The following is a 288,358-nucleotide window of genomic DNA, read 5'->3' on the forward strand; positions in this document are numbered from 1 at the left end:
TGTGGCAGGGACTCGTATCCAGCACCTAACCGGAATATTAGGTAAGTAAAATCAAATGTTATACACCGAAGAGCCAAAGAAACTGGTACACCTGCATAACATCGTGTAGCGCCCCGGCGAGTACGCAGAAGTGCCGCAACACGACGTTGCATGGACTCCACTAAAGTTTGAAGTATTGCTGGAGGGAACTGACACCAAGAAACCTGCGGGGCTGCACATAAATCCGTAGGAGTACGAGCGCGTGGAAGTCTCTTCTGAACAGCATGTTGCAAGGCATCCCAGATACGCTCAATAATATTTATATCAGGGGAGTCTGGTGGCCAGCGAAAGTGTTTAAGCTCAGAAGAGTGTTCCTGGAGCCACTCTGTAGAAATTCTGGACGTGTGGTGTGTTGCATTGTCCTGCTGGAATTGGCCAAGTCCGTCGGAATGCACAATGGACATGAATGGACTCAGGTGATCAGACAGGATAGTTTCTTACGTGTCACCTGTCAGAGTCGTATCTACACATTTCAGGGGTCCCATATCACTTCAACACATGTCATGCAGGCTCCATGGATTCATGAGGTTGTCTCCATACTCTTGCATGTCCATCTGCTAGATACAATTTGAAACGAGACTAGTCCGACCAAGCAACATGTTTCCAGTCATCAACAGACCGATGTCAGTGTTGACAGGACCAGGGGAGTCGTAAAGCTTTGTGTCGTGCAGTCATCAAGGGTACACGGGTGGGCCTTCGGCTACGAAAGCCCATATCGATAATGTTTCGTTGCATGGTTCACATGCTGACATTTGTTGATGGCCCAGCATTGAAATCTGCAGCAATTTGCGGAAAGGTTGCACTTTTGTCACGTTGAACGATTCTCTTCTGTCGTCGTCAGTCCCGTCCTTGCAGGATCTTTTTCCAGCCGCAGAGATGTCGGAGATTTGATGTTTCACTGGATTCCTGATATTCACGGTACAGTCGTGAAATGGTCGTACGGGAAAATCCCACTTCATCGCTGCCTCGGGAATGCTGAGTCCCAACGCTTGAGCGCTGACTATAACACCTCGTTCAAACTCACTTAAATCTTGATAACCTGCCATTGTAGCAGCAGTAAGCAATCTAACAACTACGCCAGACGTCTTATCTAGGCGTTACCGACCGCAGTGCCGTATTCTGTTTGGTTACGTATCTACATCTACATCTTCATCTACATGATTACTCTGCAATTCACATTCAAGTGCTTGGCAGAGGGTTCATCGAACCACAGTCATACTATCTCCCCTTCCGAACAGCGCGCGGGAAAAACGAACACCAAAACCTTTCTATTCGATCTCTGATTTCCCTTATTTTATTTTAATAATCATTCCTACCTATGTAGGTTGGGCTCAACAAAATATTTTCGCATTCGAAAGAGAAAGTTGATGACTGAAATTTCGTAAATAGATCTCGCCGCGACGAAAAACGTCTTTGCTTTAATAACTTCCATCCCAACTCGCGTATCATATCTGCCACGCTCTCTCCTCTTTTACGTGATAATACAAAACCAGTTGCCCTTTCTTGCACCCTTTCGATGTCCTCCGTCAATCCCACCTGGTAAGGATCCCACACCGCGCAGCAATATTCTAACAGAGGACGAACAAGTGTAGTGTAAGTTGTCTCTTTAGTGGACTTATTGCATCTTCTAAGTGTCCTGCCAATGAAACGCAACCTTTGGCTCGCCTTCCCCACAATATTATCTATGTGGTCTTTCCAACTGAAGTTGTTCGTAATTTTTACACCCAGGTACTTAGTTGAATTGACAGCCTTGACAATTGTACTATTTATCGAGTAATCGAATTCCAACGGATTTGTTTTGTAACTCATGTGGATCACCTCACACTTTTCGTTATTTAGCGTCAACTGCCACTTGCCACACCATACAGCAATCTTTTCTAAATTGCTTTGCAACTGATACTGGTCTTCGGATGACCTTACTAGTCGATAAATTACAGCATGATCTGCGAACAACCTAAGAGAACTATTCAGATTGTCACCCAGGTCATTTATATAGATCAGGAACAGCAGAGGTCCCAGGACGCTTCCCTGGGGAACATCTAACATCACTTCAGTTTTACTCGATGATTTGCTGTCTATTACTACGAACTGCGACCTTCCTGACAGGAAATCACGAATCCAGTCGCACAACTGAGACGATACCCCATAGGTCGCAGTTTGATTAGAAGTCGCTTGTGAAGAACGGTGTCAAAAGCTTTCCGGAAATCTAGAAATACGGAATGAACTTGAGATCCCCTGTCGATAGCGGCCATTACTTCGTGCGAATAAAGAGCTAGCTGCGTTGCACAAGAACGATGTTTTCTGAAACCATGCTGATTACGTATCAATAGATCGTTCCCTTCGAGGTGATTCATAATGTTTGAATACAATATATGCTGCAAGACCCTACTGCAAACCGACGACAATGATATAGGTCTGTAGTTCGATGGATTACTCCTACTACCCTTCTTAAATACTGGTGCGACCTGCGCAATTTTCCAATCTGTAGGTACAGATCTATCGGTGAGCGAGCGGTTGTATATGATTGCTAAGTAGGGAGATATTGTATCAGCGTAATCTGAAAGGAACCTAATCGGTATACGATCTGGACCCGAAGACTTGCCCGTATCAAGCGATTTGAGTTGCTTCGCAACCCCTAAGGCATCTACTTATAAGAAACTCACGCTGGAATATTCCATTCGTCTTCCCTGGTGAAGGAATTTCGGAAAACTGCGTTCAATAACTCCGCTTTAGCGGCACAGTCGTCGGTAACAGTACCATTGGCACTGCGCAGCGAAGGTATTGACTGCGTCTTGCCGCTTGTGTACTTTACATACGACCAGAATTTCTTCGGATTTTCTACCAAATTTCGAGACAATGTTTCGTTGTGGAACCTATTAAAGGCATCTCGCATTGAAGTCCGTGCAAAATTTCGCGCGTCTGTAAATTTTAGCCAATCTTCGGGATTTCGCGTTCTTCTGAACTTCGCATGCTTTTTCCGTTGCCTCTGCAACAGCGTTCGGATTTGTTTTGTGTACCATGGGGGATCAGTTCCATCTCTTACCAATTTATGAGGTACGAATCTCCCAATTGCTGTTGCTACTATAGCTTTGAATTTGAGCCACATCTCGTCTACATTTGCATAGTCAGTTCGGAAGGAATGGAGATTGTCTCTTAGGAAGGCTTCTAGTGACATTTTATCCGCTTTTTTAAATAAAATTATTTTGCGTTTGTTTCTGGAGGATTTGGAAGAAACGGTACAACGACCTTGTGACCACAAATCCCTGTATCAGTCATGATGCTCTCTATTAGCTCTGGATTGTTTGTGGCTAAGAGGTCAAGTGTGTTTTCGCAACCATTTACAATTCGCGTGGGTTCGTGGACTAACTGCTCGAAATAATTTTCGGAGAAAGCGTTTAGGACAATCTCGGAAGATGTTTCTGCCTACCACCGGTTTTGAACAAGTTTTTTTGCCAACATATCGAGGGAAGGTTGAAGTCCTCACCAACTATAATCGTATGAGTGGGGTATTTATTTGTTGCGAGACTCAAATTTTCTCTGAACTGTTCAGCAACTATATCATCGGAGTCTGGGGGTCAGTAGAAGGAGCCAATTATTAACTTAGTTCGGCTGTTAAGTATAACCTCCACCCATACCAATTCGCACGGAGTATCTACTTCGACTTCACTACAAGATAAACCACTACTGACAGACACAAACACTCCACCACCAATTCTACCTAATCTATCTTTCCTGAACACCGTCTGAGACTTCGTAAAAATTGCTGCAGAACTTATTTCAGGCTTTAGCCAGCTTTCTGTACCTATAGCGATTTCAGCTTCTGTGCTTTCTATTAGCGCTTGAAGCTCAGGGACTTTCCCAGCACAACTACAACAATTTACAACTACAACTCCGACTGAAACTTCCTGGCAGATTAAAACTGTGTGCCCGACCGAGACTCGAACTCGGGACCTTTGCCTTTCGCGGGCAAGTGCTCTACCATCTGAGCTACCAAAGCACGACTCACGCCCGGTACTCACAGCTTTACTTCTGCCAGTATCTCGTCTCCTACCTTCCAAACTTTACAGAAGCTCTCCTGCGAACCTTTCTTTCAGGAGTGCTAGTCTGCATGGTTCGCAGGAGAGCTTCTGTAACGTTTGAAAGGTAGGAGACGAGATACTGGCAGAAGTAAAGCTGTGAGTACCGGCCGTGAGTCGTGCTTCGGTAGCTCAGATGGTAGAGCACTTGCCCGCGAAAGGCAAAGGTCCCGAGTTCGAGTCTCGGTCGGGCACACAGTTTTAATCTGCCAGGAAGTTTCATATCAGCGCACACTCCGCTGCAGAGTGAAAATCTCATTCTGGAAACAATTCCGACTGTTCCTTGATCCAAGCACGTCCTGTATTCGCCATGCACCCTTTGAGATTGCAGCTCACCCCGTACTTTCCCGAGGCCTTCTAACCTAAAAACCGCCCAGTCCACGCCACACAGCCTCCGCTACCCGTGTAGCCGCCAGCTGAGTGTAGTGAACACCTAGCCTATTCAGCGGAACCCGAAACCCCACCACCCTATGGCGCAAGTCAAGGAATCTGCAGCCAACACGGTCGCAGAACCGCCTGAGCCTCTGGTTCAGACCCTCCACCCGGCTCTGCACCAAAGGTCCGCAGTCGGTTCTGTCAACGATGCTGCAGATGGTGAGCTCTGCCTTCATCTCGTAAGCAAGACCGGCAGCCTTCACCAAATGAGATAGCCGCTGGAATCCAGCGAGAATTTCCTCAGATCCAAAGCGACACACGTCATTAGTGCCGACATGTACCACCACCTGCAGCTGGCTGCACCCTGTGCTCTTCATGGCATCCGGTAGGACCCTTTCCACATCTGGAATGACTCCACCCGGAATGCACACGGGGTGCACACTGGATTTCTTCCCCTCCTTAGCCGCCATATACCTAAGGGGCCCCATTACGAGCCTAACATTGGAGCTCCCAAGTACCAATAAGCCCACCCTCTGCCATGGCCCAGACCTTGAAAGCTGAGAATCATCCTCTGACACAGGGCAGGCAGCTGCATCTGGCTCAGCCAGAGACAGTACCTGAAACCTGTTTGTCAGACGCACCGGGGAGGCTTTCTGATCAGCCTCCGGAGACGTCTTTCGCTGCCTGCCACGCCTTGGAACGACCTCCCAATCAACCACAGGCGAGGGTTCAGCCCCACTGCGGGCAGCAACCGGGGCAACCACAGTGGCAGCCCGATCTGGGGACAGATGGGACGAGGTTGACATCCCTGTGATACCCAAGTCCGGCTCCCCACAGTGGTGCCCATTGGCAACAGCCTCAAGCTGCGCGACCGAAGTCCGCGCCGCCTGCAGCTGTGAGCGAAGTGATGCCAACTCAGCCCCCATCCGAATACAGCAATCACAGTCCCTGTCCATTCTAATGGATGTTGAACAACAGTTACTGAAACATGAGTCTGTGCCTAGATAAAGCAAGGGAACACACAAAGAATGTATGAACTAACCTGTACAAATGCCTAACGACTGCGTTACAATCTGCCTGAATTTACGATTACAGTAACTAAAACTCGAAATTACACTTCCTATACGAAACTATGTAAGAAATAAGTTAGCTAGGAGTATACGACTTGCTGCTGGCAGCTGCTTATCCAACGGCGGCAGGGAGCACACTGGCTGTGACCAACCGACACTGACCGTTCAAAACAAAAACAGAAGACAAACGACTATGCGAATTTACACTATTCAGGTACTAAAACACGATGCTACAACTCTCAAATACTATAATACGCCCGAAATTTACGAATTAAACAACGCAAGCACCCAAAAACACGCAAAGAAATTAAAATTAAACTATGTAACAAGTAAGTGAGCTAGGAGTATACGACTTGCTGCTGGCAGCTGCTTATCCAACGGCGGCAGGGAGTATTTGAACACGCATGTCTACACCAGTTTCTTTGGAGCTTCAGTGTATATAGACTTTTTCACTAGCAGCGAGATGTTTGAATCTGAAATAAGAAAACAATGCTTTTTATCTGACATTACCATTTGTCGGAGACCTGTAGTAGCCGGACTAGGAAATGACTGTACCACGCGTAGGCTGCCGTTAACAACATAAACGCATGGGTTTGGAATGGTGACATGACTGGGAAAAATGGACTGCTGCAGTGTGGCTTGGCATTGTGCTCAGTGATGAATTGCGGTTCTGCGCTGTATGGCGTCTAATGGGGAGGTCACGTCCTTCCAATGATTTTTAGAGGCACAAAGGCGTCACGCCTGTCATCATGGTGTTAGGAACCACCAGGTATGACTTCAGGTCACGATTGGTAGCGACTGACCGATCTCTGACAGAACAACAGTACTTCACGAAAAACCTGGGTTCTCTTGAGACGAACGTTGTGGTACATTTTTGCAGCAGGAGAATACTCGTATACACAAGGTATTCCTCTCAATAAACTGTCTGCATAATGCTGAGGCACTGCCATGGCCAGCTAGATCCCCACAACTGTCCCAGATAGAACAGAAGTGGGACCAGCTCGGAACTCAGTTCCTCCCGAGTGCCAGACTCGAGGATATCAACGACCAGTTGCGACAGTCGTGGGTCTTCTTGCCTCAGGAGAGGGCACAGAATGCTTATGACACCATTTCCAAACCAATCAATGCATATAGACGCGTCAGAGGCGTTTGCAACCTCATACCCGTAAGTGGGCTCATATTAACAATATCTTTGTAAATTTGACTTGAATTTGAAATAACAGAAAGAACATCGCATAATCCGCCAACCAGTCAAGCTTGTTTTCTTTTCTTCTTCTACATCTGGAAGCTTCACTTATTTTTGTCAGTTAGTCTATGTACAACCACATGTAGCACTTCTGAGTTCAAAAATGGTTCAAATGGCACTAAGCACTATGGGACTTAACATCTGATGTCATCAGTCCCCTAGACTTAGAACTACTTAAACCTAACTAACCTAAGGATATTACACACATCCATGCCCGAGACAGGATTCGAGCCTGCGATCGTAGCAGCCGCGTGGTTCCTGACTGAAGCGCCTAGAACCGCTCGGCCACAACGGCCGGCACTTCTGAGTTCGCCAGCAGTATATGTAATTAGTTCATTAAGATTGTAGACGCTGTTATTGCCTGGAAGGACGAGGCTGTAGAAGTGTGACACGTTGATTCAATTTTGTCGAACACTATTTGGTTTAAACCATTAGCAGTTAGCTTGAGAACACGTAATCTACACAGCACGGATAGCTCATTGAATGTTAAGACTGAAAATAGCTATATCTATAATTATGTTGAAAGTAAGATTACATTAATTGTCTGTAATGTACAGTAATTATATTCAGAGTACTCATTTGTACCCGTTTTGTTTTGGCGCCAACACTCCCTGGCGCATGTTTGCTCGGCCGGTGAAAGGCCCAATCGACACAAGCCGCCGCTTGTGGCTCCAAGCTGTGAGGAATGCCACAGGCGTCACAGCTGTATGATTTATATTCAGGACGTACCACAATTAACAGTGGCCGCTTGGGACGAAAACTGGCATAGTTCATAGAATAACAGGGAAAAGGGGGGTGGGGAGGCTAAATCACTTGTGTTGCAACGTTGCGGTTACTCATCTTACAGAAATAATGTTCTCTTACCTTGCGGTGATTTCCTCCTTTGCAGTCCGGTCCATACGCCTGTCCTGTTAAGAATGAATGATGAGACCCTACTGGAAGACCTGTAATAGAACAAGTAGCATACCCGAGTCCAACGGGTGCAACGAGTTTTTTGTTGGGATCAGGCGAGCTGCGTTATTAAACGATGGACAGTTTGTGAGGAAAAACTTCAATATATTGTCACCTGTTTAATACGAAACACCGCTAACCCCGCGCTGATCTGAAGTTACAATTTCGGAACACTCACGTGCAATTGTATAACCTACCATGAGGATTCTCGTTTTTAAACCGTCACAGTTTACATATTAAAATCGGAATTTCACATCTTCGTTTTTCTCTTAAGTTCGCATCCACTTTGCGGCACTCCACGGTCAACTTTTAATTATTATTCTGCAAAATTATGGCACCTTCCCAGAACTGCTTATATCCGCACCCGAACGTGATGATAACTGAGCTCCAAACTGCGCCAACAGACTTCACAAGGCAATTCTTTAACCCACAAAATGCGCGCGAACGTACTGTTCGCTTATTGATTGATAAAAATCATAGCCAATTCGATATTAGTTCCTATTAAATCCCGCAATCATGTACCCTACACATTTGACAAATCACAACTCAATGGCTTTTATGAACAATCTACTGATTGAACAAATCTAGATACTCCACAGATATCAAAATTTCTCTCCCTTTAAATAACAGAATACACCCCCATGAACTGTGGACCTTGCCGTTGGTGGGGAGGCTTGAGTGCCTCAGTGATACAAATAGCCGTACCGTAGGTGCAACCACAATGGAGGGGTATCTGTTGAGAGGCCAGACAAACGTGTAGTTCCTGAAGAGGGGCAGCACCCTTTTCAGTAGTTGCAGGGGCAACAAACTGGATGATTCACTGATCCGGCCTCGTATCACCAACCAAAACGGAATTGCTGTCGTGGTACTGTGAACGGCTGAAAGCAAGACGAAACTACAGCCGTAACTTTTCCCGAGGGAATACAGCTTTACTGTATGGTTAAATGATGATGTCGTCCTCTTGGGTAAAATATTCCAGAGGTAAAATAGTCCCCCATTCATATCTCCGGGCGGGGACTACTGAGGAGGTCGTCCTTATCAGGAGAAATAAAACTGCGTTCTACGTATCGGAGGGTGGAATGTCAGATCCCTTCATTGGGTAGGCAGGTTAGAACATTTAAAAAGGCAAGTGGATAGTTTAAAGTTAGATATAGTGGGGATTTGTGAAGTTTGGTGGCAGGCGGAACACGACTTCTGGTCACGTGAATACAGGGTTATAAATACAGAATCAAATAGGGGTACGGCAGGTGTAGGTTTAATAATGAATAAAAAAAGGAGGAACTCGGGTAAGCTACTACAAACAGCATAGTGAACGCATTATTGTAGCAAAGATAGATACGAAGCCCACGCCTACAACAGTAGTACAAGTTTATATGCCTACTAGCTCCGCAGATGAGAAGAGATTGATGAAATGTACGATGAGATAAAAGAAATTATTCAGATAGTGAAGGGAGGCTAAAATTTAATAGTGATGGATGATTGTAATTCTATGGTAGCAAAAGGAAGAGAAGGAAAAGCAGTAGGTGAAAATGGAATAGGGGGTAAGGAATGCAGCCGCCTACTAGAATTTTGTACAGAGCATAATTTATTCATAGGTAACACTTGGTTTAACAATCATGAAAGAAGGTTGTATACATGGAAAAGGGCTGGAGACACTGGAAGGTTTGAGATATATTATACAAAGGTAAAACCGAGATTTAGGAACCAGGTTTTAAAATGTAAGCCACTTCACGGGGCAGATGTAGAATCTGACCACAGTCTATTGCTTATAAACTGTAAATTAAAACCGAAGAAACTGCAAAAAGTTGGGAATTTAAGGATATGAGACCTAGATACACTGAAAGAACGAGAGGTTGTAGGGAGTATCAGAGGGAATAATTTCTTTTATCTCATCGTACATTTCATCAATCTCTTCTCATCTGCGGAGCTAGTAGGCATATAAACTTGTACTACTGTACTACTGTTTAATTCATAAATTTCTGGCGTATTATAGTATTTGAGAGTTGTAGCATCGCGTTTTAGTACCTGAATAGTGTAATTTCGCTTAGTCTCCTTCCGCCGCCGAGCAGTGTCAGCAGTGCCCAAGTAGCAGCATTACTGCATTTACTAGGCAATCTTGTATTTTAATAACCGTTTAAATATTGTCGATTTGTTTGCGCTCTCTGTAGATTAGTTCAGACGTTCTTTGCAAAACAGTTTTTAGCATGGATAGGGACTGCAACTGCTGTGTTCGGCTGCAGGCTGAGTTGGCATCCCTTCGCTCCCAGCTTCAGGCAGTGTTGGCTTCGGTCACACAGCTTGAGGCTGTTGCCAATGGGCATCACTGTGGGGGTCCGGTTGGGGGTTTGTCGGGGACGGCCAGCTCGTCCCACGCTTCCCCTGATCGGACTACGACTGTGGTTGCCCGGGATACTGCCCGCATTGAGGCTGATCCCTCACCTGTGGTAGAGTGGGAGGTCGTTTCAAGGTGTGGCAGGGGGCGAAAGACATTCCGGAGGGCTGAACGGAAAGCCTCTCCAGTTTGTCTGACGAACCGGCTTCAGGCTCTGTCTCAGGCTGATACTGATCTTCGGTCTGACATGGCTGCTTGTCCTGTTCCAGAGGTTGCCCCTCAGTCTGCAAGATCCGGGCAGTTGCAGAGGGTGGGCTTACTGGTAGTTGGGAGCTCCAACGTCAGGCGCGTAATGGGGCCCCTTAGGGAAATGGCAGCAAGAGAGGGGAAGAAAACCAATGTGCACTCCGTGTGCATACCGGGAGCAGTCATTCCAGATGTGGAAAGGGTCCTTCCGGATGCCATGAAGGGTACAGGGTGCACCCATCTGCAGGTGGTCGCTCATGTCGGCACCAATGATGTGTGTCGCTATGGATCGGAGGAAATCCTCTCTGGCTTCCGGCGGCTATCTGATTTGGTGAAGACTGCCAGTCTCGCTAGCGGGATGAAAGCAGAGCTCACCATCTGCAGCATCGTCGACAGGACTGACTGCGGACCTTTGGTACAGAGCCGAGTGGAGGGTCTGAATCAGAGGCTGAGACGGTTCTGCGACCGTGTGGGCTGCAGATTCCTCGACTTGCGCCATAGGGTGGTGGGATTTCGGGTTCCGCTGGATAGGTCAGGAGTCCACTACACGCAACATGCGGCTACACGGGTAGCAGGGGTTGTGTGGCGTGGGCTGGGCGGTTTTTTAGGTTAGATGGCCTTGGGCAAGTACAGAAAGGGCAACAGCCTCAACGGGTGCGGGGCAAAGTCAGGACATGCGGGGACCAAGCAGCAATCGGTATTGTAATTGTCAACTGTCGAAGCTGCGTTGGTAAAGTACCGGAACTTCAAGCGCTGATAGAAAGCACCGAAGCTGAAATCGTTATAGGTACAGAAAGCTGCCTTAAGCCAGAGATAAATTCTGCCGAAATTTTTACAAAGGTACAGACGGTGTTTAGAAAGGATAGATTGCATGCAGCCGGTGGTGGAGTGTTCGTCGCTGTTAGTAGTAGTTTATCCTGTAGTGAAGTAGAAGTGGATAGTTCCTGTGAATTATTATGGGTGGAGGTTACACTAAACAACCGAACTAGGATAATAATTGGCTCCTTTTACCGACCTCCCGACTCAGCAGCATTAGTAGCAGAACAAGTGAGAGAAAATTTGGAATACATTTCACATAAATTTTCTCAGCATGTTATAGTCTTAGGTGGAGATTTCAATTTACCAGATATAGACTGGGACACTCAGATGTTTAGGACGGGTGGTAGGGACAGAGCATCTAGTGACATTATACTGAGTGCACTATCCGAAAATTACCTCGAGCAATTAAACAGAGAACCGACTCGTGGAGATAACATCTTGGACCTACTGATAACAAACAGACCCGAACTTTTCGACTCTGTATGTACAGAACAGGGAATCAGTGATCATAAGGCCGTTGCAGCATCCCTGAATATGGAAGTTAATAGGAATATAAAAAAAGGGAGGAAGGTTTATCTGTTTAGCAAGAGTAATAGAAGGCAGATTTCAGACTACCTAACAGATCAAAACGAAAATTTCTGTTCCGACACTGACAATATTGAGTGTTTATGGAAAAAGTTCAAGGCAATCGTAAAATGCGTTTTAGACAGGTACGTGCCGAGTAAAACTGTGAGGGACGGGAAAAACCCACCGTGGTACAACAACAAAGTTAGGAAACTACTGCGAAAGCAAAGAGAGCTCCACTCCAATTTTAAACGCAGCCAAAACCTCTCAGACAAACAGAAGCTAAACGATGTCAAAGTTAGCGTAAGGAGGGCTATGCGTGAAGCGTTCATTTAATTCGAAAGTGAAATTCTATGTACCGACTTGACAGAAAATCCTAGGAAGTTCTGGTCTTACGTTAAATCAGTAAGTGGCTCGAAACAGCATATCCAGACACTACGGGATGATGATGGCATTGAAACAGAGGATGACACGCGTAAAGCTGAAATACTAAACACCTTTTTCCAAAGCTGTTTCACAGAGGAAGACCGCACTGCAGTTCCTTCTCTAAATCCTCGCACAAACGAAAAAATGGCTGACATCGAAATAAGTGCCCAAGGAATAGAAAAGCAACTGGAATCACTCAATAGAGGAAAGTCCACTGGACCTGACGGGATACCAATTCGATTCTACACAGAGTACGCGAAAGAACTTGCCCCCCTTTTAACAGCCGTGTACCGCAAGTCTCTAGAGGAACGGAGGGTTCCAAATGATTGGAAAAGAGCACAGATAGTCCCAGTCTTCAAGAAGGGTCGTCGAGCAGATGCGCAAAACTATAGACCTATATCTCTTACGTCGATCTCTTGTAGAATTTTAGAACATGTTTTTTGCTCGCGTATCATGTCATTTCTGGAAACCCAGAATCTACTATGTAGGAATCAACATGGATTCCGGAAACAGCGATCGTGTGAGACCCAACTCGCTTTATTTGTTCATGAGACCCAGAAAATATTAGATACAGGCTCCCAGGTAGATGCTATTTTTCTTGACTTCCGGAAGGCGTTCGATACAGTTCCGCACGGTCGCCTGATAAACAAAGTAAGAGCCTACGGAATATCAGACCAGCTGTGTGGCTGGATTGAAGAGTTTTTAGCAAACAGAACACAGCATGTTGTTATCAATGGAGAGACGTCTACAGACGTTAAAGTAACCTCTGGCGTGCCACAGGGGAGTGTTATGGGACCATTGCTTTTCACAATATATATAAATGACTTAGTAGATAGTGTCCGAAGTTCCATGCGGCTTTTCGCGGATGATGCTGTAGTATACAGAGAAGTTGCAGCATTAGAAAATTGTAGCGAAATGCAGGAAGATCTGCAGCGGATAGGCACTTGGTGCAGGGAGTGGCAACTGACCCTTAACATAGACAAATGTAATGTATTGCGAATACATAGAAAGAAGGATCCTTTATTGTATGATTATATGATAGCGGAACAAACACTGGTAGCAGTTACTTCTGTAAAATATCTGGGAGTATGCGTGCGGAACGATTTGAAGTGGAATGATCATATAAAATTAATTGTTGGTAAGGCGGGTACCAGGTTGAGATTCATTGGGAGAGTGCTTAGAAAATGTAGTCCATCAACAAAGGAGGTGGCTTACAAAACACTCGTTCGACCTATACTTGAGTATTGCTCATCAGTGTGGGATCCGTACCAGGTCGGTCTGACGGAGGAGATAGAGAAGATCCAAAGAAGAGCGGCGCGTTTCGTCACAGGGTTATTTGGTAACGGTGATAACGTTACGGAGATGTTTAATAAACTCAAGTGGCAGACTCTGTAAGAGAGGCGCTCTGCATCGCCAGGTTTCGAGAGGGTGCGTTTCTGGATGAGGTATCGAATATATTGCTTCCCCCTACTTATACCTCTCGAGGAGATCACGAATGTAAAATTAGAGTGATTAGAGCGCGCACGGAGGCTTTCAGACAGTCGTTCTTCCCGCGAACCATACGCGACTGGAACAGGAAAGGGAGGTAATGACAGTGGCACGTAAAGTGCACTCCGCCACACACCGTTGGGTGGCTTGCGGAGTATCAATGTAGATGTAGATGTAAATGTAGACCATTAGGGAACGACTGACAAGAACGGGGGAGAGAAATACAGTAGAAGAAAAATGTGTAGCTTTGACGGGTGAAATAGTGAAGGCAACAGAGTGTCAAATAGGTAAAAAGACGAGGACTAGTAGAAATCCTTGGGTAACAGAAGAGATATTGAATTTAATTGATGAAAGGAGAAACTATAATACTTCAGTAAATGAAGCAGGCAAAAAAGAATACAAACGTCTCAAAAATGAGATCGACAGGAAGTGCAAAATGGCTAAGCAGGGATGGCTAGAGAACAAATGTAAGGTTGTAGAGGCTTATATCACTAGGGGTAAGAAAGATACTGCCTACAGGAAGATTAAAGAGACCTTTGGAGAAAAGAGAACCACTTCTATGAATATCAAGAGCTCAGATGGAAACCTAGTTCTAGGCAAAGAAGGGAAAGCAGGAAGGTGGAAGGAGTATATAAAGGTTCTATATAAGGGTGATGTACTTGAGGGAAATATTATGGAAATGGAGGAGAACGTAGATGAAGATGAAATGGGAGATATGATACTTCGTGAAGAATCTGACACAGCACTGAAAGACATAAGTCGAAACAAGGCCCCGGGAGTAGACAACATTCCATTAGAACTACCGATAGCCTTGGGAGAGCCAGCCCTGACAAAACTCTACCATCTGGTGAGCCAGATGTATGAGACAGGTGAAATACACTCAGATTTCAAGAAGAATATAATAATTTCAATCCCAAAGAAAGCTGGTGTTGACAGCTGTGAAAATTACCGAACTATCAGTTTAATAAGTCACGGCCGCAAAATACTAACACGAATTCCTTACAGACGATTGGAAAAAATGGTATAAGCCGACCTCGCGGAAGATCAGTTTGGATTCCGTAGAAATGTTGGAATACGCGAAGCAATACTGACCTACGACTTATCTCAGAAGATAGGTTAAGGAAAGGTAAACTTACGTTTCTAGAATTTGTCGACTTAAAAGAAAGCTTTTGAGCATGTTGACTGGAATACTCTCTTTCAAATTCTGTAGGTGTCAGGGGTCAAATACATGGAGCGAAATTCTACCTACAATTTGTACAGAAACCAAATGGCAGTTATAAGAGTCGAGGGGCATGAAAGGCAAACAGTGGTTGGGGAGGGAGTGAGACAGGGTTGTAGCCTATCCCCGATGTTATTTAATCCGTATACTGAGCAAACAGTAAAGGAAACAAAAGAAAAATTCGGAGTGTGAGTTAAAATCCATGGAGAAGAAATAAAAACTTTGAAGTTTGCCGATGACATTGTTATTCTGTCAGAGACAGCAAAGGACCTGGAAAAGCAGTTGAATGGCATTGACAGTGTCTTTAAAGGAGGATGTAAGATGAACATCAACAAAAGAACGACGAAGATAATGGAATGTAGTCTAATTAAATCGGGTGACGTTGAGGTAATTAGATCAGGAAATGACATACTTAAAGTAGAAGATGAGTTTTGCTATTTGGGGAGCAAAAGAACTGATGATGGTCGAACTAGAGAGGATATAAAATGTAGACTGGCAATGGCAAGTAAAAGGGTCTGAGGAAGAGAAATTTGTTATCATCGAGTACAGATTTAAGTGGCAGGAAGTCGTTTCTAAAAGTATTTGTACGGAGTGTAGCCATGTATGAAAGTGAAACATGGACAATAAATAGTTTAGACAAGATAAGAATAGAAGCTTTCGAAATGTTGTGATACGTTATAAGATTAGATGGGTACATCACGAAACTGATGAGGAGGTACTGAATAGAATTGGGGAGAAGAGGAATTTGTGGCACAACTTGACTAGAAGAAAGGATTGGTTGTTAGGGCATGTTCTGAGGCATCAAGGGATCACCAATTTAGTATTGGAGGGCAGCGTGGTGGGTAAAAATCGTGGAGGAAGACCAAGAGATGAATACACTTAGCGGATTCAGGAGGATGTAGGTTGCAGTAGGTACTGGGAGATGAAGAAGCTTGCACAGGATAGAGTAGCATGGAGAGCTGCATCAAACCAGTCTCTGGACTGAAGACCACAGCAACAACAACAAATAACAGAATTATCATAAAATGTTCCTTGTTTTCCCAGTCCCTTAAACTGGCTAGCTGTACATTATGGGACTCCCCTAAGAGTGTAGCTCACTTTCTCTGTACATTCACAGTTCTCACATTAACGTGTACTCAGTTAATATTCATAACAATATTCATTTAATATTTTACCTTCCATTCAGATGACCATTCACATTAATAAAAAACTAGCAATAACTCATTAGTCAAAATAATCACAATAACTACAGTTTTGTTTCCAAATATTTTTTAAATTCTTGATGATTACATAGTCTTAAGAAGCTGACACCTTTTGACCACAGTCTTAACTATTCGCAGCTAGCTACTGAATCAGAGCGCATTTGTCATGCAACAACCATGAGTCTTTGTCTGAAGCTGTCTGCCCACTATCGTACTTTACTTAACAAAAGTGCGATATGAAGCACTATATCTCACACCCGTGTGATTATAAAAAAAATTTGCAGAGAAATTTATAATAAATATACAACAGTGCGACTATTTTCCAAAATATTACAAATTTCCAAAAAAACTCAATAAAGTAAAATACGTAATTCTTACTTTGGAACCGGCTGGTGTGGTTCTCGGCGCGTCAGCCTGAAACCACGCGACGGCTACGGTCGAAGGTTCGAATCCTGCCTCGGGCATGGATGTGTGTGATGTCCTTAGGTTAGTTAGATTTAAGTAGTTCTAAGTTATAGGTGACTGATGACCTCAGCTGTTAAGTCCCATAGTGCTCAGAGCCATTTTTTTACTTTGAACTTGCAGTTCTAAACCTGACCTAGTCTTTTATTCTATAAAAACTTATTTTCCCTAACATTCTTTAAAAAATCATGAAGTATACAAATTCTTTTTCAAAGCAAGAAATTAACTTCTGTTTTGAGAGCAGTTCAGATTATTTACAGTATTTTAGTTAAACAATGCATTTATGGTTTTTTAATTTAAAAATCCCTGTTTTTTAATACGCTTTGTAAATTTTTTTCACTTCCTCTTCAAGCTGTTCTACACAGTTCTATAAGTAATGGGACCGTGTATAACTGCACTTCCATTCATACCTTATATATGGTACTTCACTTGTGTCCTGGATTCGGAATCATTTTACTTACATCGCCACCGACCTTATTTGGGTGACGTTTATAACACTCTACCTTTTTTTAAAATACAATCCAGGCTGCAGTCACATGGTGATCTACCGGAAACCATAGTTTTGTCTAATACTACTGTTTCACGCAATATCTCCCTCAATGATAAATATTAGTACATATTTTTTCCTTAAAATTATTTTTCTTTATTATTTTAAATATAATTTCAAATTATTCAATTGTTTCTCCTTAATGAAAGTAAATTAGCTGATAGTTTTTCTTTAATTGGTGCTCTCCAACGGCACAAATGTGAAACTAATTGGAAAACATCACTTCCCAAAAGGGGAAACATCAATAGCTTCAGTAAAACAGGTTCCTGGCGAAAGAATTTCCTAGATTTACTTAATTAAATCAGTAAATTTTTCTTAGCTAGATTTTGCAAAATCTTTCAATAAACTTAGCATAAATCATACTTTTACAAAATTTTACAACAGTTACCACTGTTTTAGCAGTTTCTCTTCACAGATTACATAGAACCACGTATATTGTAGGAAGACCAGAAAACCTCTCAGAATCGTGACAATAAAATATTCGAGCAAATATAGAAAGAAATTACACATAAAATCACGAAATTATTTAAAAATTTCTTCATTTAGTCACGATAGGATAACTATTCATTGTTCCCACTAAAACTCTACTTTACAATACTTCTCTTTCTGCTGCATAACCACTAATAGATGTTTGCCATCACGTTTTTACAGTCTTCTCTCTCTATTACAGTATGGATCAAGTCCCCCACATTTCTTGTTGCTGGCCACTGCCTGACGTTGCGGAGCCCTGACGTCCTCCTCCTATCAATTCCTTTCCTGCTTACAGTCTTCCCTTCGATTATCAGTTGAAGAAAGTGATCTGTTTCATTTCGTATCAAATGACCTAGGTAAATTCGTGTCTTATGTTTAATTGTGGTTATCAATTCTCCGCCTCTTTTTATTATTCTCAAGATGTCTTCATTTGTTTTCCTTCCTGTCCATGGAATTTTAAGAAATCTTCGATACAGCCACATCTCCGATGCTTCCAAGTTGTTCCTAGTGTTTACTTTCAGAGTCTTTCCAGACCATACAAAACTAACAACTTTTCATAACTCTTTAGAATTCTAATTCTGAGATTTAGAGCAAAGTCAGTGCTAAATAAACTTGTAAACACTTTCTTAATTTTCATGAATGCACAGTAGGCCTTCCCTATTCTACATCTGATTTACGTGTCGGACGACCAGTTTTTACATAACCATGTTCTTAACTAGTTGAATCTATTCTCCCTTTCTGTGGGTCGATTTCAAAAAATGGTTCAAATGGCTGTGAGCACTAAGGGACCTAACATCTGAGGTCATCAGTCCCCTAGAACTTAGAACTACTTAAATCTAGCTAACCTAAGGACATCACACACATCCATGCCCGACGCAGAATTCGAACCTGCGAACGTAGCGTTCGCGCGGTTCCAGACTGAAGCGTCTAGAACCTCTCGGCCACAGCGGCCGGCTATAGGTTGATTGTTATGTATTAGTTCTGCATTTTTATGTTCGTTTGAATTGCGAGTAACTATCACAGATTATGTCTTTTCGGTGTTGATACTGAGGGCCATATCCCTACTGTGTTCTCCCACTAATTAGTTTATTTTAGTCACACATGGTAAGTTCTTAGTCACCTGTTAATCACTTTCCGTCATAACAACAAGATCTTCTACAAGCAGTACTTTATTCCATAATTAGTTGGTTGACTTATACTAGTTAGCTTCCTGATAAGCTGCATCAGGTACCACTTACTTCATCGTTCCATAACATAACGCCCCCTTTTACCACAAGTCACATCATTCCACCATTAATTTCTTTGTATTCATCCTTTCATTCACACGTCACCAGTGGTAATCTTTACGCGACTACTTCAATAGCCGTTGCCTATTTTTCAACACAACAATACACCCTTCTAAATAACAAATTACTTTATTTCCCACTAATCGTAGATGTCATTATTACTGTTCCAAATTCTTTGATACTTTTCTTTACTCTGGATTTTTGTACACTTCCAATAATATTAACTTCAGCACAACATTACCCTGTAATGCCTTTACTTTTCTCTCGATGGTGAAGAAGATAAAAGATGATAGGCGAAGTTCAGAATGACAGTATGAGAGGAAAATGAACCCGAGTACCTGGAGTTCCTGAGTCACCTGACATTACAAAGAGTGCAATGCCTTCTGTGGTCTTTATCCCCAGCTGCTGTCTGTGATTCTTGAAGTAAATAATCCTAAATGTTTCCCTGATTTCCAATTTTCTAACATGTAGGCATTTGGATGTGATTTCTCAGTCATCCTACGTAGACACATGTACTCATCAATAAACTTCTTGTTTCTGCTGTTATCTTTTTCGATTTTGCTCTTGTTTTGACTAAGACTAGGTTTCCATTCTGGAAGTTAGTATAAGGTGCTCTAGCATCATGCTATCTCTTTCCCTCTAATGCTTTTTTCTTAATATTTTCATGTGCCATTTTCTCCTTTTGCACCTGAGCCACGTCAACAGTATCCATAAATTTGTATCAGATCAAACAACAGATTACTGGGCCTAATTCCACACATCAGTTCACACAGAGCAAAACTGTTGCCTCATGCTTCCGATGGTTAATTATTCCTCAAAATGCTCTAAGTGCTGTGCCCACACAGTATGTTTCCTGTGGAAATATGTTCGATATAATCTATTAAATTCTTTCATTATTCGCGCACACATAATATCTGGGGGCAAATATGCTGCAATTTTTATATTTCCAATATTCATGTTTCCTAAATATTCTTGAACTTTTTTGAAATTAACTGTGGACCACTGGCTGATAATATGGCTTTTGGTGCATTTACTGTAACAAAGTAATTTTTCACTAGTTTGTTAACCAATGCTTTAACATTTGCTTTTTTAATTGAGTAGAATTTCATAAATTTTGTAAATCCATCTACTAACACAAAAACATATTCACATTCCCCCTCTATATACAGGGAACGGTCCCAAGAGATCGACAGCGACTAAGTCAAGTCTGTTTTGTGGCTCTGCGCTGCACATTTGGCTTCATTGATCTTGTTATTAGCTCTAACTTTTTTAAATCTGTCACACATTTCTAATCATTTTTGCACATGTGATCATATGCTGTTAAATAAGACCATTTCACTTAGCTTCGCTATATATTTCTGTGCTCCTTAGTGTCTAAATTTTTTGTGTGTATAATCAATAAGTAAATCCCCATGCTGCTCAGGAAATTAAATTTTTCATCGTCTTCCTGTTTTCTTTCTCCTTCTCAACAAAGTGTCTTAATGTAACTTATAATATTTGGTTACTTTTGGATATTTATGATCACATAAATAACTTTTAACTAAGTTAAGATATCCTGATTTTATTCCTGCTGTAGGTCTTCACAGTTCTGTTCCTCTTGACCTTCCCCATCTACTTTCATTATTGCAGCAAAAACGTGTACCCTTTCCTCGTACAATAATGGATTCTCATTTTCATCATTATCCTCTAAACTCCTGGATAAAGTATCTGTGGCTACATTTTCTGATCCTCTGGTGTATTTTATCTCGGTATCATAATGATGAAAATATTAAGTCCACGATGTTAATCTTGGGTGCGTAAGTTTGGGTGTTCAAATGGTTCAAATGGCTCTGATCACTATGGGACTTAACATCTGTGGTCGTCAGTCCCCGAGAACTTAGAACTACTTAAACCTAACTAACCTAATGACATCGCACACATCCATGCCCGAGGCAGGATTCGAACCTGCGACCGTAGCGGTCACGCAGTTCCAGACTGAAGCGCCTAGAACCGCACGGCCACACCGGCCGGCTAACTTTGGATGTCTGTAAGATAGTGCCCTGTGATCACTGTAATCGATCACTTCGTGTCCCAGCAAATATTGGTGAACGTTCTGTAAGCCAAAATATGATAGCCAACGTCTCCTGTTCTGAGATGAAATAATTTATCTCGGGTTGTTATAAACATTTATCAGCAAAGGCTATTGTTCTCTTTACCTCTTCGAACCCTTAATTATCTAACTGAAACAATTCTATGACAATCCAATACCCACATGCATCTGCTATAAAACTGTAAGATTTAGTAAATTCTGGATGAAGTAGTACTCTACTGTTACGTAAAGCCTCTTTAAGTTATTCAGCTGAAGTTTGACGTTCTATTGTCCATTCATAAGGTACATCTTTATTCAATAGGCTCCCTAGACGATGAGCATTAAACAGTTGCCTTGAGGTAGTATCACACCATGTCCCTAAACAAAATTTATGAGACGGTTGACTTTTAGAATAGCCGTCTTTTGTAACTATTTCATGCTTTGTTGGATCTACCTTGTTTTTCAATATCAACATGTCTTCTACATCTACATCTACATTGATACTCCGCAAGCAACCCAACGGTGTGTGGCGGAGGGCACTTTACGTGCCACTGTCATTACCTCCCTTTCCTGTTCCAGTCGCGTATGGTTCGCGGGAAGAACGACTGTCTGAAAGCCTCCGTGCGCGCTCTAATCTCTCTAATTTTACATTCGTGATCTCCTCGGGAGGTATAAGTAGGGGGAAGCAATATATTCGATACCTCATCCAGAAACGCACCCTCTCGAAACCTGGCGAGCAAGCTACACCGCGATGCAGAGCGCCTCTCTTACAGAGTCTGCCACTTGAGTTTATTAAACATCTCCGTAACGTTATCACCGTTACCAAATAACCCTCTGACGAAACGCGCCGCTCTTCTTTGGATCTTCTCTATCTCCTCCGTCAGACCGACCTGGTACGGATCCCACACTGATGAGCAATACTCAAGTATAGGTCGAACGAGTGTTTTGTAAGCCACCTCCTTTGTTGATGGACTACATTTTCTAAGCACTCTCCCAATGAATCTCAACCTGGTACCCGCCTTACCAACAATTAATTTTATATGATCATTCCACTTCAAATCGTTCCGCACGCATACTCCCAGATATTTTACAGAAGTAACTGCTACCAGTGTTTGTTCCGCTATCATATAATCATACAATAAAGGATCCTTCTTTCTATGTATTCGCAATACATTACATTTGTCTATGTTAAGGGTCAGTTGCCACTCCCTGCACCAAGTGCCTATCCGCTGCAGATCTTCCTGCATTTCGCTACAATTTTCTAATGCTGCAACTTCTCTGTATACTACAGCATCATCCGCGAAAAGCCGCATGGAACTTCGGACACTATCTACTAAGTCATTTATATATATTGTGAAAAGCAATGGTCCCATAACACTCCCCTGTGGCACGCCAGAGGTTACTTTAACGTCTGTAGACGTCTCTCCATTGATAACAACATGCTGTGTTCTGTTTGCTAAAAACTCTTCAATCCAGCCACACAGCTGGTCTGATATTCCGTAGGCTCTTACTTTGTTTATCAGGCGACAGTGCGGAACTGTATCGAACGCCTTCCGGAAGTCAAGAAAAATAGCATCTACCTGGGAGCCTGTATCTAATATTTTCTGGGTCTCATGAACAAATAAAGCGAGTTGGGTCTCACACGATCGCTGTTTCCGGAATCCATGTTGATTCCTACATAGTAGATTCTGGGTTTCCAGAAATGACATGATACGCGAGCAAAAAACATGTTCTAAAATTCTACAAGAGATCGACGTAAGAGATATAGGTCTATAGTTTTGCGCATCTGCTCGACGACCCTTCTTGAAGACTGGGACTATCTGTGCTCTTTTCCAATCATTTGGAACCCTCCGTTCCTCTAGAGACTTGCGGTACACGGCTGTTAGAAGGGGGGCAAGTTCTTTCGCGTACTCTGTGTAGAATCGAATTGGTATCCCGTCAGGTCCAGTGGACTTTCCTCTATTGAGTGATTCCAGTTGCTTTTCTATTCCTTGGACACTTATTTCGATGTCAGCCATTTTTTCGTTTGTGCGAGGATTTAGAGAAGGAACTGCAGTGCGGTCTTCCTCTGTGAAACAGCTTTGGAAAAAGGTGTTTAATATTTCAGCTTTACGCGTGTCATCCTCTGATTCAATGCCATCATCATCCCGTAGTGTCTGGATATGCTGTTTCGAGCCACTTACTGATTTAACGTAAGACCAGAACTTCCTAGGATTTTCTGTCAAGTCGGTACATAGAATTTCACTTTCGAATTAAATGAACGCTTCACGCATAGCCCTCCTTACGCTAACTTTGACATCGTTTAGCTTCTGTTTGTCTGAGAGGTTTTGGCTGCGTTTAAAATTGGAGTGGAGCTCTCTTTGCTTTCGCAGTAGTTTCCTAACTTTGTTGTTGTACCACGGTGGGTTTTTCCCGTCCCTCACAGTTTTACTCGGCACGTACCTGTCTAAAACGCATTTTACGATTGCCTTGAACTTTTTCCATAAACACTCAACATTGTCAGTGTCGGAACAGAAATTTTCGTTTTGATCTGTTAGGTAGTCTGAAATCTGCCTTCTATTACTCTTGCTAAACAGATAAACCTTCCTCCCTTTTTTATATTCCTATTAACTTCCATATTCAGGGATGCTGCAACGGCCTTATGATCACTGATTCCCTGTTCTGTACATACAGAGTCGAAAAGTTCGGGTCTGTTTGTTATCAGTAGGTCCAAGATGTTATCTCCACGAGTCGGTTCTCTGTTTAATTGCTCGAGGTAATTTTCGGATAGTGCACTCAGTATAATGTCACTCGATGCTCTGTCCCTACCACCCGTCCTAAACATCTGAGTGTCCCAGTCTATATCTGGTAAATTGAAATCTCCACCTAAGACTATAACATGCTGAGAAAATTTATGTGAAATGTATTCCAAATTTTCTCTCACTTGTTCTGCTACTAATGCTGCTGAGTCAGGAGGTCGGTAAAAGGAGCCAATTATTATCCTAGTTCGGTTGTTTAGTGTAACCTCCACCCATAATAATTCACAGGAACTATCCACTTCTACTTCACTACAGGATAAACTACTACTAACAGCGACGAACACTCCACCACCGGCTGCATGCAATCTATCCTTTCTAAACACCGTCTGTACCTTTGTAAAAATTTCGGCAGAATTTATCTCTGGCTTAAGGCAGCTTTCTGTACCTATAACGATTTCAGCTTCGGTGCTTTCTATCAGCGCTTGAAGTTCCGGTACTTTACCAACGCAGCTTCGACAGTTGACAATTACAATACCGATTGCTGCTTGGTCCCCGCATGTCCTGACTTTGCCCCGCACCCGTTGAGGCTGTTGCCCTTTCTGTACTTGCCCAAGGCCATCTAACCTAAAAAACCGCCCAGCCCACGCCACACAACCCCTGCTACCCGTGTAGCCGCATGTTGCGTGTAGTGGACTCCTGACCTATCCAGCGGAACCCGAAACCCCACCACCCTATGGCACAAGTCGAGGACTCTGCAGCCCACACGGTCGCAGAACCGTCTCAGCCTCTGATTCAGACCCTCCACTCGGCTCTGTACCAAAGGTCCGCAGTCAGTCCTGTCGACGATGCTGCAGATGGTGAGCTCTGCTTTCATCCCGCTAGCGAGACTGGCAGTCTTCACCAAATCAGATAGCCGCCGGAAGCCAGAGAGGATTTCCTCCGATCCATAGCGACACACATCATTGGTGCCGACATGAGCGACCACCTGCAGATGGGTGCACCCTGTACCCTTCATGGCATCCGGAAGGACCCTTTCCACATCTGGAATGACTCCCCCCGGTATGCACACGGAGTGCACATTGGTTTTCTTCCCCTCTCTTGCTGCCATTTCCCTAAGGGGCCCCATTACGCGCCTGACGTTGGAGCTCCCAACTACCAGTAAGCCCACCCTCTGCAACTGCCCGGATCTTGCAGACTGAGGGGCAACCTCTGGAACAGGACAAGCAGCCATGTCAGGCCGAAGATCAGTATCAGCCTGAGACAGAACCTGAAACTGGTTCGTCAGACAAACTGGAGAGGCTTTCCGTTCAGCCCTCCGGAATGTCTTTCGCCCCCTGCCACACCTTGAAACGACCTCCCACTCTACCACAGGTGAGGGATCAGCCTCAAGGCGGGCAGTATCCCGCGCAACCACAGTCGTAGTCCGATCAGGGGATGCGTGGGACGAGCTGTCCATCCCCGACAAACCCCCATCCGGACCCCCACAGTGATGCCCACTGGCAACAGCCTCAAGCTGTGTGACCGAAGCCAACACTGCCTGAAGCTGGGAGCAAAGGGATGCCAACTCAGCCTGCATCCGAACACAGCAGTTGCAGTCCCTATCCGTGCTCAAAAATGTTTTGCAAAGAACGTCTGAACTAATCTACAGAGAGCGCAAACAAATCGACATAATTTAAACGGTTATTAAAATACAAGATTGCCTAGTAAATGCAGTAATGCTGCTACTTGGGCACTGCTGACAGTGCTCGGCGGTGGAAGGAGACTAAGCGAAATTACACTATTCAGGTACTAAAACGCGATGCTACACTCTCAAATACTATAATACGCCCGAAATTTATGAATTAAACACTGCAAGTACCAAAAACACGCAAAGAAATTAAGAATTAAACTATGTAACAAATGAGTGAGCTAGGAGTATACGACTTGCTGCTCAGCTGCTTATCCAACGGCGGCAGGGTGCACACTGACTGTGACCAACCGACACTGGCCGTTCAAAACAAAAACAGTAGACAAACGACTACGCGAATTTACACTATTCAGATACTAAAACGCGATGCTACAACTCTCAAATACTACACTCCTGGAAATGGAAAAAAGAACACATTGACACCGGTGTGTCAGACCCACCATACTTGCTCCGGACACTGCGAGAGGGCTGTACAAGCAATGATCACACGCACGGCACAGCGGACACACCAGGAACCGCGGTGTTGGCCGTCGAATGGCGCTAGCTGCGCAGCATTTGTGCACCGCCGCCGTCAGTGTCAACCAGTTTGCCGTGGCATACGGAGCTCCATCGCAGTCTTTAACACTGGTAGCATGCCGCGACAGCGTGGACGTGAACCGTATGTGCAGTTGACAGTCTTTGAGCGAGGGCGTATAGTGGGCATGCGGGAGGCCGGGTGGACGTACCGCCGAATTGCTCAACACGTGGGGCGTGAGGTCTCCACAGTACATCGATGTTGTCGCCAGTGGTCGGCGGAAGGTGCACGTGCCCGTCGACCTGGGACCGGACCGCAGCGACGCACAGATGCACGCCAAGACCGTAGGATCCTACGCAGTGCCGTAGGGGACCGCACCGCCACTTCCCAGCAAATTAGGGACACTGTTGCTCCTGGGGTATCGGCGAGGACCATTCGCAACCGTCTCCATGAAGCTGGGCTACGGTCCCGCACACCGTTAGGCCGTCTTCCACTCACGCCCCAACATCGTGCAGCCCGCCTCCAGTGGTGTCGCGACAGGCGTGAATGGAGGGACGAATGGAGACGTGTCGTCTTCAGCGATGAGAGTCGCTTCTGCCTTGGTGCCAATGATGGTCGTATGCGTGTTTGGCGCCGTGCAGGTGAGCGCCACAATCAGGACTGCATACGACCGAGGCACACAGGGCCAACACCCGGCATCATGGTGTGGGGAGCGATCTCCTACACTGGCCGTACACCACTGGTGATCGTCAAGAGGACACTGAATAGTGCACGGTACATCCAAACCGTCATCGAACCCATCGTTCTACCATTCCTAGACCGGCAAGGGAACTTGCTGTTCCAACAGGACAATGCACGTCCGCATGTATCCCGTGCCACCCAACGTGCTCTAGAAGGTGTAAGTCAACTACCCTGGCCAGCAAGATCTCCGGATCTGTCCCCCATTGAGCATGTTTGGGACTTGATGAAGCGTCGTCTCACGCGGTCTGCACGTCCAGCACGAACGCTGGTCCAACTGAGGCGCCAGGTGGAAATGGCATGGCAAGCCGTTCCACAGGACTACATCCAGCATCTCTACGATCGTCTCCATGGGAGAATAGCAGCCTGCATTGCTGCGAAAGGTGGATATATACTGTACTAGTGCCGACATTGTGCATGCTCTGTTGCCTGTGTCTATGTGCCTGTGGTTCTGTCAGTGTGATCATGTGATGTATCTGACCCCAGGAATGTGTCAATAAAGTTTCCCCTTCCTGGGACAATGAATTCACGGTGTTCTTATTTCAATTTCCAGGAGTGTATAATACGCCCGAAATTTATGAATTAAACAATGCAGGTACCAAAAACACAAGGGCGATCACAATTGGTGTAGCTGAAGTGAGCGCCTGAGTGAAAGAATGATTATTTAACAAACACGAGTATTCAGCACCTCAGTCAATTTAAATTGAATTGCCTGAAAAGCCTTATTGTTCTGAGAAGTGAGTACCACTTCTTATCTTCGTTTAAAATCATTTCCTTCATTTCTTCGTGTTCTTCATCACTAAACTTGAAGGTGCTGAACATCAGTCACTTGAAACTCCACATACCAACATAATTATTACCTAAACAGCCCTTGAGTACACATACCCAGAAAGGACTTCTTTTCAATGCTATTTTCTGCATAAATGGTTCCTAACAGCTCCTTCAAACAGCTTCCAGTCGTGATAAACCCAATGCACCAATTAAACGACATCTGTAGATGAAACCCTCCGGGCTTAACAACGACTTTTCTCAAGTTGGGGAACATCATTGTTGCAAAGGTATCTCATTCTTTCGCATGGAGCTGCTGGTCAAAAAGTACAAAGGTAACCAGAAAGAAATATTCACTCTGCAGCGGAGTGTGCGCTGATATGAAACTTCCTGGCAGATTAAAACTGTTTTCCGGACCAGGACTCGAACTCAGGACCTTTGCCTTTCACGGGCAAGTGCTCTGCCACAGTTTTAACCTTCCAGGAAGCTACATATCAGCGCACACTCCGCTGCGGAGCGAAAATTTCATTCTGGAAATATCCCCCCCCCCCTCCCCCGCTGTGCTAAGCCATGCCTCTGCAGTACCCTTTCTTCCTGCAGTGCTAGTTTTGCAAGGTTCGCAGGACAGCTTCTGTGAAGTTTGGAAGGTAGGAGACGAGGTACTAGCGGAAGTAAAGCTGTGAGGACGGGTCGTGAGTCGTACTTGGTTAGCTCAGATGGCAGTCTGCTTTCCGCAGTCGTGCGGCTCGGACGTCTGTTTACGTCCCTGCCGCGGAGCTTCGCGTTCACGCGGTTGTTTACTTCGTGTTAGCCTTTGCTAGTGCTTGCACTTTCGAACTAGAATGGCTCATTCGACCAACAATGTACAGTTAAGATCAGCTTTAATAATGAATTTGCACGACCAAAGGCATTTGAAGTAGAAAGATTTATAAGTGAAAAAAATGGTTCAAATGGCTCTGATCACTATGGGACTTAACATGTGTGGTCATCAGTCCCCGAGAACTTAGAACTACTTAAACCTAACTAACCTAAGGACATCACAAACATCCATGCCTGGGGCAGGATTCGAACCTGCGACTGTAGCGGTCGCGCGGTTCCAGACTGTAGCACCTAGAACCACTCGGCCACTCCGGCCGGCTATACGTGAAGAAATTAAAATTGAACCACAAGATATGATTGGCATCCACTTCTCTATCACAAGCAGTGTGGTCTACATCAAACTGAACAATGACACGGTGTGTGAGAAGATCGTACACGACCATAAAGATGGACTCAAATTTAAAAATTCTGACGGCCATATCGGAACGGTAGCTGTTGATCATGTGGGGCTTGGATTGAGAACTGTCAGAGTATTTGAGCTACCATTTGAGGTTCCGGCTGAGATGCTGGTTAACGCTCTACAACTCTATGGTCAGGTACTTAGTCACATTACAGAAAAACGGACAACCTTTATCACATACCCAGTACTTAACGGTGTGAGACTAACACGGATCGAGCTATCAAAACGTGTGCCGTCTTGTCTCACAATTGGATGCTGTAGAGCAATAGTCGTTTACGACGGTCAGCCGAAAAACTTGCTCAGGTTGTGGTCAGAAAGCTCACGTTCGCCCAGCGTGTCTCCAACGAAGAATTGCACAAATACCGACAGGTGAAGCTATAGAAACACGTACGGCGACCTCTCTCTCTCCCACAGATGCTAATGTGTTCCGGGAGGACGCCCCACGGAACAGTCCCAGCGCCCAACAGCTGGACAGGCCAGTCGAAAAACCGGCGACGGCGGATGACGACACGAGCATGGTGACGGCGCCGACGCGCCCCACCGAGCTCCACCGACCGATACCACCAGTACAGAGATCGGATTAGCAAATGGTTGCAGACAGTCGAATAGTGCCGACGGATGCCTTCGTGTCAGATTGCAGTGGCGACAGAGATTCTCGCCCACATTCGGAAACGGAAATGCACACACGTAAACAACGGTCTCCGAAACGGCGCAAGAAACGACGTCTAACCCCGTCAGACGACTCCTTAATACGATCAAGAAACGATCGACGAAGACGGCCACCTTACAGAGGGTCCCGAAACTCCTCATCCAGAACACCGCCGTCTCGACAGCAGCATACATCAAGAGCAACCTGAAAAACTAGACAACGCACGACAGCCAGCAGTCCACTGCCACTCCCAGGTAGTAGAAGAGGAGCCGCAGAGAGACGGGGCTGGCGAGCCCAGGCCGACAGAAAACTTGTCCCTCGGAGACTGGGCTGATGATTGTGAAGGGGACTCACCGACAGTCGCAATAGGAAACATGGCTGCGCCCCTCTAAACTAATAACAACGACGGTGGACAGGACGAGGGCCTCCCTCTGCAATTCTACAGGACCTTTAGATCTGTGATAACACTACGATATCTCCTGACGTGCCCTTACCCCCAGCTTTTGTGGAGAGGCTGATTATCCCCATACACAAACCTTCGGCTAGCACACGGATACGGGACTACTGACCACTGACGCTTCTTAACTGCGACGTTAAAATATTCACCAGATTATTAGCAGCACGCGTCCGAAGAATATTGCGGCAAGTACTCTCACTCGATCAAACAAACTTCGCACATTTCCCAGTCACTCTAGCATGTACGCAACTATTTTTTTAATTTTTTTTTATAGAGTACAGCCACATTCAGACAGCTCTGAAGGAAACCAGACCTGCAACGGCGCGTGACATCTATCGGATACTAACGACCGGACGTCACAACAGTCCTGTTGAGAGGAAGCATCCATGTACCAATTGGCAAGTAGCATAGCGATCGATACACCATGTTTCCTTAGACACAGAGACACGTGCAATGTGATACCTAACAGTTAATGGTAAAACTGTCACCCGATCCAGACTCCATACGATTCATATGATGGATTCACCATTGTGCCCTCAGTGCCAAACTCTGGACAACGGTGAACATCGCCTCATATGCGGTCCCTCGGCAGAAATGTGGCGTTTGGTGACACAAATGATCGATTTCTTTCTTCGAATGGGACAATACAGCATGGAACCAGGGATTATATTCTTCCCGGACGTGGCTTCGAGGCCAGACTGTGCTCTGTTTGTTCAAAGATGGCCCAAACAATGTAATGAACTTATGGACCTTTTTACAGGAACGACATCTAAAGAACGTGAACAATCCAAAATACTGACAGTATTTCTATAACTTCTTATGGAGTGCGTTTCAAGAGCCCCCACATAGCTGGAACGACCAAGGTATGAGAAGTTAAATTATCGATGCGAAGAAAGAATGAACGGAAGATAAAAGTCATATACTTACGAGAAGACATACCAGGATGACAGAACATCGCGGGGGAGGGGGGAATGTAAATACGATTCTCCATTGTGATGTGTGTTTCTTTCTTTATGTAATACGAGAATAATGTTCAGTTTATTAGCTTTCAAGCAATACACACATACTATTTTTGATATGACAAAGCAGTGGTTGTTACCGAAATTTAACTTCACTTAAACGTTATATGTGAACCAGGATTTGCTTTAATTTGCGAAAGACATTCTTTGAAATTTGAAGCATAGTTGGAGAAGTACTTCATTTTAACATAATTTTATTGTGTTTTTCATTTCTGACGTGTGTCTCCCTTTCCAAATTTTACTACCTACTGCAATGTTAATTTTTCGTCAGTCTCGTTTATAGTTACCACGTAATTGTTAATCTCATTTGTAATACCAACAAAAATGTATTTTTTTTGTTTCTATTGGTGCTGTTCAAATGTCGAAAAAGGTTATAGAGCAGTTGCCTGCAAACAAACAAAAACAAAAAATAAAAAATTAAAATAAAAAAAATGAAACGAAATAAATGGTAAGGCAACCGCTCGCGATAAACGGGAAATAAAAAAAAAAAAAGCGAGAGAGAGATGGTAGAGCACTTTCCCGCGAAAAGCAAAGGTCCTGAGTTCGAGTCTCGGTCCGGCACACAGGTTTTATTTGCCAGGAAGTTTCAATACAAAGGTAGTTCGTGGCTCTTCTCACTGTCTACTTCCAGTGAGATCAGCACAGTGCCTTAGTTATCAGGTGATGCTTTGATGATGGTGATCATAACGCCTTTCTTTCGTAAGTTTCACCTAATGCTAGCACTCCGTCTTCAGGCCACAAGTGGCCCATCGGGACCATCCGACCGCCGTGCCATCCTCATTGAGGATGCGGATAGGAGGGGCGTGTGGTCAGCACACCGCTCTCCCGGTCGTTATGATGGTTTTCTTTGACCGGAGCCGCTACTATTCGGTCGAGTAGCTCTTCAATTGGCATCACGAGGCTGAGTGCACCCCGAAAAATGGCAACAGCACATGGCGGCCCATCCAAGTACCGGCCACGCCCGACAGCGCTTAACTTCGGTGATCTCACGGGAACCGGTGTATCCACTGCGGCAAGGCCGTTGCTCACCTAATGTTATCTTCTCCATAAATCCATTCCACCCAGAATGTCGAGAAAATTTAGACTACTTTCCAAACAATAATATTTGCCGACAGTAAATTAACATCTCACAAATATAGAACTGTGCAACGTCTAAAACTAGAATTTTGTACAAACCGATATTATGCATTCCATGAAAGCATTACAAAGAAACAGAGCCAAATTTCCCCATTAGTTCGCTTGAAGATACAGACTGGACACACTGAATGTTTCGATCGGGCCAACGGACGTGTCAGAGATCACAGTTGTAGCCCTCCCTCTGCATGAAGCGTTCCACTTCCGTCAAAAGTGTCTCTACTAAAATGAGTATTGTCAAATATGAATTGCATATCGGCAGATTGTTCAAACGGAGTTGCCTCTAGAGAAAGGACCATTTTTCATCCTTCTGCTTTGCTATGTTTGCCTTTGCCTATCACTCCGTGTTAAAACTCTGATTGTGTACGTGGGATCACCGAGTTCATATCCTGAAGAAAGTCATCTGATGGGCTACAATTTTACAGTGTGTATACTAAGGATAGAATATCTTTTCTAATATCAGCAATAGTTATTACAATCCGCCCAAGGTCCTCATTGAGGTTGGAGCTCTTGTTTTGGTACCACTAGTTAGCTATTATTTTGTACCTAATGTTTCTGAAACAAACTACTGGAGTATTTTTCATCGTTTCAACAGAGAGGATGTCGTCACCATAGCAGTTTTCAAGACCTGCTCTGACAGTTTTTATACCGAGCGAGGTGGCGCAGTGGCTAGCACACTGGAATCGCTTTTGGAAGGACGACGGTTCAGTCCCACGTCCGGCCATCCTGATTTAGGTTTTCCGTGATTTCCCTAAATAGCTCCAGGCAAATGCCGGGATGGTCCCTTTGAAAGGGCACGGCCCGCTTCCTTCCCCGTCCTTCCCTAATCCGATGATACCGATGACCTCGCTGTCTGGTCTCCTCCCCCAAACAAACAAGCCCAACCCAATAGTTTTTATGTTAGACTGAAAATCTCCTATTTTACCCATTAACTCTTGCAGTAAACTCTGAAATTCATCTGAATTTTTGAACAGATAATTATAAATGTCTCTCATATCTTTATCACCATCTTCACCAGGACGATGATTAGGTTCCAGTAAAGAAGGGAGAGAGGAAACAACTTTTTGTACAAGACGCATGGTATATCGCATCTTGAACTGAGTCAGAACCCTAAGGCATCTGAGTAATATGCTCAATCATTTGCTGAGACCATTAATCACCCAAATCTCCTGGTGCTTTGATGCTCGTCTGATCCACAGAGAGCTGCTCCATTTCATACACAGGTCTACGTTGTGTCATAGGAAACTTCTTGTGTATTTGAAGACTTCTTGTATTATTCCTTTACCACAAAGAAAACACTTTTTCTTAAATTCAGATTTGGAACCTGTTGTGTCTAGACAAGACAGCCTAGACACAATGAGAGGAAGCAGAAAGGCACGCGCTAAGCTAAAGTAGGATGGCGTGAGGTCTGAAACAGGATACGTAATGAATGCTATAAAGAAAAGTACGTAGCTTCTGGAATACTTAACTTTAATCCATCCTTTTGGTACATCTGGAGATTGTGGCGATACAAGTGAGACTCTTTAGATACATGCAATGTTACTAATGGCGCCTTGCTAGGTCGTAGCCATTGACTTAGCTGAAGGCTATTCTAACTATCGGCTCGGCAGAGGAGCGAGGCTTCGTCAGTATAGTCGCTAGCTACGTCGTCCGTACAACTGGGGCGAGTGCTATCCCGTATCTCGAGATCTGCCTTGTGGTGGCGCTCGGCCTGCGATCACACAGTGGCGACACGCGGGTCCGACATGTACTAATGGACCGCGGCCGATTTAAAGCTACCACCTAGCAAGTGTGGTGTCTGGCGGTGACACCACAGAACCAGTCGACCTGAAAGAACGAGTTTGCACAGGTGCTTAACCTCTACGAAGAAATGCTTAGATGTGTGTTTCATTCGTGTAGTCGTTTTGAAAGGCAATGTGCGCGGTGACTTAGTCAAGCTTCCCAGTATCGATTTATGTGAGGTGATTCCTCGTTTCAGATTTGCATTTCGAAATGAAACAATTCCTTTTCGTTCACTAACACCACTTCACCACCACTAAACCTTCCGTCACAAATGAAACAATTCTGCTCCTTCCGAAACCGGTATCTCCAATCAACTTAACACACATCGATCGTTAAAAATATAGACAGTTGTTTCACACGGATCGGTCACGTAATGCGTCAACGGTGCCAACAGTGGACTTGTATCCCAGAACCTATAAGAGATAGACGAAATATTAAAAGTTCAAGTTTTCAGGAAAAATTTATGCTCGACAAAATTTGTGCAACCTACTGGAAAGGAGACACATGCCGGAAAAACGATTTTGCATTTTTTTTCCTTTTTCGACGTGGTGACTCACGTACAGCCGCTCCAAGATCCAGAAATTGGATTTTACAGCAGGAGACCAGTTTATACAACACATTTTAAAAATTGGGACTACCAGAATAATAATGATCGCAACTCCTTTTTTGCGCTTATTGTTCAGGCCTATTACCTTCCTTGCCACTATGTGCAGGTGAAGATACCCGGTTTCTAATGTACTGAGAGAAGGACTAGTATTTTCTGTGAGTACCTTTCTCATAGGCTCTTCCAGACAACAACATGGGATTCAACGCACGTAGAGGACACACTACTAAAAATGGTACTTCTGCAGAGGAAATCGAAATTGTTACCAATATTACGATGTGATGAACATAGCCAAATTGGTAGAAAGGACCTTCAAATTGTAATGGTAATACACAACACTGAGGCAATGGGTTTACATGCAGCTTCATTAACGAATCCCTTGACGAGAGCGATTGACGTTGCAAAACTTCAGCTACTGAATGTGAAGTAACGTTTAGCAACCGGTTTAGCAAGGTCAGGGGCGAATGTGGACTGCAGACTGCACGTGCTGCTCACACGCAACGTACTTTCCCAAGCGACTTTTACACTTATGAAGGTCACCTGACGTATGAAAATTAACTCGCGTGGTGCGCTTTCAGTTCAAACGAGTGTTACCGAACAGCAAAAAGTAGGAGAAAACAAAAAGCATCACCGGAGATTATTATTACGACGACTTTGCAGATTTTTTCGTAGCAGTGCATCAGGAACTGGTAATTTGTGTCGTACTTTTTTACTTAAAGCGAACAGGTTCCACTGAGTAATTCCCTGGGACTTTGTAGCACGTCTCCCAGTGCGACGATCAAGACGGACCCGGTCTACTGCAGTGATGGGTGTTCCACGCGCCACTTGGAGGTCACAAAGTGGTTCTCATTTATACGTCTTCGTAGCCTTGAAAACTATTGCACACTTTAGAATACATGATGCCATTGTGTGTCTGGTTTGGCGATTCCAGTCTTCTGCATAATATTTCAACAACTGTCAACTTATTTTCAGCTATCGATAATGTTAAAAAATATTCATTAGCGCCAGAGAGTTCTTTCGCCATGAAAAGATAATACTTCATTTACCCCGAAATTTGCCACCTCACGGACTACAATGACTGGTGTACACCAGCATCATTAATAGGCTGCAGAGATAATGCGTGTCCTCAGCTCGACTCGTCGAAATGGGGGAGAAAAATTTCAGCACCGTGAATACCATTGGTTTCAAGGATTTTTGGGTAATTATTATCTGATCGTGCATGTATCTGGTCAGAACTGAGGCTTGGTGCACAGTCACTGTATGGTTATGTCGAATTCATCGACTCCACCTCGCTCCCCGTGCTCAGTGTCTTCGTAAGTGCTGTAATTTTTCCGACTACTTTCCGGCACGGTATGTGCACCTGGTCTAGGCACTCCTTGACTTGAAACACCAAAGACTGTTTGACCGCCGACACGTAAAGCACAGTTTTGACTACGGCAAACGGAGTTCTGCGCACACCTTGGTGCGATGTAAGGCTCAGGCTGTCGAGCCCCTCACACGGCCACTCTTTCTCCCTCTATATATGTGTGTGCGTGTGTGTATGTGTGTGTATAGTCTGGCCTTCATTGTGAAGTGGCACCCTGCTGCGTCGGTCTGCCCAGCGGATGTCAGCTAAAGACACTCACCCACAGTGATCGTCGGAGCGTGTTTTGTTTCGCATCCCGCCCTTTGCACAGCACTTAACATCTTAATCACTCACATTTTTTTACACAAAACCTCATATATCAGAAGACGAAAAACTCCTTGCAGAGCAATATTGAACATAGTTACCATAGAAAGTTAACGGTTCCTATTTCTCTACCCTCCACTATAAACAGCGCACGGAAAATGAACATTTTAAATCTTTCTGTAAGAGCTTACTTTTTCCTTACTTTATTTTTATAATCATTTCTCCTATGTAGGTTGGCGACAGTAAAATATTTTCACAGTCAGAGAAGAAAGTAGGAGATTGACATTTCGTGAATAGATCTCGCAGAAACGAGAAACCCTTTGTTTTAATGATTGCCAGCCCAAATGGCTTATCATATCCGTGACACTCTCTCACCTATTTCGCGATAATACAATACGACCTGCTCTTCTTTTGACTTTTTCGACGTTCTCCGTCAATCCTATCTAGTAAGGATCCCATACACCACAGGAGTACTCTAGCAGAGGACGACAGAGGACGAACAAGCGTAGTGTAGGCAGTCTCTTTGGTAGAACTATTGCATCTCCTAAGGTGTTCTGCCAATAAAACGCAGAAGTTTGTTTGTCTTCCCCACAACATTATCTATCCGATCGTTCCAAATGAAGTTGTTTGTAATTCCTAGACTTCTAGTCGATTTTACAACATTTAAATTTGTGTAATTTGTCGTGTGACAGTAATTTAACCGATTTATTTTCATACTCATCTGGATGATCTCAAACTTTTCCTTATTCAGAGACGACTGCCAATTCTCGCACCATACAGATATCGTGACGAAGTTATTCGCTATTGGTTTCAAACTTCTGGTGACTTAAGGCTTGTTTGAGCAGTTACCAGAAAGCGCCAGACAACAGGCTGTAGTGCGCATGCGCAGCTACGATGACGTAGGCAGCCCGTGCTTGGTGTTTCCTCTGCTCATACGCTTTTCGTCGTATTTCTGGTGGGGCATCACGTGACCATGTGTAGCCGTGCGGCCCGTGCGGCATGTTGTTGAGAGGACATACTGAATTGTACTTAGAGCAATTGTTTTATCATATCCCACACAGATAAAGGATGCAAATAAGGAAGCAGTTCTTGGCAAAATATCATTTCAAAATTAGACTCCACAGCTCGAAGTACCATAAAATTTTGCTAAGGGGTGACTTTTGACAGATTTTTTTTTAATTCGTACTCTCCAATATTGTTATGTAGCATTTCCAACTGGTTTACATCTACACAGCACCGCAAAAAGCTACTAGGATGGAATACAAATTACTTGCAACAAAAAAAGAGACAGTTTCTTGTGTAGCTTACACCGGAATAAAGGACAATAAATTTCATGACTATTTCAAAATGTGAAAAAATTAACATGGTGAGGCAAAGAAACTGTACAACTGACAGTTTATATTCTATTCTAGCAATAAATATGAAGCCATGTGGGGAGTTAAAACGATAAAACATGGTATGCTGCCAGTCTAAAATTTAGCATGGAATGGCATTCTATAAATTTAAGACTTAAACACAAATTAAGAAATAACTTCAGGCCCAGAAGTAGTACTAGACAAGTGCCTTGTGATCTAAAAACACTTTCACAGAAGGCAGATCTATAAAATTCTGCTACAGCTGTCATTATATTTGAAACAAAATATTTAGTTCAAAGCTATTGAGCAAATTTGCCTACTTAGCTTCAAGTCAATGTTTACGTATGTTCGTACGTATATAGAATTAAGAGATCTTACAGTGTCATAAAAGGAACAGGACATCAGAGACTACTCCAGCAGCATCGGAATTTCATAAACCATACTAAAATGCTTCATTCCGCTCTAATTGCACATTTCTATGTCCAGATGGACTCTGAAGTACCTGATATTCAGCGTTTCATGTGGTTCTCGTGATACTAATTTTCTTGGAGGTCCAGTACTGTATTCTCATGTTTGGTTCTTTATTATGGTATAACGTCATTCGTCCCAGAAGATGAAAATTTGCACTTTAAACTGAACGAGGCTGAAAGTAGCCAACAGCGCGGAATGAAACACTTCGTTTCAACTAAACTAACTGCCTCAGCGGAAAAAAAATTAACTGAAGCAAATTTCTCTATAAATCGGACAGAAATAGCTTCATTAAGACATTAATGGTTGATTGCTAATAATGTGGAAATAATATAAAATCAGAAAATTGAAACTACCAACTTATTTTGGTCTTTCATGGTTATGAGAATGTATATTAATTCATTTGATGGCTCCCAGCCACAGAAATCTGTTTTGTTTTCATTTGACGTCGGAGCTGTATACGAAGACACGGCCACGGGTCACGTGGGGAAGGACCCCCCCCCCACTATAACTCAGCTTGCTCTGCGCATGCGCGGATCTGGCAGCTTGGGCGCGACAGGAAAATTTCTCCGGGTAGCTTCTGGCTGCTTGCTGCTACTGCTCATACACCAAACAGCCACGCTCCAAGTAGCCAGAAGCGGGAGAAGGGCACTGCTCATACGCGAATTCAGCTCTGCGCATGCGCACGAGCCCGCTGGCAACTGCTCATACGAACCTTTAATTAAACGGTAAATAAGATCATCATCTGCAAACAATCTAACAAGGCTGCACAGATTGTCACCTAAACCGTTTATATAAATTAGGAACAGCAGAGGTTCTATAAGTTAACACTTCCTTGGGAACGCCGAATATCACTTTGCTTTACTAGATGATTTTCTGACGACTACTACGTACTGTGACTTTTCTGACAGGAAATCATGAATTCAATTGAAGTAATACTCCATCAGCACGCAATTTGATTAGAAGTCTCTATTGAGGAATGGTGTCAAAAGCTTTCTCTGAATTCAGAAATATAGAATCAATCTGGAATCCCTTGTCGACATTACTCATTACTTCAGGTAAGTAAAGATCTAGTTGTGTTTCACAGCAACGATATTTCCTGAATCCGTGGTATGTCTCAATAGACTGTTACATCCAAGGTAATTCATAATATACGAACACAATATATGTTTCAAAGTCCTAGTGCAAATCGACGTCACTGATACGGCTCTGTACCTCACTGGATAACTCCTGTTTCCATTCATGAACATTGGTGTGACCTGTGCAGCTTCCAGTCTTTTTATATGGATGTTTCGTCGAGCGAGCGATTGGAAAATTGGAAATTAGTGGTAAGGACTATGACACCAAACTGCCGAGGTCCTCGGTCCCTAGGCTTACCCGCTAATTAAACTAACTTAAATTAACTTACGCTAAGGACAACACACACATCCATGCCCAGAGAGGACTCGAACCTCCGACGGGGGGAGTTGCACGAACCGTGACAAGACGCCCTTGACTGCACGGCTACCCCGATCGGCTCAAGCGGTTGTATATGATTGCTAAGTATGGGGCAATTTTATCAGCATACTCTGGAAGGAACCTAACTGATACGTAATCTGGAACGAAATACTTTCATTTATTAGGTGCTTTAAGCCACACTGAGGATGTAAACTTCCCAGCATTCTTGTTAGAAGGCAAAAAATAGCACTGCTCCTACACAACTTTATGAAAAACAAGAGCTTATCCATTTACGGTAAAATATTTATTAAGAGCTAGCAGGATTAACTTCCCACTTTAAGGTATTTTAACATGGAAAATTGCAAGTAATGCCTCAACATTCACAATTTCTCAACTTGCAAAGGAGGCTGGATAAGCAGAATGAAACTTATTTCAAGATAGGCATGTCACATGTATGCAAAGGTTTGATGAACTGTCTGGAATCTTAAGATACATAAAAGTTTTCCGTTTCATTATTATATTTAACAAGCTGAGTACCTGTCACTGCTCGGATATCTATTTATCCCAATCTTCATTTAATCCATCTCCATGTGCCACCTCTCTCTGTCCATTTCCTCCTCTCCCCTCTCTTTCCATCACCGTTTCTCCCCTTTCTGTCGTTTTCCTCCTCCCCTCTCTCTATCCACATCCCTAGCCCTGACTCTCCGTCCATCTCCTCCTTCCCCACTCCCTGTACATCTGCTCTTCTCCCCTCTCTCTGCCCCTCTGCTCCTCCTCCCCCCTTCCCTGCTTTCCATCTTCCTCCTCTGGCCATCTCCTCTCTATCTTCTCCATCCTCTATCTCTGTCCCTCTGTCCATCTCCTCCTCGCCCCACTCTCTGCCCATCTCCTACCCCTTCCTTTCTCTGCCCATCTCCTCATCTCCCTCTTTCCATTTCCTCCTGTTCCCTTTCTCTGTCCATTTCCTCCTCCCCTCTCCTCGACTTGCTCTTCCTTCCTCCTCTCTCTGTCCACATCACTCTCCCCCTGTCCACCTCCTCTTCCTCAATTTCTGTCCATTTCCCCATCCCCGTCTCTCTGTCTGTCTCTTCCTTTCTCCTGGCTGTGTCCATCTCCTGCCCCCCTTCACTCTTCACTTTGTCATCCCACTCCAGTAGGAGGATGCTGGTTGTTACCCTCGCAGTATTTCTTTCCATACAGTAAGATAGAGTAAGAAGCTCGGTTGAAATCGACCCAAAGGTTTCGCGTTTAAGGTATTTCACATGTTGCTTTATCCATGTACCCACATGTCACATACTTTTCGCATACTTTTAATGTATTTCACACATATTTATACGTATCTCTCACTTGTATGTCTAACGAACTTCGACCTGGAGATTCGTTTTCATGCTGATCAATATTTATGAAGTCTTATCTTCTGAACTACTTGTCCTACAGTGATATAATTTTGCAGTTACGTGAGTAGTTTATATGGATACTGTCTCCGAAATATTTTCTAAATATAGTTGGTAGTAAAGAAGTTATAAATTAAATTGTCATGCCAAATGCGTCAGTTTTACTGTACGAACAGCGAAAATATAATAACCAATAAACTTTGTTCCTTTCATTATTTGTGTGTGTACGTCTGTGTGTATGTGTGTGTGTGTGTGTGTGTGTGTGCGTGTGTGTGTGTGTGTGTGTGGCTTGGGTTGGGAGGGGGGTAAGAAAGAAAGTGTCTCGTTCTGTTTATGGACATGTCTGAAATGTATATGTACAGTGTTAGGCGTACTGGATATTTAGTCTGTTATTAGGTGCTTTGATAATCTCACTGGTTATTTATTTTGTATGAAAATGGATAGAGAATGTGTATTAAATTTTATTATAAGAAGGGAGTAATGTCCTTCAAAGTATTAGAAATGTTATCTATTACTTTTGGTGGGACTGCCATGAGTAAAACAAGGATTTACAAGTGGTAGGCGTTTCGAAGAAGGCCGTGAAGACACTGAAGGTGGTGAGTGCCATGGACGCCCCAGCACATCAACCGATGAAATCGTGGGAAAGTGAAAGAAATGACTATGAAACTTCACCAGATCGCAATCAGAAAGGTCGCTGATGATGTTAGCGTATCAATCGGCTCATGCCACGAAATTGTTTCGGACGGTTCGAGTAAATTTGTTCCGAAACTGTTGAATTTTGAACAAAGACAGCTGCGAATCGAAATCGTTCAGGAGTCACCAGAAGAAGTCAACAGCGATATCGAACTATTGAAACGAGTCATAATAGGGGACGATGCAGGAGTTCACGGATACGACTTTGAAATCAATGCTCAGTTGTCTCAATTGTAGAATCCTGGATCGTCAAGACCGAAAAGGCTCAACAACTGTTGTCAGATGTGAAGGCTGTGCGGTTGTGCTTGCAGTGCTCTTCGATTTTAACCTTATAGTGTACCATGAGTTTTTGACACAAGATGAAAAGATCCATAAGAAGTACTACTTACGAGTTCAATGTCGTTTGCATGAAGTAATAAAAAAAAAATCTGTATTTGTGGCGGAGGAATTAATTCATCTGCTAACTTGTATCAGATATTTGCCCGAGGCTGAGGAACTCATTTGCTTACTTATCTAAGGTATTTTCACTGCCAGTCAATTACCGCAGTTCTCTCTACAAGAATCTTTCTCCTCCAGAGAAATCCGATGTCATGCAGCGTCCTGTGCAAAATAACTTTCGACCAAGGAACTTGGATTTGTTCTTATTATTGGAATAAATAATTTGCGTAATATCGGCATTATTTTTTCGTTTGATGTTTGTCGATCTACCAATTTTTCATAGCCTTCTGAAAAGTATCATGTGGTATATTTTCGGCTTTCTTTCCGATGTGTTCTATTGTTCCCAGGCTGTCTATTGTATAAACTGGACTTTCAACATTAGCCAAGAGTCCTTTTTTTTTCAACTTTTTAATGCAATCAGAAATTATGTTAGAGACGACTGAACGTTCTTTGGTCCAAAAAAAACCTCTTATATGTATTGTGACGTAATATGGTTAACAATTACTTCTAAATAACTGAGTATACCATAAGATACACAAACTCAGTTGTCTGACACTATTAACTATATCGCACGAGCAGAATCAACGTAAATCACCGCACGCTACACAACATTTTCGGGCAGGAAACGGGCAGCTGAGTCTGGTTGTGTCTATAGAGCAGTTTCAGGGTCTTCTCTGGAAAGGCCACTTCCACAACCAATAGCGCTGCTTGCTCGTGAGTTTTCCGACAGACTGTAACCTCACAGTAGTTCTTTCAAGACAGTGAATGATATTTGTACCAAGTTCAGTTGAAATCGATCGTGCGCTTTCGGAGTAGATGCGAAAGAAACACACAGTTTTGTATAAGTATACATTTTTTTAAAAATACGTTGAGGTGACAAAAGTCATGGGATAGCGATGTAAACTCATACAGATGGCTGTAGTATCGCGTACACAAGGTATAAAAGGGCATTACACTGGCGGAACTGTCATTTGAACTCAGGTTATTAAAGTGAATAGGTTCCCGACGTGATGATTCCCTCACGACGGGAATTAACGGATTTGAACGCTGAATGGTAGTTGGCGTTAGACGCATGAGCATTCCATTTCTGAAATCGTTAGTGAATTCAATATTCTGCGATCCAGAGTATCAAGAGTGTCCCGCGAATACCAAATTTCAGGCATTACCTCTCACCACGGACAACCAGTGGCCGACGACCTTCACTTAACGACCGAGAGTAGCCGCGACTGAGTAAGTTGTCGGTGCTAACAGACAAGCAGCGTTGCCTGAAATACCCGCCGAAATCAATACGGGACTTAGGACTAATGTATCCTTTAGGATAGTGAGGCGAAATTTGGTGTTAATGGGCTATGGCAGCAGACGAACGACGCGAGTGCCTTTGCTAACAGCACGACATCGCCTGCAGCGCCTCTGCTAGGCTCGTAGCCGGTTGGACTCTTGAAGACTGGAAAACTGCAGTCTCGTGTGATGTGGCAGGGACCCACGAAACCATGGATCCAAATTGTCAACAATACGCTGTGCAACCTGTTGGTGGCTCCATAATGGAGTGGGCTGTGCTTACTTGGATTGGACTGAGTCTTCTGGTCCAACTGAAATGATCACTGACTGGAAATGGCTATGTTCGGCTACTTAGAAACCATTTTCAGCCACTTGTGATGGAATTTTTATGGATTACAATGCACCATGTCACCGACACAATTGTTCGCCAATGGTTTGAAGAACATTCTCGGCAGTTCGAGTGAATGATTTGGACACTCAGATCTATCGACTTGAATCCCATCGAACATTTATGGGACATAATCGAGAGGTCAGTTCGGCCACAAAATCCTGCACCAGCAACCCTTACGCAATTATGGACGGTTATAGAGGCAGCATTACTCAATATTTCTTCAGGGGCTTTTAATGACCTGTTGCGTCCATGCCATGTCGAGTTGTTGCACTACGCCGGGCAAAAGGAGGTCCGAAAAGATATTAGGAGGTATCCGATGACTTTTGTCACCTCAGTGTATGCTGGTTGAATAATTATCTTATTATCCTAAGTGGTAAATTAGTTGTATCTATTAAACATGTGCTCTAATTTGTACAGGATTTGCTGGGAGGTAATGTAGGGGATTCTAGTCCTTCCTACGCATCATCAAAGCAGTGCGTCAAGTTACAATGTATGAATATCATTATGTAGCCACGAAAAACACGTAGTAGACCTTAAATTTTGAATACGATATTGCAGTTCCTGTGTTATTCCATATGACGTGCAATGTTCTTTCAGATACGCATGCATTTTCGAAGGGACAGCGCTGCAGCGACTACAGCCTTTATGAAATATATGAAATGTGTTCGTAGTTGTGAATATTGTCAATCATCAACTGCGCAATGGAGTGACGAAAGTGAAAACTTGTACCCGTCTGTGATTCGACCCCGGATTTCCCGCTTATCGCTAGTGCTCGCTTTACCATTTGACTACCGGAGCATGAATCATGACCAGACCCAAACTTTAATACACATGAAATATATTCGCCGTTGCGAATATTGGCAACCATCAGCTATACAATGGAATGAAGACAATGAAAATTTGTGCCAGACCGGGACTCTAACCCGGATTTCCCGCTTATCGCTAGTGGTCGCCTAACCATTGGCCATCCGAGCTATCCTTCTATAAAATGGGGAAGGAGAGTCTGAACATCTTGTACTGGAGTTCCACACACAAGAGCTTTTAATGCCGCCCATAAATAAAAGTCCGGAGGGTTTAGGTCAGGAGAGCTGGAGGCCAAGCAATCGGTCCCTGTCTACCCATCCATCTGCCACTGAGCCTGTTATTTAGAAGCCGACAGACATTAACATTAAAATAAGGAGGTACTCCATCATGCATGAGGTACATGTTTTGTCACACAGCTAAAGGCATATTTGCTAACAGATAAGGTAGAACATTCTCTACGAAATTATGACAACTCTGTCCGCTGAGCCAGTGTGGAAGAAAATGGGGTCCTGCCAAACAGTCACCAATAGCGCCAGCCCAAACATTGACAAAAAATCTTCGTTGATGACTTGCTTCAACAGCTATGTGAGGATTGACGTCTGCCCAAAAATGGTGACTGTGAAATTTTAAAATCTGATCTCATTGAAACGACGCCACATCTGTGAACAGCATTGTTGCACTAAAATTAGGGTCAACATTTTGTTGAATAAACCATTCGTAGAAGAGTACCCATTCAGGAAGATCAGCTGCTGGTAGTGCCTGCACACCACGCTGTAAATGGGATGGATACAGCTGGTCCTCGTGTAACACTCGCCAGATAGTCATGTGGTCGACATTCAGTGTTGCAGGTAGATGCTTTGTACTGACGCTAGGGTCGTCGTCCGCTGCTTGAGGAACTGTCCCCTTCCGCTGCGGTGTCCTCGTTCTTACGGGCCTCCATCGGTCGCGAGTATCAGGCTTAAATGCTTCACGTTCCGTAAGTCGACGATCAATGGCTTCAGACGTTTTCCTGTCGGGGCACCTTCGTCCTGCCATCAGTTAATTTATACATTAAATGGGCTTGTGCATTGTAACCCGTGTGCTTGCAATGGTCGTACTGATCGCTGGAACAGTTGATGTTACCCGCAAACAAGCAATGAAGTATGTTGCATGAAAACAGAGACATGTAAAACACAATACTGGCGCTGCATGTTCCCCATCATTCTAACTTTCTTTTCTTGTGTGTTTTCCATGATTAATGAGTCGAAGAAAATGCGATGTAAATTGGAAACAGGCGTTTCCAGACCCATTTTCATATAACATAATTTCTTCATCTAGGTGTGAAGAACAAGTCCTGAAACTTCTACCATACATTTTGTTACACCCTGTACATACATCTGCACGATGACACTAATTAAGGCCGGCCGGTGTGGCCGTGCGGTTCTAGGCACTTTAGTCTGGAACCGCGTGACCGCTGCGGTCGCAGGTTCGAATCCTGCCTCGGGCATGGATGTGTGTGATGTCATTAGGTTGGTTAGATTTAAGTAGTTCTAATTTCTAGGGGACTGATGACCTCAGATGTTAAGTCCCATAGTGCTCAGAGCCATTTAAACCACTAATTAAGGTGATGAGATGACATATATCAGTCTCGGTATATTTCCATTGTAGCCAGGCCTCAAGTATCATAGAGGGAAAAAACATTTTGAGGCGTAATATCATACTCATCACACACTTTAAAACGATGTAATGTAACAAAAATGTACAGCACATATATATATAGGCTTTGAAAACGAATATCTCTAACATAGTGGATTTAAGCCTGTGCGTTAAATTCTGAAAGTGAGTATCTCTAACATAATGGATGTCTGTGAAAGTGAACCTGTGGAAGTGGGTCCGTGGTGAATAACATGTTATGCCTCAAATTGTTTTTCTGTACGAAGCTTGTAGCCTGGCTAGAATGGAAATATATCTACAACACATCTCCTGAATCAGTGTTGTTGTGCAGGTCAAAGGATGATGTGCAATACATTGGGTTATCCCACCCTAAATAAAGCACATATGAAGCGAGGGTAGTGTCCATCCATGGTTTACCATTGCTGTTAAGCAACATCCTAACAAGCTAAGTGAAGCTGTACGTTTTTGTACATGTGATGGAGGCCCAACTGTGTCCATCCATTGTGGTGGATCCTTGAAGGGTTGGGAACAGATGTGCAATCCACATTCGAACATTCTGTGTGCTTTTGCAGGTGTTTATTTATGATTCTTGCGAAAAGGTAAAGATGGCAAAGCATCCAGCAGCAGCAGACGAGAATGCGAGCAGTATTTAAATACTCTAATATCATGATTTAGCGTTTGTTGCTAATAAAGGTTTAGCATAATGTAATGCAACAGATCAATCATGAATCTGAATAGACTAATATTAATACCTATTAAATAAATTACTCCTTTAAGTATATTAGTTGATATAAGGTGGGGAGTGGAAGTGGAATCAGTACCTCCGTAATTATTCGACAGTACATCTTTTGCGGAGCTCTGAACTTACGGAAATGATTACATACCACTGGGATCCGTTCCTGACTGTGTTTGAAGATCTAATTAGTCATAATCGTTCAATTATATCATTGGTCTCATCGTTGTAGTAGCTGCATTGTTGGGGATTGACTACCAATTTTTTTTTCTTATTGTCAATATCTATAATGCTAAAGTCAAGTCTGATATGTAACATTTGTTTAACAATATTTCTGTATTCAGACATATATACATTGATGGATTCCAAAGCAAGTCATTTGTAAATGGCCAGTGAATTGTTGGTTCAAATGGCTCTAAGCGCTATGGAACTTAACAAAAGGTCACCAGTCCCCTAGACTTAGAGCTACTTAAATCTAACTAACCTAACGACTTCACACATATCCATGTCCGAGGCAGGATTCGAACCTGCGACCGTAGCAGCAGCGCGGATCCGGACTGAAGCGCCTAGAACCGCTCGGCCACAGTGGCCGGTGGCCAGTGATGTGTAGTTGTCTCCTCCTCCATGAATTCATGCGCATCATGACGTTCGTAACTGTGCCCATCTACTTCGACTGTGAGGGCGATCAGTCATGACTGTCTCAGCTGGCTCTCAAAAGCCTCAAAGGCCGCCACACTATCTATATCTAGTAGGCATCAAACACTTGTAGGTGGCCAATGTTTTTTTTTTTTTTTAATCAATAAATACACTTTTGGTACAGGGTAGGAGTGATCATTGTTACAGTGAGTGTTGTAATGAACTTTTGCAGTAGCTTTGTGTAGATAACTAACACCTTAGACGACGCATGTATCATATATAAGTTTCATTTTACATATATTTTCTGCGGTATATGTAGGACTGGGTCCTGCATATTGGACTACGACACTTCAGTATACGTTTTGAACGGCAGGGACCTCCTCTGCTTCACCATCGAGGCCATTTGTAAATAGTCATGGTACAGTCAAGCCACTTGCAGCTACCACAATGTCGGAGGCACCAGCCTAGCCACTACATCCTATGTGAGTCATAGACCACAGCGCTGTGGTTGCAGGTCCAACGTATGTCCATGCCATCATGCGTCCAGGAAACGCTGTGGGTGTATTCCTCTCCAGGTATCTACTTTGGTTGGTGCTCCACACTTTGAAAGATGGTTACATTCTGGGTTCCTACAGTTCCAAAGACCCTCGAAGTTTCCACTACGAGTTATGCAATGGATCCCACCATGCCTGCCACTCTCATTTCCACCAAGGTGTTGTGCCACCCTCATTGTGAGCCAGGCCCACTACTGCATTTCCTCCTCTGGCTTTTGAGGGAACCACATCAGAGGGCTTGCTCCCAGGCTCATAGAACTTAGCTGTTATGATTCTTCCTGCTCCTCAAGATATTGCTGTCCTCAAGTTGTGCTGACATTCGTTCGCAGAGATCGTACCTAGTTTGGTTCTTGTAATAAACGTTGTTTCAGCACTGCCAGCTCACCAAATGGTTCAAATGGCTCTGAGCACTATGAGACTTAACATCTATGGTCATCAGTCTCCTAGAACTTACAACTACTTAAACCTAACTAACCTAAGGACATCACACAACACCCAGTCATCACGAGGCAGAGAATATATATATATATATATATATATATATATATATATATATATATATATATATATATATATATATATATAGTGATAATAGTTTTGTGTTAGCAGAAAAGCCAACACTGTGTTACGAGTGGAGGCAGAAATGCACGCATCTTAGCTCACGCAGGCTGGCGTGAGAAGGGAAGAACTATACTGACGTTAGGTCTGGAACATGACAAGGAATTAGAATTCAGAAAGTGGACGTAATTAGTATGATACTTAACTTTAATCCATTAATGATGAACGTCGCTCTTGACGGTACATGATTCACAATATTATCTGTTCAGAATACATTCTTGAAGTAATTATAGTAACTGAATATGGTTCCTTGCTAGGTCGTAGCAAATGACGTAGCTGAAGGCTATGCTAAACTGTCGTCTCTGCAAATGATAGTGTATGTAGACAGTTAACCATCGCTAGCAAAGTCGGCTGTACAACTGGGGCGAGTGCTAGGGAGTCTCTCTAGACTAGACCTGCCATGTGGCGGCGCTCGGTCTGCAATCACTGACAGTTGCGACACGTGGGTCCGATTTAAAGGCTACCACCTAGCAAGTGTGGTGTCTGGCGGTGACACCACATTCCTCCCCCACAAATCGGCGGATGGTTGTGGTATAAGGCCTCCGCCCGCCGTGGGGAGGACCCCACGTTGACGTATGCAACGAGGTGGGGAGCCTAACAACAGGCGAGGCTGTGCCACCCTCACCTTGCCATTCGGATCGCGGGGAGCTAGGAAACGCCTGAAAACCTACTCCAGGGTGCACGCCAACATGCGGTGTATGCGCCCGTAAAGAGACAGGAAGGGCCGAATGGTCGACCTCCATCGGGCCGGGGCACCTGACGGGCGAAGACGACATGTGGTCCGGAGCAGGCAAGAGTTCCATGTCGGAGGACAACTGGTCCCGGGGAGCGATCGGTGGCGCGTGACCCCAGGGGGTGGGGGGGGGGGGGCGCCCGGCAGCTGCAGCGATGTGTCCACTCCGGGCGTCGCCGGCAGGAGAACAGGCAGCGGCGGCGGCAGCGCATCATCATGGGGCAAAATGGAACGCAGCGTTGGTAACACTTGGGGCTGAGGCGAGCCAGTAGACGGGTCCCCGGGGTGCTGACCAGACAGCACCGTCGCTGACAGCAGACAGCGAGTGGCAGATCCCGTGTGACGACAGAGGTGCAGCTGACTGAGATGCCAGCGCACCTCACCAGAGGTCCCCAAAAGCTGATACATAGCGCGTCCGAGGCAGCGAAGAATGCGCCCTTTGAGCCAACGCCGTGAACCTCAATAGTGGCGGTAGTAGACAATGTCGCCTGGGGCAAATGCGAGTGTTTGCCGCTGCAGAGGGACCTGAGGTGGCGGATGTAGCAAAGACATCAAGGTTCAATGATGGCGACCGTGGAGCAACTCAGCCGGTGAGCGACCATCTCGGAGCTGAGAGCGATACGAGGACAAATAGAGCAATAGCGTGTCCTCCCGAGAATGCAACTCTTTCAACTTCAACATCTGTGACTTGAAAGTCCTGATCAATCGTTCAGCGGCACCATTTGACTGTGGTGAAAACGGTACGGACGTCAGATGTTGAATACCATTGGCCTTGCAGAATGACTGAAATTCTGCGGACATGAATTGTGGGCCATTGTCGGAAACAATTGTCTGTGGAAGACCTTCAATGCAAAAGATAGCAGATAACACTTCGATGGTGGCAGATGATGTCATGGAAGACATCTGGACAGCAAAAGGAAAATTACTGAATGAATCTATCACAACCAACCATCGAGCATTCCAGAATGGACCAGCAAAATCGATGTGTAAGCGTTGCCAAGGGAAAGTGGCTTTTGGCCACGCAAAGAATTTCCGCAGATGTGCTGATTGTTGTTCGGCACACACCATGCAAGAAGAGCTCACATTCGTAATCGCGGCATCGATTCCGAACCAAGCACAGTGCCGACGAGCAAGTTGTTTCGTTCTCACTATATCCCAATGTCCTTGGTGGAGAAGCTTTAAGACAGAGGACTGTAACGAACGTGGTACCACGACCCTGGACTGATCATTATCAGAACGCAACAGAAAAACACTACGTAGAACAAAAAGTCTCGCCTTGTGAGCAAAAAATCGGTGAACCAATGGGTCCTCGATCCGTAACTGTGACAAGGGCCATTGCGTAGCAACAAAACGCAGAATGGTAGCAAGGACAGGGTCGGCAGTTGTGGCTGCAGCTACACGACGAAAATCAATCGGAAACGATTCAACCACGTCATCGGTTTCCGAATCAATGAACATGCAAGCAAGTTTGGAGGAATCTAATGCCCTATCCTCAGCAACAGGCAAACGGGACAATGTATTGGCGTTTCCGTGCTTAGTAGTGGACTGATACAAGATATCGTAGCGGTACTGTTAGAGGAAAATAGACCAGCGAATGAATTTCTGCGCTGTACGTGGAGGTACATGCTTGCTCGGATGAAAAAGCGATGTCAAATGTTTTTGGTCTATGATTATGGTAAAGTGACAACCATACAAGAAGTCATGAAACTTTGTAACACCAAATACGAGAGCCAATGCTTCTTTCTCGATCTGTGAATAATTTCTTTGCACAGACGAGAGCAATTTGGGCGCAAAGGCAATAGGACGATCATGCGAGACATCTTTGTGCGCTAGCACAGCACCGATCCCGAAATCCGATGCATCCACCATCAACAAAAGGGGCTGCCGGGGGTCGAATGGCGTAAGGCAAATACCAGCGAAAGGCGCGTTCGCATTCCGTCGTCCAGACGAACGGCACACCTTTTATGGCGTAAGCGATGAAGCGGAGCTGAAATGGAAGAGGCATGCGGCACATATCTGTGATAATAGTTGATTATTCCCAGCACACTCTGTAGCTGCTGCAAGTCTTGTATGGCACGGAGGTGCATTGGACTGGGATGTATGCCTTGGGCATTGAGTACATGGCCCAGGTATGGCAAGTCACGAGCAAAAAACACACATTTGTCCTTCCCTAAACGAGACCATTATGTCGCAAGACCTGAAACAATGTTCTGAGATTGGCTAAATGTTCTTCTTCCGTCTTTCCGGAGGTCACAATATCGTCCAGATAGTTTGCTGCAGTAGGGACCGACGCACAAACAGTTTGTAGGTATTGCTGAAACAATGCAGGGACGGATGCACACCTGAATGGCAGTCGTTTGAATTGATACAAACCAAGATGCGTGTTAACCACCAAAACGCGCTGGGATTCTTCGTCCACTGGTATTTGCAAGTATGCATCTGCTAGGTCCAACTTCGAAAAATATGTGCCTGGGCACAGTTTGTCAAAAAGATCTTCCGGGCGGGATAAAGGAAAAGTTGCAACCACTAGTTGTGGATTCACTGTTGCCTTGAAGTCCACACAGAGTCTCAATTTTCCCGAAGGTTTTGGCAAAATTACTAAGGGTGATGCCCAGAGAGAAGCCTGCACATGTTCAATTACACCTTGTGATTCCAAATCGTGTAATGTTTTTGCGACCTCTTCACACAATGCGTGGGGAACATTGCCAACTCTGAAAAATTTCGGTTGCGTGTTTACTTTCAGTTCCAAAGTGCTTTATAGTTCTTAGCACAACCGAGGCCCGGTGAAAAAATGTCTGCAAATTCGTCACATAGACGAGAAACACTGTCTAACGGCACAGTCTGGTTCACTGATAGAACCTGATTTACTATAGACACGTTAAACAACTGAAATAAATCTAAACCAAACAAGTTCACTGTAGAAGAAGAACGAAGGACGTAAAATGACATAAGTTTTGTTTCTCCTTTGTATGTTGCAAGAAGGCTGCTCTGTCCTAACTCAGGGATCTCTTGACCTGAATAGCTAGTTAACGTAACACTTGTGGCACGCAACGGAGGTGTGCCCAGCTGTTTGTAAGTGTCTTGATTGTTCAGTAAAACTGCAGCACCGGTATCGAGCTGGAATGGTACACTTTGCCGTTAATATCCAAGTCTACAAAAAGTTTATTGTCCTGCTGACGACAAGAGCGACTGTCTTGTGCAGCATCAACTGACACCGGTACAAAATCACTTGCGACTTGACGGGAGTTCCATCGATGTCGACGCACACTATTTGTGGGACAAACACAGTCACTGTTAGAGAGAGTGGCACTGGGCGGAGTAGAATGAACGACATGAATGTCCATGGGCGAAGTTTCGCGAGCCTGAGTGTTCTTGGTTCGATTCCAATTCCGGCGCGAAGCAAAGGGCCTGGAGTGGTTTGGAGTTTCCGAACTGAGCTTTTTCTGGCAAACACTCTGACATGTCCTTTGTTATTACAGTAAAACCAAATAGCTTGGCGTGACGGCCAATTCTCACGCGAATGTTTAGTAGCGCACCGCGGGCATGATTTGAGCCCTACATTTGCTTGTCGACGTGGCACACGTGGCTGAGAGCCTGGCGGCAGCAGTGTGGTCAGGCGCGAGAGCTGTTTACTGCTCTGTGTAGCTCACCCGGAGGGGCTGGTTAACCTGACACACGGCTGGCGAAGTTTCAAATGATTCCTGAGCAAAGTGTGTCCTGCCGATCCAATATGTCCATCACTTGTTGAAGGGAGGGATTGACTAGTTTCAAAATCTGTTCCCTTATACGAACATCAGAAACGTTCTGTGCAGTTGCATCACGTACCATAGTATCTGAATATGGGAGTCCACATTGACACTCAAAAGCACAATCCCTAGTAAGGCCTTGCAAGGTTGCAACCCACTCCTGATTAGTCTGACCTGCCATACATTTTGTACGAAAGAAGGTATACCGTTTCGCAACTACATTGACTAATTGTTTGAAATATGCATCTAATGCAGACAAAATTACTTCGTAGGACAGAGTTGCTACTTCGCGTCGGGGAAATAATTTGACTATTACACGGTAGGTTCGCACACCGACGGACGACAAAAGAAAAGGCTGCCGCTCATTACCTTGAATTCTGTAGGCGGCGAGATGGAATCCAAATTGGCGTGACCACTCCGTCGCACTTTCCAGTGTAGCATCAAAAGGTCTGAAGGTCGGTGCAACTGCATTTTGTGGCTGCATTAGCGGTGCGGCGGCTGCCGCATCGTTTTGCATTGCACATTGACCCTGGACGAGCTGTCCAAGAGCATCCAGTAATGCCTGCGTCTGCTGATTCTGTAAGCGATAATATTCGATCAGTACACCTGGAGATCGTGGCGAAGCCATTACACAGTTAAATCAGGGCAGTCTCCACAACATATGTCAGTATAGTTAAGAACACCGTTTGTACTCCTCGTCGCCATTTTTGTGTTATCAGAAGAACCAATATCGTGTTGCGAGTGAAGGCAGAAATGCACGCGTTTTAGCTCACGCAGGCTGGCGTGAGAAGGGAAGAACTATACTGACGTGAGGTCTGGAACATGACAAGGAATGAGAATTCAGAAAGCGGGCGTAATTAGTTTGATACTTAACTTTAATCCATTAATGATGAACGTCGCTCTTGACGGTACATGATTCACGATATTATGTGTTCAGAATACATTCTCGAAGTAATTATAGTAACTGAATATGGCGCCTTGCTAGGTCGTAGCAAATGACGTAGCTGAAGGGTATGGCTAAACTGTCGTCTCTGCAAATGATAGCGTATGTAGACAGTGAACCATCGCTAACAAAGTCGGCTGTACGACTGGGGCGAGTGCTAGGGAGTCTCTCTAGACTAGACCTGCCATGTGGCGACGCTCGGTTTGCAGTCACTGACAGTGGCGACACGCGGGTCCGACGTATACTAACGGATCGCGGCCGATTTAAAGGCTACCACTTAGCAAGTGTGGTGTCTGGCGGTGACACCACACATACACACACACAGATATATATATATATATATATATATATATATATATATATAGAGAGAGAGAGAGAGAGAGAGAGAGAGAGAGAGGCCAGAAGCAGAAAGAACCTGAAAAGCTTGTTAGGTTTTTGCAGGATAGGTTGTGCTGAGAAATAATTGTTAAGAAAAAATTCGATACGTTGTGCAGTTTCCGAGTTAATTAGCATTGAAGTAAGCCTATCTGGCCATTGCACACTCAGATTCAAGCGTCCTACAACTTACAGTGCCGCTAAATGTGATCATTTGGTTTCCTAAAACAGAATAATGGTACAATCCAAAAATTGGACTTGGGGTAGTAGAAAGGATTGAACCCAAACCAAAGGCTGAGCAGTCTCGTGCACTATTGTGTAAGCTATGAGAACAACTGGCATTAGTTGTATCTGGTGGGACGCTAGAATCTGCGAGGTCAACGACCAGACTGAATGAGATTTTCACTCTGCAGCGTAGTGTGCGCTGATATGAAACTTCCTGGCGGATCGAATCTGTGTGCCGGACCGAGAATCGAAATCAGGACCTCTGCCCTTCACGGACAAGTGCTCTACCAACTGAACTACCCAAGTATGACTCACGACCCGCCCTCACAGCTGCAATTCTGCCAGTACCTCATCTCATACCTTCCAAACCTCACAGAAGTTTGCAGAAGAGCTTTTACCTCTGGAATGTTTTACCCAAGAGGACGCCATCATCATTTAACCATACAGTGAAGCTGCATGCCCTTGGGAAAAATTATGGCTGTAGTTTCCCCTTGCTTTGAAGTATTCACAGTACCAGCACAGCAAGGCTGTTTTGGTTAATGTTATAAGGCCGGATGAGTCAATCATCCAGACTGCAGCCCCTGCAACTACTGAAAGGGGTGCTGCCCCTCTTCTGGAACCACAGGTTTGTCTGGCCTCTCAACAGATACCCATCCATTGTGGTTGCACCTACAGTACGGCTATCTGTATAGCTGAGGCACACAAGCCTCTCTACCAGTGGCAAGGTCCATGGTTCATGGAAGGGGCTGTTCACTCTAGGCACAGTAAATTTCTTTCCCATTTCTATGCAGTTTACTTGTCTCTGTACCCAAAGATTTAATGAGACACAGCATCCATCACATTATTTTCTTCACCCTGTGTGTATCATATCTTGATGTTGAACACTTTCTGAAGAAGAGCCCACCTAACTAATCTACTATGCAACAGTTTGGTAGTAACGAAAAACTTTAAAGCTTGGTGGCCTGAACACACATTTACAATTCTTTCATCCAAAGAAAATATATTTAAATTTCTTTAACGTCCAAACTACAGCTAGAGTTCTCTTTTGAAAGTATAACTAGTTTTGTTCACATTGTCTCAAATGTCTACTGTAAAAGCAAGGGTAGTGTTGTTTTCTGCTTTCTTCATAGAACTCTTGAAACACCTCACATCCAGGACCTTATCTCAAAGCATCTATTGCAAAATTCTTTACTTAAATCAGGATGTCCTAATATCCACCGAGCGAGGTGGCGCAGTGGTTAGACACTGGACTCGCATTCGGGAGGACAACGGTTCAATCCCGCGTCCGGCCATCCTGATTTAGGTTTTCCGTGATTTCCCTAAATCACTCAAGGCAAATGCCGGGATGGTTCCTCTAAAAGGGCACGGCCGACTTCCTTCCCCATCCTTCCCTAATCCGATGAGACCGATGACCACGCTGTCTGGTCTCCTTCCCCAAAACCAACCACCCAACCTAATATCCATGGATTGCTAAGTTCTTAGTTAGTTAATTCCCAGTCTTCTTGACATTTTTCACGTTATACTCAATGCTTCTTTAGATTTAGTAATGAACCAGTACATCATTTACATAGACAAAAACCTTCTCTGACAACTTCTCTCCCAAGGCAAGTTCTACAGCTCATATAAATCCAGCACCTGATACATTTAGGCCAAAAGGTAGACCTCTGAAGTGATAAACATCTACCTTTGAAAAGAAAAGCCATGTATTTCCTAGATTCCACCATTAATGGCATCTGCCAATAACCAGCAGTCAGATCAAGTCTACTTAAGAACTTAACGTTGTGGATTAGTACCAACATAGAAAGGCGTCTATTTCTTTTTATTTCATTTATTTTGCTGAGTGTGCTAGCACCCAACAACAATCTAATGTCACTATTTGCTTTCTTTACCACCATTACCAGGTTATAATAAGTACTGTTCAGTTGCACCCCAGCCAATCATCTGATGTGTTTCCTTTTGTACATCCTCCTTACCACTTCCATTTTTATTATTATTAATAACTTTTGCTCCTCTTTCCACTTTCATTTTCCAACTACTGTCCCACTCTGTTGGATCTGCTTGTAACTGTCTGTTACTTAACTTGAGTCAAGTTTTTCTTCCTTTGACAGGTATTCACAGCATTTCTCTTGGTAAGTTCGGGACACCACGACTCATCATCCAGTCCATACCTAATAACACTGATGAGTGAATCTGGTACATGGATTGTTCCATAGCTATTCCTGAAATTTGGAATGTTACCAAAACTTCTACCTCTACTTCCTTTCAAATCATTCAAATCCATAACTTGCACATTAGTGACATGGACTGAACATCACCCCCCAATTATTTGGTGTTCTTAAAAATATTGGCTCACTTGGCTACCCATGTCTAGCAAAAATTCTATTAGATGCTCTTCTATGTATTCTGGGATTATGAGGGTTGAAACCTGTTCTTCTGATACTTGTTTTTCCATAAGCAATTTCTCACCTTGGGGGCTTTTGTTCTTGACACTTTAAAAATGCACTTTTGAACCCATTTTGTCCTGAGATGTAGAAAGCACTGAAACAGGATTGGTGTTCCTTGAAACTTCCTGTATCACCATTTGTACATTTTCATGATTATCACAATTATTATAGCTCTCATTACTATTACTACTCTTATTATTATTCCAGCCTCAGCTATTGACTCTTTCTCTTTGTCTCCAGTAATTGTGATATTGATAACCACTGTAAAAGTTCCTGTTTTCTTTTTGAAATCTCCCTTTTCCATTGCTCATTTTGTTTTTATCTCCAATCACATCTAGTCAGTTATCTACTTTTGTTTCAGTTTTATCTCTTGATTTGTTGGGGTAGTTGAACTAGTCTAGCAATGCTAATAAAGGTGAGGCCGGAGTCCACTTTTCGCTTACTAAATGTTTGCTTGCTCTATCTGGTAATCATGTGATTAAAACTTTGATAAGATAAAGTTTGCATGTCAGTTCTTTCATGATTAAGATAGTTTTCCTTGAAGTTTCTATACCAGCTCCAGCTACCATTACATCTCTGAGGGCCAAACAATGCAAGTCTTACTTTTCTTTGAATATTCCCTCACCTATAACTTGATTTGAATGCACACATAAATTATCCTACTGTGAGAAAACAGTTCATACTGAATGTAGCTCACTGTGAAATACCTCCATCTAAATGACTAACTATAAATCTAATACTTCTACTACTGTTCCACAGTGTGGGTAAATACCCTTGAAAAGATTTCAAAAATGTGACTTGATAGGTCACCCCTTTCCGTTTGAAACAAGGAAAGTGATTTCCACTCTTCTTTTACCCTAATTTTCATTTTCCATTCAGTCCTGTCTATTCTCACCAGACACAATCTATCATACTTCTAACTCATAATCTTTGTGGCATACCATCTTCAGCTGAATTAGTACCACTGTAGTTTCCTCTTTGTTACCTGGAATGAAAGCTGTACATTCTTCCCCACTCAAGATGATTTATTAAATGATCTTTCAACTTTATTATGAAAAGTGTGCTAGCTTTCTTAATCTTCTCTACCACCTCTTCTTTTGTTTTCTCCATTCTGGAATTTACAGTGCATCCTAAACTCTTAATCTGACTCTGTATTTGTTTGTGACTTTCATTTATGTGAGGAAACTTTTCTATAGTCTCATCTCTATATTTCTTAACAGTTTATCTTATATATTATGCTTGTTATCTATCTGCTTTGTAACATTTTTGTAATAATTCTATGGACACAAGCACAGATTCTTTTACTTCAGTAATTTCTACAGGAAGTGTACTCAGTTCACATACTTTCTTTTACTGTGCTACTATATTACAATTTGTGGTGTCACCGCCAGACACCACACTTGCTAGGTGGTAGATTAAATCGGCCGCGGTCCATTTAGTACATGTCGGACCCGCGTGTCGCCACTGTGTGATCGCAGACCTAGCACCACCACAAGGCAGGTCTCGTGATACGGACGAGCACTCGCCCCAGTTGTACGGACGACCTAGCTAGCGACTAGATGTACGAAGCCTTTCTCTCTCATTAGCCGAGAGACAGAATAGCCTTCAGCTAAGTTAATGGCTACAAACTAGCAAGGCGCCATTAGCCTTACAGTGATTGTAATTAAAGTCTCCTGTGTATAGTCAAGAGCGATGTACCACAATGATTGATTAAAGACAAGTATTAATCCAGCTACGTACTTTTCTTCATAGCATTAATTACGTAGCCTGTTCCAGTACTTCACGCCCGTCTGCGTTAGTCTAGCGTGCATTTTCAGCCATCTCGATCTACAAGGTGTTGGCCCAGCTGCCGACACATCACATGGCGACGAGTCTACAAAGGATCTTGTGTTTTACTTTGCCCTAATTTATTTGTGTCATGGCTTCGCCACATTCGCCAGATGTACTGTCCGAATTTTATCGCTTGCAGAATCAGCAGACGCAGGCGTTATTGGATGCCCTTGGACAGCTCGTCCAGGGTCAACATGCCATTCAAACTGATGCGGCCGCCGCCGCTTCACCGGTACCGCAGCCACAACCTGCCGTTGCACCACCATTTCGAAGTTTTGATGAAACCCACGAGACTTGGCGGGAATGGTCCCGCCAGTTTGCCTTCCACCTCGCCGCCTACAGAATTCAAGGTAATGAGCGGCAGCTGTTTTTGCTTTCTTGTGTCGGTGTGTCCACATACCGTGTGATAGTGAAATTGTTTCCCCGACGCGACGTAGCAACTCTGTCCTACGAGGAAATTTTGTCTGCTTTAGATGCCTATTTCTAAGAAACAGTTAATGTGGTTGCAAAACGGTATACGTTTTTTCGTACAAGACGTACGGCCGGTCAAACTAATAGGGAGTGGGTAGCAACATTGCAAGGACTTACTAGGGACTGTGCCTTTGACTGTGACTGTGGTCTTTCTTATTCAGATACAATGGTGCGTGATGCTATTGCACAGGACGTTTCTGATGTTCGCATACGGGAGCAAATATTGAAACTAGTTAATCCCTCCCTTCAACAAGTGATAGACATATTGGATAGACAAGACACACTTGACTGTGCTCAGGAATCTTTTGAAACTTCGCCAGCAGTGTGTAACATTAACCGGCCCGCCGGGCGAGCTGCGCGGCCCAGTCAACTGCCCTCGCGCAAACAAACGCAGCTGACGCCGCGCTCTAAGCCACGTGTGCCGCGCCAGCCCACAAATGCAGTGAAATCATGCCCGCGGTGTGCTACTAGACATTCACGTGAACATTGCCCATCACGCCAAGCTCTTTGCTTTTTCTGCAATAGGAAAGGACATGTTCAAAGTGTTTGCCAGAAAAAGCTCCGATCAGACAATCACAATCATTCCAGCCCCTTTGCTTCGCGCCGGAATCGAACCAAGGACACTCAGGCTCGTGGACCTTCGCCCATGGACATTCATGTAGATAATTCCACTTCGTCCAGTGACACTTTCTCTAACAGTGACTGTGTTCGTCCCACAAAAACTGTGCGTCGACGTCGCCGGAAATCACGTCAATTAGCAAGTGATTCTGTCCCAGTGTCTATTCCAATTGCACAAACTAGTCGCTCTTGTCGTCCGCAGGACAATAAACTTTTTGTGGACTTAGACTTTGAAGGCAAAGTGATACCCTTCCAGCTCGATACCGGAGCTGCAGTTTCATTGCTCAATCACGACACGTACAAACGACTGGGCACACCTCCATTGCGTGCCACAAATGTTACACTAAAAAGTTATTCCGGACAGACAATTTCTGTGTTCGAACAGTGCACTCTTTTTGCAACATATAAGGGACAAACAAAACTTGTGTCGTTTTACGTTCTTCGTTCTTCTACTGCAGTGAACTTGTTCGGCTTAGATTTATTTCAGTTGTTTAACATGTCTATTGTAAATCAAGTGCTATCAGTGAATCAGACTGTGCCTTCAGACAGTGTTTCTCGCTTATGTGACGAATTTGCAGACATTTTTGCACCGGGCTTAGGTTGCGCTAAAAACTATGCAGCACATTTGGAACTGAAAGTAAACGCGCAACCGAAATTTTTCAGAGCGCGCAATGTTCCCCACGCATTGCGTGATGAGGTCGCAAGAACATTAAACGATCTAGAATCACAGGGTGTAATTGAACGTGTGCAAGCTTCTCTCTGGGCCTCACCCTTAGTAATTTTGCCAAAACCTTCCGGAAAATTGAGACTTTGCGTGGACTTCAAGGCCACAGTGAATCCACAACTAGTGACTGCTACTTTTCCTTTGCCCCGCCCGGAAGATCTTTTTGCTAAACTGTGCCCGGGAAAATATTTTTCGAAGTTGGATCTAGCCGATGCGTACTTGCAAATACCTGTGGACGACGAATCCCAGCGTGCATTGGTGGTTAACACGCATCTTGGATTGTACAGGTTCAAAAGACTGCCGTTCGGGTGTGCATCCGCCCCTGCATTGTTTCAGCAATATTTACAAACTATTTGTGCGTCGGTCCCTACTGCAGCAAACTATCTGGACGATATAGTGATCTCCGGACAGACAGAAGAAGATCATCTTGCGAACCTACGAACGTTATTTCAGGTCTTGCGACAAAATGGTCTTCGCTTGAGGAAGGACAAATGTGTGTTTTTTGCTCGTGACTTACCATACCTGGGCCATGTCATCAATGCCCAAGGCATACATCCGAGTCCAGAGCACCTCCGTGCCATACAAGATTTACTTTCCCCTCGCAATGTGAAACAGCTACAGAGTGTGTTGGGTAAAATTAACTATTATCACAAATATATGCGCAATGCCTCTTCCATTTCAGCTCCGCTTCATCGCTTACGCCGTAAAGGTGTTCCGTTCGTCTGGACGACGGAATGCGAACGCGCCTTTCGCCAGTTGAAATCGGCGTTGCTTTCTAATACGTGCCTCACGCCTTTCGATCCCCAAAAACCCCTTTTGTCGATGGTAGATGCATCGGATTTCGGGATCGGTGCTGTCCTTGCGCACAAAGTTGGCTCGCATGATCGCCCTATTGCCTTTGCGTCCAAATTGCTCTCGTCTGCGCAAAGAAATTATTCCCAGATAGAGAAAGAAGCTTTGGCTCTCGTGTTTGGTGTTACTAAGTTCCATGATTTCTTGTATGGTCGTCACTTTACCATCATCACAGACCACAAACCTTTGACATCGCTTTTTCATCCGAACAAGCCTGTACCTCCGCGTACAGCGCAGAAATTCATGCGCTGGTCTATTTTCCTCTCGCAGTACCGCTACGATATCTTGTATCGGTCCACTGCTAAGCACGGAAACGCTGATGCGTTGTCCCGTTTGCCTGTTGCTGAGGATAAAGCATTCGATTCTTCCGAACTTGCTTGCATGTTCATTGGTGCGGAAACTGATGACGTGGTCGAATCGTTTCCGATTGATTTTCGTCGTGTAGCTACCGCCACAGCTGCTGACCCTGTCCTTGCTACTGTTTTACGTTTTGTTGCTACGCAATGGCCTTTGTCAAAGTCTCGGATCGAGGATCCGTTGGTTCGCAGATTTTCTGCTCACAAGGAGAGACTTTTTGTTCGACGTGGTGTTTTGTTGTTGCGTTCTGATAATGATCAGTCCAGAGTCGTGGTCCCACGTTCGTTACAGTCCTCTGTTTTATGGCTTCTTCACCAAGGACATTGGGGTATAGTGCGAACGAAACAACTTGCTCGTCAGCACTGTACTTGGTTCGGAATAGATGCTGCGATTACGAATATGTGTTCTTCTTGCATGGCGTGTGCCGAACACCAATCCGCACCGCCGCGGAAAGTCTTTGCATGGCCGAAAGCCACTTCCCCTTGGCAACGCTTGCACATTGATTTTGCTGGTCCATTCTGGAATGCTCGATGGTTGGTTGTGGTAGATTCATTCAGTAATTTTCCTTTTGTTGTCCGGATGTCTTCCACGACGTCCTCCGCCACCATCCAAGCGTTGTCTGCTATCTTTTGCATTGAAGGTCTTCCGCAGACTATTGTTTCCGACAATGGCCCACAATTCATGTCCGCAGAATTTCCGTCATTCTGCCAGGCAAATGGTATTCAACATCTGACATCCGCGCCGTTTACGCCTCAGTCTAACGGTGCCGCTGAACGATTGGTCCGGACTTTCAAGTCACGGATGTTGAAATTGAAAGAGTCGCATTCTCGGGAGGACGCATTGTTGCTCTTTTTGTCTTCGTATCGCTCTCAGCCCCGAGATGGTCGCTCGCCGGCTGAGTTGCTCCACGGTCGTCCTCATCGCACCTTGATGTCTTTGCTGCATCCGCCGCATCAGGTTCCTGTGCAGCGGCAGACTCCTGCTTTTGCTCCAGGCGACGTTGTATTTTATCGCACCTATCGAGGTTCACGGCGTTGGCTCGCAGGGCGCATTCTTCGCTGCCTCGGCCGCGCGATGTATTTGGTTTTGGGGGCCTCTGGTGAGGTGCGTCGGCATCTCAATCAGCTGCGCCTCTGTCGTCGCACGGGTTCTGCCGCTCCCCGTCTGCTTTCAGCGACGGTGCCGTCCGGTCAGCGCCCTGGGGACCCATCTACTGGCTCGCCTCATCCCCAGGTGTTACCGACGATGCCTTCCATTTTGCCCCATGGCGACGCGCCGCCGCAGCAGCCGCCGCCGCCGTCGCTGCCGCCGCAGCCGCCGGTCCTCCGGCCGGTGCCGCCCGCATTCGACGCTTCGCTGCAGCCGCCAAGCGCCTCCCAGGGTCACGCGCCGCCGATCGCTTCCCGTGACCAGCTGTCCTCCGCCATGGAACTCCCGCCCGCTCCGGACCACATGACGTCATCGCGCGTCGGCTACCCCGACGCAATGGAGGTAGACCCTTCGGCCCCTCCTGTTTCTTTACGGGCGCATACACCGCATGTTGACGTGCACCCTGGACTAGGTTTTCAGGCGTTTCCTAGCTCCCCTCGGACCGAATGGCCGGGTGCGGGTGGCACAGCCTCGCCTGTTGTTAGGCTCCCCACCTCATCGCATACGTCAACATGGGGTCCTCCCCACGGCGGGCGGAAGCCTTATCTCACGACCGTTCGCCGATTTGCGGGGGAGGAATGTGGTGTCACCGCCAGACACCACACTTGCTAGGTGGTAGATTAAATCGGCCGCGGTCCATTTAGTACATGTCGGACCCGCGTGTCGCCACTGTGTGATCGCAGACCTAGCGCCACCACAAGGCAGGTCTCGTGATACGGACGAGCACTCGCCCCAGTTGTACGGACGACCTAGCTAGCGACTAGATGTACGAAGCCTTTCTCTCTCATTAGCCGAGAGACAGAATAGCCTTCAGCTAAGTTAATGGCTACAAACTAGCAAGGCGCCATTAGCCTTACAGTGATTGTAATTAAAGTCTCCTGTGTATAGTCAAGAGCGATGTACCACAATGATTGATTAAAGATAAGTATTAATCCAGCTACGTACTTTTCTTCATAGCATTAATTACGTAGCCTGTTCCAGTACTTCACGCCCGTCTGCGTTAGTCTAGCGTGCATTTTCAGCCATCTCGATCTACAAGGTGTTGGCCCAGCTGCCGACACATCACAATTAACCACCTCAAAATCGAGGAACTTTTTTTAGAAAACTCAATAAATGCAACAGATACGGTTTTTCATAAAACGAGTTTTCTTGCTTTCACCTAGGCAGATATGTTTGAGCATTTGAAATTTTTCGTGACTGCTAGGTCTCACTGACATCAGCAAAGTGTTTTAATGGAATCTATGAAAATTTAATTCTTATAATAGTGTATTAAGTTGTAATTTTTCCAGTTTTTGTTAGAGGTTGGTAAAAGCTTATAATTACCTCTGGTATTAGTTATGTTTCTTTCTTTAATTTGCACCCTACAGCAAACAAAATGCAACACAGTCTCACCAGACAACTTCCTCCACTCTTACAATAAGATAAAATAATTTTTTTCTGATTTCACTTGTCTGTTTTTGCCACTTGCTGTAATGACTGCACTCACAAAACATACACCCCGTATACATGAAGTTCTCAAAACTGGATTTTGTAAACCAGTTTCCCAATGCTGCTTCTGGGTGGTCATGTAAACACTTCAAAACCGATTCTTGAAACCTGCTTAAAGTTGCCAGTTTTCCAATTCTGCAATCAATTTTGACAGCAGTTTTGAAACATGCTTGGGCTTTCAGGTTTCATCTTGTTGTTAAAAATTTTCAGCTAGTATGGATGGAGTGGGTTTTTGTACAGTAAATTATAAGTAGAAGTATTAGATGGAAGCTGTTTACCCCTCATCTGACTGAAGAAAAATAGTGATTGTGCTGACTAAATCATAAGTTTTCCAAGTGCCATATTTAACTTATTTAACTGAGTGAGAAAATCTGCTACAGACCTTAACATGTAAATACGGCAGCAAAAAAGTTTCCAAAATTCGGTTTTCATCTTTCAGAAGTTGCGTCGTATGTAATGTAGTAATAGTTTCACAGCAGATACACTGTTGTGATGTCTCCTAGCTCAAGAGTGCATGGCATTTCCTGTCATATGATGAGATTAACAGCTTTCCCCATACCCACAAACTCCATTTTATTCTTCCTTGGACATAAGCTTAGAATCTTTAGTAATGTCCCGCATCCATTTTCAGTAAAATGTGCTTAATAGAGGCTATTAATCTTTATACAGTTCACCCTGGTAGAAAAGTATGCCAAATTTATATAATGCCACAAAGTATTCCCTAGCACTTCCCTGTTTTCTTTTGCCTTTGGAACCATTACATAAAATTTAATCAATGACAAATCAAAACATTCGATTATATAATTTTAATTTTATGAGGGACCATGTCTACCTTTTCTCTTAAAATTGTGAGACATTACCATATAAAACAATTACTACCTCAATATTTTCATGAACTCAAAAATTCTCCTCTCTGACGTGAAATACGAGGTGCAGCCAGAAAGTAGTTTTCCAGATGTTGTTTCCTTTAAAGCAGACATATTTAGTCAGGAAAATTGTGTGTGCATAACAGACCTATGCTGTGCCAATCAAATATCAGCCAGACAGGTCCCTTCTAGTGACAGTACCATATAGCAGTGCCACAAAATGGCATCTCTTATTCTTTTCCCTGATGCCTGCAAGGTTTACTCAGTGATAAGATTTTTTAATGTCTTAATGCACAAAACATAGTGCCCACTAATATTCATCATTAGCTCTGTCAGGTCTAGGGGTAGAACATCATGAGCATACAGATGTTGCATTGCTGTTGTAGGCTTTTTTCTGATGGTCATCGAAGTTTCCATGATGAAGAGCACAGTGGGTGAGTGTCCCTCATCAGTAATCAACTGGTCAAGCTGGTGTGGCAGCACATTCTGGAGAACTGTCACTTCATGAATGCAGAGCTCAGCAGGCATTTTCTGCAGATATCATGATCCTTGTATGAAATTGTCGCTAAGCACCTGGTCTTCAAGAAATCGTGTGCCAGGTGTGTGCTGAAAAACCTGACACCTAAGCACAAAACAAAATGTTTTGTAGTAGCATTGACATTTCTGCAGTAGTATCATGATGACAACAACAAGTTCTTTGACAGGATCATCATGGGTGATGAGATGTGAATTTCTCACTTGACCCCAGAAACCAAGCAGCAGCCAATACAATGGCATCACAGTGGATTTCCAGTCAAGATGAAATTCAGGCAGACTGTATTGGTTCAGAGAGTGATGTGCACAGTGTTCTGGGACAGGAAGGGCATTCTGCTCATTGACTTCCTGCCAGGAGGTAAAACAATGAACACTGACCATTAGTGTGAAACAGTGTGGAAACTGCAACATGATATTCAGGATAAGAGGTATGGAGTGCTTATTGATGTATGACAATGCTTATCCCCATAAGGCTTGTGGCACAGCAACTGCTTTGCAGAATTTTGGCTGGGAGCTGTTTGAACATCCAGCATACAGTTTTGACCTTGCTCCCTGTGATTTCCATTTTTTCTTGCACCTCAAGAAATTCTTGTCCTCCAGCCAGTGTCTTGACAATGACGAAGAGCAGAAGATGATTGTCACATGCTGGTTCCACTCGCATGCAGCAAACTTCTATGACAAGGAATACAAAAGTTGATCCTACGATACGACAAGTGTCTCAGTTCTTTTCGTAAATATCTCAAAAAATAGCTCAAACATTGCTGTACTCATTGCCAATAAAGTTTTTCATGTAACTATATTATCTATATTTTAAAAAAATAAGGAAGCTTACTTTCTGGACATGCCTTGTAACATGTAAATGAATAATGAGATCACCCCTTGCTGGGCACCAAAGATATGGTGAATCAAGAATTCTTTGTAATATCACACAGCATTCAAATTACCTATGAGGTCAGTCCATGTTGGGGGTACAAAAATGTTATGAACTGAGAATTCTTTGACCTCAATCATAAACTGACATGCAGAGTACTAATTATATTGCTGCATGTTGGGTGCCAAAAATGTACTGAATTGAGAAAAATTCTGCTTTCTGCCATGAAATGACATGTATATGAATAATGAGAAAGTCTTAGGCTGGGTATCAAAATGAAGCCTTCAAGATGCTATGTGATATCACATATCATGCAAATTACCAGTGAGATTTCACCACTCTGGGAACCTGTTATGAAGTGGCATCAACAATTTACTGAACCCAGATAGGAAAGGCTATGAGATTAGGGGATTGATAAGTGAATGGAACATACTGTTTAGATGATTAAAACATGAAATATTAGCTTTTATGACAGTACTTTCTGTAAATAAAATTACAAATCTCAGGGCTGATTTGACTGGGTATGGACATGACTTGGTTACTAAGGGGAAGGAGGGGAGGTGTGACTCATCTCACCATTCTTCATGGTCATTCATCATGTGGTGATGTCAGCGGTTTGTGCTGGCTTTATATGCCATGTCACCTTGCAGCTGTTCTTCCTGTGCAGCAAGGACCTGGAAGGTGTCTGTGTTGACAGGTTGCCATGTGTTGTCATAGCCAAAGCAGTGTTAATGTGATGTAGGAAGGTAGATTTTGGAAATGGATGGAAGAGCTCCTATCTCTTGCTTCCATGCTGTCTCACTGACACTCTTCTTTACCCCTCATCCATCTCTAAGGACAACAACTTCTACAAATCTTCCTCCTTTCAACATTGTCATTGATTGACTAAATTTGCTATGGTGCCCAATGACTGATCTCTGTTTCATGACCACACCTCTCATTACAGGATGAAAATTCTGTCTTGCAAGGGCTGATGCATGACTCTGGAATTGGCATCTTTCTCACAATTTCACTGTCAGTGCTGTTCCCAGCATTGGTCACATATTGTTTCAATATTTTTCCGCATTCTTAAATTGGGGTGAAAGTAACCACACAACACTTCTTTTTAATGGCTCTCACCAGATGTGGCCTGGACAGTCTCATGTTTGTGCTTCATCCAAGAATCTGCAGGTGTTCGTGATTTGTTAGCAACAACCTTCCCATCCAGAAAAATTCCTTTTAAGCAGGCTGATTTAATACATAATTCTTTAGTCTCACTCCCTTGTGCGAATTCTTAGCACTTTGTGTCTACACTTCCTCCCAAAGCCTGTGGGGTGCTTGAATTCTCAAAACATTCTCGCTTTTAAGGCAGATAAAAATGGCTGCTCTCAGCCGTAAGAATTTACACATGATCACTTGTGCATTCTTGATACATATGTCTATGGCTCATCCCAGTGGCTGCAAGCATTCATCAGTTTTTGCCATGCTTCTTATTGTCCACCAGGCTATCGCAAGGTGTTTATGCCTAAGCAAGGTGAGAGCATCCTCTTTCATTGGTGTGGTTGCAAAATGCCTCCAGTATCCACATCTCAGGCATTCCCAGTGAGGGATCTTGTTTGCTCCTCATTCTGGACTGCTGGTATTGTGAGATGGCAAAAGTAGCCCCCAGCAGAGGTATCACAATATCTTTTATTTTTATAAAATATTTTTGACAAAAATTTAATATAATATGCACAAGAGTCTATAACATACAGTAAGAATGAAATACTTTCAGTAGCAATTAGTGTAAAGTAGTAGTAATCCTTGACTTGATTTACTGAGACTGAGACAAAAAAATACAGATTTTATCCTACTCATCAAATGAAATGAATTCTATCAAAAATGACAGCTTTTTAAAAAAAATTTGTCTATTTACTGTTGTGATATAGAAATAAAAATTCTGAATGTTAATTTCACAACCTTGATAAAATGACATATTCATGTATTATGTTATTTTTAGTTTATAATTGCAGTTATTATTTTAAGTTAATTGTTGAGTGGTTTCACCTCCTCAGTTGTCTGCCCCTGGTAGCTGAATGGTCAGCGTGACGGATTGTCAATCCTCTGGGCCTGGGTTCAATTCCCAGCTGGGTCGCGGAATTTTCTCCGCCCAGGGACTGGGTGGTGTTGCCCTCATCATCATCCTATCATCCTCATCAACTGCAGGTCGCCGAAGTGGTGTCAAATTGAAAGACCGGCCTGCCTTATGGGGGGCCCTAGCCATATGATTAAATAAAAAAACTCCTCAGTTGGGGTGAATCTGATCACCATTGTACTTTGTATGCAGAAACGGAATCAGACTTCTAGTGGAGCGAATCTGACCACTGTTTTGATATTTTTAAATATAATGCTGTATTTGCAACTAAATTTTACAATTTCTAGACCACACAAAATTTTACAAGCACATTAAATTTGAGATTTTTGCAATAAAATTGAAATTTGACAAACAAATATTAATTTTTAGTTAATGTATGTCATAATCAATGTGAAGAGTATTTACTCAATGTCATAATCATCTATCCCTTAAAAAATAAATTTACCTCACCTTCTATGTTCTGGACAACATTTTTAATAATTTGGGCCCTTTCTACCTCAGTTGCATTGTCAGATTCTTGAAAGACAAAATAGACATTACTGTCAAGAACTTTCTTCCTCACAAATGTCATCTCATAGGTGTCATTAGAAATGCTTTCAATATTACCAATAAAAAACCTGAACCTCTTCTTCTGTAAGAAATTTGACTATGGTGAAAACAGTTTCTTTAAATTCATGCCAATCTTTATCCTTCTCCTTGTACATTTCTTCATTTTCATTTGACTCGTGCTGTCCTAAATCACTGTTAGATGTTCCAGATAGGATCTCCCTGCTTGCAGCCCCATCACTATCATTTTCATTGAAGTTACTGTTAACAATTCCTTTTCCTAGAGTTAATGCTAAATGCTTTGCTTGCGCAGCTTTCCTTTTGTTTCATTAGAACGAACATGTTTCAAATGCATTTCAATGGCTGCTGCCCAAGAACCTTTTGATGAGTTAGTGCCATGTGCATTGTTATCGGTTGCTTCTGGAATCTGTAAAATGACTTTATCGGGATGGAAAAGAAAAATTCCTGCATTCTGAACCCAGATATTATATTTGATTTGGATGTGATAAATATATTTTCAAAGGTTTTTTTCAACAACCTAGGAAACTCAGATTTTGGCACCATTCCTCTATTCTTCCTTTTCCAATCATCTAGCACATTTCTCTAAGAAAGTTTTAAAGGTCTAAAAAGGCCACATCAAGTGGCTGACACAAATGAGTAGGATTAGGTGGTAGAAGCATAAATTTAATGTTCTGTTCCTGGCACAGTTTAATCATGTTATGTTACAGATGACTCAAGAGATTGTCACCTATAATCACTTTAGGTCCTTCTAATTGCTGGGCATAAGGGAAGACAGTTTCAACAAATTATGATTCAAACATTGTTAGGTCAAACCAATCACTTTGATTCCTATTGTAACCTGCATCAGTTATGCTTCCTGCAGACCAGGTATTGTAGAGGTGTTTTGCTCTATAAACTGTGTATGGTGGGAGGACTGAACCATCAGCAGCTGCTTCCATCACACTGATACTTCACTTAAAACTATCCACTATCCTTTCAGGATGTTGTGCACCTCACTTCACTATTACTTTCACTTGTCCAGGATCATCATAAAAGTTTGTCTTGTCATAGTTAGAGGGAGAGACACCACTCAAGACCACTTCAAAGTTTTTAAAGCAGTGAATCACAGTTTCTTGGCTAACTGCTGCCTTCACCCTCTTCACATTTTCACTTACCCTAACCATTACTTCTTTACTTATTTTCAGAAAAGATTTTACCCACACCTGCCCAGGTCGATTGTCACAAAATCTATTTTCAGTCCTCCCTGCTCGATTGAGATATGCCTGTACAATGCCCCTAACATCATTAGTCCTCAAAGTGAACCCTCATTTCGCACAACACAATAATCCTTCGACCAGGCTTTTTTCCTCACTATTGGTTGATGCTGGTTGGCTGCCTATTTTGTATTTGTACCTTTCTTTGAGTTTGTCATTTAATGTTGTAATGGAGCTGCGTAATGCTCTGAATCTTTCTGGATGCTTAATTTTCCTGATCTGACAGCTTGCACCACATTTAGAAGACATTCCGGTTTGTAGTTAGATTTCCGTGTTGGTCACAGAACCTTCTGGTATACTCGCATGATCAGACTCACCCTACAAAAATGCAATTTTGTAATTAGTCCTGCATAGTGACTAAGCACTATTAGCGATGAACAAAAATACGAAACTGTATCACAAGATGTTCATATGCAAGCAATAATATTGCAACTTACCAGCTACACTTCAGAAGTAATAGGCACCAGCACAAGTTTGCGCACTGTTGTGTTGGCAACATGAGTGTAGCACAAGAATCACACCTACTGACAATGCAATTTGGTGGTTGTGCGCACTCCAACACACCATTGTAGTTGATAGATTAGTCAAGTATTCATGACAATGGTCAGCTGCAACGTAATTGTTAAAATGCTATGCTCAGTTATCCAAATGTGGAAAAACCAATAAATGACTGCATTGACACCACCTGATCGGATTAACCTCATTTTACTGTACCTCTTTATTTATTGCTCTATTATTCCTCTGTTATTACATTTTCTTTCAATCTCAACATATCACCATTAAGCAAGCTAATACTTCGGTAACAAATCTTATCTTTGTCAACATTATAGCAACAAACCCATGAATATATATTTTATCATTTCATAGCTACTGGTACATATTTTTCCTCTTTGTTTCAGGAAATAAAATTGTAGAAAACTGACTAAAGTGAAAAATCTGGGTTAACTGCTATAAGGTAGGACACAAGTTATTTCCTTTGTTTGAGTTCACCTACTGCAATCAGGTTCCACAGAGCTAACCCCGAATACTGAACTTGGACTTCCTGGGGGAAATAAATAAATAAATACATTTCCAAGCAAAGCTCAACCACTTCAGTCATTGGCAACTTACTATATTACTTTCCCCACATATTAGTTGTATCAGTAAGTGGAAACTCTGTCCAGCCAATGAATTAAGTGCATAATAATGCTGTTCCTTTCACTTTAACAGCTCCCAGTACACTGATGGACAGTCTGACTATAAAAAGTTTGGTTTAGTATGATAGTAGTCACTAAGCAACTCAAACCTTCCAGTAACGTGATAGTATCTCCCAAGCCATAACCAGTCCTGCACTTGAGTCCATTCTAAGCACTTAGTCTCTATGTTAACATATGCCACATCCTCCAAAAGACAAAAACAAAATTTAGGAAACTATCTTTTGCTGTCATGGTTTTGCGTTAAAGTCTGAAGCGGATTTGCCAGCTTAGTTAAATAAGGGCTCTGGAAAACAGCTTTTTCAGTTCGATTTAGTCAGTACAGTTGCTATTTCTCTTCACTTAAATATTAGAGGTAGACAGCTTCATGCTTAGTCTAATACTTCTGCTTCTCCTTCACTCCACAATAAGTCACTCCATCCATATTAGCTGAATATTTTGAAAACAAGATGCAAACTGACAACACAAACATGTTTCAAAAATGGTTGCCCATTTACATGGGATCAAAAATCAGTTGTGGAAGTGGAGAACTGGTAGCTAAAAACAGATTTTCAGAACTGATTTTGGAGTCTTTACATGGTCAATTAGAAACAATATTATGAAATCAGTTTTTGGAGCCCCATGTGAACACAATACATGCAAACACATTTTCATCCTTCCAGCATCAAATAACACAAGTGAACGTAGTAAGCCAATGCCCAGCGAGACACCCAGAGCTATGCATCCACACTCCTCGACGTTTGCAGAGCGAATGACGCTCCATGCTGCGGCGCAGTTGGATCCCGGTAGTGCTTATCGCAACCACAACTTCCGGTTGACACATGCTCGCAGAGCGCCAGCGTGCCTTATCAGTCCCGACTGCCGCGACTGGAAGCCAATTATTCTGCAACACTTTGAACTGGAAAGAGAGCAGAGATTCTTCTACTAAAACTTCCTTTCTTACAAACAACTATTTAAACAATTTGAGCCCTTACAGGCTAAAGGATAAGTCAAAAACCTATTAAAGTTTTCTCAACTATATTCCATTTATAAGTACATGATGCATTTTTTCCATTGTTTGATATATGCTACTGTTGGTTTAAATCAATTAATCAGCAAATTTAGTGGTTAAACCCACTTTAAATCATCTTTAGAACCACTAAAAGCAACAATACTGGTATTGTATATGTTAGGTGTCAACTAATAGCATTGTCGTATTGTAGATCTTGGCTGTCATTTGGTAGTGTTGTGGGTGTCTTCTCTGGTGCAGATGAGCATTTACACCCATGGAGCAACTTGCTGTTATCAACTTCTGCAATATCACAGCTTTTTCCTTCTCTGCCTTTATCTACAACATGACTACATCATTTTGCAGATTATATCAGAATTACAGAGAAAAATGATGATGTGACTCATTGAGAGCAACAAAATTAATTGTTTTTTTATCTGTATCTATTATGGGTGATTAATCTCATGACACTACACACTCAGTTTTGACTCATTACAATTTATAAATTCCTCTCTTAATAACTTTCTTGAAACTTTGAATGCAGGCTGTCAGAAGATAGTTGGTGTCTATCTTGAAGTGTCTGCCAGTTCAGGTTTTTCAACATTTATGTGGACCATCTCTGATGCATCAAACATACCTTTAACTATTTCTCATGTCTTTCTTTGAAACATCCTCTGTTGACTGACTAACTGATTGCTATTTCCTAATATCATAACAATGAAGTTAAGCCGGGCAGGTGCACTATCTACAAGTGGTCTTATACGATCATTCAACTTAATACCATCACAAACTGTTACACACAGACATTTATATAATTTGACTTATTCCAAATGTGACTCATAAATTTGCGTTCATTGGATTCTATGCTGTTGTGCTTTGTGAAGTGTACAAGTTTACATTTATGTACATTTGAATCACATTACCAGTATGTGCGGCATTTACAAATCTTACCAAGATCAGCTTGGCTATTTGTACAGCTATTTCAGATAGTACTTCTACACAGATAACCATGTCATCTGCATCAAGTCTGAGGTTGCTCTTAATATTGTTTGACATATCATTAATATACAACATAGCAAGCAATTGTCCCAACAATCTTTTTCTGAGGTACTCCTGAAATTACTCTGGCATTTATAAGTGACTATCTACCCAAGATAACATATTTTGCACTCTCTTCTACAAAATTCTCAATCCAGGAACAAATTTCATGTGATAACCTATTGACAGCCCTTTCAGTAATGTGATTTGGTGGGGAACTGAGTCAAATTCATTCTGGAAGCCAATAAACAGTGCAGCTCGAGAGAGCCCTACTCCTGAGTTCAGAGCATTTTGTGAGAAAACCACGAGATGGGTTTCACATGGCTGATGTTTTTGGAGCCATTTTTGGTTGGTATGCACATAACTCATTATGTCAGACTTCAGAATACATTCTAAGTTCCTGCAATAGATGGATATAAATGATAGTTGATGGTAGCTTTATGAATCACTCCTGACACTTAAAAAAAAAAAAAAAAAAAAAAAAAAAAAACTCTCTGTAATATGTTATGGCTAAGAGGAACTAACTCAGCTGAAAATTCTTATAGTATTTTGCATGGACTTAATCTGTCTGTAAAGCTTTGAAGAACTATAAATATAATTAAATTATAATAAGTTTTATAATTATAATTACTCTACCACCTTTTCAATGCCATTTCCACAAATATTTGGATTGCTATAAGAACTGAACTGGAGTAATACTTCTGGATCCTTCTTTTAAGTAAATGTCTTAAAACAGGATGCAGTATTTCTGCCAATCTTTGCACCATTTCAAAATCTTATAAAGATCTGACGAATATTTATGCAGCTTCTTGCAGACTGTACTTCAGTATAGATAATGGCATCATCTGCAGAAAAGTTGAGGTTACTTCTAATATTGTCACCAAGGTCATTAATATACAACATGGACATCAAGGGTCCTAAAACATTTCCCAGGGACACACCCAGAGTTACTTGTACATCTGTTGATGACTCTCAATCCACTTGCTGCATCGCCCCTACCAAGAAATCCATAATCAAGTAACTAATTTAGCTTGATACCCCAAATGATCACACTTTTGATAATAAGTATAGATGTGGTACTGCATAAAATGCTTTTCAGTAACATTCCATCTACTAGAATGTCTTGATGCAAAGCATTTGCTACTGCCATGTGAGAAAAGGGTGAGTTGAGTTTCACATGATTGATTTTTTTGGACTCTTGTGCTCGAGGGCATGGAGGAGGTAATTCTGTTTGAAATATATGATTAAGTTTGAGCCCAGAATATGTTTTAAGATTCTACAACAAATCATTGTCAAGGATACTGGATGGTAATTTTGTGGATCACTTCTCCCACCCTCCTTGTAAATGGGCATGACCTCTGTTTTCTTCCAACTGCTGGGTGTGGTTTCTTGTGTGATGGATCTATGATAGATCATAGTTAAAAGAATGGCTAATTTAGCTGCAAATTCAGTATAGAATGTGACAGGGATTCCATCATGCCCTAGAGTTTTATTCACTTTTAAGATTTCAGCTTTTTCTCAATGCCACTGAGACTACCATATATTTTAGCCATACGTTCAGAGATACAGAAATTAAAATAGGGCAGTTTGCTGGGTTTTTCTTTGTGAAGTAGTATTTGAAAATGGAATTAAGCATTCTGCTTTTGCTTTGATATCCTCAATCTCATTCCCTGTCATCCATCAATGTCTGGAAACTAACTTTGGTGCCACTAACAGTCTTTACAGATGATCTGAATTTTGTTGGGTTTTGTGGAAGTTCATTAGGCTGAACTTTGCTATGGTAGTCACTGAAGCCTTCATGCATTGTTCACTTGACAGCTACACACATTTCGTTTGGGATGTCTGAATTTGGAGATCTATTCTCTGTTTTGCATCTATTATGCAGTTGTCACTGTTTCTGTAGAAATTTCTTTGCAGTGACTTTAAACCATGGAGGTTCCCTCCCATTGTAAACTGTTATACTGGGTATGTATCTTTCCAGTGCATGGCCAACTATTCTTTTAAACTTGACCATAGCTCCTCTACATGCTCCTGACCTGAGCTAAAAGCTTCAAGTTGCTCATTGATATGTGACACTACTGCTTTTGTATCCTAGTTTACTGAACTGATACATGATTCTATTTATTTCACTTACCCTTTGTATTTTGATAGTCATTGTTGCCACAGCCATGTCATGGCCACTGATGCCAAGTTTGATGTGGACATTCTCAAACAGGTCAGGTCTATTTATTGTCATTAGCTCTAAAATATTTCCTGTATGAGTGGTTTCTGAAATATCTGTTCTAGGTAGTTTTCAGAGGAGGCACTTAGCAATGTTTCACAGGATGACTTGTCACACCCCCCACTAACAAAATTGTAATTTTACAGTTGATTGTTGAGTGGTTAAAGTCTCCACCAATGATTAGAGTGTGATTATGGAACTTATATTCAGATTAACTTGATGTTTTTCCTGAAGTTTTTGGTTACATAATGAGGAAGTCTGGTGATCAGTAGAAGAATTCAGTTAAAATTTTATGCCACCCATGGTACTGAGACTTCCTCAAACTATTTCTCATTCTGCTTTTATTTTTATCTGGGTGGAATTGAGTTTCTTGTCTACTGCAACAAATACATGACACTCCATTTCCCTTTAACCTAACCTTTGGATACACACTTAAATTTTCAGCAAAAATCTTGTTTCTATTGACCCCAGGTTTTAGCCAGGTTTCTGAATATAGTATTATGTGAGCTTCACTGATTTTCAAGAGCACTTCAAGTTCTGACACTTTGTTGCAAATGCTTTGGCAATTAAGCCCATGGAAATTACGGGAGCAAAGGATGTGCTGCTTATCATAGTATTCTATTTAATATGTTTTCTGTGGTTATAAGCTTGGTTAATGTTTTTGTTGTTGCACCTCATTCATGTCTAGCATGAAATAAATGTCTACTGCCTGGTATGATGTTATTTTGCTATGGCACGGGAAATCTGTTTTGCATTAGGTCGGGGGGTGGGGGCAATTGCCTGTCTGCAAAGGCCTTTCTGAGGCCTGCAGCATACTGGGAGAGAGTTCTCATCACTGCAGATGTGTCTGCCATGGGCGACCAGGCTGTATTGGGGAGAGGGGGGGGGAGATTTTTTGATGTGGGAGGGGTGGCAGCTGCCAAGGTGCAGGTACTGTTGGTGATTGGTGGGTCTGATGTGGACTGAAGTGTGGATGGAGCTATCTGAGAGGAGGAGATAGACATCTAGGAAGGTGGCATGATGGGTGGAGGAGAACTAGTTGACCTGGATGGGAGAGAAGGTGTTAATATTTTGGAGAAATGAGGATAAGATGTCCTAGTCTTGGGTCCACAGTATAAAGATGTCATCAATAAATGTGAACTAGGCCAGGGGTTGGGGTTTTGGGAAGCTAGGTGCTTTCTGTGTCTTATTTAAAACTAAATATTTATTTTTGGTTAATATTGAAGACCTGCAGTTGTGTGGAGTATGGAATGGAATGGAACAGATGTATTTTCTAAATTAGAAATATTGTTACAATTTTAATGTTATTTGATGAATGATGGTAAAAGTATTAAAACAGAATTAACAGAATAAAATACTTCTATTAATACTGTACATACATATTAAGGCTTCTATTTTAGAAACAATAATACCAAATTTGCCTAAGGAGTCCCAGACTGAACTAAATAAAAAGTGTGATCTAGTAAGAAATAAATCAAATGAGCAGTTTAAAGAGGTACACAGTGGGGTTAAGATACTAAATTATTGAATTATAGATATGTGAGAATGGGTAAAAGAGATAGAACAGGGAACAGGATTCAGTGAAACTCACAATGCACAGAATACAGTGCCTAGTTTGGAGGAATGGGTACAGGAATCAGTGGTGCACAAAGTACAAGAAACATAGAATCTGTCAGTGACACAATTACTTCCACTGGCAATATAACAGAATACTGCATCTTTTTCAATGAAGAAAATTGAGAAAATCTTGCTCAGTAACTCTGCTTTAGTTATGGTAACATTACCATTGCTGTTGCACAGTGAAGGTACTGATTGTGTCTTGCTGCTACCATGCTTTACATACAACCAGGGTCTCTTTGGGTTTTCTGCCAGATTCTGAGATTGGGTTTCATTCTGGAAACTATTACAAACATCTGTGCTATATTTTGAGCTTCTGTGAAACATCAATCTAGGATGTTTTGCATTATTTTAAATCTGGCATGCTTCCTTCACTGCTTCTGAAACAATGTCATGACCTTTTGTGTGTGCCGTAAGGGATCCGTCCCAACTCTCAGTAATTTACTTGTTATGAATCTCTCACCTCCAGTCAATACTACTTGTTTGAATTCAAGCCACATATACCCTATGTTTACACATTTTGGAAGGAATGGAGACTGTCTCATAGGAAGGCCTAAAGCTAATTTTTGTCTGCTTTTTTAAATAGATATATTTTGCTTTTATTATTGGTGGATTTGGATGTTACAGTATTCAGTCTCGCTGCAACTACTTTGTGGTCAATAACCATTTTATCTGTCATGATGCTCCCTATTTGCTCAGGTTTTTTTTTTTTTTTATTTGTAGCTAAGAAGGCTAATATGTTATCACAACCATTTACAATCTGAGTGAGCTCATGAACAATTGACTCAAAATAATTTTCAGAGAAAGCATTTAGTTCAGTTCTGAATTATGTTTCATGCAGACCACCAACTTTAAACATGTATTTTTACCAGCATATTGAGGGTAGATTGAAGTCTTCACCACCTACTACACTGTATATAAAATGCACTAATTATTAATTTGTTCCAGTTCTTGAGTATGACTCTACCCCTGCTAATCAACAGCAACTGTCTACTTCAATTTACTACAAGATACACTATCTCTAACAACTACAAATATACCTGTGATACCAACTAAATTTAATCTATTCTCTTTGAACTCCATTAGGTCCCTGGTAAAAATCACAATGGAACTTATCTCCAGGTTTAGTCAGCATTCAGTACCTGTAAAGATTTCAGATTCAGTGCTTTGTATTAGTGCCTTGTGCTCCAGTTCTTTCCCTATGCAGATAGGACAATTGATGATGCTACTCCCAATGTTTCCTAACTCTGCTCCCACCCTTTGGGGCCAAACCCCAGGTAGAACTTTTCTGAGACCCTCTTACCTGTAAACTTCCCATCAACTCCTCACAGCACCTACTACCTGGGTAGCCATGTCCTGTGTGTAATGGATCCTTGATGCATTAAGTGGATCCTGACACCTTTCTGCCCTCAGAAACTACTCAAAGAATCTGCAAGCTGCATGGTTACACAGCCATCTGAGTCCCTGATTCAGACCCTCCACCTAGCCCTGAACCAAAAGTCCACAACTAATCATATTGGGGGTTGTGTCAGGGGAAGAGTCCAAACAGCAAGGTCATCGCTCATTCATTAGGGAAGGATGGGGAAGGAAATCGACTGTGCCCCTTCAAAGAAACCATCCCGGCATTTGCCTGGAGTAATTTAGGGAAATCACAGGAAACCTAAATCAGGATGACCAGCCCGGGATTGAACCATCATCCTCCCGAATGCGAGTCCAGTATGCTAACCACAATCATATTGACAATGCTACAGATAAGGGGCTCCGCCTTCATCTTGCAAGGAAGACAGGCAATTTTTACAACTTCAGATAGCTGCCCAAAAACATAGGGAAACTTTTCTGATCCAAAGCGACACACATAATTAGTGCCCATATGAGTCACCCTCTGCAGTTGACTGCACCTTGTGCTCTTCATGGGATCTGGAAGCGTCTGTTCAACATCAGGAATGATTTCACACAGTATGCACACTTAGTGCACATTGGAATAATTCCCTTCCTTGGTAGCCATATCCCTAAAGGGTTCCATCATGCATCTAACATTAGAATTCCAAATTATCAATAATCCCACCCTCTTCCACTACAACAGAGCAAATGAGTGCAGTTGGCTCAGGAGCCACAGAAGTTTGTTAGGCAGATCATCATGTCTGACTACTCTCAGCCATGTACTTTGGCAACAGCCTCAAGTTGGATGACCAAAACTAGCACCACCTAGATTTTTGAGTGAAGGGTCACCATTTCAGTTTGCATCTGAACACAGAATTCATTATCTCTATTCATACTAAAGAGGGTGTAACTCAGAAATAAACAAAAACATGAAGAATTTATGATTAAACTACAAAAACATATGGACAAAATTACATAAGTAACTTACCTCTGCTTAGAAACTCATAGTAATGAAAAAATGGTCTAATCTCCTCTTATGCTTGTACAGAAGTTAGCACCTGACTTTACTGCTTCAGAATTAAGTACCACATAGAATACAGAATAAAAGTCACATATATTTCTATAACAGAGACCATTTTTACCATAAACATTGCTACTTGTCATGCAGCTAATAACAAGGTTCAGTTCCCGAATTTAGATAATCATAATTTAAAGAAGTGGCCAACCAGGCAAGTTTTTTAATTCTTTTTGAACATATAGAGGTTTTTGCTTTCTTGCTTTATGTTTGATGGAGATGTATTGAAGACCTATGCTCCTGAATATAAGAGCTTGCTCTGAACTGTATATGAGGTTAAGTCTACATGGTGATTTTCTTCCGTGAAGATATATTAGTTACATAAAGTTATATTAGAACTGCTTTTTTGTTATTAGTGACAAGTATCACATATGCACTCACATACGACATTATTTTTGGAAGTGTGTTGTAGCCTATGCTTTGGCAATCTGAACATTATGAAGATACAGCTGAGTCTCAATGGCATGTTGTAAAAGATGTTGATGATTTGCACTATTGCACTTGAAACCAAAATTTAACATTTTCAAACTGGTTCTATTGTTAAAAAAAGAGTGAGTGTAACAGCTATTACAAAGAAAGTAATCACTTCTTGTATGGTAATGTTTCACCAAAACCAAACAGTACTGTCTGCTAAGTTGCCTGCAGTGACATAGACTGTCCTTTTTATAGCTGATTTCAAAGTGATTTTACACTGCAGTGCATCATTTTAAGTGACACAGGCAACAAGATTTACACTGTTTGAGATGTCACTCTTTCATGTAGGAATTCGTTGTGATCCATAATAATAACTCTTTTGCTTCAGTTTTTTACTGTTGACTGTAGCAGACTGCTATTCCAATTATAATGAAGTATTGATTGTGATTTTTAATTTCTTATACATTTACATAAGTGTGAAAATATATCATGCAGAATTCAAAATGAGCCATCTTTGCTTTTTATCTGCTAGTAAAGTCTTCAGATCAGCTGTACATCAGATCAGCTGTTGTGATCATATTAATATATTTTGTGCACATAACTACAAGAAATTGTGCCACATCTCAAATTTTAAGGACTGCAAATAGCTTTTGTTAGTACACAAACAATTCCTTATTTGAAATAGACACATTAAACTATACTGTGAAAAGCCAGAAGATTGCTTTCAACTTTTGTTTATTTGTGCAATGAAAGGCATTTTTTTTCATTTTTTCCATGTATGAAACATATTATACTGATTTTCAGTCAAAGGAGACCAGTCATCAAAATGCAGAAGCAATGAGATGTCGATATGCACACATGAAAGAAAGGAGGCTTTCTAGGTTTTGGAGTTATCCTTTGATGAGTTGGACTGAAACAACACACACACACACACACACACACACACACACACACACACACAGATATACACTTTTTGGCAGGTGAACTGGTTTTGGTGGGGGTAGTGCCAGGTGGCATGGGTAGAGGGAGAGGGAGGTGGGAGGCAGGGAGAGGGACAGCGGGTGGGTGGCTAGTTGCTCAGGCAGACACAGCCAGTTTGCTGGCTAGGAATGTGGGAGCAAGGGTGGTAGGTACACAGGCTGGCATGACTGCAGCAGCTGGTGGGAAGCAGCACATGCCGAACGTGATGTACTGACATGTATTTGGAGGAGGTGATGGACTGCGGAAGGGGAAACTGTTGGGTGGAGAGGTCAGAATGATTATGGGGGCAGACAACATAATGTAAGGATAACTAACATTTGTCTAGCTCAGAGAATATTGAAACATGTGAGGTGATCCACATGAGTTCCTAAAGAAATCCATTGGAATTCGATTACTCGATAAATAGTACAATTCTCAAGGCTGCCAATTCAACTAAGTACCGGGCTCTTAAAATTACAAACAACTTCAGTTGGAAAGACCACATAGATAATATTGTGGGGAAGGTGAGCCAAAGGTTGCGTTTCATTGGCAGGACACTTAGAAGATAAAACAAGTCCACTAAAGAGACAGCTTACACTACACTCGTTCGACCTCTGTTAGAATATTGCTGCGCAGTGTGGGATCCTTACCAGGTGGGATTCATGGAGGACATCGAAAGGGTGAAAAAAAGGGCAGCTCATTTTGTATTATCTTATAATAGGGGAGAGGGTGTGGCAGATATGATACGCGAGTTAGGATGGAAGTTATTAAAGCAAAGATGTTTTTCGTCTTGGTGAGATCTATTTACAAAATTTCAGTCACCAACTTTCTCTTCCGAATGCGAAAATATTTTGTTGAGCCCAACGTACATAGGTAGGGATGATCATCAAAATAAAATAAGAGAAATCAGAGCTCGAACAGAAAGGTTTAGGTGTTCGTTTTTCCCGCACACTGTTCGGGAGTGGAATGGTAGAGAGATAGTATCATTGTGGTTCGATGAACCCTCTGCCAAGCACTTAAATGTGAATTGCAGAGTAATCATGTAGATGTAGATGTATATGAGGAGCTTGTAGTTCACAGAAGCTGACAATAGAGGGGAGACTCCAGATGGCTCAGTTGTGAAGTAGCTATTGAAACTGAGTGTGCTGTGCTCAGCCACATGTTGTACCACTTGGTGGACAATTTTGATCTTGAAAACGGTTTTGCAGTGCCCAGTCAATCTGGTGGATAGATGGTTGGTAATCATATCAACATAAAAAGCTGTGCAATATTTGCATCAAAGATGATATGACATCACTGCTTTCACAGTTGCTCCAGCATCAGATGGGGTAGGATAGGCCTGTGACAAGGCTGAGGTAAGAGGTGCTGGGTTGGAGGATTAGGTAGCTTTTGTGCCTTGGTCTGCCACAGGGATATCATCCTGTGGCAAGAGGTTAGAGTGGCATAGGGATGGACCCAGATGATATGTAGGTTGGGTGGGTGACAGACCACTACTTGTAGAAGGGGTGGGAAGATCTTGGGTAGAAAGTCACTCATTTTCACTCATTTCAGGGCAGGATGGCAGGTATTTGGAGTTCTTCTTTATGATCTTCACAATCTGGACTCAGGGCTAAGACATCCTACCCACATGCCTTCACAACCACAAAATCTTTACTCTCATCCACTTTATCTGGTCCTCCTTTATCTGACACACCACCTTCCTGGATATTACCTGCATATTGACAGCTGGCATCCCTTCCACATCAAAAAATCCCTCCTATACAGCCTAGCCACCCATGAAAGAAACTCCATTTCCAAGCAGGCTCAAGGTTTGACCAAGGCCTTCACAGACAGACATTACACCCTAAACTTATTCCAAAACTGGATTTGCCAAGCCATATCCTCACATGGCCCCAATCCTGCTACCATCTCCAAGAATAAGCTACAAAGAAGTGCTCCGCTTGTCACCTAGTATCATCCTTGACTGGAACAACTGAACAATATCCTTTGCCAAGGCTTTGTATATTGCTCACCATGCCCAGAAATGGAGCACATCTTACCCTAGATCCTTTTCACTGCCCAAAGTAGAACAGTGGTGTTCCATTGCCCAAACAGTCTAATAAACATCATAGTCAATCCCTGAGTCCAAGGTTCAAGGGCTGCCCAATCCATCCCTTCTGCATCTCTTAATCCAGTCCTGTTATAGGCTTATCCTACCCCATCAGAGGATGGGCCACCAATGGAAACCCACCCAATCCACCCACCCAGTGCCTCTTTCTCCTGTCTTGTCACAGGCTTACCCCACCCTATCTGAAGCTGGGCCACTCATGAAAGTAGCCATGTCATACACCAACTGTGCTGCAAACACTGCACAGCTTTTTATGTTGGTAAGACTCTTAACCATTTGCCCCACTGATATGAATGTCCACCTTGACATTGTTATCAAGAACAAATTTGACCAACCATTTGCACAATAAGCAGCTGAGCACAATATGCTCAGTTTCAATGGCAGTTTCACAACCCAAGCCATTTGGATCTTCCCTTCCACTACCATCTTCTCTTAACTATGCAGATAGGAGTTATCCTAGCAACATATTGTCTGCTCCCAGAAACAGCCTGGCTGCAATCTCAGGTAATTCATTGTCACTGCATCCTCCACCCAACAGTTTCCCCTTCCTCCACCCATCATCTGTCATAATCCACATTCTCACATCACCTTCAGCATGGCACACTTTCCGCCGGCCTCTTCGGTCCTGCCAATCCATCGACCTACCACTCCTTCCTTACACATTCTAACTTGCAGAATTCCCCCCCCCCCTCCCCCCTCCCTCTGAGCCACTAGCTACTAGGTGTTTAAACTATAAGTATTCTTAATCTACAGATGGGCCTTGAAAGAATTTATCTGGACAGACCCAGTGAAAACAGGAAATTACAATGTAGGATGGATACTGCTATAGTCAGCCTGATGTTTATGGTCAGATATCTACATCTACATTCTGCAAAACCACTGTGAAATGTATGGCAAACGGTATGTCTCATTCTACCAATTAATTGGGCTATCTCCAATTCCAATCATGTACAGATCACAAGAACAATTGCCTAAATGCCTTTGTGCATGCTGTAATTAGGCTAATCCTGTCTTGCTGATCCCTATGGGAGTGGTATGTAGGGGGCTGTAATATATTCCTAGATTCGTTACTTAAAGTTAACTGTAGGAACTTTCTGAGAAGGCTCTCACAGGATAGTGTGCATTTATGTACATGTGTCTGCCAGTTCAGTTCTTTCAGTATCTTGACACTCTCCTTTGAATCAAACAAACATGTGTCCATTTCTGCTGCCCTGCTTTGTATCTGTCAATATCCCCTGTCAGTCCTATTTGGCATGGGTCCCACACACCTGAGCAATATTCTAGGTTGTGTGAGTGTTTTGTACACAGTCTCCTTTGTAGACAGGTTGCATTTCCCTAATATTCTACCAATGAACTGAAGAGTGCCACCTTCTTTATGTATGACTGAGGCTATGTGATTGCTCTATTTTATATCCTTACAAGCTGTTAAACCCAGGTATTTGCATAACTGACTGATTCCAATGATGACTCATTGATATTTTAGTTGCTTTATTGTGTGAAGTGCACAATTTTACATTTCTGAACAATTAAAGCTAATTGCTAATCTGTGCACCACTTTTAAATCTTATCAAGGTCTGACTGATGATTTGTGTGCAGCTTCTTTCAGACAGTACTTCAATATAGATAACTGCATCAACTCTAAATAGTCTGAGGCTACTATTAACATGTCCTGAGAGGTAATGAAATACAACATGAACAGCCAGTTTACTTTCAAATTTTTAAGTGACTATCCTTCCAAGATAACTTTCTGCACCTTCCTGCCAAAAAATCCTCAAAATAGCCATATACTTCACTTGATACCCCATAAAAAAGCTTTTGTTATAAGTACGCAGATGCAGACCATACCATGCATGAGTGTGGGTTGATCCATCAGTTAATACAATACCCTTCTCTTATTTTCCAGTGTATCATATAGCTTTAATCTATCTGGATGTTTCAGAACAATACTTTCTCCATTGCAGAGTGAAAGATTCATTCTGGAAACACCCCTTCAGTTTTTGCTAAGTGGTTTTTCTGCAATATTCTTCCTTTTATGAGTGCTAGTCTTTCAATATTGCAGGAAAATCTCTGTGAAGTCTGAAAAGCAGGAGAAAGGTGCTGGCAAGTTCGAAGGATAGTGAGTGGCTCATGAGTCATGACAGGATAGCTCAGTCAATAAGAGCAGTGGCCATGACACACAAATTTCCAGGTTGAAGTACCCATCCAGCACATATTTCAAGAGTAAAACTGTTTTTTTATGAAGCATTTGTAAGCTTATTCTTTCATTCTGATGATTACATTTTGTACACATGTATTCAATCCCTTTATCACTATACTTTTACCACCTGCAAAAATAACAGATTTTGAAGGGTCCTTCAGTGTCCCTGATGAATCATTTAGATTTTGAAGAGTCCTACAGTGTCCATGGTAAATCATTTTTGTACGTTAAGAACAGGAGCAGGCCAAGTCCAAAGCTTGTGGGACACCATATTTAATGTTTCCCCATTCTCAATTTAGTATCTTCTTGTTGTAACATTCCACTACAGTTTTAAATTAAGAGAAAATAGCAAATTCTTTCTGTCATGATTTTAACTGACCATTGAAAAATATTTGCAGAACATTGGAACTGTTGCTAGTAGAATGCTGCTTCCCTTAGATTCTCATTCTTGTTCTAGTGGTGATTATTGATGATCTTGGTTTGCTGTGATGCAGTTTTCTAATCGCATCCTTCATGCATGCAGTAACTCAAATTACTGGAGTGATGTACACATGATTTTATGTTCATTATTCCTAGATAAAGTAAATTAAATAAATAATTTTTTAAAAAATTCAATAAAATTGAGTGACTGTAACTTTATGTTCCCATGCTGCCTACAGACTAACTCCAACAACTTTGCACGAAGACTACTCCCTGTAGTCATTGACATGCCACCCTTTATTGTGCAGTAACAATGTGCTTGTTATTGCATAATAAAGTGTCCAATAATATTGCAATAACAATGCAGTAGGACAGTAATAATGCAATAACAATGCAGTAGCAATGTAATGCCTGTAACCCCATAACATTTAAACTATCCTAAAAGAAGTTTATATTCTACACAACCAATGATCTTGTGATGCACACTGAAATTGCCAACACTATTAATTTATATCAATTTCATTCTTCCAGAATAAGTTTGTGAGATCATTTGTTGCTTTCTCTGTAGAAAAGCCACTACAGAAGTCATATTCAACCAATTTTAAAATAATGTTGTCAGAAATATAATTCAGTATTTTATTATTAGCTACATTCTTCATAAATTTTAAAAACAAAAGGGGAGGGAGATGTGTGTGTAATTAGAGGTCACTTGTTTACCTCCACTCTCTCTCTATATATATGCCTGTCACTATTGTATATTTCAGTCTTTCAGGAAAACATCTTGGCTCATCAATTGATAGGAAAGATACATTACGGTGGCACTGTTATGACAGCACATGATTTCAGTGCTTTGATTAAAATGCTTTCAAAACCAGAAGAGTTACTTCTTTTCAAGGACTTAATACTTTTTTATGACCCCTTTAACAATTTGTCAAAATTGACGCCCACTGGCCAGTGGAGGATGTAACACCAGTCTAAGTAAAACTGATGGATCTCCTTTTTCAGTCTATTGTTTCTCCTGTGCTTTCAGTTTCTGTTAAGAATAATTTGTTGAATGCAGTGGCTAATAACTTGAATCTACAATAATCAGGCTCGCTACTGCTGTTATTAAGGAATTGATTAGCACTTTCCTTATCAAGTTTAAGATTTCATAAATAACAGCATTCAGTCTTGGCCACATTATACAGACAAAATTGGTTATAATGGCATTGAAGGAACTGACAGTTCATCATTGTTATAGGTGATATTTGTACAAAAAAGTGTTTTGCTTCTTTTTTTTCTAAAAAATTGAATGTGCAAATTTTAGTCTGTCGTAGACTTGCCACTTCAAAAAGTAGCATAAATACATCTACAGTATTTACAATACAGTATTTGAGGAGAGAGACTGAAGTGGAATTTTTCTTATTTTTATGCAGTATGTAAAGTAATAAAATGTCAGCAAGATGTAAAAACATTTAATAAGTGAAGAAAGAAGTAGTAACAATGTAAATTGTTCAATAATTTCAAACATGGTCTTGGATAATGCAAGAGCTAAAATGTTAAGCACGTTTAAAACTTATCGTACTGTAAGTTACGTATGGTATAATAGTCATGAATGACACAACTTTATTCCAGTTACCGTATTATAAAAATTAATCAACAGAAGCAAAATTAAAAGACGTCATGCTGTACATAAATGACATGGAGGCCTACACTTTCCCCTATGTTTCTCTCTAAAATGTTGTGATACACTGTACCAAATGCATTGAAAATATGTAAATGCATAACCCCACAAAGCCAATACTTCCATAGTTCGAAAAAACAACATATATTGGAATCTAATTTTCTAGTTCTCTACATTAACAGCAAAGACAGTGTTGTTTGGTTTTGTTAAGCAGTTGCAATACAGTAATGCATACTTCAGTATACTTTCATACTTAAGGTAATTATTTAAGATAATCTTTGTTTGCCTTTTACCGTAACAAGAGTTTGGAAATAAGCATTATATTGTTGTCAGTGATCCCCAAATATGTAACAAACAAAAATGAACATTGGATGTTACAGCAAATATATTTCTCCAAAAATGTAATTTAAAAAAATGGTGTTTTATACAATATGTCGCAATAAGTGATGACATACTCAGTAATTTTTTAAAATATAGCATTTACATAGTATTTAGACAAGATTGTTAGATTTTTCTGTCATAGCTAATACACAGTATTGATCATACACTCCTGGAAATGGAAAAAAGAACACATTGACACCGGTGTGTCAGACCCACCATACTTGCTCCGGACACTGCGAGAGGGCTGTACAAGCAATGATCACACGCACGGCACAGTGGACACACCAGGAACCGCGGTGTTGGCCGTCGAATGGCGCTAGCTGCGCAGCATTTGTGCACCGCCGCCGTCAGTGTCAGCCAGTTTGCCGTGGCATACGGAGCTCCATCGCAGTCTTTAACACTGGTAGCATGCCACGACAGCATGGACGTGAACCGTATGTGCAGTTGACGGACTTTGAGCGAGGGCGTATAGTGGGTATGCGGGAGGCCGGGTGGACGTACCGCCGAATTGCTCAACATGTGGGGCGTGAGGTCTCCACAGTACATTGATGTTGTCGCCAGTGGTCGGCGGAAGGTGCACGTGCCCGTCGACCTGGGACCGGACCGCAGCGACGCACGGATGCACGCCAAGACCGTAGGACCCTACGCAGTGCCGTAGGGGACCGCACCGCCACTTCCCAGCAAATTAGGGACACTGTTGCTCCTGGGGTATCGGCGAGGACCATTCGCAACTGTCTCCATGAAGCTGGCTACGGTCCCGCACACCTTTAAGCCGTCTTCCGCTCACGCCCCAACATCGTGCAGCCCGCCTCCAGTGGTGTCGCGACAGGCGTGAATGGAGGGACGAATGGAGACGTGTCGTCTTCAGCGATGAGAGTCGCTTCTGCCTTGGTGCCAATGATGGTCGTATGCGTGTTTGGCGCCGTGCAGGTGAGCGCCACAATCAGGACTGCATACGACCGAGGCACACAGGGCCAACACCCGGCATCATGGTGTGGGGAGCGATCTCCTACACTGGCCGTACACCACTGGTGATCGTCGAGGGGACACTGAATAGTGCATGGTACATCCAAACCGTCATCGAACCCATCGTTCTACCATTCCTAGACCGGCAAGGGAACTTGCTGTTCCAACAGGACAATGCACGTCCGCATGTATCCCGTGCCACCCAACGTGCTCTAGAAGGTGTAAGTCAACTACCCTGGCCAGCAAGATCTCCGGATCTGTCCCCCATTGAGCATGTTTGGGACTGGATGAAGCGTCGTCTCACGTGGTCTGCACGTCCAGCAGGAACGCTGGTCCAACTGAGGCGCCAGGTGGAAATGGCATGGCAAGCCGTTCCACAGGACTACATCCAGCATCTCTACGATCGTCTCCATGGGAGAATAGCAGCCTGCATTGCTGCGAAAGGTGGATATACACTGCACTAGTGCCGACATTGTGCATGCTCTGTTGCCTGTGTCTATGTGCCTGTGGTTCTGTCAGTGTGATCATGTGATGTATCTGACACCAGGAATGTGTCAATAAAGTTTCCCCTTCCTGGGACAATGAATTCACGGTGTTCTTATTTCAATTTCCAGGAGTGCATTTAAAATCAAGAGAGAACCATGCTTCACATTTGTCTTTAGATCTACGTGATTAAATTAAAAATATGTGAAATATGAAACATGAATTCTGAAAAATCTTTGATTTTTGCCATCTTGAAAAACTGATGAATGCTTTCTTTTGGCTACAACTCCATCTAGGGACAGCAAAATGAGTTTATCTACTAAATGTGTTCATGTAACACCAGAGCTTCACTGTCTCAAATTTTATAGTGTCTCTGTCACTTAATATCTTTCTGTTCTATGGTATATGGTATTTCATAATTAGTTGTCAGGGGAAAAAAAACCTTTTAGCAATTCCTTCCTAGAGGTTCCTTAGATATGATATTCCATACACAAAGTGATTCAGAATTGCTATTACAGAATTAGGGGCATTGTAGAGGGAACACAGTAGTCAATATTTGGTAATAAACCAATTTCCAAAAATCCACTATTTGCATGATAAACTACTCTGAAAGAATGTCAAAAGATGTGCTGTACATGCATCAACCAGTTCATACCTGCCCAAAATGGCAACTACAGGTTTTGTTGCACAAAGTGTACCAGCAAACAATGTTCAAATGCAGATACTTCAAAAGTCTTGGAGTGCCATGAATGACCTCTGCTGCAGTCATTACACGTGCAAGGAGATCCTTCTATGACTTCACAGGATCTTATAAACAGTACTCTTCATTTAGTTCCAGATGAAAAATTGTAAATTAGGCAATTGTTGTGGTCCACAGATCAGTCCACCACATGCTATCTAACTGTTCCTTATTGTTCAGTGAAGATACTGATGGACAATGCGTGAAACCTGTGCTGCCATGCCATTGTGATGGAACCACATCATCTGATGGATATGCAATGTCACATCCTCCAAATGCGCCAGTGCATCTTGCAGGAAAGCCAAATAGCTGTGGCACGTTAGACGGGGCGTTAGAATACATGGGCCAGTCAGACAACCATGAATAACATCATCCCACACATTAATAACAAAATTAACAGTGTAGTACATCTGGAAATGACCACAACTGGCCCTATTAGCCTTAAAGGTGCTGGTTTTCCAAAGTCATTGTTCCAGTCTTGCAAGAATGAGATATGATCAACAGGCATGACCTGGAAATCATTCACAATGTAGTTTTTGTGCTAATTAACCATTTTGTTCACTTTCACCATGGATGACCAACATGTCAGTATACTCAGAAAACGTGTACTCTGCCATTCTGTAATGCATCATCTTCCTCAGTCACTCAGTGGCAACTCAGGTACATGTGCTTCGATTAATTGGATTTTTTTCTGTGGACACACGCCATGATGTCACATAAGACATCACATGACACAAGAAACTAACTTCTGTCAGTGTGTATTGGCTTTCATCATTTGAAGTTATTTATCTTCCATGTTTGTGGACATGGGTTTATTACCAGATATTGCTCTCCTGAGTCCCTTCTACAACACCTATAACTATGTAACAGGAACTCAGACTCACCCTGCATATCAGTGAAAGAAACCTCTCAGGTGTGGGAAGAGGTCAAACATAAAGATTTTATGTAAATTCACTGCAACGGAATAAGTTGTAGCGGTACCATTAACTTCATTGTGATACTACCACATTAATTTTAATACAGTGGTACCTTTGAAAATACTCTTCAGTGGATAAGGAGGAAATGCCGAACAGAAATTTCTTTCATTCTTAAGCTCCATTGTATTATCTACAAGAGATTTAAAATACACTGACAAGTCTTATTAAGACAACTAAAAGAGAACTAAAGACTCATTCTTTGTGGACATATTTATGACAGTTTTGTCAGTTAGTACTGATTAGTAGAACCTAGACTTGTTTGTGTCCAACTTTAGATTAATTTTATACATTACAATGCTCAATTAAAGTTAAAAGTCATAGAACAATAGACACTGATGCATTTTAGATACATCAAATTATCTTTAGTTGTTGGCAATCTAGTCCCACTAATAAAATATTTTACCAGCAAATCTATATGTGGTGTGGGAGAAGTGTTCGATTTGTGTAGCTTAATATAATGGTTGAATTACGTTTTTTACAAATAGTAAAGTATTGTAGCTTTTGATGCATATTTCTTTAGCTTTATGTATGCCAATCAAAATTAAAAACTGCAATACATATTGTGAATAATCAGATTTTTAATAAACAACAAATCGTTTTAGATGGTATCAGTAGTGATAATTATTTTTTACTCATTCATTTTCACAACACGACCCATGAATTGTGTCATGAAGGAGAGGCTTCAGTCACATGGAACAACTTAAGCTACACATTTGTAGGCAGTTGTAGCCACTGCAGGCAACTTCTTTAAAGAAAAATAACCAACAACCTTTTTTTTGCCTTTTTTTAGTCATCTACAGCTAATGTAATTTCTCACTTTACAGCCTCCATTGCATATGGTCTTCTCAATACCCTTCTTGGAGATTCCTGGAGCTCGTGCTTCTTTCACATCTGCCAGATGGATGGCTGTCTCCATTTTCCATCTGGGATCCATTGCCATACTTCTTTTGGCCACAGGCATTGCTTCTGAAATATGTTGTTATTTCTATGTGTATAGTGTAATAATTGGAACTCTTAAATAATTTTATAAATTTATAGACCAGGAATAAAAACAAGTTTTAGGCTATAGCAAAACAAGGTGACTTTCTTTATTCCCTGCAGTTAATGTCTTCTGATTGTATTTGTTCCACTGAAATCATATTTTGGATTTCAAAATAAATGTCCATTTGCCATCAAACCATTCTTTGAAAATTGTTTATGAGAAGCTTGGTTGTACTTTCTCCACAACCAAGCATCAACTTTTTGCACTGCAGTTCCAAGTGTACAGGATAAAAAAATTAACTTTCTGAAAATTTTTTGTGTTAAATTATTTAAAAGAAAATTTAGTTTCCAACGGTGAAGACTGTTCCATAACATCAGCTGTCAGGTCAGTTCTCAGAAAATTCAAAAATGGGGTTTTATCAAAATTTCAACTATACATCCATACTTTTTATCAAACTACAGCTGAATATTTATATAATTGGTTGAAACCAGTTGAGAGTTTGCAGGACAGCAGTTGGGTGACACCTAAGGCAGGAGTACCCCAATGGTTTCTTCAACTATAATAGACAGTAAATGATATATATAAAAAAAAAAATATTAGAAAAATTGGAACTGGGGAAACATCACCTAGTGACTGTTGGATTGAAATTATTTCACATTGTAATATGAACAATGTGCCTTATATGAAGTTTCTTAAAATACTAGGATTTCTTCATGTAAGGGGAAGGGGAGAAAAAGGAAATGGACTAATGATATCAGCTGTATTTGGGGTCTCAGTGCAAACACAGCAGCGATGAGTTAAAAAGTGGGGCAGACCAGGCCTCAAAACTTGGGTTTTCAACTTACTAGGCAATTGTATTAACCTCTGCAGTACTTGGACACAGTGTTCATTGCTAGTGCACAGTCTATCTGGGCAAGCTTCCCTGCCAACTCATGAATCCACAACCTTCAGTGTGGATGCACATTTACACTTGTCCTCCAGTGGTAATAGAAAATTAGCAAGCATGGAGGTCATGGAGGGGGACTGCAAGTAGGTGACACTAGGTGGGAGTGGGAGTCAGCTGGGGTGCATGCTGAGATAGTTCACATATTTAGGGTAAACACAGTATCTGGGTTGATTCAACAGCCTAGTAAGTGGGAGATCCTGGTTCAAAAACCAGTCTGGCACACATTTTCACTCATTTCTGCTGAGTCCAGTCATAGTCATGTTGCAGGTGATATCATTAGTGCCTTCCCTTTTGCTTTCTTTTCTCCTCCCTCCCCCTTCATAATATGTATCACAGCTACAGATCCTGCATTGTGACTGTTCTTTCAGATGTGTTGGAAAGAGCAGGCACCACACATTCATACATATAACTGATTTCTTCTATATTTACCTGGAAATAAAGCCCTCACTGTATAAGCATTGTCTCATATTAGAATATGTGAACAAATAACAATAATATTCTTTCAGTACAGATTTAAAAAGCCTATGATGATGTAAGGTAAACTTTAATTGAACTTGTATAAATTTTTATAAAATTTTATGTTGTAAATTGAATCTACTGAAGAAGATCCACACATCTGCTAAATGTCAGTTTGAAGTGACTCTTGAACCAATAATTCTATAAGACTGTTTGGCCAGAATGAATTTATTTACTATTAGTGTCTCATTTATGACAAAAGAATTACAAAATTTCTTTTTTGTCCCTTGTTTCGCTGAGAAAAGTTTCAAAGTCCCATTTTCTTGTTTCAAAAATATTGTTACCTTACTCTTGACTATAACACTTCTGTCATGTACATTCCGTCACTAAACCTTGAAGGCTGTGGACTATGTTCCACTCCCCTACAGTTTGCCAAGACTGAGCCAGCAGAGCTCCTGCTGGTCTTACCTGGTTTCATGATTCTGTGTGAACATGAGTGGAGTGAATTTCAGAGATGGTCAGTCCACATTCATGGCTAAGCAACCAGATTTCATGCTTTGAACAGCGATCGTTTCACCATCGGTTTTGCCATCTGAAATCCTGAATTCAATCAATTCTGATTTCACTCCTTGCAGTCACAGTCATAATGATTTTCATTCCTTGTGCAATGCTGGAGATTATGAATGTGTGACCTTGACTTGTTATTAGGTCTATGCCACTCATGCTTGCTGTGGTAGTTTGTCATGCAGTCGGAATGTTGATTATTAACATAACTCAATCACCAATTGTTATTTGAACACTGAGGCCACATGCTCTGTGCTGCCCTTTCATCCTCATGTATCAACTCAGTATTATCCACCACAGATAATAAAGCATCCATATCTTCTTCCATCACATTCGACAGATTTTTGGGTGTCTCAATAGGCGACCTGGATTTTAAAATTCACAATACATCACAAGTTGTGATTATCTTGTCTCAACGGTTTATTTTATTCACATACTTTTTGATATACTGGTGGAGACTTCCTTCCCATTTATTGTTAGATTCTGGGTTAAATACTTCCTTCCACAACTTTTCTTGAACACCCGTTGACCTGTATTTAGCTAAGAAGGAAGATTCAGATTCTTCATACATCTGGGGGAAATGCATTGAATGGCATTATTTTTCACATCACAAATTAGAATCTGCATTTCTTCATGAAGTCTGTTTGCCAAAGTTTACAAATATTACTTCTATATTCAACGTTATTAGCACCAGATAAGGATTGGCAAGACGGAACACAATATTGTTTTCATGTTAATTTGAGTGAGACTTGATGAGGACCAAATAATTGTATTTCCAGTTTCATTTAAATTGTTTTTGTATTTTCACATTGTGCAAGATTTGATTTTCATGTTCAAGGATGTGCAACCCAGATATTTCATGTTTTTTATTTAAGTTTCCCCAACTGTTTGGATTATGAGGAGTTAACTAGTAAATGTCAGATTTTCAAGCTATGCTTAAACCATAGTTGTTCTATTTGATGTTCTTTGGTTGCTTGCAGCAGTTAGCTGGCCAACAGCTTTGCCACTGTGATAACAATGGTTCCCATCAGATTGCCAAAGTTAAGCACTGTCAGGCTTCCCTAGCACTTAGATGGGCAACTGTCCATGTCTGCCAAGCACTGCTGGCAACTGGAATGCACTCAACCCTTGTTAGGCCAGTTTAGGATCTACTTGATTAGGAAGTAGTGGCTCCACTCATGACAAATGACATCAGCCAGGAGAACAGTACGCTGACCACTTGTTCCCCCACATCTGCATCCAGTGATGCCTATTGGCTGAGGATGACACGGATATCATTTGGTATCAATAGGCCTTACAAGTTGTATTGTATTGTATTTTTTATTGGTCCTGTTGTCTACATAGCGGCTTACGCATAAGACGTTGGACAAGTCAAGTTATAATTACACAAGCTGAAAGTCATTTCAAGGCATACATATTTAAGGGTACAATAATACACTTATACATAAGTATTTATATAACACATTTTATAAATTTAAATATTCTTCAATGTTGTAAAAGCAGTGATGCTGTAGATATGATTTTAGAGATTTTCCAAATGTATTGACCTCTGTGATAGCTTTTATGTTTTCAGGAAGTTTGTTATAAAGCTTAACTCCCATGTGAAAAGTACCTTTTTGGCACAGTGCTGTGCTGTTTTGAGTCATATGTAAGTTTCTGTTTTGTCTGGTAAAGTGATCATGTATATCAAAGTTTTTTTGCAGTCTCCAGTCCTTGCCTATTACATTTAATTTAAAGAAGAAAGGGTTTCCATAATGTATACACATGGTAATGGAGGAATACCAGATTTCTTAAACAGGGGTTTACAAGAGTCTCTAGGCTTGCACCCAAACAAGATTCTAATGGCCCTTTTTTGTAGTTTAAAAGTGCTATTAACTGTTTTAGAGTTTCCCCAGAAGGTGACCCCATATCTAAGACGAGAATGAAAGTACACGTGATATGCATTCAATACTGGTTTCTCACTACAGCATGATTTTAATGGACAAAGAAGGTAACATGTTTTGCTCAGTTCTGCATTGAGATATTCAATATGCTTATTCCATCTGATGTTACTCTGCAGCCAAAGTCCTAAGAATTTGGTTTCAGTATTGTTACCAACTGTTGATAGAGACTGATGGGATAAACATGTCCTTGTTAGGAACATTGTGAAATTTTAGAGCAATGTTTTTATTACTGTTTATTACAAGCTGATTACTCTGTGCCCAGCTGCTAAGTTGTTTCGTGACCGTGTTTACTGTCTGCTGTAACTGTTCATCGTCGTCTCCTTTTAGTAGAATCGTGGTGTCATCTGCAAATATGATTGTTTTGTGTGCATCAACATTTAAGCTTAGATCATTTACATACAGAAGAAACAGAAGGGGTCCCAATACTGGGGTACACCACATTTAATTTGCTTATAGTCAGATAAGTGATTAGATACAGTTTTTAGTTCAATATTTGTGTGCTTGATGCACACTGCCTGCATACGATTAGTCAGGAAGGAGCTGATCCACTTGTTGGACAGACCTTGAATATCATATCTTTTTAGCTTTGATAGCAGAATTTTATGGTCCACCACATCAAAAGCTTTTGACAAGTCAATAAAGACTCCTATTGTTTCCTGTTTTTTGTCCATCAGGTTTAGGATGGAATTGATGCACTCATAGACAGCAGTTGTCATTGACTTCTTATATCTGAATCCATATTGTTCATTCCATAGGATGCTACTTTTATTTATAAATTTCATAAGTTTCTCATATATAACTTTTTCCAGTACTTTAGAGATGCAGGAGGAAAATGTGATGGGTCTGTAGTTATTTACATTGTCTTGATCCCCTTTTTTATATACAGGAATAACTTTTGATGTTTTCAACACATCAGGGAAAGTGCTTGCCTGAAGTGAGCAGTTGCATAAGTGTGTGAGTACTTCACTTAGGTTTGATGCGCTCTTATTTAACATTGTTGCAGGTATACCATCAATACCTGCTGATTTGGAATTTTTTAGTCCTTTTATTGCTTTAGCTGTTCAGATAGGGTTTAGTTTTAGTTCAGCAGTTAGTTGAGCTCAATACATTGGTGATGCATTTTGTTGAATCCAACCTGAAATTCTTGTAATTCCATGTTGGAAAATGCATCCCTGACTTTCCTTCCATCATCACCTTGTTTAAAGACCATATTTTTGTATTTGCATGAGCCTCATCTCAGCCATTAGGCTACTTAAACTTTCATTTAATTTTGCCTTTTGCTAACTGTAATTATGTGCTTACTCTCTGGAAAGGGAAGAGTCATTTCCCCTAATTTATTTATTTATTTATATAGTTTACACCCACATTAGAGCACTAAAATCAAACACAATACAACAGAGTCTACAATAATTAAGTTTAGGTCTTAGCAGTCAGCAATTTCTTTGTTTCCCAAAACTTCTTCATTCGCTGTGATCTGGCTGCTCGTTCTTCTGCAGATATGACATACTTCTTCCGTTCTGATGGTTTGAATGTCAGCCGTGTGTATTTGTTCTTCAGAAGCAGTTTCTCTTCTCTTTGTTGAATTTGGTGTGTGGTGATGTCCAGTTCATCCAGATCACTTTGTACTTCTTTAAACCAGATGTTTTTGGTTTTACTATTCCAGAAGTAGTCAAAAAGTTGCTTCAGGAATCTAGTATTTGGTAGGTAAGATATGTGACCGAAAAATGCAATCCTTCTTTTCCACATTGTATCAATAATGGTTTCACTTTCTTTATACACTAGTGAATTTTGCAAAAGTCTCCACTGCCCATTATCTTGGTGTTTCTTACTGATAATTGCTTGGAGTATTCTTCTATCAACTTTCTGCTATTGTCAGTTGTTGCTTGAGTATTTAGTCTGAATATGTTTCTCTTGCATATGTTGCTTCTGGATTAACGATGGAGGAATAATGTTGAAATTTAGCATTTATTGCAGGTTGGCCTTGTGGTTCTCTGCACTCTCTCAAGTTTTAATGTTCTACTATCTATTGATGCTCTTTCATTAACATTCCAGGTAATAATTTCACCAAGATATTTAAACTTTTTTACTACCTTAATTTTTTGATCATTGTGAAGTATGATATAGGATGTGTCAATTGGGAAGCTGGGCATCATTTCTGTTTTCTCAAACAAAATTTGCAATCTGACCTTTGCCACTAATTGTTCTAGTTTTTCTATCTAAACCTTTGTCCCATCAGTATTGTTTGCTAACAGTGCCAAATCATCTGCAAATGCAAGGCAGTGAAGTTGAATATTTCTTCCAATCTTAATAGATGGTGGGCATATCTTGTTCCATTCACACATGACTTTCTCCAGCACACAATTGAACAATAATGGAGACAATCCATTGCCTTGTCAAAGGCCAGTATGAATCTCAAAAGGTTCAGAGTATTCGTTTCTAAACTTTACTCTAGCTTCAGTATTTCGAAGGGTGACTGCAACTAGCTTGACAAGTTTCTGATATAAACCAAATTCTGTAAGAATTGACAGTAGAGATTCACAGTGGATACTATCATAGGCTTTTTTTAAAATCAACAAACATGATCACTAGTTTCTTGTCCCTGACCCTTTGATGTTTCATTATCCATTTGAGACTAACAATTTGATCAGGACAGCTTCACCCTGGACGAAAGCCTCCTTGATATTCGCCTAGTTCACCATCAAGCTGTTCATGAATCCTGAAATATAGAACCTAGGAAAAAATTTTATAAGTAAATCCAGCAGGGATATACCCCTATAATTATTTAGATCCAATCTATCTCCTTTTTTGGGTAGTGTATGGATTATTGCAACATTCTATTTCTTTGGTAACTTCTCAGTATTCCAAATGTCAGTAAGACGTTTGTGCAAGTTCAGAATAATTTGTACATTTACATATTTCCAAAGCTCTGCCACTAGTTGGTTCTCACCTGCTGCTTTATAATTCTGAAGTGAGTTAATTGCTGCTTGTACTTCATCTGGCTGTGGTGGTATAACTTTTTCTAAATGCATTTTATTTCTTGGATAGGGGTCAAATTCCAAATGATGTTCAGGTTCCACGCTATTTAGTAACTGTTTGAAATATTTAGCCAATATCATTGAATTGTCATAATTGTTATGTGCTACCTTTCTGTTTGTATCCTTCATCATACAAGTAGGTGCTGTGTATTTCAACTGGTACTGTTTGAAGTGATTGAAAGTATCCTTGATAGATTTTAGTGAGTCCTTTGGAAATTGCCTTTTGACCCTTCTGATTTCTTTCGTGGTTGATCGTCTAGCATTTATTAATTCCTCCCTGGTGCCTTCAGTTCGCTTTTGTTGGTCATTTACCCAGGCCTTATGTCTATGTTGAATCGCTACATCACATTCCTCATTCTACCAAGCATTTTTCTTGTGTTTCCGTACAGGAGCTATTTCTTCAGCCAAGTCTTTTAATTGATTGACAGTGGCTTCTAGATTGACACTTAAAGGTATTCTTGATCTCTAGTAATATATCTGATTATTAATAATATAACTAGGGTCATATGTTCTCTTTGTATCTAACTTTTGAGGTTTGTTTTTTTCTTTTAGGTGTCGGTTTGATTTTAATTTTTGAAATGTAGTGGTCTGAACCAACATCAACACCACACAGCACTTTAACATTATAGATTTCCTTATGCAATTTCTGATCCAAGGCCACATGATCTATCTGGAACTCTCTTAGCTTGATGTTAGGACATTTCCATGTCATTAACTTATGTGGTCTTCTCTTAAACCTGGTTGTCTTCAAAACCAATCCATTTAATAATAATTTAAGAACATATGACTTCCTCAGCTTAAAATATTTAATATATTGTTGAACAATGTGATTCACTGTGCAGGGAAGCATAATATTATTATTCATGCAAAATTTGGTTTTTGTAGCTTTAATACTGGATAAGATAATAATCTCTGAGCATGCCAAAATGTTGTTTACGTGAAACTTAAACTAAAGATTTGCATATCATTTTCCTCTCAATGGTAACGTGTTAAAACATTCCAGCTCTATAATCTTGTTGATCCTGAGTGTCCTTTTCATCTTTTTTTAGTTTTCTTTCTTTTCTTTGTTATTTGGTCTGTTTTGTCATGCTCTCAGCAGCTTTTTGAACTTCAGCAACATGTTGCCTGTCTACTGGTAGCAGCCTACTTTCCATGTTGTCCCCAGGGCAGGTTTGATGGCTAGTCTCCTCATGGTTTTTAATCTGCTTGTTACACCTTCATTGAAACATATTATGCCATCTATCACACCATTCTGACATGCAAAAAAAGAGCTTTTGGCAAGCATTTCCAAATGCAACAGCTGAAGCTTTCATTTGGATTCTATGTTTTGCATGTGAACATTTTTCCAGGAGTTCAGAATTTCAAAGATCTCTCTATATTGGCCTTAGTGGTACGAAAACAGTATCCACCAAGGGGGTTTGCACCAGTTCATTTGCTTCACATCTATTGTACTTGTACTGCGAAGCATTTCTTTTTGGGCTGAGGCTATGCTGTAAATGCTTGTTAGTGGATATTTTGTGAAACAGAGTCGCTCAAATTGCTTTTCTCATCTCACTGATATTTTTGCTGTTTCTCTTGGCGGCTATACTACACTGAAGAGGCAAAGAAACTGATACACGTGGCTAAAATCATGTAGGGCCCCTGCGAGCATGCAGAGTGCCACAACACGATGTGGCATGGACTTGATTGAGGTCTGAAGTAGTGCTGGAGGGAACTGATACCATGAGTGCTGCAGGGCTGTCCTTAAATCGGTAAGAGTGCAAGGGGGTGGAGATCTCTTCTGAGCAGCATATTGCAGGGCATCCCAGATATGCTGAATAATGTTCATGTCTGGGGAACTTGGTGGCCAGCGAAAGTGTTTAAACTCAGAAGAGTGTTTCTGGAGTCACTCTGTAGCAATTATGGACGTGTAAGGTGTCGCATTGTCCTACTGGAACTGCCCAAGTCCATTGGAACACACAATGGACATGAATGGATGCAGGTGATCATACAGAATGTTTACTTGCATACATGTCACCTGTCAGAGTCGTATCTAGACTTATCAGGGGTCCCATATCATTCCAACTTCCTCTGCCCCACACCATTACAGAGTCTCCACCAGCTTGAACAGTCCCCTGCTGACATGCAGGGTTCATGGATTCATGACGTTGTCTCCATAACCCTGCACATCCATCCGCTCAATACAATTTCAAATGAGACTCATGCGGCCAGGCAACATGTTTCTAGTCATCAACAGTCCAATGTTGGTGTTGACAGGCCCAGACGAGGCATAAAGCTCTGTGTCATGCAGTCATCAAGGATACACAAGTGAGGCTTTGGCTCTGAAAGCCCATATCAATGATGTTTCATTGAATGGTTCACATGCTGACACTTGTTGATGACCCAGAACTGAAATTTGCAGCAATTTGCAAGGGTTGCACTTGCGTCATGTTCAATAATTTTCTTCAGTTGATGCTGGTCCGGTTCTTGCAGGATATTTTACTGGCCACAGCAATGTCGGAGATTTGATGTTTTACTGGATTCCTTATATTCATGGTACATTCATGTAATCATCTTATGGGAAAATCCCCACCTCATCACTGCCTCAGAGATGCTGTGTCCTGTCACTCATGTGCCAACTACAGTACCATCTTATAATGTAATTAAATCTTGATAACCTGCCACTGCAGCAGCAGTAATTGATCTAACAACTGCATCAGACACTTGTTGTCCTATATAGGCATTGCCAACCACAGCACCATATTCTGCCTGTTACATATCTCAGTATTTCAATATGTGCGCCTATACCAATTTGATGATTATTTGTTGTCCACCAATTGCTTTACCATCAGAGAGTTTTTTTTCCTGTCACACTCCTGCAGAGTTTTGTAAGTCTCCCCCCTCTCTTCCCCCTTCCCCACCCTCCCACCACCACCTGGTCTCTTCTGCAAATTTTATATATATTCCATTTTTTTAATTTCAGTTTCATCATATGGTTTATCTGCCACAACACTACTGAAGACTTTAGAGTTACCATCACCAAGGCAGTGAGCATATTGCACACCTTGTCTAATAATTAACCTATCAGAAATAGAGACTGCTGCCTTGCTTTCCATGCCACTGCTGAAACCTTCAAAGTTCTGGTCACATTTGTGTTCATTTATGTTACTGGCACAACCTTGGTAGTGAATTGTTATACATACATAGTCTAGCAACTAGCCTGCATAGACAGAGGTAATTGTAACAACTCAATTCAGTGATGTAGGCCATACAGCCTCTCTCCTGCCAGGAACCTTCCAGTGTATCAACAGTATCAGTAGATCATAAATATAAACAATTTATTTTGATGCCCTTTGTATGCATGTTTCACTGAGTTCTGTTAGAGCATTATGCAAATATTTATAATACCTCTCAGTTTTGACAGGTGGTGGTGGCAGATCCATCATAGTACAAAATATCTGGACTGCTTTTCTTCCCTTCCCAATACACCTCATGGCATAAGCAAGACAAATATTCACTTAACTTTATTTTGTGAATATTACAGGAGATGTCATTGTACTTTTGTTACTTCACACATTTGACATTCCACCACAATTTTGCTGGTTAGACAACTTCCCTTACTTACGCCATTACTAAAAGTAAGGGACTTTTGACTATTACAGTTTTTACAGCTAGCAACAGGCAAAAGCAATTCTCAAAGCTTGAACATACTAATTAAAATGAAACCATTATTTTTGGTAAGATGTTTCAACTTGGGTTTTGATGAACTGTATGGTGAACTTCTAGACCTAACCTCACTTTGCAGCAGCATAAAGATTTCTTCATTTTTTTGATTTCCAGCAATATGCTTCTGTTGATTACCATAAAATTTATGACTGCAATTAAAATTCTTCATTTTTGGCATTTTACAGTGGAAAATGGTTAAAATTTGCAGTCACAACAACAAGTTTACAAAATGAAGACATGTGAAAAATGAAAATAAATTCAAATAATCTATTTGTATCATCTAAAAGATCAGTTTCAATAAATTCCTTCTTATAGATCTGTATTTAAGTGACCTAACCTTCTATGACAATTAGATGCAGTAATCATTCCCAAAAAATCATTTTTTCTGCAAATGTTCATCTTGTAAACACTAATAACAAGACCTGCAGTGGCAATTAATCCACAGTTCCCAAGACCTGCATGGGCAATTAATCCACAGTTCTTGCTAAGTATTACAGCAATCACTATCAGGTTCAACTGACTTTCTTTGTCCAGTCAATCTACTCACAGATAGAAAAATTTGTTACCAGTTCTGAAGAACACAAGAGAATCTTTACTTTGACATCATAGAAAGTCTATCCAACTGCTGTCAACTTCTCCAGAGTACAACACTGGCATTTCTGTCTGATTCATTGCCACATTTTTATGGGTGTTAACAGTCTACATTATATTTTTCATCCAATTTTTATATACTATGAGATGCACATTAACACCCCAATCAACAAACCAGTTACTTTTATATAAACCAATTAAAAACATTGCACTGACTGCCTTTGAGTTCTTTGTCTGATATTATTCTCACTGTTAGGACAACTACTTTTAAAATGCACTTGTAGCAAATAACCAAACAACAGAAACTCAAGGTAGAAATATCAATAATGTAGGAAAAGACAGATTGTTACTTACCATAAAGAAGATACTTCAAGTTGCAGACAGGCGCAGTCAATAGCCCTTATGAGTGAAAGAGAGACACACATACCATTTAAACACATAAGCAAGCACACAGACTGCACACAGGCGACCACCAACTCCATCATTTCAAGCCGGAATGCAACATCATGTGGGATGTAAGCAGCAATCTGGAGAGGGCAGAGAAGGGGAAGGGATGGTAGTGTACAGGTGGGGAAAGAGACAAATGCTGTCTTGTGGAGTATACTGGGGCTGGATTGCCTATAGGCATGGTATCAGGAGGTTGTGGGACAGGAAGGTAAGGAAAAAAGGAGAGGATTGGGGAAAGACAAGTGGGTACATTGGCTGGGAGCTGCAAATAAACAGGGTGGGAGATGAGAATAGTGAGGGGTGATAGGACAGAGGGGTGGAAACTGTTGAGTGGAGGATGCGGGGACAGTATGTTAGCATAGGTCAAGGCCAGGATAGTTATAGGAGTGGAGAATGTTTTGTAAGGATAACTCTCCCCCACACAGTTCAGAAAAGCTGGTGATGGAGAGGAGGATCCAGACGACTCAGGTAGCAAAGCAGCCATTGAAATCAAGTGTGTTATGTTCAGTTGCATGTTGTGCCACAGGGTGGTCTACTTTGCTCTTGGCCACAGTTTGAAAGTGGCTGTTCATCCTAGTAGACAGCTGGTTGGTATTCATACCAATACAAAATGATGTGCAATGATTTCAGAAGAGCTGGTAAATGAAATGGCTGCTTTCACAGATGCCTCAGGCCCTGATGGGATAGGACTGGAATAGGAAATGCTGGGTGGGTGGATCGGGCCTGTTTTGTACCTGGGTCTTCCACAGAGATATGATCCTTGTGGCAAGAGGTTAGGGTTGGGAGAGGCATAGATATGGGCTGGGATGTTGTGGAGATTGGTTGGGTGATGGAACACCACTTTAGGAGAGATGGATAGCAAATAACTTTCTTGTTTTGATGCTGATGTTCATATGATTTGATAATATAGGCTCAGTGTTATTTTTCAATGATAACAGAGAAATGCTGTTTTGGTGGAAAAACTTTTGTTTTCTTTCCCAACATTTCACTGTAAAAGACCTAGGGCCTTCTAGTGATAACCTTGCTTTTACTTTCATCTTTTGTAATAGGAGCTCCTCAATGTTGAATGGCCATAATCATTAGAGAGTATTTTTCCAATAATCCTACTAACAGTAATGAACCAATACATTCAGTGTTAATTATAAATGAGTCAACACAATTTTTTGCCATTGTCTACTGCTTGATTTACGTAGCTGGTCACTGACTTACATTGTTCCAGGTGCACTGCCATTAATGTCCTCAATTTCTTTTTTTTTTCCAAAACCATTGTCATTAAACAATGAGTTCAGTTTCTGCCATAAGTTCACAATTGTTTCTTCTTTCATTCTTCTTTTATGTGTTCATAAAAAATGGATCATTACCAAGAATTATCTTTGTTTTGACCTTGGAATCTTCTGTCTTAAGTACTTCTGAGACACATTTCCCCAGACTCTCAAGAATATGCAAATTCTCAGTGGTAATTGCCCAACCTCCATAGTTCACATGTCCTTTCAGCTTTGGCGGATGAAGCAAACAACTTTTTACCATATTTGATGAATAAAACAAATCTACTTTCAACAACAGCATCTTCTGAACTTCAACTAATGACTTATTGTTCTTAATTCTTTAATTACCAGTTACCTGGACTCATAATCCGTTGAGGATACTGTTGCATGTCAATGATTTTGTCACTGTTTTATTATATTGGTAGAAAAATTATTTAACATTTTGTTGGAAAATGTCATTGAAATAGGATTCATGCATTTTACTGGACTACATAATGTAAGTATAAAGGGTAACTAAAAACAAGTAGAAAGATTTATATGTTCAGCAAAAGAAACAGAGAAGCAGTACTATCTCATCTCAACGAGGAACTTGAGACTCTTAAAACAGGACACGAACATGTAGAGGAACTACGGCTCAAGTTTAAAAGAATAGCTGATCATACACTGGACAGATGTATATATACAGTAGAACATTTCATAATGGGATGGACCTTCCATGGTATACAGTCACCATAGAGAGAGTTCTAAAGAAACAGATTTCTATAATTGTTATAAAATAAATCATAGGGCTACAGATGGTGAGATGCTGAATGAAACGTGTCTAGTTGTCAAGAGAGCAATACATGAAGCCTTCAGTGACTACCACAGCAAAATACTGTTAAAAGATCTTAAAAAAAAAAGTTCTGGTCATGTGTAAAGGCTCCTAGTGATACCAAAATTAGTGTCCAGTCACACAAGAATGAGACAGGAATTTAAATTGAGAGATGCAAGGAAAAAACAGAAATATGTAATTCTGTTTTCTAAAGAGTATTGTCCCAATTTAATTATTTATTGGTGATAAAATGAGTGAACTGCATATTCGTGTCAGTGGCGATGAGAAACATCTGAATTTGTTGAAGCTGAACAAAGCCCTTAGGCTCGGTGGAATCCCTATCAGATTTCACATCCAACCTGCAGCTGAGTTAACTTCTCTCTTAATCATAAGCTACCATAGGTCCCTCAAACAAAAAACTCTGTCCAGCAGTTAGAAACAATTGTGAGACACATCACTTTATAAATCGATTAGCAAGAGTGACCACAAAACTACTGTCCAACATCATTGACATCCACTTGCTGTCAAATGTTAGAAAACATACTGAGCTCAAGTTATCTCGAATAGAATGTCCTCCTCCACGCCAATCAGCATGGAGTTTCAAAACACTGATCATGTGGAACACAGTTCCCACTGTTCTCACATGACTTACTGAAAGCCATGGAGGAAGGCAGTCAACTTGATGTAGTATTTCTTGATTTATGGAATACATTTGACTCAGTACCACAGTTATAATTATTATCAAAAGTATGATCATACTGGTTATCAAGTGAAATTTGTGACTGGATTGAGGATTTTTTTTAGTAGGAAGGATGGAACAAGTTATCTTGGTAGGAGAAACGTTGACAGATGCAGGCATACGTAGCCTCTGGTGTTCCATAAGCCAGTTGTCTACAGCAGCATTATAAAATGTCTTAAATGGCTTAAAAAGACTAAGATCTAAAGGCCACAACTTATTGTTGGAATGTCGTGGAAACATTAGAACTGTGACACCATTGTTCTTTGCCATTTCTAACACTTTGATTGGTGAATCACTTTCATGGTTATCACGGAGAAATAAGGTTGGTTCTTCTTTTTAACTTTTAGAATGTTTAATAAAGTTCTTCATCATTTCTATGAAGAGCTCAGCTGTCATCCAGTCAGAATGGTTAGCTAGCCCTAGAGTTCCAGGAGGAGTGTTTTAAGTAGACCCTAGGGAAAAATCATCACGGGTGAAATTGTGTTGCCATTAGCAGAAACCATGGAAAGTGTTGTCACAGGTGTTTCTTTTTCTGCAGTTGTGCCATTGCTAACTTGTTCTTACATCTTTTTCTGTAACTAATTTTGGAGGTTTTTGTACCATGACAGTGCCAGTTTCATCTAAATTAAGTACCTTCAGTCTAGTTGGAAACTAAGGGCAGCCTTTATGAAGTGACTGTAGATTACTGAAAAATGTCTCAACACGTAATTTGTTAAATGAAGTGACTCTCAACAGACTACACCCCTCTGTTGTGCGAATACTTATTTTGGATTCCTTGCCAAAAAGCCTTTAAACAACTCAACACCCACTGTCTTCTGCTCATCCCAATTGGGAAGGTGGTGAATTTCGTTAACAACCTCCATTCCATAGGCTAGCTTCCTACACTGTTCAGTTGAAAGACCATAGAAAATTTTTGAACACTGTAAAATGTAATCTCCTAACATCTTCTCCTGTTCAACAAAAAACACATTTCTGCATTCAGAATTAGTTCTAAACTACAGTTGTCCTCATCATCATCATTCATTTTTGACTTATGTACATATCTGAAAAGAGTTGGATACTTCACACCTTTCATTTCAGCATTGGTATGAATACTCATTCCACTCTCGACAAATTTGACAGTTTCTTTCATCTAATCTTCAGAAAATGAACCAATGTTTGTAGTTTTTTGTAATTACAAACCATTTTTCACATCTAAAATAATAAAAAAGATTTTTAAGCATTGACAGTCATAGAAAGACCTTAAATATACTTTAAAGTGTTAAAAGTGTTTCAAAAAATAGAAGTTTTATTATAATAATGTACTTTTAAATCATATTGGGGTAGACTGAAACATTTCACTGTGCCCCAGTGCTTCATGATTCAATGTGCCCCACATACATAAATAACCAAAACCACGCTTTTTGACATAAAAATTAATTGATGAATGTTAATGTTACTTACCTGTATCTGCACTGCAGACAATGTGGATGACTATTATGTAACACAATACTCTGTAAACAGCAGTAAAATTACACAATACAGATTATTAGGAGGCATCAAAAATTTACTTTGTACCAGGAGAAACACAAACTTTGATCTAAGAGGTTTGTTCAATGGCAACCGGCAGCCATATTGAAACTGAATCAGCAGCAGCAGTTAAATCACAGTTTATTCACTAGGAGTGCCACTGGTCAGATTCAAATATTTTATAGGAAAACTCTTTTGTTTCACTGTGCCCCATGTTTCACTGTACCCCATGTTCCCCTACTGCCTGTGATGGGGTAAATTTTCACATTTCTCATAAAAAATATATAGTATAAAAAAATAAAATGTAAAAGCTGTCCCAAGGTACAACCCTACTCCTGCAACAAGAGTTTCATATGTATCAAAAGCAAAGATGAAAACACACACATTAAATGATAGAGAATATACACAGTACAAAGTCCATAATGTGTGATGAAAAAGTTTCCATTCAAAAGCTGTACAGTTCTGAATTGGTAAGTCAATCAGGGAAAACTATCATGCACGTTGAGGCAATCATCACACCAATGCACCATGTTGAAGATACTCATTCGGCAAAATGCTGTGTCCTGCTGCATGAAGAAGTCCATAACTAACTGTTGCACATCCTAGTATGACAGGAATTGTGGACCCTTCAATGCCTCTTTCAAGGACTGAAGGCATGATAACTACATGGGGAGAGATCAGATCTATCGGGGGGGGGGGGGGGGGGGGGGGGGGGCTCAAATGCCTGCCACTTCAGTTGGCCTAACTCGGTGTTATCAGATTTGTCATAGGAGGACGAGCGCTATCATGATGCAGCAGCAACCCAACACATTTTCTCAGTTTTCACAGACGTTCTACATTAATTCTACATCATAATTTCTCCAGGATTGTGTAGTACATTCTACATTTTCTCAACCAAAATTGGCTGCAAAAAAATGTGTTGCATTACATATTAAATGCCTCTCATATAATGGGGTGTGGAATGAAGGAGACACACTTCAGATGGCAATTACAATGGGGTTTCAGAGGTGGCTAGGTGTGGGCCTACATTCTCCACCGAGATTGGTGCAGGAGCGACAGGAGAAGAAATACATATTTAGAGGTACTTATATCTTACAATTTGTTTGCAATCATTCGACTTTGAAGCTATTAGCGTCGATTGCATAGGGCGAACTGCCAGATGTTTGGAACTTCCTGCCACAATATTTCGGAGCAGAGTCTTCTCGCCATCATCAGATGATAACGGCAAAAACTCACTGAGCTCTGGTATTTTGGTATTTAAGGCCCCTGTTTGGACTCTGCTACTCACTCCAGCTGCCATCTATTGCCAGCTTCAAACTGGGCAGGTCATACTGTCCAGTATAGTCTGCTCCCTGTCAGAAGAACTTGCAACCTACATGCAGAAGTGGATCTCCCAGGTCCTTTGTGCATGCAGTTAGGATTAGTCACTGCTACGGGGTCTCACAGAGGTAAAGATGTCTGGGTCAACATTCACCACATTAAATCAACTAATATATTTTTTGGAAACAAAATGTCAGGCCCTTGAGTTGATCAGGTTCAGGGATAACACCTCAAGGGATTCGCAAGGATATGCCAATAATTCAAATCAAACAAGACATGCGAGGATGGCTCATCGCGCTAGTGCTGATACTGGGGAATCATGTAATTTTTGTAGTGAAACTCATACTATCACTAAATGCAAAGGGTTTCAATCACTAAATGTCGATGAGTGGCGGGCATATGTGACAAAAAATAAGCTTTGTTCTTTGTGCATCCACTCTGGTCATTTCTCGACTAAATACAGGATTTCTCCTTGTAAGACCTGTAAAGGAAGGCACAACATACTGCCCCACAAGCCTGCTGAACCAAGGAATGGGCAGAATAGTGAACCAGGAGGCCCATTAAGCTATGAACGGGAAGGCACACATCCATAGTAATGTTTTGTTGGCAACAGCTGTTGTCAACATTAAAGACAGCATGGGTAGACATCAGGTTTGCAGAGTTCTGCTAGATAGTCAGCTATCCTTTGTATCTAAGGGCATGGCAGAGTAATTAAAACTGAAACGAAGTAAACATTCGTTTCCTGTGAAATGCATAAACAATGCCTTTGCAGCCTCAGTGTTTTACACTTGTGATGTTGAACTGTCGTCTAGGGTTAACGACTTTCATGCCAGAACCGCTTGTGCTATTGTAGATCATGTCACCAGTGACCTAACAGCGAACAAAATAGACACAGGGTCCTAGAGTGTCCCATGTAATCTTCCGCTCACTGATCCAGAATTCAACAAGCCTGCCACAGTAGATTTAATTCTTGGTGCTGAGGTCTTCTTTGACGTTGTTTGTAAGGAAAGGCTGGTGACACCAAGTCATCCTTCACTGGTCGAAATAAGATTTGGCTGGATTTTGTCTGGTAGGATGCCTTCAGCTGCATGCAACATGCCTCGTTCTACAGTGACCTCGTGCTTTGTTAGAGGTGACAATTTAGATGCCAAACTGCAAAAGTTTTTGGAATCAGAGGAACTGTCGACGAAAACGATGAGTACGCAGGATAAAATATGTGAGGCTCACTTTCAGGGCCACACGGCATGAGATGAAGAAGGGAGATGTGTGGTTCGACTACCAGTGAAACTTGACTGTAAATCCTTAGGTGAATCACGACAACAAGCCTCTCAGAGACTGGCGCATCTTGAGAGGAGATTTAAAGGGCAACCGAGTTTGCAGAAGGAATATGCTGCATTCATGCACGAATATGTCGAACATATGGAGATCTCTAATTCTCAAGGTATTATTGGTCCAAGGTGTTACCTTCCACATCATGCTGTCTTCAAAGAATGCAGCTCCACTATTAAGTTGAGGGTAGTATTTGATGGCTCTGCTGCTAATTCTAACGGGGTATCTCTCAATGATATCTTGATGGTTGGTCCCACTGTCCAGCCAGATTTATTTTCCATTATTATAAAATTTCGCTCCTTTAATGTGGCTCTGTCAGCTGACAGCAAAAATGTATTGCCAAGTATCTCTCCATCCTGATGATAGGAACTTCCAGAGAATTCTGTGGAGGGAATGACTGTCTGAACCGATGCAAGAATATAGACTGCTTACGCTCATTTATGGAACCTCTCCTGCTGCCTTTCTTGCTACCAGATGTATTAGTAGTTGGCTCTGAAAAATCAAAACAGGTTTCCAATGGCATCGGAAGCCTTGATGTCTAGCTTTTATGTGGATGACTTCTTAGGTGGCTCAGCTACGGAAGCTGAAGCTCAGGAACTTCAAATCCAGCTGACTCAACTACTTGCTTCTGGGGGATTTCCACTGAGGAAATGGTGTTCCAATAGTCACAAGGTCATGGAAAAAAATCCTGTGCAGGACAGAGAAATGTCTTTGCCTTTTCATGTTACTGGTTAACAACCATAAAAACGTTAGGGATATTATGGCACCCTGGCACCGACACATTCCAGTGCCATGTGCAGCTGGAGTCATCGACTCTCAAGGGTTACTAAACGCAATGTCATGTCTACAATAGCATCAATCTATGACCCACTGGGGCTTCTAGGTCCAGCAGTTATAAGATGTAAATTGTTCTTGCAGCGCTTGTGGCAACTATGCCTTGATTGGGATGAAATTCTTCCATCCAACCTCACTGATGAATAGAACGCTGTTTGTGTGCAACTGCCTTCCCTAAATGGTATTTTGGTTAACAGGAAGATCATTCCTTGCCCCCAGCATGTTAAATTAGAAATTCATGGTTTTTGTGATGCTTCACAGTTGGCATATGGTGCGTGTGTATATGTCAGATGTGTTCTTCCCAATGTCAGTGTGTTGGTCTCATTGGCTGCAGCCAAATCTCGGGTTGCTCCTGTAAAACAACAGTCTCTTCCACGACTGGAATTATGTGATGCGCTGCTTCTTGCCCAACTCATTCACAAGGTGTCCAATGCCTTAGGCATCATAGATAGTGGCGACATTCATTTGTTGACAGACTCCACAATAGTTCTCTGTTGGCTGCAGCGTAGTCCTTGTCACTGGAAAGCCTTTGTTGCCAACAGAGTCTTTGAAATCCAGGAACTGAGTTCAGTTGCCAAATGGAGACATGTTAAATCAGAGGATAATCCTGCTGACCACTTATCACTTGGTATTAATCCAGCTGCCTTGAGGTCACTTGTGCACTGGTGGTCTGGCCTATCATGGCTATCCACTTGCGACCTCGACTCTGACACTTGCACTCCACTTAGTGTAGAAGACGCGCCTGACAGAAGGTGTGCACAAGTATCCTTGGTGTCGGTCGTTAATCTTGATGATGAACTGCTGTGTAAATATTCATCATTCAAGAAAACTTACAGAGTTTTGGCCTATGCACTGAGGTTTGCTAATAACACTAGGCTTCAGCAATCAGACAGGATAACTGGACCACTCACTCCACAGGAATGCCACAACGCTATTAAAAGGGCATTTGGCGCAGCTCAACATAATGAATATGGTAATGAGATCGCTTTGTTGAAGGCCAGTTCCCCTATTCCACATAATAGCAAATTAAAGGATTTGCACCCATTTGTTGATGCCGAAGGTATTTTACGAGTGGGAGGGAGATTAATGAATGCTGGTGTACCATATGATGAGCGTCATCCTACTATCTTACCGCCTAAGCATCATTTGACAAAAATTCTCATAATTAATGAACATGAAAATCTGTTGCACGCTGGGTCACAACTTTTGTTGGCTATGTTGCGTAGGAGGTTTTGGATCCCCAATGGGCATAACACAGTCAGAGGAGTTATCAGGAAATGGTTAAAATGCTTTAGGCTTAAGTCCAAGACAGCAGCTCAACTCGTGGGTCAGCTACCTGCAGCTAGAGTAAACCAGTCTCATCCATTCCAGCACTGTGGAGTAGATTATGCAGGCCCTATTGCTGTAAATCATGGTGGAAGACGGAGTAAAGTTACCAACAAGGCTTATATTGCTTTATTCATTTGCATGGTACCGAAGGCCATCCACTTAGAATTAGTTAGTGACTTGGTAATAAGTTCATTTTTGGCCGCCTTCGGGAGATTCATTGCAAGAAGAGGGAAACCTTCTCACATGTACAGTGACAATGGCACCACGTTTGTAGGTGCAGACAATGAGTTTAAACGTTTCTCTCTAATGATGCTACTGTTGAAGGTGTGGTGAATTTTTCGACCCCAGAGGGAATCAGTTGGAGGTTCACTCCACCTCGTGCCCCTCACTTTGGTGGACTCTGGGAGGCAGGAATAAAATGCATTAAGTCGCATCTCAAACGTCATCAGCAATGCAGTACTGACATTTGAAAAACTGACTACTGTGTTAATTCAGATAGAAGCATGCTTGAATTCAAAGCCATTGTGTCTTCTCTCTGATGACCTAGATTCTCCTGCTGCTCTCACTCCTGGTCACTCCTGGTCATTTCCTAATTGGACATCCCCTTCGTGCTCATCCTGAACCCTCTGTCCTTGAGGTTCCCGCCAACAGGTTTCACAGATGGCAACTTATACAGCAGTTGCATCAGTCCTTTTGGAAGAGGTGGTCCACAGAATATATACATGATCTGCAGCAACGCAAAAAATGGACATCGGAAGGAGCATGGCAACCCTAGATCGGCGATCATGTACTGGTCAAGGAGGATTATTTGCCTCCCTTGGTGTGGAGGCTGGGTGTCATTCACCAGCTGTTTCCTGGTCCTAATAAATGTGTGCATATGGTGATGGTAAAAATTGCTAATAGGCAGATTAAGAGGCCTATAGCAAAATTGTGTCCCATACCCAAGCAGTGAATCAGTTAAGTGTTCCCTCAGATCTGTGTAGTGGTATATGATACGGGGCCACTGCCAAAGCCGGCCGGAGTGGCCGAGCGGTTCTAGGCGCTGCAGTCTGGAACCGCACGACTGCTACGGTCGCAGGTTCGAATCCTGCCTCGGGCATGGATGTGTGTGATGTCCTTAGGTTGGTTAGGTTTAAGTAGTTCTAAGTTCTAGGGGACTGATGACCACAGCAGTTAAGTCCCATAGTGCTCAGAGCCATTTGAACCATATGAACCACTGCCAAATTGCCATTTACTGGAATAACCCCATAATTCATAAGATCAGCTTGGGATGCTGTGGATGTTTCTTGTGGACTAACTGCTGTTAGTATTGATTTCATGTATTTATGCAGTATAATATTAATACTTCATTGTTTTGTGTCCTACATGTTAGTAACCATCGTGTTTCACATGCAGCATGACAGTGATGTTTTGGTGATGTGGGCATCCTAAATGTTAGTGTATTCATGTTTTATGTGCATTGATATTGTGCCTAGTTATATTTTTATTGTTTACTTGTTTTGGTTTTGTTGTTAGTTAAAATTTTGGTTATTTGTAAGATGAGAAAACTCATTTTAGAGTGGGAGTATGTTTGGACTCTGCTACTCACTCCAATTGCCATCTAGTGGTAGCTTCAAACTAGGCAGGTCAGATTGTCCAGTATAGTCTGCTTCCTGTCGGAAGAATTTGCAACCTACGTGCAGAAGTGGATCTCCCAGGTCCTTTGTGCGCGCAGGTAGGATAAGCCGCTGCAACGGCCGAGCAGGTAGCTGCGAGACTCCGTAGTGGACGGGCGTGTGTGTCTTCCAGCTAAGCCAGGAGCTGCAGTTGGCGCTCTGCCTGTGCAAGTTGTTAAGTTACTGTAATAAACACTTATACCAGACAACTTGTTCCGTGCAGTTATTGTGAGTGGAAGCAAGGGGAAGACAGTGAGTCCTCTCGCACTATACACTCACACTCCAATGTGCCATCACGGGAGGAACATCCCGCGCGCACAGCCCCTCTGGCACGTGCGTGGTGGATTCACTTGGCGTTGCACGTGCGCTACTTGAGTGCATTCGATTCTGCTGCGCCGCGCGCCCTCCGTGGTGAAATCTCGCCGCATCGCTATCAATTCGAGTGTCTTCCTGCAGTTCCACCACAGATCAATGCCCGCTACGGAAGACACGAAGTTTTTCGACGACTGGATTCCACTACGAATTCAATTGGTAACCGCCGTCACGGTTAATAAGAGACTCATCGTCAGACAGCCGTATTCCACGGATTCATTAATAATAGAACATCATTCATTATTAATAAATCCGTGGAATACGGCTGTCTGACAATGAATCTCTTATTAATTTTGACGGCGGTTACTAATTGAATTCGGCATGGAATCAAGTCGTCGAAAAACTTTGTGTCCTCCGTAGCGGGTGTAGGTATGTGATGGAACCGCAGGAAAACAATCGAGTTGATATCGATGCGGCGAGTTTTCACCACGGAGGACGCGCGGCGCAGCAGAAACGAACGCGCTCAAGTAGCGCACGCGCAACGCCGAGTGCATCCACCACGCATGTGCCGGAGGGGCCTTAAACACCAGAGCTCAGGGAGTTTTCGCCAGTATCACCTGCAGATAGACAGAAGACTCTGCGCCGAAATATTGTGGCAGGAAGTTGCAAACATCCGGCAGTTCACCCGAAATTTTGTGGAACAATATGTAATCCGGGAAAGTTTGAAATCTCATAAGGTCAATACATGTCACGTCATCTCCATCCAGATGTCAGTAGGCGATAGCAGTGAAAGTGCACCTACACCGTGGCTGCTACATCTAGGGAAAGCTTGCGTTCTCTATCTCATGACGAACTGGCTCGATGAAGCTGTTCCACTGTGAACGTGGTTTGCTTCACCATATCCAGTGCTGCAAGTCATGGAACTCTTCAATTGATACCCGGAAGGACTTTTGACACCCAAGGGTGTTTCAACCATTCTGTAAGGACTGCGTCCCTGTCGAAAGTGATTACTCCGCTCTGGAGTGCAGCGCGACCGCAATTTTTGCATTTGCATACACGTTGGAACTACTAAGGCTGTTCCAGCCCTCCTGCTTTGCGCCCTCCTGTGGCATGGTCACAGCGGAGTTCAACACCATCAGTGTCACACACACACACACACACACACACACACACACACACACACACATACGCACACACCTTTGTTGAGTATGTTACAAATGTTCCTGTTAGAAAGTTCGACACCAATTCAGCACCATGACTGCTCTGGCGCCTGAGTGTTAGCCAGCCAACCCCTTAGACACCTGCTAGGTGGGGTTTCATAGTGTGACACGTCCACGGTGGCGTTGGGCAGTATTTTGCTGTAGTTTGGTGCCAATGCCACATCAGTAACCCACCTTGTACCCCACATGAACTTCTGAGCTGTGACGTTTTCTTCTCATGTGTCGACGTCTTGCTGTTTGAAGCATCATCGAGACCGAGAGTGACATCGCAGGGCGCCATGCTTTTGCACCACTGCAAAGAAAGGTTATAGGCACCTTTGAGCCAAATTTAGAACTCATACTTCACATTGGGAGACAATATGGGGATTCGAAGAAGCGATCCTTTAATTTTGTTACGCAGTGTTATGATTGCGTGAAATAAGTGAAAAGTAATTTACAGTCAAATGGCGGAAATTTCTTTCATAAAGCGCCACGAAGAACAGTTTGTGGTTTCCATCACACGTCCCGCGATCCTGGTTTGATGGTCTGCTGAACAATATCCTATGGTGCCTGTTCAACGTTAGTGTTCCTAACAAGCTCTGTGAAAGCTGCATGATACATCGATGAGGTTCTGCTACCAGTAACTCTGCTGTTAATGGATGCCCACACCCTCTTTCAGCAAAACAGCTCTCATCCCCATACAGTTGCCATCTCTCGAGGGTGCCTTGCGGCTGTAGATACACTGCCATGGCGAGCGGCATCGCATGATCTCTCCCCCAGGTCGAGAATGCGTGAGGTATCATGGAGCATGTCATCAAGATTACACCTCGACCCATCAATCTGTGGGATCTGCGCTCTCAAGTTCAAGTGTCACAGGATGGAGTATCACAGAACTACGTTTGAGACCTGTAAAACTGTTTCCCATGATGTATGGCCGTTTGTCTTCCCAACCATGGAGGCCCAACACCATACTAGCGTATGCATTTTGTGGCTGAGTAGCGCAGTATATATTGATCCTTTATAGCCATTTCACCTCCCTGCCAGTAATCGCAGTCAATGATCCTTTATTGTTATTTCGCTTGTTTGGTAGCATCTACCTGCCTGCCAACAATTACAGTCTGCTTTGTTCTTCTGGGTGGAGCTCTTTTTATGACAACGAGTGTATATTCATGGAGGACACAAGCATTTTGAGACAAAGGAATGTTCGACAAGTATTGACAAATTTTATTTCTGTAGAAATATGGGAAAAGGAACGATCGCTATGACTATGGTGCCCTGTTGGAATATAAAGGCAAAACGGGGTGGCACAGTGATTAGCATGGTGGGCTCAAGTTTGGAGCGACAGTGCTTCAAATCCTCATTTGGACATCTAAATTCAGATTTTCCGCGATTTCCTTACATTGCTTAAAGCAAATGCCAGGATGGTTCCTTTGAAAAGGGCACTGCTGATTTCCTTCCCTAATCCGAGCTTGTGCTCTATCATTAGACCTCATTGTCAGTAGTTCAATAAACTCTAATCTTCTTTGTTATTTTTCTTTGAGACTGTAGATAGCGACTAAAACTCAGCGATGTGGAGGAAGAGAGAGGGAGGAAAATGGAAGGATGGTGTGAGGTGGAGAACTGTTACGAGGGCTGGAAAGAAGGGTATATGTCGGGATGGATTTAATGATTGGGTAGCGGGAGTTGGTTGAATTCCTATGGGAGAGGTTGGATAAGGCATGAAGGTTCATGAAGGGTGGAACATGGACGAGTGGCACAGCAGGTATCTGGACTGGTCATTAGTCAGTGTGATGCTGGGTGTCGGGACTGTTGTTGGGATTAATGTATTCGATCTGAGGGTGCTCTAGGAAGAGATGAAGCTGTGGGAAGTGGATGAGTTGGTAAAGCATGTAGGTTGGCGAAGGTAAGAGGACGTGGAAGGCGAGATAGGGTGCATGTTTCTCCAGGACTAGAGTGCATGTCTTTCCAGAGTTTCAAGAGACTTACAGGATTTAGGAGAGGTGGAGATCCAGGCAATATTGGTGTAAGTTAGAAGGCATGGATGAGAGTTTTATAGATGAAGATGAAGGTAGAAAGGTGTTCACTTAAGGTGCAGTCTATTAGTAGTTTTAGTCAGTTTTGGGCTTATGTTGGTTAGTAAGCAGCTGTGCATTCCATGTTAATTTTCTATCAAGAGTCAGTCCTAAATACTTTACTGTTTTAGTCAGTGGGATGGACTGATTGTCAATTGGAGAAGTGAAAGCCTAGACGACGGAAACGCTGAGTGGTGCGATCATAAATGGTGGCTTTGCTTTCCTGTGGATTTACTTCAAGTTTCCAGGTATTAGATCACTCGACTAGAAGATTCAAGTTGTGTTGGAGGGAGGCTGTCCTGAGTAGCCAGGTGGACGGTTTCGTTAGCGAACTGCAGAAGAAGGTGGGGGTTGGGGTGAGGAGGGCGGGAAATGCCTGCAGTGTAAAGGATGTAGAGGAGGGGCTGGGGGCAGGACAGAGCATCGAGACACACCTGCAGTGGGTGAAATACGTTGGTGCAGGCATGGTTAATTGTGACATACATAGAATGGTGGTGAAGGAAGAATGTTATAAGGAGGACCTAGGTTATTTTAATCGTATGGCTAGGGCCCCCCATCGGGCAGGCCGTTTGTTGGGTGCTGGTCTCTCAGTTTAACGCCGCTTCGGTGACCTGAAGTAGATGAGGGTGATAGGATGATGATGAGGACAGCACAACATCCAGTCCCTAGGCGGGGAAAATTCCTCGACACAGCTGGTAATCGAATCCAGGCCCAGAGGATTGATAATCCGTCACACTGACCATTCAGCTACCGGGGGCGGACAGGACCTAGGTAACTGGGAGTGATAGTTCTGCAGTTTGAAGAGCAGCCCAGAATCCCATATCCAAACAAAGGCATTTTAGATATCAAGGGAGACAAATACGTGGGATTTTCTTTCATTTAGTGGGTAGGAGATAGGTTCTGTAGGGTAAAAATGTTGAATGTCGATTGAACGGTTGGGACGAAAGCTACAGTGTGTTTTGGGAATGGGTCAGTGGGTTGGAAAGTACTGATTGATTCGTCAGATAAGGATGGCGTCAAAGATTTTGCTAAAAATCATGTGTGAGACTGATGGGTCGATATGATGAAGTCCATGAGCGTGATGTATTAGGTTTCTGGTTGGCTGTTGTCCTGGTTAGTTACTGTGGCTCGCCAGTTTGTTCAATAGTTGTTTAGAAAAGAGCAGTTGCTAAGAGGCGGGGCTTTGGCGTCATCGCATGGGACTCGGTATGAGCGGCGCGATAAAGTTCGGCCGCAAGCAGCTGACCCCAGCGAATGCGCACTAGCCAGGTGCTGGTGCCCGGTTTAGCTGTTCTGGCTTTGATTCCCTAGCGGTGGTACCTCGCTGAGTTCGTCTGTCTGCGGCTGACGGTTCCTTAGCGACGCCAGTGTTGGTTCTCACATCTTGCTGAGTTGAAACACTTTGTCTCTGTTCAGCCTGTTTTAGCTATACGTATCCCAACTGCTTCTATAATGGGGGAGCCCCAGTAAGTGAAGGCGTACAAGAGAATCTCTATGCCCATATCACGACAGGGTTTACCAACAGCAGATTTTTTTGGCTAACCCAATGACCTTATCTTTTATGACATCTGTGTTCATCGCATCTGTCTTAAATAGTTCTATACATCTGGCCAATGTATGTTGACCTAGGTCGTCTTTACGGATCCCAGTATCTTTTGCCCAGCCTAAGTTGATTTCAGAAATTGAGAAACTTCTGGAAACGTTTCATTCTCTTCTGTCGAATTATTTTTTTAAACAATTCATTAATAAATCGTCAAATAATAATACATTAACTCCTAGGTTTGATCTTATGTAATACTGTCTGCAACATTGATAACATTTTAATTCATTCAATAGTAGTAGGTGCGCTTGTAACTGAATATCTTAAAATTTAAATTAACATTGTGTTATATGAAAACAAGCGAAACATACCACTGATTGATGCCTTCAATGATTCAGAAACCATACACGAGCCTTGACATAACTATGACCTACAATGGTTCTTCAGATATTGTCCAGCATAATTCCTGGGACTTTATTATTATGTAGACATTTCTTTCCAAACAAAGACCTGGTAATGAGGAAAGTGTTCCACAGTACATTACAGTTGCTGTTGTCACGGCGTATAGCGCTCCTCAGACATCTTCTGCATCTCGAAGAAAACGAGTTGCTTGTGGCATTACTATTAGTCATCCCATCGTATTATAATGACGACCTTACCCATTTTATTTCTCAGCCATTGCACTGTGGGTTGTTGTATACCGTGCAAAAACCGAGACAATCTACTTCCCACACTTCAGTTTGACCTAGAGTTGAGGATTCGAACATACAAAGTTCGGACTGCTGAAAAACAGAAACACTTTTCATATTTTATTTAGAGTTCTGAATAGCTTCTCTGAGGAAAACTGTTTGTGGTACAACTTTTGCTCTGAGTTACACAATTTTATATAAATTACCTTAAATTTTAGACGTGAATGTGGTTGTTTAGAATGATGAAAAATATTTTTGTATGTGATTATCCGTTGCTGACGAAAACAAAAAAAGATAAATAAATAACATTAAATTAAACACTAGTCTTATTATATGAAGTTTACCGAAATCAGGACATTATATATCATTTTCAGTCAGTGATGAAGTATTCAAGTGTATTTAGCAGCCTATAGTAGGCTGTGTATGTATAGTATAGTTTGATGTTCTATGTGTTCGACCAGTTCTAACAAGCATCTCGACACAAATTTTCTGGCATCTAGATCTGAAGGTCATAACGTTGAAAGCATTGACAGCAAAGCAACGTTTCATTGCCAAGAGCTATTCGCACCGAATCCAACTGACAGTGGCAGAAAATTAAAGTCCTAGATGGATTATGTACTGGAACATACTTTTAATTGCTGAATAACAGTTTAGTTGGCCACGCACTCTGCTGCAGGTTTGACAGTGTTTCTGTCAGCAGTCCAGCCCACCTGTAACAATTCTTTCTCGATTTGTTTAGAAGCTCACGTATCGAAAACACACAATAAAGTTAGTGATCAATCGGTGCTATAACCAGGTAACAATCAGGATATCCTTAACAAGCTTCTCAAGCTGAATAAACTTCATCTGAGTTGAACGGAGGAAGGGATGACTAGTGAAGTTCAAACTTTTGTGGTAGCAAGGTTTGGATGCAAAGTGGTGATTCAAACAACATTCATACTCCAATAAGTAGTTGAGTATACAGTTCCTAGTTATGTAACAACGGTCTGGTATCTACGAATCTAATAATAGAATACTAAAAGGTAATCGACATATTGTTACAAATATTTTGAGAAGATACGAGGGGCATTCAGTATGTAATGCAACACTTTTCCTTTATGGAAGTAGGATGGTTTTATTCAGGATTCCAGTACACCACATTATTCCCCATTCTTTTGGCTACAAAACTCTATTTCTCAACATAATCTCCGTTCAGTGCGATTGCTTTACGCCACCTTATTGGGAAGGCCTGTAAGCCCGCACGATAGAACTCTACTAGTCGACTTAAGAGCTAACGTCTTTCTGTGTGAATGACATCCCCATCATCCACGTACTGCTTCCCATGGGATGCATCAACCAGATGTAAGTCGGAAGGCGCGAGAAATAGGCTGCAGGGTGCATGAGAAAGAGCATTCCGATTTAGCCATGGCTTTTTCTAGCAATGTATCGATATTACTGTTTACATGATCTTTGACTAACGTGTTTCCGTTGGAACTCAGCGGTCTTTGTTGTTGCATCGCCGGATGTGATGGCGGACTTGGTGGAGTATGAGCTGAGGAACGAAACTGTAACGAGTTTTCTGTGGAGCCTCTTTGCCGTGGTGTTAGCTGTTGATGGGCGACCGATACTGCGGTCGTGTTACAACGTGTAAATTTGTAGAGTACAGATGTGGCTTGTGCTGCGATTTATGAGAATGGCGTCGAGCTGTCAGGGCAGTGTTCCCTGTCATTTTGGTCTGTGTTCCTTTTCTTTGTTAGGGGTGGATGCCCATGTAACCATGGTATTCAAAAGGCAATGTGACTGCAAGATCTAGTAGACATTTTAAATTGTTTCATTGGCTGATATCTCATTATTTGATTTATGTATCAATCTTACGTATCCATGGCGCTTGGGAAACTTTAGCCAGTTTAAAGCGCCAAGTTCCAGAATAATGTTTATTTTGAATGTTGGCGGTGTGCATTAGTATATGCGTTCTTTGTTCTTCTCGGCCCCTCCTTAATTCTTATGATTTTTAAAGTAAATCATTGGTCATGTAATTTTCAATTGGAGGTGCAGTAAAATATTATTTCCAATTATTACGGATGTTCTATTGGCCTGTTCTATTGGCTGTTCTATTGGCCTGTTTATAACTTTTTTTGTTTTTTCTTAGAAGGTATTGCTGAAGGCCTGCGCTGTCTAAGAAATTATATAGTGCATCTGTTCTAATGAAGTGGCTCAGATAAATTTTAGTCTGTTCCAGGATGCATTTGTTTTCTCCAAACTGCTGTGGACTAAATGTGTATGCAATACACTTCAGAGTTGATCGTTGCACCATGAGGGGGGACATGAAACAGAAGACTGTCGCCATGAATTTATCAGCTGAGGGTGTGGCTTTGAACTTTATCTTCAGAGGAGAGGTGGTGTGGCGCCACTCCATGGATTGCTGTTTTGTTTCCGTTCTGATGTGATGAACCAATCAGTGCCTGTGACGATTTTTGACAAAAAATGTTACGCTCAGCCTCGTAGCATGCAAGACATGCCGCAGAGATGGTCCTTCGTTGGTCTTTATGGTCTCTTGTTAAGCGGCAAGGAACCCAGCGGGCACACATCTTTGAGTACACCAACTGATGTGCAAGTGTATGAGCGCTACCAACAGAGACAGCAAGTTTTACAGCGAAGTGTTTGATTGTGATCCATCAGTCACGTCAAATGAGTGTCCGCACATTCCAACATGATAGGAGTCCCAACTGTGTGCGGCGAGCCGGTGCGCATGAGATTGGACAGCTTTGGGCGACCTTGTTCTGATGAAGACAGACGCCTCGCCCAATGACTCATCGTGCTTTTGTTCACTGCCAGGTCTCTGCAGATAATCTGTACACTCCAATGAATGTCTGAATGCTATGGTTTTACGCCAAACTAAGCTCAGTGACAACTCTCTCCGTTAGACACCATTTTGAAGGCTACATTAAACATCGCCATCTATCGGAATTTCATGAAACTGTAGGGACTGAAGCAGGAGTATTGCATGATCTTCCACATCAAATTCCTTATTTTTGAACTGGAACTGGAAGAGAAAATAATGTTTGCATTATATATTGAACGCCCCTCATACTTGAGTTTCAAGCAGATTTCTTTATTTAATTGTTTGTATGGCTCACAAGCAGTGTAAAATACAGATATATACCACTAGTACACGTATGTAACAAGAATACAGGAAACAAAAATACATACAAAACTAAATAGGCCCAAATGTCATTTCCTAAGATCCTAATCCATACAAGAGCTGTATCTTCAGCTTTCTTGAGGTCGCTCAAACTCCCCTGATAGGTACACAAGAGCCATTCATGTCTAATGTGCTTGATTCTGTGGTTCAAAGCCCCTCAGTCACAAACTTGAGACTCTGTAGCACCCCATTTGTAAAGTTTGTTTGCACATTGACCGTGCCCAGTGTGAGCTCTGTTTAATTTGACCCATAGCTTCGTGACGAGTTCTGTGACAGCAGTATCTCAGTTACACTTTTGGAACTACTCACACTCTTCAGGTTTCCAATAAGCTGACAGCTCTGATCCCATAGGTTTCTCACCTCGATATTACTAGCATCTAGTGTTCTGTTGCCGTAACGGTGGGTTTCTTGGATGGAGTCTGTTTCGTCGTAGACTTGGTATGTCTTCCTGTAAGGGTAATTCCAAGTTCTCCAGTAGCTTGAGGCATTCAAAGCCTGGCTTCTACAGAATGCCAACAGATAGATGTTGCTCAGGGGAGGACGCCAATATATGGGTGTTGGTCGGATTTTACCAGTTATTAAGCGCATAGTTTGGTTCAACTGGACGTCGATCAATCTGGTGTGGCAGCTGTTCAGCCACACCGGCGCACAATACTCGGCTGCTGAGAAGACCAGCGTAATGGATGATGTGCGCAAGGTATCTGCTGAAGCTTCCAATGTCATTCCACACAATTTTTGAATAATATTTTTCGGAGTTTTTTATCTTGGCAGCGGTATTGTCAAGATGTTTCTTATATGAAAGGGTGCGGTCAAGGGTGACACCAAGGTACTTAGGGTATTTGTAATGGCAAAGAGGGTTTCAGTTAAGTTTCACTTTGAGCTCCATATTAGCTTATTTGTTGTTCAGATGGAATGTACAAGTTCCTGCTCATAACGGCTAGATCTTCTGTGACAATTGTCTCCTCTTGTCCGAGATCTTTGGTTCTATAAGCAAGAGCGATATTGTTCGTGTATCAAATTTTGTTGGCCTGGTATTGAGGAGATTGTAGATATATAGGTTGAATAATAGGGGGAGGGACTAAGATGAAACCCTGTGGTACACCATTACTTAATTTCTTCTCCTTGCTCACATTTTCTCCCAAGCAAATGCGAAAATATCTGTTCTTTGTCTTGGTGTTGATGAGAGTTTAAGTTTTTCGGCATAGAATTGTTTCTAGTAATTCGTATATCATCCCTTCTCTCCACACTATTATATGTCGTGGTTAGATCTACGAACGCGAGAGATGTCTTCACGTTTTCTTGGAAACCAATCTCTATGAAAGTTGTTAGGGGCAGTAACTGACTGCAGCATTTTCCCTGTGGCCTGTAACCTGCTTGCTCAGCCGGGACATATTCCAGAACAAAGCCGCTAAATGTGCCCCTCCAAGAGTTTGTAAGTACAGCTCAAAAGGAAAATTGGTCTGAAATTTTGAGGATGATCAGCTGGTTTACGTGTCACTGGTTTTGTTGTCTTTAATTCGTTGGGCAGTGATCCATTATCTAGGATGTTGGAGAAGAAGCAAACCAACCATTTTTTTCACCGTTACAAATGTTTATCAAAAATTCCGGGTGTATATTATCCAGACCAGGTGCTTTAACATGTTTTGTTTGTTTCAGTGTCTCATCCAGTTCAGTCAGTGTAAATGATGAAAAGAAACTGGATTCATTTGCGCACTCAGCTTTTAGAGAGGTGAGTTCTTGTTTTATTTTAGAAATATTTTGTTTGTCAACGGCTGATCTATATGTTTCAACTATATAGTTAGCGATTTGGTTACCTGAAATAAGTGGCTTCTGACTGGATTTATTAGAGGTTCCGCCAAGCTTCCGCTGAAGGTTCCATGCCTTTGTACATGAATGTCTAAAGTTTATGTTTTCTACCATCTCGCACCATCGCACTCTTCTAGGAGCGTCAAGACTTTGGAGCAGGTCGTCTGCAATATCACTGTCGCCAGTTTCGCCATATTCTTCGTAAAATTGTTCGCAATGTTCATTCCTCCCTGGTATATAAAATGGCTCTGAGCACTATGCGACTTAACTTCTGAGGTCATTAGTCGCCTAGAACATAGAACTAATTAAACCTAACTAACCTAAGGACATCACACACACCCATGCCCGAGGCGGGATTCGAACCTGCGACCGTAGCGGTCACGCGGTTCCAGACTGAAGCGCCTAGAACCGCACGGCCACACCGGCCGGCCCTGGTATATATATTCCTTTCTGCATCCGCGAGGGATAAATTTATTAGCAACAGTAAAAACAGCCCCAACAAATCGAAGGTAGTTTTTATATTCTGGTGGAATAAAACAGATATATTTATCTAGGTGGTCGACAAAACTCCGCCAATCAGCCCTGAGGAAATTCCATCTGGGTCGCGGTACAGATCTTGATATTGTAACAGAGCCCCATATAGAAGATTATTGACCTGTTGGAAATAGGTATGACTTCTCTGGATGCAGGCACTGGGTGCCATCTGCAGTCCCCGGACACAAAGCAAAGATCCGGGTTGTAATCTCTTCACCAAGCGGCAGATCTGAAAGTTCCCAAATCTTTGACATCATAAACCAGGTATAGATTTTCGTTTTCAGCCCATCGTTGAGCGCAATACCACATTCATTCTCATTTGCATAGTTCCAGAGACCATGGTGACCATTAAAATCTCCAGCATAAATCGATGGGTTGGCAATAATCGGCAGAATATCCAGTGGGCACGGCACGTTTGTTGGCTTGCAAATATTATTTACAATGGTCTCTTCCATCTTTTGTATATGTTGAAATGAGGCGAGAATGCTCGATATTGTTCCTTGCATAGGTGGTAACACTGTACACACGGTAATATGTAGCACCTTTAAGATCGTAGCAATTGGAATCACTCAACAGAGGAAAGTCCACTGGACCTGACGGGATACCAATTCGATTCTACACAGAGTACGCGAAAGAACTTGCCCCCCTTCTAACAGCCGTGTACCGCAAGTCTCTAGAGGAACGGAAGGTTCCAAATGATTGGAAAAGAGCACAGGTAGTCCCAGTCTTCAAGAAGGGTCGTCGAGCAGATGCGCAAAACTATAGACCTATATCTCTGACGTCGATCTGTTATAGAATTTTAGAACATGTTTTTTGCTCGAGTATCATGTCGTTTTTGGAAACCCAGAATCTGCTCTGTAGGAATCAACATGGATTCCGGAAACAGCGATCATGTGAGACCCAACTCGCTTTATTTGTTCATGAGACCCATAAAATATTAGATACAGGCTCCCAGGTAGATGCTATTTTTCTTGACTTCCGGAAGGCGTTCGATACAGTTCCGCACTGTCGCCTGATAAACAAAGTAAGAGCCTACGGAATATCAGACCAGCTGTGTGGCTGGATTGAAGAGTTTTTAGCAAACAGAACACAGCATGTTGTTATCAATGGAGAGACGTCTACAGACGCTATAGTAACTTCTGGCATGCCACAGGGGAGTGTTATGTGACCATTGCTTTTCACAATATATATAAATGACCTAGTAGATAGTGTCGGAAGTTCCATGCGGCTTTTCGCGGATGATGCTGTAGTACACAGAGAAGTTGCAGTATTAGAAAATTGTAGCGAAATGCAGGAAGATCTGCAGCGGATAGGCACTTGGTGCAGGGAGTGGCAACTGACCCTTAACATAGACAAATGTAATGTATTGCGGATACATAGAAAGAAGGATCCCTTATTGTATGATTATATGATAGCAGAACAAACACTGGTAGCAGTTACTTCTGTAAAATATCTGGGAGTATGCGTGCGGAACGATTTGAAGTGGAATGATCATATAAAATTAATTGTTGGTAAGGCGGGTACCAGGTTGAGATTCATTGGGAGAGTCCTTAGAAAATGTAGTCCATCAACAAAGGAGGTGGCTTACAAAACACGCGTTCGACCTATACTTGAGTATTGCTCATCAGTGTGGGATCCGTACCAGAACGGGTTGACGGAGGAGATAGAGAAGATCCAAAGCAGAGCGGCGCGTTTCGTCACAGGGTTATTTGGTAACCATGATAGCGTTACGGAGATGCTTAACAAACTCAAGTGGCAGACTCTGCAAGAGAGGCGCTCTGCGTCGCGGTGTAGCTTGCTCGCCTGGTTTCGAGAGGGTGCGTTTCTGGATGAGGTATCGAATATATTGCTTCCCCCTACTTATTGCTCCCGATGAGATCACGAATGTAAAATTAGAGAGATTAGAGGGCGCACGGAGGCTTTCAGACAGTCGTTCTTCCCGCTAACCATACGCGACTGGAACAGGAAAGTGCCCTCCGCCACACACCGTTGGGTGGCTTGCGGAGTATAAATGTAGATGTAGATGTAGCCATGGGTCCTACCTCTTTTACGCAAGTCTTCCACAGTTGGAACGTGTGTTTCATGGATTAGAACTACTTCATTACCAGTATCCACAAGGAGTTTAGCTAGATACTCGCCTTTAGCTCAGCTAATGCCTTCTGTCTTTATGTGGCACACCCGGACTAAAGGGCAAAGTCTTTTATTCAGCTGTTCCTGAGAAGGTCCAATTTAAGGCTTTTTGATTTTGATTTTTGTGCATGTTTGTAGCCAGAAAATCCGATATTTGGTCTGATTTCCGATTCATTCTAACTCATTTAGTGTTACCCAGGGTGCACGTGTAGTATTCTACTATGGACACGAGCTACTTTACACCACAATCTTTTGACACGACCATTGTTTTATTTTCATAAGTATTTAGACGGAGGGTGTTCATTTGTTACTGCGCTGAGTACTTGTAACACTTGAAGAGTGCGATATAATCCACGTTTCCATCCCCTGTGACTGTTTTCCTCTCTCTCTCTCTCTCTCTCTCTCTCTCTCTCTCTCTCTCTCTCCCTGTCTCTCTCCAGAGACAAGTTAACCGTTGATAAATGTCATAGCACGTGAATCACCAAACTGTGCTGCCGTCATGCAGGAGTTAGCCAAACTCCGTGCTAAGAAGTAAGTTCATTCCATTTAGTGATTTTCATCTTTACTTTCTTTACTCCATTGGCCATCAATGAGAAGCTTCAATTTTGTCTTTAATGTTTTTCCTGAAATGCATTTTCCAGAGAAAAACTACGAATTATTTTTTCGAGGAAAAGAACAGGTCCCGTAGGTCTGGAACACCTTGTGTACTTCGACACGTACCCTCGAAAAGGAAAAGCTGACCAGCCAGTGCCTGTGACGAGGTGGAGTCGGCAGGTGGCGGGCGCCGGAGTGTGGCGCGTGTGGAGAGTGAAGCGAAGTGAGTCGTCCGAGCGCCCACAGCCCCAGTAATGGACTTAGGGCCCCGAGCGACGATCGCGCTCGTGACGTCACCGCCGGAGGGCTGTCGCGACCTTTTTATTTCCCTTCCAATATCGCTGTGATGGCTTCCGAGAGTGCTGCTGGCTTCCACGGGACGGACGCCTACCGACCGCCCTCTCGAGCAGTAAACACCTGTCTCTGTGCCAGTCCTAATAAGTACTCGTATCTGTACAATTACGAGTACACTGGCTCGCTAGGTGAGCAACAAGAATTGTTCCCGGCCTGCAATTAAGAAAGATTTGTTCTTATTTTTGCGCAATAACGAAATCCAAGCGTCAAGTAAGTCTTCTTTTGTTGTTTTTTTATACAGTGTGTTCCGAAATTCCCATTGAAAACTTCTACGACTTGTAGAGGCGAGTGAGTACATCATATTCTGAATGGGAACCCATGTCCGGATACGTACCGTTGACGTTCTGCGGCAGTTTTAATTCAGATATTTAACTCATCCACTTCTATTTCAGAAACAGAATTACGCATAACCCGGACGATTACTAAGTAACAATTCGAAAGGAAACATAAAGAAATATCCATTTATCACAATTTATGCGAATTTAATTTACGAGACTCCTGTAAAGACAGAGTAAGAATTGCTGGCACAAGCTCTGGCAGCTATACTAGAAATTGAAGAGATAGCAGGTGTGATGGAGAGTGTGTACCAGAATATGCTTCGTAGGTATAGTATCAGTAACAATGTTGACGATAGCCACATCGAGCCGCTCCTGTAATGCATCAGTACTGTTTTCTACGTACAGTATGCTGGGTTCTTTTTTGTTTTGGAATAATGTAAATACGTAATGTTTAAGTGTTAATATAAATAAATGTGCTTAAGTGATAAATGGATGTTTCCTTTTCAGTTGTTACCTAACAATTTTACTGCGTCCTCAAGCAGAAGTGGATGAGTTAAACATTTGAACTGAAACAGTCGTAGAACGGAAATGGTAAGTTTCCGAACATAGGTTCCTAATCAAAATATTACGTACTCACTTCTCTCTACCAGCCCTAGAAGTTTGTAATGGAACTTTCCGAACACCCTGTGTACTAGTGTATGTGTACTCCATTTAAGCGGCTAAATTAAACTACTGTCCCGTCATATAGTTCCTTGTTTGAAGGTTGAGTAAGGTCAATTTGTGACTGACAGATGACAGAGGCGGGGAGTGTGTATTTTGGTAATGCGTAGCACTGCATACTAATTCTAGAGTGAATGAGTAGTCTATAAGTTTTGTTTCTGAGAAGAATAAAAAGACATGCATACTTCATTTCTCACTCTTTTAGTCGCGGTCTTGAGTCTCAAGACTGGTTTGATGCAACTCTCCGCGCAGGCCTCTTCACCTCTGCATAACTATTGTAACCTACATCCAATTGAACCTGCTTACTTTTAGGCAAGTCTTGGTCTCCCTCAAGTTCCTATGTAAGCACAGAGAAAGACGCACATGTTGTCTATATGTGTGATTTACGTAACACGTTACGGGATGACTTTATCCCATTATTAGTTTCTTAAAATTAATATGCCATTAGACATGGCCAAAACTAATAAGAAAGCAGCTTACTATTTTGATTGTGCCTAATGGCATATTAATTTTAAAAAACTTGGTAGTGAGATAACGTCCTCTTGAAACATGTCGTGTTAAATAAATCGTACATTTGAACAACTGGTGCATCTTACTGTATTGATATCATAATACAGCTGTACCTGTCGCATGTGACTCGCTTGTAGTCAATTCCAGATGTTATTCAGTATGTACATTCACCAATCTGCGAAGCGAATCAAGAATAAGGGAATAAATTAAAACTTTCAGATTTGCTGATGACACTGTAATTCTGTTCGAGATTTCAAAGTGGTTGGAGGCGCAGTTGTACGAAATGGAAAGGGTCTTGAAAAAAGGCTGTGAGATGAACATTAATAAAAGTAAACAAGGGTAATGTAAGCAGATTAGGTACACAACTTAGACACTAAAAGTGCGAAATGATTTTTGCTGTTTATAATTATCGAACTGACGATTCCTTGACGACCCACGGTCGATTCTTTTAATGAACTTATGGCCTAATATTATTCTTTCCTCAATTCGATTCATTACATCCTCGCATTATTTATTCGACTTACCTATCTAATGTTCAGAATTCTCCTTTAACGCCACATTTCAAAAACTTCTGATCTTCTCTTGTGTGAACTGTTTACCGTTCTTTTTTTCACCTCCATACATTGCTCCACAAGCCAGAGAAATACCTTAAGAAAACTCTAACACTTGAATTTCTATTGGATATAATCAAATTTAGTTTTACTATTACAGCCAGTTTCCATTTCATGTCCCCTCTACTTCAGCTAATGTTACAAAGCAAGACCAGACAGCCATCCAGACCATCGTATCTGCACTTGTAAAAAGGCTGCTACCCCCCCTTCAGGAACAACATGTTCCTCTGGCTTCTCCACAGACACCCCTGTGACGTGGTTGCACCTACAACACGTTTACCTGCATCGCTGAGGAACGCAAGCCACTTCACTGCAGCAAGATCTATGGTTCGTGTCTTGTTATTTGACCCCATAACTGTAAGTCAAGCACCACTCAATACGTTTATTATTGTTGAAAATTGTTACAACCATAAAAAAAAATACACTAAAGGGGTCAAAGAAACTGATATATGCCTGCGTACTCAAATACAGAGATACGTAAACAGCCAGAATTGGCGCTGCAGTCAGCAACGCCTATATAGGATAACAATTATCTGGCGAAGTTGTAAGATCGGTTACTGTTTCTACAACGGCAGGTTATCAAGATTTAAGTGAGTTTGAACGTGGTGTCACAGTCGGTGCAAGAGCGATGGGACACAGCATCACCGATGTAGCGATGAAGTGCGGATTTTCCCGTACGGCCATTTCACGAGTGTACCATGAATATCAGGAATCCGGTAAAACATCAAGATCCTGCAAGAATGGGACCAACAACGACTGAAGAGCATCGTAAAACGTGACAGAAGTGCAACCCTTCCGCAAATTGTTGCAGATATCAGTGCTGGGCCATCAACAAGTGTCAGCGTCGTATACAGTTGATGACTGCACGACACAAAGCTTTACTCCTCGCCTGGGTCAGTCAACACCGTCACTGTACTGTTGACGACTGGAAACGTGTTGGCTGGTTGGACGAGTCTCTTTTTCAAGTTGTATCGAGGGGAATGGACGTGTACGGGTATGGAGACAATCTCATGAATCCATGGACCCTTCTTGTCAGCAGTGGACTGTTCGAGCTGGTGGAGGCTTTGTAATGGTGTGGGGCGTGTGCAGTTGGGGTAATATGGGACCCTTGATACATCTTGATACGACTCTGACAAGTGACACGTACGTAAGCATCTTGTCTGATCACCTGCATCCATTCACGTCCATTGTGCATTTAGACGGACTTGGTCAATTTCAGCAGGACTCCACACGGCTACAGAGTAACTCCAGGAACACTCCTCTGAGTTTAAACACTTCCACTGGCCACCAAACTCCCCAGACATGAACGTTATTGAGCATATCTGCGATACCTTGCAACGTGCTGTTCAGAAGAGATCTCCACCCCCTTGTACTCTCACGGATTTAAGGACAGCCCTGCAGGATTCATGGTGCCAGTTCCCCCCAGCACTACTTCAGACATTAGTCGAGTCCATGATAGGTCGTTTTGTGGCACTTCTGCGTGCTAGCGGGTGCTCTACCCGATATTAAGCAGGTGTACCATTTTCTTTGGCTCTTCGGTGTATATCAAGGTTGTCACATCAGAATACCAGTGATAGAGGAGAAAAACATAGTTATTATTAATGTGGGTGTAGTACTACAGATGCCACATACTGCTTTTAAAATGACTGAAAATCTTCATTATACACTGAAGCGACCTGTTAATCACTTTACTGTTTGAGGTATAGATCCTTCATTCGAAAGTAAATTTGTCGATAGAAGGTATTTTGAGTCCTTAACATTTTGTACGTCGAAATGATGGGAAATTAAAGTAAGATGTATGCTCATAGAGGAGCATGCTGGGACCAGCAGGATATCAAAGGGAACAATGTCAGGTAGAACAAGGTGAAATGTGATGAGTACAGATTGATTCTCCTTAGGGGTGGGGGCAGCGAGGCCTCTCGACTTGGTAGACTTACACTAAAGTTTGATTTTAAGCCTAAAGCACTGTCACCATTTCAACTGCATACAACTGGACTCAAATACTGATTACCCACCAGCTTCTTCATCACTGCTGACACATTTAAGTTCATGTGACTGATTCATTATTTTAAGTATCTGTCTTTTGAATCATCATCGAGATTTTTTTGCCATTCTGTATTGTAACTTAGAACAAATAAGTTATTTCTACAATCGTGGATTTTTCTCATCACTTTTACGTATCGCAAGTGGACGCGGCAAAAAATCAGAGACATCGTAGAGGTGGTTGAATTGGCAGACCTGTACTCGTTTGCAAATCTACCGTGTCTCAACCGGTCAGGCTAGTAACATTGTGGGATACATTCAGACTATCAGTGAATCCATGTTCTTGTTATTGGAATTAGGCCAGTCTGATATACTTAGTAGGATAATATCCAATACACTTTCCAACATATTCGTATCAGCATGATGGTCTGACTTGTACCCAAGTGGTAACAATAATGGAACTGTTTCCAAAACATCATGTGACACATGTGCAGGGCTGTACTGCAGATAGAAAAGCTATACAAGCTACTGAAACTGTTCTGACGACATATCTATATTTACACTTCTGGAAATTGAAATAAGAACACCGTGAATTCATTGTCCCAGGAAGGGGAAACTTTATTGACACATTCCTGGGGTCAGATACATCACATGATCACACTGACAGAACCACAGGCACATAGACACAGGCAACAGAGCATGCACAATGTCGGCACTAGTGCAGTGTATATCCACCTTTCGCAGCAATGCAGGCTGCTATTCTCCCATGGAAACGATCGTAGAGATGCTGGATGTAGTCCTGTGGAACGGCTTGCCATGCCATTTCCACCTGGCGCCTCAGTTGGACCAGCGTTCGTGCTGGACGTGCAGACCGCGTGAGACGACGCTTCATCCAGTCCCAAACATGCTCAATAGGGGACAGATCCGGAGATCTTGCTGGCCAGGGTAGTTGACTTACACCTTCTAGAACACGTTGGGTGGCACGGGATACATGCGGACGTGCATTGTCCTGTTGGAACAGCAAGTTCCCTTGCCGGTCTAGGAATGGTAGAACGATGGGTTCGATGACGGTTTGGATGTACCGTGCACTATTCAGTGTCCCCTCGACGATCACCAGTGGTGTACGGCCAGTGTAGGAGATCGCTCCCCACACCATGATGCCGGGTGTTGGCCCTGTGTGCCTCGGTCGTATGCAGTCCTGATTGTGGCGCTCACCTGCACGGCGCCAAACACGCATACGACCATCATTGGCACCAAGGCAGAAGCGACTCTCATCGCTGAAGACGACACGTCTGCATTCGTCCCTCCATTCACGCCTGTCGCGACACCACTGCAGGCGGGCTGCACGATGTTGGGGCGTGAGCGGAAGACGGCCTAACGGTGTGCGGGACCGTAGCCCAGCTTCATGGAGACGATTGCGAATGGTCCTCGCCGATACCCCAGGAGCAACAGTGTCCCTAATTTGCTGGGAAGTGGCAGTGCGGTCCCCTACGGCACTGCGTAGGATCCTACGGTCTTGGCGTGCATCCGTGCGTCGCTGCGGTCCGGTCCCAGGTCGACGGGCACGTGTACCTTCGCCGACCGCTGGCGACAACATCGATGTACTGTGGAGACCTCACGCCCCACGTGTTGAGCAATTCGGCGGTAATCCACCCGGCCTCCCGCATGCCCACTATACGCCCTCGCTCAAAGTCCGTCAACTGCACATACGGTTCACGTCCACGCTGTCGCGGCATGCTACCAGTGTTAAAGACTGCGATGGAGCTCCGTATGCCACGGCAAACTGGCTGACACTGACGGCGGCGGTGCACAAATGCTGCGCAGCTAGCGCCATTCGACGGCCAACACCGCAGTTCCTGGTGTGTCCGCTGTGCCGTGCGTGTGATCATTGCTTGTACAGCCCTCTCGCAGTGTCCGGAGCAAGTATGGTGGGTCTGACACACCGGTGTCAATGTGTTCTTTTTTCCATTTCCAGGAGTGTATTTTAACCTCGTGTTTTTCAAAAACAGACGTAATGTCTGATGGGATAGCAACAATCAGTGATTGTATAATGTTACTTATAATCCGTCTTGATTACAAATTTTTTTTTTTTATTCATATGACCGGTTTCGGTTCATCCAGAACCATCTTCAGATCTGATATTTCAGGTACAGAAGTAACACGTCCACATCCACATAAAATTTTATGTGACGCAGCATGTGAAAGTTGCTGGATTTGGACGGGTTACTCCTGTAACTGAAATATCAGATCTGAAGATGGTTCTGGATGAACCGAAACCGGTCATATGAATAAAAAAAAATTGCAATCAAGACGGATTATAGGTAAATTAAACTCTTGTTTTTCCTTATGTTTCATTGCACAATCTGAATAATAATGAACAAAATCTACACTTTCCAGTCACATTGACGGAGAGACCTGTCAAAAGACTAGGTAGCCACCTCTTACAGCGCGGACCGCTGCAAGACGTGCAAGAAGAGAGTCAGTGAGGCTGTGGGAGGTGTGGAGGTATGCCGACTCCAGTGCCGAAGCCGGCTGCACTGGGTTTCTCCGCTGACAATCCATGGCACGAACAGCCCGATGGAGGTAGTACCTCAGACTCTCGATTAGATTTAAATATGGGGAGTTTGGTGGCCAGTGGAGTACTGTAAAAGCACATCCTACCGCTCGTATACCGAGAGCTGTGTGGCACATTGCTCTATCCTGCTGATATATGCCATCGTGCCTAGGAAAAACGAACTGCATGTGGGGATGGGCATGGTCCCCTAGGATAGATACGTATCTGTGTTGATCCATTGTGCCTTCCAGATTGACGAGATCGCCCAGGGAATGCCACGAAAATATTCCCCAGACCATAACGCTCCCTCCTCCAGCCTGCACCCTTCCGACGATTGTTGCAGGGTTTTCGTTTTCAGAACTCTCACGCCGTTCAGACCAACGGCCATCTGTCTGACGGAGCATAAAACGCGACTGATCTGAACAGATCGCCTGTCGCCACTCAGTGGACGTCCAGGCGCAGTACTGCGTGCAAATTCCATGTTTGGTAGCTGATGAAGAGCAGTTAGCATGGGTGCACGAAACAGGCGCCTGCAACACAGGCCCAAGCGCAGCAATGTTCTCTGAAAAGTCGTTGAGGAGAGACTGTTGGTAGCCCCTTGGTTCATCTGGGTAGTCCGTTGGTAAACAGTTACACGTCTTTTCATTCGTACACCTCTCTGCAACCGTCGTTCACCCCTGTCGTCTATGGGCCGTGGTGCACCACGGCTGCCTCGGTACCAATTTGGATGGCACCTTTTTTCCATTCATTGTTTACTTTAACCACGGTAAAATGTCAGCAGTTTACAAACTTAACTATTTCGCTTCCACCCTTGGCCCGAAAGCCAATATCATGTCCTTTTGGACATCAGATAAATCTCTCCGTTTCCGCATTACAACGACGATTGCACTGTTTCGCCACGTCCCGCGATACGCTTCATACATCCTCCACTGCTAGTTCTGCCATCTTCCGGCTGTGAGTGTTTATTGCACGTTGAGGTCGAAAATAGGTGGCAGTCACATTAATGTGACCGGACCATGTATAGTTTCTATGCGAACTGTAAACTTTATTTTGATTTTAGACGGTAACGGTAGGATACTTTCTGTTGTCACATTTTTTGTACTTTCCGACATTAGCTTTTTACACGCAAAGAAACGCTGCTGGGAGCTGTTTGACCCCAGAGCCATGACACTTTCAGTAGGACTTACTACTAACTAGTATCTGTTACATGTTCTGCCTTTCTTCAAACTGATACTGATACTGCTGAACGAGGTTGTAAGAAACTGACTCTTCTTCCCGAGAGCGTCTGTTCAAAACGCGGCTGCAGCCATATTGATTTCGGTTTTCCATGATTTCCCTAAATCACTTATGGCGAGCTCCGGAATGTTTCTTTTCAAAGGACGCAGCTGATTTCCTCCCTGCTTCTTCACTAATCCGACAATGTGTTCCGTCTCTTCGGATCTTACCGTCTATGGGACATTAAATCTTAATGCTCCTTTCTTCCTTCCCTTCAACCTCCCAACATTTATCCTCTCTGGAGATTTCAATCTGCGCAGGTCATTTTTATCTTTGTGGGAGAGGAAGGGGCGAGGAGGGGAGGCACCTGAACTTACCTCCCTTTCGCTGCGTACACCCCTGAACATATGTTGTGATCTATATTTAGTTACCACTTAAGAGAGATCTATTTCACCCTTAACTGTAAATCAAGTCCATTGCAAAAAATAACTTCAAGAACAGTGAGCACAAGATATCTGCTACTGTGATGCTATCGGATACGTCTGACGAGAATACCTGCTCTTTTTTGTGACAGTTTACCCCGAGACATGACTTAAATAACGACACAGTAGCAGACTTCCCAAAAACATCGATTGTGATGAATTAATTAAACAACCCTAAGACGCTTGCTGTCCAGTAAGTGCTGATTACTATTTGCAAAAAGTAAGAATAGGAGTTAAGGACAGCCTCGACAGGTTTTTAGTTTGACTGTCACCTGAAAAGCGAGCAGCACTTTTGGTTGGGAAGGCGGGTATTCCCGAAACGGCCCTACAACAAGCAGTTTCCGGTCTACCATTTAAGAGAAACGTTCTGTGACTCACGTACATACGCTGACGTTAATATTCGGTCACCTCACCAATAAAATGGAATGAGGGTCTGACAAATAAGAGAGAAGAGTGAGAGTAACACTGTACCACAATGGTCAGACTAAAATGTTTATATGCATGTGAATGCTTAACGATGAATTATAAGCTGGGCGGAATAGAAGTATTTACGAGAAGGATTATTAGAAAAATAATACATGCAATACAAACTACAGGTGGATGGAAAATAAAAAGCAACGAGGAGATCTATTACAATATAGATAAAATATCACAAATAATGGTAAAGGGAAGATTAATCTTGTTTGAAAGCCTGTACCTAATGAGTGAGAACATGCTAACTAAAAAAATATTCCTGTACTTCTGTAAAAAGAAATCAACAATATCATGGATTACAGAGATAACGAAAGAAATTAAAATTAAAGAATTACAGAATCAGAGTTAGCAAACAAACCTTTTTAAGAATAAAGTACTAAATTTTGAAGGCTTTCAAGACAGAAAATGTACGAAATCTGAAACAACATGAATAGAATAAAGGAACATGGAGAGAAGACAGAGGAGTACTGGAAAAATAGGAAACAATGACCAAAAAAGGAGAGTTGATATTGCTACATGATCCTAGTTGGTCAGTTAGAAAATATAAACACAGTCCCTATGTTGCTCAGAAGTACTATGCAATGTTCCTTCGGAGATGCATTGATGTCTAAAGGAACAAACAAACTGAACCTAAATAAATGAAAAACAACCTTTCTTTATGAATGTAAGTTACGGCATATAATTTGTTAAACAGCATAATAAAACAACAGGTATCGGAGGAAGGAACAGGTACTGCAGCGATTGCAGCAGTTACGAAATACGTGAAACATATTTGCAGTTGTGAATATGGACAACCGTCAGCTGTATAATGGTACGACGAAAATGAAACTGTGCCGGACTGGCACCCGAATCCGGATTTCCCGCTTACCGACAGCGGTCGCCTTACCATTAGGTTAGTCGAGCACGACTCACGGCTAGACCCAAACTTCCATATGACGTCAGCCATGTGCCTCCAACCTGCATACGCACATTCCTTTGAACATGTGTACGTGTCCGAAGGAATACAGCATCATTCTTCTGAACAACACAGGCACTGCAATACCGTTATTTATCCGCCGAAACCAGGCACGCAACTTTCAATAAAATGTCTCCCATGTACAGGAAAATACCTAATGAATGCACGAGTCCAGGTTGTCGACACATTGCTGATGACGTATGGAAGTTGGGTATGGCCTTGAATCGTGCTCGGAGAGCCTAATGGTTTTGGCGAGCCATCCGCGCGCCCTTCCTGTCCACTTCAGAGCGATCGACGTGGTATGTGGTCACTAACGAGAAATTTCCAACCCGACGAAGACTACATACCATTCACCTAATTGACGGTCCCACGTGCCCCCGTTGCGCGATGGTGCTCGTAGGTACGGACAAACACAAATTGAACCGTGGCCCCGCACGCGAGTGCTGGACACTGATCCACCAGATGTCGCCTTTTCTACTACGCGGCCCCTTTGCTTCCATTGCTCCCCTGGACGTCTTTCATCCCAACGCCGTCTAAAATAGTTCAAATGGCTCCGAGCACTATGGGACTTAACATCTAAGATCATCAGTCCCCTAGAACTTAGAACTACTTAAACCTAACTAACCTAAGGACATCACACACATCCATGCCCGAGGCAGGATTCGAACACCGTCTACTTCCTGATGAGCCGGATAAACGCAGTTAATTGGGTAAAAGTAATGGCGATACACAATACGTATCGCGACGTCGAAAAGGAAGTCCTAGATTTCTGGCAATACATGGTGATCGAGTTCATGGTCTTAATGAACAGACCGCAATACCGCAATACCGCAATACCGCAACGTTTTTGCTAACTTTTTAGGGTCGTCGTTCATGGACCCATCGCCCAGCTGGGGTGTGCCGGGTGCGGGAAGAAGTCGAATTGCAGACGTGATGTTTCCACGATCCCCTACGCTAACAGAAACAGTCTCTGACAATGTACAGCGGCCCCGGACACACCGACCGTTGACGACTGGTGATGCCTGTTGAAATGACGACCGCCTCTTAACTGGCCACGCGCTTCGATAAGGTAATCCCAACGGGCAAAATGCTCATTTTCGTTCACATAATCGTCATTATTTTTGGCGTATGTATTTGTTGATTAAAAAAATTGTGACAGCGCACTTCGATGGTGAGAAGGGGGAGACATCATGGCCAGGCCTCAGAATTTGACCCCTGCCCGCCTTGCCTCCTTGAGCCTGCCGCTGACTGTGCTCGTCAATTAAATTTTTTTTAATTAAAAAAAGAACTTCGTAGGCTGTGGCGCTTGTGGAGTATCGACTCCGCACGTGGTGAGTTCTCAAAGGATTTCTTTGTGTTGTTGCTTCACAGAAAAAAAAAATAAATTAAAAGTGGAAAAAAATAACGACGTGGTTTCTGGAGTCGAAAGTTCTTGGTTCGCATCCTGTTACATGCATTTTGTTTCATGTTAGATAAAAAAGAAAAAAATTAAGGCGATCGCTGGTAATAAGCGGGAAATACAGGTTTGCGTACCATTCCGGCACGAATTTTCATTGTTGTTATTACATTATTCAGCTGATGATTGTCCATATTCGTAACTTCGAATACATTTCATGTAAAAACAATATTGACTTTCATTACATTTCAGAGCTTAACATTAGAGTTACTTTAATATTCGGTCACATCACTGTTCTAGAACATAGGAGTAATATAGGAACTCAGTACTTGGTGAGAAATTCCTTGTGCTTCGTTCACCGTTTACAAACGCCCCTTGCATATTATAGGCGATTTCTGCTCAATACTCATACCCAGTTGGTTTCGCTTCTGCCTTCAGCTGCTGTTTCAAATCTTCTTTAGGACTGATTTATTTCCCGTGACACTTCAGTCGAGTTCCTTAATTCTCTGCAGTATTAAGAACCGCTGACTTTGGTAGCGTCTGAACAGCTTTCCAACAGACGTAAAGAGCTATTTTTTTTCACAATATATGAAGTATACTTCCGGCTACTTTTACTTCACGACGTTGAGGTGTCCCTCTTTGTTTAAGGTGGTCTCATTGTAAACAGTCTCTCAAGCACAAGATGACACCCATACTGCCCTGTTTTACGTTAGACTGTAAATGTTAGCCTGCAGATCGTCATTTGGCATTTCTTCCGCCTGCTGAAAAGACATTATGACCCTTAGTTAACGTTATCTCTTGCGAATTGAAGCATTTTGCTTCGATTCACTTTGTTCACATACCGCCTTTTCCTTGTCACTCGTCCGTTCTACCTCACTTCCCTGATAACTGTCCTGGCAGTTGATTAACGTCCTAACTGACAGTATCCTTCTAGTAGGTGGATGGCAATTTCAGGTGCACTTAAAAGAGGATTACGCTTAATCTTTCTTATCATTAACTGTCTTTCTTTTTCACTTAACTTGTTTGGCTGGTCTTTTTGACGGATAGATTCTACGCGACCCTCAAATCATCTGACAATATCCCCACTTTCGGGTATATTCAATGAATTAGTAATATTCCTGTGACATCGGAACTCACACTGTAAGATGACGAATTATTACCGTAGGAACATAGTGGTCCTGTCCCACGGCGACCTTGTAAGCAGTACGGAAGAATAATAAGTGAGAGGACAGGGAGAGACAGGCTGTACTATATTGCACATAAGGAACATATACAGGATGGTCGAAAAGAATCCGAGAAGTCTGTAAGAGTGTTGCAGGGTAGATTATGTTGAGACATAATTGTCAAGAAAAAAAATTCGATACGTTGCACCGTGGCGGAGTTAATTAGCATTTATTAGCCAGTCAGGCCGTTGCACGCGCAAATTCAAGCTCCCCCTCCCCTCCCCCCCCCCCCCCCCGCCAACCCACCACAGAGACGGTGTCGAGAAATCTGTTCTTCACTTGGTTTCCTAAGACGGACCGAACTAGAGAGCAATACGAAAATTGGACATGGGACAGTAGTAAAGATCGAACTCGTTCCAAGGGCTGTGTTGTCTCGTGCGCTATCAACAACGTTATGAGAACAATTGACACAGTGTCTGGATGTTTGAATTTCTGCGCGCAATGGCCAAATTGACTAACTTCAATGCTAATTAAGTCGGAAACGGCGCAAAGTATCTCACTTTTTCTTAATAATTATTTCTCAGCACAACCTACCACTTACAAGCTGCTGCGACTGTCTCTGACCATTCTCAGGTAATAATCTTGCGTGACCGAATATTAAATACTCATTTTTTTTTTTTTTTCAAATGGCTCTGAGCACTATGGGACTTAACATCTGAGGTCATCAGTCCCCTAGAACTTAGAACTACTTAAACCTAACTAACCTAAGGACATCACACACATCCATGCCCGAGGCAGGATTCGAACCTGCGACCATAGCGGTCGCGCGGTTCTAGACTGAAGCGCCTAGAACCGCTCGGCCACACCGGCCGGCTTTTACTTTTCAAATTAATTATTTTGAGAGAGATGTTAACTTACATTTTATAGCCTTTAATAACGCATCGTTATTTATAAGCCACCCCGCACTTTTTCGAAGGTTTTTTTTTTGGTATATTTAATTCTGGTCATTCAGCTGACATTGAAAATGATTAAAAATAGTGCCTGATCGAGTATTAATAACAGCCTCTGTAAACTATTAACGCGCGCTTCTTGCGTAAGCTGCATTAACTGCTACTTACATTACTGCGTATAGGTTTAATACATTTAGCGAAAAAAAAAGACGCTTCATGCTGCGAAAGGATTGTTAAAGCTTGTGAAGCAGCCCGTAGATGCTCTTTGTGACGTAGTTGGGTACAGACGCTGAGAACTCGCGTGCTCGCTCTTCAGTCTGCGGGCAGAGTATGAGCAGAGAGTAGGTTAGTGCGACGCACGCCGGCGAGAGGTTGACGCAGACGACGTCGTGTGTCGCGTGGCTCCGTGGCGCGGTACGGCGAATCAATAGAGTCGGCAGCGGCGGCGGTGGCGGCTGGTGGAGGGGCCGAGGCGGCCGCTAATGGCAGACGCCGAGCTCGCAGATCGATAGTCGTCGCGGGCTGCCTGCGAGCCGGGCGACCCGACCACCTGTCGGGAGCGGCGGCCGACGGCGCGGTCAGGTGCACAGTGACAACTGCCCTCGCCAGGCTTTACTACCAGAGTACGGAAACCAGGCATCAAGAGGGAGGAAGTTAACCATTTAAGACCTGTCGATTAAAGCCGTGTTTCGACATGCAATAGAAGTGATGCCACTTGACTGCCACCCGAGTGGCGTCACCGAAGTTGCGTTTAGAAAGTCACCAAAATTCCTGTGACCCCACTTGAGTGGCACTACCTGTAGCCGTGCCACTAAAGTTAGTGAGTAGCTTTAACTCTGTGATGCCACTTCCCTTGGTCCACCAAGGACCAGCGTCAGAGACAAGGGAGACGAAGATTCGGGAGTGCCACTGCGTCCGGTTGGCATTCGGCTGAAATCGAGGGTCGGTGGCTGGCGTTCGGCTGAAATCGGAAAGCGGCCACATGACGCTCTCGCTCGCTACTTCCCAGATACCATATTGGGTTCATCGTATCTAGGTTGTATCCCCTATAGTTTGGGCGTTCTGACGGTATGCCGTTTCAAAGCAATCGTGCTTTTTCGATGTGCCAGTGTCCTACTATAGATACCATTTGTTACAATTAAATGTTAATGACTCATTGGCTGTAAATTTCCTAAGGAAGTTTTGAAATTTTAAAAATGAGCACTAATAAAGTTTTAATATACACTGCAAGAGAAAAAAACGATCGAGAGTCGGTAGCTGTGATATTCATGTACAGACAAACAAATGATTAAAATTTAGAAAAACCGGATGATTTATTCAAGAGACAGTGTTTCACAAATTGAGCAAGTAAGTAACCTCTGACCCTAATGTAAGCAGTTATTCAACTTGACATTGATGGACAGAGTTGTTGGATGTCCTCGTGAGGGATATCATGCCAAATTCTCTCCAATTGGCGCTTTAGAATGTCAAAATCCTGAACTGGTTGGAGGACCCTGACCATAAAGCTCCAGACGTTCTCAGCTGGGGAGAGATCAGGCCACCTTGTTGGGCACGGTGGGGTTTCGCAAGCACGAAGACAAGCAGTAGAAACTTTCGCCGTGTGCAGACACGCGTTATCTTGCTGAAATGTAAGTCCAGGATGGTTTGCCATGAAGGGCAACAAAACGGAGCGTAGAATATCGTCGATGTAGCACTACGTTGTAAGGGTGCTGTTGATGACAATTAAAGGGGTGCTACTATGAAAAGAAATGGCACCCCAGACCATCACGTTTGGAGCATTGCATTCAGGGTCCTCAAACCAGCTCGCGATTTTGACGATCTAACGCGCCAATTGGTCAACATTAGGCACAATATCCCCCAGCAGGACGTCCAACATCAATCAATAGGTAACTGCTTCCATGGATTGAGATGTACCAAAGAGTTATTGACTTGCTCATCACATCTATCGATTTCCATCCCATTCGGATAATTTTTTATTATTATTGTTATTATTTATTACTTAATAGAAAGTATGTCTCACTGTTCTCGATCGTCACCGATTATTGTGCGTCATATTTCAAGTTACACTTTTCATCGCTGGTTGAAAAAAATACGTACTTCGAACATGTTAAAGTTTATGGTTGCCTTATGGCCGACAATAATCCTCTGATTTCAAAATCAAGTCAAAACAAATGCACGACATGCTATGACAAAAACCTCGCCGGCCGGGGTGGCCGAGCGGTTCTTGGCGCTTCAGTCCGGAACCGCGCTGCTCCTACGGTCGCAGGTTCGAATCTGCCTCGGGCATGGATGTGTGTGATGTCCTTAGGTTAGTTAGGTTTAAGTCGTTCTAAGTTCTAGGGGACTGATGACTTCAGAAGTTAGGTCCCATAGTGCTCAGAGCCATTTGAACCATTTGAACAAAACCCCCATAAAAACCGATAAAAAGGCAATAAATCACCGAGCTATTCCAGTTTCGTAGCCCGACAAGGGACGCATCATACTCTACTCACGCTCAGTTAAGAGGTGACGCCGGATTGTAGGTCATTTGTTTCTTGCTACGCGTGAGGCTGTGTACAGGACTGAAACGGCGACGTTTTCACGTCGAGATGTTTCAGGTCTCTTTTCTTGGAGACAATACAGAATAACTTGGATGTTAGGATAAGGAGATAAACGTGGTGATGTTTGTGGCTAATCCTAACGGTAATGTTCACGGTCGAATAACCTGTCTAATTGTTTCAATTGAAACCAGGTTGAGACTGTAGGTAGACTCACTCGTCTGCTTTTTATTGCTTCTTCACATGTCTTGCAATGAACATGCAGAAGAGCACTGACACTATGACTTCAGTAAGTGTAAAACATAACTGAGGCTTACGAGACTGTCCAGTCAGTTACCAGAACAAATGGTTACCAAGGCCTATAACTTTGTTAAGATTCTGGTATACACAGTAACACATGGTACTACAGACCGCGAACGTGGAAGTGCCAGATTACATTGTTCTAATCGAATCCTTAGGTGCAAGTAATCATCACAATGAAAGTGACATACAAACCTTTGTACATTTAGAAAAATGTAGAATAGATACCAATAACCCAAGTCCATAAGTCGTACTGGCAAGCTTAGAAAGTCCTTATTAGTGTACAAGCTTAACTGGGTATAATGCTCACTCACATAGTACCTGCTGCAGGGTTATCCATAGCTGGTTGAAACTGTCCTCTGTCTTCAACTCTTCAACTCTTCTGCTCGCTGGAACTCTGCCTTGCTTGACGTTTGAGGGCCTCTATATGTGGCATTTGGCGCTGTTTGCTTACAAATAGTATGTGGCTGCATCGTTTCTAATCTCCAATTCGGGGTCAGTGTGCATGAGGTCATCGGTTTCTTAATGCGTATGATCTCGTAATGGATTGGCGAAAGTGGCTTGCACTATACGTATCTACCTAAAATAAAAGGCTTACAGCTGATGTTCATTCGTAGATGGTTTTTCTTTCTCTTTCTGGCAACCCTTCATAATTCGGTTATTACACTAGCAACAAATCTGTCATTTTTTAAAAATATTTCACAATGCCTTCAGCTGATATTTCCTTTATTTGAATTACGACTGTACAATTTAGAACTTGAGCCACTTTCAAGTGTCTGACATGGAAGCATTATACTTTGGATGCATTAGAATCACTTACGAATTTAACATAGAAACCAGTCATACGCCAAGGTATGCTAGGGAAAGTACACTGAGGTGACAAAAGTCACGGGATACCTCCTAAAATCGTGTCGGACATATTTTTTTCGGATGGTAGTCCAGCAACTCGACATGGCATAGACTCAACAAGCAGCTGAAAGTCCCTGCAAAAATATTGAGCCAAGCTGCCTCTATAGCCGTCGATAATTGCTAAAGCGTTGCCGGTACAGTGCTTTGTGCGCGAACTGACCTCTCGATTATGTCCAGAAAACGTTCGATAGGTTTCACGTCGGGCGATATGGGTAGCCAAACCATTCGCTCGAATTATACAGAATGTTCTTGAAACCAGTCGCGAACAACTGTGGCCCAGTGACATAGCGCATTGTCATCCATAAACGTTCCATCGTTGTTTGGAAACATGAAGTCCTTGAATTGCTGCAGATGTACTTAAGGTAACCGAATATAACCATTTCCAGTCAAGATTTTAAACATGGCTGCAACAGCAACTGTTGAAATTCTTCACGATAAAGGATGACAGCCAAAACAGTCGCAGGATAAAAAGCACGGGAAGAACTCGGCACTAAGTCCGGTGTATACAAAATTACGTGTAACGACTGCCCAAACTATTACATTGGACAGACAGGTAGACCCATTAAACTAAGGTATAAAGAACACATGTTAGGTAAAAATGGGGGAAACGTACATAATTCCACGTTTGCCGAACATCTATGCTCTTACAGCATACGCCACGTGAACTGGACGACGTAGAGTTGCTTCATGAAGCGAATAAGGGTTACAAACTGGACTTGCCCGAAGAATTAGAGATTTTCAAGCATCTGTCTCTAAAAGATGATTTTGTTCTTAATGAACAGGTGCAACTTAGAAACAAAAATTTTTTAGACAGTTTCAAACCCCTCCTTGCCTTAATATAATATAGTCTGACTGAATAGAAGTTAGTTTTCTTGCTTGTTGATGCCGGTGAAGTGCGCTTTTCCTGTCTTGTTGGAATTTTACATATTTTTGATGTTTGCTGTTTGTGATTTTCGATGTGTATGTGTGGTTAATTGACTAGCATGTTTTAATTCACAACGACATATGGTTTCGGTTTATTTTAACATTTTGGTTGTTTTCGCTAGTATGTATTTCACCGCCTACGTTACGCGAGATTCTCGCGCGTTACACTAGTGCCCTCTCTCGTTAGATATGTTCCATGATGCAAGCTTCATCTGTTTGACACTAGGTCACAGGTAAATTGGTTCCATATTTTCTATTTTACATAAATGTTTTTAAATGGTCTGATATGTTTTATTTATTATGACAGAAAGTTTGAAATAACACAACTTTTAATAATTTTTGATGCGCTTATATAGGTATTCATGGATTTTAACATGCGCGAGTGTCTGGCACATACCACAACTGCCCTCTCTCGGCGAAACCATCTGCCCTAGTGCTTTCACACTCTTGTCTCGATAGTTCATAGGCGAAGTACTGGTGCTAAACTGTTCGCATTGACCCTGTGCCCATAGTCATGTTGTACAAATGGAGAAGATGTCTTAATTATTGACGACGCCTTTGGCACAATTGATTTATTAATCTCCATTGCATGATGTAATTTTAGTAAGTAACTAAAAGATTTTGTGCCTGTATTACTCTGGTAATTTCACTATTACTTAAACTTTTGTGTTTCTCACTTCCGATGCTAAAGCTTTTCTAATGAAAGTGTCTTCCTGTTTAGGATTTTTTACTTCTGATGAAGGTATATTTATATGTACCGAAACCTTGGTCAAGAATTTTAATAAAAATTTTTTATCCTGCAACTGTTTTGGCTGCCATCCTTTGTCGTGAAGCATTTCCAGTCAATGATAGGCTCAGTTAGACCATAGGACCCAGGTCATTCCATGTGAACACAGCCAATACCATTATGGATCCACCAACAGCTTCCACAGTGCCTTGTTGACAACTTGGGCTCATGGCTTCGTGGGGTCAGCACTACACTCAAACTCTACCATCAGTTCTTACCAGCTGGAATCGGGACTCATCTTACCAGCCACGGTTTTCCGATCTCGAAGGTCCAACCGGTACGACCGCGAAGGCAGGAGGGGCGCTGTAGGCGATGTCGTGCCGTTAGCAAAGGCACTCGCGTCAGTTGTCTGCAGTCATAGCCCATTAACGCCAAATTTCGCCGCGCTGTACTAACGGACACGTTCGTCGTACGTCCCACATTGATCTTTGCTGCTATTTTTCGCAGTGTTAGCACTGACAACTCTACCAAACGCCTCTGCTCTCGGTCGTTAAGTGAAGACTGTCGGCCACTCCATTGCCCGCAGTGAGAGGTAACGCCCGAAGTTTGGTATTCTCGGCACGCTCTTGACACTGTGGATCGCGTAATACTGAATTTCCAGAAGATTAACGAAATGGAATGTCCCATGCGTCTAGTTCCAACTACCGTTCGGCGTTCACAGTCTGTTAATCCCCGTCGCGCAGCCAAAATCACGTTGGACACTACACACATGAATCACCTGAGTACAAATGATAGCTCCATCAACGCACTGTACCTTTTACCTTGTGCACGCGATACTACCGCCATCTGTATATGTGCACAGCGCTGTCACATGACTTTTGTCATCACAGTGTATAACGTACTTTATAGAGGATTCGTGAATGATATTGTACATTAGCACATCAAATAAAGAAAATGTCAGCTGAAGACAACACAAAATCATTTAAAAATTTATCACCGCTGCTGTCCCTGTCGCTATGGAGATTATACCATCCGTCATGATGAGTTATGATTTGATGAAGAAGTGTCGGCTGAAAAGGGCTCTTTGTAACGTTGTAGAGTGCTGACCTCGTATTTTTACGGTTCCATTTTATTCGCTACATCTCCGACGTGTGAATTTAAGCGTTCTTCTCTGCTGTTCCATTAGCTTACAGCATTTTTAAGCTTTGCTAGTCAAATGAAAGAAAAAGGAGGAAACTAATCTGAAACACGGAGCTATGGATCTCAGCTGTATAACAGTGCTCTGATGTTAATACTTAAATACCAATTATATGTCCTCTTCGTGGATTTTTTGGCACAGACATTTTTTACCCGTCTAATTGTTGTGTAAAATGTAACCTCTTTTTCCCTTAGGGTAGGAGGAAACGAAAAGAAAGGACAGGAAGACAGACTAGAATATGACCTATTGTAGACGTTAAGGTGATAAGTAATCAAAATTTCCTCGGTCCCAGGTTCCAACCCCGCCACCGCTTAAATTTTGAATGATAATCAGCATTGACTTCCAGAATAAGGAGTCACCCTCATTCTGCCAACGACGATGCCAAAGAGGACGGAGGAGTGGAGAGGGTTCAGGGCGCTCTCTTGCCTTAAGGCGGAAAACTGTCCCTAAAGGCAGAAGACTCAGCAATGACCCATGGCATGGGGGCGCAGAAGACAACGGAAACCACATAATGTGTATCCACAGAGCTCGTGGCCTGTAATTGAAAAAGTATCATGATGATCTCTCCATTGGCAAAAGATTCCGCAATACTTCCCTATTCGGAACTTCGTGAGGGGACTGCCAAGGGGGAGGTGACCACCAGAATAAGATTGAATAACCAATGGAAAGGCTAACGTTCTACGTATCGGGACGTGGAATGTCAGAAGCTTGGACATGGTAGCGAGCTATAAAATGTGAAACGGAAATACAAAGGCTCTGTCTAGATATAGCGGAGGTGAGTGAAGTGACATGGAAAGAAGACAAAGATTTCTGATCAGATGAGTAGAGGGTAATATCAACAGCAGTATTAAATTGTATAACGGGAGTAGGATTCGTTATGAATAGAAAAGTGGGGCAGAGACTGTGTTACTGTGGACACTTCAGTGATAGCGTTGTTCTCATCAGAATCGACAGCAACCAACACCGACAACGATAGTTCAGATATATATGCCGACGTCGCAAGCAGAAGATGAAAAGATACAGTATATGAGGATACTGAATGGGTGAAACAGTGAGTCAAGGAAGATGAAAATCTAAGTAATGGGGGTTGGAATGGGGTTGTAGGGGAAGGAGTACAAGAAAGGGTTACGCGAGAATATGGGCTTGGTACTAGGAATGAGAGAGAAGAAAGACTAATTGAGTTCTGTAATAAATTTCAGCTAGTAATAGTAAATATTCTGTTCAAGAATCACAAGAAGAGGAGGTATATTTGGGAAACACCGGGTGATATAGGAAGATTTCAGTTAGATTACATAATGGTCAGCCAGAGATCCCGAAATCAGATACTGGATTGTAAGGCGTACCCAGAAGCAGATATAGATTTAGATCACAAACGTAGAAGTGACACGGAGTAGGCAGAATTTTAAGATTAGTCAGGAAGAATCAATACGCAAAGAAAAGGGGTGCGCTTGAAGTTCTCGAAGCCTAAAGATACTGCAATAAGGAATAGCTCAGTAGGCAGGACAGTTGAAGAGTAACGGACATGTCTAAAAATGGCAATCACAGAAGTTGTAAAGAAAAACATAAGTACAAAGATGGTTACTGAAGAAACAATGGGTATCAGAAGAAATGCTTCAGTTGATTAGTGAAAGAAGGAAGTACAAAAATGTTCAGTGAAGTTCAGGAATACAGAAATACAAGCCGCTGAGGAATGAAATAAATAGGAAGCGCATGGAAGCTAAGACGAAATGGCTGCATGAAAAAAAGTGAGTAAATCGAAAAAGAAATGACTGTAGGAAGTACTGGCTAAGATATAAGAAAGTCAAAACAGCCTTTGGTGAAACTAAAAGCAAGGGTTGTAACATAAAGAGTGCAATGGGAATTCCACTGTTAAATGCAGAGCAGAGTGCGGATAGATGGAAAGAGTAGACTGAAGGCCTCTATGAGCGGGAAGATTTGTCTGGTGTGATAGAAGAAGAAATAGGAGTAGATTTAGAAGAGGTAGGGGATCCAGTATTAGAATCACAATTTAAGAGAGCTCTGGAAGAAGGAATAGATAACATTCCATCAAAATTTCTAAAACCATTGGGGGAAGTGGCAACAAAAGGACTATTCACGTTGATCTGTAGAACCTGTGAGATTGGAGATATACCGTCAGACTTTCGGTAAAATAGCATCCACACAGTTCCGAAGACTGCAAGACCCGACAAGTGCGAGAATTATCGCACAATTAGCTAACATCTCATGCATCCGAGTTTCTGACAAGAAAAATATACAGAAATGTGTAAAACAGAATTGAGGGTGCGTTAGATGACGATCACTTTGGCTTTGATGATGAGTCCCATACTCCCTTACAGAGCGTAGGGGAGCGACGCGGGAGACCCGCGCCGCCTTACTGGGCAAGGTCCTAGTGGAGGTGGTTTGCTATCGCCTTCCTCCGACCGCAATGGGAATGAATGATGATGATGAAGACGACACAACAACACCCAGTCATCTCGAGGCAGGAAAAATCCCTGACCCCGCCGGGAATCGAACCCGGGACCCCGTGCTCTGGAAGCGAGAACGCTACCGCGAGAGGAAAGGTAAAGGCACCAGAGAGGCAATTCTGATGTTGCGGCTGATAATGGAAGCAAGACTAAAAAGAATCAAGACAAGTTCACAGAATATGTCACTCTGGAAATGGCATTCGACAGTGTCAAATGGTGCAAGACGTTCGAAATTCTGAGGTAAATAGCGGTAAGTTAGAGGAAGAGATGGGTAATATACAACAGGTACAAGAACCAAGGGGGATTAATAAGAGTGGAAGAACAAGGGCGAACTGCTCGGATTGAAAAGGGTGTAAGACAGAGATGTAGTCTTTCGCCCTTACTGTTCAATCTGTACATCGAATAAACAATGACAGAAATAAACGAAAGGTTCAGAAGTGGAATCAAAATTCAGGATAAAAGGATATCAGCGATACGATTCGCAGATGACACTGTTATCCTCAGTGAAAGCGAAGGAGAATTACATGATCTGCTGAATAGAATGAACAGTCTAATGAGCAAATATCTAAATCGAACGCTACGGTCGCAGGTTCGAATCCTGCCTCGGGCATGGATGTGTGTGATGTCCTTAGGTTAGTTAGGTTTAAGTAGTTCTAAGTTCTAGGGGACTGATGACCTCAGAAGTTAAATCCCATAGTGCTCAGAGCCATTTGAACCATTTTTTTGTAAATCGAAGAAAGACAAAAGTAATGAGAAGTAGCAGAAATGAGAACAGCGGGAAACTTAGTATAAGGACTGATGGTCGCGAGGCAGTTGAAGTTAAGGAATTCTGCTCTCTAGGGAGCAAACTAGCAAGTGACAGACGGAACAAGGAGGATATCAAAGGGAGACTAACACTGGCAATAAGGGTACTCCTGGAAAAGAGAAGTCTACTAGAATCAAACATAACCCTAATTTGAGGACGAAATTTATGAGAATGTTCGTTTGGAACGGACAGCATTGTACGGCAGTGAAACATGGACTGTGGGAGAGACGGAATGGAAGGAGATAAAGCATTTGAGATGTGGTGCTATAGACGAATGTTAAAAATTAGGTGTTCTGACGAGGTAAGGAATGAGGAGGTTCTGCACAGAATGGCTCTGAGCACTATGGGACTTAACAGCTGAGGCCATCAGTCCCCTAGAACTGAGAACTACTTAAACCTAACTAACCTAAGGACATCACACACATCCATGCCCGAGGCAGGATTCGAACCTGCGACCGTAGCGGTCGCGCGGTTCCAGACTGAAGCGCCTAGAACCGCTCGGCCAACCCTGCCGGCTTCTGCACAGAATCGGAGAGGAAAGGCATATTTGGAAAACGCTGACAAGAAGGGACAGGATGCTAGGACATCTGTTATACAGCAGGAAACAATTACCATGCTCCTAGAGGAAGCTGTAGAGGCTAAACACTATGGAGGAAGAGAGAGTTTGGAATATTTCCAAGTATTAATTGAGAACGTAGGTTGCAAGTGCTACTCTGAAGTGAAGAGTTTTGCACAGGAGAGGAACTTGTGACTGGTTACATCAAAGTATTCAGAAGAACGAAAAGAAATAATAATGTGACTTCTGAAATTTTCCCGGCGTATTTCTTCTTCTAATAATTTCCGGGTATGCAGCCGGATCCCGTCGACATTCTGCCACGATATTTCGGCCCAGAGACGTCCGGCCATCATCAGGTGAGTACACAACTACTGAAGAGCCCAGTTTTTTTTTTTAGTTTATTGTTATTTTAAAGCCTGTACAATAGGCAGGCTGTCAGCAGCACACTACGCTGCTCTTCAGCCATAGAATAAACAAGCAGCAAAAACAGGAGAAGTCACAGAAGTTACAGAACGGTGGGCAATAAAACAGGAGACACATAGATACAAACACGGAGCCGTTCACACTCGTCGATTATCCACACTGCTAACTGATGAGACGACGCACAAACACTGAAGATGACAATGGCACTGGTGAACGAGGGAGTGTGACGATGAACATTGAACACTAAACACGACGGCACACACGAAACACTGATGGCGGTGATCTCCGGCGCGCGAAAGTCCACTTAGCATATGCGAGTCCGGGGACCTGCCAAGGGGGGAAACAGGGGTGAGGTGGGGGAGAGGGGAGAAAAGGATGCCAATGGTGGAGGAGACGGGGGCAGGAGGAGAGGGACAGCGGAGGGGAGGCCCGGGGGAGGAGGGGGAGAAAAGGGGGAGGGAGGGAAAAATGGAGAGAAGGGAGGTAGGGTGCCCAGGGGAGCAAGCACAGGAGGAGGGCGGGAGGATCAAAGTTGGTAGGAGGGGCAGATGGAGGGGAGGAGGGCATCATCAGGGAGGGGGAGCTGGCGGAAGCCACCTTGGGAGAGGGTAAGGAGGGTGGAGAGATGGAGACCGGGCGGGACATGGGAATACAGACGCGGCAGCAGGCGGGGATGGGAGAGGATCGAGGATACGAGTGGGTGAGGAGGATCAAGTTTACGGGAGGTGTACAAGATCCGTATCCTTTCAAGGAAAAGGAGGAGGTGGGGGAAGGGGATGAGATCATACAGGATCCGCATGGGGGAGGGGAGACGGATGCAATAGGCGAGGCGGAGAGCATGGCGTTCAAGGATTTGGAGGGATTTATAAAAGGTAGGAGGAGCGGAGATCCATGCTGGATGGGCATAACAAAGGATAGGGCGGATGAGGGATTTATAGGTGTGGAGGATGGTGGAGGGGTCCAGACCCCACGTACGGCCAGAAAGGAGCTTGAGGAGACGGAGGCGGGAACGTGCCTTGGCTTGGATTGTCTGGAGATGGGGAGTCCAGGAGAGGCGACGGTCGAGGGTGACGCCAAGGTACTTAAGGGTGGGAGTGAGGGCAATGGGACGGCCATAGACGGTGAGATAGAAATCAAGGAGGCGGAAGGAAGGGGTGAGTTTGCCTACAATGATCGCCTGGGTTTTGGAAGGATTGACCTTGAGCAACCACTGGTTGCACCAAGCGGTGAACCGGTCAAGATGGGATTGGAGAAGGCGTTGGGAGCGTTGCAGGGTGGGGGCAAGGGCAAGGAAGGCGGTGTCATCGGCAAACTGGAGAAGGTGGATGGGGGGTGATGGCAGTGGCATGTCCGCCGTGTACAACAGGTACAGAAGGGGGGAGAGGACGGATGGTGACATAGGAAGGACGGCGGGAGAGAAAGGAACCGATCAGACGGACGTAGTTAATGGGAAGGGCGAAGGTTTGGAGCTTGAAAAGGAGACCGGAATGCCATACACGGTCATAAGCGCGTTCGAGGTCAAGAGAGAGGAAGATTGCGGAGCGACGGGAATTGAGCTGTTCGGAAAGGAGATGAGTGAGGTGAAGGAGAAGATCGTCGGAAGAGAAGGATGGCCGAAAGCCACACTGGGTGACGGGAAGGAGGCGGTGCTGGCGGAGATGCTGGTGGATGCGTCGGGTGAGGATATATTCCAGGACCTTGCTGAAGACCGAGGTAAGGCTGATGGGACGGTAGGAGGAGACGGCGGACGGCGGTTTGCCAGGTTTAAGGAACATGAGGATACGGGAGGTTTTCCACAGGTCGGGGTAGTAACCGGTGGACAGGACTACATTGTAGAGCCTGGCCAGGGTGGAGAGAAAAGAGACAGGAGCTTCACGAAGGTGACAGTAGGTGACACGATCGTGACCAGGAGCGGTGTTGCGTTTTGTGCGGAGTGTAGCAATGAGATCCTGTGTAGTGATAGGAGTATTGAGTTCCGTGTGTGCAATGTTGTCCAAGTACCGGAAACCAGGAGCGAGGGGAGGGACAGAGGTGTCAGTTCGATCGCGGATATCTGGGAAGAGGGAGTAGTCGAACTGGGGATCATCGGGGATGGAAAACACATCGGACAGGTAGGAGGCAAAGTGGTTGGCCTTACTAAGGGCGTCAGGGAAGGGGTGATCATCATGGAGGATAGTAGGGGGAGGGCTTAGTTCCGGTAAGGCGACGGAAGGCGGACCAGAACTTGGACGAGTTGATAGGGAGGGTAGCATTTAAACGGATGCATGTCTGTCGCCAGTCCCGGCGTTTCTTAGCCGCGAGCAAATTACGAATGTGTCGCTGGAGTTTGAAGAGCCCAGGTGCAGTCGCGGTATTTATGCCGAATCTCGCGCATGTGAAATTTTATCCCCGGTTTCCGGTTTTTGGGATTCCGTAATCAAGGAATCAGTGGAAATACGTCTTGCCAATAATCTTATAAATCGTGACAACGGCTTTCAGCTGGATAAAAATTGGAATCCTGTTATTAAAATTATACAATCACAGCGGAATCGACAGTGTCATTCGATACTCAATGACTAGATGAACCTTTATTTCCACCACCGAGGGCAGCACGTACAACTCGGCTATGCTGCGCATGTCAACACCTGACGCATGCGCTGTAGGATGCCAGTACATTTCACATGCGCGAGATTCGGCATAAATACCGCGACTGCACCTGGGCTCTTCAGTAGTTGTGTACTCACCTGATGATGGCCGGACGTCTCTGGGCCGAAATATCGTGGCAGAATGTCGACGGGATCCGGCTGCATACCCGGAAATTATTAGAAGAAGAAATAATAATGATTAGCGTCTGAACATTGAATGTGTTGGAGGCTGGGGAGGAAAAACAGATGTCAGCAGTTTAAGAAACCTTTTGTCTGGACTGATATGCACAGACCACAGGAAACCTAAATGAAGGTGAGTGGATAGGGATTTGAATCATGCTCCTCTCTCAGAGTGTCTTAATCAGTGCACCACCGTGGAGTGGCTGCTGAGCGCGCGTCGTCGACATTGATTAATGGCTCGTTCCGCAGCAGATCAGGGCAGCCATTGTCCGGCACGGGAAGAGGCCAGTTTATCCCAGCCTGTTTGGACGTTCAATTTGAGCGCACAGCTGTGGAAGGCGGTGATTAAACGAACGGCGCGGCCGATTGCCGAGTGAAGCGATGGTACCGTGTCGGCAAGCAATTCACTTTAACGTGAAACGACGCACGACGGAGCTGGGATAAACTGAATGGATACCCATCATGCTCAGCGCTGGTTCCATTAACAAAAGTGAGATCCCACTGCGCGAAAAGACACTACGTTACTAATACGAGTATAGGGAAACATGTCTGTGAAATTACTAAATAGTTTTATAACTGAGTCCAGCGCATCAAATTTCTGTCCTCAGAGTCTACTAACTCCAAAATAGTATCCTTCACAGAAAATTATTGAATAGGTCACTCAGAAAGGAATAATGTGAGAAAGACAAATGTGAACGACTGCCTTATGCTTTACAAAACAATGACACATTCATACCCGCAATTCGCCACTTGCTATTTGCCACGACATATAATTCAATTTTATTCGTAGTGTAACTGTGCTATGAGATTCAATATACCTGGCGGAAGGATAGATATGTAACGTGATATTTCAACACGATCGAACTCGGTGTGAGAAATAACACATACAGTTCTTACAAAAGCGTTAACTATCACCGACAGTCGGTTTCAGCAGGAATTTAAGCCTCTCAAAAACCACACAAGTGTTACATAAAAATGGCCTGGTTACAGCAGATACTAAGAAGTTTAAAGTTATTAGATTTTCAGTGGTGTGAGAGAATATGAAAAGTTAGAGTATGTATTCTTTAGGATAAAACGACTGCTTCCACCACCGAAGAAGATAAAAAAAATGTTGTTCAACATACATCAGACGACAGATTCAGAATTACAGTAAGTGATTATTGAACTACAACTCGACTAACAGCCGCATTTAATCGAAATTAGGAACAGATCATGCATCCGAGCAGTCATTATCTATACAAACGCACCAACTAGTATATATGAAACTAGAAAATCGCCACAGGGCAATCATCCTTTCACCGTAAAATAAAGAACTATCCCTTAACTAGGAAAAGGCAAGAAGTACAAAATGGTTCAAATGGCTCTGAGCACTATGGGACTTAACATCTGAGGTCATCAGTCCCCTAGAACTTAGAACTACTTAAACCTAACCAACCTAAGGACATAACACACATCCATGCCGAGGCAGGATTCGAACCTGCGACCGTAGCGGTCGCGCGGTTCCAGACCGAACCGCCTAGAACCGCTCGGCCACACCGGCCGGCCAAGAAGTACATGGGGAATTCTCCGTCAGTTTCGGTTGAAAAATGCGGAATTTGTTGTGGACATCGTATAATGTACCCTCTTCAGCCCCTATCATTTCATGACGTATCGATTGGTGGCGACACTATACTTAGTTCTCAAAATTGCGTCTGTGATGGAGGTGCTTCAAAGCAGAGAACTGTCACGGAGTTTCTTGTGGCGGAAAACCGGATTGTCGCAGATATTCATGGGCCCTTGCAGTATCTCTGCAGAGACATAGCAGCGAACAAAAGCTCGGTGAATCGTTGGCCGAGGCGTCTGTCATTATCGCAAAAGATCGCGCGAACCTGTCAAATCTTCCGCGTGCCAGACATCCGTAAACAGATGTGACTCCTGCAATATTGGAACGTGCGGACACTCTCATTCGAGTTGATCGACGGATCACAATCAAACACCTGGCTGCACAACTGGACGTCTCTGTTGGTAATGCTGACACACCCGTCCACCAGTTCGGGTACTCAAAGGCGTGTGGCCACTGGGTTCCTCGCTGCCTAATGGAAGACCATAAAGAGCAACGAAGGACCATCTGCGAGGAATTACTTGCGCGTTAAGTAGCTTATAGTGACAATTTTTGTCGATCATCAACACAGGCTTTGAAGCATGGGTTTCATCCATTCGAACCGGAAACGAAACGGCAGTCCATGGAGCGGCGCCACACCAGCTCTCCTCCGAGGAAAACAAAGCCGCACCGTCAGCAGGCCAACTCATGGTGACTGTCTACTGAGACTCTGAAGGGATTATTCTGTTCAATGTCCTCCCTCATGGTGCAACGATCGACTCCGTAGTGTATTGCGCTACCCTCAAGAAATGGAAGAAACGACTTCAGCGTGTTCATCACCACAAAAATGCAAACGAACCTCTCCATGACAACGAAAGGCCTCGCACTAGTCAGTGCAGCTGAGAGAAGCTCACAGAAATTCATTTGAGTGTTCTTCCTCATCCACCCTACAACCCGGATCTCGCACCTTACCCATTACATCTGTTTGACCCGAAGAAGAATACACTCCACAGAAAACAATACGTTTATGATTATTGGGAGGTTATTGTTGAGGCAAGATATTGGCTCTGACGTCGATCAGTAGAATGGTAACGTGCGGACATACAGGTCCTCCTAGTAAGGTGGCATAAGGCCGTCGCACTGAAAAGGAATTATTTTGAAAAATAGGGTTTTGTGGCCAAAACAGTGGGGGAATAATATAGTGTGTCCTAAATAAAACAAACCCGCTTGCAAGAGAAAATGTTTTGCATTACTTACCTCGTCGATAAGGAAATTCACTGGTAATTTATAAGCAGTTAAGGGGGGTAGGACGTCAAACAGGCCGACTTGGAGCAGGAGAGGCACCACAGGACATTTTAATTTCCACTGTCTATACTTTTACAAGTAAATTCATAAAACTTTGTCAGCATGACCAGGAAGGATTCAGGATTCACACTCGTAGCAGCGGAAGTTCAAAAACATAACCAAATAATTTTTTTTACATGTGAAATTTCATCATTTTTTCACTTACTATTGGCTGCATTTGTTGCTATAGGTACACTTTTCTTTGTAAGTAAGAGAGACTGCTCTATGAATTTTGCACAGCATACAAACTATACTTACAGGTGTCTGAAACTTTAGAATCTATTTAATTTATGAAAAAATGAATAAGCTGTTACGTTTTAAACTTTATGTTTAGAAAAAAATCTAATTTTGTAGTTAATTATCTCAATTTTTACCACAGTTTTTAATAGATTTGGAAAATTCTAGAGTTTCGTACACCCGTAAGCATGGTTTGTATGCTGTGCAAAATTCATCAAAGAATCTGTCTTACTTGTGAAGAAAATGTACCTATAGCAACAAATGCAGCCAACAGTAAGTGAAAAAATGGTAAAATTTCATATCTAAAATAATTTATTTTGTTATGTTTTTGCACTTCCACTGCTATGAGTGTGAATCCTGAATCCTTCCTGGCCATGCTGACAAAGTTTTATGAATTTATTTGTAAAAGTATAGACAGTAGAAAATAAAATGTCCTGTGGTGCCTCTCCTGCTCCAAGTCGGCCCGTTTGACGTCCTACCCCCCCTTAAACAGAACACTAAGACTTTTGGGTGATTTGTATCATTTTTTGTTTCTACCGGAGATTGGAGACAATATTTAGACTGTTCATTTGAATGGTCTAAAAACAAATCATAACGCTGGAATAAAACGTCCAGATGATACATTCAAAGCTTATAGAAATCAAACGGCATAGTTCGGAATGTGAGAGTAATATACAGTTGCTGGTCATTAAAGTTGAAACAGCAGGGAGGATGCAAATAATGAAGTTTTACGTATTGCACGCATACGGAATTTATCAATCGTAATGTTTGGAGACAGGTGGAGTGCCTGTCTCTCGGCTTCTCATGACATATGTTTCCAGTGGGTCAGAAATTAGAATGTGCTAGCCAGGCTAAGAGACAAACACCCATTACATCGAGGTGGACCAAGGCATGCGATCTTGTATTATCTTGTTGAAAGATAGCGTCACGGAGACCTTAAAGTTAGGTCACAACCATTGGTCTTAGCAAATTGGAAACGTAGTGGCTGCTGTCCAAATTACCGACTACATGAGTCAGAGGTGACGGTGCTGTGTATCCTAGACATCCCGTACTATCACGCCAGCTGCTGGTCCCTTATGTCGGAGACGAATCCAAGGCCGCAACGTTTTCTCTGCACGTAGTTTGCTGTACGCAAAACAGGGACTCGCCTCGAAAGGCGACATAGTGTCATTGCTGTGTCTAGAGATGCTGGGAGTGTCACTATCGACGCGCTTCTCTTTGCTGCTGCAATAGAACTGTTCTGAAGAGGTATTCTAGAGATTCTTAACAGCTATTTGGGCGTGCAATCCAGTAACAATATGCGCTCGCCTTAGTGAGGGAACACTCATCCTTCGACCCAAGAACAGAAAGAAATGAAGAGAATATTAATTGTAGACAATGAGACCCGTTGAGATGGAGCGCAAGCTCGGGTCGGATAAGCAAGTAGCAGGAAATTTCCTGTAGCTAATTCAGAGATCACACGGGAATTTGCCTGGAATAATTTGGAGAGACAACGAAAAAAGTTAATCAGGATGGGCTGGTGGCGATTTGAAACCACACTTGGCTGTGCAAGCTCAATTAAATAGAAAGCTAAAGCCTTTAGGTGTAGCGTCCACGAGGACCTTTCACTGCGACTGAATCACTACTTCAAGAGTAGAGTTTCATTTACTGACACACCTCTGTTCTTATTCAAATGAGCCAGTGCCGGAAAAATCTGAACACTGTTGTTCCTTTCATATTTAGGGTACAATTTAACACAAAAACTGGTCCTTAACGCACGCAACACTGCCACAGCCACACGAAAGGCGAAGGAGGGTTTTAATGTCACAGAATAAGAATCAAGCCGAGCCCTTGACCTACCAGACTAAAACGACAGCAAAACTACGTATAATCTACAAGCTCCTGAAAGCAAACCGTACAGCTTGTATTATTAAGAAAATATCTTGACCTTAGTGTGCAACTTATTTTCGACCCCGCACTTCGGCCTTGTGCTGCGACAAGTTTCTTCAAATTTGCTCAAAATCGGGGCTGTTTACTACAGGTGAGTTCTTACACTCTGACAGAAAATCTTAGGGACGTCATTTGACATATAAAAATTTACGTATGTATCAAATATGTTTAGTTACTTGTGGTCGCCCTCAAAGTAGGATCAGTGTGAATCCATACATCGTCTGCATTCGTTCCTTCACTGTTCAAAATTTCGTGCTCATTATTTTCCGTGAAACTGCAGAGGAGATCCGCCGTTTTCTTACTCTGGCAAGAACAGGTCTGTAATGAACTGCTCATACGCTGCCACTAAGCTGTTTAATTTTCATGAAACGTGAGACGTCTTAAGGACACAGCTTAAGACTGAATAACAGTTGTACTTTAATACGCCTCGACATGTAATCCATTGTTTATTATTGCAATTAATAATATTATTAGATTTTTACCTATGACTTCAGCCCATATATGTATGTCACATGTACTGCACATCGCATCCACCCCCTTTCTCCGTCCCTGTCCTCTCTACCTCTCTCATCGCCCATCTGCTCCTCTCACAGACCAAATCCTCAGCCCCACTCTCCGTACATCTCCTCCTGCTTCCATTCTCAGTGCATCTCCTTCTCCCCCTCTCTCCATCAATCTCCTCCTCCCCACCTTCCTGTCCACCTCCTTCTATCCCCGCCTCCAGTCCACATTCTCCTCCCCTCCATTTTGTTCATCTTTCCCCCCCCCCCCCCTTCTTCTGTCCATCTCCTCCTCTCCCCTGTGTCCACCTTCTATATCACCCTCACACCAATGGACTGTGGGAGGAGTAGGAGCAAATGGATAGTGAGACAGGAAATGAGGATAGGGATGGAAAGAGAGGGTAGGATGCAATGTGTAGTTCTTACCTCTGAAGCACTTCTTTTTCAGTAAGTGTTATGTGTACCAAGTTGACTTGAAATAGATTTAGTGGTTTAGGATGAGCTGTGTAACACACACACACACGCACACACTTGTATAATTGTCACAGGGCAGTATAGATCGTACAAACATACACACACAGTAGAGAGGTTAATCGATTGAAGGTGACTTGAGTGCCATCAGGCATTCTAGATTCTGGAAAGTTGTTATGGGACTCTTTCTTAAGGTGGTGGTGGTGGTTAGTGTTGAACGTCCCGTCGACAACGAGGTCATTAGAGACGGAGCGCAAGCTCGGGTTAGGGAAGGATTGGGAAGGAAATCGGCCGTGCCCTTTCAAAGGAACCATCCCGGCATTTGCCTGAAACGATTTAGGGAAATCACGGAAAACCTAAATCAGGATGGCCGGAGACGGGATTGAACCGTCGTCCTCCCGAATGCGAGTCCAGTGTGCTAACCACTGCGCCACCTCGCTCGGTCTCTTTCTTAAGAACTTGCACCTTGGGAGGTTTTATTCTGAGGATCAATAACGGATAAAACTGGCAACGACTGATTTGTACATCTGAATGCCAGTGTTGGTTCTCGAGGTTTCAAGCAGACGAATACCAGTCTTAGTTGTAATTGCACTGTTTCCCCATGCAGGGACAGAATATTCAGTTGCTGAGTACAGATGTAAAATTGTATTGTTGCAGAAAGTATCTACGTTTTCATTCAAATTGTTTCCTTGCATATTCTGAGACATATTTACGCTTGATCCAAACTTCTTTGGCAGTTTCATGACAGTTTTCGACGGATCGAGAGTGATAACTATATATTTAGGAAACTAGTTACAGGGAACTTCAACCCCATCAAATAGCACATGTGACTACTTGGGTGTCTTTTTATTAAGGAGAGGGAACGATGCTATTCTTGAGTTTAGCTGGAGTCTCAATGACTAGAGGGACATCGAAGAAGCATACCCAGAGACTGTGGAAACCACAATTGGGTGTCTCACAGGCAATGGTGAAACCCTGAATAGTTTCTCGAAACAGGCACTACAACACAGCAGTAGAGGACGTGCAACTAAACACACAATCCGTTAGTAAAATCAGTCTTTTTTTCATTTTTGTTGGGCGTTGTAGACACCGTCCCCGGACATAAACGAGTTATCTGGCTTGCAAATAGCATAGAACTGAATGGGAGAGGGGGAATTAATTGGGTAGTGTAAAGAAGTATTTGGAGTGTCAGCAAGGTAGTGTAGTACGTAGCCCGTGTCGCTCTCTAGCTAAGATAGATCACAAGATCGATAGGACGGCACGACTATGTCTGGACGTACCAAAGGTCATTCTGTGGAGGTAGAGGCTAATTTCCCAAGTGATTCGCTGCGTACGTCCTTACAATTTTAACAACGAGGGGGGACATACTATTCTACAGGGATTGTGGCCAAAAAATGTTCTTGACAAGCTGGAGGCGTCGACATCTGTCGTAGCTCTTTGCTGAAAAGAAGAGAGAAACAAGAAGAATTCTAGACCGGAATCTTAACAGAATGACGACGTTGTCATTTTGTGGCCCATTTTCCTAACACATCGATTTGCACCACATGGATCTTTACAGAAGCGAAGCACACACGTGACCATTGCTTAGTCTTGCTTACAAAGTGGGAAGTGCCATCAACAACATGTCGGAACGCAGAGAAATGGAATCGCGTTAAATGATTAAACAAATCGCAGTTATGATTTGCACGAATGGTGGGCAGCGTCATGTTCGTCTTACATTTGAAAGCTGCAATTTAAAAGAGGCTCTATGATGTTCTGGGGGAATGGAAATGTGGGAATTAATTGAAATGAGTTAGTAGAAAATTATGTTTTACTGTATGTGAAATATTTTAATTAGGAGCGTAATATTAGGTACCTTGTTCTCCGAGGCGACAGTTCTTAAGTTAATTGAACTAAAACTGTAATAACTTGAGGTATGGAGTGTTTTAGAGCAATTACGTATCTTGACGGGTCCGCAAATCTGCCGTGTTAGCACCTCTGTGAAATCTCTTGAATCACATGGTACACAGCATCAAGTGCCATAAACGCTATCCATGCAGTCTAGTCAATTCGCCTGAGGTACAGTTTATCACACCCACGAAACAATGATTACCTTCTTATGCATCATCTTTCATACAACAGGGCTGGATCGCATGAAGTAAAGGACGGAGCAGGACAGGAGTCCAACAGTGCCATCAGATGTCTGTCACCAGCAGCCAATACTCTTCTCCTGACAACTCTGACAGTGTTTTACTTATTTATATATTAACTGTTTTGTCTTGTCATCAGCCATCAGCATTTGATGACTGCGAAGTGCACGCAGTGGATTGGTACAATATCCACAGCAGTTAACGAAGATATAGTAGCAGGCCCTAACGTATAATCTCTTAGGATTACAAATTTAAGTTCAGCTACTACGAATGCTTCCAGTTAATCCCAGTGGGTTGTAACAAACAACGAGACAACTACTGTCTAGGATACAACTGGGAAATATAATTAGCCTTAACAGAAGTATCTGAAAAAGTAGTTGAAACGTATTGCGTTAGTGAAACCTTGCAGATACAGGTCAGAAGGTAAACTCAGCGATGGAGACTTTTTACTCCGAAAATTCCTCATTGATATTGCCGTACATGTTGGCTCTTGATTGATAAACCATAAAAGGCGTAGACTATAAGTAGAGAAGCAAGATGTTAGTGATATCGTTACTCTACCTAATCCACATGTGAGCACTGCGCGAGCGAGATGCAAGAAATCATAAAGCAGCAGGCTTTGAGGTAATCCACTACTTAGGGTAAAACATTACGCACTAGGTTATTGCTCTCCTGAGTACAAGTGAGCAGGATTGTAATAGTATTCGATCCAGTAAACCCAGAAACTCCTAGAAAGGTATCCAGAGTGCCAGATTGCAGACGCACAAGCAGTTTCGTATGCGCAGGCAGAGTCAACAGAAATGGATCGGTATACAAATACAATGCAGTCAGTCAACTTCTTTCTATAGAGGTAAGAAGCGACAAAAGTGCGACGTTACAATATTGATAAGCTATTAAAATTCGGAATAGAAATCAGAAGTTAATATAATTATCAAAGTGTGCACCAAAGATGACTCTGCAATACTGTGTTTTCAGATTCTATAATTGTACTCATCTGACAACAGTTAACAGGGAACAAGGGATGGAAGGAGTGGCCATTTCGAAGAACTTAATGAATAACGGATTTGGAAACTCTAGGTTGGAGTAAACGGTATATGGCTTCTTTCATACAAGCTAGTACTTCGTGACGAACTTATAGAAATACATCTCAATGGAAAATGGAGTAGCATATAAATCGAATATCGAACGCGACTTCAACCAGTAAGCATAATGAACAGTTCTCGTCCTACATCTCGATAAGAAACTAATCTCCATACACCATATACAGACAAAGAGGGTAAAATAAAACATAGTGCTGCCTCTGCAGAATACGAACTGAATTAATGTGTAAGAACATACCTAAGTAGTACATTAACCTTCATTCTTAGCTTCTTGGAAGGCATGTTGCAGCATCAACACTTATGCGTGGTATAGGAGCTTCTCCGGCGAGTAAAGAAAGACGTGTTTTCTCATCTTACATGGATTTCTTTTGCAGATGTTACAGTTAGGTAAGTTACAACAATCTACAAATACAATTAGACGAATTCATAACCTTTGTCACATTTTGTTTTGTTTGAACAGAGGGTGCTTAGCCGTTAACGTAGTACACAATTAACAACTACGGGTTATCTATATTTACACCAGAAAGTAAGGATAAGGATTGGAAATGAAATGTCAGAAGGAAGCAGCATTGGACGAGGTGTTAGACAAGGTTGTTGCCTTTCCCCACTGTTGTTTAGCGTATACCCTGAAGAGATTATTGCGAAAAGCTTAGATGGGGAAAGAGGAATATGTATTGGTGGAAAGAGAATAGAATGTATAAGATTTGCTGATGACATCGTATTAGTGGCAGAAAGTGAACGGACAGTGAATAACATGCTCAAAGATCTGAATGAAGCTTGTGTGGAATATGGGATGCAAATAAACACAGCAAAAACAAAGAGTATCGTCATCAGTACAAGACGCAGACTTCCAGAATGAGATTTTCACTCTGCAGCGGAGTGTACGCTGATATGAAACTTCCTGGCAGATTAAAACTGTTTTAATCTGCCAGGAAGTTTCAAGACGCAGACTGTCCAATATTAAAATAGGACAATCTACCATTAGCCAAGTAATTGAATTTAAATATCTCGGAAGCACAATAACTGAAGACTTGAGATGTCACCAGCACGTGAAAACTCGAATTGCCATAGCGAAGGAGTCATTCAACAGAAAGAGGAGACTCTTATGTGGCAAATTAGATAAAGGACTAAGGAAAAGGCTTGGCAAATGTTTTGTCTGGAGTGTGGAACTATATGGGGCAGAAACATGGACACTGAGACGAGAGGATGAAAAAAGGTTGGAAGCATTTGAGATGTGGATGTGGAGGAGAATGGAGAGAATAAGCTGGATGGAAAGAGTGAGTAATGAAAGAGTATTGAAAAGGGTTGGTGACAGAAGATGTCTGCTGAAGGTTGTAAGAGAAAGGGAAAAGAACTGGTTGGGACATTCATTGAGAAGGGAGTGGAAGATACAAGGTGATAGACGACATAAAGGGAAGAGGAAATTATGCAGACCTGAAGAGGATGGCAGAAGACCGGACAGCCTGGAGAACTACCATGTGAAAACCTGCCTTTAGGCAGAACACTGATGATGATGATGGTCCTCTGTGTTACTGGCTTATAAAATCCAATGTTGGTCGTGATGACGAAACCATTTATCTGTTCAAATAAAACAAAATGTGACCAACACCGTGGATTTTACGATTTATTTAAATATAAAGGTCAACTGCCTCCTCTAATGATCAAAACGATCTCTTTTCACTTTCTACAGAGATATTAACTAGAGGATGGCAGAACGACAATGAGAATTCAATTGCTCAGATTAGGGCATCAGATTGTTTGATACGTCAGTGAGAGCCTGAGAATGATGCACATCAGCTGAATAATTTGCTATATGGTCGCAATACTTAGCTGAAAGGTTTATTGCCCCAAGTTACAGGAGATCAGGCAAGTGATCCCCAAGATATAAAACTTTTCTCCACAGACAGAAATAATGCGATATGTAGTTGAGCCGCTAACAAAAAACGGTTCAAATGGCTCTGAGCACTATGAGACTTAACATCTGAGGTCATCAGTCCCCTAGAACTTAGAACTACTTAAACCTAACTAACCTAAGGACATCACACACATCCGTGCCCAAGGCAGGATTCGAACCTGCGACCATAGCAGCAGCGCGGTTCCAGACTGAAGCACCTAGAACTGCTCGGCTACAGATCGTTACTTACCATAATGAAGAAACTTCAAATTGCAGACAGGCAGAATAGGTGAATAGGTGAATAGGTGAATACAAGATGCTTATTTATAAACCGTGAAACACAGCGGTGGTCGAGTATAAGGGCAGTTAAGGATTAGGGGAGGGAAAGGGAGGACAAGAGAGAGAGAGAGAGAGAAGAGGGAGAAAGACAAGAGAGACAGAGAGAGAAGGATAATGAGAAAGAGTGAAGATGGGAGAGGGGGGAGAGGGGAGAGAGAGAGAGGGAGAAAGAGAAAGAGAGAGAGAGAGAGAGAGAGAGAGAGAGAGAGAAGAGGCGTAGAGAGAGAGAGAGAGGATCGTTAGAGAAACGTCAATGTGGGCACCTAGCAAACGGACAGCAGTCATGGATTCCGAGGTCCTATGAAATAAAGTACTGTGGGTGAACTGCTATCTATAATTTCTGTGTAAACTGGATGGCAGTTTCAAAGTCAAAGGGCACGGAAGGGAGGTAATAGCTGAAATAGAAGTAAGAAAAAGTTGTAACCTATCCCCCATGTTATTCAATCTGTACATAGAGCAATCATTAAAAGAAACTAAAGATAAATATGGAAAAGAAATTAAAGTTCATGGAGAACATATACAAAACAAATATTTACAGATGACATTAGAATTATGTCTGTAGAGGTCGAAACTGGGTAACCTCCTTGGTGAGTGATGGAGCTGGGCTACTAGTGGTTAGGTATACCTACAGGTCACCATCCAAGCCTGACTGCCTCAGTGTGGCAGGTCGATACCAAATGGTTGTCAGTTGGTTGTCCGACGTTCCAGCGTGAAAGCAGTAAGTTAAATACTCGTTTTATTCCGTAACGAACAACAACAGCCGTGGTGGTACTAGAGAGTGGTCCACGGCCCCCAAAGCTCAGGTGGGAGTCTGTCGGCGTAGTGTGCTGACAAGCAAGCGGTCCCTCCTCACAACAAGAATGCAGCATCGCCGGAAAAGAGGGCAGTGGATCGATGGCTCGGCGATGTCGCACTCTCAGCACTCCAGAGGTCTGCTTCTGGCGTTCGGGCGCTCAAATTGTTTGGTGCATGTAGTTACAGGGAAGTCCGGTAACAACTGCACTCGCCTTCCTCCACTTTTGTTCGAGCGTGCCAAGCTGGAATATCCCGGCCGTGTACTCTTACATGATTGAGACTCAGTCAGTCCCTGCAGGATCATGTCTCATGTACGTGGGACGAAGGAGACTGTGATAGCGAAGCTTAATTCGAAAGGAGACATCCTGAGTGCGAAAGCAGGTTCTGAATCATTAAGATCTTCAGTGAAAGATCCTGTAACTAAAAAGTCCGACGAAATGTATGCTTGGGACCTTTGTCCAATTACATTAACATATGGTGGACGATTTCGCTCTTTATGTCAGGTGCTTGTAAATGTCGGTTCCGAATTTGGACAGATGGATGTCTCCAACATTATACCTCATCCTAAGACGGTGACACGAAATATTGAAAGACAAGCCAATGAAATAGAGGCGAGTGTAATGCCAACCACTGTCCAGGACATAGCCGTGGATGCTTGTGCATTTGCAGCAGATTTGTGTGCCGACCCATAATGGAGAAGGTGGTACTTATCGGTTACTGCACACTTCGTGCACAATCAAAAACATGGTACGGGCAACAACTTACTTTTCTGAGAAGAAAAGATCTGTGGAATTTATTGAGAACCATACTGAGGAAACATTATTTAATTTAGGAGTAAATCCCCACTACTTTAATAATATTTCACTTGTTACCAACTGAGGCGCTAACATATACAAGACACTGCTATCCATTCCGCACTATGCGCGCATAGCACATCTTTTGAATAGTCCTAAAATCCGTTTTCGACAACGATTATTTCAAAAATGAGATTGCAGTGGTTTATTCCACGATTCATCCTGCCAAAGACACTGTTTTATGAAGAAACCAGGAGATATGAATTCGTTGCAGACAAGCTTGAAGCAAGAAATGGAGAGACAGTGCCGAAGTAACGCTGCCACCATTTGAGTTGAGAGTATTTATACTCGCTCCAGTCAGGTATGTCATGACAGGAGTTAGGCTCCCTTCAAGTGGAAACGTGTTGTGCTACACCTTGTAGAATACTAATCCATCACTGATGGTAGCACACCACGCCGTCGGGTGGGTGCTAAAATAACACTTTTGTAGTACGTAGCCGCAGAATTACGCTTATGGCTGCGCCGAATACACTGTGCAAGAACGACGCTAATATAAGGCAGAACACCCGACGCCTCAGGTTGTCAACATATGTCCGGGAATGTCTGAATAACTACACCGTCGGCCATCCTGATTTAGGTTTTCCGTGATTTCCCTAAATCGCTCCAGGCAAATGCCGGAATAGTTCCTTTGAAAGGACACGGCCGATTTCCTTCCCCGTCCTTCCCTAATCCGATGAGACCGATGGCCTCGCTGTCTGGTCTCCTTTCCCAAAAATAACCCAACCCAACCAACTACACCGTGGGTGGTTGTGATGACCAGCCTGCAGCTGGCGCCCATTGCCACCCCCACCCCCCAGCCCCCTTGGAGAATTCGCTAGTGTTGCTGCTGAACTTGTGAACATCTAAGACGACATAGTACTGCTGTCTCTAAATTTTTCCCCCTCCCTTAGCGCTGCTCTCTCTCTCTCTCTCTCTCTCTCTCTCTCTCTCTCTCTCTCTCCCTCTCTCTCCCACATCATTATTTACAATTAACACATTGTCTATTCTTATTTCCTACACACTCTATCGCATGGTGTATGGCGACTGGTAGACCCAGAATTTTCTGTCACTTTCATACTCTGAGTTGTCAGAAAATGCACTGGTAGATTGGGTGGGTGGTTGGCACTCTGTCAATAACGGACATGAACGTCGTAAATCACGACCAAGATCAGTAATGTTCCCATGTGCGCAATTCCCGTTACCATTTAAAGATAGCTATCTGCTACTAGTTACAGAATGTAGCTTATCCTGAGCTGTCGTGCTTAGTAAAATATATCATTTGCTGATTCTCATTTGACTGAACTATATTTCTGAACGCTGCAAGATAGCTTGTAACTATTGTGGGACAAAGTCACTATTTTTATCAATAAATCAAGCTTTATTAACATTCAAGTTTAATTTAGGCACAGGGAACACATCATCTGCTATTTAAACTTAGGCCAAGTTCTTTATAGATTAATACCATCTGAATGGATCAGGATGAGAAATGACTTGCAGAGAGGAAGACTTAAGGTTAGTTTAAGACATCAAAAATAAAAATTTATTTTCAGTTCCGACAGGAACCAAAATTGACTCAATGCAAGATATACTCAACCTAAGGTAATAGCTTACCCACATAGTAAGACTAACCATAAATAAGTACAGGGAATGTACTCCCATTCATTTCAAACAGAAGCTGGGATCATTGTATTATACTGTGAGGACAAGGGGGAGACAAATATGCCTGGATTAATAAGAAAAATGATTAAATATGGAATCAAACACCGGATCATTCATACAAAAATAGATTTAGCAACTTCATATCTACTGAAACTATTGCAGAGTGGGCAGAGATGCAAGCCATCGCAATGAACAGGAACGAAAACCGTGTAAATTCGTGAAATCGAGAAAAATAAAAATTAATGAAATTCCACTACACATACAGGTACCCATTCTGTCTTAAAGAAAGAAAGCAGTCGATTACAGGAAGTTATGGCGTGTCTCAGAACAATGTGATGAGCATGTGGATGGACGGAAACAATCACAAAAGAGAAACATGAAATGACATTAAATCGGAATTAAGGAAACAGACAAAATTCAACTACTCGGATAGGTATTCATTTTATGAAGCAAATTTGGCACAATTCAGTGATGAATCTAGCGAACACATAATCTAGCGAGCATAAGAATACCGACGAACATGTACAGTATGAAACCTGTCTATTTAGCCACAAAAACCACATATTAATGAAAAATCAGCCGCATTGTAGACAAGTACTGAGAATAAGAATCCTTATAAAAGTCTACAAAAGCAAAAGACAAGTGTTCCTATCCCAGAATCGTATGAAAACTTAGCTGGAACAAAGACCCAATTGCAAAGCCCGTTAAACAATCAGGAATATTAGAGTCCAAGACCACATCAAGCACAAATGGACCCCTTCAATTTATCTAAAACATTGAGGATGAAAATCTTAATAAAATATCTAAGTTAGAATGGGTCCTTTGTCTTACCAACCCACGTCGTAGCCAAGTTATCTATAGAAAAAGTACCACTCATGTAAAATTTAGAAACATTCGTGCACATGAGAAATTATACTCAAAATCTTCTCATAATGTTCTAAGCCTAAAACGTCACTATGAAGAAATGAAAGTATACCAATACTATTACAGTACCTGCATCCAAATCTCGGAGTCTACGAGAGACGTGTTTGACCTACGAAAAGAATCCAGCGATTCTACTAACTAGCAGCCACTCGCTTCAGAAGCCAGAGAGGGGGAGAGCGCTAAGCCAAAGACCGCTGCAACCTGATACTAACCCTTCCGTGAACTCTCATGCAAAATCACCTGTCTCTACCTGTTGAGTTGGTAAACCTCTCTTCTCTTCTGCCTAATCATCTTAAGAGGGCAAAACTGCCCTCAGAGATTACAACACTCCCTTACCTTTGAGAAAAATCACTCATCTTTCACATTCAAAACAGACATACAGAATCAAAACACAGACTTAGGACGTCGGAAAGAGGATTAGGATATCAAAACATGAATGAAATGATTGAAAAAACAAAAGGTAAAAACCAGCGTTTTTCTTTCCTTGAGGTTCGCTTCCATTAGTACATGAAGACAGAGGCATGAGGAATCCAGAAACAACATAACTAAGTGGTGCCAACATATGAAATGGATCTGACGAGATCCCTTTCACTCTGACTCAGTGCTGGTGCCCTCTGCATTAATGATGAATATTCTGCAACAACTGTTCTGTTGTAATCCGCCCATCTTTTGCTACTAACAGCTTGTCGAGTAAACTAAGTGTGATGAAATCAAGGGTAGCTTTCAAGTAAGTTATGTTCCTCACTGGCAGGATTTTTGAAGAGTTATTGAATAGATACAGAGGAGGCTACGTTAAGTTCAGAACTGTAGTCCCGTTATTGTCGCTTCCCCACCTCACAGTGTCGGACAGTTGTCGCTGGATCGATACCTTTGGTACTGCAAGAGCGATGGGTTGAAGTACAACTGACGCCTTCAATGCCATCACGAGTAAAATGGTTCACATGGCTCTGAGCACTATGGGACCTAACATCTCAGGTCATCAGTCCCCTAGAACTTTGTTTTTGTTGTTGTGGTCTTCAGTCCTGAGACTGGTTTGATGCAGCTCTCCATGCTACTCTATCCTGTGCAAGCTTCTTCATCTCCCAGTACCTACTGCAACCTACATCCTTCTGAATCTGCTTAGTGTATTCCTCTCTTGAATTAAATTCTGGATGGTTGCTGGATTTTAATTCCAGTTGATGTCAATTACTTTGTTCAGTATTGAATCTAGCAATCTGGTTCATTCATATGCTGTGAAGCAGTTATAATTGATTTTACGTGTCATTTTCCTTAGTAAGAATCTAGCTTTCAGTAAAACTTTGAAGTTAATTCAACAAAATATTTAATTAAAAAAGAATTCGATCATAAAGCGACCAATACACTCAATTAAAACTTCCTTTCTGTATGTGAAAATGATCAAAATTATCCAGCTGTGTTAGTTTAATTGTTCTCCAGTATTTAGATTATGGAGCGCTATGATTTAGGAAAAAATTGGGTTACTTCTGAAATAGTTTTGGGAATGAGAGTATTAAAAGTTCAAATTGATTTTAACAGTTTCTTTAAGAATTATTCATATAAAATTCACCGAACTTCACGTAATAGAAAATTGCACTAAGCTCCTGTATAGTTCTAATCTTTAACATAATTAATTGGAGTTCGTTGTTGTGTGCGTCGTTTAGATGAGCGGTGGACAAACGAAGATTCCACTGCTTTTTCACGTCCACCAATCTGACGCCATTTAGAGCCATTGTTACTTCTGCAGCCATATCTCCAAAACTTTGCAGCATCGCTAGCGTGGGAATCCTTGCATCTGCACTCTAAAAATTCCAAAGATGCCTTAATTGCGTGCTCATGAACGCCACACCACTTTATAGTTTTTAAAACCTAGTGTTTACCACAAAATAAAATTTTACATATCAGCCATGATCAACACTACAACTCATTTTAGAACCTTGCTATCTCCCCTCTCCTCCTTGCCTGCACACGACACCTCTGCACGTCCCAAACTCTTTCTATTAGTACTTTTAAATTCAAGTAGTGTTGCTATAAATCCTGAGAGTTGTGCCGTAAAAGGCATTTACAAAAATGGTTATAACAACTCTTTCTCCATATTAACTGATAGATATTCACAAACTCTTTATTTCCCTAACCTACACAGATATCTGCTTTTCATTTATGTGCATGTAAGTATCAAAATTTATCGACCGTTCACAACATATCGGAAACATTTTAGTATTATTACATTTTATTGTAAAGTGTAGTTGCTCCATTACAAACTGCTCTTGGATACCACGTTTCTAATTTTTCTGGTTTTATGTTCGTTCTCTTTCCTTGTATGTATGAAGGGAGTAGATGAAGTTTTACTTTTAGAAACAGGTCCTCGGGACGAACGTATGATACCTGTAATATGCACATGCACCGAGTCACATGAGATGGTACGCTGGAGACGTCGGCAAAGAAGATATTATGCCCGAAAATGTTGAGAAATGCTTGGCTAAGATGCGGCAGACCTTGGAGACCGTGGAACTATAGATGAATGTAAATAGTAGTCATTTAAGTTATATATTTAATAACGTTCCAGGGGTGCACGCAACTGTACGTTTGGGCTGACATCCACAGAGTGCTTGCGTCGCGTGCAGTACTTTTCTCTTCCTTTCTGTTTCTGCGCCACACTACTGGTTTTATCTGTTATTCTTTCTCTAGCTGGGTAGCTGAAAGGCATGACACATTATAGCCACGGTTTCAAAAGGTACCGCACCGTTGCTGTAGAGTCTTATGTTTATATATGTCGTCTTTTCATCATGCAATGTCAAACTAAAAATTGCGTAGTGTGGTACTGAGATACAACACGCATGCGAGATGGATCATTGTCAGTGATGTCATCACTGTGCCGCCCCTGATCCCTAGGACATCAGGCGGCATGCTGAGAAAGAAACTGGCTGGGAACTGCCAGAACCATGTAAAGGATTATGATCGAAATGGAAAATCTTAGTAGATTTCAGGGGAAAAAAGGTGTTGAGGACAAAAAAAAGTGCTCGAGCTGAAATAAAGTACCACAGGCTCGAACGGAAAGAGGGTTTCGTGGCTAGATGTGAAATAGGTCTCGAAATAAGGAAGCATAGATTGGAGCTGGAACCCCTGTGGCTAATCAAATACGTCAGTGGTATATCAGGACAAATGGAGCATGCAGATGTTGTAGTGTCTCTTCAGGGTATGCGAACGTAGTTTTCAGAACCAGCCACTAACTAGAACTGTACAAGTTATAGAGAGAATGTGACGGAACCTTCATGATTTATCTTAAATTCAGTTTGTGTTTTTAAAAGACGGCAAATCGTGTACAACTGCATCAATTTTCTTATTTGACAGTTGTTATAAAACACATATTTTGTGAACAATCGGTCTTACAGTTGTTGCTATGTGTGTTAATATCATTTAAATTCAACTGTTATAGTCAAATCTTTATCATGTTCGATTCCATGTGAATGAATGTGCTCCACGACCATTATGTAATTTAGGACCGAACGAATGTCAGCATTGGCTGTAATATATCTTTTTTTTGTTACATTTCAGATCTAGATTTTAACTGACAGTGTATCTGTCATCAGTGCTATAAATACAAATAATATAATAATCAGGCATAGAAATCGAACATTGATTAAACCCCATGTCAGAATTGTACATAGTTACAATTCCACTATTACATACCACCATAAGTAGTCATGTAGACTACACGTAATTAAAACAATCGTATTCCAATATAGCTTAGGCATGTTCAAGCATTAGTCCAACTCAGGCTGCCGTTTACAGATCGCAGCCAACTTCAGTTTACTTCATACTCAATAGCCAATGTCCTCTACTTTTATTGCCCGTATGTAAAATAATGTGTTAAGATAAAAAAAATGTGCATGAAAACACTGCGAATACAAATAGTAAGTACAGTAAAATACAGTTTTGTCTGGAGGCATATACTCGTAAATTCAAAAAACCGTTATGACAAGTGTCACATTACATCATATTCTATAGCCAACACTCTCTATCTTTACTGCTCATATATAAAAGAATAGGTTAAGACAGAAAATTTTACATATATAAAAATACAGTGAATTCAAATAATAGCTACAATAAAATTCAATTTTGTCTGCAGGCATATGAATTCAAAATATCTCTATGGCAAATATTAAATTACGCTGAATCACTTATCATCAAGTACATCGTAACATTAAGCATTTTTTCCATAAAACATTGAACCAAGATCAACAAATTAGTACAAAAATTGTAATTTCCATTATTTATTTAACTGTATAGTCTATATGGAAACTACAATTGTCGTTGCACATATATAAAGTTACTATGTGATGAAGTTTTGAAACAGGAGTCTTAGCAGCACAGCAAGTGTGTCATACAGTAAAATGTTTATAAGATGTTTATAAATCAACTTCAAGCAATGAAAATGGCATACACTGATGCTAAGAACTATATTGCAAAATATACAGTCTATAAATGCTACAAAGATGTTTTAGATTTTCGGTTATTCTGTTTGTACTCGTTTGGTATACTGTCAGAACGTTAATATATAGGGATGGATTCGCTACATTGAATGTGGCATCAGAGGGTTGGATCCCCTCATTCGAAGGCGCCTGATTGCAAAGCCTGGGCTACTCTCAGGTTGGAATCTCCGCTTTCGGAGATTGTGTCCGTCCGTCTGTCTGCCCGCCTGCCCGCCGCTTCCTGCTGTAGCTGTTCGTTCGTTCGTTCGTCCGTCCGTCCGTCCGCCTGCCTGCCTGCTCGCTGTCCGTCTGCGCCGCTACCGCTACCGCTACCGCTACTGCTGCTACCTGCTGTCTGTCTGTCTGTCTGTCCGTCTGTTCGCCGCCGCCACCGCCGCCGCCGTCGCAGTCCGACCCCGGTCGTCCGACCCTGGTCTTCGTTCGTCTGCGTCTTCGTCTGTTCCCAGTTTGTGTCCTTTCCTTTTCGTGCTGTGCGTTTTTTCTCCCTGTCGTCATGTCCGCCCCCACCACCACCGCCATCGTCTATACATCCCCTTCCGCCGCCTCCACCACTGTCACTTGGTGTGCCCAGTCACACTCCCCTCCTTCCATCTCACCTCTCCTCACTCTCCCTTGGCCCTCGCTCTTTGTCGCCCCCCCTCTCCCGCTCTTTCCTCTCGCTCCTCTCGTTCTGATCCTTTCCCCCCACTCCCCCAGCCTGTCACTGCAGCTCCGGCTCGGGTGGTGGCCCGTCGGGCCACTGTCCACGCCCAGCTCTCGCCATCGCCATCGCCATCGCCGCCACCGCCACCGCCACCACCGTCATCATCGTCGCCTTCGCCTTTGCCGCCCCGTCACCGTCTCCGGCGCCGACTGCTGCGTCCACACCGGGACCTGTCCCTTCCCACCACCTCCCCATCGCTCCCGTCCCTCCTGTCACCACCCGCCCTTCTGCCGCCGTCAAACGCCCTAGTGGCACCCCCACCTCCTCCACTCCCAAAAAGGCCCCACCCCGACCTCCATCCCCCCCCCCCCAGGGTGCCATGGATGTCTCCCCGCCTGGCCCTGCTCCCTCCTCCTCCTCCTCCTCCCCCCCCTGTTTATACAAATATCTCCCGTCCCATCCCGATCCTTCCTTTCTCGAGGCCCGGAATCCCTCCCTCCTCCTCCGCCAACATTTCCCTGGTGCCCCCATCTCTTTCCTTACTCCCAGACGGGATTCTGTTCTCAACTCCTCCCCCAGCCCAACCCTCCATACTGACATCCGCTCCCGCCTCCCCATCGCCCGTTTTGGCCCCAACGCCTCCCTTACCCCTGCTCCTTCTCCATCTCCTACCCGCCAACCCCAACCCCCGCGTCGCTCGCCGACCCTTACCGCCGTGATCACTCGGCTCAGTCCGTCGATCACAGAGGAGGAGGTGTTGGTGGAGCTCAAGGCCCATCCAACGCTGGAGGTGCGGGCGGTCCGTCGCATTTTCAACTCGGCCGGCCCCACCCGCCTTATGCGGGTTTTCTCTGAGGACGCCCCCTCCATTGACCGTCTCCTGAAGGAGGGTGCCCTCCTCTTCAACCAGCGGTACAAGGTCGACCCCTCCCGTTCCCCTCCTCAATCCCTGCGCTGCCAGAAGTGTCTGCGCTATAATGCACACCCAACAGCTGAGTGCCGCGAGGCCCCCACCTGCCCGCATTGTCGGCAAGCGCACTTCCTCCGGCAGTGCCCTAACCTCCAGTCCCCTCCCTCCTGTAATACCTGCAATCTCCCCCATCCCACCTACTCCCAAAAGTGTAAAGCCTGACCCCCTCCAACCACTCCTGAATTCACCGTACCTGTCCGTCCTCTGGACGCCCCCACTCCTCCTGGCAATTCCCTTCGTCCCCCCCCCCCCACCGCTGAGGACATCATCAGGTTCCTCACAATCGTCCTTCAAAATGTTCATCCCTTTCAGCGCCCCCACACCCTCCAGCAGATCTCCCTTGCCGCCCGTTCCATATTCCAACTCAAGATGTACGCCACCTACTCCAACAACCAGGCCCATTTCACCTTCTCCCGCCTTGACACCCTCGTCTAAATCCCTGTCATGGCGCGACAGCAACGTATCCTTTTCAACAACATCCGCTCCCTTACCGCCAACAAGAACCTCTTCCTGCACACCCTTGCCACCCACCGCGTGGATGCCTTCCTCCTTAATGAAACCTTCCTCCAACCCCACCACACCATCCACACTTCGCCCTATCTCCTCCACCGCTCCAATAATCCCCTCCCAATTGCGCGTGGCGGAGTTGCTATTGGTCACCGCCGCCAGATCCCCGTTGGGCTCCAACCTCTCCTTCCCGACCCCACCGAACACTTGATCCTTAGTCTCTTCTTCCCCGGCCTTACTGTTACCTGTGCTACCATCTATGTCCGCCCCAACGCTCCTCTTCCCTTCGACTTCCTCTCCCACATCGACCATACCTTCTCCTCCTACGTGATCGCCGCCGACCTCAACATCCATAGTCATTCCGCTGCCCAGTTACGGCGGTGGCATCGGTTCCTCTCCACCCTTCAAGGCGATCTCCTCCCCATCCCCCAGCACACCCGTCCCGAATCCAACTCCACTCCCGATGTTATTCTCTCCTCCCCCAACCTCCTTGGTCGCATAATGGTGGATGTCCTGGAGCCTATTGGTAGTGACCATCTCCCTGTCCTCCTCACCGTTTCAGACGGACGTCGCCCCCAACCCGACCCTCGTACTGACCCTCCCCCTAAGTATGTCCATGACTATTCCCGTGCCGACTGGAATGCCTACCAGGATACCCTCTCCACCCAGGTCGATAGCCACCCCTTCACCTACCGCCACCCTGAAGATGTCACCCATGCCGCCTCCTTTCTCCAGCAGACCTTGTCTGAGGCCGTGGAGGCCCACGTCCCTACTGTCGCCATCCACCCCCACCGTCCTACCTTACCCCCACAGGCCATTCTCCTCCTCCGTGAATCCCATCCTCTCTACCGTGCCTTCCTCCGCACGCGTGACCCGGACACATTACGACGCCACCGGCAACTCCAGCGACACATTCGTAATTTGCTCGCGGCTAAGAAACGCCGGGACTGGCGACAGACATGCACCCGTTTAAATGCTACCCTACCAATCAACTCGTCCAAGTTCTGGTCAGCCTTCCATCGCCTTACCGGAACTAAACCCTCCCCCTATTATCCTCTTCTCCATGATGATCACCCTGTCCCTGACACCCTTAGTAAGGCCAATCACTTTGCCTCCTACCTCTCCGATGTATTTTCCATCCCCGATGATCCCCAGTTCGATTACTCCCTCTTCCCGGATATCCGCGATCGAACTGACACCTCCGACCCTCCCCTCGCTCCTGGTTTCCAGTACTTGGGCAACATTGCACACACAGAACTCAATGCCCCTATCACTACACAGGATCTCATTGTTACACTCCGCACCAAACGCAACACCGCTCCTGGTCACGATCATGTCACCTACCGTCACCTTTGTGAAGCTCCTGTCTCTTTCCTCTCCACCCTGGCCGGGCTCTACAATGTAGTCCTGTCCACCGGTTACTGCCCCGACCTGTGGAAAACCTCCCGTATCCTTATGTTCCTTAAACCTGGCAAACCGCCGTCCGCCGTCTCCTCCTACCATCCCATCAGCCTTACTTCGGTCTTCAGTGAGGTCCTGGAATCTATCCTCACCCGCCGCATCCACCAGCATCTCCACCAGCACCGCCTCCTTCCCGTTACCCAGTGTGGCTTTCGGCCGTCCTTCTCTTCCGACGACCTTCTCCTTCACCTCACTCATCTCCTTTCCGAACAGCTTAATTCCCGTCGCTCCGCAATCTTCCTCTCCCTGGACCTCGAACGTGCATATGACCGCGTATGGCATTCCGGCCTCCTCTTCGAGCTCCAAACCTTCGTCCTTCCCATTAACTACGTCCGTCTGATCGGTTTCTTTCTCTCCCGCCGTCCTTCCTATGTCACCATCCATAACACCGATTCCTACACTTTTTCCCCTCCGCCGGTGTGCCCCAAGGCTCCGTCCTCTCCCCCCTTCTGTACCTGTTGTACACAGCAGACATGCCACCACCGTCACCCCCCGTCCACCTTCTCCAGTTTGCCGATGACACTGCCTTCCTTGCCCTTGCCCCACCCTGCAATGCTCCCAACGCCTTCTCCAATCCGATCTTGACCGGTTCACCGCTTGGTGCAACCAGTGGTTGCTCAAGGTCAATCCTTCCAAAACCCAGGCGATCATTGTAGGCAAAATCACCCCTTCCTTCCGCCTCCTTGATTTCTATCTCACCGTCTATGGCCGTCCCATTGCCCTCACTCCCACCCTTAAGTACCTTGGCGTCACCCTCGACCGTCGCCTCTCCTGGACTCCCCATCTCCAGACAATCCAAGCCAAGGCACGTTCCCGCCTCCATCTCCTCAAGCTCCTTTCCGGCCGTACGTGGGGTCTGGACCCCTCCACCATCCTCCACACCTATAAATCCCTCATCCGCCCCATCTTTTGTTATGCCCATCCGGCATGGATCTCCGCTCCCCCTACCTTTTATAAATCCCTCCAAATCCTTGAACGCCATGCTCTCCGCCTCGCCTATCGCATCCGTCTCCCCTCCCCCACGCGGATCCTCTACGATCTCATCCCCTTCCCCCACCTCCTCCTTTTCCTTGAACGGATATGGATCCTGTACACCTCCCGCAAACTCGATCCTCCTCACCCGCTCGTCTCCCCGATCCTCTCCCACCCCCGCCCGCTGCCGCACCTGTATTCGCACGTCCCACCCGGTCTCCATCTCTCCACCCTCCTTACCCTCTCCCAAGGTGGCTTCCGCCAGCTCCCTCTCCCTGATGATGCCCTCCTCCCCTCCATCTACCCCTCCTACCAACTTTGATCCTCCCGCCCTCCTCCTGTACTTACTCCTCTGGGCACCCTCCCTCCCTCCTCTCCCTTTTCCCTCACTCCTCCTTTTCTCCTCCCTCCTCCCCTGGGCCTCCCCTCCCCTGTCCCTCTCCTCCTGCCCCCGTCTCCTAAGCCATTGGCATCCTTTTTTCCTCCCCTCTCCCCCACCTCACCCCTGTTCCCCTCTTGGCTGGTCCCCGGACTCGCACACGCTCAGTGGACATTCGCGCGCCGGAGATCACCGCCATCAGTGTGCGTCGTGTCAACAGTTCATAGTGTGGATTGTCATCGAGTGTGAACGGCTTCTTGTGTTTTTATGTTCATGTGTCTACTGTTTTTTCCCGTCGTTTTTCTAAGTGATTTCTCTTCTCTGTTTATTTCCTTGTACTCTCTATGGCTGAAGAGCGGCGTATTGTGCTGCTGCCAGCCTACCTGCTTGTTCAGGTGTCAAAATAACAATAAAGTAAAAAAAAAATACATTGAATATGGTTCTTCCACCATCCTTCACACCTACAAATTCGTGATCTACCCCATCCTTTGTTATGCCAATGTCACTTGGATTTCCACCACTCCCAGATTCTATAAAGCCCTCCATATCCTAGAACTCCATGCACTCTGCCTTGCCTTACATATCCGCCTTCCATCCGCCACACATATCCTCTACGACCCCATCTCCTTCCCCCACCTTCCTTTCCTCGAACAAATCTGCACCCTGTACATCGTCTGCCGACTCGATCCCCCTCACCCACTGGTGTCCCCTTTCCTCTTCCCCTTCCCACACTATCTTCTTTTCCTCAAAAACATCCACACGCTGTACATTGCACCCTGTACATCGTCTGCCGACTCGAGCGGTCCCCCCTACCCCCTGGTGTCCCCCTTCCTCTCCACCCCAATCCTGTTGCTGCGCCTTTGCAGTTATCTCCCGCCCTGTCTCCATGTCCACACCCTCTACCTCCTTTCCCAACACAACTTCCAGCACCTACCTCTCTCAAATGATGAACTTTGCCCTGACATCTACCAATCCTACCAACTCTAACACCACCTTCCTCCTTCCCAATCCTCAGGGCTCCCTCTGCCCTCCTCTTACCTTCCCCTGAGCGGTTTTCCTCCCTCCTCCACTCCCCTCCCTTTCCAGTGCCCCACTTCTGTGTCGCGGCATTCTCTCCTGACTTGCTTTCCCCCTCCATCTCCCACCCCACCCATCTCCTGCCCCTTGGTGCACCCCATACCCCCCATTTCTTTTCATCTTACCCACCTCCCCCACTGCTCCTTGCTCTCCCCTCTTTTTCCCTCCTCTCCAGCCTCTCCCTTGGCAGGTCCCTCCTGGCAGTTTTTATTCTTCATTGTGTGTGCTTGGTCTCTTCCATTGGTTTTGAAGTGTCCTTGTTCTGAAGTGTTTTAGAACTGTGACCAAATTTCAACCTGAGCATGTGACTTCAGTGTTTTTTTTATATGTGCTCCACGAATCACCAACTGTGTCTTTTAACTTTGTGTCTACATTTTTAACTGTCCCACAATGAATGTCTTTGGTTTGGTGTATATTTTAACCCCCATTATCTCAACTTATTCTGTTTTTAATGTCCCCCTTTTATCGCCTTTGTGTGTATAGTTTTCTCCTTTTATTAATTATCCTGTCACTTGGCTGAAGAGCAGCGGACTGTGCCACTGCCACCCCTCCCCTGCCCCATATGGGGCAGGGGAATGAAATCGCAATAAAGGAAAAAAGTAGGTTGAATCCGGTGCCCTTCTCCAACACCAGCATGCTAGGGTAGTGGCTTGTTCTTGTTTACCTGTTGCTGTATTGCATAGACTTACAAGGGCCACTCCCTTATGCCTTGTATCTGTACTTGTGTGTCTGTGTAGCTTACATGTGTCATCAAGATTTTCTTCTCTGCACTATTTGCATCAGCAAGACTTTCATCCATGTGTTATCTGCGTCATTAAGTCTTACCTCCACGTGTTACTATCTCATCAAGTCTTTCTTCTGTGTGTTACTGCATCATCAAGTCTTTCTTCCCCATGTTATTTGCATCTTCTAAACTTTTGCTGTCGGTGTGTGTGTGTCACCCCTGGCGCTGCTGTCACCACTGCTGTCGCTGGCACCACCTCCATTGAGTCTATTGCTGCCACTGTATAACTCCTACATAGCTGCTTCCATTTCTGTCACATCGGACATTCTTATCACCCACAACTCCACCACAGCTTGTCACCATCGTCCCAGCACTTCTTCCACTGATGCTCACTGCAATCAACACTGCTCACCACTGTCTGCCATCATAGATCACCCCACAACAACTACCATCTACACTTCTCATTCTCTTGTCTTACTGTCACCACACGAAGCACATCCTCTCACCCATCTCCCCTGCATCTATCCTCCCTTACCAATACCATACTCCTCCAATACAGCAGTAACATATAAACCTCTCTCGATCACCAGCTCCCACTATCTTTTCACTTTTAGCCACAACTCATCAGCCACCACATCCACATTGCCATAAGCCTGACAGCCCATTGAACAACAGGTACCTTGGATGACACCACATACATCACTTCTTCAAGTTTCATTGCACCAACCAATTCATGTAATACTGAAGGAAATGCAGAACTCTCTGGCAGCTCTCAATTTAACACACTGTCACACAACATGGTTCCCTCTGTCAGCCTTTAAAACACCAAAAAACGTCAAAACACCAACATCAGTCCCCTTCCCACACTAGATAAACCACAAACTGATCCTGACGACACCCAGAATATGGACACAACTCCATCCCTTCTAACATCTTCCCCTATGATCCACAGAACCCAAATCCCTCACCCTCGAAATCAAAAACTACCCATCAAGCCTGCAGGTTCAAGAAATCATTCCTAGGAAAAATCCCTGAACCCCAAATCCTACAGTGATCTTGTCGTGTCCTCGTCGCCACTGTAGAGTCTTGTGCCACAGGAATCAAGGGAGAGGATGTTCTTCTGTAGGTGGCCAGTATCCTCTTTCTACAACACAACTGCACACGTGGATTAACAGGGTTCTTGATTTACTTGAACAGAAAGCTACTTATCTTACTTACGTATCTTACTTAATCCCGACCGTATCCCACTATCAGGCTTGCGAGGCAACCGGAACATCCTCCAGAAAACTGATGCCAGGGCACACATCCAGGCCTGAGGACGTGTGCTGAGGCGACGAGGGGAATGGCGACGGCGGGTACAGGGCCATCGGGTCTGCGAGCGGGGACGGTAGGGGTGAGGGCACATCGTCCATCTACTCCTCCAGGGGTACCCTGGTTGCACCAGTAGGCTGCTGCGGAGGCCGCATGATCCAGCTAGGCCGTGATTTTGGGGGAAGAAAAGCAGCAGAATCACGGGGCAAATGACAAGCACGAATTTGGCTCTGGTGATGGCACTGCAAACCATCGTGACCTGCGATCAAGTCCTTCCCCGCGCTCACAGTTGCCATAAACCGTGAAAAGAACAATATCGCGCGGCGCAAAGCTATATTTGCGGATCATTGGCGGCGCCGGACGCTGCGGTGGGTGTACCAAGTGTAGCAGCGTCTGATGGCGGCGGCCATGCAGAATTTCCGCGCTTGATGGCCGGCTCGTGGGCGGGAGCGATAGGTGGCGAGAAGGAGTTGCAGAGCCTTCTATAATGTGTGGGTGGTGCGAAGCTTGGCCATCTGTTGCTTAAAAGTGCGTACGAAGCGTTCTGCTTCTCCGTTGGATTGGGGGTGAAGCGGAGCACTTAGATGATGAATGCCACTGCGTCCACATAACTGTTCAAAATCACGTTAAGTGTGGTCCGTTGTCCAACACAAGTACTTCTGGCAAACCTTCTATGAAAAATATGGAGAACAACGCTTGAATGGTGCAATGTAATGTGTTAGGGTTCATAGGCACCGCAAATAGAAACTTGCTAAAAGAGTTCCCACTATGAGCCAATGGGTGTTCCAAAATTGTCCTGCAAAGTCTATGCGATTCAGCCTTAGACCAAGTTGAGAAAGTCTGTGGCGGAGCGGAATTGTTTTCAGTGCATGCGCGACACTGTGTCGTCATCTATTCAATGTGGGCGTCCATGCCCTTCCTAGTACAATGCCGTTGCGCTGACTGTTTAGTGCAAACAATTCCCCAATATCCTTGGTGGAGCAATCGCAACACATCCTTTTACAACACATAGGGGTTAAGCACACGCGATTATCCACTGTCATTTTGAACTACAATCACACCCTGTTGAACTGAGAGGTTATGACGACTTGCAAAATATCGGGGCACAACTGCATTCTGGATACTGTTCAATGAACGAGGCCAAGACATGCGAACGTAACGCAACAAAATCTTCAGATATGGATCTGCTTCACGGCCTGTGCAGTTTTTCTGTAGTGCAGGGGAAAATATTCCAAAAATTCAGAGTCCTGCTCATCGATCTGGCAACAAAATGCGCCACATGCATCAAAATAAGAGCCTGGGCCAATCGGAAGGCGAGATAGAGGCGTCTGCATTGCCATGCTTGGCCTTAGGTCTGTGCGCAATTTCATGCTGATACTGCGAAGCAAAAAAGCCCAGCGTTGCACTTTTTGAGCAGTGCATGTAGGAACCGGCTTTGACGGATGAAACAAGGACTGTAAAGGCTTATGATCTGTCACTAAAAAGCACTTGCGACCATACAAATAGTGGTGGAATTTTGTCACACCACACACAATAGCGAGAGTCTCTTTTTCCATTTGAGGATAATTGCACTGAGTTTGTGTTAACAACTTTGAGGCAAAAGCATCAGGTCTGTCTTGTTCACCAATTCTATGCGAAAGCACAGCGCCGACTCCGTAGGAAGAAACGTCGACTTGCAAAACTACTGGTGTAGCAGGGTCCAAATGCATTAAACATCTGTCACTGAGCAAGGCATTTTTGAGTTTCTGAAACGCGTCTTGACAGTATTTGGTCCACATAAAAGGTACATTTTTGCGATGCAATGGAGTCGCGATCTGTGTGGCATTCAGAATGAGCCAAATGTAGTATGTCATCTTGCCTAGTACTGACTGCAGTTCAGACACATGTCGAGGAACTGGTAGGTAACGGATTGCAAGCAAATGAGATTGGAGGGGGGTGTACGTTCTTACCGTTTATCACATGACCTAAGTACTGTAGTTCAATTTGAAAAAGGTCACACTTCTCCGGACGACACTTGAGTACCGCTTCTGACAACACTCTAAAAAGAGTACGCAAATTGGCAATGTGTTCCTCTGATGTACGACCAGAGACGGCAATATCGTCAAGGTAGTTTGAACAAAAGGGCACTTTTGCAGTCAGCTGTTCCGAGTAACGTTGGAAAATGGCGGGTGCGGAGGCACTACCAAAGGGCAAATGCAAATACTTGAACGATCCTAACTGTGTATTTACAACGAACACTTTCTGTGATTCTTCATCCAATGAAATTTGCAAATCTGTCTTAGAAAAGTAACGTCCTGCAACGAGCCTCTCCATGAGTTCCTCAGGACGAGGTAACGGTTAAGTGTCAACTACTGTCTGTGGGTTGACTGTAGACTTGAAGTCAACACAAATGGGAATGCGACCAGAAGGCTTAGACAACAAACGAGAGGAATTGCCAATTTACTAGCTTGAATGGGAGCAATTACACCACAACCTCTCAATTCTTTGATTCACTGGCTACTTTGTCTCTTAAAGCAATTGGAACGGGGTGGTCCCGAAAAAACTTAAGCTGTGCATTGTCTTCCCATGTAACATGTGCTATAAAGTTATTAGCTTTTCCATTTCCTTCTGTAAATTGCTCAGGAAATTCTTTAAGTAAGCTAGCTACACTGTCTTTAGGATTTACAGCAGTCACTGAAAGCCCATTGTCTTGAAAGCTAAGGACAAACAAATCAATGGAATCTAAACCGAAAATGTTCTGTCTCTTGATTTCAACACAGTAAAATTGAGTATCCTAGTGTGAGATTTGTGACTACGTGGCTGTCCGCGCGGCTGTGTACGTGCTCGTTGTTGTGGCCGCTTGGGGCAGTCGCGAGCAAGGGGCGACCCGACTCGACAAAGCGGGGGGCCTAGTCAAACTTATCAGCCGCTATGGCATCCGAATCATATTGCTCTTTTAGAATATTTGGGGAAGTGATGGATCGGAGTATTTTAAGATCTGTTTCCGTATTCTTCTGCCTGGGACATTGAATGTTATAGCACTTACACTTACACTAACATGGCCGTTAATTCTGTGCCGGCCGCGGTGGTCTCGCGGTTAAGGCGCTCAGTCCGGAACCGCGCGACTGCTACGGTCGCAGGTTCGAATCCTGCCTTGGGCATGGATGTGTGTGATGTCCTTAGGTGAGTTAGGTTTAAGTAGTTCTAAGTTCTAGGGGACTAATGACCACAGAAGTTAAGTCCAATAGTGCTCAGAGCCATTTGAACGTTAAATCTGTGTACCGCTGTACGCCCGTCCCGGCATTTCCTGCAAGCGAAAGAGCTGATATCTGGCTGCAGCTTCTTGGACTTGCTGGTCATAGTACTTGGTTAGTGCATCGATTACTTTGTTATAACTGAGTTCGACTAAAGACGCGGTTGGGAATAGGTTTTGTATTAACCTGAACACTGGGGACCCGCAGTCGAAAGGAAGTATTGTAGCTTTACGGTACCTTGAACACTATGAACTTGACAATGTGCTTGGAACTGAGTCAGATATTCGAGTCATTCCTCATCTGTGTCGTTAAATTGCAGGAAAATTGATATGTTAGTCGGCGGCATTTGAGCCTTTGGTTGGTCGGTTGTGCGGCCGATGCAGCTTGTGCAGTCAGATGTTATTGTACCATCGTTAGTAGGGTAGCAGTTTGTTGACCGAGATGCGGGGGTTGGGGGGGTGGGGTGGGGGTGCGCAATCCATGGTTTACACAAATACGTTATAGCAAAAAGCAAGAAAAGCCTCTAAAATGAGAAATTTGATTAGTTCTATGGGTCCTCTCCTGGATGAATGTTTTGGAGGATGTTTGTCATGAATTTGTTGATGTCTTCAGCAGTGCATGTCGGCTAAGGACAAATGGGTGAGGTTGTGGGGTGGGGGGGGGGGGGAGGCAGGGTATCAGTTGGAAGGATTAGGACATTGAGTTACAGTTTGGTTGGCTGAGGACTGGCTTTACATTTTGCAGGATAGGTGGGGTAGGAGTCATTGCAGGTGTTCCCTTCCAAATTCCATCCTCAGTACCACCACAGATTCTAAGAATCCTACCTAATTGTCCACACTGCAAAGACTCCCACTTCTTTAAGCAGTGCCCTAAGTTCACTTCTCCTCCTACCGCTACGGTCGCAGGTTCTAATCCTGCCTCGGGCATGGATGTGCTTGATGTCCTTAGGTTAGTTAGGTTTAAGTAGTTCTAAGTTCTAGGGGACTGATGACCTCAGAAGTTAAGTCCCATAGTGCTCAGAGCCATTTGAACCATTTCACCCCTGCAAACTAGAGCACAACAGAAGCAAGCAAGATCTTTGGCCAAATTGACTACCTTCGCTCGCCACTGAATTTCCCTCATCATCACTGTTGTGTCCTCGTCGCCATTGAAAAGTCTTGTACCATAGGAAACAAGGGAGACGATGTTGTTTGGGCGGACCGGTATCCTCTTTCTACAACACAACTGCACACATGGATTAACAGGGTTCTTTACTTACTTGAACAGAAAGCCATTTTTCTTCAGTAGAGTCCATGCATTGTGATACAAGCTCTTCCATAATGATCCACCTTCGCCTCACTACTGATGAAGTACAAGTCCCACTATGCGATGAATGACAGATGCCAAACTGAAGTTTGAGTCAGTGCGTCAGTGACTGAGCCACTGACTGAGCGACTGCACTAGTGACTGAGCCCCTCCAGTCAGCGCTGGCGATCTAAATAATTGCGGTCGAGAGAGCGTTGGTGGCGTGTTGCTTGCTAGTCTGTTTTTGGCTCTTTCCTGATAGGCGCGCTTGATCCAGTGACTACTACCGATCTTCTTGCTACAGCTTTGCCAACTGGTCTGCTGGTGACAGCTTATGTCAGCACAGATCTTCCCTCCAAAATTCCTCACATTACCTTTGGTCTCAAAGCCTTCTTAACACTCCTTACCACAACACTCCATGCCAAACATGTCATCCCCCCCATCCTCACCACAATGATCTCCAAATGCGGCCTTGAGATCATGGATGATGAAGGGGAATCTGGACTGAACAACAGCCTGAATTAAGAAATAAAAAGCCCTTCCTATCAACAATGATCATGGTCCTGCTTACCTCAGCTGTGTCTTTACTGAAACTGGCTCCTCCAAAGACACTCTCTTTAAAGAGGGAGCCCTGATATACCACTACTGCCACAAGGTCGACCCTTCCAAATTCCATCCTCAGTACCACCACAGATTCTAAAAATCCTACCTAATTGTCCACACTGCAAAGACTCCCACTTCCTTAAGCAGTGCCCTAATGTCACTTCTCCTCCTACCTGGAACACCTGCAATGACTCCTACCCCACCTATTCTGCAAAATGTAAAGCCAGTCCTCAGCCAACCAAACTGTAACTCAATGTCCTAATCCTTCCAACTGATACCCTGCCTCCCCCCCCCCCCCCCCCACAACCTCACCCATTTGTCCTTAGCCAACATGCACTGCTGAAGAAATCAACAAATTCATGACAAACATCCACCAAAACATTCATCCACATCAACATCCTCACACACTTCAACAAGTCATGCTCAGTACCTGCTCCATCTCAACTCTTAAGTCACCTACTCCTACAACCAGATCCACACCGTCTTTGTCCCCCTCAATGCCCTAGTCTAAACTCTGTCTAGTCCTCACACATGTACATCACTCTTACTTCCTCATAAATCCGATACAACAACATCTGATTCCTAACCACCAATAAACGTCTTTTAATGCATACCCTGTTCTAGAACAATTTTCATGCCTTTATCCTTAAAGAAACATTCCTCCAACCCTATCACACTGTCTGAACCTCTCCCTACATCCTCCACTGCATTGATAACCCCTTTCTCCATCCCAGAGGTGTAGCTGAAATTGGCCACCACAAGAACATCCCCATACAGCTCCAATCCATATATAATACCCTCACCAAATACCTTATCCTTACACTCATTTTCAACACACCTTAACAGTCACCTATGCCAACATATACTTTTGACCTAATCGCCACTGGCCATGGTGGCCGAGCGGTTCTAGGCGCTACAGTCTGGAACCGCGCGACCGCTATGGTCGCAGCTTCGAATCCTGCCTCGGGCATGGATGTGTGTGATGTCCTTAGGTTAGTTAGGTTTAAGTAGTTCTAAGTTCTGGGGAACTGATGACCTCAGACGTTAAGTCCCATAGTGCTCAGAGCCATTTGAACCTAATCACCCCATCCCCTATTGTTTCCTCATCCACATAGACCATACCTACTCCACCTATATTATTTCCAGTGACCTCAACATCATAGTAGATTCCCTGCAGAACTCCAGTGTTGGTGTCCATTTTCCAACTCCCTGCAAGGTAACATTGTTCCCATCACACACCACACCTATCCAGAAAGCAACACAACCCGAAATGTCATCCTACCATCTCCCAACCTCGTTGCTGAAACCCTCGATTAGATTGGAAGTGGCCACTTATCTGCACTCCTCACCATCTCCTACACACAACCACAAGCCTGTCCAATCCATCCCACCCCGCATTTAACAGTTACCCAAGACTACTCCTACACCAACAATAATACCTACTGAGAATCCATAGAAACCCAGATTGGTAGCCCCCCTGAGCTTCCGACATCCTAAAAATGTCCCTCATACAACATTCTTCCTGCAGCAGACCTTTTCAGGGGCTACATCCATCCAAATTCCAACCAGCCTCACTGACCCAACATCCCCCAACAAGGGATCACATAACATCACATGTATCGCTCCTTCCTGTGAACTTGTGATGAAGGTACAATCACAAGTCACACATCAAGAATTTGTTAAATGCAAAAAAAGTGGGGACTGGCGTTGTACATGCACCAGACCCAACTCTACACTCTCCATAAACTCATCCAAATTTTGGAAAGCATTTCATCGACTCACTGCCAGTAGCTCTGTATGTCACTATCTGCTCCTCCACAACAACTATCCCTTACCTGACAACTAGAGCACAGCTTTCCTCTTTGCATCCTTTCCTGATGATGCCCATTTTTATTACTCCTTGGTGCCTAGTATCCATGAACGTATTCAGATTGCTGTCCTACCCGTAGTCCACAGCTTCAAGTACTTAGACAACATAGCACAAACAAAATTAAATACACCAATCAGAGCACATGACCTAAAATAAGTACTTCACAGAAACCACAACACATACCCTGGTCATGACCACATCACTTATTGACACCTTAAAGAATGCCCCCAATCCTTACTCACCCTTGAAACCCATTGTACCACTATCCTCCCCACAAGTTACTATTCTGTGCTGCGGAAAACCTCCAAAATCCTACTTTTCCTCAAACTGCACAACCCCCCCCCCCGCCCCCCACTGATACCTCCTCTTACTGCCAAATCTGCCTCACCTCAGTCTTCATCAAGGTCTTCAAATTCATCCTCTACCTATATATCTACCAACAACTGAACCAATAACACCTTCTTCCCATTAACGAGTGTGGCTTCTGTCACAATTTCTCCTTCGATGACCAGCTCCTGCAGCTCACCCACCTCCTATCCTACCAACTCATCTCCCATAGCTCTTCTATTTTTGTCTCTCTTCATCTAGAGAAAGTGTATAGCCTAATATGCCATTACAGTCTCCTTTCCAAACTCCAGAATGTGTACTTTCAATTAACTATGTCCACCTTATTGCATCATTCCTGTCTAGTAGTCCATCCTTTGTCACTATTAACAATACCAATTCCCATACCTTCCATATCCTGCAGGAGCGCCCCAGACCTCTGTTCTTTCTCCTCTCCTTTACCTCACCAAAAGTCCTGATATGCCCAAACCACACCCACCATTCCACCTGTGTCACTATGCTGATGATACTGCTTTCCTCACCTTCTACCCTACACTCCAGAAGTCCCTATAATCCCTCCAAATCCACCTCAGTCAGTTTACTTCCTGGTGTAACTAATGGCTCCTCAAGGGCAGTCCCTCGAAAACCCAGGCAATAATTATAGGATGAATCAATGCACATTTTGCCTTCATAACTTCTAGCTTATCATTTATGAACATTCTGTCAAGTTAACTAACACACTAAAACATCCTTGACTAGCCCTCGACTGGCAACTAACATAGAAACCTCACCTACTAAACATAACAGAAAGCTCCCAATAGACTAAAACTATCAATAGGCTGAACTTGGGGACTGTACACCTCCATTATTCTCCACACCTACAAAGCCCTGATCTGACCCATCCTCTGCTATGCAATTGTTGCATGGACCTCTACCCTACAAAAGTTCTATAACTCCCTCCAAATACTCAAACGCCATGCATTCTCTCTCGCTTTCGGCATCCATCTATCTTCTCCCATATGGATCCTCTATCACATCAAATTCCGATCCCTCCCCATCCACGCTGAACACCTCCACATCTCCTGCATTATCCAGAAACTAGATTCCAATCACACCATAGTGTCCCCTCAGATCACCAACCCTGATATGCTGCTGTGCCTTCACACACACACACACACACACACACACACACACACACACACACACACATCCCTCCATCTGTACACCTACATACACTCCCTATCCTATTCCGATGCAATTTCAACCAACTCTCTCTCCCAGACAATAAGATCTGCTTCGATGTTTATCCCTTGTACCAACTTTCTTCTGCATCTATCCCACTCCACATCAGCTTTCCCTATGCGTCTCCACCCACACTCACTCTTTCCCTCTTGTTACTACAACCCTACCCACACACTAAACCTCTCTGCACTCTCTATTTTCCCCAACTTCTACCTCCGAAACTACACTCATCTCCGTACCTGTTCCTACTCCTCAACCCTCTGGAACATATTCTCTCCTCCAGAAATACCTTTCTCCCAGTGGAGGTCCTTCAGATTTTAATTGGACCACAAATATTGTTTAAATGGAAAGTGCTATTGATGTGCGGCGTTTACATAATGGATCGGTTAACGAATCAACAGAGTGTAAAAAAGCATACAAATTGTACTTTCGTTCAAATATACACTTTTTAATTAGAACAATGCCTATTCACATTAACAACTACAAGTAGGGGGAAATTAGAATGTCAGTGGTGTTTGTTTGAGAATTCCAGCGCTAGTCGTTCACGAGATAAAGTATTTTGAGAAGATCCCATACTGGTACTTGTACAATATTTGTGGCAGCACACACTATAGAACAACACAAGTCCATACACTATTCGTGGATTCTGAGCAGACAATTGACCATCACAACGAGGCGAAACCAGCACTGCATTATTGTGAGAGAGACAGAGGTGAGCAAGTGCGCCAGGATTTACCCCAGTTCACTACTGCTAGCGCCACGACATCATAACGCCCCTGCGCATAACATACAAAGGATTCGACCGTAATCTAAGAGTGAGATTAAAAATTAAAATAACTTTTCCAAAATTTGTCCTGTATGCTTCAGTATGTTAATGTTAACATTGTGAAGCGTCGGAATGATCAAACCAATATGATTCGCAAAACATATTATTTAAAGAAGAAAATAAATGGCGCTAAATAATGAAGATAGAAAGTTAAAAATTTTTCCGAATGTGCAAATGTGTGTAACAATCGAACGCTATAAGTCTCAACGTGAACGGAGTAATATTTATGTCAAAACCAACGTTTTTAAGAAAAACTGAAGGCGCTAAATATTAGACTGAGAGAGGTGAAAATTCTTGTCTAGCCTCAGTTTCATATAAAAACCGTATATCTGTAACACCAATACGCTATCTCTATTAGTTTTCTTATTTACCAAAACCTAAATTTGGAACAGAGTCGTCCTTATTCCATAATACGTTAAGTATTGTTTGTCCTTGTTATGGAAAGTTCTAATTACAGCACTCGATTACATTGATAAAATAATGCAGCCTTACAAAGTTTCAAGACATTATTATAAACAACAATCATTACAAGGAATCTTAAAGAGTCAGTTCAGAGGTCATGTTCTACTGTCGGTTCCATTCTAAAAAATTATGGTCGCAAAGTTTAAAAGCAGTCGAGCTAAAACTTTGTCAGTAGCTAATATAAATTTAATTCCATTCACAAAACATCAAAAATATTGTAAATTATTAAACGACAGGGATCTTAATTAATACGTGTCTGAGAAAGGAGCCATTTAGGTGCTGCTACCTGTGTCCAGAGCAATCGATAGCAGGTGTTCCGTTCGCTGATCCACTGCGCCCATGTATAAATAAAGCCAGAGAGGCAGGAAAAAGAGACACTTCGTACCAAGATGTCAATCTGTCAGCGTCAGTCAAATGCCTCCTAAGCTGTGCCCTGGATGACGTCACAGCCAGGCAGCTACAACAAGCGATTTCGGTAAAAGTAAGACGTGATCTCACGAGGACTTTACACTGCCCCGGACTGCTTAGCTTCCCGGATATAATTGTTTGTGTGCCGCCCGTAATATTGACAAAAGCGTGTAGCAAGTGACGGGATTATTTCCACTTTTAAGGTGAGCAATTAACTTTGGTGATTGCAAGTCAGGGCGATTGAGCATTTTACCTGGAACTTTCCGTAAAGATCTCCTCTGAACTATCAATAGTGTGAGAATGAAGCTTCCTGGCAGATTAAAACCGCGTGCCGGACCGAGATTCGAGCTCGGGACCTTTGCCTTTCGAGGGCAAATGCTCTTGTTAATAGTGCTGTTTCCGATAGCTATATTATTATTATCAGTAGAGATATGTTATACACTGTGTGTGTGTGTGTGTGTGTGTGTGTTTGTGTGTGTGTTTGTGTGTGAACTTTTACTGACTATATTACTCCGTTAAAACTGTAACGTTCATTTATACTCGTAGTTTTCTGAGCCTGTTGAGCCAATAGCAAGGAGGAACATTTTCTTTTAGTGATCACAATAAGTAACGTGGACTTGCAGAGTGGAAATTATGGTCAGTGTGTTCTCCGTCTCTTTCTGACAGACAGCAAAAATAGTTTTCAGGCAGTTGTGAACGGAGAAGTTTATGACTGCTGCACACGCGTTAGCATTTCAGCAGGAATGTCCGAGCACGCTGCACTAATCCTTCTTTGTATAGCATCAGATGTAGTTTGTATGTCCTTGTAGACGCTTTTCCCACAGAAAAAAGTCTACAGGCCTCAAATCTGGGGAATGGGTTGGCCAAGGTACAGGTCCTCCACATCCAATCCAACGATTTGGAAACAAATCGTGAAGACGTGTTGTAGCACTTCATGCCCTATGGGTTGGACAGCCATCATGTTGATACCACAGGTTCCACCTGGGCTGCAGAGGAACGTCTTCTAGCATTTGTGGACGGTGATGTGTTAGGAGGCTGTAATAATTGTGCACGCCCAGTGTTCTGTCTACGAAACAAGGGCCTATGCGATGATGGTTCACTACCCCAAACCACACGTTTACACTCTATGCACGCTGGCATTCGACCTGCCGAAGCCAATGGGGTTTGTCAACAACCAATAATACGTGTTTTGGTGGTTTATCTGGCCGTGATTCGTAAATGTGGCTTCATCACTAAACAAGATATGTGATACATCTAGAATGTCCTGTCTTAACGCCCGGAAGTTAACACGATTCTCATAAAGGTTTCCATGCAGCTCTTGATGGGGGAATGGGGCCTTTGTGGCTAGAGTAAGAATAGGACACTTGCCTGACTCATGCCACTTCCTCATGCGACTGTGCGGGAACTTAAGTGTGGATCAGCTGCATCATCAGCAAGAAAATTAATTTCCCCCCTCTTCTGTCGTCACTTGATTCCTTCTGATACATCGTCAAGGTATTACACTAGCACAGGAGTTCCCAACAAAATTTTCTCGAGGACCCCCTCATCGAGCATGATTGGTACCTTGTCATATCACAGTATCAAGTACCTAAAAAAGCTAAATTAAGACTCTTTTTATACGTTTTCTATTTTTGGTACTTAGAAAAAACATTGACATATTCATTATTGAATATTGAATATGCTGCAGTCTATCAGGGAAACTAGGCCCATGGAAAGGCTATTTATTGATTATGTGGGGCCATTACCTAGAACCAAGGAGGGCAACCGGTACGTTTTAGTTGTCGTGGACGCCTTTTCGCGTTTTTCCTGTTTCCTAGTAGTGGTGTTACAGCGGGCCTGACGATACGCCATCTCTCCCGTATATTTTCTATATTTGGTCCTCCCAGGACGATGGTTAGCGATAATGCGCCAGCCTTCCTGTCCAGACAGTTCAAGGGATTCTGCTTTGAGAATGCGATTCGCCACCAGACCACGATTCCTTACTAACCGCAACCTTCTTTTGCGGAACGCTTGAATAGGAACCTTAAGTGAGCCTTAATTGCTTATCACCAGCATTCTCAGAGGAAATGGGATGTCTCTCTTTCCTGGATAAACCTGGCCTTCAACTCAGTTCATCATGAGTCCAGTGGGACCACGCCGGCCTCCCTGATATTTTCCTATTCTATTAATTCGCCCTTGGCTAATCTGTGGTCTGTGGATGATATTCTGCATGAAAAGCTCAGCTCTGACAGTATTAAGGAGAATTGGGATAGGGCGCGGCAGAATATCAGAGCCGCATATCAAAGGCAGGTGCGGCGTTATAATGAGGGGCGTCGTCCAGTCAACATCAGATTGGGCGAGGAGGTCTTTGTTCGTAATTTTGCCGTAAGCCAGGGCAAGGGAGCCATTTCTGGCAAACTGACTGCTCGCTTTCAGGGACCGTATAGGGTAATGAAATTCCTCAACCCAGTCAGTCTGTTGGTCAGGCATACGACGACTGGTAGGGAACTGCGGGTCCATGTCTCCCAGGTGAAGACCTAACTCCCGACAGCCCTCTTAACAAAAGAAAGGGGGGCTCTTCCAGTTTTAGTGGGGGAGGATTGAGACGTGGCGCGGCTCTCGGGCCCAAGACGCTATCGATTACTCCTCTGGTTGAGGTTGGCACTATATGCGATCGCGAGCGCCTCCTGTCGGAGCGGGTCCTAACGGGGAGTGAGTACGAGTAGAGAGTCTGGGGCGGACAGCAGGGGAGAACGGACATTGCGGCCGCACTCTGAGGTGACAAGAGAAGAGTTGTTGTGCACAGCCGAGAAGGGAGCGTTGAGCAAGGCGGCAGTCAGCATCGCTTTCCGGGGGACGGAGAGTTGCGGCAGTCCAGCGAGCAGACACCAGCTCCGGGAGCAGTGCTCCATTTTGTGGACGTGACGTGGGTCGTATTTTGGCGCAGTATAGTTTGCTTGGTACGCATCTGCTGCTCCCTTTATGCCCACGTGTGTTGTTCTGTCCGTATGTGCATTGAAAAGTTTACGCTCCGGCTGGAACAGTGGCTTGTGCTTTACGTTAATGCACCCTGACTCATTTGTTTGCTGCAGGCAGCTGTAATTCAGAGATTTTTGTCGCGATTGTCTTACCCCGGTGGTGCCTAGTACCCGAGAACAAGACAGCTAACGTGTGACCTGTTGTTTTGGGTTTTGGAGTCCTGTTTGGGCAACCTAGTTATCACGCACACAAATGTATTGCTGTCGAGTGAGGTTAGTCCTAATCTTGTGGCACTAAGCTTTCAGTGACTGGCTCGTCTGCAAATTAATTAATTAAACTTTTGTGGTGTGTTTTTTTTTTTACTTTTAATGTTGAATTTCTTGTCATTCATTAGTGTATGTTTCGCCGTTAATGATAACTATAGGATAGCAAGGTCTTGAAGGGCTTGCGTATCGTGACTGTATTTTGGCTACTGTTTATTTGATTTCTTGTTTATCGGTCTGGTGAAAACTTATGCCAAGTTTACTAATTTCCGCCTGTGGTCCGGAAGTTGGTTTGAAGGTAAATCCGTGGGTAAATCTTTACTGGATCTAACTGTTAACTGATCTTGCGTTGAACTAATGCCATTATTAAATCGTTTCTTGTGTGCTATAAATTGTATTACCATAGACAAGGAGACAGGGCTCATTCTGTGGTCGAGGGGTAGGCACGGTTGCTGCTTTGCGCGTGGGGTCTTGTCGCTCGCTATCATTTCCCGCTTAAGTACGGGCGGCGTGTGGTCGCTAGTCAGCTGTGCCTGCTCCCGCTTCAGTGTGTGCCGTGTTTCGTAAGGCGTACGCCGACTTTCAGGTTCGTTTTATCCATCGTTTCTCGGGGTAACGATCATACCATTCCATAAACTCAGGGCTTCCCAAACTGCTTCATCAATGATTCTGAACTTGTATCTCCTACTTAATCAACTGAAATATGATTCTGATGACTTGCAAGACCCCTCAGATCAAAATCCTTTTCCAGGGACTAGGTTCTCCGTGGACACCTTAGAGTCTGTGGAACATACTACTACATGATGCTTTAATATATAATGGAAACATACATCAAGTCGTCCCATCCGTAACTTGCAATACGTTAATTGTCCGCAGTGCGTTGAAAGCTGATATATCCAGTTACACACGAATTCTCGTTGGAATGACTGAGGACACCCACCGTCTGAAGCCCCGTGGACGCTTGTACGTCACGTAGAGCGCCTTGAGGATTACAACAGGGCTTCTTCACTGATGCCATCGCCTTACTTCTTTGTGTAACCATTTTAAAGAAGCAGTTTAAGTAAAGTACTTAGAGATACCGAAACATCCTCTTAAAAAACAAAAGGTATTGTCAGTCACTTTCGATGGCGGCGACGACTGCGTTATCAATAGGTCAGTACCTGGAAAACATCTGAAAATCTCTCGCTTCATCAATATTCTTGGACCGATATAGACGCTATTGACAATTCAAGCAATACTAATGCACGACAAACGGTAACACGCTTGTCACAGGGTATATTTTTAAATGTCTCTTTTTCTCTAACAATGTTTGACTAATAGGACCTAGCTCATTGTTCCTGAAATCAAACCGAAAGAAAGCTTTACACATTAATGTCTACGTTATGTGAGTTTTGTTCAAAAACAAACAAGCCGGAGGCTGTATAATGAAATCCGCTAACTGTATCGTGATGTCACTGCCTGCAGAAGGGCGAGCACATGTACATGTCTACCGTCTACTGCATTCAGTCGTTCTGAAAACAGAAAAATGTACATTTCAGAATAAGAGCAAAGGAATGTAGTGTATTTTGGATGGCGGCGACACTGCATTCTTTTACTGGAGTTCCTGTCGTTTAGGCTCTGGTCCGAAGTGACGCCAGATACCACGTCTTGTCTCAAGCGACAACTCGCAATAGGGACTTATTCCCTTCTTTGGCAGCCGGCCGAAGTGGCCGTGCGGTTAAAGGCGCTGCAGTCTGGAACCGCAAGACCGCTACGGTCGCAGGTTCGAATCCTGCCTCGGGCATGGATGTTTGTGATGTCCTTAGGTTAGTTAGGTTTAACTAGTTCTAAGTTCTAGGGGACTAATGACCTCAGCAGTTGAGTCCCATAGTGCTCAGAGTCAGAGCCCTTCTTTGGCATAGTGCTGTAAGTGTTCAAGAGAGAATCCCATTAGACATGCTCCCGTTGCCGGTTGAAGACTGTGAGGCACCCTTCGGGCGCACACTTTGCGAAATTTCAGTCTGCCCTTAATGGTGGCGTGAACACCTGAGACGCTCCATCCGACCTGTGTGGCAATGGCTGCTTCTGTAACTCGCCGGTCTTGATTAGTGGGAGCATCTACCTGCTGGACAATGGCATCGGTAGTGGTGGCGTGGCATTAGAGAGGGTCGTCGTTGCCCAACGAGATCCGTCCTTCCCTGGATCTCTTGTGCTACGCCCCGACCCTTCTACATCTGCATCTTTACTTATATTCCGCAGTTCACCACATGTTGCATGTCAGATGGTACCGCGTGCCACTACTAGCCATTTTATTTCCTATTCCGATCGCAAATAAAGCGAAGGGAAAGAACGACTGTCTACAAACCTTATTACGAGCCCTAGTCTCTTATCCTCATGGTCCTTACACGAAATATACGCCAGAGGCAGTAGAATCGTTCTGCAGTCGGCCTCAAATGTCGGTTCTCGAAATATTCTCAATAGTGCCCCGGGAAAAGAACTTCTTCAGCGATTCCCATTTGAGCCTTTCCTTAAGTCTTGGGTGCTGATCGAACCTACTGGTAAAAAATCCGGCAGAACGCCTCTGAACTGCATCTACGCCTTCCTTTCATCCGACATGTTGGGGGTCCCAAACACTCAAACAGTACCCAAGAATAGGTTACATCAGTGTACTACAATGGACAGTGCTCTCCGTACAATTGTACCATTCTTCGATGAATTTCCGCCCGCGCAGTCCTTCCGCTGTCAGGAAATGCGCTCCTAGTCTCCATTTCACCGTTTATAGCACGACTGCGTGCAGTGGACAATCGACACGCGCTAGTGCTCGCTCTGTCATCACGCGGATGTGCGCTCGCGTCCCACTAGCGGCGAGTTTGGGACCTCAACGCTCGTACAGGGACCGCACATTCTTCCTCATCCACTGACATTACGATTCGTCGAGCGGTTTTCATTTTATAACCAATGAGTCGTTTCTTTTTTAATGCACCTCATAATTCGCAGACCATCTATTTGGTGAGATCAATTGCTCTCTCAGATCGTTCATTGACGAAACCATTGAAGAAATATAGCAGTGTCTATTGCACCAGCACTATCAACTAGTAACTTTTAAAATACGGTGGAGCCCCTCCACTCCCACACAAAAGTCTACTGCCATCTAGCATTGGTTAGTTTACACTAAGTGGGGTCTCGCAGGATGTGGGTACTGCGATGTTTGCGTACGTCTGGTTATTATTAACCGTTAATATGCACTCATCTGTAGATAGATTGGGTGGAAAGTTGAACAAAGGATAGCGCTCTGAAGGGCAGAGGAAAAAAAGTGCCAAGGCAAGAGCCAAAAGAAGAAAACCTCTGCGATAGTCGAGACGGGTAGTCAGAGCAGGAGCGGACTGCTTGCTATCTGCAACAGATCATGCAAGGGTTAGGTAAGTTAGTGATGGGTATCATGTAGAAGGATACCTTTGACATCGCGAGGCGTTGTTATTCGGCAGCTGCAGCTGGGTATCGGCGTTGACATCTCGACCAGATCAGCATACCTATAACACTTGGGTTCGTTATGTATTAGTGGCCAATAGGACATATACCGGATTCCTGGTGTAGGGTAGTGTTGGTGGTTTGCTTGTGCGTTAGTGTACGAGCTTGTCGACTCCCTTGCTGTTGCCTGTTGGTCTGCTGTGATATCAACTGGCATATCCAGTCAGTATTGCTGATGTGCGGGTGCTTGCCGGTGTTGTCGCTTCTGACTGTGTGATAGTTTGCGATGGTGGTTATGCCCTAGCTAGCAGTGTCTTTGGTCGCTTATGCTTCCACCTATGGTTGTAATCGTAGCTACCCAGAGTAAGGATGAAAGTGTTTTTCGAGCGTCTCAAGTTCCTGTATAGTCGTATGGCGAGTTTTTGGAATACTTCCTTCAGGGTTTGAAGGTGGTATTCATTCTGAAGATCCACGGTGCGAGTGTAGCACGGAGCGTTGCTAATTATGAGTTGCACTTTGTTCTGTGTTATCTGCTGGCGACGTAAGCGTGTAGGAGCTGTGTATCCCCAGGCGGGAGCTGCGTACGTCATCAGAGATCTAATCAGTGTCACGTGTATGGATCTCGACACCCTTCTACTTTCTCTGTTGAGCATTGGATACAGTTGTTTGAGCCTCGAGTGCTCTCTGTTAGCAACGTATTCTATGTGGTTCTCCATGTAAGTTTCCGGTCCAGCCGAGCACCAAGGTATCCAACATTCTCCCGGAAACGTATTGAGCTTCCTTGTAGTGACATAGTGTTACGGTCTACAATGTTGTTTGTGCAGTAGCTTCGGTCTGCATGTGAACAGGACTGCTCCGCACTTGTCGACGTTTACTTTAGTACGCCATCGTTCCACCCTAGGCTCGGCAGTTCTGAGTGCTGTCTGTAATCGCGAATTTCTGTTGGACAGTTTTCAATCTTGCGCAAGGATGGCTGTGTCATCAGTGTAGACGGCCAAGGTCGTTTTGTGTTGCTTGGAGATCATTAGTGTAGAGGCTGAACAAGATGGGTTCCGGTATGCTTCCCTGGAGTTCTCCAGCATGGATACCGTGCTGTGTCGATTGTTTGCCCTGCATGTCAGTGTTGAAACATCTATTGGTGAGATATAAATATATGAGACGTACAAGTCCGTCGGGGAACCCGGCATCGCTTAGTTTGCGTATGAGGCTGTTGTGCCAGAGACGGTCAACTACCTAGCAGGAACGACATAAATTCACATGAAGAGACACTGCTTACCGCTACGCAATTTTTTATACATTTCTTAATCCACGAGTAAGCGCACAGTACACATAAATTGGTACTCAGTACACAGAGAACCCCAGTGCTAAAGACGGATCTAGTGCTGTGGATGTGACTTCTCGAAGCTGATACTATTCCCTGTCGCCTTCAATCGACGCACGAAGCCAAGGCTCGGCTCTAGGGGGGAAGAATCGAACGTAGTTTGTTATTGCACATCCCACCCCTCTCACCCTGCAACACCTCCAAAATATAACTGGCAATCAGTCACTTTTAACAAGCCATAGATAAACTAAAATTGTAATAAGAATAACGACGAATTATGTTGCCTGACAAAGAAAATAAAGTACCCAGAAGGAGAGAAGGAAACGAAATGAAAGTTCTCGGGTTGACAGGGTACGTGATGTTACTGCAGTGATTACAAATTCGAGTCAAATGCTCAAAGAGCATTTCAGCCTTAGCTCTCTTATCAGTATGACATTGCAGCCCGTCTGACCTGGATGCATGCACTGATTCAGTTGGAAGAGGCGTCGTAAAGCCGTTCGATCCTTTCCTGAGGCGAGCTGGCCCATAACTGTTGCAACTGGCCATTGGTAACCGAGGACGGAGTTGACGTCCCAGCTGGTCCCGTACATATTCTGTTAGGGACTGGTGTGGGGATCTTGCTGGCCACAGGAGTACCTCAGCATCACGCAGACAGTTCATAGAGACAAGTGCCGTGAGTGGACGAACATTGTCCTGTTGCGAAATGGTACCACGATTGTGCTGCGTGAGAGGTAACACATGAAGACGCAGGATGTCTGTAACGTACTGTTGTGCTGTCAGCTCCCTCAATCATTGCCAGCCGTGACCTGAAGATGTACCCGACGGCTCCCCACACCGTAGCACCATGAGTAATACCTCTGAGTCTCCATAAAGCATTTTAAGAACAGCACTTCTCCCCAGTTCGCTGTAATTCTCGGTGATGATTATCAAGTGATTCATCTCTGAACACAATATGACACTATTCAACAGCAGTCCATACTTCGCAGTCACAGGACCATTCCAAACGCAGCCTTTTGTGTCGTGATGCTAACGGCAGCCTAAGCATGGGACGGTAATTATCTAGTCCGGTTACTGCTACTCTTTGATCAGTGTTGCACGATGACTTAGAATTCTGTAGGGAGACAATTATTTCTTGGACGACAGGCTCAGACATGAAGTGTTTATGACTTGGTGCTCAGTACTACGATCCTCCGCTGTGGTGGTCAGATGTGTGTGTATGTGTGTGAATTGAACCGGGAACCTAGAAACAACGGAGATGCTTCGTCCCGCCGTAGCCGTCAGTGGTTCACAATCCTACAACAGGCCACAGCAGTCCTCACCGCCGCCCCACACCGAACCCAGAGTCACTGTGCGGTTCGGCCCCCGGTGGATTCCCCCAGGAACGTCTCATACCAGACGAGTGTAACCCAGAATGTTTACGTGGTAGAGTAATTATGGTGTACGCATACGTGGAGACAATGTTTGTGCAGCAATCACCAACATAGTGTAACTGAGGCGGAATAAGGGGAACCAGCCCGCATTCGCCGAGACAGATGGAAAACCGCCTTAAAAACCATCCATAGGCTGACCGGCACACCGGACCTCGACGCTAATCCGCCGGGCGGATTCGTGTCGGGGATCGACACGCCTTCCCTCTCCGGCAGCAGCGCGTTAGACCTCGCGGCTAGCCGGGCGGCCGTGGTCAGACGTACTGGACAGGAACGTTGACAAGTATGCTTGTCCTCACATTTCCATGCAACCCGACATCAGGCCACTGCCACATCCGAATGTTCCCACAAATGTGGACACTGCGCAATTCGACCAGCCGGGCTAATGGAGACCGACAGTAACACCCCCTTCAAACTCTGTCAGTTTCTGATAACGCTGTCTGCCACGAGCACACATCATCCCCGCGTCCTTCACAGTGATCACTCAACACCTAAAGCTGTTTGCGACCCTTATATACCCTACCAGGCGTGATACAACATTAAACACGATAACACAAATGCACTCTGGTGGCCGTTCTACTGTCACAGAACACTGCAACTATAATCATACTCATCTCTGCCGATGGTGAGTTCGCGTACGAAGTTACATTGCCTTCCAACCATGTCTTCAGGGTGCTTCACATATTCTTGTCACGCGTGTATGTAAGATATTTCAGTATAACAATAATAATAAAAATTTGTTTACATCATTGCTTAATACTTTGCTACAGCATAACATCTAAGAAACTGCAGTTCAGAGAAATAAATCATTTGAAAAACTTTCATCGAATAATACGAGAATTACCAGTGACAAGCAATTGCTTTAAGAACTGTAACAGCAACGAACGTCGACAATTTCAAAATTTATACTGTGTAATACCAAAGTGTGTACTCACCGTTGTCCGTATTTCAGTTTGTACTAAGTCTGTGAACGGGTCTCCAGACTATGCAGGGTACCTGCCGCAAAATACCGCATCTTTCTCACGTTTTCACCTACGTCCGAAAAAGCCAGTCCTTCTGTTTTCTCTTCTTTCTTTCTTCTTAGTGAAGGATTTTTTGCTTTCGGTATTGCCTTGTTCAACTCCATGTGGCCTGTTGACTCTACCTGTAGGCTCAGATTTTGTATCAGATCTGTTGCAGAAGGCAGGAGGTACGATCAGTCTGCAAATGTGCACCTTTTCCTTGCTGGAATGTTTTCTGCTGCCGGGAAGGCCGCAAGCCCTCAGGATACAAAATGAAAAATACTCTGTATTAAGTGAAGTTTGTAATTTTTTTAGGCATCTTCCCATTTTCGAGGTTCTTGGTTTTCATGCTGCTTTATTCTTTGAGAGAGGGAAGGGCGGGAGTGTGCTGCTTGGTTCATGAGCCCCTCCTCTCCTTCGATACGCGCTTGGTCAGATCGATTTGATGTCAGTGAGACATTAACGTTCAATCATCTCGACGCTACACCTGTAAGCTTCTTAGTCTCTCTAAATAACTTTAGTTCGTCGCCTTTGCATCACCGTTTACTGCTGTGCTGCCGCTCACCCTCCAAGCACTAAACTTCTCGATGCCGACCCCTAACGGCCGGCTGGCAGCAACAACAGGTGTCTGCAGCGGAACGCAACAGGTTTCCCTCTCTCCGTAAAGGGGAGGGAACTGTTTTGTCCTGCCCCGCGCCTGAGGGTGTGTGCCCTTCTTTCGGCCACAATGAGACAGTCAGCTGCCTTCACAAGTGTGCCACCTGCAGTTCAGGAATCTCACACAAAACGAGCCGAAAGGTCGGAAATAATGCATAGTGGAAGGCGCAACTGACTTACATACGCTACTTAGAGCCTCCTAGTTAGCTTTTTACACGGAAGTACGACTCACGCACGCAAAAGAAAACCGGAGCTGCGAATTAAAAGCTCTTAACTCTGTGCTGTATACCAGAGAGCTGTAGAACTCTCTCATGGGCAAAAGTAAAACAAATGCAGTACAGCTTTATAATGTCTTACCTATCCGAAACATACATCTGCCTAGAAATTCAGTTAAACAGCTTTTCATCAACGCCCTTTATTTTACAAGAGATTCGCTACGGACTAAAAACCGGTAATGTCATGACCGGAGCATTCTGATTGCCTGATCAGAAGCGGTACTGCCGGCCAGAAGCTTGCAGCACTTCACTTTGGTACTCCTATATTACACTATACACTATCTACATGACGGTAATGTAGCGTATGGTAAAACGGCTAATGGCAGCAACAGTCTCGAAAAATCATCTAAAATCACCATATTTTGCTGTCAGCAGTAAAGTTACGAATATCACTATTAAACATTCAGTCGTGGCACCAATTAATCCCAAACTGTCTATGGTCTCTGATTCCAAAAAGTGGTACTATGTAACGTTGTTTACATCTGAGATGGATCCCGCCGAAAGGAAGTGGTTGCTGGGAATCCAAGCTGGGATATCCGCGGTAGTAACTAGAATCATTAGCCACTAGACCCCTGATGTAGAAACCACAAAGATGTAGAAAAGCAACGGTAGAAATCTAGAAGACAAAAACATAATGCACAAATACACAAAATACGAAAAATATGATGTAGTATCACTTCTTTTTTTTCAGTCTACTGACTGGTTTGATGGGGCCCGCCACGAATTCGTTTCCTGTGCTAACCTCTCTTCATCTCAGAGTAGCACTTGCAACCTACGTCCTCAATTATTTGCTTGACGTATTCCAATCTCTGTCTTCCTCTACAGTTTTTGCCCTCTACAGCTCCATCTAGTACCATGGAAGTCATTCCCTCATATCAGATGTCCTATCATCCTGTCCCTTCTCCTTATCACTGTTTTCCACATATTCTTTTCCTCTCCGATTCTGCGTAGAACCTCCTCATTCCTTACCTTATCAGTCCACCTAATTTTCAACATTCGTCTACAGCACCACATCTCAAATGCTTCGATTCTCTTCTGTTCCGGTTTTCACACAGTCCATGTTTCACTACCATGCAATGCTGTACTCCAGATGTACATCCTCAGAAATTTCTTCCTCAAATTAAGGCCGGTATTTGATATTAGTAGACTTCTCTTGGCCAGAAATGCCTTTTTTGCCATAGCGAGTCTGCTTTGGATGTCCTCCTTGCTCCGTCCGTCATTGGTTATTTTACTGCCTAGGTTGCAGAATTCCTTAACTTCATTGACTTCGTGACCATCAATCCTGATGTTAAGTTTCTCGCTGTTCTCATTTCTACTACTTCTCATTACCTTCGTCTTTCTCCGATTTACTCTCAAACCATACTGTGTACTCATTAGACTGTTCATTCCGTTCAGAAGATCATTTAATTCTTCTTCACTTTCACTCAGGATAGCAATGTCATCAGCGAATCGTATCATTGATATCCTTTCACCTTGTATTTTAATTCCACTCCTGAACCTTTCTTTTATTTTCATCATTGCTTCCTCGATGTACAGATTGAAGAGTAGGGGTGAAAGGCTACAGCCTTGTCTCACACCCTTCTTAATACGAGCACTTCGTTCTTGATCGTCCACTCTTATTATTCCCTCTTGATTGTTGTACATATTGTATATGACCCGTCTCTCCCTATAGCTTACCCCTAGTTTTTTCAGAATCTCGAACAGCTTGCACCATTTTATATTGTCGAACGCTTTTTCCAGGTCGACAAATCCTATGAAAGTGTCTTGATTTTTCTTTAGCCTTGCTTCCATTATTAGCCGTAACGTCAGAATTGCTTCTCTCGTCCCTTTACTTTTCCTAAAGCCAAACTGATCGTCACCTAGCGCATTCTCAATTTTCTTTTCCATTCTTCTGTATATTATTCTTGTAAGCAGCTTCGATGCATGAGCTGTTAAGCTGATTGTGCGATAATTCTCGCACTTGTCAGCTCTTGCCGTCTTCGGAATTGTGTGGAAGATGCTTTTACGAAAGTCAGATGGTATATCGCCAGACTCATATAATCTACACACCAACGTGAATAGTCGTTTTGTTGCCACTTCCCCCAACGATTTTAGAAATTCTGATGGAATGTTATCTATCCCTTCTGCCTTATTTGACCGTAAGTCCTCCAAAGCTCTTTTAAATTCCGATTCTAATACTGGATCCCCTATCTCTTCTAAATCGACTCCTGTTTCAAATCTTCACCCTCATAGAGGCTTTCAATGTATTCTTTCCACCTATCTGCTCTCTCCTCTGCATTTAACAGTGGAATTCCCGTTGCACTCTTAATGTTACCACTTTTGCTTTTAATGTCACCAAAGGTTGTTTTGACTTTCCTGTATGCTGAGTCTGTCCTTCCGACAATCATATCTTTTTCGATGTCTTCACATTTTTCCTGCAGCCATTTCGTCTTAGCTTCCCTGCACTTCCTATTTATTTCATTCCTCAGCGACTTGTATTTCTGTATTTCTGATTTTCCCGGAACCTGTTTGTACTTCCTCCTTTCATCAATCAACTGAAGTATTTCTTCTGTAACCCATGGTTTCTTCGCAGCTACCTTCTTTGTACCTATGTTTTCCTTCCCAACTTCTGTGATGGCCCTTTTTAGAGATGTCCATTCCTCTTCAACTGTACTGCCTACTGCGCTATTCCTCATTGCTGTATCTTTAGCGTTAGAGAACTTCAAACGTATCTCGTCATTCCTTAGTACTTCCGTATCCCACTTCTTTGCGTATTGATTCTTCCTGACTAATGTCTTGAACTTCAGCCGACTCTTCATCACTACTATATTGTGATCTGAGTCTATATTTGCTCCTGGGTACGCCTTACAATGCAGTATCTGATTTCGGAATCTCTGTCTGACCATGATGTAATCTAATTGAAATCTTCCCGTATCTCCCGGCCTTTTCCAAGTATACCTCCTCCTCTTGTGATTCTTGAACAGGGTATTCGCTATTACTAGCTGAAACTTGTTACAGAACTCAATTAGTCTTCCTCCTCTTTCATTCCTTGTCCCAAGCCCATATTCTCCTGTAACCTTTTCTTCTACTCCTTCCCCTACAACTGCATTCCAGTCGCCCATGACTATTAGATTTTCCTCCCCCTTTACATACTGCATTACCCTTTCAATATCCTCATACACTTTCTCTATCTGTTCATCTTCAGCTTGCGACGTCGGCATGTATACCTGAACTATCGTTGTCGGTGTTGGTCTGCTGTCGATTCTGATTAGAACAACCCGGTCACTGAACTGTTCACAGTAACACACCCTCTGCCCTACCTTCCTATTCATAACTAATCCTACACCTGTTATACCATTTTCTGCTGCTGTTGGTATTACCCGATACTCATCTGACCAGAAATCCTTGTCTTCCTTCCACTTCACTTAACTGACCCCTACTATATCTAGATTGAGCCTTTGCATTTCTCTTTTCAGATTTTCTAGGCTTCTGACATTCCACGCCCCGACTCTTAGAACGTTATCCTTTCGTTGATTATTCAATCTTTTTCTCATGGTAACCTCCCCCTTGGCAGTCCCCTCCCGGAGATCCGAATGGGGAACTATTCCGGAATCTTTTGCCAATGGAGAGATCATCATGACACTTCTTCAATTACAGGCCACATGCCCTGTGGATACACGTTACGTGTCTTTAATGCAGTGGTTTTTCCATTGCCTTTTGCATCCTCATGTCGTTGATCATTGCTGATTCTTCCGTCTTTAGGGGCAATTTCCCACCCCTAGGACAAGAGAGTGCCCTGAAACTCTATCCGCTCCTCCGCCCTCTTTGATATGGCCGTTGGCAGAATGAGGCTGACTTCTTATGCCGGAAGTCTTCGACCGCCAATGCTGATTATTTATCAAAGTTTAGGCAGTGGCGGGGATCGAACCCGGGACCGAAGACGTTTTTGATTATGAATCAAAGTCGCTACCCCTAGACCACGGGTCTGCATCCTTGTTTCGTTACTCAGAACATAATGTTTTGACGTTTTTGATTATGAATCAAAGTCGCTACCCCTAGACCACGGGTCTGCATCCTTGTTTCGTTACTCAGAACATAATGTTTTTGACCACTTATATTGCACACTGTAATCAACAATGTACACAAAACTAAGAGGGCCAAATTTTAACTCATCAGCCAGTATAATAATATTCTGACTCAACGTCTTTTGATTAACGGTAAACGGTAAAAAAAATGTGCCGTGTTATAACATTACGTTGATACGTCAGTTCGGTTAGTTCGTTCTATGTTCTTTAGTTCATTTGCTTCGTTAAGTACAATTATGTGGAAAGAGTCATTTTACATTCATATTATACATTCACAGGTAAATGCGGTTACATCCAGACAATTTACAAGTTTCTTTTTCAAATATATATTTTTAATTGCTGCTTGCTACCTTGCAATACACATATTACACATATACTAATCTACTACAGACTAGAAGCCGATCTACTACAGTCTAGAAGTAGTACAGTACTACAGACTAGAAGACTACTACAGACTAGTAGTATCAAGCTGAAACACTTTTAGCTTGTCTTCAAAAGTAACGTAGCTGTCTGTCAGATATATTATATCTTAGGTTAGTGACAAAAATTTTGATGACAAGTGGTGCATCCTTCTTTGGATAGAGGCGACCTTAATGTAATGTAATATCTTTTTTTTCTTGAAGTGTTGTAACTAGCCTTTTCCACATGGCTTTGACCACATACACATTCGACATATATATTGCTCACACCTTCCCTTCCCCTCTGTGACCACTTCATCCCCCTACCTCTCTTTGTCTATCTCATCTTCCCCACTCTACCTCTACATCTCCTCTTTCCTCTCTCTTTGTCCTTCTACACCACCCCCTCCCTCTGACCACATAATCCTCCCCGTCTCTGCTTCCATCTCTGACTTCCCATTTCCCTTTTCCATCTGTCCACTACCCCTCTACATCTTCCACATGCCTATTGCATCTACTCCTTCTCCCCTCTCTCTGCCCATTTTCTCCCCTGCTCGCTCTGTCCATCCCCTCCTCTGTCCATCTCAACTGGCTTCCAGCCACTCTCATTGGCACTTGTAGTGCAATATAGTCCAATAAAGAAGGTCGATACGAATCCCACAACACGCCTGTCATGCAGAACAGGCAAAACAACAGGGACTTGAAAATATTTTATTTGCCATTGTTATACAGGCCACCACCCAAAGTAGGTTGATGAAGCAGTGTGCCATGGTTGGCACCGTGTTAACATGTAGCTTAAATTGACAGTACTTCCACTGCCTGGCGTAAAGGAAATCATTGGTGCACAAGCTATCTGCGGGCTTGCAAGGAAGAAGTGGAGAGACTATGGAGTGAGGGCAAAAGGTCTGTGACTTGACGGTGGGCTGTTGTGGGTTTTGCCAAGTGGACCCACTGCCAGGGACTGGTCTGATGAGCTGCATTAAGTTTGAGCACTGGCAAACTGTATATCTGGTGTCAGTACCTTGGTTGGCATGTGGTGTGCATATGCAGTGTATGTACCAAATATAGGTGCTCAAACTATTCATGTTAACACTTACTATTATACTGATGGGTTATGTGATGGATTCCACCTAGGTGTGTTGAGTCCACTGGCAGACTGTGTTCTTGGGTTTGAAGCACGTGGAGTGTTTCTATTGATTCTCACATTCCTGCATGCTATTTTCTGAATCTAATTTGATTGACACTCCGTTCCTTAGACGTGTAGTGGAATATTCGCGGAACAACATTTGTGGTGAACAGGAGAAGTACTGAACAGCTTTCATAATAAGGAAAGTGACTGCTAGCTGTTACTGCTAGTTTTTTTGCACATTTGATTCTGTTCATTTTATATTACTTGAATGAATCGATATGCCAAATGCCTGCAACATTTGGGAAGTAGGGCTACGCCAGTGCAGCATGCAGTGAACAAGGGAAGCTAACGATGTTGATATCCTTACATTAACCCATATATACTGTATCTCTTAGAAAAGTATTTTTCTCACATTAGTTGGACATGCTAACAAGTCCCTATTCTAAACAATTAAAAACGTACAGTTTCCTCAGTTAAATACTGGCAAACCTGTTGGAATAGCTAAAGGATACATTGGCTCATACATTTCAATTATTGTTTAGTTGCCAGTCTATTTTAAAGAACTAAAGCATATCAATTCCTCATATAAGTGTTGCTAAAATAACTACAGGATATTTTGTCTGTTGTTTGTAAGTAAGTGTTACGTGCCAGCCTGTTCTTAATAACTAAAAGCACAATACTTTTCTGAACTGTTTCTGGCAAACCTGTTTGTATAACTGAAAGGTAAACTGGCTAATGCTGTCTTAATAGAACATTACTTATGAAATTGTTGAATAACTAGAGTTTAAGTTTTCTTAACAGAGTTTTAATTATCAAGATTAATTTTTTTTATCAAGTTAATACTTTCTTATAGTCGACTGTGAGACAATGTCAACTGAATTTTTCTTATTATGGACAACTTAAATTGCATTAAAGTTTTCAGTAATTGTGATTATGCAAAACTGAAAATCCAACTCACTCAATAGCTCTATCCTTTTATCTCTATGGCCCAGTGACCTACTATACTTTTGTAGCAGAGCGAGCTCAGTTGACTGAGTTGTGTGTGCGTGAGTGGTGGGGGGGGGGGGGGGGGGGCTGTTGGAAATTGGATATTGCTGCATCATAAAGAAAGATAATATCCGATTATTGATACTATTCGTATCTATCAGTCTGCCTGGGAATGTGAAGAATCCGGCTTGTCTTGGGTGCAGTGTAGTAGTTTATGAGTTGCAGAGACGAGCGTTGGAAACCAAGGACATCGTACAGGAACGGAATGAATAAGTACGCCACCGTAGTCATCTGTAGATGTTACATAAAGTGATGAACTCCAGTGAGGTAAGTTTGGAGGCTAGTGCTGTTTGTCAAGCGTTTGTAGAAATCACAGAAATTTCTTGAGCCGACGGTAGTCGCACACACAGTCGAAGACGTAGGTTATTACAGATGTTGTTTGATCATTACCTCAATAGGATGAATGACTTGATCAGTGTGGATAAGGAACAGGCTCAGGAGCTAATTACTTATAATGATACCATTCGTGAGTGGTAACAGAACAGTCATTATAAACTAATTGCGTTGCGCACCCAAAGTAATTTGATGGCCCTCAATGTGCGGACCATATAGCGGACTTTTTGTATTTTACTTTAGAATTTAAACACAGAGTCGACGCTATGCGAAGGACTTATTTAGATGCATTGATGTTGATTGCGGTAAAGGTGAAAAACGAGCTTCAGCAGGAAATTTTGCGAGCGATTCAACAGAATGACACTTGGTAATCATGTAGAATTAGGACATCCAGCTAGAGCGCTATGGAAAATAGTTTGTTTATCAACATGAAAAGGAGCAAGGCCTCAAAGAGCGGAGTATGTAGCACGAATTAAAAGGAGTGTCAGTAGTGCAGAAAAACACATAGTGACCCTGAATCCTGAAAGTAGACGAAGAGCCATATTTTGTCAGATCCATAGGACCTTCGCACAACTGCATGCAGTAATAAGACAAGTTCAGTCACCGGTGTTTCTCAATAACCGTAGGGTGAGCCGCGCGATGAGAAATATAGTCGCAGAAAACAAGCACACGAAAAAATAAAGTTTTACAGGAGAGTCACACCCAGGAAATCGTGAGAAACGAGGTCAGCCGGGAACAGGAGTCTCGAAACTGAATTGTTGGAATTGCGGCAAAACAGATCACGTGAGAAAGGACTGTAAGGAAGGAGAAACAGGGACAAGAGTTATGATAGTTATTACATCAAGGATAGGGTAGAGTTACTGGTGCCATTAAGGATGGATCAAATATGAAATTACCTTTTGTCTGTGCCACGTTGAATAGTTCATTATTCAACGTGGTACAAATAAAAGGTAATTTCATATTTGATCCATCCTAAATGGCGCCAGTGTGCGCGTTATTGGATTTACGTTGTAATATTTCGGCTACTGGTTATGTTTTGTTTTTGGAACATCAAGGAATTTGTAGTTGGGAAAGGCTGCTGAAGGAAAAGGGGCAGAAAAATCAGCTAGATTATGAAAGGGGACGCTGGCAGATTTAAGTGAAGGTTCCTGTGAAGTTAGCCACTAATTGTTTTCGGGGAACAGATTTCATTGACAAAATGGGCTTTATTCTCAATTGCGCTGGGCAGAGCTTTTATTTTAAATTTAAACTCCAAGAATTGTTTACGTTTTGTCGCCTTGGGCAAGAGACTTGGTGGTGGCGGGTAGTGCAAAACCTCCTGAAAGGATAGACAGTGACGGCAGATCATATAAATTAGTTAATCACTTAGACCTCTGAAGCAGATTTGTGAAAAACAATATTTGAGGGCCCTTTATGAACAACTTGCTGACCTCCTAACTCAGGAATTGGAAAGCTACCCTATACTGGAATTTCGTACTGAATTGATGGACCAAGTTCAAGTTAAAAGACCCCTTACAGTTTTTATCCCCACCCAGAATGAAGATATTACTGGAGAAGTTAGAAAATATGTTCGTATATGGTGTTATTCAACCATTTAAATCACCAACTGCGGCTCCGATATTCTCCGTACCCAAATTTATCAATGGTTTGTTGATAAGGGGCAGTGGCTCAATTAATTACCTCATAAGGGATGTAAAATCGATTAGGGTTCTTCCCATTCCTGGCACAAAATTATTTCTGTCAGCAACGGTGATAACCATACCTCATTTCAGTGCTGAGTTTATTCTACAGACTGACAGTTCAGATCAAGGAATAGCAGCAGTTTAATTGCAAGAGAAAGGGGGCTGTATAAGGGCAACTGCCTACACCTCTAGATGTTTGGGGTGAGTTGGAGAAAAGATATTCCGTTTATGAATTAGAAGCTCTTGCTTTAATGTGTGGAATGACATATTGCCTCGGACATAGAAAGTTTATTTCAGAGACAGATGATGGAGATGGGTGTTGGCTAAGCCCCGAAAAATTGGCACATTGAAAAACTGGCACATTGCTAGGTGGGCGATGATTATCCTGTCCTTCCATTATGACATCGGTAATATGTGCCAGCAGTTGGGTTAAGCAACACGTTGGAGCAGAACGATAAAATTCAGAGACTCCACTAAAAGGAGAAGATAATCTCACACAGTATGTCACTTCCATCCTGATGTAACCCTAGTTATGTTTCGGGATCTTAGGGAGTTCCAAGGCAGTGACAAGAGCATTTACAACATCAAACGAAAGCTTCAGAAAACTGAAGGAGTACCATTTATTTTAAAAGATAAGGTAGTGTGTTATAAAGTGTGTGGCTGGGGGCAGCTGAAAATAGTAATGCACGATGAACTTATTCCATTGTTATTTGGTATATCCACGAGTCTCCAGTAGGAGGCCATCTGGGGTTCTATAACACTCAATAAAAAACTCGACAACAGTTTCTATGGCCCAAAATGGATACTGAAATTTGCAAGAGGGTGGCAGATTGTGAGATTTGTGGGTTTGCAAACCTGGTCAGAGTAGCAAGATACGGTATCTAGCATCCAAATTTCTCGACTGGCATTTCCAATTTAAGTATGTCGATTACGTGGCTCATTACCAACATCAACAAACCTATTTTAATTTGTATGGATGCATGCAGTAGGTTTGCATGGTTCTTGCCGAAAAGGGGATCAACAGCACAAGTAGTAATCTAGAATGTGAGCGAAAGTTTTGGAACATTTAGACTGCCACAACTGATAGTGACAGACAACGCTGGTTCATTCACCACAAATAGTTTAGGCAATTTTGTCTATGGATGGAGTTTGCGAATAGTGTTAGTAACAAAGAAGTAATAAATTTAAACGTCATGCATGATAGGGCAGTTTTTCACACATCTTAGTGTTTATTACGTCATATCGACTGAACTATGAGTCACACAATATATATTTTTGCAGGTACTTTCATTGGTACTGTGAACACTATCTGCAAAAATGTGTCACGGACACAGTTAGTGGTAGGTAAGTAATAAACGAAAACGTCATGCCTCGTGCGATACATTTACTGCATGACCAGCAGTAATGTAGTAAGCAATAAACTTTTTTCCTTTCATGATTTTGTGGGGATTTCCAGCGAAAAAAGTTTCTTAAAGGTTTGAAATTAGGTGTAAGATTTTTTGCGAGCCACTGTATGTTCTCAATCTCAAATATTGGGTGAATGAATTCTGGATATCCGCGCATCGTGTACTACACTACCTTTTCAGCTCCGCCCCTACTTCTTTGACATGTTGGTGGTTCTTACCCCTACAGCGATCCTTTGCAGACAGCAAATGATCTGTGTACCGAGTTTGGTTGAAATCGGGCCGGTGGTTTAAGAGGAGATATGGAACATACATACGATTGATTTATATATGTTTCAGAAAATATATTGTGGACCTAGAATGGTGCTTTGTAAGTGATTTAAATATAACTTTTGCATTCTTTTTGTTAGATATGACGTTATCCGTTGCTGAAGTATACTATCAGTTCCTTAAAATCTCAGTTTATTTTGGGGAATACTGTGGTTCACACAGTCAAATACGGCATTGTCGAACACCCTTGGCAACGGGTGGGCCCACTCACATGTTACCAAATTACTTTTGAAGTAATAAACAGTTATTAATATTTTTCCATTTGTCTCTTTTCCATTTTGCTGACCCTTATAATTTTGATGCCTACAAATATCATTTTAGTAACGTAGATCGTTGATCTGTTTGTTTCATTGGAAGCAGTCCCTGTTGAGCTGCTGAATGACGTAGGCGTAGCTTTTGTCGCATTGCACCTTTCCTGGATGCAATATAAATTGATCTGTATCGTTATTAATCTACAGTTAGTTACTTTTACATTTTTTCGTATTTAGATGTCAATTAGGAGTTCGTATGAGCGTTCGTGTATCTGCTCCAGTCACAAATTAATTTTTCATCGAAAGAGCCAGTACAAGACATATGAAGGGCGTTTTTAAAAAGCTGAATCACTCTGACGATGGTGATAAATGGGTCTGGAAGAAGTTCAGTGGCATTGTAGGAATCAAACATTTCGGTACGATATTTATTAATAAATTAAAGTCAGTAAATGAAGATAGATATTATCAGAATTTGTCCCCATTATTTCAAGCAATATATAATATTCCGCTCCTATTTTCTTCTAGTAGCAGATTCGCTGTGCAGAAACACGAGTTCAGTAGAGTGCCAAAAGTAATTTACGATTATAAGTCCTACGATCACCAAAATTCCTCCTGCATGAAATCGGGTCCAGCTGTTGTTAACGTAGCGTAGAGGTAAAGGCAATATCAGTGGTATTTTACCTGTTTGTTATTATTTCTTTTTCTTCTGTTATAGCTAGTAACCCATTTAGACATGAAAGGAATCATGAATTTTAATTTTGCAGTCAATCGGCAATATCAGAACAGAGAAAACTATCTTATATTATTTTAGTTATAAAATTTAGGCTGACATTAAATCTACACAGTTTACTGCGAAGTCTAATGTTCGGTTAAATATAACGTACACTGAGGCGCTAAAGAAAATGGTATAAGCATGCGTATTCAAATAAAGAGACATGTAAACAGGCAGAAGACGGCACTACGGTCGGCAACGCCTATATAAGACAACACGTGTCTGACGCAGTTGTTAAGATCGGTTACTGCTGCTACAATGGCAGGTTATCAAGATTTAAGTGAGTTCGAACGTGGTGTTGTAGTCGGTGCACGAGCAATGGGACACAGCATCTTAAAGTAGTGATGAAGTGGGGATTTTCCCGTACGACCATTTCACGACTGTGCCGCGAATATCAGGAATCCGGTAAAAAAACAAACATCCAACATCGCCGCGGTCGGAAAGAGATTCTGCAATAACGGGACCAAGGACGACTGAAGAGAATCGTCCAGTGTGACACAAGAGCAACCCTTCCGCAAATTGATGCAGATTTTAATGCTGGGCCATCAACAAGTGTCAGCGTGTGGAACATTCAACGAAACATAATGGATATGGGCTTTCTGAACTGAAGGCCCATTAGTGTACCCTTGATGATTGCACAACACAAAGCTTTACGCCTTGCCTGGACTGTCTATGACTGGAAACATGTTGCCTGGTCGGACGAGTCTCATTTCCAATTGCACCGAGCGGATGGACGTGTACGGGTATGGATACAGCCTCATGAATCCATGGACACTGCATGTCAGCAGGGGACTGTTCAAGCTGGTGGAGGCTCTGCAATGGTGTGGGACGTGTGCAGTTGAAGTGATATGGGACCCTCGATACGTCTAGAAACGACTCTGACAGGTGTCATACGTAAGCAACCTGTCTGACCACCTGCATTCATTAATGTCCATTGTGCGTTTAGACGGACTTGGGCAATTCCAGCACGACAATGGGATACTCCACACGTCCAGAACTGCTATAGAGTGACTCCATGAACACTCTCCTGAGTTTAAACATTCCGCTGACCACCGAACTCCCCAGACATGAACATTATTGAGCATATCTGGGATGCTGCACAAAGTGCTGTACAGAAAAGGTCTCCACCCCACTTATTCTTACGGATTGAGGGACAGTCCTGCAGGATTCATGGTGTCAGTTCCCTCCAGCACTGCTTTAGACATTAATCGAGTCCATGCCAAGTCGTGTTGCAGCACTTCTGCGAGCTCGCGGTGGCCCTACACCATATTATGCAGGTGTACCACTTTCTTTGGCTCTTCAGTGTAGTTGTTTGTCATTTTTGAATGAAATGACCCTTTCACTGGGTTTATATGATGTACTATTTTTCCCTATTTGCAGAATTTGAATCCATTCAACCTAATTTTTGTGTAGACTTCACAAAAAGAAAATCAAAGCTGGGAGTATAATCCTGAAATACCTAAAGACAACTCTAGTGGAAATTTTCTGTTTACCTTGAAGTAAATTAAATAATAGTCGATTTAAAATTGTGTAGTGGAGCTATTAACGCCAATTGCAGCCGAAAAGAAAGCTACTGCGTGCTGAAATTGCTGAATGGCACGAAAGATGATGACAGGCTGCGTGTCTGGTACTTCCTAACTATTAAAACTAACTAAAGCTGATTATGGTATAGTTTAAACATTTATTTTTAAAAATTCAAATTCTCCAGAATTAACAAGAAAGTTATATTTGAATTAAGGAGTACTGCTATTGAAGAAAACTGGGATTTTATTTGCTACTATCAGAGTGTTTGATGAAGGATATAAACACATCAAAAAAGTTTTGCATCACCTCGGTTCCGAGAGTTCCGGAACCTGTACAGAAAATTGGAATAGAGATCAACATAAAAATCGATTCCGCCCTTTTTTGCTCATGAAAACCACACATTGCATGTTGTACCACCATACAGCGAGACCTTCACAGGCGGCGGTCCAGACTGCTTGCTGTACACACCGATACTTCTAATACCCAGTAGCACGTCCTCTTGCATTGATGCATGCCTGTATTCGTCATGGCTTACTATCCATAAGTTCATCAAGGCACTGTTGGTCTAGATTGTCCCACTCCTCAACGGTGATTCGGCGTAGATCCCTCAGAGTGGTTGATGGGTCACGTCGTCCATAAACAGCCCTTTTCAATCTATCCGAGGCGTGTTCAATACGGTTCACATCTGGAGAACATGCTGGGCACTCTAGTCGAATGATGTCGTTATCCTGAAGGATGTCATTCACAAGATGTGCACGATGGGGGCGCGAATTGTTGTCAATGAAGTCGAATACCTCGCCAATATGCTGCCGATATGGTTGCACTATCGGTCGGAGGATAGCATTCATGTATCGTACAGCAGTTACGGCGCCTTCCATGACCACCAGCGACGTACGTCGGCCCCTCATAATGCCACCCCAAAACAGCATGGAACCTCCACCTTGCTGCACTCGCTGGACAGTGTGTCTAAGGTATTCAGCCTGACCAGATCGCCTTCAATCACGTCTCCGACGATTGTCTAGTTGAAGGCATATGCGACACTCATCGGTGAAGACAACGTGATGCCAACTCTGAGCGGTCCATTCGGTATGTTGTTGGGCCCATCTGTACCGCGCTGCACGGTGTCGTGCTTGCAAAGATGGACCTCCCCATGGACTTCAGGAGTGAAGTTGCGCATCATGCAACCTATTGCGCACAGTTTGAGTCGTAACACGACGTCCTGTGGCTGCACGAAAAGCATTATTCAACATGGTGGAGTTGCTGTCAGGGTTCTTCCGAGCCATAATCCGTAGGTAGCGGTCATCGACTGCAGTAGTATCCCTCGGGCGGCCTGAGCGAGGCATGTCATCGATAGTTCAAGTCTGTCTGTATCTCCATGTCCGAACAACGTCGCTTTGCTTCACTCCGAGACGCCTGAACACTTCTCTTGTTAAGAGCCCTTCCTGGCACGAAGTAAGAATGCGGACGCGATCGAACCGCGGTATTGACCGTCTAGGCATTGTTGAACTACAGACAACACGAGCTGTCTACCTCCTTCCTGGTGGAATGACTGGAACTGATCGGCTGTAGGACCCCCTGCGTCTAATGGGCGCTGCTCATGCATGGTTGTCTACATCCTTTGCACGGGTTTAGTGACATCTCTTAACAGACAAAGGGACTGTGTCTGTGATACAATATCCACAGTCAACGTCTATCTTCGGGAGCTCTGGGAACTGGGGTAATATAAAACTTTTTTTGATGTGTGTAGATAGTTAGGCAATAACCATGAGTGTCGGTTTGGTCTTGACACATGTTGGGTAACCTTCCCTACCATCGACGTGATAAAGAGGGATCACCGTGAGGGTTACGTCGTGTGGCCGCGGGAGGTTACGTTAGTTGCGAAGGCAATCTCTGTTCAGTACGGAACCAGATGACCTGTTCTACTGGCTCCGTGCTTTCTAAATTGTTTAAAAAAAAAGTCCAGTAATTGGCGGTGGATCCTGTCCTGTCTTGCTGCGAACGAGCTGAAATAATCAGAACCGCTCGCTGTCCTCTGATATGAAGCCGAGTTGTGGTCTTAACTAGAGGTTCAGATGATTCTGCGACGACCTCCGATCATGCTACGTAGACTTGTTGATTTGTGATGAATTACGTGTTGTAATCAGTGGTTACGTGCTTAAGCGTCATTGGTAAGGCCCCAGCATTAATCGCACATATTAATAGAAATAATGTCCACATTGTGTCAGGAACGGAAACATGGATGTAAACGAAACTGAACAGCTACGAAATATTAAATTCAGATTGAAACAAACAGGCTGAACTAGTACTCAGCCGACAAACTTCGAGCGATTGTCTAGCAAGTCATGAGAAACAAATTGAGGGTGAAAATCCACGTCAGTGAAAGCCATTCAACGACGCTATAGAGCACTAGGCCCCTTTTTCGGCATCAAACGTGCCACAAGTGCTCTTCGCGGTATTTACGTTATTGTTATGACAGACGTTGATGCATTAGATGCCATCTAACTTCCTGAATGCTGTAGGAACATAGTGGGGAGTTCGCCTCATCTACATCTTCATCTACATGATTACTCTGCTATTCACAATTAAGTGCCTGGCAGTGGGTTCAATGAACCACCTTCAAGCTGTCTCTCTATCGTTCCACTCTCGAAAGGCGCGCGAGAAAAACGAGCACTTAAATTTTTCTGGGAGAGCCCTGATTTCCTTTATTTTATCGTGATGGTCATTTCTCCCTATGTAGGTGGGTGCCAACAGAATGTTTTCGTAATCGGAGAAGAAAACTGGTGACTGAAACTTTATGAGAAGATCCCGTCACAAAGAAAAACGACTTTCTTTTAATGATTGTCACTCCAATTCACGTATCATGATTGTGGCACTATCTCCCCTATTTCGTGATAATACAAAACGAGCCGCCCTTCTTTGAACTTTTTCGATGTCATCCGTCAGTCCCACCTGATGCGGTCCCACACCACACAGAAATATTCCAGAATAGGGCGGGCAAGTGTAGTGTAAGCAGTCTCTTTAGTGGATCTGTTGCGCCCTCCAAATGTTCTGCCAATGAATCGCAGTCTTTGGTTTGCTCTACCCACAACACTATCTATGTGATTGTTCCAATTTACGTTATTTGTAATTGCAATCCCTAAGTATTTAGTTGAATTTACAGCTTTCAGATTTGTATGACTTATCGCGTAATCGAAATTTAGCTGATATCTTTGAGTACTCATGTGAATAACTCGTAGATGCTGAGAAGCTACAATTTGGATGATATTAAGCTTGAAAGGCCATAATAGTAAGTACGAAAGTCGTAACGGTAATTGAGTGGTTCTATAGACCGCCTGCCCTAGGAGCTGTAATAACAGAACGCTTCGGAGAAAGCTTGGAGAAAATCTCAGATATATTTCCTGACAATGCAGTGGTAGTAGGTTGAGATCTTAACTTTCCAGCTGTAGATATATGGGGAGACTCACATGATTCAAACAGTAGCCAGGGACAAAGATTCATACGAGGATGTTCTAAACTCCTTTTTCCTGGAGTTGCGCTGAGGTTTTGATCGAAGAACTGACTCGTGAAGCAACGCTTTAGATCTGCTTTGTCTACTTATTACGCCGAGTATGATTTGGATTTCCGAAATTTTCTAAAGCTAGATAGAGATTGCTTTAAGGGATGACTCCGCGCACAGTAAGTATTAAAACAGCAATGAAATGAAGGATTTTCCATGTATGTATAAGTCTGGGACTATTAGCGGCGGCTGTGTTTCATTGCTGGGGCCGTTATTGATCTCGACTAGCAGAATGCAGGGCTCGGCGTAACTCATCAGAGAGCTGTCTGTCATCCTGGTATCCTCTGTATTGCGCGGCGCTATCTCACACATGGCTAACAGGCCCCGTAAGCCAATATCAATCACGGCTCCACAGATAGCGAAGGCTATTCGCCGCTATAGCCTCATCGACAGGAGAGGCAACATTTCCCGCTGCCCAGTAACCAAAAAATGAGAAGGCTGCGCCACAGACATTTAATGTTGGCATATATTCTCGTATATTGGAATTAGTCTTACACAAAAAATTATTAACTCAAAATGAAATGGCAGTCCACCTCAGATTAAATGAAAGACATTTGTAGCGAACATTTTTCACATGCAATTTTATTATTTGTGGTTTATTTTATTAAAATTTCTTTTTTATCCACATACATCGATACTCCACAAGCCAGTTACGGTGTGCGGCGTAAGATCTGGTATCACTATGGTTCCCCCTCTTTCCTGATATATTTGCAAATTGCAACTAGGAAGAACCAATGTCGGTGAGCTCCTGTGTTATATATATATATGGTTTTCCTATTGGGGTCATTCTGCGAGATTTTTATGGAAGACTTATTGACGATGACATTGTAATTCTGCAGAGACAGCTAATGACTTGGAAGAGCAGTTGAGCGGAATGAACAGTGTCTTGAAAGTAGGATATAAGACGAACATGACAAAATGAAAACGAGGATAATGGACTGTAGTAGAATTAAATCAGGTGATGCTGACGGAATTAGTTTAGGAAACGAGACACTTAAAGTAGTAGATGAGTTTTGCTATTTGGGAAGCAAAATAACTGATGATGGTCAAGTAGGGAGGATATAAAATGTTGACTGGCAACGGCAAGAGAAGAAGAGAAATTTGTTAACATCCAGTACAGATTTAAGTGTCAGGAAGACCTTACCGAAAGTATTTGTATGGAATGTAGCCAAGTATGGAAGTGAAACGTGGGCGATTAACAGTTTAGACAAGAAGAGAATAGAAGCTTTCGAAATGTCGTGTTACAGAAGAACGCTGGAGATTACGCGGATAGATAACGTAACTAATGAGGAGCTGCTGTACAGAACTGGGGAGAAAAGAAATTTATGCCATAACCTGGCTGAAAGAAGGAATCGATTGGGAGGACATATTCTGAGAAAACAACGGATCATGAATTTAGTACAGGAGGGAAGCGTGGAGGGTGGGGGGAAGGGGTGGGGATGGGGGAGGGACTCGTAGAGAGAGACCAAGATATGGATATAGTTAGCAGATTCAGACGGATGTAGGCTGCAGTAGTTACTCGGAGATAAAGAGGCTTGCACAGGCTAGAGTAGCATGGAGAGTTGCATCAAACCAGACTTCGGACTGAAGACTACAACACCCACAAACAACGTGTGAGAGATACGTACAGAACATCAATCACACAATGTTTTTATTTCAACCTCTGTCCCTTGTAACATTTTCGATTTGGAAAGTGCAAGGTGGCCCCAGTCACTAAGGAATTTTGCTACCTTGGAAGCAAAAGACCCGTAACGGATGAAGCAAGGACCACACAGAGATCAGACTAGTATGTACAAAGATGGCATTCCTGGCCAAAATAAGTCTACTAGTATCAAAAACAGACCTTAATTGGAGGAAGAAATTTCTGAGACTGTACGTTTGGATCACGGCATTGTATGGTAGTAAATCATGAACAATGAGAAAACCGGAACAGAAGAGAATGGAAGCGTTTGAGATGTGGTGCTACAGAAAAATGAACTGATAAGATAAGGAATGAGGAAGTTCTCCTCAGAATCTGAGGAGAAAGGAGCATGTAGATAACACTGACAAGGAGGAGGAACAGGAGTATGGGACGTAGGTTAAGACATTATTGACGATTAGTTTCGATAGAAAGTACCATTTTTAATCGACTTAGATAAAAGAAACCACAAGAACAGACAAATTTGTGGAATTACTTTTAGGGGTATAAATAGTAACAGTAATGTGCAGAATATTGCATATAGGTACTCATATAAAAATATATTACAATAAAAACATCTTGATAAGATAGGTATACAAATTAATAGTTGTCTTTGTCAAGGAAATTACATCAGAAACTGGAAAAAAAACCACACAGCTCAGGGATCGGCACCTGTGTGTACTGCACTACATATTGTAAAGAGTTATGCCGTCTTTGATATCATGATCATGACATAGCCGTATTGTACTCCTTACCTCGCTCGCTTCTGGAGTTTTAGAAGCCGAGCGCCAATTTTCCATGAAGGACGCCCCGTCTTACTGTCAACAGTGCCGCAGCGGTAGAGGTCACGCGTTTTGGTGTGTGCAGCAAGAGTCGTTGTTGGGCTTCCGCTCGGGGTAGTCGCACACAGCTGCGTCGCGGGTGAATGGTGTGAAGAACTTGCCAGAAAGTATAATTAAGAGCTGGAAGTTGTAGGTCGCCTCGGAAGAGAAAAGTGTTTCGGGAATTCAGTTATTACACGGAAAGACGCGCGGGATTAGTTTTGAAATTTTTAGTTGAAGTACTATTGTGTTTGTTAATCAGTAATATCTGTGGAGAAACATATTTATAATGAACGTAAATAAAAATGCTTCTGTGATCAGTAGGTACCTATTTAATTACAGTGGCAACGCAATGGTTACTTGAGTGTGAATGGGAAACGAGCTTAACTGTTGACACAAGACTGGATGACTTTAGGCATTGTTAAGAAAGTGTGTTAAGCGATAAGGGGCTATAAAACAAGGTAATTTGACTTGTACTGTTATTATTTGAAAGTGAAATTTTCTATTTTTCAACAGAAGAACTTCAATATTTGAAAAGGGTGAGAGGGTGAGGTTTATTTCCTAAGGAAGCGTGTTCTCTGTGTAAATCTCCCATATTTGTGTCCGATAGACGGATAACCACATAAATTAATCTAAAACAACCGAAGACAGGAGTTTTATAATTTGTGTAGAAAACAAATCTGTGTTAAATCCATCGGCTAGTGTAGTAAAATTCATAATTGTAATAAAAGGTCTCGAAACGAGTTTCTTCATCATTTTGTTTAACATTTAACTTAATGTAGCGACCTCTGGCACCTCAATTCCTGGCGCAAACTGTAAACTACATAAAAACAAGACTGATGAGTTTAGTATGTCTGTAGTGGTCATAAGGTATATTACCTTTATTTCCCCTCACATTTTACTAAGATATTTGGTAATTATACGAGCCCCACACGCATATTCCATACATCCATGTGCAGTATGTCAGTATATACATCCCGTCCTCCCCTCACCTCATGAATGAAAAGCATGAAAGAGAGTGTACAAGTTAAATTTCAGTATTCAGGTCTGTGAGACTATAAATAGTCTGCACTGTATCAGAACACCCAGCCCTATAAAACACGTACAGGTAGCAAGAAGTCTCTGTTCGCCTTGGACGAAGCTCTTGTACAGGTTGGCACCACGCAACAGGGAGATCTCTGGCCACTTCCGAAGGAACATGACGCGTGGGTTGCAAAAGAGCTCTCTCGCTAGTGTTCCGGGAGAACCGAGACGGGCGACACCGACTGTGATTGAGCCTATTCGTAGTTAATTCATTATCTTGTTTTTGTAGATTTCAGCTCCAGTCAAAATTAACGTCTTGCTCTCATCGCCCATTGCTCGTTGAGTGGCATACGAAATTCTTCTGGTTAATTTCGGAACGTTATAACCAGTTGCACTTGGCTTTGCATCAAGCCATTGTTCTGCTCTACCTCTGTTCAGACATGTGGATTCATTATGTATCTTCTCAATTTAGTCTGATTTAGCTCGTTGGTGATCTCACAAGTATACCATAACTGAATAGATTTCTGAAATGTCGCTAATTTCGATATCAGTGCGGAATCTAGTTGCCATATGTCTTTCTTGTATCGGCACGTGTTAAGTACTGATCTTAGAGCCATAAGTTCGCAGATCGTGACTCACAGTGATGTATCCCGCCAAATTTAGTCACCATTCTGAATTTTACCACTCATTTTATTCGAAATTTTTGTTTGTGGCGATCACGTGTTCGCGGATTGTGAGAATCGTTACGTGTCACAGTTCCTGATTCTTGGAGTAAAACTTCCAAATTAGTTCCTGAATTTCTTCTATGGTGCAACTATTAACAGTTTATTGTTATCGGTGAATTCTTGTTCACTTACTTCGTGCACTCAAGCCAAGGGAACGACCGTTTGCCAACCACGTGCGTACTGTTGAAGTTTTTTTCTTTATTCTTACATTTATCCTGAATATCAACTATAAGTGTATATGTGCGTGAATGTTTCCATTGAAAGATTCATCTGACTCTTCCATAATTAATAATTAATGATAAATCTTGCTGTGCTCTCCAAGACGAAGTTGTTAATGCAATTTTGTAACTTAGCCTAAAAGTGGTATGAAGAACAGCAACCATCACCCATTTATTAGTTGTTTAGTTTATTAGTTTGGTCATGTCTGTGTTTAATAAAGGTGATAGATATTTTTACCAGAGCAAGTCCTCACATATTCCCTCACAAACTTCCGTTTTCACGTTTTACTGCTATCCGCTCTGCAACAGATAAATATGGCCAACTTATTTATTTAAAATTTATTCAACTATCATAAATGTACAGATCCGGCAATTCAATTTATTTAAACATCAAAGGTTTTTCTTTCATTTATATCCATATATCGTCTTCCCGCCTTCCACTGAAGGCAGGATTCGGTTACGATTGTGGACGGGGCCGTAATCAGTTACTATTGGTTTGCCTTTTACAGTTACACACATTCCTTCTTAAAACAGCAATTGCGGACTCAACAATAAATAAAAAATACCACACGTTATTAATGAAGTAAAAAAAGACTGTAAATAATAGTGTTTCCAGTGTGTTATAATTTGGAAAATCACCATAAAATACAGATACAGATAATGTGAAAAAAAAGAAAAAAAAACAAGCCACTGTGATCACGGCTGAAGACCTTACACGCCAAGAATGGCAATAAATTAAGAATGTTTAAGAACTCGCTGCAGTTACAACTTTCAGGTGTCGAAATATTGAAAAGTAAGTGGCCACAAACACAGCAGAAGGTATCAGATGCCAGGAATGACAGTAAATAAGTTTTTAAGGCTTATTGCTAAAATACAAATATCGAATGTTTTTCGAAGCAAATGACCACTATCACGGCTGAACGCCTTACACGCCAGGAACGGCAGTTACATAAAAAATTTAGAAACTTGCTGTAAAACAGCAAATACAAGCAAAGTGTAAGTAGGCTGTTTAGGTTTTTATATTGGTAACGCCACGTAGCGCTCCGTATGAAAATCACTGGCTGTGCTGTGTGCAGTCTGTGGCTAGTTTGCATTGTTGTCTGCCATTGTAGTGTTGGGAAGCTGGATGTGAACAGCGCGTAGCATTGCGCAGTTGGAGGTGAGCCGCCAGCAGTGGTGGATGTGGGGAGAGAAATGGCGGAGTTTTGAAATTTGTAAGACTGGATGTCACGAACTGCTATATATACTATGACTTTCGAACACTCTTAAGGTAAATACATTGTTTGTTCTCTATCATAATCTTTCATTTGCTAACTGTGCCTATCAGTAGTTAGTGCCTTCAGTAGTTTGAATCTTTTATTTAGCTGGCAGTAGTGGCGCTCGCTCTATTGCAGTAGTTCGAGTAACGAAGATTTTTGGTGAGGTAAGTGATTTGTGAAAGGTATAGGTTAATGTTAGTCACGGCCATTCTTTTGTAGGGATTTTTGAAAGTCAGATTGCGTTGCGCTAAAAATATTGTGTGTCGGTTTAGTGTTGATCAGAATAGGTAAAGAGCGAAATGTCTGAGTGCGTTCAGTTCTGCTCAGCTGTTTGAAAATCAAATAATGTGAGAGGTTTGTCAGCACAGTAATTAAATAATTTTTCTAAGGGGACGTTTCAAAAGGTTAATTAAAAGAAACAAGCAACTGACCACCAAACCGGTGAAATAAGATGATGATAACCTTGTAACACAACACTTACACTGCTAGATTTATTTCAGAAGGCGACCGGAACTATTAAGTAGCATACATAACCTTTAATGTAGGCATTATAAGGTATGGTAATTAATAATACAACAACAAAACACAGACGATGCTCCAAGAATCGACCTCTGAGAAGATCCGGCAACAAACACTTTCACAAGCGATGAGATAGGCAGTCAAGAGTTGCATTCATTTCACAAGATGGTAACTCACACTAGTGGCAGTCTAACGAATGACTAATGATAATCTTGCTGAAGCTACCTGACATCCAATAAACCACATGCAAGATTGGAACAACACACCAAAGCCGGAACCGCCAGACTGAAGTACGTCTCCAGAATAATGTGCTTAGAGAGCCCAGAACGAGGAAGGAATCACTACCACCAGAGTGGAAGAATCACAAACGGCCTACAATCAAGAAAGCTGTCAAATCTACACGCCTTACTGGACAGCAGCGGCAAGGTGAGGAAACACACACTGCCATTACATACACTAACCCCCAGGGCAGGTAAATGGGGCGTTAGCGGCCACCAGACAGGAAAAATACTGCTGGTTGAACTTAACAAATTGTAACAAGCTAAACGCAGTAAATAGTAATAAGTCGAGGAAAGCTAATCATATCCTCTTTCCCCGAGCACTCCACTCGCTGTTCTTCGCCTCGGCGGCACTAGGAGCAGCAACACGAACCCAAGTCACTGGAGAATCGCAATATCTCACAATGGTGGAGGTTTCTCTACTTGAATTGAAATGCACTCATCTTAAAGCCTGCAAGATCTGGCTTACGACGAGGCCGTACACCCTCGTGACCACAGCCCTTCCATCCGTCAGTCCATGGGCGCCACCAGCAATACTGACGTGTTCTTGCACAGAATGGACTTGACTCCTCCTGGGTCCCCAACTGAACTGCCAGACTCACACGACCCGGAAAAACAACGACGCCGCCCCAAAGATAGGGCAACAGTTCCTACATATCGATAGGCCGCCGCTGCTGCCACTAGGGGACAGGCAACGCTTGCGAAACGAGTGGCGCCAGTCAAGACGAGAAGAAGACAAACAACTGCAACCATGCCAACTATAGGATACGGTCTGGCCTCAAACAGAGGGCGGTAACCTACAAACAGAACCAACGCGAGCTGCAGCACAGCTCATCCATGTTAATAGCTACCTCATTTTTATGAGTACCTTCGTTACGATCACCGATCTCCAACATGATCCTTCACCAGCAGATACCCTTTAATAACAAAATGAAAATGAGACACTCATTTAAAACCCTATCTTTACGTAGTGGGCACGATACTTTCATGCAGGGTTTTTCACATGTTCTGTTACAGGCTTCCAGGTGTTGTAGAGGGGACTTATGAATAACATTTTGGTAGGGAATCCATCCCCGGAAATGTCCCTCCGTTTGGATGAGAAATAAGCGTGAAGATCTGATTACTTTAAAATGTCCCGCTTCTCGGTATGCACACGGCGGACATGGCGAGCTCTGTGCTCCACAGGAGTTACTCCTCGGGTTAACCCTGCTGTTCGATGCACGAGGTGTACCTGCGATGTTTGCTTTCTTACTTACGGTCCACAAACTCTGGTGCGCGCTCATGGAGAAACAGTCAACCCTCCTAGTTGTGAACGAGCCTGTTTCCCGCAGCAGTTGTTGTAGTCAGATGAAAACTGTATGTAATCGTACTTTCTCGAGATAAGCGTTACCGCCACGTACCAAACAGTGAACCGTGAGATTTGAAAGCAATACGACCTTCAAACTTATTTTCCGTACATGGCTTCCTTATCAAAACTTTATCTGTTAAGTGTCCCCTATGACTCCTACAAGCCTGTTATTGGAACTGTGAAACACCAATTATGAAATAATAAAATACATACAGTGCTGCTGTTGTATATTCTGCACACCAAACATCAATATAGGCCTGTCATAGTTCTAAGAAGTACATCAATAGGCGTAAAATTTGTAAATGGGCCTTCTGCTGACAAAAATAAAAAAAGCGATGTTAAAAATATGAGTTGTAATACATGTTCATTCTCTCATGACGTGCAAGTCACTACAAAACATCTTACGTTAGGCCGTCTGACAGAGGTCGTATTACAATCGATAGGCAGCATCCTCGTTGAAAGGCACCTGCTTGTACCCGCTGTTGTCACGTTTCACGACAAAAATTCCATTTGCAAATGTAGACCTGTTAATGTACGCCGCACAACTGCGATAAACCTGTTTTTATCTATAACGTGGAGAACACAGGACAACAGCGTACAAGGTATTTTACTATTTTATGCAAATGTATCAAGCCAAGTGTGTACCGATCTGATTTTAGAAGTACATCTCATTTCCATTTTGAAATGGTAATTAAATCAATACCCTACGCTGTCGACAGGCGCTGATATACATCAGCGGGGACAGTTGAAAATGTATGCCCCGACCGGTACTCGAACCCGGGATCTCCTGCTTACATGGCAGAAGCTCTATCCATCTGAGCCACCGATGGCACAAAGGATACCGCGACTGCAGGGATTTATGCCTAGCACGCTCCCCGTGAGCCCCACATTCCCAACTTAATGTCCACGCACTACATTCGTAGTGCCACTGCCCATTACACTCATTACTCGTGGCAGATAATCTTACCGAGTCCTGTAAGAGTTCGGGCAATACGTGTACATGAAGTGGTAACAAAGACCATTTCTCCTGGTTGTCGGGCCGTATTGCGGACGACAGTCAGTTTGGCATCCCATCACTATCAGGGGCGTTTCCAGACATGCCTACGCTGCTCATCGGGGTCAGTTCCAAGTGAAGATATTCCAGGCTATAGACGTGTCTGGTGTCACTCCGGACAGTGGTGGGATACCAACCTGATTGTCGTCCACCATACGGCTAAACGAGTAGTGATAGTGTGGGGTGCCATTTGTTTTGGTAGCAGAACCGCTTTGGTTGTTATCTGTGGCACCCATACAGCACATCATGGCAAGTCGTCCTGGGCATACGTTTAATCAAGATTAAGCCCGCCCACACACGGCGAGAGTTTCTACTTCCTGTCTCGGTGATTGTCAAACATTACAATTGTCAGCCAGGTCGCCGGATATCTCTCCAATAGAGAACGTCTGGAGCATTATGGTCAGGGCCCTCCAATCATCTCGGGATTTTGACACTCTAACTCGTCAGTTGGACAGAACTGGCTTGATATCCCTCAGGAGGACATCCAACAACTCTATCAGTCAGTGCCAAGCCGAATAACTCCTTGCGTAAGGGCCAGAGGTGGGCCAAAACGCTATTGACTTGTTCAATTTGTGAAGCTCTTTCTCTTGAATAAATCATCCATTTTTTCTGAAATTCTAATCACTTGTTTGTCTGTACACTTATGAAATCTGGTTTCGCAGGATAGAGCGGATCAGTTTATGGTTGTGGAGGGGGCCATAATCAGTTACTGTAAGTTGCACGAAACACACAAACTTTTATTTTCCTAAAAACCACTTAATTACACATTGCCTTAAAAGGATCAAAATAAAACAATATGGCTGAAGACCTAGTTAAGAAAACTTGAGATATCACCCAGGCTGAAGGCCCAAAACCACACCAAAAACAAGAACAGCTAAAGGCCTGAACGCAAGTTATAAAAAATTGCTTTAAAGAATACTCGTGGCTGAAGGCCTTACTTTAAAAAATATTCCACATAAATACTCGGCTGAAAGCCACACACAAGACATTGAACAACTCAGGACTTTGGGCCTGGATAACAAGAATTTAAGATAGAACAAACTTTCAAAATTTTGTTTTTAAACAAATCTTCAAATTTATTTTGAGTCGGGTGAAGGCCTTATTTAAAAATTAAAACAAACTAAATTAATAGACGGCTGAAGGCCTCGCAAAGTATTTCAGACTAAAATGAAAATCACAATCTAAAACCAACAGAACAGTGGTGCTCAGAAGCATTCCAAGGGTCAGCCTGAAGAGGTAGTTCTAACATAATGTGAGGTGAGACAGGTAGCCAACAGTAAGGTTCAATAATCGGATGGCAACCCGACCCAGGGATGGCTGAAGGACCGACCAACATCCTAATTAATTCCCTTCTGCCTGACCGATGGCACAACAAAAGTATTTGCTGAGGACAAAGATACCAGCAGCACTACATCTTCAAAACTGCCATCAAAAAAACAGCCAAGGCACAATAACCACTCTAAGAAAAAAAAATGAACAAAAGCTGTCGAACTACACGCTGTGCTGGACAGCATCAACACAGCGATGAAAACACACTGCCGGAAAACTACGCTAACGACCAGGGCAGTTCACTGGGGCGTTAATGACCACAGGGCAGAAAATACCGCTGGTGCACTTCACTGATAAGTAACAATCAGTTTAATAGTTAAAGGCCATACATGAAGGCGGCTGCAAAATTTCACCGACTCCAAGACACGATACGTTCCTGCTAGTCGGAATGCTCCAGGAAGCAACAACCGGCAATGAAAGAAGAGAGGTCACAGCAGTTGAGGTTTCATAACAGGTTAACTAATCACTCAACTTCAGTGCCCAGGTTCGGTGGGCATCAACTTTGTAGCTCTCGCAGCTGGCACCTCACAATCTGACCGCGCGTGCACGCTACCAACAGTCCCGGCCTGCCCTCGCGCAGCGGAGACTTCCTCGCTGCTCTGTCCCAACCGGCCGACTGCCACACACAACACCACACGGAAATATAACGATCACACTAAAGATAGTACAGCAGTACTAGTATCGATAAGCGCTACTGCTGTAACTGAGAGAAGAAAAGTCAGCAACTAATTACGGTAGTAACTCAGGGAAAAACAAGACGCTACTCGATTGTGACAAAATGCCAAATAACAAACGGCATGAACGCGAGCCGGCCACGGCTCAAGCTCCCCCCCCCCCCCCCCCCCCCCTCAGATCAGACACCAACTTGCAGGGTAACTCAACAATTTGGCTAACCAAATTTAACTTGGCTAAGGTGGACCCGATACTGCTTACCGGTGCAGTTATCCTTAACCAGCAGATTAACTGGGCCTACAATACATACAACGGTGCAAGGACCCAAAAAACGGGAAGTGAATTTACTAAGATTTGCGACACGCACCTGCCTCCCAGGAAAATTATGGACATAGACCTGATCTTCTGGCCTTCCCCTAAACCGCTACGGTCGCAGGTTCGAATCCTGCCTCGGGCATGGATGTGTGTGATGTCCTTAGGTTCGTTAAGTTTAAGTAGTTCTAAGTTCTAGGGGACTGATGACCTCTGCAGTTAAGTCCCACAGTGCTCAGAGCCATTTGAACCACTTTGAACTGCCTCCCTCTGTTTCCTGGGTGCCTTTTACGTGTTTAACTTCAAATCGAAATGCAGAAATGCGTACTGCCCAATTGGCGATACGGCCAGTTTTACGTGGCCTGGCTAACACCCAGCTCAATGCCTGATTGTCGGTTTCTAGCTGAAATATCCGATGCTCAAGGAAAAATCGGTACTTCTGCAGCGCGAACAAAACGGCCAACGCCTCTGGAACGTCCTGCTTAGTCCGCAGGACACGACAGATAGTTGGCGTTGTGGAAAGGGGCCAAAATGAGCGGCTGTCAGTTACACTATAACACACATAACTTTATTATTTGACCAAACATTACAGCACAAATTTTTGAACTTATTTATCGGCTGAATAGGCCACACTATCTTATGCATTAAGGGCACAACGACTTAAATTTAAAAACGTCTAAGAGCCATTAACTTAAGATTCGGACCCAAAAATGAATATTTATAAGGCACAAGGCCTCACGTAAGTAAGTTCTACAACTTGGCTGAAGGCTCAGCAAATATACCACTTGAAAAGCAAACAAGTTTAATTTAAAGATGGCTGAAGGCCCATGAAACAAGACTCAAGGTAACATTAAATTTAAAAAAAACACATCAGAGAGCCTTATTTTAAATTAGGCTGAAGGCCCAAAGATTCTGATGCTCGAAAGACAAGCACTTTAATTTAAAAACGGCTGAAAACCCCATGACTTAAAACTCAACTAAAATGTTTTTTTTTTTTTAGTAGACAGAAGGCTCAAGGCTTTATCTTTAAACAAGATTTTAATCAGCCTGAAGGCCCAAACAATCTAGCACTAGATAAGCAAGGAAATTTAATTTTAAATCGGCTGAAGGCCTATGACATAAAACACAACTAAAAACAATTCAACTTTAATTCAAAACATCGGCTATGAGCCATACAAATACACTCAACAGAAAATAAGAAAAGGCAGTGCAGCTAACGGCGCTCAGAATTTTCGGGGTTCGCCCAGCACTTGAAATGCAAACGATCACTTAGGGGAGACAGGCACTCGGCTCAACCATGATCAATCCGACGGCAACCCAACCGACAGACCGTCAACAGATACGTCGTGTACCAAGACAACCGACCGACGGTCAACCAAAGTCGTCCCCACGCAAAACATGTGTGTCGGCAGCCGTCGGGCAAGTGATGGCTATCCACATCTTCCTGACGCTGGTGCTACGTGACGACTATGCCAACCGACCAACTGTTACACATCAGCACCGAAACTGCACTAAAATAACTGGGCAGTCGACATCACAAGCTGAAGGCTAGTTCCGCTCCGCACTTGCACCAAAATTCCAACGATACAGAGACTATGGGAACCAAACAGCAACGGATCCCAGACAACCCATAAGGGGTGGACGACCCGAAAACCCATGTCATTTAATCAAACGACTGACTAACTCAGAGGCAGTACGCCGGCAACACTTAACTAAACTTGTCAGTGAAAATCACAAAAACTACACACAGCCCCACGAACATCTGCACTAGGACTAGACGATGCTCACCGCAGTGACTGTGCAATAACAAGGACGAACCACGAGTCGGAACACACATCCAGCCCATAAGCAATCACCGACCAAATATACGTCGTGTACCAAGACAACCGACCGACGGTCAACCAAAGTCGTCCCCACGCAAAACATGTGTGTCGGCAGCCGTCGGGCAAGTGATGGCTATCCACATCTTCCTGACGCTGGTGCCACGTGACGACTATGCCAACCGACCAACTGTTACACATCAGCACCGAAACTGCACTAAAATAACTGGGCAGTCGACATCACAAGCTACACTATCACAAACACTTGGACGAAGAACGCAACCACTGGTAAAAGCAGTGACTGTGCAGTGACGACGACGAACAACGAGTTGAAGACACACACATCGCCAGCCCATAAGCGATCGGCAAGCAATCGCGTCGTCCGGTAAGACGACCAACCGACGATCAACCAAGACCGTCGCTATTGAAACTGTGTCTGCGGCAACGGTAGGGCGAGTCATGGCTATCCGAACCTCACTGCCGCTCCAACCCTACCAACTCCTGCCGCGTCCCTTCTGTCCGACTGCCACGTCAGAACTCCACTCCTGGCGCGTTGCAACTCATTGCCAGATACGAACCCCTCTCCCAACACACGACAACCGGGAAGTAATAGCAGTCCAGCAAAAATAATATGGCAGGGCATATATCGATATGCGCTGCTGCTGCCGCTCACGGGCAGGCAAGGCAGCAACTCAGTAACACCAGTAATTGAATTAACAAAACGAGGTGGTAGTACAGTAAAAACAGAACGTAAAAAGAGAGATGGCCCGAACACGAGCCACGCACGGCTCAGCCCCGCACTCGTAGACAGAATATTACGTTCGGCACTGGTTAACCGTCGAGATGCGTACGCTAATGGTTGCCTCTAACCTTCGAACTCATCGAGGAGTACAGCCGAAATACCTGCATTAGATGCGTCAGTTGAGGGTTGGCTATAGCTGCCTTAATGTGCTCAAACGCAGCCCCTTTGGCAGGTCCCCATTCAAAACGCACTCCTTTCCGGCGAAATTCATTTAAGGGAGCTGCCATCTGAGCAAAATTAGGACAAAACGCCTAAAATAATTAGCCATGCCTATGAACTTAGCAATTCTACGTTTATCAGTAGGCGGAGGCAGAGCTCTTAGTGCCTTAGTTCCTTCCTGGTCGATGCGAATACTCTGACCTGATACTTGGTGACCTAAGAAGGACACCTGCTGCCTCGCTAACGTCAATTTACTGGGTTTAACAGTTAACCCGGTTCCCTGTAACCTCAAAAAAACTTGCTGTATATGATCCAAATGCTCCTGAAACGAACGGCTGTAAATGAAGTCGTCCAAATAATTATACACTAAAACTAATTTCAAGTCTTCAAGGATATTATCCAGTAAACGAGTAAGAACGGCTGCACCAGTAGCCAAGCCAAAGGGAAGGGAACCGTGTAAAACTCAAACAGATTCCAATCAGTACAAAATGCAGTAACATGTTTACATTCTTCAGCTAAGGGAATCTGATAATAGGTTTGGTTCAAATCAAGGACAGTAAACCAATTAGCGCCTGCAAACCAAGTAAAGGAGTTATGAAGATCAGGTAGAGAAACAGACTCGAGGACAACCTCAGCAGTCAGGCACCGGTAGTCAACAACATGCCTAAAATCCCGCCCCTGATCCTTAGGAGCAAGGAATATTGGGGAAGCACGGGCAGATGTCGAAGGCCTAATAACCCCTTGCTCAAGCATTTTGGATATTTTAGCTCTCAGTATCTTCACCTTAGCGGATGAGAGGCGATATGGGGACTGCCTAACAGGAATACCATCAGATAGACGGATATGGTAATTAAGAACATTAGTAACGCCCAACCTATCACAAAGAAGCTCAGGGAACCTCTGTAGCAAATCCTGTAGCTGAAGGGCCTAATGTGGGGAGAGATGGGCGAGATCGAACTCATTAGGCACAGCCTCAACAGCCAGGATGCCGGCATTTCGATGCACAGTCCGTTTAGCACACTCACAGAAACCAAACTTCTCCGCAGGAGCGACTTACAGACGAAGGTGTGCCCGGAATAATCCAAGACTAAACCAGTTTCATTGATGAAATCACACCCCAAAATCAAATCGGCTGGCAGCTTCTTGACCAAGAGTAATGACAAGGGCCAAGAGAAATCCCCAACTGATATACTCCCTCGGACCCAACCATGTAGAGGCAACACTAGGCCATTGGCCACCCGACATCTCGGCACCGTTGAAGGGACCGACCGAAGTTTCAGACCAGATTCAAGAAACCATTCGCAGCTCAATAGTGAAAGGGAGCTACCAGAATCCAAAAGAGCACAAATCGGTTCCCCACCTACTCGAGAACAAATATAAGGCCAGGGCGGAGATGGGAGCGACAACACGGGTACACCAAGGTTTAAAGGCTCGATCCCGAGGTCGCTGCCCAGCCCGGCATCATTTATTGGCTATGGGCATGCGAGGTTGAACGCAAGAGCGTACCAAATGAGCCGTGCTACCACACCTGAAGCAACGCCGGGGTTCCCTTTTAACAGCATCAGCCGATGTAGGCAATTCGGAATTTCCCTTGACAACGCCCGTGACCTGACCCTTATCTTCACGACATACATCGTTCGCAAGTGGCAACGCAGATATTGCTACAATAGCAGCATGGATCTCTTCCCAGGTTGAAGGACGACCACGAAAAACAAAGTGCGACTTATCCGCCACTCGCATGGCAGTAGTGTTTTACATTCTTTACTCTCTTGAAGTACTGAGTGCTATTGACAAGGGATTTCAAATTGGTTCCGTATTTCTGGATTTCCGAAAGGTTTTTGACACTGTACCACACAAACGGCTTGTAGTGAAATTACATGCTTGTGGAATATCGTCTCATTTTTGTGACAGGAGTCGTGATTTACTGTCAGAGAGGTCACAGTTCGTAATACTTGACGGAAAGTCATCGAGTAAAGTAGGAGAGATTTCTGGCTGGCTGGCTCTGAGCACTATGCGACTTAACTTCTGAGGTCATCAGTCGCCTAGAACTTACAACTAATTAAACCTAACTAACCTAAGGACATCACACACATCCATGCCCGAGGCAGGATTCGAACCTGCGACCGTAGCGGTCGCTCGGTTCCAGACTGCAGCGCCTAGAACCGCACGGCTACTCCGGCCGGCTCGATTTCTGGCGTGCCCTAAGGTAGTGTTATAGACCCTATGCTGTTCCCCCTCTATATAAACGATTTTGGAGACAATCTGGGCAGCCCTCTTAGGTTGTTCGCAGATGACTAATAAAGTAATCAAAAGATCAAAACAAATTGCAAAACCATTTAGAAAAGATATCGGTATGGTGCAAACCCACGTCGTTTAATCAAACGACCGACTAACTCAGAGGCAGTACGCCGGCAACACTTAAATAAACTTGTCAGTGAAAATCACAGAAACTACACACAGCCCCACGAACATCTGGACGAGGACTAGACGATGCTCACGGCAGTGACTGCAGCAACGAGAACGAACCACGAGTCGGCTCAAACAGCCAGCCCATAAGCAATCGCCGGCCAGATACACGTCGTCTAGCAAGACGACCGACCGACGATCAACCAAAGTCATCCCCAAGCAAAACATGTGTGTCGGCAACCGTCGGTCAAGTGATGGCTATCAGCATCTTCCTGACGCTACATGCCCCACTGGTGCTACATCGCGACTACGCCAACCGACCAACTGTTACCGACCAACTGTTACACATCAGCACCGAAACAACACTAAAATAACTGGGCAGTCGACATCATAAGCTACACACTATATCACAAACACTTGGACGAAGAACACGACCAACAATGCTATGACAAGGACGAACGACGAGTTGAGACACACACATCGCCAACCCATAAACGATCGGCAAGCAATCACGTCGTCCGGTAAGACGACCAACCGACGATCAACTAAGACCGTCGCTATTGAAACTATGTGTGCCGGCAACGGTCGGGCGAGTCATGGCTATTTGAAACTCACTGCCGCTCACTGCCTCGTTCCAACTATCCGATTGCCAGGTCCGAACTCCACTCCTGGCACGTTGCAACTCAGTGCTAGATACGTAACCCCCTCCCAACACACGACAACCGGTAAGTAACAGCAGTCCAGCAAAGAGCGGCAATTGACCCTAAATAACGAAAAGTGTGACGTCAGCCACACGGGTTCTAAAAGGAATTCGTTAAACTTCGGTTACACTATAAATAAGTCAAATCTAAAGGCCGTTAATTCATCTACGTACCTAGGAATTACAATTACGAACAACTTAAATTGAAAGGAACACATAGAAAATGTTGTGGCTAAGGCTAACCAAATACTGCGTTTCATTGGCAAGCCTTTTAGAAAGTGCAACAGATCTACTAAGGAGACTGCCTACATTACACTTGTCCGCCCTCTTCTAGAATACTGCTGCGCGGTGTGAGGTCCTTACCAGACAGGACTGACGGAGTAAACGTTCAAAGAAGGGCAGCACGTTTTGTATTATCGCGAAATAGGGGAGAGAGTGTCACTGAAATTATACACGATTTGGGATGAACATAATTAAAAGAAAAGCGTTTTTCGTTGCGATGGAATTTTCTCATGAATTTTCAATCGCCAACTTTCTCCATCGAATGCGAAAATATTTTGTTGACCCTCGATTTTATTTTCCATGCATCTACATATTACTTATGTTAGCATTTTTTATACCTGAGTTTTTAAACTGAATGTAGAATAGTTTTCGGGGTATCAGCGGCATCTTTGTTGATCACTACCGGCGGCCCGCTTGTCGTTCACAACTATGCGGGAGACGATACTTCATCCTTCAACCAGCGTGCCGCCATGCAAGCTCGTCCTTCCATTGTTCATGGTCTCTGATAGGGAGCACCACGCACATACGCCACCAGAGGATGCTATAGTCACATGCCCTCATTGCTTGCGACTCTGACTGCCGACGCGTCTTTCTAAGCAGTCGCACTCAGAGTTTCATTGCAAACTTAATACAAAACACTGCAGTGAGGATAATCCATAGACGTAGCAAGAAGCTACTAAACTATACTACATGTCAGTGTCTTTTTACTATCAACAACATTACTCTCATTGTATTTAACTCAATTTTGGATGAATGGGAACGCTGTACAAGATGTGTGGGGCATTATGTGAAAATAGTGTCTGGAAAATTATACCTATGCAAAACTGTATAAAAATCCAGCAGTCGCCATAGATGTAAGGGCATAGATGTAAAGCCACGAAGGTTACAGTGGTTGGAGCACGTGCAGAGAATGGAAGAACACCGAGTGCCAAAGGAAAGGTGCTGTCTGTAAAGCCAGAGGATAGCGGCGCAGTAGGGAGACAAAATTGCAGTGGCTGGGTGATGTAGAGACGTATATCTGAGAAGGTCAGGAACCGCGCGACCGCTACGCTCGCAGGTTCGAATCTTGCCTTGGGTATGGACGTGTGTGATGTCCTTAGGTTAGTTAGGCTTAAGTAGTTCTAAGTTCTAGGGGACTGATGACCTCAGATGTTAAGTGCCATAGTGCTCAGAGCCATTTGAACCATTTTGAAGCTTATCACTGGACAGCTCTGAAAGAAACGTCGAGTTTGGCAAGTGTTAAGTCTACATCACAATCTCATACTTCCTTCAACATTTTAATGTAATCTTTTCTGTTTAAAGATCTTCTAACTCATCATGCCCTCGAAATGATATTTCTTGTTTTCCAAAAAAGCACACTATCCTTACCATTTGTGAAAGAATTTCCTTGTTTCCTTTCAAGAATTCATTGTGCTCCTTTATTGTGTTCCAGAACTGTTTACTTAAAATGATTCAGTCCTTGGTTTTTTTCCGAACTGTGTAAATCATTCGAAACAAATAATCTGATTTTACATTCCTTAATGCCTTTCCTGAGCTTTGTGTAAATTGTTTAACTTGTCAAAACCTGAATAACCCCAAGAACCTTTTTCTTGGGAAAACAGCAAGCACAACAAGCAAAACAACTTTTGCAACCTGTGACACCCGCTTAGACATACATATTTCCATTAAAGTGGCGCTGGAATTTGTTACACCTTTTCTTTGCTTGCTAGTACCATTATTATGAAGATTTTTTGGTTTGTCCTTTTAATTGTACAGGGTGATTACACATGATTCATCGTATTTTGGGTGAATGTCTTTCACAATGTATTACATAGTAAATAGTGATTGATATATTGTATTAAAAACACATTTTCAACTTCCTTACATATCATTACAAATGATCTATGTGCTCTCCTCATGTTACACGACACACACCCACACATCTATGCGATAGTCAAGCTCAGCCTGTACATGTCCCTGTCAATGCTCGCCAGGGCAGCTGTGATGCGATCCTCGATTTCAGCCAGTGCTGTCGGAAAAGATGGTACGTAAACATTGTATTTCACGTAAAGCCAAAGAAAAAAAAATCACAATCCCTAAGGTCGGGAGACCTTGAGGTCCACCTGACGAGTGCCAAATCATCCTGAGCACATGGTCCAGCCCACATGTTTGGAAGTTCCTTGTTCAGACAGCGACGCACTTCTCTATGCCAATGAGGCGGATTTCCGTATTGTTGGAACACGTAGTGTGGGTTTTCAGCTAAAGGTCTCGAAAACAGTCGGTCTTCTAACATGTGTAGGTACGTCGTACCTGTCACAGTTTTCCCAGGAAAATTCTACGGCCCGTAAACGTTGCTACAAGACACAGCACAGAAGCCATTTACATCAGGAGAACCTGTTTCAGTCTCCACTATAACAATGCGATTTTTCGTGCCCCATATACTGACGTGGCGATTCACTTCACTGAACACGAGCCGGCGGAGAAATTCGTCATCTTCCATTGCTTCCTGGAACGTTCACAGAATTCCCGTCTGATGGTGCAGTCGCTTGGCGGTAAACGTTACAGTATGCGAGACGGTTTCTGACGTAATCGTTTCAGCAGAATCTTCCACAGAGTTGGCTGAGGAACGCCCATCACGCGACTTGCACGGCGTGTGGATTTGTTTGGGCTATGAAAGAACACATCTCGGACGCTCTCCTCTGTTTCCTCCGCGACAGGTGGTTGCGCTGAACTTTTTCCTGTACAGAGGCAACCTGGCTCCTTGAACTGTTGATACAATCGCAGAATTCTTTGGTGGGTTGGTGGCTATACGTTATACGGTCTTCAGAACGCACGCCGCACAGTAGTAACGGATTCTGCCTTCTCATATTGCAACACACAAAATGCTTGGCGTTGATTATTCATCATTTTGCAAAGTGTTATCACTCTGCCACCTGATGAGTCAAAATGGATCCTCCAATGACATAAACAAATTTTAAGGAATGCCCTTTCGATTGGTTATTAGTATGAATGGGAGATCATTATGTATTTTAAACTATAAGATGTCAAAACTAGGTGAATCATATGTAATCACCCTGTATATAGTTTCTCCTCATAAGTGAAAGAGCTAAGCCAACCCTTTAAATCTCTTTCTGTTGTACAGTGACACGTAGACCCTTCTTGCACTGAAGGGCTGCTCCCATTACAAGCAGACATATCCGTCCCCTCCCTCTCCACTCTGTCATTCTAATAATTCCTATGGCTGGCCACTAAGTGAAATGTTAACCTAAATTGCTGAATACGTGAATTTAGCACGCTTTTGCTAATAAGTTAAAACTTCACAAGAATTCCCTATTTATTACTACCAAATATCGATCTCTACAAGATATGTGAATTATTGCTATTGAAATATGTTTGCATAAAACAAAACAATAATTTTACTTCGCATACTACATAGATTTCATGTGATGACTTTTTTTAGGGCTTCCTAACATTTACAGACAAATTCCAATTGTTTCTGAAAACTTGCGAAGTTATGGACAAGTCCCATATGCTTCCGAAAACATGTGAAGTACAAGAGATTACAAATGTGTCCATTCAAAAATGTTTAATATGTTTAGTTTGAACTAGTGGCACTGGTCACTCAAGCTTCGTGATCTGTCCACTTGTCCACAGCATGACTAATGTTCGTTAATAAATTTTTAATATGTATCCAGAACAAATAAATTATTTATGAAGGATGTATGCAGACTGAAGTGACGAACGAAAATCTGTAGCATGGCCTGGATTTGAACCCGAGTCTCCTGATGGCTAGGCAGGTGTAGTAACTACTATGCCTCTCTGACACAGTGCCTTTGCACAACTGTACGGTCTACCCTAGCACACATCCTCTCTTCAATCCAAATTCCCATTCATGCCTCAGCCCACTTGGTATTTCCCCTAAACTTTACAGCATTGCAGAATTTGGAATAGCATCACGGCACTGAACGAACTGGGGGAGAGGAGTGGCGGTCCTGCCTGAAACCCCAATATATGTGCTTTAATCATATGAAACTATATATAATTCCAGAAACCTTTTCAAGTCCCAAGCATCTATAATGCATATATGCAGAATGAAGAGATGAATGAAAACTTGTACCAGGGCTTGGGTTCAAACCTGGGTCTCCTGTTCACTAGACAGATACGCTCTAACCACAACCCAGGTTCGAGTCGTAGCACTGGTACAAATTTTCATTTGTTGCTTCAATCTGCATATACAGATCACATATGTTTAGGACTTGAAAGGTCTCTTGAATCAAATACAAGTTTCATTTGAGAAAAGCACACATGACTAGGTGTCAGGCAGGACCCCTATTTTGTTCAATGTTGAGGCGCCATTCCAATACATTCGGAGAGCTTCTGCAAAGCCACTGTGCCAAGGTAGTGTAGTACATCTGCCTGGTGACCACGAGACCTGGGTTCGAATCCCAGCCATGATACAAATTTTCATTCACAGCTCCAGTCTGCATACGTACATCATAGATGTTTGGGACTTGAAAACGTTCCTGCAACAATATTCTTGATTAAAGCATCTATGCCTGGGTTTCAGGCAGGACCTCCAGTTTCATTCGATGCTAAGATGCTATTCCAACATAGTTGGAGAACATGTGCAATGCCGTTCGAGTTCAGTGGAAATATTAAGTGGGCTGGTGACTGAATGGGAATTTGGATTGAGGGGGACAGTTTGCTACGGTATTACGTCCACTTATGCAAAGCCACTGTGCCAGGATGGTGTGGAGGTTAGTGCATATGCCTAATAAGCAGGACACCTGGATTTGAATCCTGGCCTTGGTAAAAATTTTCATTTGTCACTTCAGTATGCATAAATATACCATACGCGTTTGAGACTTTAAAAGGTCTCCAAAACCATACAGTTTCATATAATTAAAATATTGTTTCACATAATTTTTTTTCTTCTGAAATTCTTGGAGAAGTGGCACTTCCCACCCTTCTATGCATAGTGTGCCACTGCCCTCCATGTTACAGCAGCACCGTAACAAGCTGCCCTAAATGTTACATCAAAACTGTAACAAATTTCCCTGTTTTACTGCAAAAATTGTAACAAGGTTCCTTCTATGTTACAGCAAAACTGAAACAGGTTATCCTGTGTTACAGCAAAACTGAAACAAATTGCCAACTATGATACAGTTGCATGGTGGATATTATTGGGGTAGTGAGGGTAATCTGACATTAATCTGATCATGGTGTCTACCATTAGCCTGATTGTATGGTGACAATGTATGTGCTATAACCTCACAGTGGGTGTCACCTAAAAGATCTCCAATAGTGTTCAAATGACAGAATTCGATGCTGCAAGTACCATAAACAGGTAGCATGTAACAAATAGTTAAGAATATTCTAGAATAATTGCAGCTTCTTCCAGCTAACTCTGACTAGTCCCGTTACATCATCATTTTACAGCAAGTGCCATAAGTTGAGAGCATGTGAACCACATCTTTATAGTCGATGGCAGCTACTGGAACTCAAAACTGTATTGTAACTCCAGTAGCTGACAGTGTGTACGTGCAGCGGGTTCAGCTACTGGGGGTGGGAGGTGTCTGCTACTGTGGGTGCCAATTGCTGGGGTTACCCTCCATGTTACAGCAAGACTGTGACTAGTTATCTATTACTTGCATGTTACAGTGAACAAGTTGTCCCACAACTAGAAGACAAGTCCATAAACTGAAACAAGATTCCTAGAAACTGTAAAAACTTGTCCTGAAACTATGACAAGCTGCCCTGAAACTGTAACTAGCTGCCCCAAAACTGTAACAAGCTGCCCCAAAACTCTAACAATTAAAATTCACTGTAACATGTGGCTACTTTTTACAGTTCTGGGGTAACTTGTTTCAGTTTTGGAGCAACTAATTACTATTTTGGGGTTCCTTTGCAGTTTCAGGGAAACTCCTTACCATTTCTGAATGACTTGATAAAATTTCAGGGAAACTTGTTACTGTTTTGCTGTAACTTGGAGGGCAGCCCTAATAGCTGATATCCATCAGATGACATCCCAACAGCTGACGCTCTCTGTAGCTGACACATTCTGCATATCACACTGTCAGCTACTGGTATTACGTACAATACAGTTTTAATATCCAGTAGCTCATTCCACTGTCCAGTTTTGGCAAACGCACTGTCAAGTTATGGAGCTCACTGCAACATGACTATGTGACTTATTGGAAATAGCTTGGAACTCTTTGGATCCATTCAGAACTTGTTGAAAGAATGTGGCTCATACTCTGTCAGCTTCTGGTGTTAGAATTCCGTTCGAGATCAACAAGCAGACATTTACTGTCATGTTACGTAATATACACTGCCACCATGCATTTGGTATAATGTTACTCACTATGATTCGAGTGATGACAGTCAACAAGGCAATTGTCCCTCACTACCCTCAAAAGCATCCACCACGTAACTGTTACATGGGGAGCAACTTGTTATAGTTTTGCTGTAATATGGATGGCATATTGCTACAGTTCACTGTAACATGCGCCAAATTGTTACAGTGTTCCTGTAACGTGGAGGGCACAATGTTACAGTTTTGTTGTAATTTGTGGCAACCTGTTACTGTGGATGGGTGGAGGGTGTGATGAAACAAATTTTAATTTACTTAACTGATTTCATTACTTGACCTTCTAACATTTGCACATGGCTACTCATGCAATCCCTCAGCATTTCATATGCTATCAAGTCTAAATAAATTCATATGTACAGCCATGACAGACACCATGACAACTAACTGTCACTGCCACACCCATTATGTACAGTTTTCCTGTAATACGCAGGACAACGTGAGACAGTCTTACTGTAACATATTTGACATGTGCTGGAAAAGTTCCCAACTTCCTTAGTCGATGTTGTGATTAGACTGCTGACATCTGCACATACAAGTACACACTCACCCAATCTCCAACTGCGTCATACTTCACCACACTGAAATAAATGGATGTGTGCAATAATTACAGTAGCTTTTTCAACTGATCATCGTTGCCCCATCCAGTAGTATCTAAAACAGTTAAATTGGAAAATGGTTACACTGGAAAATGCTGTCATTTGGGACCGTTTGTCTCAGTTATCGTATAATATGAACCAATTTCTTACAGCATGGAACAGAAGCGGATTTCCTTAACGTTATAGAATAATTAAGTCATGATAGTATTGTCACATGTGTGTCTGCACGCAGTCTTGCGTATTTTGAGAGAGAATGCAATGTTCACGATATAGATCTTTCATATATGTCTTTGTCCACAATTTTCATTGGCCGTGTTTCATCTCTGTCTTTTTACATTACGTCTTTGCTTATATTGTGTAGTACTTAAACATTTCGTATTATGAATTTCTCTTTGTGTATTGCGAAAATATGCAGTTTAAATCTTCCATTGCATAAGAAATCTCGCCAAAAGACTTCCTTCCTTCCTTCTTAAAATGATATTTGCTCAGTTTGCTTCTATTGGCTATGTTCGGTGTTCTTATATACAATATCATACTTTGATTAGAATTTTTTATTATACAGTAGCTGATTATGAAAAATGCAGGCTGTAAATGGTTTGCAGATCCATGGCACCGTAGTTGCAATTGGTAAATACTGCAGCCTTCCACTAAAGTTTTTATGTACATAACCTCATGTAGGACTGAATTGTTTGTAATGAAAGCAATAATTGACAATCAGTAACATCGATAACATTTTTCCAGCGTACGGCATGATACACAATCTTTTTCCTCCTAAAACGATGCTTGCTAAGGTGAAACATTATTGAAATATTTGTAAAAAGTCACATAATTGCAGTTTCTTCTAAGAACCACCCATAACAGCAGATTGAAATTCCAACGCGTTTTATGTAATTTAGACATAGAGACACTACTGTAACATTTGACAAGAAGTGTAGTATAATTTAGATGTGGAAATATTTAATTTGTTGGTCCACTGTGCCTTACACCAAGTGTAGGCCTGAAAAATGTAGCTTCCATTATGTGGAAGAAGTTGAGATTGCCTGCTTGTTTGTGGGCTTACATGCTTAGCATAGTATCGTAGTCAATATTTTTTTCTGCGGTTATAAACTGTGTCAATTTTTTTTATTATGTCACCTCGTTCGTACCTAACATGAAATAAATGTCTGCTGCCTGTTATGATGTTAGTTTAGCTATTTAGGTACGAAAAAAGCAAAGTGTGTGTGTGTTTGTGTTTATGTATTTCTGTGTGTGTGTGTGTGTGTGTGTGTGTATTGACTGGCTAGGGAAAGGGCTGGGTGAGGTGTGAGGGTGGGGGAATGATGATGTCATTAAAAGGGGGTGTGGCTTGTCTCGTGATTGGTAAGGGTAGGTGTGTGATACCCTTACTCTGACTGTGATGTCATTGCCCCCGCATGTGCGGAACACGCACTTCCCTTGCACTTGATATCATTAGCATAGCAAGGTTCAATATAATATTTAAGTACAAATACTCATTGGATTTATAATTACAGGAAACATCAAATACGTGATAGGAGGTTCGAGCAGTTCTTGACGGTTGTGAAAGAAATAAGTTGCCCGTGACATGGAAGATAGGAGCTGTTAGTCGTACGACGTGGTTTTCGTATCGAACAAGCGTCTTGAAAATTGTTTCTTTTTGTTGTGTACTGTGTAACAAATTTTTGCAATATGATCACCGCTGAGTAAAGGAGCGTTATATTACCATCACTGTGACTTATTCGACATCTTCGAAACTAGCCTCTCATTGGTATCCAACAAATATCATGTCCAGCTGAATACAAAATCTCGATATTGCTGAACTTTTAAAATTTCACGGTAAATCGACGCGAGTTGCGTTATATTGATGAAAGGGCTCCAGAAACTGGACGGCTACCGTTAATACGAAAGAGATACAAGGTCGCTCCATTCATACGCCGTTCAGAAGTCTCACAATAATGTAGTAAAGATTGTACCGACGAACATACTCAGGGAACATTCAATTTTAGAATATTCAGCATAGCTTATCCTGATGATAAGAGTCGGTACTAAATTCTTCAACTGACAATATTTTCGAATTGTTACACTTAACTGACACAAACGCCAAATCCATTTTACACCAATGGTATTAACGAAAGTAAACGTCATTAAATAGTGCACGAACTTCAGAGTGAACTTATTAAAACACTATTTTCTCTAATAAGTGACTGCGAGAGACTGCGTTGAATACATTTTTGGCTACTTACGATGCTATCTTAGTAAAGAATTTTCAAGTTACACTTAACCAGACTCTCAGAGGTACGCTTAGCTAATGATTTTTCTTGCTATTCCAGCGCACTATATCATAGTGGAAGTGACTTGTTCAACACTGTTTTGAGGCACTCTTAGCTAATGATTTTTCTTGCTATTCCAGCGCACCATATCATAGTGGAACTGACTTGTTCAACACAGTTTTGATAAAAGCAGATTAAAGTAGACACACAGTTACTCATAATGCTCAAATATTTCTTTTCCGAAGTAGGAACTATAGCAAGTATGGATTCTTTGATAACGCTTTTCTGAACACTTTTCGGAACAGTAAAACAGTGTGTGATTTTCGTAATTATTACATTCGTACGCAACTGATTAATGCCGTTACAATGACCACTGCTAAGAGCTGTTGAAGCTGTCGAAGACGATGCGGAAAATCGGTGAAAAAAGAGGCAGGATAGTACAGGACATTGTTCCCAAGTTAGTTAGATGGCAATGAAATAATTAATTCATTTACAGCAAGTTATTATCACTCGATTACCAAACATAGGCAGGAGACTGTTACACAAAGATTTGCGTGCATATGTCGGTATAAGGCTTATCAGCACAAGGATACTTCTTCAGAGATGTGCTCCTCTTCAGACACCAATCAATCTCAAGTGCTCAATACAGTATGGTTTTTTGTACAGAAATACCAAATGTACTGTAATGTAGCAATTGTACGCAGAAACAGAGTTCCCAGGAAGATGCCAGATGGAAACTGTGGGCTGCATATTGTAGCTAGAAGTTTGTACGAAAACTTTTATCTAATTAATGCTCCCTATACAGCAGTGATAAATGATATGGACTTACCGACAGAGACATTCTACGGGAATTTCTATGATATGGGAGATGCCTTGGAGCTTATATGCTAATGTAGTGAGGCTAGTGTGACTAAAAAAAGAAAAAAATATAAATACACAATTAAAAAAGTAGTTTAGTGGTTCTTATAACCGGCTGCTACGCAACTTCCGGTACTACTAAGGAGTTTTTCTGGACTGGAGGAAGGGAGCAGGGTGGTCTGAGCCTCATGAAGGAACTGAGGATCTATTGGAATCAGAAGTAGCGGCTTCAAGACTCGGAAAGCTGACAACAGGTGGGAGAGTGGTGTACTGATCCTGTGCCTCTCCATGGCGCTTACGAATGACGACTTTTGCAGAGTAAGTTTTGGCGAGCGGTCATCATCACGTGTTACTGAGGTCCTGATCGCGGAGTATTTTTTTTTTTTTTTTTTTTTTTTTTGTAGCATCACTCACAGTGTCCGGTTTCCTGTATAGGAAAAATTAACCTCTAACAAAACGAAGTCACAAGCAGAGTTAGTAACAACTTTAAAGTTACGTACAACAATTCAAGATTACCAAGTATTAACGAGTATAAGGTATCGGATCTATAACAATGTGGCGTTAAAAGGATACATTTTGCGATACATTTACAACATGGATTAATTGCTACAAGTCATTAGCAAACTTAAAAAAATCTCAGTTAAACTGCCTGGAGGAGGAAGACATCTACAAAGACGTAATTACGTAATTATGAAGCTCAGCAAGCACAAACCACTGATCAACTGCTCAATTGACATTCATGTCTCGCACATACGGTTTCTGCTCCGTGTCACCGTCTCCGCCTGCAACATTTGGAATACGGCCTGATGATGATCTAAAACAGACTGAAACCGGTCAACATTTTTAAATAAATGTGTATATGTGATGTAGACTGTCTTTTACTTTCCATTAAATCAGTTATCTGAATTTACATTCAAGTATTTCTTTAAATAATAATAATGGCGACTTGCACTCAACAGTCAGCATACAATTACTCCATGCAGAGCACCCTACTTGCCTTGAGCAATTGGAGAGATTTTATAGATTTCTCAATATTATAAGGCAATGAGTGACTGACTGGTCATCACCCAGCCCAAACAGCTAAGAACAAAATGTGTAATTTGGAGGAGGTGTGGATCTTACATTCTAGGTGTCGTTTAAGAAGGGTTTTTTCGAAGTCCCAGCCCTAAGGAGGTGAAATAGGGGATGAAAGGTTTTTTAAAAATGTCGTTATTGAGGCAATTTTGAAGCTAGACCTACGAAAATCGGTATTTCGTTTCTGGGTCGCAAGTAAAGAAATAGATGTTTCAGAATTTTTTGAATTTAACCCTATGGGAATGAAATTGTGAGTGATAGCTATTTTCGAAAATATATCATCATTAAAAACTACTACAGGATTTTTAAAGCTACACCTCTGAACATTGGTAGTTGACTTCTCGGTTACAAATAAAAAAAAATACGTGTTCCAGTGTTTTTGGATATTCAGCGCCTATGGTGGTCAAATGGGGGATGAAAAATTTTATTGAAATATTTAATTACGAAAGCATTTTTTAAAGCTAAATCTTTCAAATTGATATTTGGCTTCTCAGTTAGAGATGCAAAAATACATCACTCGCTGTTTTTAGAAATTCAACCCACGTTGTTGCTGTTGTGGTCTTCAGTCCTGAGACTGGTTTGATGCAGCTCTCCATGCTACTCTATCCTGTGCAAGGTTCTTCTTCTCACAGTGCCTACTGCAGCCTACATCCTTCTGAATCTGCTTAGTGTATTCATATCTTGGTCTTCCTACCAATCAATCCCTTCTTCTACTCAAGTTGTGCCACAAATTCCTCTTCTCCCCAATTCTATTCAATACCACCTCATTAGTTATGTGATTTACCCATCTAATCTTCAGCATTCTTCTGTAGCACCACATTTCGAAAGCTTCTATTCTCTTCTTGTCTAAACTATTTATCGTCCACGTTTCACTTCCATACATGGCTACACTCCATACAAATACTTTCAGAAACGACTTCCTGACATTTAAATCTATACTCGATGTTAACAAATTTTTCTTCTTCAGAAACGCTGTTCTTGCCTTTGCCAGTCTACATTTTGTATCCTCTCTACTTCGACCATCATCAGTTATTTTGCTACCCAAATAGCAAAACTCCTTTACTACTTTAAGTGTCTCATTTCCTAATCTAATTCCCTCAACGTCACCCGACTTAATTCGACTACATTCCATTATCCTCGTTTTACTTTTGTTGATGTACATCTTATACCCTCCTTTCAAGACGTTGTCCATTCCGTTCAACTGCTCTTACAAGTCCTTTGCTGTCTCTGACAGAATTACAATGTCATCGGCGAACCTCAAAGTTTTTTTTTTCTTCTCCATGGATTTTAATACCTACTCCGAACCTTTCTTTTGTTTCCTTTATTGCTTGCTCAATATACAGATTGAATAGCATTGGGGATAGGCTACAACCCTGTCTCACTCCCTTCCCAACCACTGCTTCCCTTTCATACCCTTCGACTCTTATAACTGCCATCTGGTTTCTGTACAAATTATAAATAGCCTTTCGCTCCCCGTATTTTGCCCCTGCCACCTTCAGAATTTGAAAGAGAGTATTCCGATCAACGTAGTCAAAAGCTTTCTCTAAGTCTACAAATGCTAGAAACGTAGGTTTGCCTTTCCTTAATCTTTCTTCTAAGATAAGTCGTAGGGTCAGTATTGCCTCACGTGTTCCAACATTTCTACGGAATCCAAACCGATCTTCCCCGAGGTCGGATTCTAGCAGTTTTTCCATTCGTCTGTAAAGAATTCGCGTTAGTATTTTGCAGCTGTGACTTATTAAACTGATAGTTCGTTAATTTTCACATCTGTCAACACCTGCTGTCTTTGGGATTGGAATTATTATATTCTTCTTGAAGTCTGAGGGTATTTCGCCTGTCTCAAACATCTTACTGACCAGATGGTAGAGTTTTGTCAGGACTGACTCTCCCAAGGCCGTCAGTAGTTCTAATGGAATGTTGTCTACTCCGGGGGCCTTGTTTCGACTCAGGTCTTGGGTGCTCTGTCAAACTCTTCACGCAGTATCGTATCTCCTATTTCATCTTCATCTACATCCTCTTTCATTTCCATAATATTGTCCTCAAGTATATCGCCCTTGTATAGACCCTCTATATACTCCTTCTACCTTTCTGCTTTCCCTTCTGTGCTTAGAACTGGATTTCCATAAAAGCTCTTGATATTCATGCAAGTGGTTCTCCTTTCTCTCCTGTAGGCAGTATCTATCTCACCCCTAGTGAGATAAGCCTCTGCATCCTTATATTTCTCCTCTAGCCATCCCAGCTTAGCCATTTTGCACTCCCTGTCGATCTCATTTTTGAGACGTTTGTATTCCTTTTTCCCTGCTTCATTTACTTCATTTTTATATTTTCTCCTTTCATCAATTAAATTCAATATATCTTCTGTTCCCCAAGGGTTTCTACTAGCCCTCATCTTTTTACCTGTTTGATCCTCTGCTGCCTTCACAACTTCATCCCTCAAAGCTACCCATTCTTCTTCTACTGTATTTCTTTCTCCCACTCCTGTCAATTGTTACCTTATTCTCTCCCTGAAACTCTGTATAACCTCTGGTTCTTTTAGTTTATCCAGGTCCCATCTCCTTAGATTCCCACCTTTCTGCAGTTTCTTCAGTTTTAATCTACAGTTCATAACCAATACATCGTGGTCAGAGTCCACATCTGCCCCTGGAAATGTCTTACAATTTAAAACCTGGTTCCTAAATCTCTGTCTTACCATTATATAATCTATCTGGTACCTTTTAGTATCTCCATTTTTCTTCCATGTATACAACCTTCTTTCATGATTCTTGAACCAAGTGTTAGCTATGATTAAGTTATGCTCTGCGCAAAATTCTACCAGGCGTTTTACTCTTTCATTTCTTAGCCCCAATCCATATTCACCTAGTATGTTTCCTTCTCTCCCTTTTCCTACTCTCGAATTCCAGTCACACATGACTTAAATTTTCGTCTCCCTTCACTACCTGAATTATTTCTTTTATCTCATCATACATTTCATCAATTCTTTCGTCATCTGCAGAGCTAGTTGGCATATAAACTTGTACTACTGTAGTAGGCGTGGGCTTCGTGTCTATCTTGGCCACAATAATGCGTTCACTATGCTGTTTGTAGTAGCTTACCCGCACTCCTATTTTTTTATTCATTATTAAACCTACTCCTGCATTATCCCTATTTGATTTGGTATTTGTAACCCTGTATTCACCTGACTATACAGTAAATCTGCATGCCCTCGGGAAAAATTACGGCTGTAGTTTCCTGTTGCTTTCAGCCGTTCGCAGTACCAGAACAGCAAGGCCATTTTGGTTAGTGTTACAAGGCCAGATCAGTCAATCATCCAGACTGTTGCCCCTGCAACTACTGAAAAGGCTGGTGCCCCTCTTCAGGAACCACACGTTTGTCTGGCCTCCCACCGATACCCCTCCGTTGTGGTTGCACCTTCGGTACGGTTATCTGTATCGTTGAGGCATGCAAGCCTCTCCACCAACAGCAAGGTCCATGGTTCATGGGGGGGATTCAACCCATAAAGAAGTGGAAATAGGGTAAGAATGAATCACTGGCTTATCATCGCCCAGCCCAACCCGCTAAGGACAGAAACTTCAAATTTGGAGAGGGTGTGGATCTTATACTGTAGGCATCGTTTAAGAAGGGATTGTCCGAAATTCCACTTCTAAGGGGGTGAAATAGGAGATGAAAGACTTTTTGAAAGTATGTCACTACTAAGGGAATTTTGAAGCTAGAACTACGAAAACTGGTATTTGTTTTCTCAGTCAGAAAGTAAAAAAATACTTGCTCCAGTATTTTCAGAATTCAACCACTAGAGGGGTATAATAGTTAGTGGAATTTTTTCAAAATAAATAGTTACTAAAGAACTACTAAATGATTTTAAGGCTACATCTATGACAATTGGTATTTGATTTCTTGATTAGAAATAAAACAATACATGTTTCACTGTTTTTGGAAACTCAACCCCTAAGCAAATGCAGTAGGGGTTGAAAAGTCGTAAGAAAGTATTTCATTATATTAAAAAAACTTTAAAGCTAAATTTGTGAAAACTGATATTTTACTTCTCGGTTAGATATAAGGAAAAGTTTGTTCGAGATGAAAGTTGCTATGGAAATAGCTCCACAAGATCGCAAAAGGCATGATTAGCAAAAACTTTGGACTCCAGCTATCAGACTCGCTTTTTAGACAGAAATACATTCGGCAAAGACTATGCTTATATGGCCTTAATTAGCGTGGAAAGCTTAGAAGGTGCTGCAATTTGTGAACAACATAAAAATTCGATTAAATACAAAGAAAAAAAAATAGAAAATCTCTGCAGGCCATACAGTCTACGCGACCGAAGCAGCGGGCGGTAACTTAGTATACACATATATATTTTGTGCTACTGGGCCAAATGCACTCAGTTCATGCCTTCATACTTCTGTTGCGGTTGGGGGTCTGCCTGCTGCATGTCACTTCACCTGCTGTGTAAATTTAATTTGTACTCTTTGCGTAAGTTTTAGAATTTGTCGAGCAACTGCCTGGAAGGTCTGCTGAAACTGTATTTGCCTAGTTAGGATTCTCGAGACCCTTCGGTTGCCTGAGATTTTGTTGTTCAGAAATGGGATTGATGACGCTATCAGTCTGTTTCACAGGCGTGTACATTTTTAGATTTCCTATATTCTATGATTATGCATATTAGTGAAATAGCAGTTTCCATTGGCTGCTTCATGCCCGGGTATATTTAGTTTTAAAAATGTTAATACTAATCTTCTCATCAATGTGATTAATATTTATTGATGTGAAAGTCTGCTTCTACTCTCTAGGACGTGTAATTTTGTGCATGCAGTTTTCTTTTATAATTTTTACTATTAGACTGATTCAATCTACATATTTGGTCTTTCCAATCTACTTCACAGACGTGAATATTATGTCAAGTTACGAACAACTGTCAATGTGTATTACAGAAACTATTGTTTAAAAGGAATAAATAATTTTTGTATTATTTCAAATTTTCTGCTGTGCTTATTAGCGGGATAACAATTCCACCTGGCTTCTCCCTAGCTGTGCACGTAAATTTATTACTGTTAATTCTATTACCTATGTGTTTTGGTATTTATTGATGCTACGGTCAATTGTGTCTGCTTCACAGACAGTTGTTACTTGTAGTGTCAGATGTCTGCTGATATATAACAGAAACTATTGTTTTAGAGAATGTTTGATAAAAATTCGATGTTTCTCAGGATCTGACGGTTCTCTTAAAAGATGGCCTTTGAGCGAGGTACTATTACTTGCTTTTGTGGTTTAAACATCAGCCTCTGAGGTAACTAAATAATTTTCTTTCAGGAATTATTTTACTTTGGCTCAGCACCTTAATAATCCGAGATCCTATCTACATACCAGTTCAAGGAAGCCCTTAAATGTGGTGACTCTACATGCAAGCACACATCATGTGGTTCCGAAGCGAGCATGATTTAACACAATTAGATCAGAATACCCCACTGAATGCTGCAGTTAGATTTCTCCAGAGCAATCCTGGTAAGATTTTGGTAAAACTCTCATCAGTCTGGTAGCGCATATGTTAGGCTTAAAATTACATCTAAATTACTCTTTTAATTGAAATAAATAAATAATGAATTTATTCAGTCCCACAGGCGTTCCAAAATTAAATTTAATGAATAATGTTTTCTTGATAGCCACTCTTGAAAGTTAAAATAAGGAAGTCCCCTACTAAAATTTCTTAAATAACAGCAACTTTGACCGTGTTATTCAATGTTTCCAAAACATCATGCGGAAATAGCACTGAAATTCACGATCTTACATACGTAGAAAGACTGTCTTCTGCTGAGACTCCCATACGTGAAACCTATTCTCCTGACGTAGCCACGAAAGGGCGCCAGCAGTTAGGTTGAACTCCGTATGCACAGAATGTTATCCTGGCAACAGAGTTAAAATTTTGCCTTAGGAATGGATATTTCCATGGCAAAGGCACCAACAGGTACTGTCATCTCTGGTAGTCATCATGTTGAGGTCGCCAGGAGGTCACCTGTCAGTTCGATGTCATCACGTCGCATTCTACACAAGGCACGCTGTTACCAACCATTTTGTGCGCAACAACGTTAATAGAGGAGAAAAAGCTCAAATGCGTACAGACAGATTGAGATATTTTCTCCTGACAAAGTTAATGTGAATCCCGTAGTGTTTATTCGTAGATTTAGAGGTGTCTTACCCCTATCTGGGGCAGAAGCACAGAAGATTAGTTATAACCAGCAATAAATAAACCAGTGGATGTATTTTCTATCTGTTTTTTTTCCGGAGGCAATCGGTTTCTGCGTTACATTAGCCATTATCGGGCCCTATGAACAACATCGTGACATTCAGGCCCTAAGAACAACATAGCGACAACAGCAATACAACAGTAGATTCGTATAGAATTCTGGGTGACAAAAGTCATATGAATTATACATTATCAGTATACAAAATTACGTTGAGGAACCTATAATTATATGTAACAGTCTGATATAGTAAAATTTAAAAGTAGTATTACACCACCTTAGGGTAATGAGTACTTTCCAAATATATTACTTGCTAAAAGAAATAAAATAAGATATGAGTAAAATAAACCTATCGCACTAAAATCTGGACCAGTAAAAACAGCGGATCACAAAAAAGTATTCCTACCTGAGTACCCATTAGTAGAGCACTGTTACATAATTCCATGTAAATCATGGTTTAACGTTTGTTTTTGGATTTTGGTTTTGGTAGGGGAATGTATGGTTCTTCGGTAAATGACAGCTCCGAGGTGTGGGTTCGTTAATTAGGTTTAGTGGTCCAGGAAATACTTTATTTTCATATGCGATTTTGGCTATGTAATTACGTTATCGGGACCGTAAGATTTTATTCAGTACTGTCCTCGTTAGACGGCGGTTATTAATTTGTAGATATGTGTTTCATTTACTGTTTATTGCGTGTACGTTATGGCCTTTGTTTCACGTTTTGATTACTTACCTAGCATTAAGATGTTCGTGCATTTACAATGTTTAATCATATACGCATAATGATTTTGTTTTCCATGATACGCTGTGGTTGCTGCTTATGGTATTATACCTAAGTGTAGATTGCTATCCCATGAGGACTGCGTATTAGGTCAACTTTAGTTTAGTTAGGTACATCGTATATGATAAAGTTAAGACATTATGATATCTCGTGTTCTTTGCGTGGTTTTGTCTAATAACTTTTCTCCGTTAAAGTGCGTTAATGATTTTATTTCACATTCGTTTGTTATGCAGCGACGCAACCCAAAGTTAATATTGCCACGTCAGCTGTGTAATATACACTAGAGAGCCAAAGAAACTGGTACACCTGCCTAATATCGTGTAGCCCTCGCCCCCGCAAGTACGTAGAGTTGACGCAACAAAACGTGAAATGGAATCGACTAATGTCTGAAGTAGTGCTGGAGGGAATTGATACCATGAACCCTGAAGGGCTGTCCTTAAATCTCTAAGGGCAAGAGGGAGTGGAGATCTCTTCTCAACAGCACGTTGCAAGGCATCCCAGATATGCTGAACGATGTTCATGTCTGGGGAGTTTGGTGGGCAGCGGAAGTGTTTAAACTAGGAAGAGTGTTCCTGGAGCCCCTCTGTAGCAGTTCTGGACGTATGTCGTGACGAATTGTCCCGCTGGAATTTCCCAAGTCCGTTGGTATGCACAATGGGCATTAATGGATGCAGGTGATCAGACAGGATGCTTACGTATGTGTTACCTGTCAGAGGCGTACCTAGACGTATCAGGGGCCCCACACCATTACAGAGCCTCCAGCAGATTGAACAGTCCCCTGCTGATATGCAGGGTCCATAGATTCATGAGGTTGTCTCCATACCCTTACACGTCCAAATGCTCGATACAATTTGAAACGAGACTCATCCGACCAGGCAACAAGTTTCCAGTCATCAATAGTCAAGTGACGGTGTTGACGAGCCCAGGTGAGGCGTAAAGCTTTGTGACGTGCAGTCGACAAGGGTACACGAGTGAGCCTTCGGCTCCGAAAGCCCATATCGATGAAATTTTGTTGAATGGTTCCCTCGCTGACACTTTTTAATGGCCCAGCATTGAAATCTGCAGCAATTTGCGGTAGTATTGCACTTCTGCCACGTTGAACGATTCTCTTCCGTCGTTGTTGGTCCCTTTCTTGCAGGATCTTTTTCCGGCCGCAGCGATGTCGGAGATTTGATGTTTTACCGGATTCCTGATATTCACGGTACACTCGTGAAATGGTCATACGGGAAAATCCCCACTTCACCGTTACCTCGGAGATGCTGTGTCCCATCGCTCGTGCACCGACTATGACAAAACGTTCAAACTCACTTAAATTTTGATGACCTGCCAATGTAGCAGCAGTAACCGATATCTGCGCCAGACACTTGTTTTATATAGGCGTTGCCGACCGCAGCACCGTATGCTGTCTGTTTACATACCTGTATATGAAGACGCATGGCTATACCAGTTTCTTTGACGCTTCAGTGTGTATTGTTTACGGCTTGATGCCGTGTTAGCAAAGTTTCCGTACCATTCGGTAATCTTGAGTAGATGTTTCTTTATCATGACAGATTCGTTTATATATGGTTTCTATGTCCATGCATTAACGATTATGTAGCCGCAGTTGCGCAATGACATGTTTTGTGATTTTTAGCTTCTTAATGTGGAAAGTAGATGGAGGGAGCTTGTTCCTTCTCAGATATAATGGCTGTGCTTCGCATACAGTAGTTCGACTACACGTGTATCATGGTTTTTTCTGCTATATACAGGTGTCATCAAGAGGATGATCCTTGCTTCTGTTATTTTAGAAGATTTCTACTGCTCTGGAGAGGGGGATTTCTATGCTGTACCACATCTGTCTACTACCTTCTGACGCTGAGCAGTGTTGCAGACTGTTCGATTTCGATGAACTTGCACATGTAAAAAAATGTTGACGGAACTGAGAAGCAACATTATTTGTGCTTATGCCTTTGGTTTTCTTGACCGGGTGTTACCACGCCAGTATGTTCTTTTGCTAGTACATCCGATCAGGATTATCTGTCCTCTGACACCAGACACCAGACATAGGGTGATAGTTATAATTAATTTTTATTCATATCTTATTTAATTTCTTTTAGTAATTAAGCTATTTGGAACCTAAGCATATAGCTGCTCACATCTGTTTCATGTTTTGATTAGTTACTTAACATTGTAATATCCTTGCATTCACAGTGTTTAACCGCTAACGCATAATGATTTTATAGTCTATGATGTAGTATGTTTTCTATGTGTGGTATTTTATCCATATGTAGATTGCTATCTCATGAGAATCGCATACTAGGCCAACATTAGTTTGGGCTGGCGCACGTTATGTGTTACAGGTGTTTATCATAAGACCCTAGATATCTCGTGTATTACGTGTGGCTTGCTGCAATAATTTTTATGTTAAAGTGGCTTAATGATCTTATGTCACGTCGGTTTACTACGCAGCGGCGTAAATTAAATTTTGTATTTTTATGCCAATTGTGGGTTACGGCCTGGTGCCGTAGTATCAAAGGTTATGCACCGTTCACTAATTTCGACTAGATGTACACATACCGTGATGTATTCATTACATATCGTTCTTATGTCTTTGCGTTCACGGTCATGTAGCCGCAATTGCACGAGACATGATTTGTGGCTTCACGTTTCTTACTGTGGAAAGCAGGCTGGCAACAAATATGTTCCTTTCTATTTGTATACGATGCTGCCCAATAATAGGAAGCTTGTATCCTATCAGATGTCATGGGTGTGCTTTATATACACTGCGCAACAGAGTTGAATAACTTTTTCCAAATTGCGTAACTGTCTCCGACTGCGACTCCTAAGTTTGAAATTTGGCTAAGAGGTTCCTACAACGTTCCGTTGTACCGGTGCTAAAACGTGGTGGCCTGCGACGTCAGCCTTGGTCTTGGCATCGCTTCAAACACCAAGGTGGTGACACACGTAGAATAAAGGCTTGAGCGTGGACGTTCATTGACGTGTAAAGTGGATCAATGATGTCCCATTGGCACCAAATTTCAACATAATTCTGCCCAACGCCCCGGTGCAAGTGTCACACGATGGTGAGGTCCTCATGTTGTATCGCACTTCTGGTACAAGCGCAGAGGACATTTACTCGTCGCCACCCTCAACTATTTGTAGTGCCCTGATGGAAAGACGATGAAAGGAGAACACTGACAGTTATTAGTGAGAAGGACAGATGCTTTTATTGATGAATACTCAACTTTGCATAAATCGGCTCAGGCAGCAGATCCTGAAGTTCAACTACCATTCCAGAAGCTAAGGCTGGATGGTCAACAGTTCTTGTCCCACTAGAATGTTCAGTAAAGACGGGCTGGTGTGGACTCGATAGCAACAGACGATGCGGCGCTTAGCACATAAGTGGAAGGTGGTCTTCTCGGTACTCGAGCTGACTTGGAACTGCCGCTCTGTTGCAGCGGCGACGCATCTCACTTCTCTGGCGTCGCCGGCGCTGCGACTTCGTGGTGTGCAATCGCTGGGCTTTGCGCCGTCTCTGGAGTGGGTTGTCGTCCTATCGACGCCTGTGGTGCGTGCTGTGCGTAAGACACCAAATTTCACACCTTGTGTTATCAACATTTCACCCTTTCTTTTCAATCCTCTGCGATGGAGGCTAGATTTGGAACTACGTGGTTTTCTTATGAGTGGCAGCGGAAAACATTTCAGACCCACCGCCGCTCACAATCAAAACGAAAAGGCCACACGGGCTGGCACAAATGGCGTCAGTGAAACTTCCCTCTTTTCTTGGGACGTTTATTCTCACACAATTTGAAGTCGAAAACGACAGTTTCCAGAGCGATGTGCTACAGGAAGACATTCTTGACACTGATACTGCTAACGTCTCCCTGATGCTTGATCCCGTCTCTAAGGACGTCGTGGGTTAGTAAACCCTTTGAACATGATCTCACCCCTCTGGAGAGCAGTGCGACTGCTATTTTTGCTTTGGTGGAGACGTTGGAACCACTAGGGATCATTCAAAACCATTCGACGAAATCTGAAGCAGCAAAGGGTTCTTATGCTATTTCATGCTCCTATTTCAAGTCCTTCTGTGTTACAGGAGGCAACTGGCACCGGAAGTGTATCAACTGGTTGTCTATCTGCAGGTGCCTTGAACTATTTCTAAGGCTTTCTCTGTAAAGGAACATTTTTAAAATTGTCAATAAATGGGGGCGGACGCCACGAAGGTTATTGCCAAACCTGGCGGGAAGCTCTTAGAGGGACTCTTTGCCGTTTTACTCTCTCATATGTCATTGTCACGCCCGTCCGAGGTCACAGAACAGGAGGGAGTGAAACAGGAGCACTTAAAAAAAACATAAGACGCAGTTGCCTGTACACCAGAGGTGAAATTGCGGTCGCACTACATTCAAAAGGGGTCACATCACGTTCAATGAAGTTGCTACCCTACGTCGTCGTTAGAGAAAGGTTGTAGCGTCAGGGAGATGTCAGAAATATCAAAGAATGTTAAGAACGTCTTCCTGTCGCTCAGAGCAAAGCAAACTATCGTTTTCGTCCAAAGAAAAGTGGTGATTTCCTTGACGCCCTTTATGCCACCGCCTAAGGCTCTTTCCTGTCGATTCTGAGAGTTGGTGTGTTTGAAATGTTTTCCTCTGCCACTCATAAGAACCGTCAAATGAAGGGGTGGCATATGGGTGACAACGGCTGTAACAACCTCCCCAACGTGTGTCACGTCCACCGCGGCGTTGGCGCAATAATGAGATCTGATGAAAAATGGGACCTCATTAATCCACTTCACAAGTCGTCTCCAGCCTTTTCTTTCACACGTGTCGACACCTTGCTGTCTGAAGCGTCGTCCAACCCGAGGGTGACGTCGCAGGGCGCCACGCGTTTGCACCGTTGCAGAGGAAGGTTGTAGGCATCTTTGAGCCAAATTCCAAACTTACGCATCACTGTCGGGGACAATTATGGGGCATCGAAATAGTGATCCTATAATTCTGTTGAGCAGTGTACAGTGTGGTTTGCGGCTACATATAGGTGTCATTTTTGGGGTTTTTGATAGTGGTAGTTTTACCCTGAACCACGTCTGTCTACTATTTGTGATGTTGAGACGTGTTAAAACTGTTCAACTTCGATGTTGTGTCGTATTCATAAACAAATTTTGACGAAACCGAGAAGCCAAGTCATTTGTCTTTTGTGCCTTTGCTTTTCTTGACTGGGCATTAACACACCAGTATGTTCTTCTGCTCGTATAGACTGCGAATCCGATCATGATTACCTTTGGTTTGACAGCATACACTGCACCTGACATGGAACTTTGCCTGCTACAGACTACACATTCTATCTATTTCCATTCAGACACGGCTTGCATGTAACTCTGTGAATATCTACTTTTATAGTCCAGTTTTTATTGTATACTTTATTTCATTTATATTTTATTTTCTTTCTTTTAGGAAGTGATACCGCATGGTATGGGGCAACCTTATACAATCAAATGAGAACCCCCATTTTTATTGCATATTCGGATTCTACGTCAAAAAATATGTACAGTTTGCTCAAACCATCGTTTTCCATTCGTGGTAGATGGCGCTGTATTCGACAAATATCAGATGTTCCTGTCTTGGATTCCATCGATTTAATCCAAGAGAAGTCCCAACTCAGACATGGAGATTATTATTTGCAGGGGCCTATCACAAGCAACGAACATAATGGAAACCAACCGTACGAAATGAATGTTACGCTAGTCTTCCACAGCCGAGATGAGAGACGAACTCTACCGATGTGAAAGGATGCAACCATGAATGTTACACTTATTTCTCTGTGATCTGTTGAACTAATGAAGTCTGCAATCGACAATTATTATCCTATGAAATATACAGTAGCTGATGTTTTATTTTCAATTGTCATCAGTGTTGTATAAAAATATTCATCATCGTTCTTCATACTGTTACGATTTTGCTTTCTATTGAAGCTGTTATCACAGTATAATTTAAGAGAAACTTCGATACGTATAGAGATGGAACAGTCCTAACTTGGTCCTAACTTGGCAATTGCGGGTCACTTTTCCCTTGCTATAAACAAGATTAATAAAAGTATTGAGTCAATCCAGTTTGGAAGATATTTAAAGGGTAATTAATGTTTTAGAGTTAATCTAGCTAGTATTTTAAATTGTCTTGTACTTTAAACAGTCTTAAGCTTCGTACAGGTGGGACTTGTTAAGAGGTCAGAATGTAATTTAAAACAGATCACTTTTCAGAGCCACACACTGGGTTTTTGTTATCTGTCTCAGTGTGACTGGTGATATATTGAGCTACTCGCTCAAAGTGACTGGTCATTGAACTAAATTGATGATGGTTCTGGTGCGGTAATTTTCAGTTATAGTACAATTTGACTTATGGAACTTTTCAATTTGCAAAGTCCACGGGAAACTGATCTACCACATGATGACAAAAACGAGCTTCCATAAACAAAGAAAACAGTGAAAGGCAATAAGAAAATCTGATAAGAGAGAAGATTTAACCCTACAATATCAGTAATCAACAGTGGAACCATAGCCTTCCACAAAAGCCAGCAAATCTGGACTGGAGATCGTAACCACTTATAGTATCAGAAGTAGTAACTGTCCTGCTGAACAGCATCTAAAAAACTAACTCTGACCGTATTAAGCCCCAGAGATGGCATAGGATCTATGATGAAAGAGTAGAGTTCTTTCGGTACGATGATAGAGCCATACGGGGGACGAACTCGGCGCCGCTGTGAACAGATGCAACCACGAATACCCATCAGTACCACAGTCTGTAATTAGAACCATGGTTAAGAATATTCCAGTCAAAATTATTTTGAACACAGAAGCATCAGCCAATGTGATCTCACCCAGCTTCTTTAATGAAGTATCCTCACGAACAAATCTGCCAGTCTTTCCAGTGCATAACTGCAAAATTGTTAGAGCAATAGCCGATCAATCGAGATATCTAAGAATACAGACTAAAAAAACATAGTTTACTCAGTGCACCTTCCTACTGGTTGAAGGATTAATTGAAAACTGTATTCTGGCACTTATTTGTGATGAGAACGTAAAAATTTGACTCCCCCAATCGACAAAATTTCTTTCCTGTTGAGTTGTTGCAGAAGGACAGTAACCACAAATGATACCGCGAAGGTTTCTGGATCAACTTTATTGTCAAACAACATCACAGGACACGAGCGTTTCTAGTGCATTGCATTAAAGTGCTTGAAGTTACAGCACACGAACAGCAAAAGGCACCACAGCCAGAGAAACTTACTAATGAGCAAAGTCACAATTATTTGACCCCTTGATGCAATATTCACAAACATTGGAAGAAAAACGTGAAATAATAGAAGGATCAAGTCTCTGGAAGTATTTTCACCTGAAATTTTCTGTCATATCTTCTACCGTATCCCATGGTTACAATGTAAAGCCATCGATGAAGAAATCATAAGAAAATATGATTATGACAAAAGATTAATTAGGATACAAAGATTTCAAGTGGACGAGAAAATACTATTTGGAACTAAACCACAGTTGTCATTCTTGAATAAGAAAAACAAGAAGTTGCAATTGTTATACACTGGACCATTGGAGGTTCAAAGAGTTGCAAACCCTGGTGCTTACTAACTAGGATGTTTCTTTAGACACGGAATTAAAGGAATCTATTCATATCAAGATCTAAAGAAGTATTATTCTTGATGAAAGTAGTGTACATTGTTGTGAACAATAATATCAGTTTCATAATCTTTTAACTAAGGATTTGTGATGGATAATACATAGCCTAAGATTTTCTTTAGATTTTCAAAAAGATACTTTATATGTAGATGTAAGATACATCAATTATTTATTACGATGTTACATGTATCTCTATGATCTGTTGAACTAATGAAATTTGTAGCCGATAAGCATTATCCTGTGAAATATACAGTAGCTGATATTTTATTTCCGATTTTCAACGATATAACAGCTCGGAAACGAGCCGACGTGGCTCAGTGTTTCATTTGAGTCAGACATATTCCAGAATACCAGTACAGTTGGTGAGGAGTAATGCAAAGCTCATTACAGCCCTCAAACACGACAAATTGAATTAAAACACATTTATCAATTACATATAGGAACTGATGTCATTCAATGAATTTTTAAAGATATGTGAAGATTGCTCGAATCACAAGCAGTATGAGCTTCTTGTTATTGATAAAAGAATAAAACTGAATGATGGCACGTACAGTCGAAAATTTCAAGGATTTCCTTATACATAGCTATGACAAGAGGTGACTACAACATATACATCACACCACAGACAAGTTTGAACACATGTTGAGCATTCAACATGAGAGGATGGTTATACATAGACAGAAGATTCACTTGCACATGGATGAAAAAATTCATGCTCTCGAACGTACAGTTGGGAATGTATGCAAGGAACTACTGAAGCACTGTCAGACCCTTATGAGATCGATCATTACATTAAATTATGGTGTTAATGTAGCTGAAAGAAAGTAAACGACTTAACTGTAAAGATCGATGCAATTGAAAAGAATGTACATAAGGTGTATCCCACACAGAAAGCTACTTAGTGCTTAACAACATGTTGACCAAGCACAAAGTCATGGAGACACAGAAGGCCGTTCGAGAGTAATAATTGCTGCTAAGGATAGGACATTTGGAGTGGGATCAGACACTAAGAGGAATCTTAAGCCTGTTATTGAACCTCTTGGGCAGCTCTCGGCAAACGACTATGATGCCATTGCTGATTTCATTAACCATGACAATGATGCAAGGATAGACAGACTATACAGCGCACTCTGTAGGTACGGGGAGGGGAAACCCAGGATGCTAAATGCAGTCGACACACTTATGACCAAGATAAAAAAGAAAAAATACCCGAAATCTATAGTCTGTAGATCTCCTGACATGGTTGTGGGGACGTATCAGAGTCGAAAGACGTAAACAGAAACAGCGAAGGTCATCTGGTAAGCAATAAGAGCATATACTTATGGGGAAAAAATATAACAGAGCGGCAGCAAAAAAACGACACTGTATACGTGTCAGCTTCTGTTGAAGATCCCTACACTGTAGAATGGAAGCCACAGAACGTTTAGAGCTGTGCCACACTATGAGTCTCCATCAGGTGCATCGCTACATGAGTCTGCAGACAAGCTCTCTGATTGCCGTAGCAGTACACCGATTTGTTTCCAGACTGCGAGTTTTCAATATTCACCACACGCTGAGTCCCAACTACGTGCGAGGAGAGTGTTACTACACTTTTCATGATCTTCCTATCAAAATGCTAGCAGGTAAATCGTCTGGAAGAGGGGAATTCTTAGAATTTTTAGTAGGCTGGTTTTAGGACAAGCAAATATCCTAGTATAAAATTAAACAACACATGGGTATGCCGACAATATGATCATATACATATGGAAAATTTAAAAAAAAAATAAAAATAAAATAAAACAAAATAACATAAAATCAGTAAAAATCGAGGAAGCCTGGTATAGTTACGACGAATTGATGAAAAATACGTAAAATCACAAAATGCAAAATTATTTAAATTAATGTGAATACACAAAATAAGAGAGAAAATTACCACGAAACGCGGGGAACTGAGGTGAGTTGGGGGTAACTGGACACCCAAGACCGAGAAAAGAGTAAAAATTATGCTAGCATTCGACATACGGTAAATCACCTTACCTCATAATAATTCTAGGTGGCTGATTAGTTCACCTACAGACGCGTAATATTTTAAGGTACAGTTTTGTTCTTTCTACAGAACTTCAGAAACAGTTTGGTTCTTTTTAACAACACTGACACAGCTTGGATTTTTCTCATATAATACTTTTCAATGCAGATATGCTTTTTAATTTAAACTCTATTAATAATACTAACAACTATGACTCGAAAAGAATAGCTACTGTCCTCCCAACAGTACCACGGACTGAGTATTAACAATTTTCGGTACCCACAAGCGCTGGTTGAAAATATTCACAGTTTTTTCGATGGACTGTGAATTAAATATATCTACACAAAAAACTGATCAGATTTGGCGAAACTTAAAAACTATTCTCTTTGCATGTAGTGCAGGGACTATTAATAAGGGTACATCTGTTTTTTCATCTGAAAGAGTTATTTACAAGTATCCATTCTTTCAGAGCATATAGAGCACATATATTTTACAGATTTTCGATCGATTTGCATGATCACTGTCCACATGGTGTGCATATGTTTACAAGTGCACATAGTGTACAACTAGGGCAGCACACATGGTATGCATACACACTGATAAGCCAAAACACTGTGACTACTGCCCACCGCGACGTTGGATGCCACTTGATGGCGTTGTGGGCATTTGACGCGGTAACAAATGTATGTGTGTGGAGCAGACACGGACGGGGGAATACCCTTGCGAAGATATTGGCTGCAACTGGAGAATTCATTGGGATAAGCGACTTTGACAAAACGCAGATTATTATTACGTAGAACCTGTGAACGAGTATCTCGAAAACAGCAAAGCTGACCGAATTTTCACGAGCTGCTGTCTTGAGAATTTATGGAAAGTGGTAGAAGGACAGTGAAACTACCACTAGGCTGTAAATGGTTGGACGTCTACGATTTTTCACGGCACATGGATGACACGTCCAATTAAAATGTAATGAAAGTCTTAAAACAAGGCGAAGGGGAACGGCTAGGCAAGGTTCAGGAAAAATATCTTTCACCCTTTAGTTTACACATTTTACTTAAACAAGACCGAAAACATTTCAATAAGAAAACGTTTCCGGTATTTTAAGAAATTAATAACAAATTTAAAGGATTTAAATAAAATCACACAGCATAAACTACAGGCCTACTCAAGTGCTTGAGAAAGGATTACAGTTGTCTAATTCTTAAATGAGGTGTTAACAACTTACGAGAAAAAATCAATTTAAGAGACTCACCAAAATGTGCTTTCAACTCGACTTAGCAGACATGTATGAAATCTTTTAAGATATTCAACTTCCAGTGAATCCAGAATATTTATCAAAATCTTACACTTCTGTCTCGGTTAAACAAGCAACAGGAATATCTTTTTAAAAAAAGGTATTCATTATTTTAGAAAAATAACCATTTAAGAGATATCCCCAAAATGTACTTTCAGTCCTGGCTTCCAGTTACTTGTAACTGCTTGAAAAGTGATTTCGCTATAACTAATAAAATCTTACAAATTCCTTCAGTTAAACAAACAACAGGTAGATATTAAGGTATTAACCATTTAAGAAAAACACCCATTTGAGAGATGCCGCCCCCCCCCCCCAAATATGTGCTTTCAAACCAAGCTTGCAATTATGTATAATTGCTTTACATAACTCTTGATTCAGTGAGCAGGTCAGGGCATCCTTGCACCCACTCTGGTCTTCTGCAAGGCATGGCCCTCACGCTGGCGAAACTATAATAGAACCCACTAAGGCATGTGTCAACGGTTGGTTCCATGCCAATTGTAGAAAGTAGTTTTAAGAAACAAACACAGGAGGGTAATATAAGTCTAGTGCGAAATAGCACAGTGCCGTTGCGAAACCACAGTCAATATGGAAGCAACCTTCTACCAGGCCCTCAATAGGCAATGGGAAGAAACCAAGGCCAGCAAGTCCGACAAGGTCCTTTCGAACCAAATCACAAAAGAGACGCTACAGAAACCCTGGTGGCCGACAGACGCAATGGTGAAACCAACAGTCGCCCAAGTCAACTCCGAAGAAGACAGCAACTTGCACAGTCCAATATGGGGGGTTAATGAAACGCACCCATTACACTGTACACTGAATATGTCAGGAAATATCTAGAATAGAACGCCCAAAGGGGGAGGGGGAAAACTTTAGATAACTGTATAAATCTGATGTAACAACTGCCACCAAGGCTATACTCTTCAGGCTCATTCTTTCGGGAAATCACGTCAGCAAACAGCTAAGCCCTCAGTCAGAACTTGTAACTAGAATCAAAATCGTGTCTGGGATCGGGACTACAGACTCCCACCAAATAACAGGAGCTAAATTTAAAGAAGGACACTAAGTAGTAGGAAAACGACCAGGGCAGAAAATGATCCCTTTCAACCGAACGAAAACGCCTATGGGCCTCTCGTTTTGAAAACTGATGGGGTCTCCTCCTGTCCGTTCTGGCGCTCGCGTCCTAACTCACGCTGCAACTTCCGTCCATCCAGAGCCACTCCCCTTGAGTGCCTTGCATCGATCACTTCAGCGGCCGTACTGCCCTTCGCACCTTTCGCAACCACAGTCTCTGGAATCAAGCTGGAGCTACCAAGCCAGCGCCTGAACCAGAAGAACATCTCAGAAGCGAACAAACAGAGGACGTACAGACCCCAGGAATTCGAAGAAAGCTGAGCCACATAGCTCGACCTTCCCCGCCAAATCCACAGAAACCCCCTCCCCTACTTGATATATTGTTGTATGTTCAGGGAGAAGGCTCGTTTCATTAATTTGAGAGACAGTTTACTCGACTCAAGATTTCGCACAAGCAAGCTGACCGGACCCTATACTCAGACGATATCAAAGGGGCTCAAAAATCGGGGTACTAACTTACTAGAAAAGCCCTTCCCCTTATCTGATGAACATTGTGGTTGTCCGTAACAACTCAACCACCTTCATTGCCCCTAAATCCTCTATGCTACTTATTATAGCTATCGGCCCCCCTCTGATGGACCTGCATATTTCGACGAACCTTCCTCTAATTCTCCTGCAGAACCCTAGCGTCAATATGCTCCCGGTACAAATCGTTAAGTGACCACAAGTTGATCAGAGGTGAATTAACTTGATAGTCCAACTCAAGGGAAGCAGGGGCAGCTTTCACTGACTCATGTTGGGTCATATTAAAGGCAAAATTAATCCACCCCATAGAGCGGTCCCAATTACTCTGCAAATTACTATGGAAGGCAATAAGAGCCTCTTTCAAATTTCGATTAACACGTCTCGCAAAAGATTGTTGAGGATGACAGGAGATAGTTGTGACATGATGGATAGCTCGCTCGAAACAAAATCTTCTAAAGCCTTTAGATTTAAAAGCTGGGGCATTATCGCGGGCCAAATACCTCGGCGGGCCAAAGATGAAAATTATCCCTGAGGGAATAGTAATAGGAGTGGTAAGTCCATGACTAGGGATTAAGCATCAGAAACGTCTGAAGGCGTCCACCACCACGAGTGCCTACCAGTTTCCATCGCGAATGCGTGGCAAAGGACCAATATAATTTATGAACCATTTATCTATGCGTTACATTTTCCTAGTGGATCACTGAAGACCTTTATCGAGCTATAATTTGGTCTGGCTCTTTTGCAGATATCACATTTACTCACCATGTGCCGGACATCCTTGTATGAGGACAGCAGCAGTTTCAGAGAGACACTCATGAAGAACAATGTGTGACATACGAATTTTAATTAATTTGACTTTTAGAATATCTTTAAACGTAAAAACTGATTTTCTATGTGTCTTCTGGGGAAGCGTGAGATGTTCCACTAAATGTCTTCAGTGGTCATTCTAGTACCTCATGCCGCGGAAGTCGAACACGCGCCAAAACAAATGGACGTGGTCAGCCCATAGAGGGCTCCCCCTCCGCGGCGGCTATTCCGCGTAGCGGCTCGCGCGCAGCGAGGGCGCCACCGCTACGCCACGTGCAGACAGCGGCCAATAGCCGCTCCCTCCGGTTTCGTATATAGCGACCCGCTCTGCCCTAGTCCAGCTCCTCTTCAAGCTCAGTACCTTCGCCCTTCCCATTAACTACGTCCGTCTGATCGGCTCCTTTCTCTCCCACCGTCCTTCCTACGTCACCATCCATAACACCTACACCTTTTTCCCCTCCGCCGGTGTGCCCCAAGGCTCCGTCCTCTTCCCCCTTCTGTACCTTTTGTATACTGCGGACATGCCGCCGCCGTCACCCCCCGTCCACCTCCTCAAGTTTGCCGATGACACCGCCTTCCTTGCCCTTGCTCCCACCCTGCAGCGCTCCCAACACTTTCTCCAATCCCATCTTGATCGGTTCACCGCTTGGTGCAACCAGTGGTTGCTCAAGGTCAATCCCTCCAAAACCCAGGCGATCATTGTAGGCAAAACCACCCCTTCCTTCCGCCTCCTTGATTTCTATCTCATCATCTATGGCCGTCCTATCGCCCTCACTCCCACCCTTAAGTACCTTGGCGTCACCCTCGACCGTCGCCTCTCCTGGACTCCCCATCTCCGGACAATCCAAGCCAAGGCACGCTCCCGACTCTGTCTCCTCAAGCTCCTTCCTGGCTGTATGTGGGGTCTGGACCCCTCCACCATCCTCCACACCTATAAATCCCTCATCCGCCCTCTCCTTTGTTACGCCCATCCAGCCTGGATTTCCGCCCCCCCCCCCTACCTTTTATAAATCCCTCCAAATCCTTGAACGCCATGCTCTCCGCCTCGCCTGTCACATCCGTCTCCCCTCCCCCACGCGGATCCTGTATGATCTCATCCCCTTCCCCCACCTCCTCCTTTTCCTTGAAAGGATACGGATCCTGTACACCTCCTGCAAACTCGATCCTCCTCATCCGCTTGTCTCACCCATCCTCTCCCACCCCCGCCCACTGCCACGCCTGTATTCCCATGTCCCACCCGGTCTCCATCTCTCCACCCTCCTCACCCTCTCCCAAGGTGGTTCCGCCAGCTCCCCCTCCCTGATGATGTCCTCCTCCTCTCCATCTACCCCTCCTATCAACTTTGATCCTCCCCCCCCACTTCCTGTGTCCTTTCCTTTAGGCACCCTCCCTCCCTTCTCTTTCCTTTTCCCCCGTCCCCTCCCTCCACCCCTCTTCCCCTGGGCTTCCCCTCCCCCTTCCTCCCTTCCCCCTATCTCCCCTGCCCATGGCATCTGCTCTCCCCTCTCCCTCTCCCACCCCCCTCCTCCTCTCTTGGCAGGTCCCCGGACTCGTACACGGTTAGTGAACATTCGCGCGCCGGAGATCAACGCCTTGTGTTCTGTGTGTGCCATCGTTTTGTGCTTAAGTGGTTCAGTGTTATTCGTTTTGTGCACCTACGTTCACGTGTGACAATTTTCGTCTCTGCCTGTGCCCAAGTGTCTGAACAATTTTATCTTGGACTCTAGCCCGTGAACGGTACCTTGTATTTTAAAAAGTGTTTGTCTCCGTTTATATGTCCACCATGTTTTTTCTCTAAATGTCTTCATTTGTATATTTGTGTTTCTCTGCGGCCAAAGAGCGGCGTCGTATGCTGATGCAGGCCTGCCTGTAATACAGGTTTCAAAATAACAATAAAGAAAAAAAAAACCTAGTCCAGCCAGTCTGGTTCTCGCTCTGGATTATGTTTCTATCTCGGCGGTACTGCGTTCTTGTCGTTGCTCGTTGTTGACTTTTGCCTGGCTCTGGTTCCGAGCGGATTTACTTTTGGTGTTTGGTGTTGTGGTTTCTACAAACCTCCGTTGTTTATCTCTTCCTTGTTGTGTCGGTCATAGTCGGTCGTGGTCGGTTGTCGTTGGTCTGTCGTCCGACTCGTCCTTGTGTTTACCCGGTGGTGCGTGCTCCTCCGCCGGCGGCTTCCCCGCCTGGCGGCTCCGATCCGCAGCCCAAGGCGTTCCCGCAGTTGGTTGTGGTTACCACAGTCATCAAAATTTGGACATAAATATTTTTTTGATGTCATCCCATGAATGGAAATTAATGTTTTCATGAAAATTTGGCAGATAAAAAGTATAACGTAATTTCTTTGTGAACTAGAACAAGGATACAGCATTAAAGATAAAGTGTGGCGGTTAGGAGAATACAGAAGATGCAACCTTAGACTGGTCTGCTATTATTGCAGAGCCACAGTTGACCGAGAGACTAATGTTTCCGTCTTGTGTTGGCGGAAAAAAAAAAAAAAAAACAGTACCTCTCGTCACCTGGTTTTCGTTGAGGAGCGATCTCAGCTTAAGACGACAGGTCAGCATCCATGTTCTCAGACGTTCAGATTTCACAGACGCAGATTATACTAGGTTTGCATGCTTTCTTTGATGTCCTAGTAATTGACTAGTGAATTTTATGCACCATTATGTTAAATGAGGCTGCCAACTCGTCTCTGTAATTTCGCGAAGATGTCGTTGCATTTTTGAGAATATTTGCACAATCAACAACAGGCCTGATGCTGAAATCTTCTGACTTCTTCACTGCCTCAGCCTACAGCTAGGTAATGTCTTGAAAGTGTGTACTGCCTGTGCTAGTTCCAGTTTGGTTCAAATTCTCACCCGCTCTCACTTCTTCCTAACCATTGTGAAACCGATTACATCCATTCTTCCATGATTTACATTTAATATCAGTAATTTGTATTTTAATAGACTACTGATTACGAACCGCGCACTTTGTGGAGCTTCTGTGTAGGTGTACATTGAATTTCCGAGAATAAATGAATATTTACTGAGTTTAATTGTCTCTCTACAGAATTTTCTTACCATCCGATACGCGATACATGGTCAAGTCACTTACTAATCACGCTTATCACTCTTGAAAGCCCCAAACAAAGTTAAAGAATTGATTCTGACAGCAAAAAAGTTGTCTCCACTACGCCAGTAAGTCTGGGAGGACGGGAGGTAGCATTTCATGTAGAAGTATGAGGGGCGCTCAGTAAGTAATACAAACCTTTTTTTTTTCTCGGTGGCTTCGGTTGGAAAAAATGCAGGATTTGTTGTGGAACATCATAGAATATTCCCACTTCGGCCTATGTAGTTTCATGAAGTGCCGATAGGTAGCTTCCAAAGCGGCGTCTGTAACGGAGAAGCGTTCCAGGCAGAGAGCTGTCATAGAGTTCCTTTTGTCGGAAAACCAGAGTATCGCAGACATACATACGCTCTTGCAGAATGTCTGCGTAGACCTGATACTGAACAGAAGCACGGTGAGTGGTTGGGTGAGCTGTCTGTCATCATCGCAACAAGGTCGCGGCAAACAGCTGTGACTCCTGCAATGTTGGAACATTCGGGCACTCTCATTCGACGTCATCAATGGACCACAATCAAACAACTCACTGCACAACTGGACGTCTGTGTTGGTAGGTCTCACACTAGTCTAATCACCTGAGAGCGGTTCACAAAACTTTATTCGGCAGTTCTTCGTCATCCACCCTACAGCACAGATCTCGCACCTTCCAACTTCCATCTGTTTAGCCCAATGAAGGAAGTACACCGCGAGAAGCAGTACGTGTATTATGGGGAGGCTGTTGATGCAGCAAGACGTCCACTCCGTCATCGATCAGTAGAGTGACAACATACGGGCCACTAAGATGGCGTAATGCCATCGCATTAACCGGAGATTATGTTAAAAAATAGGGTTTTGCAGCAAAAAGAGAGGGGAATAATATGGTGTGCAACTATCTGGGAGATTAAAACTGTGTTCCCGACCGAGACTCGAACTCAGAGCCTTTGCCTTTCACGAGCATGTGCTCTACCAACTTTTTTTTCTTTTTTTCATTTTGTTCGGTATTGTTCGTTGCGTTTGGTCTGGGCGGACGTCACAAGACACCCGTTCAAATTGATTGTTGATTCCTTTGCTCAGTTTTCTCTCTGACCGAACACGCTGAGCTACCGTGCCGGCAACCAACTGAGCTACCCAAGCACAACTTACGACCCGTCCCCACAGCTTCAGTTCTGCCAGTACATCGTCGTTTACATTCCAAACTTCACAGAAGCTCTTCTGCGAGCCTTGCAGAACTAACACTCCTGAAAGAAAGCGCACACTCCGCTGCAGAGTGAAAATCTCATTCTGGTAATACGGTGTGCTTGAAACCTAAATAAAACCAGTCCGCTTTCAGAAAAAAAAGTGTTTCATTACTTACCGAACGCCCCTCGTATACCTCAGTGCTCAGAATCAGGAATCTATCTACAGTTCTTTTCACGGCTTAATAGCGCCGCTTAAGACACGACGGTTTCTACAGGTATGAAAGAACTGCCAAGCAGAAACTCAAAGCAATCGTTCGAAAACAGTGAATCAAGCAACAGAAGACAAGACAGAACAGATTCACGACAGATGTATGAAAACATGGGAAAAATGATGCACCTAACTGAGCACGAAAAGCCAATGATAGTTGCTACACATTAATACTCACAGTATGGTATATGCACACGAAAGAGGTGTGTATCATATTCCCTGTAGTTGATTTCTTAAAAGGCATCCACCTCAAAGTAATTGGTCAATGGATGTAGAAACGCTGGAAATATTTTGGAGTGGGCTTCTGCTAGATGAAGCAAATTACATTCCTTATATCAGTTGTACAAGCACGGCACAGTATTACGGTCTACCACGACGAAAACATCTAATACATGCACACAATTCCTATTGAAGAAATGGGGCTTAAGAATACATTATCTTAACGTAATGAAAAATGCTAGCGTATTGCATGCAGATGGAAAACTAGCAAAAGTACTGAACTTTGTTGTATTACTCGGCCACGATATAATTGCACCTAGGAGTAAGGGTGCTTCGCTTAACTTATCGCAAGTTTCTATAGTGATACTGCATAACGAAAACCTGAAACACTTGCTAGTATATGCACAACTGTCTTGAAATCATTCACAGTGCTGTGCATTTTCCTTAGCCAACACTATACTTGTTTACTGTCATGTCACCTCGTGTCTCCACTAACGGCCACGGAACGACAAGGGCAACAACATCGTGGGATTTCTCCAAGGCCCATACATCAAAGCATGAAAAGTTCCCCGTAGCTCTAACTGTGATCACATAATCACAATAGGACAACGTCATAACTCAAATATAGTAGTATTTTATAAGACCCTTACAAAGATAATTATATAATCATATTGCTCGCGACACATAATCTGTGTAGAAGTGTTAATCAGAATAATTTCAGGCTTTTTTGGGACTGAAAAATAAGCTTCATCAAATACTGAAAATAATGTTGTTGTTGTTGTGGTCTTCAGTCCTGAGACTGGTTTGATGCAGCTCTCCGTGCTACTCTATCCTGTGCAAGCTTCTTCATCTCCCAGTACCTACTGCAACCTACATCCTTCTGAATCTGCTTAGTGTATTCGTCTCTTGGTCTCCCTCTATGATTTTTACCCTCCACGCTGCCCTCCAATACTAAACTGGTGATCCCTTGATGCCTCAGAACATGTCCTACCAACCGATCCCTTCTTCTGGTCAAGTTCTGCCACAAACTTCTCTTCTCCCCAATCCTATTCAATACTTCCTCATTAGTTATGTGATCTACCCATCTAATCTTCAGCATTCTTTTGTAGCACCACATTTCGAAAGCTTCTATTCTCTTCTTGTCCAAACTATTTATCGTCCATGTTTCACTTCCGTACATGGCTACACTCCATACAAATACTTTCAGAAATGACTTCCTGACACTTAAATCTATACTCGATGTTAACAAATTTCTCTTCTTCAGAAACGCTTTCCTTGCCATTGCCAGTCTACATTTTATATCCTCTCTACTTCGACCATCATCAGTTATTTTGCTACCCAAATTGCAAAACTCATTTACTACTTTAAGTGTCTCATTTCCTAATCTAATTCCCTCAGCATCACTCGACTTAATTCGACTACATTCCATTATCCTCGTTTTGCTTTTGTTGATGTCCATCTTATATCCTCCTTTCAAGACACTATCCACACCGTTCAACTGCTCTTCCAAGTCCTTTGCTGTCTCTGACAGAATTACAATGTCATCGACGAACCTCAAAGTTTTTATTTCTTCTCCATGGATTTTAATACCTACTCCGAATTTTTCTTTTGTTTCCTTCACTGCTTGCTCAATATACAGATTGAATAACATCGGGGAGAGACTACAACCCTGTCTCACTCCCTTCCCAACCACTGCTTCCCTTTCATGCCTCTCGACTCTTATAACTGCCATCTGGTTTCTGTACAAATTGTAAATAGCCTTTCGCTCCCTGTATTTTACCCCTGCCACCTTCGGAATTTAAAAGAGAGTATTCCAGTCAACATTGTCAAAAGCTTTCTCTGAGTCTACAAATGCTAGAAATGTAGGTTTGCCCTTCCTTAATCTAGCTTCTAAGATAAGTCGTAGGGTCAGTATTGCCTCACGTGTTCCAACATTTCTACGGAATCCAAACTGATATTTCCCGAGGTCGGCTTCTACTAGTTTTTCCATTCATCTGTAAAGAATTCGCGTTAGTATTTTGCAGCTGAAAATAATATACTAGCAATTTGCTAACTCGTTGTTCTGCATTCTGATCATTAATGACATAACTGATGCTGATTTCCGAAAAGTCTAAAGCCAAGTACGACCTCCTTCGGTGACTAATTGTCTTGGTAGTGTTCCCGCCCCCTGGTTCTTCGCTGTGCACGTTTGATAGTTTCCTTGCCTTCTGCTGTGTTTAAAGTACCTGCGTCAGGTGGAAGGAAGCCTTACTCCGGCTGACGCGTCGATCAGTAGCTCCGCGAAACGGCCGTGTGGTGATGTTTAACAAATCCAATGAGCAGGTAGGAAATCCTTCCAAAGCGCTTCTTTCATCCACAAAGTGTCGCACAGCTTACCACATGTTATTTGTCGTCCCATACTCGGCTACACTGAGGAGGGCATTTGTTGAATGATTTTCTGTAACGTTGCGACATACGTTTCCTTCAAAGACTGATATAAGAGTGCTGTTCAAAAACTAAGGTCACTTTTCAGATTGCACGGACAACATACATTCGATTATTGATCTTTTTTATGTTGGTACCCACGTCCCGAACACATGCTCACCGTTTCAAGTGTGCAGGATACTTTGTTTGTTTTTGACAGATAGAAAGGTTAAACGTGTTTTAGTGTTCTCGGCGATTTTCGATTATTGTAAAAAATAGAGCAAAGAATTTGCAACAAATTGGTGTGAAAAATGGTATCAAGTGCTCTAAAACACTTAAAATGTTGACAGTGGCATACGGTGAGTCTGCTCTAAGTAAAAAAAGTTTACAAGTGGTAAGGCTCTTCCAAGATGGCCGAGAAGATGCCAATGATGAACCTCGCTCTGGACGCCCCAGCACATCCACAACAGATGATAACGTCGAAGCTGTGAAGAAAATTGTTTCGTAAAATCGTCGAATTACCGTAAGAGAAGTTGCTGAGGATGTTGTCATATCGGTCGGCTCGTGTCATACAATTTTTTCGGATGTTTTGGCCATGGGACGTGTGTCAGCGAAGTTTGTTCCAAAACTTGTCAATTCTGATCAGAAGAACCGTCGCACGAGCATCGCTCAGGAGCTCTTGAATGACGTCAATGATGATCCTGATTTGCTAAAAAGGGTCACAACTGGTGACGAAACGTGGGTTTACGATTATGACGTCGAAACTAAAGCCCTGTCGTCCCAATGGAAGCATCCCGGAGAGCCAAGACCGATAAAAGCACACCAAGTTCGATCAGATATCAAAGTTTTGCTCTCTGTTTTTTTCAATTACTGTGGCGTAGTGCATCATGAATTTTTGCCTCAAGGTCGTTCGGTCAGTAAAGAGTATTACCTTGACGTTATGCGCCGTTTGAGAGAAGGAATACGCAAAAAACGTCCGGAATTATGGAAAACAATTCGTGGCTTTTGTATCACGATAATGCACCTGCTGATTCATCGTTGCTTCTGAGAGATTTTTTGGCCATAAACAGCGCTACAATAATGCACAGTCACTATATTCACCGGATTTGGCCCCCTGCGACTTTTTACTGTTCCCAAAACTGAAGAGATCTATGGAAGGTCAAAGATTGAGGAAATAAAAACTGCATCGCTGGAAGTACTCAAGTCTGTACCGAACAGTGCTTATGAGAAGTGCTTCGAGGATTGGAAGAAGCATTGACGCAAGTGTACTGTATCTGAGATGGTTACTTTCAAGGGGACAACATGAATAATGATAAATAAATAAATATTTTTTCATAAAAATATAAAGTCACCTTCTTTTTGAAGATACCTCGTAGCCTGGAGCTTCGGCAATGGCCCTCCAATGTTTCTCAAGACATGTGTGCTCATAAAGTGAATCGTCGATGACAGTGTACTTCAGATGCTTCTCTCAGTTACTCATTCTCTGCATGTAGAAAAATAAGGCTGTCGAACGTCAATCCTTGAAAGATGAAGTACGTTTCGGAGTCAGTAGCACCTTAAACTTTACGATATTTCGATATGAACTACTAAGAATGGTTTGTATAGGAATGAAACTATTAAGTACCATCTTAAAACGTAGGTATGCAGCTAGAGTAGCATGATATGCTGTAGTGAGACAGTAAGTTGGTTTTTATTTTTGATTTTATGTTCTAATATATTGTCGACCCACGCAACAAGGGCTTGTAAACTACCAAGATACTGCGGCTGGACAAAGATATGGAGAAATGCATGCTTGAACGTAAATGCAGATCAGCACGAAAATAACACGAAGGGTGCATCATAAGCATGGAATTGCAGGGCTAACTGGAACTCCAAAGCCACTCAGCAGTGATGCAAATGCCCGTAACAGGGAAACGTGTTGCCGAAGAAATGAAACCTGAACTCAGTTACGAGTGCCAGTATACAGGATTGAAGGACCACTTAGAAGAGTTGTGTGTCAGCTTGCAATAGGAGAGGAGACATTGGATTTCGAATCGAATCAATGCAAGCTTCCACGTTAGAAGGTGTGTATGACTAATAAGTTGGGTCGTACTGCCAAGTTCTTTGTGAATTTGACTCGATTGTGAAATCACAGAAATAACATCACATACTCTCTCAGTCTGTGAAGTTTTCTTTCGTTTCTTCCTCCCCTTCAAGATCTTTCTCCTTTTTGTTTCTTATCAGGCCTTGTATCTATTTCACTACGTGATAAGGTGCTTCTAACGGTAAGAAACAGGCCACTACGATCTGAATTAATTCTATCCTTTCTGTATACCGTTAGACCCTTCGTAACTCCCGGCGGGAGTGGCCGTACGGTTCTAGGCGCTACAGTCTGGAACCGCGTGACCGCTACGGTCGCAGGTTCGAATCCTGCCTCGGGCATGGATGTGTGTGGTGTCCTTAGGTTAGTTAGGTTTAAGTAGTTCTAAGTTCTAGGGGACTGATGACCACAGCACTTGAGTCCCATAGTGCCCAGTGCCATTTGAACCATTTGAACCTTCGTAACTTGGAATAACATCTCTTCTTTCTCTTTCCCCTTTTCTCTTTCACTTCCCACCCTCCATCCCCCCCCCCCCCCCGCTCCTTTACCTTATAACGCAGATGCTTTTAGAAGGCATACAACGCGCATTGTTCGACCATAACAACTGTCTGGGGCAAGTCCCTCTCACAAAGACAGCCAAATAACATTAATTTCATAATTCCAATCACAAATTCGGATTGCCTACAATATTCTGAGCTTATTATAATAATCGCAGACCAGGTGAATCATTAATTAAAAAGTCATAAACCTTAATTGATCAATTTAAGCAATTAAATTAATCTCTCATGGCCAACAAATACCACTGACGGACTACCTACATGGAGGACCATCGAAGGGAGGGGTTGAAGTATATTCCTCATTGACCATTTACTGTAGAAAATGCTCAGTGTTGCAGAATTCCTTAAAAGTTCCTGTACGTTACACGTCAGTTGGTGCCACGCGGTGATGAAGTAAGTTCCTTCCCTGTTCGGGGAACTGTCCACCAAACAGGGGTCCGAACTTGAGAGTCCAAGAGACTGATTCGCCCGCCGGGAAAAGCTGCACCAACAGTTCACTTCGTCCCCATCGTGTTGGCTGCAGGGACCTATTTGTTAATGTGGACGCACACTATAGTGGAGCGCCTCAGTTAACAAACACTGTAGAGAGCCACTCTCCAGCCCCAATTCGGTTGCTTATCTTGGACGATTACACATAGCAGGCAGGAGAGAGGCAATTACCACCATTTCCGTATGAATGCTTTGCCTTCCATCACCTTGGGAGTAGCCTTGTGTTAAGACTCTTCCGTTTTGTCATCATGTTCACATAGGAAACGCACAGCAACCGTGCTGGTTGCTTTCGTGCCATCACGCTGTTTTTCGCCGCGAGGATCTGGCATCGCGATTCCACTGACCGCATGTGGTAAGCTCTGCTTTTTGGCTCTTGCTTCTGTGCACGTAACATGCTACACTTGGCTGATAACAGTCAATTTTTTAATTCTTTTCAGTTAAACATTATTGCTCTACCTAGAGACTGGACCTATTCTTTTTTACATTTCTCAGTGTGTTTTATATGATTCTATTAGTTTCATTCCTCCTCCTATAGCAAGGCGGGAAATTGTCCATTTGTGCAGAATTGTGAATGCTTTCTACGAAAATACTGAAAAGTAATGCCTCTGAACTTTTTATTCTGTTCTCAATATTGGTTGAGATGTTGTATGTCACGCACATCACTGGGTCGACTTTTCCGCTTCGCTGAAGCAAGCTACAACCTCCTGCCCTAGAAGGCGTGTAACATGGTGGTGTGTAACGCAACTATGCCTGTGCGTAAGAAACAGCGTGCTGTAATCCCTCAAGAAACTGAAAGCACGCATTCAGAGCGTTCTTCCACGCATAGAGGACCTTCTCCTTCAGTCTGACAATGCCAGGCCACACATGAACCCTGCGACATCTGCAACACTCCGAAGCCTTTTGTTCACTGCCTTCGATCATCCTCTGTTCACTCCCGACTTGTCTCCATCCGATTTTTATCTATTTCCAAAATTTAAGGAACATTGTCGACGACTTTGATAGTGATGTAGTGATGAAGTGGTGCAACAGAGGTGAGGTTGCCGGCCTATGTGACCGAGCGGTTCTAGGCGCTTCAGTCTGGAACCGCACGACCGCTAGGTCGCAGGTTCGAATCCTGCCTCGGGTATGGAGGTGTGTGATGTCCTTAGGTTAGTTAGGTTTAAGTAGTTCTAAGTTCTAGGGGACTGATGACCTCAGATGTTAAGTCCCATACTACTCAGAGCCGTTTGAACCATTTTCTTGAGGTGGGGTTGTGACTACTTCAATGAAGTCAAACGTTCTACAGTGACGATATCAACAAACTGGTCTCTCGTTGGGAGGAATTTGTTCGTCGCCGGTGTAAATAAGTCGAGAAATAAATATGTAGACATGAAGTATAATGATGTAGAATGTTAATAAAGTTAATGTTATTTGAAAAGCTGTAAGTGTTTTCACATAAAAAATTCGGAATCATTATTTTTCGGCATGTCCTCAGATAAAACAATGTGAAAGACTACCTCACAGTTGTGTGTCTGTATGCAATATATATTTAAATTTGATCGGATTTACTGCATATATTGTTCTGTAGCTTTCCCATTGTCCCTTTTTCTTTACATTAAACTGTCCGTTAGGAGACAAAACATCTGCCAACAGAAGAAGTCCGACGTCTCACGGTATAGGGACAGACGATTAGCTGGTGAGTGCTACTGCTACCTGTCTTTGAGAGAAATGGTGACAGGCAGTGATTTCCCAGTCTTATTCGTCTCATTCGCCAACTACTGACCAGTCGCTACAACCCCTCCGCTTTCGTTTTTCCCCTTTCTCTTCCACCTTTCTCTGTCCCTTTACCATTCCCATATCTCTTTCCCACCCAATCTCTTCTCCCCCTACCCTTTATTCCTTTCTCTATTTCTCTTACCCCCTTTCCCTTCCCCTATCCCTTACCCCACTTCTTTTCCCATACCCCTACCTCTTCCTGCTATCCCTTGCCTCCTATCTCTCGTCCCCCTTTCCTATTGCTCCCTCAAGTACCATGGAAGTTATTCCTTTTGTGTCTTTTGTGTCTTAACATATGACCTACCTTCCGTTTCCTCTTTGTTTCCCACGTGTTAGTCTCCTCTTCGATTCTGCAGAGAAGCACCTCATTTCTTATTAGTCCACCTAATTTACAACGGAACTTTCATACAAACAAACTGTGATTCCAGTCACTTTTTGACAATTGTGTTTGTTGTAGTTACTCAACTTCCTAGTCTTAAAATTTAACTGGACATTATCATTTCCATATGGAGCCATAGCGAGGTGATCCTGCGCAGTTGGCAGATGGCCGCCGTCGCGTCCCCTCACCTCCCCCTCCCCGCGCCTTCCCCATAAGACTATACCAAACTTCGATAGTAATTTTATAATTTTGGAATTTATAATTTTAATGAAATGAAGCATTATTAAAATATATTGTCGGCTTCAAAAATTGTTCAAATGGTTCTTAGCGCTATGGGATTTAACATCTAAGGCCATCAGTATCCTGGACTTAGAACTATTTAGACATAACTAACCTAAAGACATCACACACATCCACGCCCGAGGCAGGATTCGAACCTGCAACAGTAGCAGCAGCGCGGTTCCGGACTGAAGCGCCTAGAACCGCTCGGCCACCGCGGCCGGCTATTGTCGGTTTCAGTTATCACTCATAGCGATATCACGTTTCTGTTGTGCCTTGGAAATGAGGGGGGGGGGGGGGGGGGGGGGGGTGGGACGTTCTCCTGCCGGAGGATGAGCGATTGTTGAAGACATTACCTGGTTCCATTACCGTAAGTTATTTGAACATTAGACACGGAAGTAGCCCAAGTTTCAGAGAGTAAGTGCTGGCTGGCAGGACTTGTAAACTACAAATAGCCTTCAACTTTTCTAGTTGTTTCTACCACTGTGGTCATCTCCTCTTATCAGTCGACAGAACTCTGAAAAGTGTTCGGACAAACAGCATATATGCTACACTTCGACCTTTGTAAGACTAAAATACGGTATTGAAGCAGAAGCAAGAACTCCATTGACGAACTTTAGTGAGCTGTGTAGACTGCAGTTGTACGAACCACGCACACTGTTACCATTTGAACTATGTTAGCGATAGAAGTCTGTTGGCTAGGAGTCGTTTCTTTATGATACTCCTTTGGTGAAATGACACTGTATAAATGACAATGGTCGCAACTACGTGCGTTTACAATCATGGGGCGACATTGCTTTTCGCAAGCAGAAAATGGCGGTATGAGAGACAGCTGAATTAACATAACTTTTTCGGTTAACATTTAAGCCATCTTTCTGAGCCTTGGCGGCTTTAATTTTGGCGGGTGCGGCACTCCACTGGCGCCACTAATTACTTTGAGTGCCGATATCGCCCTGGTCGTACGTCGGGAGCTAGATCTTTGGTCAAGGCGCGTGTTGTTGGTTTTTGGCGGGTCCTGATACTGACAGTTAGCTGGAGGGCACATCGCTGGCAGGTTGATGTCACTTGTAAATGACATAACAGGCCGAAACCTGGATCGTAATTAAATAAAGAACAATACAGTGAAATGGCGGTGTGTTCATTTAAAATTTATTGTATGACTGTTGCTGAGCAACAGCAAAAACTTTCTACATTTATCTTTTTTTTTTTTTTAGGCCATTTTGTGGCCTCCCTTGCCCTCTGCCCATGGAAGGTTCCGTTTTGCCATACCCTCAAGGAGTCCTGATTACACAGGAACCATATATTTAAGATTATACTGAACTCAGTTTCAGCTGGTTTTACGCTAATCGCTAAGATTATTAATTGCTGCTTATAACACCTGATCTATCAGTTCTGGAGGTTTCTCCCTGAGAATATCGTATCCACAGTACAAAAAAATTTAACATAAGAGCTGGGGGATGTTGAATTGTACTGTAAAGCTAGATTAAAAGTACTCTTTGCAGTGGTACAGCCATGGCTGATGCACACAAGGAGGAAGTGATTATCGTACTCCCGCCAGTGACAGTATCGCTTCTGCAGCAGTTCACGGCGTCATTGTTCTGCCAGCAGCCATTGTCCTGGTCTGCGGGCAGTGCCATCTGGCAGCCGTGTGTGAGAGACGCGCGCGGCCGCCAGTAATCGGAGACCGAGAGAAAGCCCCAGCCCGATTCCTATTTTAACGAATCCGGTCCCGCGGCGAGTCACACAGGCCGCCGTTGTGCAACTTTCCCGCCGCTCGCAGGCGCATTGAGCGCGCGGCGGCTGCCCCAGGCGCCACGTCACTCAGCTGCCAGCGCCACGGCCCCCGGCAGCTACACCGGCGCTTCCCTGCTCACCGTCCGTCTGCCTTCCTTCTTCACCGCACTCCATCCCTCGCTGCCATTCCGTGTGTGCTGGTATGCGAGCACGCACCGGCCAGTGTCAAGAGCTGCTTTACATATCGCACAGATTACTTCACTTACGATGTATTTATGCAGCCTTAAGCGATGAACGAATTTCGTACCAAGGCCTGGATTCGAACCCTGCCTGCTCACTAGGCAGAGGCGCTAACTGCTACGCCACCCTGGCGCAGCAGCTTTGCACAACTGCACGGACTAGCCTTTTATACCTCCCTCCTCAGTCTAAATTCCCATTCACATCTCAGCCCACTTTGTATTCCTCCTAAACTCAAACAGCACTAGCGTAGTGATTAGCGCATCTGCCTAGTGAGCAGTAGATCCGGGTTCGAATTTCGGTCTTGGTACAAATTTTCTTCTTTGCTTCAGTCTGTATTACAGATGTCTGAGAATTAAAAAGGTCTCTGGAACCGAATAGGTTCATTTGATTATGTCACTGACTGGATCAGTATATTTGCTTCATTACCGCTTGCCTGTCAATGCGGACGCTGCCAATCACTCAGTGTGAAACTGTGCACTCCGCAAGACGGCGCGGCAGCAAACGAGGGAGTACACTGGAGAAGGGAATTAAAGGTTCATGTTTTTCGAACCCCATCATTTCCCCCCTTCGGAATCAGAAGTTTTAAATTTGGCTCAATGCTGCTTTCTCTGTAGTGATGCAAAAGCGTGGCGCCGTGCGATGTCACCCTTGGGCTCGGCGGTGCTCCAGAAAGACATGGAACAAAAAGGTCAGAGCTCAGTTTCTGTGAGGTGTAAGGTAAGTTAATGAGGTCATATTGACACCAGATTCCGCCACAGTTCTGTTCAGTGCCACCGTGGAAGTGTCACACGATCAGAAGGCCGTGGCACACATTGTTACTCATATCTCTACCCCTTCTCTTGGCACCTCTGCGATGGAGGACAGAAACACGTTACTCATCAGTGAAAGCACGGGGTTTTCTTATGGGTGGCTGAGAAAAACATTCCAGACAAATGGCTCTGAGCACTATGGGACTTAACATCTGAGGTCATCAGTCCCCTAGAACTTAGAACTACTTAAACCTAACTAACCTAAGGACATCACACACATCCATGCCCGAGGCAGGATTCGAACATGCGACCGTAGCGGCCGCTCCGTTCCAGACTGTAGCGCCTAGAACCGCTCGGCCACCCCAACCGGCAGCAGCAAGGGGTTTTGAGGCTTTTTCAGCCCTCCTGTTTCGCGTCCCTCTGTGGCGCGATCATTGGGAGAGAGAGGGAGTGGGGGAGGGGGACAGATCGCGAAGTTGACACATGCACGAATGAAACAGCCAAGGAACACTACGAAACTACTCAGTTCGGCAACATGCTCAGTACTAACCCACAGCATCTTCGTTGAACATTTACAAAATCGCTGTACAGAGATACCCATCCACCGATCCCCTTCTGAGGGTGGAATAGATAACCCTTTTGACACACCTCTGGTTTCTCAAGTAGCCAGCAGGCGCTAGTGTTAAGCAGGTTGCCTGTCCAGCTGGTGGGTAGCGATTGGTAGATGGTTATCTTTGTACAGAAACGTCTTTAAAGCGCCCAACAAAGGCGCATAAAGGAGCACAGTTGCCGGTATGGGGGGGGGGGGGGAGCGTTAGAGGGACCCTTTGCCATTTTATTCACATGCGTGTCAGCATCACGCCCCCCCCCCCCCCCCTCCCCTACACACACGCCACAGGAGGGCCTGGAGACCGTGGTATGCTCTGTGATGTCCACAGAGAAGGGGATCAGCAGTGTCAAAGCTTCTCAAAAACGTCGTTCTGTTGCACAATGCAAATTTGTATAAATGAACATCCCAAGGGAAGGGGTGGTTTCATTGACAGCCTTTATACCTTCTCCTGAGCGGCGATGTGTCTGAAATGTTTCCCTTGCCCACCCACAAGAAAACTGCGTGATTTCAATGTTGGGGATGTCGTTCTTACCCCATCGCAGAGCTGTCAAGACAAGGAGTGAGCTGTGGGTAAGGGGTGGCTTGTGTGTCACATTGTGTAGCATTGGGCAGAATTACGGAATTGGTGACATTTGACATCATTAACCCGCCTTTACCTTCCACATTAACTTCTGAGTTCTGACGTTTTTTCCTAATGTGTCAATAACTTGCTGTTTGAGGCGTTGTAGAGCCCATGCGTGACATCAAGGGCACCATGCTTTTGCACCATTACTGAGAAAGGAGTAGGCAAATTTGAGGCCTATTCAAAACTTACGTGCTGCGGTGGAAGAAAATGAGGTGGATTAAAAAAAGGGTCATTTAATTCTTTTTTGCAGCATACACAGCAATGTTTG

This window comes from Schistocerca piceifrons, chromosome 3 (genome assembly GCF_021461385.2).
Source record: "Schistocerca piceifrons isolate TAMUIC-IGC-003096 chromosome 3, iqSchPice1.1, whole genome shotgun sequence".
NCBI classification, from domain to species: Eukaryota; Metazoa; Arthropoda; class Insecta; order Orthoptera; family Acrididae; genus Schistocerca; species Schistocerca piceifrons.